The 288,358-nt window shown below is 35.9% G+C and overlaps 3 protein-coding genes across 4 annotated transcripts in view; 2 read left to right on the top strand and 1 right to left on the bottom strand.

Moving 5' to 3' along the window:
* LOC145664569 (uncharacterized) overlaps window positions 1–45,633 on the top strand; it is a 130,692-nt gene extending 85,059 nt beyond the window's left edge. Inside the window, exons 6-11 of the mRNA XM_081731389.1 lie at window positions 5,294–5,422; window positions 10,418–10,582; window positions 16,089–16,299; window positions 38,594–38,808; window positions 39,781–39,977; window positions 43,460–45,633. Of these exons, the coding sequence (XP_081587515.1) occupies window positions 5,294–5,422; window positions 10,418–10,582; window positions 16,089–16,299; window positions 38,594–38,808; window positions 39,781–39,977; window positions 43,460–43,630 (1,088 nt within the window). The 3' untranslated portion in view covers window positions 43,631–45,633. The remainder of the gene's footprint in view (window positions 1–5,293; window positions 5,423–10,417; window positions 10,583–16,088; window positions 16,300–38,593; window positions 38,809–39,780; window positions 39,978–43,459) is intronic.
* Window positions 45,634–47,666: 2,033 nt separating this feature from the next.
* Window positions 47,667–48,305, bottom strand: LOC145664509 (uncharacterized). Its single transcript, XM_081731269.1, has one exon. The coding sequence runs from the start codon at window positions 48,303–48,305 to the stop codon at window positions 47,667–47,669; it is 639 nt and encodes a 212-aa protein (XP_081587395.1).
* Window positions 48,306–120,485: 72,180 nt separating this feature from the next.
* Window positions 120,486–243,154, top strand: LOC145689355 (uncharacterized). 2 transcript variants are annotated; one of them, XM_081763508.1, is made up of 4 exons: window positions 120,486–120,744; window positions 120,837–120,868; window positions 120,979–121,075; window positions 238,851–243,154. In XM_081763508.1, exons 1-4 carry the CDS (start codon window positions 120,733–120,735, stop codon window positions 242,064–242,066), a joined length of 3,357 nt encoding a protein of 1,118 aa, XP_081619634.1. In that variant the 5' UTR covers window positions 120,486–120,732; the 3' UTR covers window positions 242,067–243,154. The 2 variants fall into 2 exon arrangements, with proteins under 2 accessions (XP_081619634.1, XP_081619635.1); XM_081763509.1 differs by lacking the exons at window positions 120,486–120,744; window positions 120,837–120,868; window positions 120,979–121,075 and adding an exon at window positions 228,000–228,658.
* The last annotated feature ends 45,204 nt before the right edge of the window (window positions 243,155–288,358 follow it).

Raw genomic sequence — 288,358 nt, 5'->3', positions numbered from 1 at the left:
ATTTAATTTACTATGAACGCTCTATATAGAGAGTGGAATAATAAACAGAAAGGATTTGACAATATTCAGTCATGTTCATCTGAGAGTAGAGAGGGAAAAGCTTGCTTTTTCGCGATAGAATTCTTTTTCATAAAAAGGCGGTTTTAGGGGAGTGGGTAGATCGGAAATTTTCACTTTATTAACTTTCTCTGAATTTCTTGTTTAAATTCCACTTTTGTTTCTCTGTACTGTAGTAAAAAATTAAGAATATTTATTTACAACATTCAGTCTACTTCTAAGCCCTATGTTCAGTCATGTTCTCAAACAGACATTACAGTTGAGGGAAACAGCCACGGGCGTCTCTGGCGGGGGTAGAGATGCGCACGAGACAATATCTGTGGCTGTCTCGTCTCGAAACTGTGCTGTAAAAGTGATGTCTCGACTCGAAAAATGTACATTTCTCTATTGGAAGAGCCGTGTCTCTACCCGAATTTTGTCAGGAAAATCCTGTCTCGACTCGTCTCGAGCGCATTCCTAGGCAGGGGGACAGGGGAATGCGTTCCCCTCAATATTTTGTGGAGAAGATGAAAAGAATCAATGCTGAAACACCTTGAAAGTATTTAGTTCTACAGGGTGTAACATAAATGCATGGCCAAAATTGACGAGGTGATTGCGGACATCCAAATAAGTAAAAATGTTCCTGTAAACATGGGTCCGATTCGTTCCCGAGATACAGGGTGTTCAAATGTCGAGTCCCTCCCATGGCTCACTATTGGAAAGTGAATGGAAATGTTCAATATTACAGGAATAATACAATCAAGTGGAATTATGCCTGTGCAAATACATTTACACTAACATAGAAAATGAAACTAATCAACATTTGAGGTTATTGGGTTGTCAGTGTTGCCAACCTGGTACATTTCTTGTTAATATATTTCGTCACTATCTTTAGAAGCACTGTCTTCCGAAGTTTATGTGTTGTATAAACGAACGCTGTGATCTTCATCAAATATCTTTCTCAATTACTTATCTTTGGAAACATGCAATAGTTATTATCTATGAACCATTGTTTACTATTGTGAGCCGTTAATTGACTTTACACTTGGATACCTTGTCTTTCGAAAACGAAGCGGAATCTGCCGGTTGTTTAGGAACGTTTTGATGTCAGCAATCATTTGCGAAGGTGTGGACATTTAGTGTTATTTGAAAACGTAACACTTTGTACCAGTTTGGCATCACTGACAACCCAGTAACTTCAAATGTTGATTAGTTCCATTCTCTATATTAGTGTAAATGTATTTGCACAGGCATAATTCCACTTGAATTGAACATTTCCATTCACTTTCCCATAGTGAGCCATGGGAGGGATTCGACATTTGAACACCCTGTATCTCGGAAACGAGTTGAGTTGATTTTGAGTTTAACGTCCCTTTTCAGCAGCGAGGCTATATGAGACGTGGACCTACTGATTAACGTGGAATCCGAACCACATGAGCTCCCGCCGGGAATCGAACCCGGGTCTCTCACGCCAAAGGCGCGTACGCTAACCGCTTAGCCACGGAGGAGCTCGATATCTCGGAAGCGAATCGGACCCATGTTTACAGGAACATTTTTACTTATTTGGATGTCCGCAATCACCTCGTCACTTTTGGCCATGCATTAATGTTACACCCTGTATATGGAAGAAGTAAGGACAGGCTGATCAAATGAAAGCTATATCTGTTATTAAGTATTAAGTTGATGAAATGTCCGATTTACGTGTGACACTTTCAAGCTTTTTTTTTTTTTTTTTGTTTATTTTGTTTTAAAGCTATAGTTCCTGGTTAATCAAAGTAGTCTCGGCTGCAACCGCACACTTTTCTTAATGCTTAACCAGCAACGATTGGAATCCATTACGAAGGAAAATTGGAGAAGGGAAAAAAATGTACAGAAAGTAGACCTGCGAATTAAGAAGGGAAATATATAATAGAAATAAAGATAACGACTGAAATTTAAAAGAATAAAGAAATTTGAATAATGTATATTAAGGTAAATTTCGTGGAAATAAAAGGGTAGCAAGGGAGAACTACTATGACAATATAGAAACTAAAGATGGAAATAATGTATTGATGAATCGGATGATAGCAAGAATAAACTGTATATTTTAAGTATTAAAACGGAAAACGAGGTAAGCGATGATGACAACAGAATTGGCATACTGAGGGATAAGAAAAGTCATATACCGAAACGAATAACGAAAACGTAGACAATATATCTTTTGAGTTATTACCTGCTAGACATTCTGAACAATTTATACACAGTTCAAAAGCGTGCAGCACTCAAAATTTTGGCATAAGTTTAGTTGGGGTCTACTAGCATTGTATGCAGTCCTCGTCCCCCTCCCCAATTTTAACATGCCAGAGAATCCTATGGCAACAACTGTACCTTATACAGCCACCATATTCCAAATGTTGTTTGGGTTGCTTAACCATTTGTGGGGTACCTAGAAGTTATATATCTTAATATAGAAATATACGTTTTGCTGGTTTCCTAAACTCAATTTGGCCGGTAAGAAAAGGTACCGGTATCACAAACCAAGAAACAGATACAAAATTCTAATACAGATATTGTTTAATTCGTTCTCTGTTCGGAAAACTTCAGCTTCAGACTTCAATTTACAAAATCAAAGCCTTAAACACCTATTTTGGATATGGTGTTACTTCGAAATCAGTATTCAGAGAATTTCTTCTTTTTTTTACAGTTGCAGGTGTACCATGACAAAAATTTTGAAATAAGAAACTTGTGTATAGCGTCCTAAAGTTCTCCCCCTCGAATTTTAGTGGCTCAATAAATGTTATAGGTCTATACAGTTATCATGAAATTCTAGTCCATTTGAAATTTATAAATTTTAAATGACAATTTTGTTCCACGAAATCTGCTACCTTTTCAGAGCAGTTATTGTTAATACTATTACACTTTTTATTGAAAAAAAATGTCGTTGGACGTTAATCTAAGAGCTCTATAAACAATTCACTGAATCTAGAAAACCCACTGCGTCCACTCATTTGTTTTCTCTCCTATCAAATGACAGTTTCCTTAATTCTTGACTGTTTTCAGGATTTACACTTCAAAATACAGTAATTAAATGTTTTAATTATAATGAAAAAAACAAGGTGGAATGTATTGTTTTCTCTTCACTAAACTGAAATATTTTAATGAACTCAAAATTTCCTAATAAAAAAAAGGCCACGAGAAGAGATTTCTTAAAAATAAATATTAAGCCCCTGCATTTCTACCTGAAAGTAAATTGAACTTTACTTTCTTGCTTGGTAACAATGAGCACAAAATCAACCTAAACATCACCATCACAATATAATAATAATTATAATATGGAATTTTTGTATAATATGAGCAAGTAGTGACTAGCTAGATGAAAAGTCCAACATTATTGCTATTGCTGTATAAATTTTACGTGTCTTCAACGTGGGAAAAGAAGGTCTCTTTCGACATTTTGGTGGGGAACTTATGTATCCTTAATTACGCTACTGACAATAACGTTTCTTTTGGAAGATGTTCGAGATAAAAGGTGGGTGTAGCATGTTTAGAGGGACACACTATAACTCAGTGGCAGAGCGCTTGCCTCTGGTACTTGGGGTTCCTGGTTCGATCGCCGATCAAGTAAGTTTGTGGTGGACAACATCGTGTCCGTGGGTTTTCTCGGAATACTCCCGTTTCTTCCCTTTTCATTCCACCATACCACTGCATTCCCTTGCCTTAATTACCGTCTCCCTTAGCCTAAAGAGCATAATCGTGGTACGTTAAACTGAAAGATTTCAGTTCATTTTTTACTGCATGTTCAATGGGATACATGGGGTCATGAAGAGTGTGAGAAAGAAGCTTATGTTTGCCAATTTTTATTAATAATTGAAACGAATTTGTAGTGTAAATTTAATTTCACCCACACTTATGTATCTCCCTTGATGTAATCTTCACACTCTACTATTCCATAATGCCACCCTTTAATCTCCCTCCATAGTTTAATAATTATTAATTTTAGCGAATTTGTAGAACTACAATCTACAATCCACAAGGTCCTGCTACAGTTGCAAGGACCCATAGCGCGTAAATGATATGAGATAGAGGCATGTGATTTTTTTGCAACATATTCTATATCTCTCAAAGCTTTTTGTATGTATTATGTTATTTGTTTGCAACGCGTCATTTGTAAACATGTTCGTGTTAGCCCAAACCTTAATGTTTTTGTGTGCTCTTATTCATGATAGAGTAATCAGTCCATTTTTCTTTGCTGAGAGCATAGTTACAGGGATGGCTTACTACGACATATTTTCATCTCCCTCAGTTGTTGGAACTGCAGCCAAACATAATCTTCCAACACGATGAAGCTCTTTCTCATTGGTCTCTAGGTATTAGGAACCTTTTAAAACCCAATTTTTTTTTTTTTTTTTTTTTTTTAGTTTTTGTGGCAGATGGATTGACCATGATGAACCAATCGCCTAGCCCCTGCGCTTCCCTGATACAATCCCCGTGGACTTTGGGGTTCGTCAAGGATCGTGTCTACGGAACTCCTGTTCCAGATCTTGCCGCACTTTGTACATGAATTGATGTGGCTCTCGAAAACGTTGATGCTAATATGCTCAGCATGTATGGATGAAGCTCGAATATCATCTCAACATCCTGAGGAAAACTAGAGGGGCACATGTAGAAGAGTTATAATCGACAATAAAACTTTGAGAGATGTAGAGCACGTTGCAAGAAACCACAAGTCTCTATCTCATATAGTTTACGAGTTATATTTCATTGTAATGGTAGAGTACTTTGTGGACACCCTGTATGTTAGAGGACAGTAAATTCCTATACAAAAGATATTTTTTCTCATGAAAAGTTATCAAGATGTTTATGAAATACAAAATTGTATTCGATAATTTGTCTTCGTTCTTCTACATGTATAGCCACGGGACGTTGAATTAAACATGTGATTTCATACAACTTAAGTTTTAACACTGCATTATTTGAAATGATTTTTTTTTTTTTTTTAAGAAAAAAAAATATTTTCTATATTTCCTTTACTGTCACTCGTGTATTCATAATAAGAATTGCATGTATGAAAATCTTAATCCGTACAGTTTAAACAATAGATGAAGAAAAAGAAACATGACAGGTGAGCAGGTACGAAATATATTTTCCATAGTATTCTGTATTTTAATTCCATGTGCGCTTTCTTTTTCGAACATGTACAGTAATTCTGTAAAGCAACTATTTTTGCAAGTATTATTTCAATTACTAATTGTTCTTATATAATGTTTTCTGTTTACAGCTATTGTAGCTGTAGAACCTGGCCAATCCAAACCCATAAAATTGGCTCTTCTTATTCAAAACGAAGGCTATTATATGTGGAACATCAAAATGGTACAGCTGCGATGTTCAGAGCTGCAAAATTTCAGAGGTATTTTAGATTTGCTATTGTTTTTAAACGTCATTGTGTTAGATTCATATCGGTGTCTTAAATATACCGTATAACGAAAAGTTTCTAAAGATCCTTCATTACACTATATGGAACTCAGTTTTATCATTCCAACTATTCCAAAGAATGGGTCTAGGAAAATTCGGTGTACAATAAACTCGGTGTGGGGAAAGTTAGGTGTAAGGTAGATTCGGTGTAATACATATTGATTACCACTTACGATAACTTACGACACTTTATATTGTGAAAACGAAAACCATATAATGTAACGAATAAAATGTTATTACCTATTTCAAGAAAAGCAAATTTATTTTTTTGCCTTGAGTCCAATACCTCTTGCATGTCTTTTGCGGGGTATTACTATAAATTACTTTTCATCACACAATGAATCTAACACTTTTTGTCAGAAATAAAACAATTGCAATTATAAGTTCAGAGTATACTTAGTTATAGAAACAACTAAAAACACCTTCCATATAGTACATCATAGAACATATATATACATAAGTCTTATGTAAAATGTAAAAATATATTGATCAAAAAAGTCTTAATGGAACGGGCAATATAAAGAAGGATGGTTTTATCAGATAATAGTTGTACAAGTTGACTTCTCTTCCAATCAGATACTTCGGGTTGCTTTAAGGTAAACAAGTACTGCAACCCTATTGGTTCCTTATTGACTTCTCCTCCAATCAGGCGTAGACTTTAGTTGAAGCATTTATTTTTACACCTTCGAATAACATATGATAAATAAACTATGTCGTTTTTGAAGAATTTAGATTTAAATATTTATTTCTAAAATAGAAATAAAATCGTTAGAACATTTTTTTTAATCTGCAATTTTCAACTTTACCTGTTCAGTAACCTACATTTATTTTTGGAAATAGAAAATTCTAGGAGACATCCTCTAAAACAGCATAAAAACTTAAGTTTTAAATTAAATGTCGATTGGTAGCGATGGTCGCTTCGCTAACTCACACGAACGGACATCGAAGAACAAAATTTCTTTCATGTAAGAGCCATGAAATATTAAAATCCGTTGAAATCTAAAATTCAAATTATTTCAGGAACACAATTTTTAAAATTCCTTATAGTAGACAGTAAAAGTACGTTCTACACAAAGTTTGAAATTAAAACTAATATGCTCCTTTAACTTCAAACTTAAGTTTCTAATGGATTCCGCTTCACACAACGGCAGAAGCTATGTTCGAAATTCTGAATTCCTTTATGGTGGAGAATCACATCGAATGATCATGTTGTGTTGATATTAGCACAGACGGTGCTCGAGCAATGACTGGCCAACATAAAGGACCGATAGTACACATTCAATCGGTTGCTCCGTTAGCGAAATGGGCCTACTGTAGTATTCACAGAGAAGCATTAGCTTCACGTGATATGTCAAACAAAATGAAAAGTGTTCTGGACGATGCAATGAAAATATGTGAACTATATCAAGTCTCGTCCTCTTAACTATCGATTATTCAATGTACTGGGCAATGAAATGGAGAGTGGCCAACAACACCTCTTGCTACATTCTGAAATTCGATGGTTATCTCGTGGAAGAGTCTTGACCGTCTTTTCGACCTCTGCAATGAAGTGAGGTTATTTCTTTTAAACACCAAATTTGAATTGAGTTGCCGTCTGAACGATTTCACTTGGCTCTCAATTTTAGCATACATTTAAGATATTTTTAGTTTTTTAAACTCCCTAAATACAAGCCGTCAAGGCAAAAGTATTACTATATTTATGGTTAAAGACAAGATTGAAGCAACAATCAAGAAACTAAAGGTTTGGTCCCTCCGCCTAGACAAAAAAGAATATGATTCTCTTCCCTTAGCAATTTCTTGTCAACAACTGAAGACCTTCCTTCTGATGTTGTTATGAACAGGAAACAATATTTGGAAAACATGGCCTTAAAATTCAGGGAATATTTCCCATTAAACAAAGAAAAATTGGAGTGAGTATAAAATCCTTTCCTAGAGACGGAAAATGAGTTGCCAAACAACGAAGATCAGTTGTAGGAACTTTTGTGTGACTCCGTTATGAAAATGAAGTATCCATCCTCCATACTGACTGATTTCTGCTTGCATGCGCGATAAGAGTAACCGAAATCTCGAAAAGGGCGCTACGATGCTTAATCCCGTTTGCCACGACACACTTTTGTGAATCAAAGTTCTCTGCTCTTTCTTATCTGAAGAATAAGTACAGGAATAGACTTGATGCTGAGGCGGATCTTTGCTTAAAAATGTCTTCGTTTGATCCTGGCATTTCTAAGTTAGTGGCCGAAAGATAACACCAACCATCACATTGATTGAAGTTGTGTACCTCGGTAAGTCATACACTTATTATAACGTTAACTTGTTGAAGTTAATACATTTTATTTTTTTCTACACCTGATAGGTAGGTTATTGTGGTTTAGTTTTGTTTACGTACTGGATTTATTTATATATTTGCAACATCTTAGTCAAGGTGTCCCGCCCCAGGTTTGAAACTCAGAACTACCCGATAACGGAGTAGGCATCATACTACTCGAACATGCAAAGAAAAAAACACTCTCTCTCTCTCTCTCTCTCTCTCTCTCTCTATATATATATATATATATATATATATATATATATATATATATATATATATACACAGGGGCGGATCCAAGGGGGGGCTATAGGGGCTATAGCCCCCCCCCTTGACGGTCAGATATACACTGGATAAAATGGGCTTCAATCCTGCTTTACACTGGATAAAATGGCAAAATATGGTTCAGCCCCTCCCTTGATCATATTCTGGATCCGCCCCTGTATATATATATATATATATATATATATATATATATATATACTTCATGTGGAAAAATATAAACACTAACCATATATATTGCAAGGGATTCTTCACTTGTATTGTAGACTCCAAAGGGGGACCGCAGTGTGGAAAAGGTTGAAAAAGGATGCACTATGGTCCAAATTTTGTTCACATTTCCCGTTGTCAAGAACGAACTCTGTACAAAGACTGGAAGAGAACTGAAGGAACAGCTGAATTTGAGTAGGAGAAAATTATGACTAAAACAGTGACCGAAGCATGATACTAAATTCTTAGTTTTTATTCTTAGATTGCTATATTATCAACTTTTCAAGTTATTTGAGTTTGGCAAACAAAAAAGTGCATCATTCAACTACTCAACTACCATCACTCCTGCACAGCAAATCTACCAACATGTATATCCAAGGAAAGAGAATTTGATTTCGTTATTAGTTTTTAGGAGCTAATTAGAGGTGATTATATCTTTACAAAAAGACTAAATACAATGGAATATTTAGAGTATTTGTAAACTGTTCTCGTAACAACTTTTGATACCGGTATCTTCAGTTCTTTAATAGACTGCAAAAATAGCGCAACGTTAAAATTTCAAAGTTATTGATTAACTAACTAACTAGCTCTATAGCTTATGGAATAACAGAAAATAAAGATATGTTGTGACTTAAGAATTCGTATTTTTGATAACTTTTATCCAGTTAACTACACTTCATATGGAAGAAGCAATGAAAGGGTTTCTAGAAAAGTCAAACGGAAAGTTTTCGACACAACAAGATTTCCGGATGGCCTTGGATTGATAACAAAACTTGCAAACAGGAACTAGCTAATTTACGTGAGAACCACAACCTTAAAAATGTATTTCTTAAAAACGAATTGTTATCTTACTCAAAATTTAACTATTTTTCTCTATATAAGAAAGATTTATTCATTACTGAACTTTTTCCTAAAGCACTAGAAGGTGCCTTAATATTTCTCAATGTTAAGAATATATATATATATATAAGATAATAAGATTATTCTCAAATGCACGTAGGAGCAACAAAAATATGTAAGAATTTTCGTTTGACGGAGACCAAATTAGCAAAGTGAATGCTTTAAATATTTGAATATCAAGATATTCTTCTATGAAAAAAGTTAAAACGACATTAAAATTAGAATACCAGGTGCAAAGCAAATATTCTATTAAAAGAAATGACTACGGGTGACGAAGAACATATCGAAGGAAAATATTTGTAATAGTGTAAAGAGCAGCTCTCCATAAATTTGTAACATGAACACTTTGACAATTAAAGAAGTTTACGAGTATACGAGACGTAATATTGGAAAAGAATTATCCGTGTATCATGGACAGAAACGAGAATAATACAGGAAGATTAAACGATGCAAGCGAAAGCAGATACATTTTGGGCAGAGTAGAGAAAAGGAGAAATACCAGCAGCGGTTTCTTACTTTGCTATTCAAAAATATATTATCATATCCTGATAGATGAACTCTTTAGTCTGTGTGTCACAGTGAATCTAATAATAAACGGTCACGCTAATAGATGTCGCTATCTATGCTATCGACTTTTAAACTGTGCATGAATTTACATATTTAAAACTAGTTTTTCTAGAAGGAAAGATAAAAGAGCCGAATTCGAAGACTATATGAGCGGAATATCGAAGAAAGAATAATCGTAAAGTCAAAAAAATGTACGAAAACAGAAAACAGAGAAAATCTAATCCTTTAGTGCCAGCTTTCAACTTTAAGTACAGGAAAGAAGAAGAAGAAGAAATTCATTATCATTCTACATTCCTCTTCAATCGAAAGTTCTGGGTAGGCTACTACCCTAAACTGAAAAATTACCCAAGGGTAGAAAACTGCACTAATTCTTATTAATGTGAAAGAATTAGTAATTTTAATTTCTACCTATGTTATTTTCCTCAAGAGTCGGCACTGGAATTGACAAACATGCTCCTTTGATTTAGATCATAAATATCTAACCGCGTCTGACATCTACTTCAAATTGATTTTACATATTATGTATCAAACGATTTTTTTTTTTTTTTTTAACCGTGCTGTTTCACAAGTATGAACGTAGAAACTCAAAATTGCATATCAGTTTCAAAAATATACTACAATACTTTTACTAATAAATTCAATGTATACAGTATACGCATTTATTTTTAGCACCTCCAACATGTGGCCGTAAAGAACCTGTTGCGGAGGGTTCTGAACAGTTTCCTAATATATTTTACTTCTGGGAGGATGTTCGGTGGCGACGCATTCAGCAGAGATACAGAAGTGTCTTTTGGTGGAGTTTTCCTGAACCTGTATTCAATACGTTCTACTACGGTAAGAAGTTTATTATTATTATTTTGTTTTTGCGTTTCGTTTTCTTGCTGGTAACTCAAGAAGTTAGAGTGTACAAATTTTGCGTAATGATAGGGGATACTAATAGCAAGGTTTAATAATCCCTAGAGCCCGATTTACGGTATGTTGTAAGAGAGTATATTTAGATATAGAAACAGTTTATTTTATATATAAATAATCTTTAATTATGCCTGTTATGTTTTATTTCTTTATCATGGTACTTCTATTCATACTAGGGATGGCCAGATCCGGATATTTTTGGATCCGGATATCCGGATCCACTTGGGTCCGGATATCCGGTATCCGGATATCCGGACACTGGATCCGGATCCGAGATTTCGGATCTTGGATCCGGATCCGAAAATCCGGATCTTGGATCCGGATCCGAAAAAACGGATCTTGGATCCGGATCCGAAAAACGGATCTTGGATCCGGATCCGAAATTTCGGATCTTAGATCCGGATCCGAAAAAACGGATCTTGGATCCGGATCCGAAATTTCGGATCTTAGATCCGGATCCGAAAAACCGGATCTTGGATCCGGATCCGAAAATCCGGATCTTGGATCCGGATCCGAAATTTCGGATCTTGGATCCGGATCCGAAAAACCGGATCTTGGATCCGGATTCGAAACTCCGTGTCAGGAAATTCGGGTGTTCCGAATCAGCAAAATTTTCGAAATTATTGACAAAGTGATTTTCATTCCTATGCTTAAAATAAGATTTTAAGACACTTTTGGTATCTGATCGTGTGACAGCCTTGCGTTCCCTTCATTCTGTTGATATTTGGTTTTCGTGCCTTAATATGTCACAATTACTCCAAATTTGATTGAGTAAAACTGTCGAGTTAGGTGAGAGCAATCTCATTGTCAGATTAGATTCTAGTAGAAATACTTGACCGAAAAGGTAGTTAATCTTTTTTAAAGCTGTCGTCCTGGTGGAAATTTGTCCTTTGTTTTCTGTAACACTAGTCAAATGCTGGGATGAAACCTTAGTCTCAAGCCCAAGCTTCTTCATTAGACTCTGGCTGCTTACTTTTCTAATTCTTTCTGAGTTATTGTGGTCACTGAATGAGGCCATTTCCTAGTCGTGATGGGCTAGGCCATTGCTAATAGAACAGCCCATAAAATATAGATCAAATCAAATTAAGGAGCAACTTCCTTTTCTTGCTCTTGATGAGCATTTTTTTCTTTCTTTAAAAATACGTTTCTCTGTGACCGTACCACTCCAGTTAGAATTAAGAATTGTAGTAGAGATGAAGTTCTAAATGGCAATTAATGTATCAAAATCAATGTACTGTATGTGTATACAAAATACCATATGGAGCCTCGAGCAGTAACACGTATCTTTGTAATTAGTAATCCACTACTATTAACTCTGCATAGGTTGTATAAGGAGCTATATCATTCATGTAAACACATAGGCGGATGCAGGGGGAGGGCGAAAAGTCGTTTGCCCCTACCCAGCGCCACCATTAACAGTGTACTTTAGTAGTAATTTGTGGCAATTTCAGATCATCTAAGTAATTTTTCACTGCTAGCATCCCCAACCGCCCCCTAAGAATCCATCCGCCCCCTCCAAGAGTCCGTTCTGGATTCGCCCCTGCGCAAACATAATTTTATACAACTCATTCAAGAGTACATTTTGGTAGCTTTTTAAAATTTTTATCTTAAAGGATTGTCATTTCTCGTGGTTACTTATGCAATTTTGTCCACAGGCATACATGCAATTTCCAGTCATTACGCAAATACATTTATATACTTAATAGACCTCGGCTAGTTGGGGGCTTCGCCACTAGACCCCCGTTACTAGGGCCTCGCACCACAAAAGCCTCTAATCATAATCAATTTAAAAAGAAATGTCTGGGGATTTGCCCTTAGACCCTCTGATATCTCATTTGATCGGCCTATGACCTCGTACCTCGTAAACCTACAACCATACCGAATCTCAGTTCAAATATCAAATTGTATGTAATAACATTCCGGTATCCCGAGACATACCGAATTTCAGTGCGAGTACATGGGGGCTTTCCCCCCCACACATTTGCTCGGTCTACGGCCTCGCACATCATACGCCTGCAAACATAACGAATTTTTAAGGGGCCGCGGTGGCTCAGTGGTAGAGCGTTCACCTCCGGTGCTTGGGGTCCCTGTTTCGATCCCAGCTTGCACCGTGTGGACTTTGTGGTGGACAAACACCGTGCTCGTGGGTTTTCTCGGGGTTTTCCCGTTTCCTCCTACTTTCTTCATTTCATTTATTTCTCATAATCACCGTCTCCTTTAACCTAACCGGCATAAACGTGGGATGTAAAACACAAGCATTTCATTTCACAAGATAACGAATTTTTGTTCAAATAACAAGTTTCATTTCTCTAACATTCCAGGATTCCGAGATATAAAAGTCTTTTCTCCCCGCCCCTTTACTTCCCCTCTAAGACATACATAAAAAAAACGCTTAAGTACATACCTAATTATTTCAAATGTAAAGTCCAAATACCAAATTCTATGCTCCTAACCTTCAGAGGTTCCCAGATATCGACATGTTATTATAATAATTACAATCCCCACCCTCTTTCCTTTCCATCTCTTTTCTTTTCCTTTTTGCTAAAACGTCAAAAAACACTGAAACACATGTCAAATTATTTTCAATGAGAAGTGCAAATACCAAATTTCAAGTCTCTAACCTTAAAGGATATAACATATTAATACAATAATTGTAATCCCCACTTAATTTTTTTCTCGCCCCTTTTCTTCCCTTCTGGGCCACACATAAAAAAAACGTTGAAATACGTATCTAATTATTTTAAGTGAGAAGTCCAAATACCAAATTCCATGTTTCTAACCCTTTAAGTTTCCGAGATATAGGCATATTATTATACTAATTGCAATAATTGCAATTACCACCCGTTCTTTTACTTTCTACATATTCCCTGCCCCTTCTAATTTAAATATCAAAAAGCACTTTAACAAGTATCAAATTATTTTCAATGAGAAACCCAAATACCAAATTTGAAGTATCTAACGTCAAGAATCATCAATATTTTCCACCCCATTTCCCCCCTTCCTCGTCGAATTTCCCAAAGTCCTTCCTTAGTGGTATCCTACGTCACAAAGCCTATAAACTGTCCAAATTTCACATTTGTAGCTTAAGCGATTTGGCCTGTACGGTGATCTGTCACTCACTCACTCAGGACTTTGCCCTTTTTATATAGAAAGATTTAAAATTTTATGGAAAAGCCATGGATTTTGTCCTAAAGCTGCCAGTGTCTTAGAAATGTAATAGCTTTGCTATAAACTTTAAGCAATCAACTGACTGAACTGCGTCTATATGTATTATGTAAAATGCCGCTTATAATATTTTGCTCGTAATAAAAAATAGAAATAATGACGAAAATTCAAAGACATCCATGATTTTAGCGTAATGCTGCAGGAGTTCAGATCATTGAATTAATCATAAGAGCCGATTGTATAAGATAGACTACATTAAATTCCAATGTGGCACAAAGAAAATATGCAGCATTACTATGCAGTTTTTCAACGTTATAACTCATTCTGAAAATATTATCATAGGTCTCACAAACAATCGAATTTTAATCCTAACTCGATTAATATATAACAAAAGGCAGATCTATACAACTACTGACTTCAGATGAAAGTGGCATACTTGTAGTACGTTTAAAGATATACTAAAGACTAAATGATGGGGTGTGCGGAACAATGGTCTAACCCGAAAAATGTGAAAATGAGATTTTGATGTAATCTTTTGTCATTTAAATTGAATTGTCTTCCCGCTGAGTTAGATAAAATTCACCTAGTCAATTTTATACATATGGATATTTTAGTTCTGGGTCTCAATCTAACGCCTAAAATATTCAAAACAGGAGTATGAATCTGAACTTCGAAATTTCGGGTGTGGATCCAGGAACCGGATATCCGGATCCGGATCCAATATTCAAAACTTCGGATCCAGATCCAAGATACAAAACTTCAGATCCGGATCCAAGATCCGAAATTCCGGATCCGGATCCAAGATCCGAAATTCCGGATCCGGATCCAAGATCCGAAACTTCGGATCCGGATCCAAGATCCGAAATTCCGGATCCGGATCCAAGATCCGAAACTTCGGATCCGGATCCAAGATCCGAAACTTCGGATCCGGATCCAAGATCCGAAATTTCGGATCCGTATCCAGGAACCGGATATCCGGATCCGGATCCAAGATCCGAAATTTCGGATCCGGATCCGAGATCCGGATCTTATAGGATCCGGATCCGGATCTTGTAGGATCCGGATATCCGAGATCCGGATCCGTCTGGCCATCCCTAATTCATACCCAGCATTCTGTAATGAGCAAAGGGGATGCGACGTCATTAAATGTCAAGTTTCAACGCTTCTATAAACTAAGTATTCTATTATAGTTAAGTATTCTATTGATATCATAATATGTGTGGTTCTCGCTTTTCAGAGCTATAGAGATCGACTAATAGTGTTTTATTTATTTAATTTATTTATTTATAGTTCAACCAAGACTACAAGGAGATCCCTTAGGATATACCTAGGTTCAATATACTAGCTGAACTCACCTTCCCAAACTGATCTCACTGACTCAATCCGGTTATTGACATAAATAAACGGTCTTGGGACTGAATGTACCGATCTTCTGATGGTGGAGTAATAGATTGAAATAAAGAAAGAACTGTATATAGGCAGTCAGGATCTAACATACAGATGGACGTATATAACATATACAGAGCCGAATTTAGGTTTAAAGAGGCCCTAAACTATTGATGGCAATCGGATCTTTCACAAGTCCAAGTGCCGTTTGTCAAGTGATATTTTAGGGAGCAGGTTAGCAGGATAGGCGTCATCATTTACATCATACTGTAGAAGCATACTGTTGCTATATGTAGGTATTACTTTTTTCTTATTTTTGGAAATGTACATCCAATTTTTTTGCCTTAAATTTTTTGGAGCCCCCAGGAGAGTGGGGCCCTAAGCTATAGCTTGTTTTGCTTATACGTAAATACGGTACTGAACATAAAGCTGATGTATGTAATATATGTCAGATATCCTGCAGCGTCATGATGTAACATCTAAGGGGGGGAAGGCAGTACGTATGTAGCATATGGATAGCATATGCTCCGTACATATTTCCGTAGTAAACTTATGGATTCCGTATATTTGTACAATATACCGCTGTCAGGACTACGGTTTTTCTCAGTGCAGGATAGGATAACTCAAAGCGTTACACTATTTGTTTTGAACATGTTCTTACTTCTATTTGGTAGTACAAGTGCTATGCAAAATTAGTCGTGAAGGCTGGCAAATTGTCTCTAATGGAAAATGTACTCAATATGAGGGCGTTTTGCCTGAGTACGAGTAAGCGATAACTGAGAATAATGACACTAAATTATGATTTAGTTCTAAAATTAAGGGTCTTATTGTAAGAGTCAAGTAGATTAATGTAAAAATTAACTTCTGTTTATTGAAGGTACTACCAAGAAACATCTTCAACAAATTTCAAGCCATATAATGGAGGCTCGTTGTGATTTGGAAGCGAATAGAAAAATAGTGGGAGGGAATGATGCGATTCCTCATGAGCTGCCATGGCAAATAGCAATTTTTATGGACGACTTATTCTTTTGTGGTGGAGCCCTCATCAATGATATGTTTATTCTTACTGCAGCACATTGCATTATGACGTAAGTAAAGATGAATTTGGTGGATTAAGTTAATTTCTTAAGGCTGTATAATACTAATAGTATATTAACAATAATGATAGTGTAAAGGATATGAATTATTTAAACACAGGCATAGTAGTTATAAATAAGAATGAAATTAGCAAGAAAGGAAAAAGTCCGTTAATGATGAGAAAGTTGCACTGTTACCCGATACAAAACCTTTTATCATCGCGACTGTCATCAAAGATATTAAAATGGAAAACCTGCAATAATAATAATAATAATAATAATAATAATAATAATAATAATAATAATAATAATAATAATAATAATAATAATAATAATAATAATAATAATAATAATAATAATAATAATAATAATAATAATAATAATAATTATTATTATTATTATTATTATTATTATTATTATTATTATTATTATTATTATTATTATTATTATTATTATTATTATTATTATTATTATTATTATTCCAGTTATATTGTATGATGTGAACGTTACTCGATAACTTGTAAAGAATATCAGAAGATGAGAGCATCCAAAGACAATAATTCGAAGGAAATATTCACTGAAAAAAAATAGTTTCACACAATGAAACTACGGTATTCCAATCTATGGAATTTGGTATTCAAACCAGAAGTAGTAGAATTATCATTCCTGGTTGCTATAGAGGAATAAGGTTGGATATGAATTCTATTCTTGCGGTACTAAATCTATGCCAAAAAGCCATTTCTTTTGCCGTTTTGGCTCTATGGAGATCAATACCGGAAACGAAAGTGCTAGTAGATTTCCATCACTTCAGGATTTCGTAGAGATATAAAAGTGGAAATGAAATTTATTCTGGAACGCTGAATCAATTTCTGCTATCTATTTCTTTTTGTTCTATGGCTAACAACGCTGAAACCGGAAATTGTTGGTGTCTACCACCAGGTTTGAACAGAAGGTTTAGCGGGGAGATGGGACCTCTTCTTGGAGTACGGAATCCATATCAAAATACCATTTCTAGCTGTCTCTTATCGCTTTTGCTCTGATATCTATCGACAGACGGACGGACAGCTTACGCATAGCATAGTTTGGAAGTCTAAAATGGACGACCGAACGAATAACGGGTAAATTTCAAAGGCTATTGTGAAACTTCGCAATGTGAACTCGTCACCAAATATCGTACGAATAATAAGATCAAAGCTTTTAAGATGGGCGTGGCACATCTTTTGCATGGGAAATATATGCCGAGTATATGAAATTATACGCAGAGAGCTTGTACGAAGAGGTCTTTGAGTACAGCAAGAAGAAAATCGCAGATTAGTATAAAGCAAGACTCATGGGAAGTGACAAACAACCACCTCGAATGGATGTGCTTGGTACAGGACAAAATCCAGTACCAGACTTTCTTTTTTTTTTTCGGGAGGGGGGATGAGTTTTGGATTTCTTAAATCATACTTGATACAGTCAGTGACAAAAGTTCTTTCCGTTTGGTAAAATTTATTTTGGGAATAGCGGTGATTTAGCTGGAAGGTACAAGAGGTATGACTGGAACGTACAAAAAATTACATTCTTTTTAATTTACTGAAAGCTGTACTCAAATTGTCCTTCCATTCTGAAGTTATTTATGAAACTAATTTCATCAAATAAACAAACAAAAAATACTTTTGTCAGTGACTGTACATCACATTGAATTGCTTGTATTATCTGTCAGGAAAGTAAATGTACACCTATTTTTCGAGTCTGGCATTCCTGCTCTCCATCCGTGGAGAGTATGAGAATTAAATCAATCAAGTGTTTACTGAGGGGCAAAAAGAAAAGTTTAATCTGAATAAAACATTGCAGAGGGGCACAAGCTGTGAATACGAATAGTGCATAGTGTAAATAAAGGACGACACCGAAAGAGAAAGCCAGAAACAGCTGTTAAACTTAGAAAAAAGAGTAAAAATTGTTGAAGTGGGAACATAAACCATAAATACAACAAATACGCCAACTAAATGTTCACCATGCGATGATCTTGGTGTAGTAGTTAAGGTGCTGGTTTATAAATGCAAAGGTCGCCGGTTCGAATCTTAAGCGAGGACATTTTTAAAATTTTTTGTTAATAATACATGCAGCTCATGAGAGATGGTAAAAGAGGTCGTATTTAGTTTTTCGTAGCAATTATTATTGGTAATGTTTAGTACTGATAATACTTTTTGTCTTTGCGTATTGCTTTTATTCTTTTCTTGATTTCCAAAGAGAAGAATATCCGAACAAATGCCACCAAAATTCCTCATATTTTGAATGTAAACGCCATTTGCAATTAGTGAAGAATAAAAATTGAACGTTCCGATGTAGCTGCAAAAAGTAAAAAGTAAAACATGGAAGTCGACCATACTCATGGTTATTAAAAATACAATTCCTACATGCCTTACACCTTCCGACCACGTTTCTACGTTAGCAAGTAAGAGGTTTGTGTTTAGGTTAGGCTTGTCAATACGTTTTGCAAAGGGGCCCGGTTTAGCTCTGACGCACCACAGGTGTGAGAAGGGAGAAAAACACTTTTTCTCTCTCCCTCTGTGTGTCTATTTATCTATCTATTTGTATATATATAACGCTATTTGTGAATGCCATAACCACCCTAATTTTCAGCGGATTGAGACGAAACTTGGCACAAACATTAATTGTTGAAATATCTTGATGAGTTCGTTAACCAGAATAATCAGATGAAAATGTTCAAAATGGCGGCCCTTCAAACTCTTAAAAAGTTCCACGGGAACCAAATTTCGCCCATAAATAGGTATTCAAAAAGTTTGAATAAATTTTCCTCTTTTACTGAAATATTTGTGTGCAGAAACTTATTGAAATATTGCACCCGATTAATCGCCTAAAGAAGGTTCACGCCCTTTCGCTACGATCAGTTTTTTTTTTTTTTTTTTTTTTGCAGGAGGGGTGTATTTTCCTATCGGAACAAGATGATTGTTAGTGATGATATGAAATTACACATTGAAAGTGAAATAACTTGTGAAACGTGTTATTTGAAAGAATAATATAATAAATGTGCATTCCTCTAACACAGAGAACTGTAAATAATGTATTTCGAGTTCGGGAGCCTGAATGGCGAGGAGTGTTATTTGATTTGCTTTTTAGTAACACATTGCATTGCAAATAAAGGTAGGCAACATTAGTGGTACGTAAAACAATAATAATAATAATAATAATAATAATAATAATAATAATAATAATAATAATAATAATAATAGGTGTTGTTTGTGGCAAGGTAATATCTTAATCAATTCTTCTTCAAACGTAATGATTGTAACGCCATATCTCCCTTACAAACAAAATATTAGCAATTTATATCGAGAGAACGGGAAACTGTAAAGCGATGGGAGCAACGTTGGACAGTATGCACTCAGAAAAGTAAGCGATTTCAATACAAAATGAACGAAGAGTCATTGTCATGGGTACTCATGGGGCCACGGCAGAGCCCTCTTTAGGAAAAGTGTCAATAACTTATATCGAGAGGTGATACTGGGATGGGACCAACTTTGGACACCGTGGACCCGTAAAGGGCATCGAAAAAAATAGGGGGGGGGCACCAGCCAGCCTTACTTATTTCCACATAATAATATAAAATTATATTGTCGAAATACACACACGAGTTAGCTAGTAATATTTCATATTATTATTATTATTATTATTATTATTATTATTATTATTATTATCGACAGCGTCTTTTTATTACGTGTGCGAGTTTGACATGAAGCCAAAGAGAAGATCCATCATTCGTAGAAAGAATAATAGTCAGTTACTTTAACTGTGAACGACAGCGAAAAATACGAAAAGAGTGGACTACCTGTAGCGTAAAAACAATATTTTCTCTCAAATGGATAAAAAATCAACCCGAGATTGATTCGAACTCGCATGGACGGCGCGAAAGGCCAGTGCTTTGTCCACTTTTTTTTTTTTTTAACTGACTCACCGAACGTGTTTCAGTAACTTACTTATTGCTAATTTTACTTGCTTCACTCGTTTACTTTGCTTTTTCTAATAACTTATAACGACAGGGACACGAACACAGAAACATCGAGAACAGTTAAAAATCATAGATTCTCTCCCGCCGGGAATCGAACCCGGGACTCCATACACCAAAGGCGCACGTGCTAGCAACTAGACCAGCGGGAAGGGCACCGTTCTCTCCCTGTGTCGTTGGGATTACGACCACTGTATTGCCAGCTATCACTTCTGTGGGTTGTATATTATGATCACATGCTTCTTCTTTGCTGGAAGAGTAAAACCTACATTATATGTAATACATGAGGTATTTAGACCTACATGCTCTTCATATAATGTAATAAAAGGGTCATGCTGGGAATAAGAAAAAGAACATTCCTTGGACAAAACGGAAACTATTGGCATCAGAAATATTTATCTACGAGGCATGCGCAGTAGTATATTTCAGAATAGTTACTGTTTTGTTCAGTAAACGAAGAAAGGGTTATAAAAAAGCAAATATGTCGCGTCAACGAGATCGACCAGATTTGACAGGGGCGGAAGCAGATGTATAGCAATACAACAACTTCGCTCAGTTGATACGAGCCGAGCCGATTGATATCACTACCCGAGTTGGTCTTCTGCTTGGGCTCAAGAATTCGAACGTGCAGGTCTCAGCCTTGATTTTAAGAACTACAGTATATAGTTATATTGGTGATTACGACATTTGAGGCTGTCTCGTAATAATAATAAAAAACTCTTGTCTTCTCGTTATTTAGACGAGACGAGACACACTAAAATTGCCCCACGAGATGCACCAAAATTACGAGAGAAGATGCACCCTTGTCGTGAGCAACACTAAAAGTATTCCACATTACTGCTTACATTTCTCATGGCTTTCGGTTTCCAGTCTAATCAGGCCATTATTTCAAAACGAGTTAAAACGAGCTGAACGAGCGAGAGAGCCATTATAAAACTCGACTCAACTCGAAACTCGACCTCGAAAACAGCGCCTTGGCTTGGAACTCAACTCAAGAAAAATACCTTTGACTCGACTCGGATTGAACTCGAGTCGAGTCGAATTTTGGCTCGACTCGTGCTCATCCCTATTCGTATTTGTATTTTGTTTCCACTTCAACAATTTCTACTCTTTTTTTCTTCGTTTACCTATTGTTTCTGGATTTCTCTGTTGGTGTCGTCCTTTATTAACACCATGCACTATTCTTATTCCCAGCTTGTGACCCGCTTCAATGTCTTATTCAGTTTAGGCTTTTCTCCTTACCTTGACTTCACATGTGATTGATTTAATTCTCACTTTCCGCGCACGACTGATGAAAATGTTTTATTATTATTATTATTATTATTATTATTATTATTATTATTATTATTATTATTATTATTATTATTATTATACTATTAAACTTGCACGGCGAAATTACTGTATAATACGATATCATTTCAGTAATTTTATTCCATTGTATGTTATTTAGTTTATTAATGGGCACTAAATTGTCTCCAGATCAACGAATAAATTAACTACGGCATGCACTTTGGTGGAAATATCATTACATGAACATGTTTGGAACGAACCAATAATCTTATTGTAATGATATTTCCACCAAAGTGCATGCCGTAGTTAATTTATTCGTTGATCTGGAGACAATTTAATGCCCATTAATAAACTAAATAACATACAATGGAGTAAAATTACAGAAATGATATTGTATTATACAGTAATTTCGCCGTGCAAGTTCAATAGTATAATAATAATAATAATAATAATAATAATAATAATAATAATAATAATAATAATAATAATAATAATTTTTCATCGGTCCTGCGCGGAAAGTGAGAATTAAATCAATCACATGTGTAGTCAAGGTAAGGAGAAAAGCCTAAACTGAATAAGACATTGAAGCGGGTCACAAGCTGGGAATAAGAATAGTGCACGGTGTAAATAAAGGACGACACCGAAAGAGAAATCCAGAAACAGCAGGTAAAAGGAGAAAAAAGAGTAGACATTGTTGAAGTGGAAACATAAAATACAAATACGAATAGGGATGAGCACGAGTCGAGCCAAAATTCAATTCGACTCGAGTACAATTTGAGTCGAGTCAAAGGTAATTTGCTTGAATTGAGTTCCGAGACAAGTCGCTGTTTTCGAGGTCGAGTTTCGAGTTGAGTTGAGTTTGATAATGGCTCTCTCGCTCGTTCAGCTCGTTTTAACTCGTTTTGAAATATTGGCCTGATTAGACTGGAAAGCAAAAGCCATGAGAAATGTAAGCAGTAATGTGGAATACTTTTAGTGTTGCTCACGACAGAGGAGCGTCTCATCTCGTAATTTTAGTGCATCTCGTGGGGCAATTTTAGTGTATCTCGTCTCATCTAGATAACGAGAAGACAAGAGTTTTTTATTATTATTATTATTACGAGACAACCTCAAATGTCGTAATCACCAATATAAGTATATACTATAGTTCTCAAAATCAAGGCTGAGATCTGCACGGTCGAATTCTTGAGCCCAAGCAGAAGACCAACTCGGGTAGTGATATCAACCGGCTCGGCTCGTATCAACTGAGCGAACAGCTCGAGTCGGCTCGGTTGGGATGAGCCGATGACCCGAGCCGGCTTAGTTGGAACAAGCCATCGACTCAGCTCAATTGAGCCGATGGCTCGAGCTTTCTCGGTTGGGATGGGTCACCTACTCGGCTCATGTGAACCGGTTCGAGCCAGCTAAGTTAAAACTAGTTCATCAGCACGTTTCGACTCAGCTCAACTAAGCCGATTGCTCAAATCGGCTCGGTTGGGTGAGCTGTTGGCTCGGCTCACTTCTCGATTCGGTTCGATATTGAATGAGCTGTAAGCCGAGCCGCTCGAGCCGTTGAGAAGCCCAAACCCGGTCCCAGCTGTTTTGAATATGTTTGGTTGAAGCCTATAACTTTTAACAATTTTTGGCTCGAGCCCGAATACTTGCCCCTTCGGAACTCAAACCCAGAACGTGACCGATGTCCTTGCCTCCTGAGGACTTCCAGACGACCGAGATCGACAGTCAATTAGCTTTTACTATTCAGATACAAACCGTATATCTTTTAAAGATTATACATGGTGTTGATATAATAATAGTAATAATAATAATAATAATAATAATAATAATAATAATAATAATAATAATAATAATAATAATAATAATAATAATAATAATAATAATAATAATAAAAGTTTTAAACTTGCCCTGACATTTGGCAAAACTTACTTAAAAGTAGAGATTTCGGGGAAAGGGTTCCGTACTTTCAAGACACACCTCTGCAACTACCAACATTTTAACCCACAAACGCTCCTTGTGCCACCAGTGACCCACTTTAATTTTCACTACGTTACATGGGCTATATCATTCATTTAGCCAAACCCCCGTTGTTCCACTTCAGGCACACTACCCGTTCTCTTGTTGTATGAATTTCGTTCAGTTTTCTTCTCAGGTTTTCGATGTAACACGGTATTGTTCAGGCAGTTGCTAACGAATAAAACTGGTCTTGGGCGTTTGTGGGTTAAACTAGAACGTTTCATTAAAGTTTCATGTAGAAAGTATTCTACTGTATGTTTTGAGGAAAATAACTGTAATAAATATAACTGAATATCACGCGACAGTAAGGCATATAATAAACTAATTTTTAGAATATGCAGAGGTAAATATAAAAGCTTTGCTACAAAAATACCTACACAGAGCATAATTCAATGAGCTCTGAAATACAATGTAACGAACGAAATAGCCTATGAGATTCAGTCTACAGAGCAATTGTTACTTAAAGAATGGACATACACTATTTCGAGAATCGAGACAAGACGGGAAATGTTTACGATACTTTTCGTTTCGTCTCGATTCTCATCTCCAAAGAGAGACGAAAAATTTGATTTAGCCCTGACCCGTCTCGAATGTAAAATGTTAATTCTCATGTTATTTTATTTGTTTTAGAAACGAGATGAGAAACTCCTCTTCTCGTGAGCAACATTAAACCAAACCGAAATATTCTTTCCAAATGTCACGTTTCTGCTTGTAATGGTATGATCTGAGCGATAATTTAGCTTCTAGCTTTTAATCTTCTACGAGATAATAATAATTATTATTATTCCTGAAGATTTGATAGTTCAAGTATTGAAACATCCGAGTATTCAAATATCTGAATATAATAAAACGTATGTTATCGCTGATCAATCGCCATCAAAAATCCTAAAGTAAAAAAAAAAAAAAGGAAAAAAAATTCCACGTGTATTCGCACAAGCACCTTAACCCACTGAACCGCGCTCGCTACGCAGTAAACGATTCGTCTTTAGTCTGGTTACGTTAGGTTTCTTTGTCTCCGCTTGCAAACTTGTATGTTATATTTTTCGATTCAAAATGTCTTTCGTATTTCTTTTATGAAGTCGGCAAAGTTTACATTAATAACTTGAGTTTTTCTTAAACCACTGGTTCACAAGTTCGTTTTTTCTCCACACGAAACTACAAATATGACAGATTGAATTCTCATACTCCCCATTTCTTTCAAAGCAGTCGCCATTACCTGGTCAAAGAATTATTTCCGCCACGATTCATATTAACCAAAATAAATTCATTTTTCGGAAGCGGAACTTTCACTTTCAGGATTTCGCAAAATTATGGAATTCAGTTAAACTCCGGAATTCAGAAGAATTTCGGAACTCGGAAAGAATCCGGGATTTAGAAAATTTCGGAATTGAGAAAAACTCAGAATTTCGAAAAAAATCCGGATTTTCCGAATTCCGGGATGTTAACGAAATCAGAAATTTCTAAATTCCGGATTTTTCCGAATTCCGAAATTATTACAAAATTGGAATTTTCCGAATTCCGGAATTTGTCCGGCTTTACTTTCGGGAGTCCGAAAACTAATAATTCCGGAACGGGCAATCCCTAGTTTATACACAACCTTTCAGAACACTAAGCTAGTAGCTGTCTACAAACAAACAAGTAATGCAAAGCATGTTGTATCCTGCAATACGTCATGTATTAAAATCCGACAGCAGTTTCCGTATTAAAATCCGACAGCATGACCCTTTTATTACATTATATGAAGAGCATGTAGGTCTAAATACCTCATGTATTACATATAATGTAGGTTTTACTCTTCCAGCAAAGAAGAAACATGTGATCATAGTATACAACCCAAAGAAGTGATAGCTGGCAATACAGTCGTCATAATCCCAAACGACACAGGGAGTAAGCGTTGCCATCCCCGCTGGTCTAGAGGCTAGCACGTGAGCCTTGGGTGTATGGAGTCCCGGGTTCGATTCTCGGCCGGAGAGCATGTATGATTTTTAACTGTTCTCGATGTTTCTGTGTTCGTGTCCTTGTCGTTATAAGTTATTAGAAAAAGCAAAGTAAACGAGTGAAGCAAGTAAAATTAACAATAAGTAAGTTACTGAAACGCGTTCGGTGAGTCGGTTAAAAAAATAGTGGGCAAAGCACTGGCTTCTCGAACCGTCCATGCGAGTTCGAATCAATCTCGGCTTGATTTTTTATCAATTTGAGAGAAAATATTGTTTCTTTTTGCTACAGGATGGATTTTCTCTTTGGTTTCATGTCAAACATGCTCACGTAATGAAAAGACGCTGTAGATAATAATAATAATAATAATAATAATAATAATAATAATAATAATAATAATAATAATAATAATAATAATAATAATATGAAATATTAGTAGCTAACTGGTGTGTATTTCGACAATATAATTTTATATTATTATGTGGAAATAAGTGAGGCTGGCTGGCGCCCGCCTCCCTAATTTTTTCGATGCGCCTTATAAGTTCACGGTGTCCAACGTTGGTCCCATCCCACTATCACCTCCTGTTTTCTCTATATAAGCTATCGACATTTTGCCTAAAGAGGGCTCTGCCGTGGCTCCATGACAACCCATGACAATGACTCTTCGTTTATTTTGCATTGAAATCGCTTACTTTTCTGAGTACTATGAGTGCATACTGTCCAACGTTGGTCCCATCGCTCTACAGTTTCCCGTTCTCTCGATATAAATTGCTAATATTTTGTTTGTAAGGGAGATATGGCGTTACAATCATTACGTTTGAAGAACTGAGGAAGATATTGCCTTGCCACAAACAACACCTATTATTATTATTATTATTATTATTATTATTATTATTATTATTATTATTATTATTATTATTATTATTATTATTATTATTATCATTATTGTTTTACTTACCACTAATGTTGCCTACCTTTATTTGCAATGCAATGTGTTACTAAAAAGCAAATCAAATAACACTCCTCGCCATTCAGGCTCCCGAACTCGAAATACATTATTTACAGTTCTCTGTGTTAGAGGAAAGCACATTTATTATATTATTCTTTCAAATAACACGTTACACAAGTTACTTCACTTTCAATGTGTAATTTCATATCATCACTAACAATCATCTTGTTCCGATAGGAAAATACACCCCTCCTGCAAAAAAAAAAAAAAAAAAACCTGATCGTAGCGAAAGGGCGTGAACCTTCTTTAGGCGATTAATCGGGTGCAATATTTCAATAAGTCCCTGCACACAAATATTTCAGTAAAAGAGGAAAATTTATTCAAACTTTTTGAATACTTATTTATGGGCGAAATTTGGTTCCCGTGGAACTTTTTAAGAGTTTGAAGGGCCGCCATTTTGAACATTTTCATCTGATTATTCTGGTTAACGAACTCATCAAGATATTTCAACAATTAATGTTTGTGCCAAGTTTCGTCTCAATCCGCTGAAAATTAGGGTGGTTATGGCATTCACAAATAGCGTTATATGTATATACAGATAGATAAATAGACACACAGAGGGAGAGAGAAAAAGTGTTTTTCTCCCTTCTCGCAGCTATGGTGCGTCCGAGCTAAACCGGGCCCCTTTGCAAAACGTATTGACGAGCCTAACCTAAACACAAGCCTCTTACTTGCTAACGTAGAAACGTGGTCGGGAGGTGTAAGGCATGTAGAAATTGTATTTTTAGTAACCATGAGTATGGTCGACTTCCATCTTTTTCTTTTTACTTTTTGCAGCTACATCGGAACGTTCAATTTTTATTCTTCACTAATTGCAAATGGCGTTTACATTCAAAATATGAGGAATTTTGGTGGCATTTGTTCGGATATTCTTCTCTTTCGAAATGAAGACAAGAACAAAACAATACGCAAAAACAAAAAGTATTATCAGTACTAAACATTACCAATAATAATTGCTACGAAAAACTAAATACGACCTCTTTTACCATCTCTCATGAGTTGTATGTATTATTAACAAAAATTTTTAAAAATGTCCTTGCCGAGGATCCGAACTTGCGTCCTTTGCATTTGTAAGCCAGCACCTTAACAACTGCACCAAGCTCATGGCATGGTGAACGTTTAGTTGTCGGCGTATTTTTGTCTTTGTGTTTTTTTGTTCCCACTTCGACAATTTTTACTCTTTTTTCTAAGTTTAACAGTTGTATCTGGCTTTCTCTTTCGGTGTCGTCCTTTATTTACACTTTGCACTATTCGTATTCACAGCTTGTGCTCCTCTGCAATGTCTTATTCAGATTAAACTTTTCTTTTTGCCCCTCAGTAAATATTTGATTGATTTAATTCTCATACTCTCCACGGATGGAGCGCAGGAATGCCAGACTCGAAAAATAGGTGTACATTTACTTTCCTGACAGATCATACTAGTAAAAGGACAATGTTAAATTAATAGCAATGCTAATCGTGAAACCGCAATTTGATGTTTAAGCAACCCAAGGTGGCCGCGTAGAAAAAGGGGAATGAAAGCTTAGGTCAACGCAATAAACTTTCCCACGCCTATTTTGTAAAATTAAGTTATATTTTGCTGTAGATGTTACTGAAAGTAGTAATGGGGCGACTTGGCCTCACTTTTTGGCCCCTGGGTCCCTGCCTCAGGACCCATGGTCCCTGGCCGGGGTCAATGACCTAGGGGTACCTAGGACCACCCCCTCTAAATTTTGGCAGGGGTACCTTGGCCCACCCACCCAAATTTTGGCAGGGGTACCTAGGACCACCCCCCTTAAATTTTGGAAATTGCCAAATCTAAAAATTTGGTGTGGTAGCCTAGGACCATAGTATGTACATCTATCAGTATTGGGTGTCTATGTCGTTCCCTTTTATGGGTAAAAAATTGCCAAAAATTTAAATTTCGGAGGTTTTTGACCTAATTTATCCCCTTTGATGAGGTGTTATTACCCTATATAGTTATATGGGCGTATACAGGGGTCCATTACCTTTCATAACATATGGGTATATTAATGCACCCCTTTAAATTTTTGGGAGGGGTACTTTGGCCCACCCCTTCAATTTTGGAAATTGCCCAATTTCAACATTGGGTATTATAGTATAGGACCCTAATATGTACTATGATAAATTTGGGTGGTCCACCTCATTCCCTTTTAGGGGTACATAGGACCACCCCCTTAAATTTTGGAAATTGCCAAATCTAAAAATTTGGTGTGGTAGCCTAGGACCATAGTATGTACCTCTATCAGTATTGGGTGTCTATGTTGTTCCCTTTCTTGGGTAAAAAATTGCCAAAAATTTAAATTTCGGGGTTTTTTGACCTAATTTATCCCCTTGGATGAGGTATTATTACCCTAAATAGTTATATGGGCGTATACAGGGGTCCATTACCTTTTATAACATATGGGTATATTAATGCACCCCTTGAAAAATTTGGGAGGGGTACCTTGGCCCACCCCTTAAGTTTTGGAAATTGACCAATTTAAACATTGGGTATTATAGTACAGGACCCTAATATGTATCATGATAAATTTGGGCGGTCCACCTCGTTTCCTTCCAGGGGTACAAAATTGCCAAAATATAAACGTAAGCAATACGTTATACCACGTGTTTGGTTTTTGGTCGATTTTATCCCCTTTGATGAGGTGTTATTATCCTATATAGTTATATGGTCATGTATAGGGGTTCATTACCTTTCATAAGATATCGGTATATTTGTACACTCCTTTAAAAATTTGGGAGGGGTACTTTGGCCCACCCCTTAAATTTTGGAAATTGGCCAATTTAAACATTTGGTATTATAGTACCGGATCCTAACATGTATTATGATAAATTTGGGTGGTCCACCTCGTTCCCTTCTAGGGGTACAAAATTGTCAAAATATAAACGTAAGCAATACGTTATACCACGTGTTTGGTTTTTGGTCGATTTTATCCCCTTTGATGAGGTGTTATTATCCTATATAGTTATATGGTCATATATAGGAGTCCATTACCTTTCATAAGATATGGGTATGTTTGTACACTCCTTTAAAAATTTGGGAGGGGTACTTTGGCCCACCCCTTAAATTTTGGAAATTGCCCAATTTAAACATTTGGTATTATAGTACAGGATCCTAACATGTATTATGATAAATTTGGGTGGTCCACCTCGTTCCCTTCTAGGGGTACAAAATTGTCAAAATATAAACGTAAGCATTACGTTGTACCACGTGTTTGGTCTTTTGGCCCAATTTATCCTCTTGGATGAGGGCCTATTACCTTATATGGTTATATGGTTATGTATAGGGGTCTATTCCCTATCATAAGACATAGGTACATTTGTGCACCGGGAGGGATACTTTGGCCCACCCCTTAAATTTTGGAAATTGCCCAATTTAAACATTTGGTATTATAGTACTGGACCCTAACATGTATTATGATAAATTTGGGTGGTCCCCTCGTTCCCTTCTAGGGGTACAAAATTGTCAAAATATAAACGTAAGCAATACGTAGTACCACGTGTTTGGTTTTTTTGTCGATTTTATTTCCTTTGATGAGGTGTTATTATCCTATATAGTTATATGGTCATATATAGGAGTCCATTACCTTTCATAAGATATGGGTATGTTTGTACACTCCTTTAAAAATTTGGGAGGGGTACTTTGGCCCACCCCTTAAATTTTGGAAATTGCCCAATTTAAACATTTGGTATTATAGTACTGGACCCTAACATGTATTATGATAAATTTGGGTGGTCCACCTCGTTCCCTTCTAGGGGTACAAAATTGCCAAAATATAAACGTAAGCATTACGTTGTACCACGTGTTTGGTTTTTGACCTAATTTATTTCTTTGGATGAGGTCCTATTACCTTATATAGTAATGTATAGGTGTTCATTCCCTATCATAAGACATAGGTACATTGATGCACCCCGGGAGGGGATTCGGTATCATAGTACATGACTCAACATGTATTATGATAAATTTGGGTGGTCCACATCGTTCTCTTTTAGGGGTACAAAATTGCTAAAATATAAACATAAGCAATATGTTGTACCATGTGTTTGGTTTTTGGCCCAATTTCTCCCCTTTGAGGAGATTCTATTACCTTATATGGTTATATGGTCATGTATATAGGTTCATTTCCTATCATAAGATATGGGTACATTGATGCATCCTTTAAAAATTTGGGAGGGGTATCTTGGCTCATCCACTCGGTTTTAGAAATTGTTTAATATAAGCATTTGGTATCATAGTACAGGTCTCCAATATGTACCACTATAAATTTGGATGGTCCACATCGTTCCCTTTTCATAGGTAAAGAACTACCAAAAATCAAATTTCGGAGGTTATTGACCTCTATTTAGCATGTTATATGGATATGTACAGAGGTTTATTACCTTTATATGTTTATGTTCCCTTTTAAATTTGGGAATTATCAAATAACAAAATTCGGTAAACGTTTTCTAAGCCCCATTGTAGATGTTGATGTTCCTCTTCTGGCCAAAGATTCAAAATTTAAATGTTATTGACCGGCTTTATTATTGAATAAGTACAGGATTTATTACTTTTTCATAAGACACAGGTGTATTTGTGTACCAATCTTAAATTTTGGAAAGGGTACATTTCTTATTGTCGTATCAATAATTGGTAATTGGATAGTATTTCATTCATTGGCTAAATCATTAGGATCACGTGATCGGTTATTGACCTATGATGGGATTAGGAGTCCAGGACATTGGTACATTGAAACTTTGTAGGATAATTTGATAATGCGTCATTGGTTTTGATTATTCCCGCCAAATATAAACGTATGCAAGACGTTGTACCACGTGATTGTGCTTGATGAGGTAGTGTACAGGGATTCATTTCCTTTGTTGTGGTACTTCTTAAGTTTGAGTACACACACACACTTCTAGAAAACAGTTGGTTCTACTCAGGTAAACAATTGACGGACATTATTGACCTTATTGAACATATAATGATATGATTAACTCTAAGACTTAGGTATATCAAGAGAAGTATTCTTTAAATTTGGGAATGGTGATAAACAGAATTTTAACATAAGGTGTGAAATTTGAAACAATACATTGAACTTTAGTCACAGCTCATAGTCTAAGATCATTGGTGGTGATTGATTTGAAATCTGATAGCTAACCTTATTGAATCTTATGACTCATAGACGAAAGGCAATACATGCTACAACAGTTTAAAATTTAATCATAAGGTGATGTAATCTGACACTAGCAAAGTTATTGTTAATGCAATTTGATTGGATGATCACTATCTTTCCTGCAATCTGATTGGTTGATCACTATCTTTCGTGCAATCTGATTGGTTGATGATTTTCAAATCTTTGCTGTATTCAGTTTTAAGTTTTGTTTAACATTTAAATATCTTGGTTTCGTTCAACATTTTGCACTCACTGATAAATATGATCAAAACCGTTTATTTGTTAATCGAATAGTTAAAAACCGGATAAAGTTTGACGGTTAACCGTGAAACGTAAAATTTTTTTAGTTTGAAATTTTTTTGCTTGAAATTTTTTGTTTGAAACTTTTCGTTTGAAATTTTTGTTTGAAAAAATTTTTGTTTGAAAATTTTGTTTGAAATTTTTTTGTTTGTAAATTTTTGTTTCAAATTTTTTTTGTTTAAAATTTTTTCGTTTGAAATTTTTCGTTTCCAAAATTTTTTTCTGTTTAAAAAATTTTTGTTTGAACAGTTTTGTTTGGAAAATTTTGTTTCAAATTTTTTTTGAAAATTTTTGTTTGAAATTTTTTTTTTGAAATTTTTGTTTGACATTTTAAAAGTTTGTGCACTCATTAGTAAAGAACTGGAACTGTTTAGAACTAAAACCTCTGGCAACATTGTGGTGCACGTCAGAACATGATAATGCAACGTCATCAGTTTTGCATCATATATAAGTATCGTTCGAGTTAGTATTCATGATAACGTCATCATGGCTACTTGTCTGCAGTTTCTAAACACGCGTGATGTGATGAAATCATTTACCAAAATTACTGATTTACAACAGAATGTACCTTATAGAATCTTAGCTAGCCAAATGATCCCTACAAAGTTTGGATTAAGAATCGTAGTGAAGCTTGAAAATGATAAGAATATAATTTTACCAGCAAGATATTTACCCATGGAAGCATCAAAACAAGAAGAACTGCTGCGTTTCTTAAATACTGGATCTGTATCTTTATGTTACAAAGGATTCTTGGGTCGAAGTCATCAACTTGAATTTAGTACACAGCCAGATTCGTCAGCCATTGTGATGAAATCATGAATCAGCACATTTCTTTCCAATGACGTCAGCCGTAGTTGTATGAATTTGGTTGGTCGGCATGACGTCAGCAACTGTGATGAAATCATGAATTCAAACGTCAGCACATTCCTTACCAATGACGTCAGCAATAACTATAAACCAGCAAATACAGTGTCATCCCACGAAATCATTTGAGCAAGTGCTTTTCAGGAGGAAAGATGTGTACTTCTAACGATAAAGAGTTCCTCTTCGCAAGCTATTATCCAATAAATATATTTCAAACAAAACATGTGATGATTGGTATCAGTGCTAAAACATTTGAACCTGTGATTCGATTGGGCAAAGCAGAACAATTTGGTGTACAACTGACCTGTGAAGAATGGCAAATATTATGTTCACGAATCGACCAAATGAACGATTATTTTCATGATGAGCTAAATGTGACCATAGTCAAATCATTAGGCTCAAATCATGAAGTGGTGCTGCGTACAGTCCTCGAAGAGAAGATGGTGCTGTTACGTAAAAAGAGTACATTTCATGTCCCTCGCAATAGGGTGTATCTAACACAAACGGAATGGAACAAATTCATCAGCGTATTTCAGTGTGTGAAACATGCAGTGGAAGTGTGCAACAAAACTAGTATATTCCTGAAAAAGTACTATTTTGAAAAATGTGTTATGCATATTGTACAACATGTATCTAGATATTGTGATGGTTGTCAACATCGTTCGTGGGTGCATACCTGTATTGATAAACAGTTTATTTGTGATCAAATGGACATTGAGTTTCCACCAATTGATATTGCATTAGACCTTAAAAGACTTCAACTGGAATTAAAATTATATGCTAAAGACAAACTAGTGCAAGAAGTTCAAAATACATTGTATCGACAATATCCAGAACCACTATCTGGTATGGATATATGTGGAGTGTAATAAAATGATCCATTTCAATGAATTGTGTTTTTTCATTTCAAGTACAACCCCAGGTTCTGACATGTACTATTGCACCACAATGTTGCCAGAGGTTTCTGTTCTAAACAGTTCCGGTTCTTTACTAATGAGTGCACAAACTTAAAAAATTTGGAAACGAAATTTTGAAACGAAAAAAATTTTCAAACAAAATGTTGAAAAAAAATTTTAAACAAAAAAAAATTTGGAAACGAAAAATTTCAAAACAAAAATTTCGAACAAAAAATTTTCAAACAAAATTTTGCAACAAAAAAAAATTTCAAACAAAAATATTTTCAAAAAATTTTGAAACAAATTTCAAACAAAATTCTGAAACAAAAAAAATTCAAACACAAATTTGAAACAAGAGTTTTCAAACAAAAACTTTCAAACAAAAAATTTTCAAACTAAAAAATTTTATGTTTCACGGTTAACCGCCAAACTTTATCCGGTTTTTAATTATTCGATTAACAAATAAAACGGTTTTGATCATATTTATCAGTGAGTGCAAAATGTTGAACGAAACCAAGATTTTTAAATGTTAAACAAAACTTAAAACTGAATGCAGCAAAGATTTGAAAATCAGCAACCAATCAGATTGCACGAAAGATAGTGATCAGCCAATCAGATTGCACGAAAGATAGTGATCAACCAATCAAATTGCATCAACAATAACTTTGCCAGTGTTGTAGCATATATTCCCTTAAGACTATGAGTCATAAGATTTAATAAGGTTAGCTATGTATCCCTGTACATTACCTCATCAAGGTCAATCACGTGGTACATCGTATTGCTTACGTTTATATTTGGCTGTAATAATCAATACCAATGACGCATTCTCAAATTATCCTACAAAGTTTAAATGTACCAATGTCCTGGACTCCTAATCCCATCATAGGTCAATAACTGATCACGTGATCATACTCATATTTCACAATGATTTACCCAAAGAACAATTACCAATTATTCGTATTGCTTACGTTTATATTTGGCTGTAATAATCAATACCAATGACGCATTCTCAAATTATCCTACAAAGTTTAAATGTACCAATATCCTGGATTCCTAATCCCATCATAGGTCAATAACTGATCACGTGATCATACTTATATTTCACAATGATTTACCCAAAGAACAATTACCAATTATTCGTATTGCTTACGTTTATATTTGGCTGTAATAATCAATACCAATGACGCATTCTCAAATTATCCTACAAAGTTTAAATGTACCAATATCCTGGACTCCTAATCCCATCATAGGTCAATAACTGATCACGTGATCACAAAGATTTACCCAAAGAACAATTACCAATTATTGATATGACAATAAGAAATGTACCCCTCCCAAAATTTAAAATTGGTACACAAATACACCTGTGTCTTATGAAAAAGTAATAAATCCTGTACTTATTCAATAATAAAGCCGGTTAATAACCTTTAAATTTTGAATATTTGGCCATAAGAGGAACACCAATGGGTCCTAGAAAACGTTTACCGAATTTTGTTATTTGATAATTCCCAAATTTAAAAGAGAACATAAACATATAGAGATAATAAACCATATAACGTATTACATAGGAGTCAATAACCTCCGAAATTTGATTTTTGGTAGTTCTTTACCCATGAAAGGGAACGATGTGGACCATCCAAATTTATAGTGGTACATATTGAAGACCTGTACGAAGATACCAAATGCTTATATTAAACAATTTCTAAAACTGAGTGGATGAGCCAAGATACCCCTCCCAAATTTTTAAAGGGTGCGTCAATATACCCATGTCTTATTATTGGGGATTGAACCAATATACATAACCATATAATCATATAAGGTAATAGGACCTCATCCAAGGGGATAAATTGAACCAAAATACCAAACACGTGGTTGTAGTAAAATTTGGCAATTCTTTTTACTCATGAAAGGGAACAAGGTGAACTACCCAAATTTATCATAATACATGTTAGGGTCCAGTACTATAATACCAAATATATAAAATGAGCAATTTCTAAAATTTAAGGGGTGGGCCAATGTACCCCTCACAAATTTTTAAAGGAGTGCACAAATGTACCTATGTCTTATGAAAGGTAATGGACCCCTATACATAACCATATAACCATATAAGGTAATAGGACCTCATCCAAGGGGATAACTTAGGTCAAAACCAAACACGTGGTTGTATTAAATTTGGCAATTTCGTACCCCTAAAAGGGAACGAGGTGGACCACCCAAATTTATCATAATACATGTTAGGGTCCAGTACTATAATACCAAATATATAAAATGAGCAATTTCTAAAATTTAAGGGGTGGGCCAAAGCACCCCTCCCAAATTTTTAAAGGAGTGCACAAATGTACCTATGTCTTATGATAGGGAATAGACCCCTATACATAACCATATAACCATATAAGGTAATAGAACCTCATCCAAGAGGATAAATTGGGCCAAAAGACCAAACACGTGGTACAACGTATTGCTTACGTTTATATTTTGACAATTTTGTATCCCTAAAAGGGAACGAGGTGGACCACCCAAATTTATCATAATACATGTTAGGGTCCGGTACTATAATACCAAATGTTTAAATTGGGCAATTTCCAAAATTTAAGGGGTGGGCCAAAGTACCCCTCCCAAATTTTTAAAGGAGTGTACAAATATACCGATATCTTATGAAAGGTAATGAACCCCTATACATGACCATATAACTATATAGGATAATAACACCTCATCAAAGGGGATAAAATCGACCAAAAACCAAACACGTGGTATAACGTATTGCTTACGTTTATATTTTGGCAATTTTGTACCCCTGGAAGGAAACGAGGTGGACCGCCCAAATTTATCATGATACATATTAGGGTCCTGTACTATAATACCCAATGTTTAAATTGGTCAATTTCCAAAACTTAAGGGGTGGGCCAAGGTACCCCTCCCAAATTTTTCAAGGGGTGCATTAATATACCCATATGTTATAAAAGGTAATGGACCCCTGTATACGCCCATATAACTATTTAGGGTAATAATACCTCATCCAAGGGGATAAATTAGGTCAAAAAACCCCGAAATTTAAATTTTTGGCAATTTTTTACCCAAGAAAGGGAACAACATAGACACCCAATACTGATAGAGGTACATACTATGGTCCTAGGCTACCACACCAAATTTTTAGATTTGGCAATTTCCAAAATTTAAGGGGGGTGGTCCTATGTACCCCTAAAAGGGAATGAGGTGGACCACCCAAATTTATCATAGTACATATTAGGGTCCTATACTATAATACCCAATGTTGAAATTGGGCAATTTCCAAAATTGAAGGGGTGGGCCAAGGTACCCCTCCCAAAAATTTAAAGGGGTGCATTAATATACCCATATGTTATGAAAGGTAATGGACCCCTGTATACGCCCATATAACTATATAGGGTAATAACACCTCATCAAAGGGGATAAATTAGGTCAAAAACCTCCGAAATTTAAATTTTTGGCAATTTTTTACCCATAAAAGGGAACGACATAGACACCCAATACTGATAGATGTACATACTATGGTCCTAGGCTACCACACCAAATTTTTAGATTTGGCAATTTCCAAAATTTAAGGGGGGTGGTCCTAGGTACCCCTGCCAAAATTTGGGTGGGTGGGCCAAGGTACCCCTGCCAAAATTTAGAGGGGGTGGTCCTAGGTACCCCTAGGTCATTGACCCCGGCCAGGGACCATGGGTCCTGAGGCAGGGACCCAGGGGCCAAAAAGTGAGGCCAAGTCGCCCCATTACTACTCTGAAGAATCTATTTTTGAAGAAAATCTTCGTTACTTTTCAAAAATGTCCGAAAAGAATTTACGGACATTCCGAGGAAGAAAATGTCCGAGAAAAGTAGGGCCTATAGTTAGGGATGGGCACGAGCGAGTTCGCCCGAGTTTTCTTTGAAACTCGACTCGGCTCGAAACAGACATCTTTTAGCTCGACTCCAGAACTCGGCTCGTAAAATTTCATCAAACTCGATTCGAAACTTGACTCGAATTCTGGTCGAGTCGAGCCAAAACGAGCTAAATCGAGCCAAATCCTGTGTGTAGTTTCAAGTACTCTCTTCAAGTATCCTATATAGAAAATATAATTATTATCAATGATACTACTACAACAACAAATATTATTATTATTATTATTATTATTATTATTATTATTATTATTATTATTATTATTATTATTATTATTATTATTATTATTATTATTACTATTATTATTATTATTAGTTAAAACGAGCTGAACGAGCGAGCCGTTTATCAAACTCGACTCGACTCGAAGCTCGACCTCAAAAACAGGTCGAGTCGAGTTTTAGCTTGACTCGTGCCCATCCCTACCTATAGTAGCCTATCTCTTCTGCATTTTTTCCAGAAAAATAGCTTGTAGCTTATCATATTATAGGGTTGTTAACGAAATATTGATTTATGAAATATAGCATAATGGCAAAATCCTTAAAGCCATGTCTGAAATTTGCAATTTTTGTATTTTTGCCCTGCAATAAACTACCCTCACTTTTGGAGGTAAGAATAAAATTCAAAATCTCTGCTGCAGAATCTTTTAAGTTTAAAATTTGAGCTGGGTAAGTTAAAACTAAATACTAATAACAGACTAGAGAAAATTAAAAAAAATACTACATGCAGATTTTTCTTTGTTAGGATGGTTGAGAATGTATGCTATGACTCTTCAAGTTTATTTCAAAAGAGTAATAGAGAGATTGAATACCTTCAAATATGAAAAGTTAATGTTAACGGCTATAATTTGCTACTATTTAATAAAACTTTTATACTGTAATTTGGATATACTTGTTATTTATATTTGCTTTGCTTATTTCTTCACAGACGTGACACTCCAATTCAAACACTTCGTGTTCATCTTGGAGATCACGATTTAACTTCAGACAATGAAACCATTCATTTAACACGTGGAGTTCAACAGATTTTCTTCCATTCGCATTTCCATCCATTTCTATTGGCCAATGACATCGCACTCTTGCGTTTGGATAAGCCAGTGCCCTTTTCGGACAGAATACGCCCAGTTTGTCTTCCGAATCCATGTAAGTATATCTGTAAAGGAAATGCAAGTATATATTTTATTAATTTTAACCAAATAATGATGAAAGATAGGTAAATAAATGAGCCTTTAATCGTAAGGAAAATAGTTTTCTTTTATCAATACCAATATGAAATTAAGAAAATTGTAATTACTATTTTTAAAATATAAGTAAACTGTTATTAACATTTGCTCAAAAAATTAAAATAAAAGGTTTGTCCGTAGAACATTCTGATTTCTGACTAATGAAGGTTGTTTTCTACTTTAAAAACAAAATGTTTTGAGGACAGATTTAAGAATTTTGAACGTATTAGTAACATTAGTCAAGTTAGGCTAATGAACGTAATTCCATGTTGAAAAAATATTGTAATCTCCATGATAATAAACTTTATAATTATAATTATATTATTATTATTATTATTATTATTATTATTACACACTAACGAGTATAATAAATTTACAACAAAGAATTACCTGCCAATCTTTGACATTATTGTTATATTTATCTTCACTTATATGTTAGCTCTCTCGTAACTATGTGGATAGCATACGCGTCTGTGTGTTCGATATCCGGCGGGAGCTCATGTGGTTCAGATCCCACGTCAAGCTGTAGGCCCATATCTCATTTACTCTCGCTGCTGAACGGAACACTAAACTCAAATCAAATCCAATATATGTTAACCAATATGAACAAAGTACATATCTAGCTTGATAGACATAAAATAAGTTCAACTGTGCTAACTTGCTCTGTTGATATATAATTTATTATTATTATTATTATTATTATTATTATTATTATTATTATTATTATTATTATTATTATTATTATTATTATTATTATTATTATTGAAGATAATAATAATAATAATTTGTAGCCTACTGTACTGTTATATATTAATATTTTAGAAGACCTGTATTTTTGTCTATGAGCTGTTCGTAGCACTCAAAATAAAACTTATTATTACTATTATTTCAGCTGAATCGTATACAGGTAGACAAGCTGTAGTAGCTGGCTGGGGCATAACCTCTTTTCCCATGGGAGAGCCGAGTCCTATTCTTCAGAAACTGGATGTCGTGACTCTTTCTAATTTCCAATGTTCTAGCATTATTGAAGAACCAGTGGGACTTGGAATGATATGCGCTGCACCGGAATCCTTACAAGGAACTTGCTTTGTAAGTTCTTTTTGTTTATTAGAAAAAAATCAAACTTTTTATTACTGTTTTTCTGTTTTGTTTGCAAGAAACTCATATAGTTTCTTTTCACGCGATGGTTTATTGTGTTCTTTTTTTTTAAAAAAAATCCAAAATTCGGTTCAAAAAGTTTTGTCCTTTTAAGTGTATAAAATAGAAAGTACATGATTTGCAAACTTTTTCTATTTTTCTTTCCTCTGACTATGCTCTCTATATTTTGAAATCTACAAGGACATTCGTAAATAACCAATAAATGGCATTATTATATTTTCGAGATCTGTATAGCTATTGTTATCCATTAACTAAAGAATTGTATAGATTCAAGTATTGTAACCCAAATATCTTCTACTAGTATCTTGTCAGGAAGAAGCAATTTATACCATCTTAATTTTGTATTCGTACGACACTTCGATGCTGTTTTCCTATAAATTAACTTTAGATCCTAGATAAATGTAGCTAAAGAGAATAGACAATATAGAATAGAATAGACAATATACTTATACTTGAGAATTTTCAGGGCATACAAAGGTACAATGTCAATCACGATCTCTGTTTTACTTGTAGATTTTGTAACAGAACGTAGGAACCTTCTTTGTCCTTTGCTGATCCCTCTTTTAAAATGAAGCGATAATCTTCGATTTCTCCGTTACAAAGTGAAATACGTAGCTCATTCGGAATTTCAGATCTTCGTATTATAGACATTTGAGGATCAAATTTTATATTTATTTTTGTATTTTACAATACATTACGTTACATAAAAGGGTATATATATACAGTAAGCCAAGAGTTTAAGCGCAAAACTATATATACAGCGAGAATCACAGAGCGATAAACTTGCTCATTCATGCTTCCAAAATCTTAGCAAAAAATCTATAGAAGATTGAAAGGCAAGGCTGAAAAAGTACTAGCAGAAGATCAGTTTGGTTTCAGGAAGAATGCTGGAACGAGGAATTTACAGAAGAAAGAATTCGAGTGGTAAAAACACTTCATGTAGCATTTGTAGACTTGAAAAAGCGTTTGATAATGTAGAATGGAATAAAATGTTCAAGATTCTGGAAGAATCGGGAATTAACTATAAGTAGTAAAGAATAATATATAACCTAATTATACAAAGATCGAAAGGCAACAATTGAGGTAGAAGGAGAAAGAGGGGAAGCAAGAATTCTGAATTAGGATCGGGAAAGATGCTCACTGTCATCAAGTTTTGTTTAATCTCTACATTAAAGAAGCAATAAAAGAAATCGAGAACATTCACAGCCCACCATAGACAGAAAATACAAAATCTTACTAGATTTCCACACGATATCGTGCTATTATAGAGGAGTCATCAGGAGATGGTCCCTGAAATTTCTTATAACATGAGGGGAAAAAATGCAGCCTCTATTTTTGTGTTAGTGGTACCAACCACAATCACTTTGATTACACCATTAAGAAAATTTGCCATTATAGGTGCACCGAAAAAGCCTTGACACTTGAGTAGTAGAAACGCTGCTAAGAGCTATCAGGGACCTTCTCTTGCTGGCCTCCCTATAGTTGAAAGTGAGAAAAAATTATAGGCAGATCTAAACGGAATGCAACAAGTGCTTAATGGCAAATCCAACATAATGATCATAATGAACAGCAAGAGTAACACAGTAGTTGAGATGCGTAAGGAAAGAAACAACAAGAAAAATGAAGATCAAATTAGGAGACCACTTGGTGGAAGAAAAGCAGGAATTTTCTACTTCGGCAGTAAAATAATCAACGATAATATTTAGAAACAAGATGTAAAATCAAGAATAACTCAAACGAAGAAGGCAGTCGAAGGAAAACAACAATATCTAACCAGAAATATCGAGATAAAACTCATGAAAAGGCTTGTGAAAGGACATGTATGGAGTGTGACATTGTATGGATGTGAGACATGGACTCTAGAAGAAGAGGAAAAGTAAAGAATGAAAGCCTTCGAAATATGGTGCTATAGAGGGATGTTGAAAAGTAGATTGCGGATAAGGTATCAAAAAGGAAAGAGTATTGGAAATGGTAGAGAAAAGAGGAGTATACGGAAGAATATTTCGCAAAAAAAGAAAAAAGAAAAAGAAAGAAAGAAAGAAAGAAAGAGGATGATTGAACACATTATGAGACATGGAAGAATCACGCTATTAGTTATGAAAGGAATGACATAAGGAAAATTACTTAGAGAAGGGCCGTGATTGAAAAATGTGAACCAAATAATACAAGGTGAAGGAAAAAAAATGTACACGGAAATTAAGTCTGGCTCAGAATATGAAAAGGTGGAAAGCAGCGACACATTAATCGAAAGATTGTTGATCTGAGAAGATGAAGTTATTCATTTAAAAACAATGTAATGTAATATTATAAGCCAGAAATAATGGCGAGGAATCCCATGTGCTGGCCACACATCGTCCAACGAAAAGTATATTTCCCGATCATAATCCTTCATACAATGTAAAGCAAGGAAGTGTTTGGTTTATATGATATGATATAAATGATGGTTTATATGATATAAATGATAGAAGAGCCATAGTGGCGCAAACGGTAAGGCGCCTATCTACTAACCGGATGGCCCAGTTACGATCCAGTAAGAGAGGGATTGTTTTCTCTCCTTCTATCATTGTTCAAATGACCCTTTGATGTTGAGCCAGTCTCTACTAAATGAGTATCTGGGGAAAACTGTGGGGAGGTAAAGATGGCCTGAGGTGACCATATTACCTTCTCTAATTAGTCATGAAAAATGTTACCTTCACACCGTCCATGGACAGCATTGTTGGTTCCGAATGGGAAATATACATTTACATTTACTTTTTTAAAAATTGCAAATGATAGGACTAAATTGTCATATCGTAATTCTTGTATTAATTTGCCACCTTCCTTTCGTAACTACAAAATAATAATGATGGTCATCATAACAGTTCTACAAATTCATCTGCAAAACAAGTACAAAATGTCACCTTGAAATGTCTGTAATATACGAAAAACCAAAGCCGGAATAAGCTATCTCTACTATAACGATCATTTGAAAAAAGAAGTTCGAAATTTTAATATTTTAATACATTTTCAGGAAATTTCCCAGGAGGATAATTATTACATATGATATATAGTGAAAACACGCTAGCGAGATAACAAATTTTGGGTTTTGGTAGAGCTGCAATTCTCTATTTCTGAACCCTTCATATCAAAAGTCAATATGTGTCTAAAACCTCGTCTTCCTTCCTAAAAACTTCTAGCTTCGTCTTCCTTCTTCTTCAGCAGACGTGATGGTTTAGTGCTACACAGCACTTCATCTATGATAAATTCATATAGTGCATAACATCCTATCGGTAGGTTTTCTCGGGCTATCCCATTTACTCACACTTTCTCATTCCATTAATTCTTCCATCATTCATAATATTAAATATCAGTTTGTTTTACCTTGCTGCCGCGAAACGTTAAAATCAAAATTTTCTTTATTATTATAATTACAGGGTGACAGCGGTGGTCCACTAATAGTAGAAGAGGATGATGGAAGCGAAGTTGTGATTGGATTGGTTAGTTTTGGAGTTACAGGATGTGCCGTTATACCAGCCTTTCCTGATGTTTACACGCGAGTCTCTGAATACCTCACATGGCTGGACGTGAATGCTATATCCCTTTGATGAAAAATAAATAAATAAAATTAAAACTAATGAAGTTTTACATACATTTTGTGTCATTCTATTGTTATTGTAAATAATAATTGTAATAATAATAATAATTCTGAATTTTAAGTTTCTCAGTACTATCGTTTCAAGTTAGGAATCTTGACTACCATGTTCTTGTTGTTATTAGGGCAACCAGAATTATGTTCTAGGATGGAACCAGTCGATACCATTATCTAATAGAAGGCATGTCAATAGATCAAAAGTTAAATAAGCCCAGTATAAATGGGAGAAAAACTTTTTATTAAAAATGAACTGTACACATAATACTATAATACTACCATCCAAAGGCAAAAGGACGTCTCTACAGATTTGACCGAAATTGGGTTAACATCAGGCAAATCATATGACTATGGAACATTAACTGACTAAAGCAGAAAACTATATTTATAATATTGATGACATTATTAGAGCCTTTTAGCTAAATGGAAAATTGTAATTTTCTCAAAACGGTTTTTCAGTAGATACGGGCTTTTGCCTTTGGACGGTAGAGTAATAGTAATTGCAACGAAAAAGAAATTAGGAAATACTAACGAAAATAAGATTGTTTCTTATGGTAAATTTAATTTTAGGGGACTGTTACCGTAGGTGTTACCTGCGCTGATTGTTATTATTTTTTTCTTATTACCACAATAATTTAATCAAAATGTGATACGATTATATCTCTTACTTAAGAAGTTTAACATAAGGAATTGTCAGAACCGATAAGTTACATATTCATAAATGTTAATTATTGTGATAACTAGGGCCCGGATTTTTATGTGCTAAAAAACTGTAAAATATTTATTTTTATGTGCTAAAAATAAAAAATCCTAAAAATTAGAAAAAATATATTTAACAAAAATAACAAGGAAAAGTATGGAAAAACGCCCAAGATAAGAAAAATAAATACTGGTTTTCACCAATAGCTCCTATTCATCAGATGTCAAAATTTCGTGGGCATTGCAGTAAATTCCTAACGTCTTTTGCAAATTGCCCATCGTAAAGCCATGCCTATTATCACGGAATAATGCCTTATATTGAAAAAAGGAGTGTTCAACAGCACACGATGTTAAGCTCGCGTATTTGAAAGTGGACATATCACGAATATTCAGATCATCAACTTCACTTGTGGTTTGGCCTTCCAATACTTCAGATATTTTATACAGGGTTTTGTAGCCAATGTGTTCCTCATACAAATCCTTATTTTTTTCTTACCACTTCAGCTTTCGAAGCAGAAAGAACATTTAGCTTTCTTTCAACGCTTTGTACTTCTTTAACCGAAGTACTCAATAAATCTCCCGTATTTCTAGTTTCTTTATAGAGTGAGTCAAGAAACCAAAATTAGCAAATATGAAAGCCAAGTCACATTTCAAGCCACTGTCACTTACTAAATTTTGAACAATTTCAATGGATGGTAAGTTTAGTTTAGTTACTATAGATACAAATGGTTCTAAATTCTCCGTATACTATAGTACTGTATTAAGCCAGGTACCCCACTGCGTGATTACGTGTGTTGCAGGAAGTGAAAGATCGGGATTTGTTTGAAAAGTTCAATTCTAGTTGCTGATATATATATATTTTTCATTTGATACTAGTCCACTTTAGGATAAAGGGCTCGGATTTATGACGACGCTGTTTCTGCAGGTGGGAAATTGCTTATAAATACGATGGACAGATTCATATAACATTCTTTTCCCGATATTAATTTCTTTCGAGAGAAAGGAAAAAATAATTCGTTGTGAAATTTAGATTAAAATCACGGAAAATTTATTCTAAATATTTATTTACATAACTTTTTTTCAGAAAATATGTATTTTTATGTGAAATAAAATTTGTAATTTAACTTGCAGACTCTTAATTGGGATAAAAACCTTTGTTTTGGGCTTGTACCCTATGTGTTTAGAAAAAAATATGTTTTTACATATAAATCCGGGCCTTAGTGATAACATTGAAGAAAGGTAAATCTCAGGATATAGCTAAAGTGTAGTATAAATGTTAAAAAAATATATAGATGTATCTTCAAAGAAAAATATAACTTATTTATATTTTATACATCAATAAATTATACATTTTAATATAATGTTACTCATTCTAGACCCACAACTTCTATATGAATAACATTACATAACTCGATTCCAATAGTACGAGGGAAATGCCGAAAGTTTTTAGATCCTCTCTGACAAATCAATTTATTTACGTAAAACCTTTTACAATTTCTCAAAATAGTAAATACGTTTTTGCATTCTTAGGCACCACGAGTCAAAGTATTTTTAGAAATTAGTTTTATTTTATGGAATATCAGAAATTTCATTATTATACGCTGTGATAGAGCCTTTCTATTAAATATGTGCCCTTGTTAGCGTTGCTTCATATCGATGTGTGTTTCCCTCCCTCACGCCAATGATGAGGGACAAGTTTCTGTGACCGAGCTGTTGTGGCCGACAGCGTTGCCACATTGAAACACCTTATGTCAAGTATTATTATTACATTTCTTTAAAAAAAAGTCTATAAATGAAAAGCAATACAAATCACCTCAGTTACTTAACCAAATTAGATATTATAGACAGATTAATCTAATATTTGCAAATGATATTTTCTAAGAACAAAGAAGTTAGTTATTTTGGGCCTTATGCAAAGTCCTTTTGACGCTTTTAGTGCCGTACTAAAAATTTCGACTAACATATGTTTCCTGCAGTAGTCAGACCTTTAGTATGACGCTAATCATACGTCAAAAAGATCCTGCATAAGGCGGTTTGAGATTAATTTTGTGCTATATAAGACGAAACCCTTTTTTTTTTTCTATTCTACAATTTAACGTAGGATTCAAACTGTATGTTTCTAACCGATAATCGGACCTGAGTTTTCTACATGGCATGCGAGAACACTAAGCACTTACGGAAAAAGGTGAGAAAGTTCAGAGAAAAGTAATATTTTGTTACATAAATTGGACACGTACGTAATTGTTTAATTATTCTGAATACTATACAATCTTAATTTTTTTAGTTTTACATATCATATATTTTTGGCATGGGGAGTAAAGGTTGTTACGTGATTGCTCGAAATGAATGACGATGCAATAATTAGTGAAATGAGAAACTGGAAGGGAGCAAGAGAACACCGAGAATGCCCACAAACACGATGTCACACCATCGGCGCAAATCTGTCTTCAACATTAGGGGCAACGGGTAAGACCATACCCATAATCTTTTTATTTTATTTTATTTTATTTTTTAAGCGATGTTAATTATGAAGTTGAAAAACAATGCTGTGGAGGATCAGAAGAGCAGAGTTGTCTTCAACATTGGAAGGCGCGCAGATTTGAGGCCTATTCTGGGGAAGGGGAGATATAAGACTCATATGGTACGTGAATCTGATTTCTGAGATGAACCTGTTGTATGTTATAGTCTACATACAGCAAGGGACATCAATTTCATCTCACTTTCCTTTGTGGCAGTCGGACACAATAATCACATTTCTTCCCAAAAAACACATTTCAAATCGGATTATTGGGAGGACAGTCCCCCCAGTTCTAAGATTGGGGGACATGTTCCCCTCATCCCCTCGGGATTTGTGCCAGTGTGTCACACTATACGAACTCTCATGGTATGGGATCGAACTTGTTTGGAGGTCTATGAATTTTTAATTTTTTTAAAAAAAAAAACGTAAACTAGGGGGGTATATATAACAGTATTCACGCACAGACATACACGAACACACACTTAACGTTGTAGAGACGAAAATTACCTACGTGTACTACTGGATCTTTTTTCCCACCCTCCTTTGGATTTTACAACAATTCCCAGAATAGCTTTTGAAAGAGACACTATACACCTTATTGGAAACTTAATTTTAATATTCTCAAAAAAATTCAACTTCGTACAGCGATCGACGAGTTTTCGTATAGCAAACAAATTCCAGAAGTATGCCCGTAAATATTTAAAAGGCAAACCATTGCAATTGTCAGCTTGGCTCTCAAAAGAGCCTATTAAAAAGTCCAGAGTGAAATTCTTCATCAATGGTTCCACACCTGATAAGCTATGTGTGTCGTCGTCACTGCTGGTCTCAATTTCGTAATCGTCATCGCTGGAAAGGCTTTCATCATCGTCGTCGCTGTCAACCCCATAAGTCTTTCGACTTCTTCATTTGATACTCCATCCTGCTGCCGATACATATTCTCTAAGCGTTCAACATGCTCAACACAACACCTCACTCTTTCCTCAACAGAAACTGAACGAAATGCTTCTTCTGTCAACTTCAATGTATCTTGCAGAGACAATTCAACATTTTGTGCCGCAACTCTCTGCTTCACAATTCCCCATATCTTTTCAATGGGTGAAAAATCACAATGATATGGCGGCAATTGTATGGCAATGTGGCCGTTTTCTTTTAAAATGAGATGGGAATAGTATGTTGGATTTGGTTTATTTTTCCTGATAACTTCAATGAGTTCTATTTTCGTCATATTCTCATCGAAGGGAATATTATTTAAACGAAGCCAATTTTGAATATCTAATTTCTTCGCGCTGGTCGATGGTGGTTTGTTTATCTGATGAACGTGATAAGATGCGTTGTCCATGACAATTACACTCTCATTCGGCAGCCCTGGTATTAACTTTTCATTCAACCACTTCTCAAAATTTTTAACATTCATATCATCATGGTAATCCCCTGTTTTACATTGTGGTTTGAATATAAGTAGCGCATTTTGAACAAATCATAATCTACCCCCAGCATGAACAATAATGAATCGTGGTCCAGAACTGCTATTTACAAGAACACCATCTTCGTCTACACTTTGCCAACATTTTTAAACTTTGCAACTAGGGTGAATATACGTTTTATCTACATACACAAATATTTTCCCCTTGTTCCCTGTGTTTTTTGATATTCCTGAGGAAACGTACTCGCCATGCTACAACATCAACCCTTTCCGTAAGTTTGTAACGCTTATCTTTACACCTCTTATATTTGAATCCCATTTCGAGAAGAATTTTTTTTTTTAACGTTTTAACACAACCCTTGAATCCTATTTCCTTTTTCGCACATACAAGTATTTTGTGTAGTGTATGAACTTCTTTGTTTACGTAAAATTTATAAACAATTCTATGAAGTGCTACATGAATTGAATGATGAATGCGAAGTGAATGCAATGCTACATTTATCCATATCATCAACTTCGATAAGTTTTCTTCCTTTTTTCTTACCTGGTGTTGATAATTTCTCCCCCTCTTTGAGTGTTCGTGCCTCTCTTTTTATCTTCTTACTAAATCGTTCAGATTTATTAAGCATTTCCGCTGCTCTTTTCGTAGCATTGTCCCGAGGTAGTATCCAGGAATTGGCTTCCTTTTCCCTGTCACAGAAATCGATGACATTCCGAATTATTTCACGGGCTTCACTATGCACTGTCTTGTTAGCCATTCTAAATAGTTTATGATCTTCACTCGCCAAGATCAAACGACTGAATGACAGGTTGGCAACTTAGCCGAGGTCATTTACTTCTTCCCCCAAAGCAAAGGGAAGATTTCCTCCGCAGGAAGGCGGCGGGGGTGGAGCCGAAATGTATTTCATATATTTTCCGAGGGCACATCTGAAATAGAGAGGCTCTAGCCTCTTCACTTGTTTAAAAGCGGCCTCCTTGAAGCTTTTTCTTGAATTTTGGGGAAAAAGGTAAAGTCACACGGAATTAAAAAGTCAGGTGCGGTAGAATACGGACTTCACCTAGCTCATTCTTTAGGCTCCTGTATAAACTCAATTTTTTTCGCTATTGTGAGTGGCCGTGTAGTGTAATGAAGAAGAAAGAGACACAATGAGACTTCGGTGGGCAGATCTCCAAGTTTCAAAGATACTCAGATGGCAATAATTAGCGTACCACTCTGCTGCCACTGTACGTCGTGCTACACTACTGTCCTTAGAGAAAAAAGATGCCACGATAACTTTATCCACCTTCCGTTCTCCTTTAACTTTCAAAGGTAGAGTTTCATTCTGAAGATATCATAGTGTCGACTCTTGTTTTGTTTCGGGGTCATAGTTGTAAATCCATGATTCATCACCCGTGACGATATTACAAACGTCTTTACTTTGCTCCTGCGAAAATCTTTTATTTATATAGCGATCACTCCATGCAGTCACCTTTTTGCTCAGGCGTAAACACATGTGAGACCTAGCAAGTGCAACGCTAGGAAAGACCGAGATAATCTTTTATTATGGACTGGGCTGCAGTTGAATCAATCTTCAAAGTTGACTGAATTTCCTCGTGGCATATGTGATATGGCGATACTCTTTCACAAGATTTTGCGACATTTTATCCGTAACTGCGGTGCTAGGGCACTCAGAGCGTTTAAGTTCAGGCTCCACGTTTAAATTCCGCAAACCGATTTAAAAAATTGCACGTGAAGGAACAAAGTCCCCGAAACAGTTTTTAAAACAATCATGGCACTGTTCTCGCGTTAAACCGTATTTAAAGCAGAAAACGATCATAGCACGAAAATCACATCGCTCGAGCTCCATTTTTGCCAACTGTACAGCTCAAACTAATACCGGTATACATTTCGAGCCCTCTAATTTTCAAACAACAAACCTGCAACCTTGACCACTAGAGAGCACTCTTTCATCACTACAGAGCATACGCTTTTCACTCTTTCGCTGCCATCCTGATTTCAGTATCCCAATCCAATGTGCCATCTACACTTTTGCAACATTTAAACTTTTGCAACAAACTTGCTACATCTAGGGAAAACAGAGCACTGACCAGGCCAACACTGTGTGCCAACAGAGTGTAAAAGCTCTATACCTGCTAGAGGTCTGCGCGGACCAGAATTTTTAGCCCGGCTCCGGCTCGGCCCGAGAATTTATAATGTGATGCCCGACCCGAGTCCGAAATATGTTTTAGCATTTAGACCCGAACCCGGCCAGAGCTCGTGTGATAATCAAATGACCCCGAAATAAGCCCGAATTACAGAAACGTAATCAATAACGTAAAATTGTATTTTTATTTATGAACATACAGCAATTACAAGTTTAATTTTACAGTTGTGCTTTAAAAGTTCTCCAGAAAGAACGGTCCAATAAATATCGTTGTACAGTACATTTACAAAGTTACGCCCGAGAAATATGGTTGTATATTTAATAATGTACTGCCCGAGCCTGGGCCGGGTCGGGCTTAGGCCCGAGGGCAAGGACCCAGTCCGTGCAGACCTCTAATACGTGCTTGCCATTTTACAGAGTATGTCTAAATGAGAACTACATCTTGACGCCAAATGGCGTCAATGCCAAACAGCAATAGGTATGAATGACGCCATATGACGTCAAGTGGCACACAGCAATATGTATGAATGACGCCATATGGCGTCAAGTTGCAGCGAACGAGTTAAACGTGATACGTTTCAGTATAGCAACGATATTGAATTTTAGTTTGTGAAACATTCGGCATGTCCCTCGTATCTTCTGAAGAAAGATAAGGTATTATCAAATGCCTATACGTATAGGTATTTTGCTGATAATTCTTCTTTGTTTATAACTTTTTTAGAATTTAGTTTTCTGTCATCCTCTAAGTGTCAAAATTCGACTTGTTCATTTCTTTAAACGCAATCGGGATAAGTTGTTCAGATTATTATTTTTTTAAAAGAAAAAGTAAAGACGCAAAGTTCATTCTATAATCTTAAAATCAATGAAAAATACTGCTTCGTACCTAGAACAAAACTCGTTTTGTCGAGTTCATATAGTGGGTTTTACACTTTCTGAAAATTAACAATAAGACCATAGCACGTTTTCCAAGTAGGTGTTATAAACGCAAGAGAATGGTGATAGAATTAGTGAAATGAAAAGTAGAAGAAAGAAGAGCACATAGAGATAACAAATGAAAATGGTGCTATCCTTCAAAAGCTCAAGTAACCTGAAATTGAACCAAGAGCCCTTAACATGAACATATGCTTCACTGTGCCACAAACATCTTAGTTTTGAACGGTTGAATTGAACGTTATCAAAGGAATAACGTAATGAAATGAGATTATATGTAAAACAGGGGTGTTATTTAGGGGACAAGGAGGGGCAATTACCCCCCTTGAGTTTGAGATGTATATAGATTTTATCAACAGAATAGTGGTAAATCAGTGAAAAACGCGAAATTTTACTGATATCAAGGGCTCTCCCCCCCCCCAAAGCAAAATCTGAAATGACGTTCCTGAAGTAAAGTACAAATATGCATTAAATTAGCTAAATTGACCACTTATAATGCATACAATATAGTACAAGTATGTTAAGAAGATTCAGTGAGGGCATCGTCTGACTCATTTACAATGATCGCAATCTCTTCTTTTTTAACTTCCCACGATTATGCACCGAGGCTAACGGAGATTGTGATGATAAAATTGATATTAATGATGGAATAAAAGTGGGGTGATACGAAAGAATCCCGAGAAAACCCACCCACACGGTGTTTGTCCATCACAAAGAGCACTTGGCAGTTACTGATCGAATCAGTGACCCCACGCGCCAGAGGTGAGCGCTCTACTACTGAGTCACCGTGGCTCCAAATGATCGCAAGTATTTTAATATGCTATCATATGTCTTATTAAATATTTGTAAATAATAACTTGCTTATTTTTAAGCAATAGACCAATACGTAACTATAATCAAGATATATTACAATTTAACATTCATGATATTATGTGAACGTCTGCATTACGAAATTTGCTTTACATTCATTCCTCCATTAGCGCGTGTGTCTTTGGTTGTTGGTTCACATGGTTCCGAGTTCGACTCCAGGTGTTAGAGCATGAAAAAAATTAAACACATTGCTGTGGTTCGGATTCCACCTTAAGCTTTAGGCAACTCAGTTCATAAGGGAGCAACACCAATAGATTTTGGGGAACCTGTAAAAGAAAGGTTCTATTCATTCAATTGAGATTTTTTTCAAGTTTGAAATTCCCACCGAATTTGTCTGGGGATCTCACTGTAAAAACTGTATAGTTGGAATAACCCAGAATTCTGGGTTGAAAAAGTGACAACCACGCCGTATTGTCTTAGAAATCAGAAAATATGGTTATAATAACAATACGAGAAGTCAAAACTAGTAAAAAATAAAAACCCCTGGCATGACCTGGATTCGAACTCACACCGCGCGGCTGTTAAGCGCGTGCGTTATCCACCAGACCAACCGGAATCTTAGTTTCGGCTGTGTGATAACAAGAATTACAGATTACTTTGGAAGCAATTGTTTAGTCACTTTGAATTTAAAACAAGTCAATTAAAAAAACTAAACCAAACCAAACATCACCCGGAATATTGAATCAATGCCATTAAATGCTAGTTTAGTACAGCAGCTATTTATCAATGTTAACGTATGTTTTGAGAGAAATTGTCTTCACTCTTGGCGAAGTGTACTGAGTGAACTGCAGTGCACTTCGCCAAGAGTGAAGACAATTTCTCTCAAAACATACGTTAACATTGATAAATAGCTGCTGTACTAAACTAGCATTTAATGGCATTGATTCAATATTCCGGGTGATGTTTGGTTTGGTTTAGTTTTTTTAATTGACTTGTTTTAAATTCAAAGTGACTAAACAATTGCTTCCAAAGTAATCTGTAATTCTTGTTATCACACAGCCGAAACTAAGATTCCGGTTGGTCTGGTGGATAACGCACGCGCTTAACAGCCGCGCGGTGTGAGTTCGAATCCAGGTCATGCCAGGGGTTTTTATTTTTTACTAGTTTTGACTTCTCGTATTGTTATTATAACCATATTTTCTGATTTCTAAGACAATACGGCGTGGTTGTCACTTTTTCAACCCAGAATTCTGGGTTATTCCAACTATACAGTTTTTACAGTGCTAGGAGCGCCAGAGGTGAGCGCTCTACTCTAGGAGCTGTTCTGACTGTAGGTCCACATCTGATATAGTCCAACTTCAACAAGCAAACAAATACAGGACTCAATTTATTTATCTTTATGTATCATTAACAACATAAATTTTGAGCTCACCAGCTTCGTCGTTGCTTATAACCACAGATTTGGTTCACATATAGGGTTGCTTAAAAAGTGATAGTCAGAAAATGAGTATAATGAATAGTATGTTCACACAAATAAATAAATATTATTATTTTTTTTAAAAAAAAATACGATAAATGAAAGGAACGTAAACTAAAGAAAAAAAGGTTTATTAGTATGCTCTTTCTGAGATGTAGAGATGAGAGAGAAATTTAAGTTGTGTGTTTACTATTTAACTACTATTTTTGAAAGGAATGACAATATTCAAAACCATATATTCTGTCTATCGAAAAATATAATGTCCAAACCCGTAATAAAAAAAAAAAAAAAGAGAGAGAGAGAGAGAGAGAAAGGATTCTTCAAGAAAAGTTTATTTATCGTAGCAACTCATCCATTTCCTTTCTAGATTCCTTGAATATTTTTCAATAGGATTCGCCTTTCTTTCTTTCTTTCTTTTTCTTTTTCTTTTTCTTTTTTTCTTTTTTTTTTAGCTTGATATGGTTTTGGATTATAATTTGTTAGAACACCTTGTATATTGTGGATACAGATACAAGGATCTAGCCAGGGGCCCAGAGGTGGATTTAGCCCGTGGCCGGAAAGGCCTAGGCCTCCCCCAGTTCGTTGTGTGACAAAAATAATTTAAGCTATTATTTATATATATTTGAAAGCGTATTAGAAACTCATGATATGTCTATTATAATCTGGGTTATGGCTGCTCCCCCAAGTTTTTACCTTCTAGATCCGCCCCTGGTATTGTTGTTAGATATGCGAAGATGTACCAAGATAATAAATAATCACGTCACTCGATGTTTCTATGCCCTGTTCATCAGAAACAAACCTTTCTAAGGCAAATTCTTATTAAACTTTGGTTCTTAATGTCCTAGCTGTTATTACTTTAAGAGTGTGGCATATCATTTAATTTATGATAATCACTTTCAGTGTACCCTGTATAGTAGAAATTCAGTAACCATAAAAGTTTCCTGAAAAGAGGTTAGAATTACTAATACAAATAATAGCTTCTTTCATTTTAAAATATGTTTCACTCCTAGTCGAGTATTTATAAGAAATTCAGTCTTTTTAATACATAAAAACAAATGACACTATAGCATTTGAGATAGGTGATCTTTTATGGCATATATCAACGATTAAACTCCACATAATGTACGCACATATAAGAGATCCAGGTATGCAAGAAAAAAGAATAAATGTGATGACAAGAAAAAGTTGTTTTCCATTATTACCAATAAAAAGCTATTTATTGCCTCATTTACAGTTAATAGCTTTGTTTCCTATACGTAGGAAATACATTTATTACTTCAAAAGGATTTACGCAAAAGCACACAAAAGCTTTGACGAAAGCTAGCAAAGACATAATTTTTGAACTAAAATTGCTCCATCCGTTCTAAGAGCTCTCGTAACAGCAAATGATTTTTTATTGTGCCACATTGAGCTTTTGTACACAACACGTAATGGTTCATGTTATATTGCCTTTCTTTCCATCCAATGTGATCTAAAGACAAATAGACCTGTTCCCTAGTCTTAAGAAACATCTGACATTTCTTATTAGTATCATACTTTCTTCGAGTTTTATGTACGGAAATTGTGTAGAAACAATCAATATTTTGAGAACCAAAATTAAATCTTAGTCCTTTAAAAAAAAATCTTTGAAATATTTCAGTTTAACAACCCACGAGTAACGGAGACGATGATTAAAGCAAGTGAATGATGATAGAAGAATTGGTGAAATGAAAATGTGGTAGAAAACGGGAGTACCACGACAAAACCCACGGACACGATGTTGTCCACCACAAACTTTCTTTGCCGAGAATCGAACCAGGGATCTCACGCACCAGAGGTAAGCGCTCTACTACTGAGCCACGGTGCCCCCTAGTCCTTTTCTAAATCCATATGAAGTACCTAGCTCACTCCACCTTTTTCCTTTCTTCGTAATGCATTCACGTAATTCCGCTTACCTAATGGTTAGCACGCGATTTCTCCATACCCGTGACCAGGCACGTACGCAGGAATTTATTTAGGGTGGGGAGCCAAATTCAATATGAAGGTAAATTATATTAAAATAATAGAAATCACCCCTAAAATTAGATTAAATTCACAGAGCAGTCGGGATTTCGGAAGAGGAGCAGATATCTGGAACCCCCAGGACCCACCTCCTGCCTATGTCTCTGCCCATGACACTGGTTCGATTCCCACTTGGATTTGGGAAAACTGAAATTTATGTTGTTGGTTTAGTATATTGAGGAAAGTTGGAAGTCAGAATTAAGAAATAGCAAGTTAACTGTATGACGAAGAAAGTAGGAATAATTATCTAATTGAGCATGTGTCATCTGCCAGTCCAAAGCTTTCCATGACTATGGAGGTACCACAGGGAACTCATAAACACCTCGAATTGCAAGCTCATTATTATTTTTTTTTCACAACTTCACGCCAAGAAATTCTACAATAGCTTTAGCATTTAACGAGAAAAAAATGTCCAAAGATCAGAGATATGCCTATTGATAGTTCTGATTGAGTAGAACAAAATGATATGCATCAGTGTAAAAGCTCGCGCGTAGTTTCGGAGAAAAACGAATTAGTTTATAAACCCAAAATTGATGCTCAACTAGAATCATACCACCAAGTAAACCCTCATGAAGCTTCTCATTATGACCTAGCATGACGACAGTGGGTAATTCCAATGACGACACTAGATGTCCTCCAATGGAATCGTTTATACCCTCCGAATACCCCTTAGACCAGGTCATGCTCAGGATTAATTCATTAGGAACACGGGTAAAAATGGATTTGAAAAGGTAGGGGGATGGATGACGTCACGCAGTCCCTTGTGCCTATCTTTGCCCATTGTAAATTTTTAGGAAGTGGAGGAACGCTATTTTTGAAGTGGGGGAACGCCTTCCTCGCGTGTTCTCCCTCATTTTTACGCCTGATTGGGAGCACACCTTCTTGTTGAAGGCCTTCTAAAAATTATTTTTATGACAAAAAAACATTTTCATGATGTAGTTCATTACAGAAGTGAGTGGGTTACTTTTATAACAAAAAAAAAAAAGTCTATATTTGTATATTTGTCTTCCCTTCATGACAGAAGGGTTTTCTTTCGATCTTACGTATAGTTAAAACTCAGAGATGATTCCCTTCGGAAACCCGACTTTCCTTTTACATGTTTGTTACATTTTCAAGAACATAATCAACCACGGACTACATGCCAAATTACAGGAAACCATGAAACTAATGATAGACACCATAACCGCTTTATTTCATCTGTAAAGAAAGCGGATATTCGGCATCTAAAAATAGATTATTAGCTATAAAACATGGGACACTCTTCGGTCCTCGTATCTTCTCTTAGTTATGTCATAACATTGGACCAGAAATATGTGATTGGATCAAAAGATTCAATATATTTCAATCAAAAATGTTCTTGTAGGCCTTATATCTGGAGAACTACATACAGTGTAGCCAAACTCAAACTATCACTTAACTAAGAAAAATGTGCTTATTCCATAGAAAATACGAAAACTCGATTTAGGGGCTATTCAAAAATTTTGTGGCTCCTGATACAAATGGATCAAAAGATCCAATATATTACAACAAAATTTTTCTTATAGGTCTTATATCTGGAGCACAATCTAGTGTAGCCAAACCCAAACTATCAGTTAACCCAGTATAATGTGCTTATTCCGTAAAAAAAAAAAAAAAAAAAAAAAAAAAAAAAAAAAAAAAAAAAGAGAGAGAGAGAGAGAGAGACGTTCAAAAATTTTGTGACTCCGGATCCAAAAACTAATTATTGGCTAAGATCGCAATCTTTTGATCCATTTTTAGTTTTCCTACAATTTTTATTTTCCTACATTCTTTTGTTATAGGTTAAAATGACGAAAGAAAATTAGTGTTTAGTTTAAAACGTTTAAATAATACTGTTAACAATGATAAGAACTAACTAGATCAGAATAGCAATTGGCTACTATATGAGTTAGGAAATGAATATTTGTTTGAAATTAAGATTTTTTTTGTCGTAAAAAGGAAGTTATATGTCGTGAAGTATAATTCCAATTCCCCGTTTATTTAAGTAATTACTTACGGATTCAAAACTTGATTATATATATATATATATATATATATATATATATATATATATATATATATATATATATATATATATATATATACAGTGGCGGATCCAGGATATGATCAAGGGAGGGGCTAAACCATAATTTGCCGTTTTATCCAGTGTAAAGCAGAATTGAAGCCCATTTTATCCAGTGTAAACCTGAGCGTCAAGGGGGGGGGGCTATAGCCCCGTAGCCCCCCCTTAGATCCGCCCTTGTATATATATATATATATATATATATATATATATATATATATATATATATATATATATATATATATATAAAGCTAACAAGCAGTACATTCAAAAATAAGTACCAGCTTAGACAAATTGTAGAATGTCAAAGTTACAGCATATTAAAAGTATAATTGTTATGATTTTCCCGTACTTTGCTTTTCAATATCATACTGGTTTGTGATACACAAATTGTTTTATTTCATGTCTACTTAAAATAATAAAGTTTTCTTGCGCTACCGAAAATGCGATACAAAACTTATAAATTGAGATGTATATCTAAATTTGTTTCACTTTTCAAAAGATTAAAAAAAAAAAAAAAGATACCGGTATTTATATGAAGCAAAACTATTAAATTACCTTATGTGTCATTGCGAAAATAGAAGTGAATGGCTAATATTTTTTGAACATGATTGTATCCAAACTATGCATACTAATTCGTGTTTATTGTATTTTTCATTGGTAAAAGCAAGTACACTCCCAAGATTTTCAAAGGGAAGGAGAGTAATTCCAAAGGGTATGCTGACACACAAGCACATTCCCGAACACATACACACACTATGATGCACGCGTGTATAATTCATCACATAAAACAATAATTATTCACTCATATCCTCATTAACTACAGCAAATAAAAACAATAGTATTATAGTATTTAATATACATATATTAAGTACTATTAATAGTGAGAGCAAAGTAGTAAATTTTGACCCAAAGGGCCAACTACCTCTCTTGGTTCCCCCTGTGGATAGTCATGGATAAAATTATTTCAATTTTACGTTTGGATAACAAGTGATAGATTAATATTTTGTACTAAACTTAGTTTATTAAAACGGATCCATGAAATATGAATAAACATATCTGAGTCCTGAGTTGAGTTTTTGATTCTTGCGTCCTTATGCAACTTCGAGGTTATGAAGGACGGGATCTACTATTGATGTGGGTTCCGTACAACGATCGGGACTAGAGTCCGGAGAAGACATTATCATGCAAGACTTCCTATCCAGTACAGGCCGTTCCTCACTGCATTATCTCACCTTCAAGAAAGTTGCAAAAAATGAAATGGAATCTTTCAGTTTAACGTCCCACGATTATGCCCTTTACACCAAGGGAGACGGATGATGGAAGAATCACTGGAATGAGAATGTGGAAGGAAATAGGAGTACCTCAAGTAAACCCATGGACACGATGTTGTCCACTACAAACTTACTTGTCTGGGCATCGAACAAGGTACCCCATGCACTAGAGGTAAGTGCTCTATCATTGAGTGACTGTGCCCTCCTCCAAGAGAATTGCATTACAGGATCACGCCACTACAAATTCCCGTGTAAAATACAAATATTCCATGGAAGCAAATTCGTTAGCTATTTTCCATTTTTTGTTGCTTCTTGCACTGTTATATCCGTAACTTGTATTTGTGGTTCTGTCACGATGCTCTTTCTACAGATACTATAGGGAAGAAAAATCGAATGTTGTGGTTTGTGGTTTTGATTGCAAATTACAAATACAGAAGTAGGCAAATGTTGAATATACTGTGGTCAATTAATGCATAATTCCGATACTTGTAATATATAAATATATTAATCATTCTTTTTATAAGTGTTTGAAACGAACTGAGTTTATTAATATACATTTTTATCTGCTTTAACTTGGTTCTTGGCTAGCTCACCATCCATTTGCTTGCCATACAATATTTTAACTCCATCTTCAACATCATAATGCCACAACGCCACTTTTTTTTTTTTAACCTTACTCAATTTTTTTTCTCCGTCGCTTTCCCCTCCACACTTCTGTCGGCTATATCAAGCTATAAATTTTGAGAAATTAACCTCCCTTCCTTCTGTACCAACTGTTCTGTTAGGGCTCCTCCTGATTCTTTCACTTGCATTCCGCACAGAGAATATTTCCAGCGCCTCTACCCCCTAGTATCCTCCCTAGTTTTGCTTTCTGGGCTATCTACATATATACAGAGAGAAAGAAAGAAAAAGAGAGAGAAAGAGAGAGAGACAAGAGAGACTTTTCTCTCCCTTCGCCGTAAAGCATTTCATAACTTGGCTAGATCGTTAACATCTGAGGACGGCAGTAAGCAGCGAATTTTATGAATATAATCCGAAGGAATTTTCTTGGCGCTAATACGGTCTAAGTTTCCAGCAAAGATTGTGTGGCGTACGTCTTAATTGGCACGTTACAGCTGGGACGACGGGAAGTTCTGGTAATGCATATGAATCGGTGCTACATGGAACCCATAATGCCGAGAAAGTAAAGGGGAACAGGAGGTAAAAGTGTAAGGAGTACCTTATGTATATGTAACTGTAGATGACTTTTTTAAAAAAGTAACAACCCTTCTTCAATGTTCCCTTATTAACCTTCATCCTTGTCCTTTTAACAAGGTTCTACGTTGAAGTCTGTGAATTGTGTATGACCATTAAGAAATGAAAAGAAGATACAGTATGTCTAGCGCATGTTGATCATGGATGGGTGAGATGTTCTCTAAAATTCTTCTAGTAAATCATAATAACAAATGAAAGAGCTGTTTCCTTTTATACATCTATCAGGTAACTTACATTCACGAAAATACTTAGGGCGATTTAGTATTTTACTTTATTTTCATACTTTCATGTATACAAGAATAAGGATATTAAGTAGTTTTCTTCCCTTAGTTTCAAGCGATAAAGGTTTACTTTTTAAGAATACTTTTTTTTTTTTTTTCGTAGAAGGTGCCACTGCTGGCTACATCACAATTAAAGCAGCAGTATTACAATTTCTTACGTTCAGTTACAAGAATATACTTTACCTTACCTTGCCCATTGATGCTACAGTCGTTGTAGGACTTTGATATCCTTCAGGATATATTTCAATTATTCTCTGTTCTTTGCTTTACTTCTCCACGCCGTTATTCCCATCTTTTTAGGTCATTCAGCACATCGTCCAACCATCTGAGTCTTTGTCTTCCGATACTACTCTTTCCTTCAAGAGTTTCTTTGTAGATTGGTTTCACTCCTCTATGGTCTTCCATGCATTCTAGATGTCTCAAGCACCTTAATCTAACTTTCTTTATATCCGTTACTATATCACTATTATTGTATAGTAGTTCTAACTCTACATTTGTTCTTATCCTCCATAACCCATTTTCGCATAGAGGCCTATATATATTTCTTAATATCTTTCATCCCCATCTTCTTAATTGTTCTTCTATCTTGGTTGTCAGTGTCCATGCTTCTGATCCATCCACTATGACTGGTCTAAAAGCTGTCTTGTGTATTTTTTATTTTGATATTTCTAGATAAACATTTTGACTTTAGTAGGTTTGTCAATGAGTAGTAGCACTTGTTTCCTATTGTTATTCTTGCTTTTATTTCTGGACTTCTTCGCGGTTAAGCGGTTAGCGTACGCACCTTTGGCGTGGGAGTTCCGGGTTCGATTCCCAGCGGGAGCTCATGTGTTTCGGATTCCACTTTAATCAGTATGTCCTGCCTCATATAGCTTCGCTACTGAAAAGAGTGTTAAACTCAAAATCAACTCTTTTTTTGTTTCTATTTCGTTATTGTCGTTGATTATTGTGCCTAGATATTTGAATTCCTGTACTCTTTCATATTTTTGTTCTCTTACTTCAAGTTCTGTTACATTTCTTAATCTTGTTTTATTTCTGGTATTTATCACATACTTGGTCTTACTTTGGTTTACTTTTAATCCTATCTTTCCAGCTTCCTCTCGCATCTGTTCCATGGCTGTTATCAGGTATCCGTTGCAAGAATACGGCTTTAAAGTACAGGTGGGTGGCTAGACTTGAATAAGACTATGCATTTGTTTTGCATAATGGACGCTTTTTTTTTTTTTTTTTCAAAGCTATGAAATGGACTACCTATAAATAGGAAGAAGAACGAAAAAACTAACTAAGTGCAACGAAAAGCTAAAGAACGATGCGTTGTTAAAAGTGGCGGGAAATTAACAATACTAAAAAGTGAGGTAGAAATTATTTGGAAAGAATTTGTACCAAGCTTTCATGATAAGATAAATCATTAAAAGTGGGAGGCAGAGACATAACCACTGTACTTTTCCAGATTTTTTTTTTTCAGAAGAATTAATAAAGGTACTTAGTTAGGGGTTAATGTTTATTGAATGAATGTGCAAGTTAAGTTCTCAGTTTCACTCAATCTAGCCTAACTTCATTCATCAATCCTAAACAGGCATTTTTGTTTCAATATTTGATTATAATAAAATATATGATGTATTATACTTGAATATGTAAAGTACAGCTAAGATTCACTTATTAGAAAAGTTTACAGAATATTTTCCCATATGCAAGAAGGGCCGTTAAAAGAAAAGAAAGAAAAAGAAAGAAAACAACAGAAACTAAGATTCTAAGTGTCAAACCTCTTATAAAGCAACAAGCAATTCTGTATTACGAGTAGCTGCGATTGTTCTGTCTGTGTGGAAGATCGCTCGCTCACCTTTTGATGTAAGAATACCACTCATTTTAGCTTTGGAACTTCTTGTTATACAATGAAAGACAAATTCTAACCAAAAAATATATATTATTTAATAAATAATAGCGTTACAGTTTCGGCAAAGTATCAGACACATTATGAAATACGATTTCCAAGACTACAGTTTATATACTTCTTAAAGTGAGAAGAGGTCACATCAAGGAACCAATTAGATTCGTCCTTTCATTTTTAAAAATTTTTAATTGATTACATATATGAAAGTTGCAAATATATAAAATGGAAAAACTGTTGAACTGTTTGAAATTAATTTCGGAGAGAGTAAACACTTGGCTGAGTCGGATTTTTTTAATCGTATTTTCATTAAAATGAGTATCCTAAGGGGAGAGAGGGAGTTAAACAAGCACGACAAAAATTCCGTACCTTACGAGCATTACATATTAAGGAGATGTAAATGGTCACTGAATGGTCACTGAATATAAATGGTCACTGGTCTCAAAGTTTTAAAAAGCTCCTTTTCTAAATAGGATTAGAGGTCAATTTCTAATGATAACTTTTGTTTCGTTGTTAGGTCTAAACCTCAAATCAGATACTTTTTACGATTTGGTATTTATTTTCTGTATAACTATACGCAAAATATGACAATAAAATATGGTCCATTAATGGAGGAACTACGGTATAGAAGTACCAGTTTTTCATTTCTCCTGTAAAATTAAAAAAGAATTACTTAAGTGGTGTTTGGAAACAAGTTTTTCATTTTGATTCAAATACATATTACAAAGGGGGAAAGTGGAAGAACGTGTTTAATTACACCTTTCAAATCTTTTCCGTAAACCCATTCTTCCTGTGCAAAGAACGAACATTTCAGCTAATTATAAATTAATAAACATGACTTTCAGTGTTTTCGAAATCTTCGCTGTTGAAGGGGGAAAGTGTCAGGGTCGGATTAAGGGAGGGGCTTACGGGGGCTATAGCCCCTGGCCTCTACTCTGATCAAAATCTCAACTGGCTATGTAAAAAGAATCATGAAGATACAAACATCATCATAAAATAAAATATGACCAAAAATATAACACATAATCCGTTAACTTTCCTACTGTAAGTTCACAGAAATGTATAGTTGAAGTCAGCAGGTACCACATATTTTTGCTAGCCCCGTGCCTCCAGATGGGTTAATCCAGCCCTGGGCAATTTCTATAATATTAAATTTACCATTTCTTTATTCACAAAAGCCCAAGCTAAATATTTGTCCAAGCAGGAGATGTAACATTCGATATTTAAACATTTCATTTAAAATGAGCGAACATGCTTTGCAGGTGCAACGTTTTGGAAATTACTATTTTAAAGGGAAAGGGTTTCGATTACTATAGTATCTAAATTTCCCATTTTGTATTAATTAAACCTTATTCTAACCGAGCGAAGGACACTTTCTCTAATATCTACATACAAGTAAATCAAATCGTTTCGTGTCAATATAGCTTTTTAAAGTTAAGCTTAAGAACCTGGTTCTTGTTTCTTCCAAATGGCCTTTTGTACTGTAGAGTAAAATATGCCTTCCAGAGCATATGAAAAGAAGTGAGTGAGTTCCATGAGCGATGATGTGGCGGCTTCGGCAGTAAAACTTCTCGCGCCATGAAACGGAAATGACTAAAACTTCAAATACAGGCGAGGAAGGGAAATTAAATTTACGAATGTTGTCGACTTCATACATTTTTTTTTAACTTTCAAATGCTGCTGCAGTAACGAGTTAATTTAGATATAGCCATTTTCTCCCTTTCTTCTTCTTTCTTCAAACCTTATTCGAAGAAACCAACGGTACGATCTTATAACAAGAGTCTGTGACTGGCCTGTACGTTACTTAGGTTCGAGAGTCTCAATTCTAAGAACTAAATGAGGTAATTGGTACAGTCTCCATTTTCTTCTTCATCAACATCCATCCTTTCCTTTTTCAAAACTTCAATTTTATGAGCATTTACAACCGTCCGTCAAGGATAAAAGAAAGAGAGAAAGATATTAAAAAGAAAGACGGTGTGCAGTCTAGTTCTTGAGACTGGCGCAGCGAGGCGCAATTGTCGTTTATTGTTACTTCTGTGTAACAAGGCACTGATGAATGTGGGGCTCGGTAATCGACTTAATTAAACGAATTAATCTTCTTTTCATCAGTAAGGCAACTTGTTTTCTGGAACAAGAAGCGAAATAATCAGGAACTTGTAACCCTTTTATTGGAACGTGTAGAACAGTAACGCAGTTTTACAATTAAAAAAAAAAAAAAAAAGTATTTTAAAAATACTACTCGTAATCTTATCCATATATTATCTTTGTTTTATTTTACATAAATATTTCAAACTTAATTTTAGTTACCAGCGCTTAAGAACTATTCACAGAAAAGTTAATGATTCACTTTCTTATATAATCTAATATTTGCGTATACTGTATTTGTATTTATAGTCTCCTTATTCATACTTGTTAGTACGTAACATTGTGTCTGCCATACTAAATAAAGTAGATCATACATTTAATATATATTAAACACATACCTTTCCCTATAATACCTTTGATTATTTTTAAATATAACACATGCATCAGAAGAAAAATGTCAACAATTTACATCCTCGAATTGTTTTAAACTAACACCAAAAATCGAAATTAGCGTATGCTAAGGTCAACGTGTGAATGAATGTGTAGATTTGAAAATGGCTTAAAAGGCTGTTATATCCATTACAAACTTGGAAAATTTTCGGTGCGGATCCAACCCCGTATCTCTTCCCTCGAAATAATTTTAGTTCATGGTGCTCCATTAATGTGCTATTGCCAATACATGAAAAACAAAGGACATGGTGGCTTAGTAGTAAATCTATCATCTCTGATGTGAAGGGTCCCAATTCGATATCCATCCGTGTGAGTTTGTGGTGGACAACAATTTGTACTTGAGTATCCAGTATCCTCTTAAATCCTTACTCTGCTAATTCTTAAATAACCTCTCACTTCCATTATTATCCATCACTTTAGGTATAAAAGACAAGCATGGGACGGAAAACAAGAAATTTCATTTCAATAATCAGAGAGTGTCAGAGGTGGATCTAGCCCGGGGCCGGGGGGGGGGGAATAGGCCCTCCATTTTTTTGAGTGACAAAAATAATTGAAGCTATTACTTATATATTTTTGAAAGGAAAATACATAAATTATGATTATACTATTGACGGTATAAATCTTTGTAGGCCGGAAACTGTTAAAAACCTTGGTGTTACCTTCGACCCAAAACTGACTTTCGCAAATCACATCGAAACTATTGCAAACAATGCTTATAAGAGTCTTGGGATTTGTTTGTCGTGTAAGTAGAGACTTCCGTAGCCACATGACAATTTTAAAACTATATTATTCGTATATCAGATCCCAACTGGAATATGCTTCTGTTATTTGGACTCCTCATAATGGAAAATATATCCAGATGATTGAAAGAGTGCAGTGTAAGTTTTTGAGATTACTAATGTATAAAAAAACTGGAATGTACCCAGCATACATATCATACCCGGAACTAACAAACAATTTCAATATACCGACATTAGAGCAACGTAGGTATGTTAATGATTTAGTTTTTCTACATAAAATAATAAATAATAAAATTGATTGCATAGAACTAAGTTCTAATATATTTCTGCATGTTCCGACGTCTAGAACGAGGTTAAGCAATAGTAGTACCATGTACTGTAAGAAAGCACGCACTGACATCCTGTATAAACCCCCTTTATGGAGAATGAGCTCTCACTACAATAATATTGAAGAAAAGTGTGAAATGATAGACATATTCAATATGTCTGAAAAAATGTTTAAGAACACAATTTGTTGTATGATGAGCTGAGTTAATTAATGAAACAATAAAAATTTCTGTATGTTTTTCTTCTGTAAAAATAATGATATTTTACCATATATGTAAACAAACACTGTAAATGGGCAGGACGCCTGTTGTGTTGTTGTTACAATAAATAAATAAATAAATAAAGTTTATAGTAAACTCATGATATACTGTACCTATCATAGTCTGGGTTCTGATTGCTCCCTACAGTTTTTATCTTCCAGGTCCGCCACTGGAGAGTGTTCAATTATAATTATAGCGATGATGATATGGCTAATGATATATCTTTAATATAATGGATATTGTGTAATTTAAAATGTTACATATGAATTTAGCTATTACTTTATCTCGATCTATTTTTCTTTTAGAATTTAAAGGCAGTGTTCTTGTCAAGTTATCCCTAACATAGGATTTATCCCTAACAATTTAAATATTTCTCATAGTTTTATGAGCAAACTTTCTTTACTCAGAGAACTGTTGTATCACAGCCAAGCGATTAGCACACGCGCCTTTCGCCTGGGAAACCCAGGTTTGATTCCCGGCGGGAGTTCATGTGGTTTGGAACCCAGGCCCAAATCTCATACAGCCTCGCTGCTGAAACGGACACTAAACTCGAAATCAAATCAATCCGGAATGCAATACATCATTTAGCACTCCAACCTATTCCTCACACTTACTATTATCCACCATTTTCTCTACAGTTTACAGTGTACCACACACGCTACAACCACCGGACTCGACTTTACAATTCATATCAAAATATGTCTTTCATATTCATCTTCCTCTCTTCCCCTCAAGTTTTCTCTGCACACTGATTTCCTTTCTTATTAATTTGGGCTCCCTACATTCTTATCAGTGCCTAGAGCAGCCCCTAGACTGAAGATGAACTCATATGTTTCATTACTCTCACCTTCTCACCTACCTGTTGTAGTTGTTTGAGTATCGCACCTAACCTTATCTTTCAAGCTCATTGAAATATTATTATTAATTTTACTGTTAGTTTTTCCCTTATGTTTCATGTACTTTTTTTTTTCAAATGCACGATTTTCACTCTTTATAACCCTAATGTAATTTTGTACATTCATCTTTTGTTTGTTCTTACTTCAATCAATATTAAGGATCGAATTTAATTCTCTTAAGGCTTGTTTTCGTTACAAAAAAAAAAAAAAAAAATCTATCATCCTTTTAGCTCTTGCTCAGTAGTAGTTCTTGAGGGAACCAACAAGAATTAGATCAGTAAATAAGATTTCTTCTCTTAGCTTGTGGTGATAAAATTGTGACTTCTCTCAAGAGCTGCCACTGGCTGTAGCTGAAATATGACGTTTCGTTGCATTTGTGTCTTTAATGTGGCTATTAGTCAAGAATCAATACGAAGGCTCACAATAATATTATATTATCTTAAAGAAAACTTGCTCCACATGTACCTTCTATGCTCAACAGAGTTCGAACTCTTCGACATGCAAGGATCCAGAGTAATGGCTTTGGTTGAGAGTGTGTGTGTGCTTTCAGAAATATACAGATTCCAGTTTTTCTCAAAACTCACCTCAAATTTGAAAATTTCCCATGTCAAAGCCCATGGAGCTAAGATAGGAAAACTGTGGGGTTTATTCCGTAGGAACAATTTCTGCAGTTTAATCAGTCTAGAAAACATAGCATTGGCTCACGAATTCTGCATAATGAATTAGCACCTTTGTCTCTACATACACTATAAACATTCTGTATATCTGACTTCAAGATATTAAACTAGAATTCTGTATTATCTAGGGTTGTAGTTGAAGGTATACGCCATACATTATCTGCTTAATATTAGTTATTAGTTTATATATTCTGCTTCAAGATAGAAATGCGCACGAGACAAGATTTGTGGCTGTCTCGTCTCGAAAATGTGCTATAAAAGTGATGCCTCGACTCGAAAAATGTATGTTTTTCTATTGGAAGAGCCGTGTCTCGACTCGTCTCGTGCGCATCCCTACTTCAAGACGTATAGGCCTACTACTTTGGTTTAGCTTATATTTATTTATTTACTTATTTATTTAATAGTCATGATTACAGTGATAAATTGACTACATCACTTCCTCTCCCATCGTATTTTTAGCTGCTGTCCTTGTACATCGATGATGCAGGAAGAAAATTTATTGTTTCTGACTGCTCTGCGACAATAAATGAGAACAGACAGAAACAAAGAAGAGACAAGGGTGGAAAGAAAGAAAATAAAAAGATTACGTCAGCTGTGTGTTTGTCCAAGTTCATGCTATTTTGAACAGTAAATAAGTATCTGTACGAAAACTTTAACTGATATTCATATTTCACTCTATTCCTCAATACAACTTTCTTAATTCCTTCTGGTAGATCGGAAGCGATTTTCTCTGTTCTACCAACACCCACTTACGTAAATTATTAATAGAGTTATTTAACTAACGTGCATCATCAAGAAAATAACATAAAATGCTTTTAGACTATAAAACAGTATCGCAACATTTATTTTTAAACGGAATTATTAGCATACGTATTTTACACTATTGCAGTAGAGTCTCTAAAACTTGGCACTCGGTTACACGGCAGTCCAAATAACTGGGCCACACTCTGGCAGGGCGGAAAATACACGTGCGCAGACCTGTTCAAACTAATTGCCGAGTATTTTTCTAAGATCTGTCTTATCACTAGACTTCGGATTTTTGCATATTTGCATGTTTTATTCCTGAGGTGATATTGATATGCTCTTTAAACAGAAATTCGTTTGAGCTGTTTTGGGGTAAAATAGCAGAGTTTTATAGTGCATAAATTTGCATATTTCGGAGGTTAGTGCATGTTTATATCGTTCCTGCATATAAATGCATATTTAAAGGAACGACCGAATTGATAATTTTTAACGACAAACGACTTTCCTCAAAAATGGAATTTCAAGTTTCTAATGTAAATAGACTCAAGTTCTTTAAGTGGTTCATTGTTGTCGGTTTAGAATATGTTCCAAAGTCCGTGAAAGAAAAATAAGAAAAGGGTGAGTGATTCATCCTCCACAGAATTTATTCTTGATGGTACAAAAATGTTCAAAAAATTCGACACAATTCTGAGCTAATTGAAATTCGAATTTGAAGATGTAGCCGTACAGATGATCGAAGTAGCCGAAATTTTGAAATGATCCTCCCTCGTTTATTTGAATGGTACTATTTTTTTTTGGATGGACCAAAATTGGACAAAATTCTGAACAAGTTAAAATTCGAATTTGAAGATGTCGCACTACAGGTGATCGAAGGGGCCAACATTTTGAAAAAGCCCTTCTTTGTTGATTTGAATGGCATAATTTCTTTTGATGGTATAAATTGTATGGAAATTAGACAAAATACCAATTCGAATCCAAAATTCTGAGCTAATTAAAATTTGAATTCGAAGATATCGCATTACAGGTAATCGAAGTGGCTAATTTTTTAAATGACCCTCCCTAATTTATTTTAATGGTACAAAATGTTGTGTTTCTAGTACTTTAATGCACAGAAATTGAACAAAATTGTAAACTTGTTAAAATTCGAATTTAGAGACGTCGCACTGCAAGTGATCGAAGTGGCCGAAATTTTGAAATGGCTCTCCCTCGTTTATTTGAATGGTACAAAATTTTTCTTGGGTAGACAAAAATGGACAAAATTGGTCAAAATGCTGAGCTAGTTAAAATTCGAATTTGAAGATGTCGCACTACAGGTGATCGAAGTGGCCAAATTTTGAAATGACCCCTCCCCAGTTTATTTCAATGGTTTTCTTGGGTGGACAAAAATGAATTAAAAATGGACAAAATACAAGTTTTTTTGGGGTGGACAAAAATTGGACAAAATTCTGACTTACTGTAGTTAAAATTCAAATTTGAAGATGTCGCACTACAGGTGATCGAAGTGACAAAGCTCACTTGGCGCGAGTTGGGATCGAACCAGAGACCCCATGCACCAGAGGGAATACTCTACCATTGTGCCACCGTGGCCCCTTTTGTTAAATTGAATGATAGATATTTTCTTCTTGGGTGGACAAAAATTGGACAAACATGTCACACTACAACTAAATGGGCCCGAAAAATCTTCTAGAAGTTATCTTCTAAAACAATGGATTGAAGTTGAGAGACATTAACAATTCAAAAAGAAAATATATTTTACAAAGTGTATGCTAAACAAGTAATATTTTCAAAGTAAGTAAGCTTGTTTAAAGAAAAGGACATTTCTATTTCTCACAACAGCAAAAGCTCAAATTTCAGAAGCGCTTGATTTTTTGGCCTTCTTATATTCTCATAGCAGTTTCAAGTCTGGTAAGGAGTTTATACAACTATGAAACAACCGAGAGTTGTTTTTTTTTTTTTTTTTTTTTTCATACTCGACAGAGTCCATTCCAAAGAAACCGTTCAAGAATGTATTTCGGGAAGAAATTAACAACCCTTTAGAAAATGAGCTCTACAATTAATTAAAATATTTGCTTTATAAAATCTAAACCTTGTTACGGTAGCTACTTTCTGAGATAAGTTCTCAAGTTTTCCTTTAAGGAGTTTGTGTTGCTTTGATACGCACCTCGGCCTCTCGAAACGTATCAATAACTTTAGCTTCTTCACAAATGCTCCATGCCTCGCTCAAATCACTTTATTCCATTTAAAGTATTAATATTATACATTGTAAATTATTACTGTTTGAAACGGACAATGTTACGCTAGAAGAAAATATTGGATGCAATATTGCTTTGATACGCACCTCGGCCTCTCGAAACGTATCAATAACTTTAGCTTCTTCACAAATGCTCCATGCCTCGCTCAAATCACTTTATTCCATTTAAAGTATTAATATTATACATTGTAAATTATTACTGTTTGAAACGGACAATGTTACGCTAGAAGAAAATATTGGATGCAATATTGGATTTACACATAATTGGCTACAAAAAGTAATTTCAAGTGATTTATTTTCTTTTAAACAATAACAAGGTTTTCGAATACAGGCTTTTAATGCAGTAAAAACAGGCCCCATTTTAAACGGAAATTTATCTTAAATGGAAATATTTCACGGCCCCATGAATTTAAAGGTAAAAAAAACAATGGTTATATTATCTTGATTAGACGGAACCTGTGTTGCGAACAACCGATGTTAATATATACATTTTAACGTAAATTTTCAAGTTCCATAATGCTGCGTTTAGAAAAGTTTTAGACATTTCTGTGAGAAGTTACATATATGAACTGCGTTGTCTATAAAGGTCTTCGTTTACTTGTTACCCTACACATTTAACCTTTAGTCCACCGCCATATAAGGCCCTAGATACCGTGCGAGTTTTTGAACGAAGTGCAATTTAAATAGTAAATTCCAAATACCAATAACTCGTTTTCTAGATGGTCTAGATACATGGAACAAGGAGCATAATATACACAATAGGTCAAAAGGGAGACTAAAGTAGAGGGAGGAGCGCTGAAAAGGGCATATCATCTACTTTTTGTCTTGACTTTTGAAGCCGTATGTAGTTTTTTTTTTTTTTTTTTTTTTGTTTTTTTTGTTCACTTTAAGTTTTATGTGTATTAATTCGTAGCATAATTAAATACTGTAATTGAATACGGTAGGCCTATGTACAGTACAAGATTTTATTTTATCTCACTACGTCCATTACATGTATGTACCTTATTTATTTTTCTCATAGTTCTATCTTCCTTAACTTTATAACCTTTAACGGGAATTTTTGCGAGTCCTATTCAATTTCGCTAGGCAGGTTTTATTATGTGCTTATACCAGAAATGTTTATTTGCTTCTCTGAGTATATTTATTCTTTACTCACAGATACTTGGCGTATTCTTTATAATTTGTAAATTTATATATATAAACTGGATGTATTATTTTCATTTTTCACATACTGACTGTGAGCTGTTTGAACTCAAAGAAACCAAATGTATTCAAGGAGCCTTGGACGCTTGCGGAGCTAAAAACATTAAAAGCGACCTTGCATTTATCAATTTCAGTTCAATTTCAAAGATCATAACGAGATTAGAAGAGAGATGATTAGTTTGTAGTGCATTTGAGCTGTTTGATTCAATAACGAAACAAACGCCACCAAGACCAATCGGACAAGCATTTCTTCGAAACGCACAGTGAATAGACGCGAAAAATCCTGGCATAAAATTTTTATTTAGTGTAAATAAAGTGTTCCTTGGAACAACGACCCACGAATTTCAGATTTATCAGCAAGTAACATTGCTTCTTTGAAATACCTTTGACACGGAAGGAATAATTTAGATGTACAGTAATGTTTTGATTGATAAATACAGGTTTTTGCCAGAAACAGCGAAAATTACACAGTTGTGTATTGTAGCATGTGTGCATCATAGTTATACACCAAATATATGTAGTTCAAGTAATACAACTTTTTTCTCTAAAGTAATAAACTTCCTGATTTAACTTTAGCTTCTGATTGGTGCATATTATAATTTTTATGCATATTTGCATATTTTCAGTGCATATTTTCGTGATTTTTAGCGCATATTTGCATGCATATTTTGCCGTTTTTTAGTGCATATCGATCCGAAGTCTACTTATCACGTAAGTTAATGTACGGTGTGTATTCATTAATTTTCATTTTCATATATAGTAAAGGCTCTATGCCTTCATAAAGGACGTAGTTTTCCTTTGTTTAAGAGTAATTGGGCAATTTATTCTCTGTTATATTCTCAACCAACAAATACATACAAGTACAGTACTGTATTTACTCGTACTTATTATTTTTTAATCCCAATCCTGATAACCCGGCATTTTCACAAAGTCGGCCACCCTTCGGTCCACATTAAGCTGAATTTTCGGGACTCTACTGTAATTTAGAAAGTCTCCTATATTGTGATATGTCTTATATGACAATCATACAAGTTCACAAACTTTGTGAAAATTTTAGAACTACAGTACTAATATTATCTATATTTACGTGTCTTATATAATACCCTATCTAAAACACACAGCACCCACATAAACAGCAATTAACGAGAGAGTAACAAAGTTAACTAATTTGATACACAGTTAGATCTTCACCAAATCTAATCGCGTAGGAAGCCGTTTGTTCGATTTTCAGCTTCGTAGAGAGATCAGAGGTGGGTTGAAATGCAAAATGAGATGATAAATACTCGGGAAGACGAATATTAAAGAATGGGGATGAAAGTTTAGCGTCTCTTTCAGCAGCATGGCTTTTTGAGATGTGCACGTACAGCGTAAGCGGGGATCGGAACCATATGAACCGAAATCGAGTCAGAAGTTGAACTTGGGTCTTCCAAACCAAAGGCCTGCACCCTAACTATACAGCCATGAAGGAGCTGTCTACAGACATTAGTGTCAAATCTATCATTTCCCCGTTCACTGATATTAATAGTGATATTCCTGACGCTGTTCCAGTCTAAGTTTAGCCCCGATGATCATGCAAAGAGGGATTGAAAAAAGATATGTCCGAAATAACAATATTAATGTGGAATCCTTACTTTTCGGCATCACTAAGCTGTTTGGTGATAGTCACGATGACATTTCCTCCCAATTGTAATCAATAAGTGACTTGGCAGTTGGCCCGGGAAGTAGCAAAGCAACGCCAAAGTCGTTACTCTTCGTTTTTTTTTTATTTATTTCACACATATTAACACGCATTGCTCTTTCTTATTACTTTGTTTCACTCGTTTTAACATATAATATTGGGGATTGTCAGGAGGTCAAAATATATGCATAAGAGGAGAGAATAAACGCCCGGAATGACGGATATTACTTTCAAATCCGTAGTTTTCGAGGTCGCTGAGATTAATAGTAACACACCCGGCGATGTTCAAGGTCAACTTTAGCCCCTGTCGTCATCACGGGGTGGGTGTGAAAATAATATGTTCAAAACGACCGATATTAGTGTCGAATTCATAGTTTTCGCAGTTGCTGAGATGAATAGTAATACTCTCAGTTTTGTTCAAGTCTAACGCTAGCCGTGGTGGCTCAGTGGTAGAGCGTTCACCTCTGGTGCATCGGTCCTTGGTTTGATCCCAGCTCCCACCAAGCGAGCTTTGTGGTGAACAAACCCATATGCGTGAGTTTTCTCGGGGTTCTCTCGTTTCCTCTCACTTTTTTCATTACACTATTTCATTCATTTCTCATCATCACCGTCTCCTTTAGCCGGCATAACCGAGGGATGTGGGATGTAAAACTTTCATTTTTTTTATTTCTAGCCGCCATCGTCATCTCGAAGAGGGGATAGCATATTCAATATGACCATTATTAGTGACGAATACATAATTTTTGTGGTCACCAAGCTGATTAGTGACAGTCTTGAACTCCTGATAACATAAGCGCAAGTTTCGGCAAAAAGGGACATCAACTGGCCCGAAAATCGACAGAATAACAATGAAGAGATACATAGCTCGTCGTTATTTAACTCATATTGACAGGGACAACACAGAAAGGGGCTACTCTTCCTTATTTTTCTGTTTCACTAATTTCTTTCCGCCTTATGCAGAGTCGTTTTGACGTATGATTAGCATCATACTAAAGGTCTGACTACTGCAGGAAACATGTTAGTAGAACTCTTTAGTATGGCGCTAATCACGCGTCAGAACGACTCTGCATAAGACCCTTTGTTTTTAAATATATATTGCATAAACCTTACCCTCTGCATACGAAGAACAGGTATTTCAGCTAGTAGAAAATAATCTATTTCCATATTTTGTGATATAGTCTGTCCGTTTTTTTTAAAATACAGTAATTAATCTCTAACAGGGAAGCCGATTGCAGTGCCGCTCTGGCGATAACACGAGTAGGTATCAAGCAAACAAATAAATGACTAGTTAAATTGCCTTCAATTGGGCGCTGGGGAGCAATGAGCCGAGATAATAAGATGATTGTGATTTTCATTACAATACAAAATAGTGGGTAATGATAAAAACGGGCAGACGCTACTTCACATACTAATATATACGAACCCATTTCACTTAAAGTAAAAAATCTCTAAGATCCTTAGATACAAATACTTCATGTTCTATCCTTCTGAAATTGAGTTTATATCAGGAAGTGCCTAACGCAGGGGTTTTCAAACTGTGCGGCACACCACCCTGGGGAGGAGCCGAAGGTTGTAAGGGGAGGCGCGAGGACTTTTAGAAAAAAGGATCCTACAAAGGAACATACTGCAACACGCATACTTAAGTCTGCACCCTTCTTCTTTAGTAATACATAGTAGACTAAGCCTTTGTATCACCTCTGTTCAACATACGATCAGGGATGACCCTTTCACCTTTGGCTTTAAACGTGTATGATGTTTGTTAGATGAGTACTAATCATCTTCTGCTTATCTCTGTAGAATAGTATGTCTTCTTAACACAACTTTAATGTCCAATTCTAGAAGTACTTTCCAGAGGACGCACAGCACAACTGAATCGTGAATCCACTCAACACAGAGAATCCACCCAATCAACACAGAGAAGAGGAACAGCTTACTGATCTCTCTTCAGACGCACATTAAAGACCAAGTTTCGCTCTGCATCGTTGGATGAATTTTGGAGCCAGTGAAGAATGAGTGTCTGGAATTAAGTAAGAAGGCCTTGCGAGTGCTCCTTCCTTTTGCAACTTTCTATTTCAGCGAAACTGGATTTTCAGTCATGTCGGTGATCAAATCCAAATATAGGTCAAAACTAATTCGCCAGAAAGAGATGTTTCTTGCCATTTCAAAATATATGCCGAGATTTAATAAATTGTGTGACTTAAAAGAAAATCATAAATCCCATGGACTTTGCTCATCATTTAAATGTATCGGGTTTTCTTATGTATGTAAATTCCCCCTCTGCTCTATTTTTTTCAATTTTAACATAAATATCTGACTTACCACAATTTATAATTATTAACATCAGCTAATAACATTAAAAGGTGTAGTTAGTCAGGTGTACAATGTAGATCACCTGTGTTAATGAATATTTCCATTAGTAATTTGATTAATAAATGAAACATAGTTTATCATAGGGGTTGTACAGTATTTATGTTGTTTGACACATTTCATTTTTGACAGGAGAGGCGTGTTCTGACTTTAGTGGTTGAGGGGAGCCTCAACTGCAGAAAGTTTGAAAACCCCTAGTCTAACGTAAAGGTCAAAGTAATCTGAATACTGCTTCATGATGGACGAAGGACAAAAAGAGGGGGGAAAGAGATAACGAAACAGATATTAGAAAACATAATTCTTACATCCACTTGAAATTTATCGTATCGTATATGATATCTAAATGGATACTTTTATTTTTTAATACAATTTATTTTTATCATCAGTGATCTGAACATCTGGTCTGTAAATTCTCTCTCTCTCTCTCTCTCTCTCTCTCTGTAATAAATAGAATGAAAGAATTCACAATATAGTTCTTTCATAATTACAAGATAACATTTTAACCTCTACAGTTTCATTACATATGTAGATAATTACGCAACATTATACAAATTATCTATTAGTTGCAAACGATGTAATAGTATATTATTTAAGAAATTTAGAAACAAAACCTACTAATGATGTAAGCAACTAGGAAATCATTCTTTTGACAATTTGCCGGAAATGAAACAAATGTTACGCTGTGATAACTTAATTCTGATAAAGCATGAACGACAACTATTTACGTTTAGATGTTGACTAATCACTTACAAATAGTTATAATAATAATGGAAGGATCTAATTGATACGTCGTTGGACGACTTTGAACCTGCGGTACCGCTTGTATTCGTCGTGGATAGGGTTGCTAGATCTTAGAATTTTCTGACACTCTTTACGTTATATTTCTACTTTCCCCGTAAAACGATTTCATCTGATTCGTAATAAATAAAGAAAATTATAGTCCTAGCCACCTTTGAAATACTGTATTTTTATAATACTTGAGTACTGTCAGTACAAACTAATAATAATAATACTTGAGTTCCGTTTCATAGTGTAAAACTACGGTAGGCTTCCAAAGTAAGCAAATTCAATGCTCAAACTTGAAGTAATACATCCATAACTACTGGTTGCAATAGAGTAGTAACTTCAAAGATAGAACTGCTCCTCGAATGCTGATTTCATATCAGAAAACCATTACTCGTTTTCTCTTACTATTTTTGCTCTATGGAGATTAATAATGAAAGTGAAGTAAATTACTGCTTAATGCCTATAGCACGGCCAACAAGAGATGGTCTCTGACGTTTCTTACCACATGCGGTGGAACATTGCAGCCCTACTTTGATACCAGTGTTACAAACCACAATCACTCTGTCTTATACCATTAATTAAATTGCCACTACAGTTGCACCTAAAGAAACCTTGACACGCGAGTAGTGACAATGTCACTGCGAGCTGCCCGAGACGTTCTCTTACTGAACGCACTATAGCACTTTTGGTTGTAACAAAAGATTAAAATAAAATGTGAAACGTATTCTTGTGTTACTAAATCCACACCAAAAAAGGCATGTTATTATTTATTTACATTTCATCCGTTATGTGATCATTATTATAACTGGAAATCGTATAATTAACACTTCTGACCAGAGTATATACACACCTATTTATTAAAACTAAAATACATGAAATATTGTATTTTAGTTTTAATAACTAAGTGTATATACTCTGGTCAGAAGTGTTAATTATTCCTTTAGTGAGTTCCAAAGTCGTGATGAATAGAGTTACATATGGAAATTGTAAATTTTTATAACTTTTGGTTTGAAACACATAGATAAAAGCTGAGACAAAACTCATGCGTGGGACACTGAATCTCTGTAAAAACCCGCTTTTCGACTTCTATTACCGCTTTTGCTCTATGAAAATAGGTTCTGAAACCGGAAGTATTAGTAAATTTTCAACCACTTCCGGTTTTTAAAATGTTGCGGGTGGTGATGGTGTGTTCTTTTGAGACGCTGAATCGATTGCAATAATAATAATAATAATAATAATAATAATAATAATAATAATAATAATAATAATAATAATAATAATAATAATAATAATAATAATAATAATAATAATAATAATAAAGCATCTCGTTATCGATTACAGTTTTTCTTATATGAAGATCAGCATTAAAAGTGGATACAGTTGATTTCTACCGCTTTCAGTTTGAATAGAAGGTTAATTGAGGAGGCGGAATCTGTACTTGAAACCGTGAATCGAGTTATAGAAAAAAAAAAAACACTTCTCGATTTCTTTATTCGTTTTTGTTCGATGGAAATCAGTATTGAAACCGGAAGTAGTAAATTTCAACCACGACTGGTTTTGATGGAGTATTACGGTCAGTATATACCAGTATTTTGCTGTCTTTTACTGTTTTTGATCTGATACTTGCGACAAAAGGATGTACGAATTATATAGCCGTTCCAGAAGATTTTCATGTTTATGCGTAGCATATTTTGGAAGTCTAAAAAGCATCTTATGGTCAGTGATTTCTCCCGTCTTTTGGGATATATTGTCTTTGGAAAGTAAACTTATCATATAACGAATATTGACATACAAACAAAAGAACTGATGTACTAATACTAGTATGTAGTCACATAAATACGAAAAAAAAAGAAAGAAAAAAGTTATTTTAAATGTATGATATCATCATTAGAAAACTTGAAAATTTTCAAATTATTATTTGTGAGATAGAAATCGTTGGTCTTCTGTTTCAAATTGGAAATAGGTTATTATATTCAACCCTCCTTTATGGTATGAGATTTTGGGACACCATTACTTAAATAGATTATATTTATGCAAAGAAAATCAATCTGAGATTGACAACCATTCATTCATATTTGACGTGCAAATAACTGAAGTAGCCACCTCTGATGCATAATTATTAGGACATACGTATTTTTCACAAATAGTGAGTCATATTACGTAACTTACAACCCCCCCAAAAAAAACGCCATCTTAACGAGCTGCTGTCCTACCAAAGAGATCAGAATAAAAATATGTACAAACTATTAAAAGTTGCAACAATTTTAACTTTACCTCTTGAATAATATTTGTGAAACAATGAAGATTTAAATATTATCATTACCTTGTGAATTTGCCACTTGAGTAAGGTAAACCACTAATGGAACCAAGAGCTTCCTCGTTGACAATATGGTTAGTGTACGCAGCTTTTTCCGTGCATGAAATCCATGTTTGTTTCCCGATAGGAGCTCACATGATTCGGTTGGTTAATTGTTAGCTTGGAGTTTAGAACCCCTCTCAGTACCAAGACTGTATGAGACGTTGACAGATAGCTAAACGTGGGATCCAGAATCGAACCCGGGTCCACATCGGAAATGAGGTTCTACCGGGAATCGAACTCGGGTCTCTTGCACCAGAGGCACGTATGACTTATGTCGTTCGGATCTCATGTTAAACTGTAGGTCTACAACTCACATCATTTCTATACTGAAAGAGACTCCAATTCAACATACCAATGCAACCATAGATAGCAGGATTATAGTTTTCACTGCATTTGTTAAACAGTGTTTCCTTTGTACTTTGCCAATGCGTCTGAAAGATTTTTGATGGTGATTGATTTTGAGTTTAACGTCCCATTCATCAGCGAGGCTATATGAGATGTGGACCTACTGATTAAAGTGGAATCCGAACCACATGAGCTTCCTTAAGGAATTGAACCCGGGTCTTCCACGCCTGAAAGATTTTTGAGGTTGATGAAATTATATTTTAGACGAACATTGATTAAAAATAGCTTATTATGAATTCTATTATGAGAAACATTAGTCATGATAAAGAGAGATGCTAAAGCTTAAAAAAATAAAAAAAGAGCAATGGCATTTTCAAAGCATGTGGTACATATTTCGTTCAATAGTTAAAATGAAAAAAAAAAAAAAAAATGTGCCATGCACGTGCTCAATCCGAGTCATTTCAAATAAAAGAATTTAAAATTTTCACAGTACAATAGAAACAACAAGGAAATTGTTGTTGCAGTTGTATTATTTCTGCTTGAACAAGTAACAAGTGGCGACATCTCTTGCAATGACAATGTCATTTACATTTTGTTTTCAGTTGGGCAAGTCTATATTCTTTTGTCTTCACAATATAAATGGAAAATGTTGATCAATACAGAAAGCACAATATTAGGTATGTCTCTTGTCTAACCGTCATTCTTTTCTTTTTCATACAGTACAATAAAACTGTGGAACAGAATATAATAAAACTAAACTGCGTGGTGTAATTTACGTCTCATGAATAACTGGCCAACCAGAAGGCTTTTAGTTTGGTGATGTCATCATCACGACTCCCTATCAGCGTTATTTCTGACTTTTTAGACTAAAGTTTTTTTTCTTTTTAATCTGTTAATTCAAATGTTATAGTTCTCTAATGGCCTCTCGACACGATGCTGTATCAATATAAATAATACAGTACCCAGTAAGGAACCGAACCTTAGAATTTGCCCATCAATGATATGTACAGTACGTGAGAATTGGGATAGTGTCAAGGTGACCAGAACTTTTACTTTCAAAAACGGGATCGACGACGGGCGGGGGGGGGGGGGTGACTTCCACATTGCATTTTGGGACTCAGCAGTGTTTTCAATTTACAAAATACACAAGTAAGAATGATAACACATTGTTTCTAACTTAAGTATTACTCATCAATACTTTTAACTACTTGAACACTCAGAATTACCACTCAATTCCCACTTGAACCACAGAACACTCTATTCTCATTTGAATATTCAGAAGTTCTAGGCACGGCTGAACCTTCCCAATGAGTGTTGGTACGGAAGAGTGTAGAATTTGCATTGATCATTTATATTTTGACTAATAATTACTGGACACCTGGGTCATTTTTGCTTAAAAACGGGACATTTAGGCGTCCCGTTTGAGAATCAGAAAAAAACGAGACAGCGGTTGAAAATAAGGGACTGTCCCGGCTAAAACGGGACGTCTGGTCACCTTGGATAGTGTTTACTAGAGTACTTAGGCAGTTAAACAAATTCATGCACATTCAAATTAAATACAATTTATCAGCGGCACCGATTTCCGTATAAATTTGTGGAGAGGGTGGAAGGGCGTTAAGAAAAATGTGTTTATTTGTCAGATATCGTCTGACAAAACATCAATGACGATTTTAATACAAATATAGGGGCTCAGGCCCTCCTGGACCTCAGGATCGGGGTTCGACTTTTTTTTAAGAATAGGATTTCTACATAGCATTTATTTATTTATTTATTTACCACGCTTCCAGATACAGTCTGCGATGCCAGTTCCACTGGAATCATTGAGAATGAACAAGAATAGGAAAAGAAGTGAAAGAAAGTTACCCTAGCCTGTATTTAAGAAAACTATCTCAGCCTCCGCCTGGTCGAACTAAGCAAGAGTAATGAAAAGCACTGTCAGTATGGCTAATCACCGATTCAAACCCGGGACATCCAAAATTCGAAACTAGAAAGTTAATAATTTAGTTTTCGCCCACCATATACAACTTTAACATTATACTGTATTACACAGGTAAAAGCGTGAGGGAAATATCGATGGCGTCAGCCCACTTACTAAAAAATTACAATGGACAGAGATAGGCAAGGGGGACGGTGTGACGTCATGCGTCCCCCTACCTTTTCAGATCCACTTTTACGCCCTTTTCAAGCATATAACAAGCACAAGAAAATAATCTGTCTTGTAATTCGTTGGAAACCATGTAACAACTCGGATGCTACGTCTAAAGTCTGCGTTGCCATTTTTACAAAGAACCAGTTTCCATCACTTGAACAGTAGTAATATTTTTCATTTCTTTTATTTTTAATTTATTTTTCTATTTCTCTGTTCTTTGAAGAGAATATGTAGCTGAAATAAATATTTTCACAAGGAAAAGGAAAGGTTCTAGCATTTGTAACTAAGATAATAATAAATTCTACTATTGTTACTGTATTGTTGATAAGTAACAACAGTTAAAATACAAGTAATTTTATTCTTAGAACTTCATAATAATTACAAGCACATATAACAAATCCACAAATTACTGCAAATTTTCAACAAAAATTCCATCTGATAGTTTCTTGATCCAGGTTGCTATTCAGGCACTGCCTCATGTCTAAATGCACTGGAAAACTGTGGCCACAGTACATTAATCTTAATCGCAGAATGAACAAATCGTCTTGGAAATTTTTCTTGACCTCACGATTACAAGTAACTAGTGTCCAGTAGATAGGAAGACCTTAGATCCAGCCAACCAGGTACAACCATCAACAAAAATCGGCCCATTCAGGTTAAGATTGAAATATACGCTCATTAAGTCACATCTATTTATGGTAATGTTCGAAACACGTTTGGTTCCAGATTTGCTCACACAGCACAATTTCAGGAAACTCTTGAGCATCTACAGTATAAGATCAGAGTACTAATTATGAGATGTACTTCCTGGTTCTTAGGATAACCATAGTGCATCCAGAGGCAGGGTCTATAGAAAATCGACATTTCAAGACTTGTAACCATGGATTCTGAAGGTCCGCAATAAATCCTTAGAAACCATAATTCACATCATCTGGCCATCTTGGCTAAGATCTGTTTACACAGCTCACAAGCAAGTGCCATTGATAAGCGAAAATTTCAAGATTTCCATCTCGTGGTTGAAATGCATTTTAGTCGAGTACCAATTCCAAATGGGACTTGAATTGTCCTTCATGGCGACACACATATCTTCGGCAGTCAAGGTTTGTCATAATCTGTGAAGTCATTTGTAAAATTGTCTCATCCAGGGTTGTCACACTGCAGATGATGTGTGCCGGCAGCCAGCTGATTACTCCCTAGTTCTTACTAAAATTTCAGCCCGAAGACTAGATGCCAAATTGGAATTCTGCATAGTTCTTCAGCCCAATCCGGGAAGAACGATATGCTACTTCAAAATATTGGAGTATCCGTAGTATGACTCCGCTCTGCGACGAAACACTAAGCGTACCACATTATTTTTTATATGGAACTACGGGACCGTTGGTCTGCTTTCGCCGGCATATAGCTAGCGAGTGATGTTTGTACGTAATGAAGCCTTTTATAGGTAACTAGCAGCGTTCACCCCGCTTCGCTGCGGTCACCCCGGAACGCTGCGGTCACCCCGGAACGCAATAAACGTTGTTACTTAGATAATTTTTACTTTTTCGCTTTCAAGTGAAATGATAAAAACCATAGAAGATTGCAGTAAATGTTAACATTATATCGCCTGTCATTTATGTTAACCCGCCCCGCTTCGCTGCGGTCACCCCGGAACGCAATAAACTTTGTTACTTAGATAATTTTTACTTTTTCGCTTTCAAGTGTTATGATAAAAACCATAGTAGATTGCAGTAAATGTTAACATTATATCGCCTGTCATTTATGTTAACCCGCCGAGTGACACGGTCATGCGGGTTGCATATAAATACGTTTATTTTTATACCTATGATGAACTAACAAAGGATTTGTACGTTATGGACACTTGAATGGTCAATTATCTCAAGACACTGGTAATTAAAAATTAAAGTGATATGTTAAAAACCATCTAGGGTCCAAATCCTAATAACCCCCCAAAAATGAAAGAAATTGGTTCAGCCGTATTAGCGTGATGAGCTAACAAAGGATTTGTGCGTTCTCTTTTATATAATAGATAAACACGTACCAAAATGAAAACACTTGTCTAACTGATTGTTTAATTTGTAACGATAGGAACAGCAACTACGAAAAAGATTGTTACGTAAAGGACAATACTACGTGCTTATTTGTTGTGAACTTGCCTTCCATTGTTTTTTGAACACTGTATTTAATACTTTAATTTACCTTACATGTTCAGATACGTTCGCTCCTCCCAATCTCCCCTTTTCTTCAATTCAGGCGGGAAATATAATCAACCGAAAGGAAACGGAAAAAAGGATAAAGTACAGTAATCTTGCGGAGAAATATCATTTTGTAACTATCGCTATTCAATCCAGTGGTGCATGGGGCAAAGAAGGTATTAACCCTAGGAACACCAAGGGGGGAAGGGGGGACTCGAAGACCCACAAATTATTTTTGTTACATTTTCTAACATTTCTAATTGCATAAAAAATCTGAAAAAAAAAATGATATTTTCAAGCTTGACCCCATTAATGAAAAAACGTACTTGCTTAGTTTTTAGTGTTTTGTTTTTTTCTATTTATAAATAAAGAAAGCGTTGTGGGCCTCAGAGCCCCCCTTCTTGGTAGTACTAAGGGGCTATTCACCACATACACTAACTGTTATATTCCAGTGTTTTGGCTACTTATTTTACTTTCCTTTGAAACAATTTTTGTATTACAACATTCAGGATCACTCTGAACTATTATTCTGGTGGAGTGTTGCCAACTGCACGTTATAAAAATTAGTAAATATATATTTTTTTCTGATTATTTTTTGGCACCTAAATATTTTATTTTCTATTAGCTTATTCCTTCAAACCTGCTACACACACACACACACACACACACACACACACACATATATATATATATATATATATATATATATATATATATATATATATATATATATATATATATATATATATATATATATATATATATATATATATATATATATAAGAATCAAGTTTCAATAGTTTCAATAGTGATGGAAAGGAACTATGAATTGCAGTGAATCCCTTGTAATATTCATGATGCTGTAGTGGTGTTAGTTTACAAAACTGACAGACAAGTCATAGCTTGTTTGCGTCTTACATGTTCATTCCATAGGTGCAAAAACCTGACGTTGTGCTACTAGAAAAATTGTAACTTTTGTTGGGTTGGCAACACTGCTTCTCTGCTGACATCCCTATAGTGTCTAATGAACTTCTCTCACACTGTCCATCTTTTCGTGGAAACAAAATTTGAAATAATTTCGCCATTTCAAGGATAACCGGGATGGCATTACACAAGATTAATTCTGAATTCATTGGAATACTGAAGTATACCACACTCGTCCCCCATTCTACCCCATTTCACTGTACCACACCAAAATGCTTTTAGAAGCCGCCTTTGTACACATACTACCCTGTACTAAGTTGCTATTGATCTGTTTGATAGTTTTTCTACACAAAAAATAAAATAAATAGGTCATAGTTACTGACATAAATAAAAAATGGTAACTTAAACAGTTACACACATATAGTTGGCAACACTGTACTTAGAAACCTAGTAGTAATAGAAAATAATAATATATGATCTCTTAGACACCAAAAGTTCATATCACACAAGATAGATTATTTTTCGTGAGAAATAATTACCTTTAAGCTGTAGGCCTCAGAGGCCCCCCCGTTGGTGTTCCATGTAACCCAAAAATACCTTGGTGTTCCTAGGGTTAAACTTTATAAAAGAAATAGGCAGGCGTATCACGCAGTTATCTGGCCATGACAGAGCAAGCACCTTCCTTATACAAAGAGTAAGTATGGCAGTTCTAAGAGGCAATGTCGCCTCAATACAGGGTACCATACCCAAAGGCAAAGAACTAGAAGAAGTATTCCTAATGTAAGAATATCTGTTATGTTTTTTTTTTTTTTTTTTTTTATCGTTATCATTCTATGTTCATTCAAATATTTTCCATTTGTTTATTTTTCATTTTGTTTTGCTGCTTTCATCAGTGTAAAAGTTTTAGGATTTTCTAAACATTTAATGTATTGGAGATTATTGACATTTACAGAAAATACGTATAGAGGTATGAGGAAAGAAACTAATGCATTGGCTTAAACTAATGTAAATTTCCTGGGTCAAGGATTATGTGAGTGCTAAAGTATTTACATCTTACAGCTTTAAGGAGAAATGGTTCATTAGTTTAAAATCAAACCAATTGACTCAAATCACCTGATACGTTAAAATTGAACAAACTTCTAACATTACAAGAAGATGCTTTAATAAATATGTCCTATCCGTATACTCTTTGATATTTCCGTTGCTAGAAACACGATATATTGCTCAATTTCTGCAAAATTTAAGAAACATGGAAAGTATTAGACACTTCACTTACTTCATTTAATCATTTTTTGGATTGGTGAGGGGAAGGGATGCATACCCAACAAATTTAGATTATTTCGTAGTATTTTTATCAGCTAATCATGAAATACGTTTCTATTTGATTCCTTTAATTGAAACACACAGGTGTAGATTTTAAAATATCTCAGGAGAATCATACACTGTATAGGCTATATGCCGGGCAAGGCAAACTAATGTTAATGATCCATTTTATTGAGATGTAAATAAACAAATATTACTCACATAGATTGAATATTGAAATATTTCTTTCTGATTATAAATGTTCAATGTGCAATCCACGTACTACGTGACAGATACCTAATCTATAAGAAAGTTCCTGCGAAACTGTACGGAGCAGGATGTCAAGATGATGAAACAGTTGCGTTATTTGGGGATTGCAGGGGCAATTACCTTCATGAGTTTAAGAAGCGCATGCTTTTAATAAACTGTATCCTAATAAAAAATCATGAAACTCTTATGTTGGTGGACAACCTTTCTCCCTCTCCCGACAAAATCTGAAACGTCGATACTGGTTTGAAAATTTGTCGAGAAAATCTAATCATCAAGAAATATTATGATTATTAATAACAATAATACGTAATAAAGGAACATAATAAAGCTGAAACACAGTAGTACAATGTTTTCAATATAGAGGATAAGTTTTACTTGTAATACATGGCTCAAGACTACTTAAGGTCTGGTACAAAGTATTCCTAGTTCAATTCTAGCTCATGTGAGTTTTCTTGGGCGATTTGTCGAACATCAGTAACATTGTGTATATGTATTTTCCTGGGGTTCTCTCTTTTCCTCCACCCCTTCAGAATTCACTTTCGTTTATTATCCGTCCTCTTATTCACGTATTACATAGCAGAAGGATGCTGAACTTAGTATTGTTTTCTATCGTTTTCATTTCCAAGTTGCTTTTTTAGGTTACTTCGTAAAGGAAGAACAAAATTAGAAAATATATCCTTTTTGTGAAGTTTTCCCATAGTTTCAGTGACGACAGGCATCAGCATTTCCAACTATAGAGAATCCCTAACAGTGCGAGAAGAGCCGTCCAGAGTAGGAGGATGCATATGGTCGTTGCTCTCCGAACAAGGATTACCGTTGAGTCAAGACATCGTAGTGGTACTAAGAAGAATTTATAGCAGTTTAGCTGCATAGTACAACAGAGAAACCTATGACAGGCACTATTGATTTTATATGGTAGGCCGTATTGTCTCAATCGAAGCTAGTCTTGTCATTTGAAAGAGTAACTCTTATGCATGAAAGATATGCAAAACTTATAGAACCAAACAAAATATTTGTATGTTATATAGCCGTGATCGAACAAGAGATCTCTCGCGCCGGAAGTGACCCTTTACCACAGAAAAATGAAATGAAATGAAATTTTAAGTTTTACGTCCCACGTATATGCCGGTTAGGCTAAAGGAGACGGTGATTATGAGAAATGAGTGAAATGGTGGAATGAAGAAAGTGGGAGGAAACGGGAGAACCCCGAGAAAACCCACGAGCACGGCCTTTTACCACAGAGTCACCGTGCTTTCTATACTAGAGGAAAAATAAAACAAATAAAGTAAGAAAGAAAAAGTTAGAATGCACCGAAGGGTAAGAAAAAGCTGAACGATAAGCAGCAAGCAAGCAGAATATACTATATATTGTGATTATTTGGAATGTTAGGTTGCCAAGGACAACTTTTATTTCAGACAAAGCTGGTATCATACTGTGAAAATCTAAAGAAACTTATTACTGTGTAAAAAGGTGAAATTACCAGATCCTATTCAGATAAAGTAAACAAGTTAACAAAACCTTCACTCTTCTAAACTGGGGCCTAGAAATTTTTTTAAAGAAGTGGGTGTTCGTAGTGTTCGAGGAACAGAATACGTATTTTTAGATACTTAACTAATAGGAATAATCTACCCTCTGTCCCTCACTTTTGGTGAGTTTTTGACTATTATTTAATTAATTGTGACGTTTCAACAAAAAGTAAGTATCTAACTATGAAGTGAAGTGAAGTGATTTTGAGCTTTTCGTCCATTTCAGCAGCGAGGCTATATGCAACGGGTATTCCTACTGATTAACGTGGAATCCGAACCACATGAGCACCCGCCGAACCCAGGTCTCCCACGCCAAAGGCGCGTACGCTAACCACTCAGCCACGAAGGAGCTCTAATCTAATTATGATTATACTATAGATTTTCATAGAGTGTCCAGTGGGAGCCTTAAGCATACGCCAAAGAAACAAAACTGAAATATGTATTAGGGATGCGCACGAGTCGAGACATATCTCGAATCTCGACCTTACTCGACTCGAATTCGAATCGAGACACACTTTGTAAAACTCGAGACGAGTCGAGACAAATGTATTTCTCGACTCGAATTTTCGAGTCGAGACAGCTCGTAAAAATCTCGACTCGACTCGAATGTCTCGAAAATCTCTCTATAATTTTTAATATTATTTTGGAGAAGATATTCACTCAGAAACAGCCTTGAAACCAATTCCAGCATTTATTACTTTAGAAAGGTACAGAAAGTATTAATATAAACGAATATAAACTTAATATTTACTCTTTCGAGATCAAGATTTAATTTTAAATTCAATTCAGTTAATTAAAACTAATATTGATGTCGTGATATTTGATTGTAGGCCTACTTGAAATATAATAATAATAATAAAAATTTGATTATCTAGTTTGTATAAAACTATTGCGATAAAGTGAACTTCATAAATTCTCTGAATGAGCAATTGGCAGTCTATAGTAATTTAGCATAGTTATAATTATTGTGTTTTCTTCCCATGAACGCAATAGGGCACATGTGGCCCTATTGTGTTCACATGTCTGCACATCTGGCCCTATTGTGGTGCCAACTCTCTCCAATGACCTGCCAAGGATCATTGCGTCCATGCCAAGACGCATCGCCGTTGTTGTTCGTGCCGAAGGTGAACATCCTGAAAACTAGATAGGAGTCGTGATGTTCTGACTGATGTGTGCGTATATGTTGTCTGACTCGAATTTTGAGACGTCTCGTCTCGAATTCGAGTCGAGTCGAGACAGAAACTGTCAAGTCGCGACACGAGTCGAGACAGAAATATATTTTCGAGTAGAGATATGAGTCGAGACAACATTTTTTCGAGATGAGTCGAGACATACTTAAATCTCGACTCGACTTGTGCGTATCCCTATGTATTAGGGTATCTTTCAGGGCAAATAATAGTTAAGGATATTTTTCAACTCGAAGGCATCTCGTAAAAGTGCATGTAGTCTTAATAGCACTGAAATCTGCTAGCAGCATGTTTGCAGCAACTTCAGTATTTACTAATCCAGTAGTGGTTGTCATGTGACAGACACGATCAGCGTTCACAACTCGCAATGAGCCATATTGTCAGGAGATCAAGACGACAGAATCTTCAGTATGCAATTTCACCATATTTTGCTTCACTTTCGAAATAGTATAGATAAATCACTCTCTACGCTGTTGGATCCACTGGGAAGGTGGAGATGACTTAAATTAGGATAGTACCAAATTTATTTACATTTATCAGTCCATTGTTGTCACAATTTTAAAGGAGATTGGTTTCCTAAATCTCTATTATAGCCTATGTGTTACGAATCTGTTCCGTTTCGTTACAGTGTATTTTATAAAAGTCGTGATTTCAATTCTTTATTTATTTTCTTCATTTCTGGAAGCTTATGTTCACTTAGTCATGTTAACTTATCACATTGCTCAATTAGTAATATCCATTTCAGTTTCTTGCAAATGTAGTCGACTGTCACATCTGAAAAGATGTAAATCACCCTTGACATTTTATGTACTTAATTGCATAATTCATTTATTTCTTTTCCTTGTTTTAATGAATACAACTGTTCAAAAGTCTTAAAAAAGTTAATACACAAAATTAAAAATAGCTGTTTGGTGTAGGGATAAAAGTGAGGGGGACGCAAGTGGATGTCGTTTCCCCACTTCCAAAAAGTATCTATAGCGTCCCCCCAATTCCTAAGAAATTACAATGGGCAAAGATAGGCACGGGAGACAGCTTGATATCAAGCGTTCCCCTACCTTTTCAGATCCAATTTCACCCCTGTTGTATTATAGATAGATGGAATTTGGGAACGGTAGTGAATATTTTGGTAGTGCCTTTGGTCTAAGTGATCACAATCTTGGAAATATTATTTATTGCTAAATAAATTGTCAAGTTGGTCAATCATGTTGTTCCCAATAAACAATATGTCCATTACACTATTTATTTTGATCCAGAGTATTTTGTAACTAACCGATCGTCATTTATAATACTGTAATATGTATCTTTTTTATTATTAGTTTCTTTTTCGTTACTTGTGGCTACGTTGTCCTTTTAAACGGGAACAATATTTTAAAGGAACAAGCTCAGTTTTAACTGTAATAATGGGCAAGAAGTGTTAAAATTCAACAGCTATGAGGACCCATACGGATGGGTGAACGTTAAAGTGCCGTAAGTCATATCTTCTTCTCTAACATGATTTTGCTGATTAAATAAATAGCCGTTTCCTTGAACACTAGAACTTTCAGTCATCTGTTAAAATCTATCGTCTTTCAGAATGAAGCTCTGACTCGCTTAACGGTTTTAATTAATAGATTGACTTACCTGGATCTAGTTTTTGGTCTGTCCTATGTGGGGGCAGGAGGACGAAGTGACTTACACCGCTTTAACTTTCATTCGAACAACGCTTTAAAGTTTATATGGCATCACTTGCTGTGGAATCTGAAAAGAAAATTCTAGACTGCGCAGAAGAAACAGTATAAGTCAGAAATTGTCCAAAATGAGATAAGTCAAAATTGGAGATCTATGTGTCATGTTTCACCTCCGGTTAACTTGGCATAAGTCAATTCTAAACTTGAGTTGAATAATCGCGTCTTGGTACTGTTGGTATAAGTGATTCATACTTATGCTTGGTAAAATTTTTAAAAAGTCGCTTCCTGAAAACCTGTGTTTTTTGACATACTTTTTCTCCCGCGCAGTCTAGAACTAATGTAAGTAGAAAATTTGCAGAGAGGCTAGAAAGAATATCAAATAAAAATAAACGGTAGGGGACACGATGGATCTGTAGTTGAGCGCTCGCATCTGGTGCGAGGGGTTCCTAACGTATACTTTGGTTTCCTCCAACATTGTCATTCCACCAATTAATTCATAATCATTCATTCACTTTTGTTAATTATCCGTCTTCTTTATCCCCAAAGAACATAAACGTGGGATATAAAACTAGAAATTTAATTTCATTTATGAGAGTCAAAACCAATAAAGATTGAATTGAAAATAACTATGTCAAAACTATAGATGTTCCTGAAGGGAGAACAGAAGAGAATACTGGCCTTTAGTACATACAAATGTAAGTGATGTATGATTAGCACATCGATTCTCGTCACCGTTTATTTTGGCTAGCCAGATCAGAGCTCGCTATTCCTTTCTTTTAGGTAACTTTCGATTCAACTATTCACGCTGCAATCTCAACAACATCTGGTGAGTACAAGCGGTGACCTATCCTTCTTCTGACCAGTTCCGCCCCTACTTAACTTTGCTGATCTTACAAGAAGTGGTATTCAGTACAACTACGTCTTTAAAAAAATAAAATAAAATATCAACCGATCATTCCTCAGATTCCTGAGCACTCGAATTTCCTCGTATACAATGTTTCTTTAATCCTTACTAAATACGACAGGAACACGAACACAGGACAGTTAATATTCCAAAGGTTCTCCCACCGGGAATCGAACTCGGGGCCCCGTACACCAAAAGCGGAAGTGCTAGCAACGATACCAGCGTAAAGGGCACGTCGTTGGCTCAGTATCAAGAATCACTGGCCATAAAATTCTTCTTAAAATTATGTACATAGTATTGAAATAAGGACCAATACCAATCATTGTTTGTTTAAATATCAACTCTAATCAGATACGCACCCAGAAAGTTTTGTTGGGAGGTGTCCAAGCTTTGGAGGGGGTCCAATACCACAAGCCAATACGTCTATAAAGTATTGAACGGATATTATTCTGCACCCGAAAAGACTACGAGTAATTGTAAAACTAGATTGTTTCAGAAAAAAAATGATAGAACTAGATTGTTTTCATAAGAGAAAGAGTACAGATGAAATGTAAAATCAAATATCCATGCTACATCAATCATTTCCTTGTTAAACAAGTATAGTTTCATTGAGAAAGTGCACACGTATACGTTGAGTAGGAAGCTTTTGGGAGTCCGAACACGGTGGACACCTTGTGGGTGCGCTCCTGACCCTATTTCTTGTGTTATGTTAGCATGTTATTTAAGTACAATGTCACGAGAGCATATTCGTTAGTTTTTGTTTGTAGTTATAGTGACAAGTTTTACAATGTAGGTAGTATTATTACTAAAGATATAGAATACACTCTCAAATGCTATCTGTTATACATTTTTTTAAAGGACAACTAACACATCAGGTTAGCTGACCGTGCGATTCGATCCCAGGGACTCACAAATTCCAAGCGAGAACAGTAACTTTGAAGCTTCGTACTCTCGTGTGACTCCATCCTCCATTATACCTATCACTCGGCTTGAAGGCCAACCACAGAATCTCAACATGTAGAAATGTACAATTGTATTTATACAATTGTAATAGTATCATTCTATACTAGGCAGAACCATGGGACATTAATTACCCTGAAGAACCTGCATCAAGATATTCACAGTACTGAACCCAAACAGACTTCTATACTGTAATAGTAATCATAACGATATTAAGATTACTTGTCTACATAATTGATTTGAACGTAAAATAACTCTTCAGAAACTACTTTTAGGTATTTAAATACATTCCATTCTATTTTTTTTTTTTTTTTACAGCAAGATCACAAAAAATAATTCCTTCAAAAGAGATATATGGAAGACTGCTCACATTCTCCTATTATTTAAGAATGCTCACATCTGTTGGTCTTGAATCTTTTGAACATCTTTGTTGATGTGGATTGATAGTCTCACATTCACCACACAAAGTGTACACTATAGAGGTACTGGAAAGAGCAACTTCTTCTTTTGTCACATCAAGGTAGGGGAACAATATTCACCTGCTTTGTTCAAAAAGATGTATAATGTCTATTCAAAATAACAGAAACCCTCTTAGGAGTGTAGTAAGTCTACTGTGAATAGCTTTTTTTTTTTTTTTTTTTTAATGGGAGTGACTTTTGAATAGATTCTTCGAATAAATTTGCTAAGTAGGTAAATTTAACTAACTAGTTAAGTTAAAATTGTATTTTGAAAAAGGTCGAATCGTAGATAAAACGAGTTATTTATTTTTGATAATATCAATATTTTATTAACAGGTAACCTAAGTACCAAAAGTAACGTATTCTTTTCCGTTCCTTTTTCTCTGACGATATAATCTATAGAAAAAAATAAACTTAAAAACTTTAAAACCCACTAAAAGAGAAAACAATGAAAGCGCTAAATAGCGGAAAATAATAATAGTGAAGTAGAAAACAATTTATTACTATTATTTATTAACAAAAATTGAAGTCATGTCAATGCCCTAAAATTAATGCCTAATATAAAACCATTTTGATGACAATTTTGTGATGCATTGACATGTTTGGCTTGGCATGACTTCAATATACTTTTTAATGCTTTAATATTTTTATTATTTTCTACCTTTATGTGTTTTTAGTCACTTATTATTCTTTCAAAAGTTTTTATTTTATGTTTTTAGTGAGTTTTTGAAGTCAGTTATTTTTCATTTAAGTTTTCTAATTTTCGAGGGCCATGGTGGCTCAGTGGTAGAGCGTTCACCTATGGTGCTTGGGGTCCCGGGTTCCGCCAAGTGAACTTTGTGGTGGACAAACACCGTGTGCATGGGTTGTCTCGGGGTTCTCCCGTTTCCTACCCTTTCTTCATTAAACCGTTTCATTCATTACTCATCATCACGGTTTCCTTTAGCCTCACCGGCATAATCATGGGAAGTAAAACTCAAAGATTTATTTTTTTCTAATTTTCCAACTTTTCCGTTACCCCAATCTTAAGTTAGATACCTAAATTAAAATTGCAGAAGACTAACTTCCTATAAAACAGGTCTCCCTATGAAACATACGTGAACAAATGCGTAATAATTAATTATATTTTTTTGTTATAGTGTTATGTTGCCTTATAGGAATAGCTAAGAACATTCATTGGGAATGGCTCATTACATTAGTGAAAACCGCATCAAAGTATCAGGTTGTATAATAAGTAATGAATCTTTTGCAAAATCGCAGAGTATATGAGTCGCAGCGGGCAGCTTAACGCAAAACTGGGCTGTATTTTACAATTTTATTTTGTTAAAGTCACAAATGCTGTTCATGCCCGTCAGGAAATTTGTGATGTTTATAAGCAAGATACATTATCAAAAGCAATGGCCAAAAGATGGCTCATTTGCTTTCGTTCTGGAAATTTCAATGTCCAATATACTCCTCGAACGGAGCGATCAATTACAGCAAAAGTGGATGATATTCTAGAAAAAGTCAAACAAGACCAACATGTAAACAGCCATGACAACACCAATGATCTAAAATATCAATAACCATACGGTGTTAAATCATTTGGAGAAAGCTAGCTACAAAAACGCTTCATAACTCCTGTGTTATATGCAACCCACTTTACTTAGTCAACGATTTGGTTGTCGCATATTGTAGGATAATATATTTAATGCAGGAATTACTTGATTTTTAAATGAACTAACTACTATTTTATCAAAAATATTATACGTATAAACCTTCCTTAGGAATAGCTTATTCGATTAGTGAAAACTGCATCGCAATATGACCAATGGTTCTCGGTATAATCGAGTAAACACCTACTTTCATACATGCATGCATATAGGAGAAATTGAGAACCTCCTTTTATTTGAAGTCGGTTAAAAATACACTTTACTTGGTAACAGAATTATGTCAAGTTTGTCCCTGCCTGAATACTGCTTAGTCTAGAGATTAAACTCTGGTACGTGGCTCCTAATGGAGGGTAATTAGGAAAGTGTTGGTCAGCACATTTCGTCATTGTTAAATTTTCATTGACCCTTCTCTTTATTACTTCTTAATTTTAATTAAGTTAGACCTGTCTGCGCGATGATCTGCTAACTCTATCTAGTTTTTCTCAACGGTCGAGCACGCGAACCGGTAGATAAGTCCTTATATCACTTCATGTGTTAAACTGTTAATTATAATCAGTGCCTTTTTATTGGAGGTACTCAATTGTACACATGCTTTTTTAAAATTAAAATGCGATTTCTCCGGCCATTTTTTTAAATAATATATGATTTTTTTTCGAGATCAATGGATGGAAGTATTTGTTAATTTTCTTCACTTGTTTAAATTTTAAAGCTTGCCCTTGGAGCTAATCGGAATGTGAGAAATAATTTGTATATTCATGATGGATACTGGCACTTTTTGCTCAGAAAAATGCACTTTTTATAATTATACATACATACTAACATTATAATAATTACTTATAAATTGGTCATAATGGCTTTGTAGAACTACAAAATGAACCAAAATTATAATTTAAAAGAAATGAAATATTTCAGTTTTAAGTTCCATGGTTATGCGGTTAGGCCAAATGAGACGGTTTTGATGAGAAATGAATACAATGGTGGAATCAATAAAGTGAGAGGAAACGGAGAACCCCAAGAAAACCCCGAACACGGTGTTTGTCCAACATAAAGCCCACTTGGCGCGAGCTGGGATCGAACCAGGGACCCCACGCACCAGAGGTGAGCGCTTTATAACTGAGCCACCGTGTCCCCTACTAAAATTATAAAATTTGGCAATATGGTGCTCTTAGTGATTATTGAGCGACCAAGCCTTGTACTGCAAAAGCACTTCAACGCATTCTTTTTATTTACTTTTCTTTTTTATATATATGGTTTTCTTCTCGTTGATTTGATTGAGGTTTAGCGTTCCTTTTCATGATCGGCACCTATAATTTTAAGATGGTTTTCGAATCGCTGTGATGCATTCAAATTTCAAGGTTTTTCCCACCAGAAATCGAGCCCGAGACCACCTACACTACAGGCATACATAATACAACTAGACCAAGGATGAGTGTTTTTTTTTTCTTCTCGTGAGGGAACATGGAGTATAGATTATCAGGAGGTTGTATTCATTAAATTGAAAGGGCAATACGCTCCCAATGTTCGAACTCAGCGAGATCACTTGTTATTCATGTTCCATTGAACCAATTGGGTGTATGTCAACGCTTTTGAATCATTCAACAGCAAGATTACATGCGATGTAGTCATATAGGTTATCTCAACGTGGAATTCGAAAGTCATGCATCTACTCTTATAGGAAATCAAATTCTAGTCTCTCGCATCAAGGACAAAAAACCCAATCATTTATCCAAGTGGAAACTCATTTCTAATTACATATACTCCAGAACAGAGCTTTTTCTTTGGTTAAAAGCAGGGGTAAAAGTGCGGGGGAACGCGGGTGGACGTCGTCCGAAAATATCTGTGGCGTCACCCCACTTACAATGGGGAAAGATAGGCATGGAGGACGGCGTGACGTCAAGCGTCCCCTTACCTTTTCAGATCCACTTTTACCCCTGGGTAGAAGAGAAGGAGAGAGAAAAGGTGTCGAAACTCATAACGAATATGTTAGTACAACAACTTCTACACTTTTAACATGTCTTCCGACATATTCCGTTTTTCTCTTGATCACTTTTTAAGGAGTCTGGTCTACCAACTAAAACTCTCTTGTGGTAAATTAACCTTGTCTGTTCTTGTGTGTCTGAATTATTTCGTCCGAGAGACAAGATCATAAGCGTTACTTGAGATTACCATCAATTTTTATTTGGCATGATTTAGGTGATCAAAAGTTAGAAATATACTTCATTGTCAGAAATGATCCACTCAGCGGAAGTGGTTGAAATAAACCATTTCCGGTTTTAATGTTGAGAACGAAAATAGCAGCAGATAGCGATAAATACTTCACATGATTATGTGTCTCATGAATACATTTTATCTCCATTCTTAACTCTACTAAAACCAGAGTTGATATTGAGTTTCAGTATTGATCTAAGCAGTGTAAAAAATGATAAGAGATGGAGAGAAGCTGTTTTTTAAAAGTCCACTTAGCGTTCTAAGAACAGGTATAATCTTCTCTCTTAACCTACTATTCAAATCCCTATTCCCCAATTCAAATCCTGGTATTCATCTACTTTCGGTTTTAGAGTTGATCACTATAGAGTAAAAACGGTAACAGATAGCGAGAAGCGGTTTTCTGCAACCAATTAACCCTACAGTGCATGATTTTTTTTATATTTAAGTGAAATAATATACAGGAATATGATAAGACGCTTCTAATTAATATCCTTGGGGGCGCGGTGGCTCAGTGGTAGAGTGTTCACCCCCGGTGCTTGGGGTCCCTGGTTCGATCCCAGCTCGCGCCGTGTGGACTTTGTGGTGAACAAAAACCGTGCTCGTGGGTTTTCTCGGGGTTCTCCCGTTTCCTCCCACTTTCTTCATTCCACCATTTCATTCATTTCTCATAATCACCGTCTCCTTTAGCCTAACCGGCATAACCGTGAGACGTAAAACTCAAAGATTTCATTTCATTTTCTAATTAATATGAGAATAGAAAAATGTCCTAAAGTAATTTTTCGTGCTAAAATATAAAAATACTTTGTATCACTTATTATACATTATGCATCAACATTTCATCTTCCTCTCTCGTACAAAATCAAATTATAGCATACGTAAAAACAATTAGGAAACTTACTTCATAAACTTGGAATTTTTGCAACTTCGAAACTATTCTTTGTTCTTCAGAGTAGACGACCCATAAACTCTTCTATTCTCACCTTCGCTAAGCACGTGCCCGACTTCTTTCTCTCTGTACTGAAGCAACATTTTCCTGACATCTACCGACCGGATATATGGTGAACTATGTGCTCAGGAGAAATATCAGATATGATACAATATCTATTTGTGATACAGCTTATTACCTGAACACTAATACTAGTCATAATTTATTTTGTATGAAATATGATACAATATGCATTATAGGGTTAAGCGTTCCATGAATGCATTCCATCTTCTTTCTAATCTCTACTAAAGCCAAAAGTGGTAGTAGGTTTGAACCACTAACTAACTAATTAATTCTATGGCCTATGGAACCCGAAGGTTCAAGGCCGCATTCACAAAAACTCTCCACTGACTTCTATCCTTAGCCAGGTTTGAACTATTTCTGGTTTCAATATTAATTGAGAAAATATCACGCCATACAAACAAAATTCCTTAATGTAATGTACATGTGACGCTGCTACCTCTTTGCTTTTGGCATCAACCATAGAATGATGACAACAATGCATTGCAATGAGTCCACGTATTTGCTTGGGTTGAATTGCATGAGAAGTTACTCCCGTACAAGCAGAGAGGACCAAGATAAAGTTATTATAAGATTGATTTGAGATATGCCCCCATTCTTTCACATTTGCTGGAAGACTTTGAAAATTGTGCTCAAAGTGTACTTTAAAAGAGCTAATATATCGGAACTTTATTTTCCTGAAGATATACTCAAGACGGTGATGTCATTCAGCCAGTTCACACCGTTTTTCTGGAACTGGTTGTTAAAATTCTATAGTCCCGGAACCGGTTTTCCACTTCCCCTCTAGATCCAGTACTTACTAAAAAGCTCTCAAGTACTACTTGAATATCATTATACGTACAAAGTGTAAAATGGACATGAAATTTGGAACATAGAAATCTTTATAGGGCAGATGCATAAAATCCACAACTAAGTTAGAGAAATGAAGTATGGACCTGTACTGGTAGGAGTTAAGAAAGATAAGAAGGGAAGAGAGTTGTGCAGATTGGAAATATTGCGTTATATATATATATATATATATATATGGAAAAAGAAATAAAAATCACCAACTAGGAACAGGGTTTTTTGATCACAAACTCACAGTATCAGCAATTAAACGTGTTGGATTCATTACTGATAGACTTTCTTTTATTACTTGTAAGGGTTGGTGGTGCAATGTTATTGTTCTAAATGTATATGTCCCAACAGAAGTTATAGTTAAGGATGGCGATATAAAGGACAGGTTTTACTAAGAAGTAGAACGTGAATTTAACCAAATCCCGGGATACAATATGAAAATTCTATTAGGAGATTTCAATGCGAAGGTAGGATGAGATGAATCTTCAAATCGACTTATAGGGAACGAAAGTCTGAATAGGGAAATTACAACGACGTTATACTCGTGAACTTCGTAACTTCTAAAAACCTCCTGGTAAAAAGTACAAAATTCTTACATTGCGACATTCATAAGTATACTTGAATCTCGCCAGATGGAAAAAACCACCATCAAATCGATCACGTTTTAGTACTTAGACAGCCTGGCATAATTGATGTTCGGTCGTTCAGATGATTGTGACCTAGTAACAGCGTTATAAAGCAAAGATTATTGTTGGAAATATGAAATATCCAACATCTGAAAACAGAGAAGTTTAACCCTTTCACAGAGGAAGTCGACTTTTGTCGACAGAACCAAATTTCCGTAACATGCGAATGTCGACTATAGTCGACGTGTTACAATTTGTTTGTCCGTATCTTGGCTTTGTCGAGAGTAGTCGCCAAAGTTGTACCGTTCATTTTTGTTTGTGTTCTATTGTTTTCGATAAACAATAGAAATCACACATAAAACCTTTGGCGACTACAATCGACAAACCCAAGGTACAGACAAATTTTAACACGTCGACTATAATCGACATTCGCAGGTTAGGGAAATTTTTTCCGTCGCCTTCCACAGTGAAAGGGTTAATTTAAAGAACTTAGAGGAGGGGCCAGGCGAGGGTGGAATACCAGATTGAAGCGTCGAATTGATCTTTGGTTTTAAAAGCCTCTGAAAGTACTAGTGTCGAGGATATTTGGCTTAACTATAAGAATGACATTAAAATTCTAGAAAAAATGGGGCACTCCGAAACTCAGCAACAAATCATGGTTCGTCCAGGAATGAACTAAACTAGCTGAGAAGAGAAAACAGGCAAAATTGCGTTGGCTACAAAATCCGAATGACAGAACAACACAAAATTTAATTAACAAAGAAAAGTGATTTTTTGGAAGCCAAAATTATTAAACTTGAAGATAATACTAATAACGAAAATATTCGGAACATGTATAAGGACATCAAGGAACTTAGGAAATGTTATAGGTATTAAAGAAAGTGGACAGAACAATCATAATATTGATTTAGACAGTATTTTGAATAGATGTAGAAATTTCTTCAACAATTTACTCAACATACAGTCGAAAAATAATGTTAATGAAAATAATGAAATTCATACAACATAGCAGTATATTCCAGAGTCTAACCGAACATAAATAGGAATTGCTTATGAAGAAATTAAAGAAATACGAATTTCCGGATGCAGACGAAATACCTTCTGAGTTAATTTTAGCTGAAGGGGCAAATTGTGGAACGATATACACAAACTCATTCTTCTTATCTGGAACAAAGAGAAATTACCACAACAATGGAAAGAATCAATCGTTCTTTCAATTCACCTGAAAGGAGACAAAACTGATAAAGAAACATCTTTTTTGGAGTCAAAATTCCATAAAATCCTCTCAAACATTCTGCTAGCAAAACTGATCCGGCACCCATATTAAATTATTGGAAATCATCAGTGCGAATTAGGCGAAATCAATTAGCTATCAACCAGATATTTATCATTCGTCAAATATTCGAAAAGAAATGGAAAGACAATAAAGCAGTATATCAATTAGAATATATTGATTTCAGAGAAGCCTACGATTCGGTTAGTGGAGAAACACTTACAATATCCTTTCCGAATTCAGTATATCGAAAAAGCTAGTTGGATTAATTAAGATATGTTTAAGTGAATCCCAAAGTAAATGCCGAAAATACGCGTTGAGAATGGTCTGAAACAAGGAGATGCATTATTATTCAGTTTTGTTCTGGAATACGTCATAACGAAAATCAAAGATAGTAACCAGGATTTAGAGCTGAATGGCTTATGCTGATTATGTAAATCTGATAGGGTATGATAGGAGATAATAGAAATAAATGCAGATGTTTTACTAAATGCCTGCAGGGACATAAGTTTAGAAGTAAATGCAGACTAGATCGTAATACTACAAATTATGGATATGTTAAAATATCAAATACTTAGATACTTTGACAAAGTAGTTACTTTCAAATATCTAGGATCAGTATTTATAGACCAAATCTACATCCGCGAAGAAATTAAATGTCAATTGAAAGCAGTAAATTCGTGTTATTATTCAGTCCAAAATCTTTTGTGTTTGCGAATTCTGTCGAATTTGAAATTTAAAATATGTAGAACGATTATGCCTATTGAACTGTATGGTTGCGAAATATAGTCATTTACTTTGAGGGACGAACAGACTAACCAGGGTTGATATCGAAACTGCACCTTGAATTGGAAGACATTCTATATATTTCCTGATAGGACATCTCAAGCAAGTTCCAAAACAGGTGTTAGTTTCTTGCCCGGAAGTGACCCCGCCTTTGCAGGGGCTAAAATATATAGAACATTTTGACCTATTTTCTATAGCAGGTGTACATAAAGTACGTTGCTACCCCTAAAAGTTGAAACCTATGCTAATACGCCAAAACACCTGTTTCATCATTGTAAAAGCATAATTTAACGAAGTGAAAATATTTGCCCCAGGGTCTCCGCAGGGTCCCAGGTGGGGTCCAACTCAAAATTTGCAATTGAAAAGAGGGTCAAGTAGCATATCGTTTGAAAGCTAGTGTTAAAAGAAAAACGATAACAGAAGTCTCACAGCTCTAATCAAACTCTGTGCGAAATGGCGGAAGATTCAAAATTTTAAAACAGTCAGCAGCTAACAGTGCATAGCCACCACTAGAATTCCAAAACTGTGATACAGCTGTCAAAATTCTAAAATACGTGTTTCATTATTTGAAAAATGCTATTTATCGAAATGATAATGTTTACCACAGGGTCCCCGCAGGTTCCCAGGTGGGGTCCAACTCAAAATTTGCAATTGAAAAGAGGGGCACATAGCATATCGTTTGAAAGCTATCCCGCTACAACTTACCGACAAATCGTCTGGTAGAAGCGATCTAGAAACCTCTAGACTACGTGGCTGTTTTGCATTTACAAGTGTCGTTTTGATGTGAAGAACCACATAGTTTGACATTTGTTTCAAAGCTTTAGGTGTAAGAGGTGGTCATGAACTTTAAGATTCAGCATATAGACGTAGTGTAAACACCCCACCATTTTGCATAGGATTGGCGTAGAGACGAAAGATTGGTTCCATACGCTGTTTGTTTTGAGAAACTTTGAAAGAAAATACTACTTAACCCATTTGAAAATGTGTAGTTTGACCGCTGCCCGCATATAGGGAATCCAGGACATACGTTTTCATTTCTATACATTGAACGTTTGCAATGACGAATTTAGAAAGCCAGCAACCCTGACTTATAGCCTGTGATTAGTTTGAATGAAAAGTTGTATTAGTCAATTTGCAATAACGTTGACTTACATCTAGAAAATTGATTCTCTAGACTGCAAAGAAGGTTCACAAGATGATCAAATTGATGCTGACAAACTCTGTTCTCCAGGACATTACAATGACCGTAGACGATTATGTTACGTTCGAAGATAATACTCAATTCCAGCCCTTGGACACGACATCAAGTCAACAAGGAACTGCTTCGGGTACCGAAGGCGATCCTGATTACGACTACCTGGACCCAAATCCTTTTCAGGAAACCGCATTTTGGAGATCATGGAGTGAAACGAAATCAAGGGATATTGTAGCAGCTTATAACAACGCATCCAGTGGTCGTAAACTCAAGGATGCGAAACGTGTAGCAAGAGTTGACATCTGTACAAGTGACATCATTCGGATGAAACTATTCCTGGACAAGGAATCCAAGCGGACCAAGCTAGCCGAACTCCGAGAATCTGTCAAAGCATGGTGCAAAAATCAAGGCGCTGCTCCGAATTTTTTCAGGATCACTGAAGAAGGCATTGCCATGGAAGCCTTGGAACAATCGCGGATGCTAGGGGTTACTGGTTTCAAGGCATCCCGATTCTGGATCCGCCGACTATTGAGAGAAATGAACTGGGGTTCCAGGAAAATCACAAAAGTCATGACAATGGCAGCCAGAACAAAAGCACTGGAACGTTCAAACGAATTCGACAGCTACATTCAAGAAATCAGGCGGGAGATTGAAGAGGGTAACTACAAACTTGATCAAATTGTGAATCTTGATCAAAGTGGATTCAATTATGAATTATTAACACCACGAACTCTAACTCAACGTAGAGTAAAAACTGTCGAAACTCAAGTAAGATGCGAATCAAAAGTGAACATTCTTACACAGTCCAGGAAGCGATTTCGGCATCAGAAAAGCTCGTGGTCCCGACTGTCATTGTTCTCCGCGAACCATCCGGGAAATTTGGATCAAGGGTCCAATGTAAAATCCTTCAGATCCCTGGAGTCATAATCAGAGCCAACAAGTCAGGAATGATGATAAAGGCAATATTCAAGGAATACCTGCCACATCTTGTTCGAGACGTTGGAACTCCGTGTCTTTTGTTGAAGGACGACGCAGCCATCATGAGAGATCCGGACTTGTATCAAGAGTGTCCTGACTTACATCCAGGAACAATCACTCCAGGCTGTACTTCCTTATGGACAGCCATTCGATGTGGGATATATTATTTACAGAAAAATGATGGTGAAGCGTGCCCACAAGCATGTTCGGAATGAAGGACTTGGAGACAAGCTAGATATGACAAATCAGTATTCCAGTGCTCACTTGATTGGGGTAACACGAAATCAGTTGGAATCACCCAGATTCCAAGATATGATCAAGTATGCTTTCGGCAAATGTGGATACATCGACCTTCCTGACGATTTTAGTACCAGTCAGTGAGAGACTTGTCTTTCAGTTTCCACAAAAAGGATCCAGCTTTCTCGACATGTTCGATTCTGGACGACGAACACTACATGAAGAAGAGTTTTATTCAGTGCAGTTGATGTCTCCAACCACTGTGCATTTATCACTTCTTCATGAACAATAGCATGGCCGCACCCCTCCACGAGACACTCAAGCCTCACTATCACGCCGTAGAGTGATCGTCATGCATATGGCCCTCATACCTCCATAACAAAGATACAGTTCTGGCAGCTACCACGTTGCTACGACCGTGACGTGTGGCTTACCTGGCTCTCACACATAGACCAGAACAAAAGCCAAGCTTCAGCAAACAACATTCGACGGAGCCGTGTCTTCTAGACTGCTTTTACCAGACGGGTGGTCACAAAGTTGAAGAACGATAGCTTATAACCGATATACTTTTTGAAGCCTTTCCAAATGAAAACATCGAGGTAGACTCCGCGTGGGACCCTACGAGGGCCCTGGGGCGAACATTTTCATTTAGATAAATGGCACATTTTAAATACTGTAACACATGTTTTAGAATTTTGACATCTGTATCACAGTTTTGGAATTCTAGTGGTGGCCATGCACTGTTAGCTGCAGACTGTTTTCAAATTTTGAATCTTCCGCCATTTCACACAGATTTTGATTAGAGGTGTGAAACTTCTGTTATCGTTTTTCTTTTAACACTAGCTTTCAAACGATATGCTACGTGTCCCTCTTTTCAATTGCAAATTTTGAGTTGGACCCCACCTGGAAACCTGCGGGGACCCTGGGGTAAACATTATCATTTCGATAAATAGCATTTTTCAAATAATGAAACACGTGTTTTAGAATTTTGACACCTGTATCACAGTTTTGGAATTCTAGTGGTGGCCATGCACTGTTAGCTGCTGACTGTTTTAAAATTTTGAATCTTCCGCCATTTCGCACAGAGTTTGATTAGAGCTGTGAGACTTCTGTTATCGTTTTTCTTTTAACACTAGCTTTCAAACGATATGCTACTTGCCCCTCTTTTCAACTGCAAATTTTGAGTTGGACCCCACCTGGAAACCTGCGGGGACCCTGGGGTAAACATTATCATTTCGATAAATAGCATTTTTCAAATAATGAAACACGTGTTTTAGAATTTTGACAGCTGTATCACAGTTTTGGAATTCTAGTGGTGGCCATGCACTGTTAGCTGCTGACTGTTTTAAAATTTTGAATCTTCCGCCATTTCGCACAGAGTTTGATTAGAGCTGTGAGACTTCTGTTATCGTTTTTCTTTTAACACTAGCTTTCAAACGATATGCTACTTGCCCCTCTTTTCAACTGCAAATTTTGAGTTGGACCCCACCTGGGACCCTGCGGAGACCCTGGGGCAAATATTTCCACTTCGTTAAGTTATGCTTTTACAATGATGAAACAGGTGTTTTGCCGTATTAGCATAGGTTTCATCTTTTAGGAGTAGCAACGTACTTTATGTACACCTGCTATAGAAAATAGGTCAAAATGTTCTATATATTTTAGCCCCTGCAAAGGCGGGGTCACTTCCGGGCACGAAACGAACACCTGTTTTGGAACTTGCTCCAGAAGTCCTATCAGGAAATAAATAGAATGTCTCCCAATTCGAGGTGCAGTTTCGATATCATCCCTGGTAAGAGTTATTTGATAATAAAAACGCAAGGCGAATATTTGAACGCAAGAGGGGACTGGAGTGGGGAACAGCGGAAACTTTATAACGAGGAACTGCATAATATATGCCGTTTACTCAAGTTTATCAGGGTCATTATGTCTAGAGGAGGCTCAGGTAGGCAGGTCATGTAGCTAGAGTGGAAGAAAGTAGGAAGATTTCAAAATTTTAACTAGAAACTGAAACGGAAGAAAAGATCATTAGGAAGATTTAGGCGCAGATGGAAGGACAATATTAAGGTGGATCTGCCAAAAATACGAATACAAAGTAGAAACGGGATCCAGTTAGCTAAGGATAGAAGTCAATGAATGTGGTGTTAAATCTTCGGGTTCCATAAGCCATAGTGTTAGTTAGTTAGTTAGTTATATAAAAACTGTATGGTTTAGTCCTAATCACTGTTACTAGTATTATTAGGATAAATAATAGTAATATCAAAATACATAATAATGTAACATAATAACATAAGCATATACAGTGAAACCTGTCTTCAGAGGAATCGAGCGGGACTCGCAAAAATTTCCGTTAAAGACAAGTTTCCGCTTAATGGAGATAGACCTTTCCGTTAAAAAAATATATATGCTTATAACGGACATAATGAGAAAATATATTGATGTACGCAACTTGTTCAATTACAGTACTTTTTCCTTCAATATGCTGTGCACACTTTCCTTTATTTTTCCCAATAGTCAAGCAGGATTTTTTGCATACATTGCTACTACTTGGCTGCGGTATACTTCAGGACACAGAAAAGCTTTCTCTGGAATTTTGAAAGTCATCTGAGCTCTTTCCTCCTTGTTTTCACGACACGTGATGGAGATATATAACTTCTGCTTTACCTCAATTCCTTTTTTCCAGAACTTTGTTTTCTCAGTTTTCTTCTCATTTTTGTTGGCTGTCGCTAGTTACTACACAAGTGGAACAGAAGTACGCTTACAAAGAAGACTGACAGCTGACATGCTACGTAGGACTAGCGAAAAATTGTGGGAGCTGAATATGAGTAGTGATTGACGAAGGTCAACACTGCCCATAAAGATTTAACAAAAGAACGAAGTATTTATCGCAGACAGTATATGTTTACCCTGTCACAGGATGTTTAAAAATTTTCTAAACGATGTAGTCTGAAACTCAGAATTTTCCGTTAAAGGTTTATTTTGCTTTCCGTTGTCCGCATAACACAGTTTCCGCTTAATGAAGGGACTTTTACATGTCTTTTACTCCAAAATCCATGGGACCATGAAATATTTCCCTTTAAGACAGTTTTCCGTTTAATAAAGGCTCCTTTGAAGGCAGCTTTTACTGTAGTAATAATATTTATACTAGGTCAACTCATTATACTAATCATAGAACCAGTTGTTAAATACTAATGATAGAGTCGGTTGTTAAATGATCTGAATGACATCATTGACTCACGAAAACCACTATCTACTTCTCTTTTATTTAAGCGGAAGTATAGAGGATGCAAAGGCAAGCGCCAAAGTAGTTGAAGGAATTGGCGGGTGCTGCAAGCTATTGATATCATTACCTTTTACAAATACCGTTACTCCGGTCTTCAAAATGATTTAAATTGAAAAATTCATTTCATAAATACCAAAAATTAAAAAAAAAATGTCTGGAGAAGTCACAATTTTTGTAAAATTTAGGAAAAGACACAGTACCAGTACAGCGTACCGTTACATACATACAAAAAAAAAAAAAAAAAAAAAAAAGAAAGAAAGAAAGAAAGAAAGAAAAACTGCTTTGGATTATTTCTGATTGAAAGTTTTCCATATTTTTAAGAGGAAGTTATAAGTTAAAGCGGAGTTTATGATATTATGTAACTTAAATATCAGGAAACTATTTTAAGCACCTTGGGGCAATGTGCTAGTAATCACATTTCTTCGTTTACTTACTTACAGAGATTAAAAAGTAATCCATTCAGGATTATTATCATCATTAAGATTCAGCAATAAATTATTGTGTTCATAAGGTTTGTCTGTATATAGCTCTTATTATCGCATAATAATTCATGTGTACTCTGCTCGAGAAGGGAATGAATAATAATCTTTATGCACGACGAGACTATCCATATATACACAATGTTTGCTTTTTTTGTGAAGGGGTTACTTTAGCCACTTCTTTTCCTTCTTGCTATCTGCATAACTCGTCAGTTCATCGTTTTACGTCACCCTCCTCCCTCTGAAACTCTCTCGTTCTATGAAAACCACATCTCCAGCTTATCTTGGAGAAAGAAGGGCCAAGATGAAACTGAAGGAAAGTGTGTGTATGTAAAAACACGAGACAAGAAAAGAGAAAGAGAGTAGAGAAAGCAAGAAGAACTTTAAGAAAAAAAAATCTTCCATGCTTCCCTAACACGTTCCAAGTCCTGGGATCCCTTCCTGAAGCATTCGAATACAAATGGCATTTAATGAGAGAACAGTAATAAACTCGACTTCCAGTAGCTTTTTCCTAAAGACATTGAAGCAAAGTGGTTTGAGATGCATGCTTTCAATAAAGTAACCCAAGTGCAGCAAAATTAGTTTTGTCTTTACTTCTGAAGAGGTAAACATGCTACAAGACGATATAGTATCTACGATCTAGTATACCTTATATCAGGGATGAGTCTCATTTTCAAAACTTCAACACTTGTTTTTTTTTTTCCTTTCTTTTTAAAACTTTGCAATCAAGACATTATATTACCCTTTATGAAATCTGAAATAATAATCAGAAAGTGGATTGAACTGGTAATTTGAAAAGATACCTCAAAGTACATGAAATAAAATTCATACAATAATATGCATAATAAGATAAATTATCTTAATAGTCATCTCTGGTGCGAGGAGTTCCTGGTTCAATTACAGACCATGCGAGTTTGTGGTGGACAGCATCGTGCCCATGGGTTTTCTCGAGATACTCCTTCTTCTCCCACATTCTCATTCCACCAACTATTTCAATCATTTACTTTTTTTTAATCATCCGTTTCCTTTATCGCAGCGTTTCCCAACCGGTGTGCCGTGAATGGACCGCTGGTGTGCCGTGTGGAAATCGAAACAAATTATTAATTATATAGCAATCAAATTGCAAGACATAGGAAAAATGTATATTTGTATTTCACATTACTAATAACCTCTACTATAAATCAACAATTTTGAGTTTCATACCGTGTTACTTTTCTGTACATTTGTAATGTTGAAAAAAGTATTTGTTATCATTGTTATGACTATTATTGCTTCTTTATTGTTGCAAACTATTTCGTAACTTGAAATTTTAAAATGTCATTCAATCCTTTCGACAAAGCAAACATGCATACAAATTACCTACATTTTTTTTTTTTTTTTTAAACAAAGAGATTTGTTTGTACGTTCATTATTTAGTGATCTTTCTTCTTAGTGAAAGGTTGGATACAGTTTTCGAAAAAGAAAGCTTAGCTTTAAAAACCTGAGTCCAATATTTCATTGCAATTGTTTTCTATTTTTAAATTAGAATGAAAAATAAGCATAACGATTTACCACGGGGAAAACCAGTGCTCGAGCTTTCTTCTCTGTGAGGAGCGCCCGTATCCAGAGGGGGTCTAGGGGGGCCTGCCCCCCCCCTAAATTTTTGGTGGCCCCCTCTAAAATTTTCACGGTAGGCCCCCCTAACTTCAGCCCCCCCAAACTTTTGGGCTGGCTACCGGCCTGGTGAGGAGATCAGTAATCACAGAAAAAATACCACGGTATTTTATATTTACAAATAATAATATCTATGAGTGTGCCGCTAGAATTCAAGTTACATCCATAGTGTGCCGCAAGTTGAAAAAGGTTGGGAAACGCTGCTTTATCGTATAGGTCATAATCATGTGACGGATCACCAGCAGCCCCGATTTCGGTGTATGTTTGGAGCATGGTGGAAAGACTACAAGGTGGTTGCATGCGCATGTCGCCTGGAGCACTGTCGTGGCTGTGACGTCATCTGGTTTGCAAGAGACAACGGGAAAAGGCGCGGCTTAAGTGAAAAGTGGAAATTCTTTGTTCTTTTAAATGATATCGAGAATGCCTAACTGTGCAGTGTACGGCTGTAGTAATTATTTCAGATAAACTAAGGGAACTAATACAAAATACTTTAGATTTCCTCAAAAAGAGGGGGAATGTCTCCAGAAATGGATTTTAGCTTGCAGGCGACAGGACAAAATAAACCTAAAATATGGTAAGTTTTACATAAAAGTATTAAATAAATGCAATGTTAAATGAAATTATAAAAATGCGATTTCATTATGTAGTTTCTTTTTAGTATTAATAGTATGTAATAATAGTATATAGGGCTACAGTAGCTTGTGTTGATTCTGCATACAAAAATCCAATAGTACGATTTAAAAAGACGAACTTTTAGGCAAGACCCGGATTCGAAATCACGAAATCATGAGGGAGGGGAACCGACAGAGGTTATCATTTCTATCATCATTTCCTTCTATATAAGATATCGAGACAAAATTTTCCCCATAGAGGCAGGCATGTAACTCGAGAAGGGAGACACGATGATCTAGGAGGCTTACCTCCTTCGAGTTACGCAAATGGAGAGCATTGAACGCGTTAAAGTAGTTCAGGTCCCATTTCATTCTGGAGGTCTGCATTCCCTGTAGTCTCGGTGCTAAAACGGGACGTTGCACTTCAAATTAACTAACGAATGGAAGGTTCGTAATAACGATTAACGGTTACAAAGATATATAACAATGTATTAGATCAAGAGAATAAAGTATCCACCTGCCATGTCAGGGCGACATTGTCGGGACATTTTTACACTCAGATTTTGAATTTTTTCTTCATTTTAATCATAACTTTGGATAATTACATATACATATTTAGCCCCCCCCCAGAATTAAAAAAAATAAGAATTACTGCAGTAAATTTAAAAATATGGTAGATTCTCAACCAATCAAGGAAGCACGGTGGCTCAGTGGCAGAAGGCTCATCTCTGGTGCAAGGAATACTGGTCCGCTTCTCGGTCAAGTGAGTTTGTGGTGGACAACATCGTGTCCGTGTGTTTCTCGGGGTACTCCCGCATTCTCATTCCACCAAATTCCACATAATCGTTCACTTGCATTTATCTTTTGTCTTCTTTAGTTCACGGGACAGAAAAGAGAAAACTTATCAAGAAAATTAAGAAAATTATGTAATTTTATGGTTTATATGTTTTATAGTCTAGCTGTAACACCCTACATCGTCTTCACCTACGCCTAGTACTTTGTTTATTGCTTGAAATAGTCAAGCTGCAATTTCTTTGTTTGAGGTGCTTTGTATATACATATTTATTTCTATATATTTTTAGAACACAATAGATGTAACGTTTTATTTCGTACAAATGTTTAATAATACAGTTTGTTATGGCGTAAATTTTGACACTAATATTTAGAGAACTGTCAGTTTCACCAAACCTTTTGTTTAAATACAAATTCTATAAATAAGAGATCAGCGAATTCAAGATAAGATGATTTTTTGTATAAATCAAAAATAAAAACGATGTTTAAAATATTAAATACGTGCGTCCCTGCTCAATAAAGTTTTTAACCTCCCCTGAGATTCTGACGAAACTTACGTGGGAGCAACCTCTTAAAAAAAACTGTCCAAGCATAACGAAAATATACGTACGTGCATTTCTGTTTACGAAAACCATGAATTCTTCCTTGATATATTCTCAAAATTTATATGGGGTCATTAGTAAAGATCCATCTCCCTTTCAAGCAAAATAATAATAATAGTAAATCGAAACCGATCAATGTGTTACAAAAATATACTTGTGCATACATAAATATATAATAATGAAATGCATTAACGACACACTGTGTTATAGATTGCATAACGACATAATGCATAACGAACAAGCCTATAAATACTCGAGTGTATTACTTCAGATGTTTAAAAAAGAAAAGAAAGAAAAGAAAGAAAAAGCAGAAAATGTAGTGAGTAATATTGGCTTGTTCAAGCTTCAAAGTTGTTTAATAAATTTATGAACTGATATTGCTATTCCTTTTGCTATTGTAAATATCTTCCTTTGAATTCACTTAGCTTAAGCATTGATTATTACGTTCATATAATTATTGTTTGTACTAAACTTTTTACTTCGTAGAAGATCACTATAAATAGAAGAGAAGTTTGCGTGTAAGATATCAGCGAACAAGCGCGTTAAAAGTTCATCTGACTCTCGCTGGCCACGTCTGCGACCAAAATGACGTCATGCGCCAGAGCGACAAGAATGTAGCATTGCATTGCATCCACCTTGTAGTCTTTCCACCATGGTTTGGAGGATAGGGGAAAGAAGGGATGTTCAAATATGTGCGTTTCCTCCACAGATATCCAATCAGAGATACCCAGATCATAGAGTGGGAGAATCAAACTTTGAGTGGCACGGGCTCCATCTCTTGAATCGGTATCCTCAGTAAAAGCGTCGTAGTCGTAGTAGTATTTCCTATTTTTTGTGCAATTTAGTCCCACTCGGATCTCATTGATTGAAGAACATCACATGTCCTGATCAGGTGGTATAACGTCATAGGGGTCCTCTTGATTTTCGCAGTAGCACATTTTCTCATCCCTAACTTTGAGAGGGGTGCATAGGACAACCTCCTTAAAATATGTAATTGCCAAATTTAAAAATTTGGTAAATGCGCTTGAGAAGTCGAATATATACTTCTAAAAATTTGGTTGGTCCTGCTTGTCTCCTCATACGAGCCAAAAATTGCCAGAAATATACGTAATTAACACGTACTTGCATGCGCTTTCCACATGATTGGTGTTTCTCTTAATGTATCTTCCTTCATAAAGCTTTATTGCATTATATGGCTTTATGCATGGATATATGTGATACTCTTTAATAGAACACAAGTACTTTGATGCATTCCTCCTACATTTGAGAGGATGTGTGCTGCCCAAACTTTAATTTGGAAATTATATAAAAGTAAAAACTGATAAATATTATCTAGGACGCAAATACTTACTTCTGTAAATTTGGTTGCTTCACCGTGTATCTATTTTTATTTTTTGATAATTTCGAAATTTAAGAGTGAGGTATTGTATTCCTGCCAGTGCACCAAGGGACCACTCTCTTGTAAAAGGTCCTGTATTCATACATATCATCGTATTATATAACAAACTCTTATCTTAGATGAGGTTAAAATCCCCAAATTTAAATTTTGGCAATTGTTTACACATGCAAGGGACCAACATCTCCATCCAAATTTGCCAAAATACCCAAGTTCTAGAAACCAATTACCAAATATATATATATTTTTTAGTTCCTAACTTTAAGGGTAGACCAAATGTAGTTCTACTAAAATTTAAGAAGAGTATCACAAGACACTCAGATCCAATGAAAAAAATAAGGCCTTGTATCCGTTGTAACATATGTTCATAACGTATCCGTTATCATATGATCATAACGTATGTATTGTAATATATGATCACATGTTACAATAAAATCATATCTTAGAGGATAAACTACGTCACGAACCTCCCATACTTATTTTTTTTTTTGGGCAATTTTTTAATCATAGAAGGAGATAACATGAACCATCCAAATTTACGGAAGTCCTAGTTGCCATTTACCTTAGTCCTATTACCATTTATACTAATTTTTAGTTTTGACAATTTAGAAAATTAAAAGGTGGGTCACTGTATATCTCCCAAACTTTCAAATTGGAGTATTATGGTACCCATGACCTACTAAAAAGAGAAAATCAAGATACTCATTCATATGATCATATGTTGCGATAAAGCCTCATCCTAGCGCACCTTGGGGTACTCCATTCAAAATCCTGCTTCATGATAATTCTAATTTCCCGTCAAAATATTAGAGTATTGTTAGCAATTTTTTAAAATCATAGACAGATGCAGGGTGAAGGGAAAAAAATTAAAGTGGTATGTAACATGTTATCTGTGAACTAGAGAACATTTACCAATTTTTACTTTTTGACAGTTCCCAAATTTAAGATTGAGCATTTCCCAAAATATAAGAGGAGTTTATTAAAGTAATTATTCTATTAAAGAAAATTGACCCATGTATCCATGTACGGTATATAACCACAAAATGCAATAAAATTTCATCTAAGAAGATAACTTAGAAGAAACACCCATCATAGGGAGAATACATGCAAATACGTGTTGATTACTTTATGTCTGGAAATTTTTGACATACAGAAGAGAAGCAGGACCAAATAAATTAACAGAAGCATATATTCAAGTACTAAAGAACATTTGTCATTTTTTTTTGACAATGACCAAATCTAATTGGTGGTCTAATGTAATACCCCTCTCAAAATTCAAGGGGGTGTATTAATGTTCTAATGTTTTATGAACGAGAATGTATCCTTATGCTCAATATATAATAATATAATGTGATAAATCCTCACCAAAGGAGATAAATTAGGACATAAACCTTCCAAGTTCCTAATTTTCATTTTTTTTAACCCATAAAAGGGAATGAGATGGACAAACCAAAGTTACAGAGCTACAGCTAAATACCTAGGTCCTATAGTACTGCTGGAAAATTTTAAATTTGGCAGTCTAAAACTTAAGGGATGTGATCCTACACCTCTCCCAAAATTTGGAAGTGGGCAAAAGTATCCTAAAATTAAGATGATATTGACACCTATGACATCATACCGCGTGATGTCCCTCAGCTAACAAGAACCGAGTTCGCAAAAGTTGCATAAAAAACAGGGAATACTGCTGCCTCAGAATGAAAAGCCATACTGTAGAAAATAATGCTATAATAATGAACTGCAATAAATGTTAGTAACTGTTGATGAGTACGTTTGGTTTCGGGTGCTGTACTCTTAAGAGCGAAGGAAGACCTATAGTATTATATTTGGCTGCATTTATGTTCTCATAATTATTACTTAAGTGGCTAGGAGAGAGGATAGTGATCGCTAAAGAAATATATACAATGTATTGTATGTGTGTATGTATGTATGTATAATTCGAGATTTTAACGGATTTACACGTTCTATGGCCTCTATTTACCTAAAATAAAGTTATTTTTGAACATCCAGCCGTCCGTTCGTTCATCGCAGTATAAAGATGTTCACTCACCCACGAGAGAAGATTTGGGCCGTCTCGTCCCGAAAAGAGAGCTCCTCGTGGCTAAGCAGTTAGTGTGCTCTCCTTTGGTCCCCGGCTTTTGAGAGCCCCGGGTTCGATTCCCGACAGGAGCTCATGTGGTTCGGATTCTACGTTAAGCTGAAGATTCACGTCTCATACAAACTAGCTGCTGAACGGGGCACAAAAACTAAAAATCAAATCTAATCACTCCGAAAGGTGCCATGAAATTGTAGTCTCGTCTCGCAAAATATATATATTTATAGTGGAAGAGCTAGTCTCATCTCCTATTTCTACACTTGTCTCGTCTCGTCTTCTATATCGATATAAAAGTTTTCTTTTGTTTTGTCTCGCGAGCAAGTTTTCACTCACCTAAAGGGTATACCATTCAACGTATCCACACCAAATTTTATATTTAAGTTTTAGGAGAAGGGGATTCCTACTAGTGCTGTCGAATTTTGGTGACATTTGCGGTTTTCGGGTTTTGAGAAAACCGGTTTTCTGAAAACCGAAAACCGCAAATGCGGTTTTCAAAACCGAAACCGCAAAAGCGGTTTTGAAAACCGAAATCGTAAAATCGGTTTACAAAACTGAAACCGCAAAAGCGGTTTTCAAAACCGAAACCACAAATGCGGTTTTCAAAACCGAAACCGCCAAAGCGGATTTCCAAACGGAAACCGCAAAAGCTCTTTTCGAAAGCGAAAGCCGCCCGAAACCGTGTTTGCGGTTTTATAAGCAAAACCATGTTTGTCCTTTTCAAAGCAGAAACAATGTTTGCTGTTTTTAATTACATTTTTTAACAATTGTGAAAGCATCTATCAATCGAGACAATCGTATTGATTTATATGTGTTTTTTAACTTTTTTTTATTTGCTTCAAGACTATTATGGTAGTATCTGCAGTACTGTGCGAAAGGGATAGTTCGATGGTTGTACAAGCCACAGCTAAATTAGGGTTGCCATATTTTAAAATCAGAAAAGAGGGGGGTTCTAAACCGTAAGTACTGATGTGAACTTGTGTGTTACAAATACTGACCTGGATCTTTGGCACTTTTTTTTCAAAGTTATTTCTTTGGTGACACTTCCAATGTATTTTTCGGCTGCAAGGAAGCAAACTGGACCCCACCTGATTTTCACACATTTTGTAAATTAGACCACGAAGAACACTAGGGATGCGCACGAGACAAGTCGAGACAGGATTTTCCTGAGAAAATTCGAGTCGAGACACGGCTCTTCCAATAGAGAAATATACATTTTTCGAGTCGAGACATATCTTTTACAGCACATTTTCGAGACGAGATAGCCACAAATCTTGTCTCGTGCGCATCCCTAAGGAACACGAATCTGAAGGGATTTTGACATTCCGAATTTCGGAACTCCAGATATTCGAACATAAAGTGACCACGGAAGCAAAAAGGACCCCATTTGATTTTTATATATTTTGTAAACTAGACCAAAATGAGCAATAATCTGAAGGGATTTTGACATTCCGACTTTCCGAACTCGAGATACTAAAACTTTATACAGTAGTTTTATATAGTATTATAAAAGTAACGAAGAAAGTTCTGTCGCTTTTTGACCTATCACCTTAAAGCATCGAAATGTCACCTAAGACGTACCTGAAAGATCAAAAATAGTACCCATCAGTATCAACGACCTTCTGCCAACGTTCGGAATGTTCATGGATTCCTTCGCGTTAGAACTTGGTTTGCCGTGAAGCGAAGAAGGTATCAAGTGCATTTTACACCTCTACTACGGAGTTGAACTGAAGTCCTCTAAGGTGAGTGTCCAAGGAATGGAACAGGTGATAATCGGAAGGTGCAATGTCCGGGGAGTATGGCAGATGCAATAGTGTTTCCCATCCAAGGCGTAGGGTGGTGTCCGCGTCATTCTAGCCATGTGGGGCTTAGCGTTGTCCCGTAACAGTTCAACCCCATAGCGATTGAGAAGTGCTGGCGCCAGGGTTTTGAATTTTTTTTTGAACACGGCTCAACTGCTGACAGTAGACAGTTGCATTGATGTTCTGCTCTGACTAGCCGGTAGCAGTTCCCGATGCACGATGTCGCGAGCAGTCCATCAAACACACAGGAGGACTTTCTGCTGGATTGCTGGTTTCAGCTGTATTGGAACCGGTTCATGGGATTTTAACCAATAATGACGACGCCGTGGAGCTTCGAACAGGACCCACTTCTCATAGGCGTGCACATGTGGGGGCAAGTGGGGGCGCTTGCCCCACCTAATGTTTTGACATTGCGTGTTTTTCGATTTTATATTTTTTTTTCAGTTAATACGGATTATATTTCATAAAAACGGACCCTGAAAGACGTCTGTAATCATCGCTATACAAAGTAACACTTTGAACTTTGCAATACTCGACCAAAATTTTCCGATTTAATTATATATTAGTCTTTCTTCCGTTTGTTTCCTCCCAGCAGTATATTAGCACACACAAACACAACTAAAAGTGTACTCAACAAGAATTTCCCTACACTTTAAGACATTAAAAAAAATACCTTCTTTCTCCTCTGCAAATTTTGAGCAGTTTTTCCTTACGCCGAGGGAAATTTCCCTCCATCTGGCAACTGTGAGCCGAAGTAAGGAAAGATTCTTTGCTGTTTTCTCGTCGTTACTTGATATTAGTGCTGTCGAATTTTTTGTGACATTTGCGGTTTTCGGTTTTTGAGGAAACAAAACCGAAAACTGCAAATGCGGTTTTCGAACCCGAAACTGTAATGTGGTTTTCAAAACCGAAACCGCAAATGTGGTTTTCAAAACCGACATTTAGGTTCTATGAAATTTCACTTTTTCAAAAACCGGTTTTCGTTTTTTTCAAAAACTGATTTCGACAGCACAAATTCCTTCCCGAAAATTTGCAGTTTACTGTAGAGAAAAAATAAAAGAACGTAATTTTCTCAAAAAACGGCTCCAACAATTTTGTTTATATCCCTATATGAACATTTCATTACATATCCTATGTTGTTCCCGGAAAATCTAAATCCCATTAAATATCCCGAAAAATCTAGGAGGGGTAGTTTACTCCAGGGGTGAGTTATTTTCGGATGATTTTCTGAAAAACGACTCAGGTGATTTTATTTATATTTGATAAATGAATATTTTGTTAGTAATCTGACAAAATGACACAATTCACTGTAGGAAGAATCTACAAAGAGTAGTTTATTCTTGGGGACGAGTTTTTTCCGAACATTTTCTCAAAAACGACTCAAGTGAGTTTATTTACTTATTTATCAACATGACACACAGGTGTCCAATTGGAGTGTTGAAACATTACAACACATTTTTACAACAGTTCTTAGTGCCTTACAAAACATTGTACATATATAAATATTATCATTGTTTTCAACATAATTTATTAGGATCTATAGATAGAACATATTCTCCAGATAATTGACTTTAGCAGTATGTTGGTCTTAGCTTTTTGCAATAGAAGATACCTGCATTATTAGTTTTAGTTCTAACCAGGGGCGGATCTAGGACTGACTTCTGGGAGGGGGCGGTGGATTGTCATACTGCTACTTAGAACTACTTTTAACAGTTTCAAACTCTGGCAAGGTTTTATTTATATATATAACATAAAAAAAGTTTCCTCTTCGGGGGGGGGGATCACCCCAATCGCCCCCAAGGATCCACCACTGGTTCTAACTGAAGGAAGATGGAAGTTTAATGCGTTATTACAAAGTTTGAGCAATCGAATTAATTTTGATTTTTTTTAAAGGAATACAGGTAGGGAATATCACATCTTTGTTTTAATGGGTAAATATTAAAATTGTCTACCAGTTTTCAAGTGAGGGATAAATTCCAATTACTTTGTATATCAAACACCTAAGAAACTTTGAACTTTTTCAATTTGTTGGCGATACATTTGTTGCGAGGGGTTCCAAATTACAAGATCATGTAGGAGTGTACATATGAGTAATACATTTTCAATTGTTGCAATATTCCTGAAGTTCTTATCATTTCTAATTATGAATCCTAATAATTCAAAAGCATCATGAGTAACATTTTCGATGTGACTGTTAAACTTTAATTAGCAACATGTCATCGGGTGTATTTGTACTGAAAAAAAAAAAAAATCATCAAGAAATAGTTATTCTGGAAAGTGATTTTTCCCCGGACGATTTTCTCAATAACGACCCGGGCAATCTTGGTCACGCTTCATAAATAAGTATTTAATTAATAACACTGCAATACAGGACGATTTTCTCAAAAAATGATTTTAGTAATTTACTCATATTTCGTAAATAAACCCTTCATACGTTGCGTAAATGACTTCTTACGTAAATATCCACAAGGATATGTAATTTTTAGGACAATTTTCTCAAATATGACTCATAAGATTTTTTGTTTGATTAAAAAATTAAGATATTTTATTAATAATCTTCGTATATGACATAAGTCATTTCTTATGAAGAAATCCACTAGGGGTAGTTTAGTTTAGGGAATGAGTTTCCTGCTGGCGAAGTTTTCCCAAAACGCCTTATTTTGTTCGTATTTAACAAGAAAATGTTTCATTAATATTTGCAGGATAACATGATTTAGTTTAAAGAACTGGATCGAGAAAGGTTAATACGATACCTTTAATTATTATTTTTGTTTTCATTACCCACGTGGTCCCAGCTTCGATTCCGGTTGAGAGCAGAAAAAATAATTTCATAATCATTCACTTTCATTAATCTTCCGTCTCCTTTAGCCCAATGGGCGTAGAACGTTAAACTAAAATTTCATTTCTTTTCATGAGCTCTCTCGTGGCTATATGGTTAGAGTAGGTGCGGTAGACCCGGGTTCGATTCCCAGCGGGAGTTCAAGTGGTTTAGATCCCACGTTAAGCTGTAGGTCCACATCCCATCTTGCATCGCCACTAAATTTCAAACCAAATAACTAATCTTTCATTTAATGTCTCTCCATTACCGAAAACCTTTATTAATTATTAAAACTAGATTCTAAAGGAAGATCATAAGATAAAAACAAAAACAAAGTAGGATGTTAGTGGTGGAGAACATGTCCTAATTTAATCAGCGGTTGTTGTAAAGTTTAATTTGTATTATTTGACGTGATAGGTCTACAACTGTAACAATGGACGGAGTTAGGAATTGTCTTCTGGGGAGGCAGACCTTTTGGTTGGTTTCGGACCTGTGGATTACTTCCTAGACAGTATTGTTAAATGGCCATGTTATAGGTGTCATTTTTATTTATTGTCATTTTTTTTTGGGGGGGGGGCAATGCCCCTATAGCTCCACCCATGGCTGTAACTTGTAACTCTGTCTCGCTGTGTTTATTTTAAACATTGTTGATGAAATCAGGTCGACTGTCAGTTGGGGGGCACGGTGCCTGAGCCATAGAGCGCTTACCTCTGGTGCATAGTGTGGGTTCGATCCCCGGCCAAGTAAGTTTGTGCTGCACAACATCGCGTCCGTGGGTTTTCTCGGGATACTTCCGTTTTCTCCCACTTTCTCATTCCACCAATTCTTCCATTATCATTCACTTGTCTTAATCATTTGTCTCCATTAGCTTTTCGACTGTCACTTATTTGTCCTGCAGTTTTTTTTTTTTATGCGATGTGTAATTACTTAACCATTCTATTATATTTGTTTTAATTTGGATTTCGTCAGTATGAAATATTAAGGCATCTATTTTCTTTTGTTTGTTTAAAAATTTTCGTGAGCAATCTCTTTATTGACTTGCACAGGAAGGTATGTTTGCAAAAATTAAACATGTTAGTATTTGTTGCCTGCAGAATGTTTTCTTCAAGTATCATATCGTGCGCAGAGACGTCGTCTGTTTTTACCATAATCCTTTGCGTTGCGCCTGAGTCGCCTCTGCAGCCATTGTGTCGAAGTAGAGGGGGAAGCCATAATGGCGAGACAGGTTGGTATTATTTTATGGGGATTCTTGTAGATTTATGTATGTTTATGTGAAACTTTTATTATTTTACTAATTACTTATTTTTTTCTTTTCAGATGTTCACCGAAGAAAGCCATCCTCGGACGCTGTAAGTACCAGTTCATCGTTACATAGTAGAGGTAGTATCATTTTTGTACACATGATGCATATCCCCGGCACAGTAAGTTTCAACGTGGCTACCTTGATTTTTTTCTTCAGGTATGTGGGAAACCTGGATGCTTCTGTATCAGAAGATCTCATTTGTGCCTTGTTCTCGCAGATAGGACCAGTGAAAGGATGTAAAATCATTCGTGAGGTAGGACTTTATTTTGCATAATTTTAAATTTCATATTGTTTATGTTTCACTTGGTTCCACGTCAATATCGAATTTGTCGCATAATTTTGTATACTGGCTTGTCTGTGTGATACATTTCCATTGATGTTATTAACAAGAGTTAAGAAAAGACGCGCACAATACGTTTTGAATGAAAATTAACATTTGCCAGTGAGTGAATGTCGCATTGGTGTGCAACTTGGCAATGGGACTAACTGCACCGTAGCCTACCAGCTGCGGTGCAGTATTGGCGCCATTGGTCGAGTTGCATAACCTTTTAAAAACATATGTAAAGAAATAGAATGACATGCTTTTATAGTGTTTGGTGGAAGATAAAGAAATGCTAGCATTGTTTGGATTTCCGAAATCCGTTCTCTTCCCCTATACTAAATTTCGTGTGTTATTTTGACTAAGTATTCCGATACATATGCTTCGAGGGTGTATATTTACATCTTGCCTCGAAATGTGTTGTTCGAAGTTCATGTATTTTAATTATGATACATTATGAACTTAGTACTGATTTCATATTGTGTGCGGTCAGATGAAACCTAAATCTTATATCCTATATAGCGCATTTACGTGTATCATTTTGAGTTCTGTAATATTAGGCTTCATATAATAATCCATAAAAGTTACTTTAGATTTGTAAGTTCGGAATATAAACCGCAGTACGTTGTTGAAATGTTTACGTATGAATCTATAAACACAGTTTTTATCAAATTGAAGGATTTTTAGGAATTTCAGGATGTCCGATGAAAAGGAAGTTATGATACTGATGATTATCAATCGAAATTTGAACGACGACCCTGAAAATTGGACTTAACTGTTTTATTTATTTTTCTTAGTGTTCTTTTTATGATGGCATTGGTGAAAATGACAGTGGTTTTGCGTGTAATTGTTACGAAAATCGCTGGAAGTATATATTTGCTTGTTCCCTCGCTGCGTATCGCTAGAATTCTTTCAGTACCTGAACAAGTTGGAAAGGGGGTATAGTTTATGTGCATATTTTCTTTTTTTCTTTTTCTTTTTTTTTTGAATATTCGTAATTCGTGTGACATAAAGGAAGGAATAAATAGATTAGCGAGAGTAGATAATCTACTGACTCTATTCTCTGTGTTAAAGAAGAGAAATAACATTGCATTCACATCTGAAATTGACCTAGGAACACTTTCACCAAAGGCATGCTATCAAAGAGTACAGAGGTGAGACTTCTTTTTCGTCATTTATTCCGTTAACCCCGAGTTGGTTTTCAGCATGACAAATTATGGCTATGGAAAAAAAAAAGTGCTAGGTTGAGACACACAAGCACAAATGCAACCAGTCCGGTGCAGTGGAGACCCGAATGGGTGATACGGTATTATACGATGTTTAGTTAATCACTTACTCCACAGATATTGGCAATTTCCTCAATATACTCCCTCCACAATGAATTAACCTTCTACCGGAACGTCCACCATGGGAAAATAGATCTGTGTTCACTATCACCAATATACTATATCTAACTAAACACTCATTTCTGTTATTTTCTTGTATAATACACTACAACAACCACATTCACCAATTCTCAATAACTTAAAAATTTTTAGTTATCGAGGTAGGGTTTATCGGAATTTAGCCCCCTTTTTCTTTAATTAGTAAATGTGTTACTACTTATGGTAATAGTATACATGAGAACCCCCTGATCTGCGTTTCTTCTGTGTTCTATTACCACTTCTACATGAAATACCATAAATTTTCTACGTAGTGCAATAGTAAGAAGTATCCATGTGCACAAGACATGCGATATGTGTTAAATTCCCCCCCTCCCCACACACACATAGTCATAGATAAAGTACAAGGGCACTACACATGCAGATATAAAATACAGGTACGTTCTTTTTTATTTTCGTATCAGTCGATAAGTTAATAAAAGTCGCTTTGTTACCCCCTTTGTAAGTTCGTACATACTCAATGAATAATCCCTAAAAGTATGAGCGTCCTGCTCCTTCGGGAACTGATGCAGCTTCATGTATACTATATCCCTCTTATATTCCACAGCATTGTCTCGTTAGTTACGCGCCCATTTCTTTAACTTGAAATTCCCAGGGTTAGGTTTGTTTAACGTGTAAACAGAACAAGTGGGCAGGGTGGAAATTGTCTGTTGTATGTTCTTAAAGAATTTGTTTTGAATTAACGTACATGTGATATTGAAGCATTATGGTTTCTTAAGTGCCGTAATATTAGTTTTCCTTGTTCTGAGTCTACTGTGTGTGTTATTGTTGAGTTGTCTGAATTTTTCCAGAGAACAACAGCACACATTATGGAACAATGTTCTTTCCATAATAGGATAGGAACCTTTTATTGCAGTGTCGTGTTAGATATTTTTAAGAGACGGAGATATTTATGTGCTCAATATAATGTCAGCCAAAAGTTTTCCACTCCATATAGATAATGTTAAGAGAAACAATGAGAAATATTTTAAAAATGTTGTTTTCACATTGGGCTTATTGAATTGTAAAATATAATACCTGGCGATTTTACACACACACGCATTTATTTTCCGTTATATATTGTACGGTTATGATCGTACTACTATTATTTTTGAAAAGCAGATAAATAAACAATTAGGTCATTGAACAGTAATCAGGAAAAATAGGTATATACATATTCATTTGTGTGTGTGTGTGTGTGTGTGTATTTTCAAACGAATTTATCAATTTTAATTGCTTTTTGTGGTGTATAGTGACAGTAATTTTATGCAGTACTGGAAAGTGTTCCAATTGGTACATTTTTGCAGCTGACGGTACTTAAGATTGACAATGTATCTATGTTGTAATAATTTGCTCCGTCTCTAGTCATTTGGTTTTGGGAGCAGCTCTTTTCTTTATTATTATTTCTACAAGTAAGCGCGAAGGCATGATTGCTTGTTTCCTTTTTTTTTAAACCTAAATAGATTCGTGAATGCTTAGGCTCCCTCACAGCCTTATGTCCAGCACAGTTACTTCCTGTGTTCGTGTTGTCGGTTCATGCCGTGCTGGTGCTGCTTTCGAAGTATAGAACAAGCTATCATAACGTACATCGTTGTGTACGTTCTCTTGACATTTTTCATTGTTGACGTCCTAAAGTATGAGTAAATAAGCCCATTTGGAACATAAGTTGGTCGAGTCAAAGATGTAACATATGCTTTAGCGATTCCATTCAAATAAATAAAAAAGTTATGTATAACTTGGAAGAAATCACTGTCAAGTTGTAGTAATACATTTTTAAAGCCATTTCAGTGCTATTTACAAAAATTATGTACAAGCATGTCATCTTAAGTTGCGTCTTTTTTATTATTATTATTATTATTATTATTATTATAAATATAAGTTGATTGATCAGTATTTACGTCCTTTGCCATCAGTGAGGCTATATAGAGCGAGACCTACACTTTAAAGTGGGAAAAAAAAAAAAAAAAACTTAAAAATATGGTTGTGTTTGTTCTTAGTTAATCCAAAATTCCTTTGGCATTCTATCCGAAATTTTAACATCCCTTATAACAATTTCGTAATTGTTTAGCAGGTTTGCCGGGGTGCTTCAGTGGTAGAGCGCTCATATCTGGTGCGTTTGATCCCAGCTCGCGCAAAGTGGCCGGTTTGGGGAAGGATACCATGTACGTGAATTTGCTTAGATTCTCCCGTTTATTTTACATTCTTCATTCCACCATTATCAGCGTCTCCGTAGCCTCAGTGGAACGTTAATGAAATAAGAAAGAAAAATGCAAGCTTAAAATTTTATCCAGAGGTTGCATGTATATTACTTCATAATGTGACTTTCTTAACTCACGAATATTAATTTAAATACAGAAATCGTATTTGCATATTGACGTTTTTCATGTTCATTCTGTGATCAATTTATAGCGTGTGTTACTGAAGGTGAGCTAGTGTAATAGTGAACTGTCGAAGCTGTGAAAATTGATCTTGGATGACCTCTGTGCACCAGCTTCTAGTCCGTGGTGATTGTTCGTAACCTACCGCAATAATAAGTCTCCTTCATAACCTCGGTGTTGCACAAAGGCGTTACGTTGCAACAAAAACTCGTAACTTGGTAGTTCTTAAAAGTCGCTACACTCCCCAACCAGCTAAAGAATGTTAAAAATTAGTAGCTAAACCTTAATATCTAGAAATGGCTATTAAGTGAACCCTTCCTTTAACCCTTAAGTACTCGCACGGGGTGTTTACAGACCCCCAAACAGTTAACTTTTGTGTTGCTAGCCAGAAGTCCTGATAAAAAAAATATAAAAATAATGTCTCAAAAATCTAATTGCAACGAATACTTTTAAAAACATGTCTAGAGTTACGCTGTATTGTCTTAATTATATATGCTATTGTTAAAAAGCAGGGTTGGCTGGTTTAAACCAGCTGGTTAAAAAAAAAAAAAAAAGTTCGTAAAAGTGTGTGTTCGTAAAATCTTGATGAACACACGTTAGTGGGTTATCACGTTTCACTCCCGTATATTATTCGTATTATATTTAGACCTAAATTCCCCGTTCAGTACTCAGAGATAATTCTACAAAAGCAACTTTTGTTCTTATTAGTTTATGAATGTTTCTTTTATTATTATTATTATTATAGTTCGTTATTATTGTTATGCAGTTGCAATCAAAGAAAAATTCTAAATATTGTTTCGTTTTAATAATGTTTACTGTTGATAAACTACATCGAAGCGCCGTTTTTTTTTTTTTTTTTTTTGTGGGGGAGGAGGGTCATACAAACCCAACGAGAGGCATTTATTGAAATCAGAAGTGCCTTTGGTATCTATTTATATATAAATGGGTCAGAACCAAAGTGGACTGAAATAATTCGTATCTTTATTCCCTTCTCTTACTGATATGCAAATTAAGTCGTCGTGTTTCTTTAACTTGGACTGTAAAAATCGTAGTGAACTAACTTGGACTAATTTAGTTCTTCTGTACTCTGCAGTATTTTGAAATTGTTCATATGTAATTCTGTATAATGGTTTCATTTGTGCAGCTGTTTATTTTTTTTTTTTTTTGTCCTTCTGAAATGACTCTTCACAATTATATTAACAAATATGTAAAGATCAGTACAACGTATATTCATCAGGAGTCTTCGTGAGTGAGTCGGCAGATGTATCGCATTTGTGGCCAATTAGTTCTGGTTTCGAGTTCAAATAGAGGACAATTTCTCTCGGGTGTAAGCCGAGAAGCGATTTGGATTCCGCTTTAAGCTTATGTGACCCCTTCCAGCACAACCCGATTGATGTATAATAACACCAAGGCGAAACAAACTTATTTCTTCCATATGTGATGTAAATACATCAAGCAAATTATTTAAACAAAAAAACTTTTTTTTTTTTTTTTCAATAACCATGGTTTTTGCCAACCCTGTTAAAAACTAATATCAATTTGTGGGTCTACTGGACCCCCGCGCGAGTACTGGCGTCACAGAAAAGGGCGCGAGTACGTACGGGTTAACGTTTTGTGGAGACTACACAGTTTATGACGTAATGATTGGCTTATAATTAAATAGTGCACTGCACTACATAGATATTTCAAAGATCGTTAGTTCTCTTAACAACATTTTGAAATGGAATCTCCAGAGTTTTTGTATTTGTTGCGATTGGATTGCAGACCTTAAACAACAATAGAGAAACCTTGATCTTGAATTAATATACTTTGACCAAGAGGTACTATTTTAATATTGATAGTAAAGTTTTCTCTTTAATATATTTATCGGTTTTATTGTATTTTCCGAGATTGAAAACGTACCATCGCATGGAATTCTTAACCAGCTTGTTTACGGTGAGGATCATCATTGCTCCATAGTTTGAGAGATACTGCGTGGATGACTCGGTTTTACGAATTTGATCTAGGGTAGTATGGAATTTTGTCACTCTCATTGAGTGCTAATTCTGTATGTCGTCGAGTTAATCTCATTTATAACTAAGAAGTGAGTTGTTATTGAAGTTGGTTCCAATGTTAATGCAATTAAACAGAATTCGCATTCCATGTCTTGACCTGTGAACTAATATTTCACTTACCCAAAATTCTAATTTTGATTCTACTACTCAGAATAAAGTGATAGGGCTACTGACAAACTAATAAAGTAATATTTTACTATCCTTACATTATACACGTGAGTAGTAGGATTGTTTATTAGTTGACCAGCTCTTTTTTATACCATAATATGTGTTTTTGTATGAAGTTAGTTACCGACCAGTAAGTATGTGAGTTCTGTTATTTTATTGTTTGTACATTCAGGAATCGAGCATGAGAGCAGCCCAGAAGCGGCTCTTGAAATCATTCCTCCGAGCTCACAGAACGCCATACGTATTCAGCATTCATTAAATGAACATTACAAGATAGATTTAGTACTTAATCCGAAGATTTGAACAGGACGTTATTTTTACCGATCTTCTTGGGGATATGAAATCAGTACCCACTTGAATGAATATTTAGCTATAATGTGGCCTTGGAATCCTAGTATAATATCGGCAAACAGTCCTGTTACTTTCGACGGCTAGTCAGCAATGAAGAGCTTTGGATTCACAAACTTCTTGTTTTTATTTATTTATTGAACTTTGTCCTTTTTCCACACAAAGCATACAGGTCAGTTATAAGTTATTAAAATTTTAGTGATCAGTACCTACATTAACTCACAACTAAGTGTACTGGTATAAACGCAATTTATAGTATACTCTTAATACGTATTTGTAGATTGCGTTTATGTTGGTGCTCTTGCTTGAGTTAATGTATGTGGTGATCAGTAAAATTTCAGTATCTTTTTGTTGACCATAGTGTTTTGTGTGTGGGGGGAAAAAAAGACAGTTGAATATTAATAGAAAAAGTTTGTGAAGCTGAAGCTCTTTACTATTGACTAGCCGTCGAAGCATCAGGATTGTTTGCCGAAATTATAACTAGGAGTATTAGAATCCTTCTAGGATACCAAGGCCACATTATAGGGGCCAATTAATCTTAACAATATGTGCCAGCAGGTTTCTGGTTGTTACACTACGCACTTTCTTTCAATTGCTACTCGTCATGCCATCCGAGAGCCAGTAACGTTCGATTTGTCCATTCGCTTACATATATGTGAAGTGAACTCTGTGTGATAACCCAGGAAGCTTGGAAAATAAATTGAGATCCTTTTTTCTGTTTGTTCTTGATACATAAGTAGAGCTTTAATGAGAAAGAAAAGGAGGGGACAACGTCACAAGTGTAGATTATACGGTATATCCTCAACTAAAGTCAAGCTGTAATGCGCTTTATTTGGAAACCAATATTCACAGAAGAACGAAAAATATCGAGAAAAATAAGGTGTGTAATGTGTGGCCCAAAAGTTAATATATTTGAAATTTTAAAAATCAGTGTTGAATATATGCTGATAGATACTATAGTTACATGATTCAAATAAGAACAGTGTTGCCTTATACCTTGATGTTTGTTATGTATTCATACGGAGAAAGTGTCAGAGCACCGAAACTGTATGAGTAAATAACGAAAATTCGAGGCAGAAGAAGAAACGTGTTAATATTGAATCCTATAGAGTTTTCTAGATTTTGAAAAGAGTATAAAATTTCCTATTTACTGATTAAACATATACAAGTTTATAATTCATTCGTAACATGTCGGTAAAAGTTGTGAATGAGACAGTACTCTTGCTATACTGCAAGACTATACGTTTATTTCAACATTAGAATTATCTAAAGGAAAATAGTTCTGAATCAGACTTTTGTTCAGTGTTAGTAATTAAAATGAGGTGGTGAGAATCCAATGTGTTGATTTTGTGATATCAATCTATGTCCATTTGCATTTATTGTATCGAAAACACGAAAATGTTTATCGGATTTTCTCAAAGTTTGGTGTTTTGATTTGCTGGACTTTTTTGGATGACTATAATGTACTTTTTCACATTTTGTAAGTTGGTAGTACAATGATTTACTTTATTAAATTTAGGTAAGATTTTGAGTTGTGCTAGCTTGGTAATATTAATATTCGAATTCATTTGTGTTTCATTGTATCGACACGGGGTATTAGTTGGATTACATTACTTATTTATTTTTATTTGCTACAAGTGTTTTCTACCGTATTTTATTAGATCATAATTGCACCTACGAAGTGCTCGAGTATTTACGGTCTTGGATACGTTCACCCCTTACTTTTCTGAATTTAAGAATAGTTTAGGCGATGAGGAGCACAAACAATCTAGAAATGAGCCAGTTGGTATCTGCAAAATTCTATTAAATGAAATAATAACTGTTCCTTTCTCTCGCGCGCGTAGCGGTTGCAGAAGTATGAGTGCGTGACTATTATGTCACAAATTCCACATGGCTTAGAAGAAAAGATCTAGAAACAATCATTACTATAATTGCATATACAATTCCTTTTAAAGTTCAAAAGGAGTGAGGAGCGCAGTGAAGATCATTTATGATTTGTGGCTTAGTCTGAGGCCTGCCAAAAGGCTATAGAAGCTTTTGAAATTAAGCAGTTCATTACTTTCCTTAACTAATTAGATCATATGATAGACTAGAAAAATCCACGACTGGACTGTGATTCCTGCCCGGATCTCCGACTTACCAATGATAGAATGTATAGATCCTCAGGGAGCAGACTGGCTAGCGTAGTGTTAACGCCTCGACGCGGTGAGCCGGAGATCCGAGTTTAAATAGCAGTGCAGTGTTTTGCATTTTTCATTTTCCGTGTTACTGGACTTGCAGGAGGAACTTGCGATAAAATCTTGTTATTTTTTCGATTTATCATATATAATAATCACAGTTGGCTTACATTTTAATCAAGCTTTTTTTAAGCTGGAGATTTTTTTTTTTTTTTTTTTTTGCTGAGGTATAAACATTTACAGTAGAGCGTCGATTATCCGAACGTCGGTCAACCGAACTGTGTACTCGCTCGCACCTGTTACTCTCCCACCCTACCATCCATCATCCCCCTCACTCCCAAACCAAGTTTCCCACAGTAGTCGCCGCACTGAGCCACCGCTGGCGGAACATTGCTTCTAATGGGGCCTTCATAAGGCGCTGCTGACCGGCCAAGCCGCCAGTCGCTGTGTTTCAACAATCAGCACACTTCTTTTTATGAATAAATTTACTGTAGAGTACTTCTTTTTGGCAAATAAACATGTACAGTTCGATTATCCGAACAAACCAGTTTTCCGAACACCCATGTCCCCCAATTACTTCGGATAATCGACGCTCTACTGTATTATGTGTTCACTTTTAGACTGGCGTATTGCGACGTATCAACTTAGTAGCTAATAGAGAGAACATTATATGGAATTAATTTTTTTTGTGTAACCAGACGTTGAGATTTTCAAATAATACTCTCAGCGAGCTAGTACTGTGATTGTTTGGCCTATCCTTTCTGTATAAGTTACTTTCAGTATTCATGAGAGCGTACATCAGTATTGTTTCTGTACTGCTTTTTCACTTGATTCTAAGAGAAAATTCGTTCCTTTTCGCATAAAGTTGAAGTAGAAAATGACATAAGAAAGTTCACACCCAGAAATACATTAGTTAAAGGTGCTTATCAGTCCTGTTAAAATTATAAATTCTTCGCTTAATTTTCTAGTAAACATAAAGTACTGCTTGGGAAGTGACATTTTTTTATGATGTTTCATTTTTCCCTTAGTGATTTACAGCGCTCATTTCTGGTGCTAGGGGTCCCTGATTCGATCCCAGATAATGTGAGTTTATTTTTGGACAGTGTCCTGTCTTTGATATTTTTCTGAGTTTTTCCGTTTTCTCTTGCATTCTCAATTCACTAATTATTTCATATATTCGTCTCCTTTATTCTAAAGGGAATACTTGTGGAACGTAAAATTAAATAATTTTAGAGATTCAGAAATCTCATATATCCGAGTATATTTTTGTTTTGTCGTGTCACGTTCTGTATTGTTTTCACAAACAATTATATGCTTGCATTCATTGATAATTACCTTGCACCTACGTTTTTTCAGTTTAATTAAATTTGTGATCGTTCTACAGTGCTTATGCATTGTCCTATTCACTAAAAAATGTCAGCAATTTCATCTGTAAGGCGCTCATGTTGGTTTGTAACCTCTAGATCGTTATACAGGGGAGATAGTGAATTGTTGATTCATTGTGGCTTAAAGAAAATCCACCATTGATGTTTATCCTCCTTATTGTATCTTCATCTCAGGGTTCGTACAAATCTGGAAATCATAAAAGACGAAATTATATTAAAAAAAAAAAAAAAAAAAGCTGCAAAATATCAGGAAATAGGGTACTTAACTGGAAATTAGGGATTTTGCTTAGGAAATGAAATTTTCTATTGTGTTTATTTGTTGAGATAAGTTGATAATTCAAACACGAGTGATCCCATGTAGCGTAATCGCTAACGCTCTCACCTTTGGTGCAAGCGGTCCAGGTTTCGATTCCCGGTATGGTCATTCAGTCGAAAAGGTGTAAAAGCTTTTTCAGGCCAGCCATTCTAAGTGATATTTTCGTCATTCACAAGGGAAATGCTGCGATGGTACCTCTCATAATGGCTTCAGGCCGCTTCCTTTCATTCCCATTCCTACTGTTCCTTCCAATTCCCCGGGCAGTGTAATCACCGAGGGACGTCGTCCTCCTAATGTTACATGATGAGCTAACATGGTCATAGATATCGAAAGCCCAGAAATGTAATTTCTAATCCTAATTCAAACATGGAAGTCCGAGAAGCAGATGAAACAAATCTGAAGCAGTCAATCGCAAGTAATTGTGCTACTTGGTAATATCATTGAACGTTTCTTTTACTTTTTAGTGTTTTGTATATATATATGTTTTACCTTTAACCGTTAAGTCACGAACATTTCGTTTTCAACTACGGATATTTCTTTTCGAAATACGACCACAATAATTTTTGTACCACGTTTAATCCTGTTTATTATCGCACGCAAATAGCTCGAATGGCTTCTGGTATCATCTTTGAAGAATGGAAAGAATAAAGAGGTCTAAATACTTGACTCCAGCTAAACCAAACATTAAAAGTTACGTTTTTTTTCTTCTTTTTTCAACCCTACGAAATCGGTTTAAATGGCTTCGTAGTTTACGAGATTACAGGGTTTTGAAGTGCACTCGATTTAAGGCTTAACAACTTGATAAGATATTATTGCAGTAAAAATTGAAAACAATAAGTAGATGAACATAAGAAAGTAGTGTTTTCATTTTGTGTATAATACTGTTACGTAAAATAATAGAGAGAAGACATGTACCTTAGCGTATTTAGTTTTATTTAAACTTCTATGATTTCAGTGTCTCATTGACATCTTTTTCGATATGAGTTAACCATAAATTATTTGTTGAGCTGCCGTTACTTTACATGTTCTCTTGTGATTTCTTCATCCACCTTGAAATAGTTCACTTCTGTAAACACTCCGTAGATGTCGACAAAGTATATTCCACAAGTGAGCGGTGATGGTCGACTACATCTACAAAGTGTTTAGAGAAGTGAAATATTTCCAGATGGATGAAAAAAAAAATCACAAAATCAATATGTAAATTAACGGCAGCTCAGCAAGTAATATAAGGTTTATTCGTCTCGAAAATGGTGTTAATGGGATATAGAAATTACAGATGCTTAAATAAAACAAGGTAGGTAAGGCACGTGAAGTAATTATTTATTTATTTTACATAAACATAGTTATTATTTCATGCAGTGTTACTTAAATAGATACTACCGATATCTGATATTTTTAACATTTTGTACAATATATTTTTTGTTCATTTAACGTAAATAATAATTTTAAAAAATAGAAAAAAAAGTTAGAAAATTAACGCGGCGGTTGTGATATCCTCTCCTTGAAATTTTTGTCATACCTTTAAATAAAAGATTTTGCAATATCCAGTTTTTATGGAATTTGGTGAAAAGATGATCTATTTCATTAATTTTTTTTTCTTTACTGCATTTTTTAGAAGTCTGTCCCATTTTGTTTGAAATTGACTGAAGCAGTACCTTGATTTTTTTTTTTTTTAATCCTAATGTTACTGCTACTCGTTGGGAAGAAAGGTGACCAGTTTCTGAAAAAAGTAATCCATTGATATATATTAAATCAAACGCATTATAAAACTTAGTAGCTCATATATCAATAGCAATTCGTAGCATTGTGTGTTTGCTTACCCAGTGTTAACAAAACCTCTTATAGACATTTCTTTATTATCGTATTAAATGCTACGGATCGGGAAAAATGATTGGTATAGCACCTGGAAATCAGGGAATGGATAAAAATAATTTTGTAAGAAGTCTGTCGTATGTACACACTACTTTCTAATAATCTCACTTTTAATTTGTGGTAGAAATTTTGTACTTCTTGCTTTGTTATCCACTGGAACCTTACACACAGTAAATTAAAAATAATAAAAGTATCAAGGAAACAAATGAGGAAGGACTCACCAGGGAACAGTGCCGTAACAACATTTTGTTCTGTGTACTTGTGAAGTTTCTCACGCGAAGTGGTGATTGAGTGGAACTTGAGCACAGATGTTACTGCCGTAACTTTACGCACTGAGTCTGATCTTTAATGCTTTTCTTCTTTCTTGAAGCCAGGTTTCGTGGAAAAAGCGCAAGCAGAAAAATATAAAAAGTACGAAAATTTAAAATTCCTGAACATATCTTTGTATCAATTGTATTTCTTGGTAGTTGTTTTTTGTATAAGCCACTGTAACAAATGATTTAATTGAAATAGTGCCATAGTGTAAAGGACTCGAAAAATTTTCTACTGACCCATGCACCATAATAGTAAAAATCCGATTTGATACATAGTCTTATTTGTTTTGGTCTTAAATTATAATTACTGGTCTAAAAAGTACAAGCTTACTTCAGTATTCAATCTATCCTTCAACACCAATTGAATGCAATACAAGTGAAGTTTTACAAATCAGCAGTATGTGTTTTGTGTCCATGTACGTGTCTTATAGTTTGAGCACTGAAATATCAATTTTCCACTTTTTTGTATTCACCAAAATCGTCTGATGGACCTTCCAATTGCCGTCTCTACCTGACGCCTTGGATTTTTGAAGTCCTGTATGTACAGATATGTTAAGGGCGAAATTGGAATATATGTATTCATAAAGTCTGATTAACAAATAACTTAAACATGACTAAATGATTTGGCCAAGGTCTGATGAACAAGTAGAATAAGGACAACTGGGAGAAGATCCAACCTGTACATATAACCAGTACTTGACCCTCTTGAAATTGCGGATTTAGAATTCAAACAGTTTTAAATTTACCAGAGCTAACAGTTAATTCATTCTGTCACTGTCTGGCATACAATAAAAAATTATCCAACATTGATTATTTCTGTTACTCTTTTTTTTTGAGTTACTGTTGGGATTGGTTTTACTTGAGTTTATTCTGAGAGAGAGAGAGAGAGAGAGAGAGATTTAGAGCAAAGTGTATTGTAGTTAATATTAATTTTTGAATTCCGTTCGAAATTTGATTGTAATTTAGCCAGTGAAATATTTCTTCATCGTTGCGGGCTCAGCTTCTGTTTTTCACTAAACTTGTTAATTTATTTATTTATTTATTTTTTTTTTTAATACTTTGCTTTACTTACGAATGAGTTAACTTTTGAACTATTGTGCTTTATATTTATTGCTTCAGTGTACTTGATCTATCCATTGACGCATAGTTCATACCAATTTTGAAGCTTTTAAAGTGGTTTGTTTTCCATTATCCTAGAAAGTGATGAATACGGTGTAAGTTATGATATATTCCTATGTTGTTTACCATTTTCATGTAGTTTTCTTTGAAGTTCTGCGTAATAATGCTCAAAACAAAACTGCTTCTAACAACTGAGCTGATTTTCTTAGAGAGAAAGGAAGATGGATCTTCAGATTGTGTATTGTAAGTAAATGAAATGTGGGATAATGTTATGTGCGCATACATTTTTGGCAAAAAACAGGGGCGGAAAAGTTTTTTTTCTTGAAATTTAGTATTGACTTCGTGTTACTGATTACTCTTGCATGTTTGTAGAAACCAATTAATTCTAAATATTTTTCTTTACTTTCTATGAGTTTAAAATCTTGCGTTTCGTACTTGCTTATACATTTTAAATTACCTTTCAGCGCAAGAGCTTTTCTTTACTTGCTCATTTCTTTTGTTACGCATACTTAGAGAAGAAAATATTTCTTTCGAAATTTGAGCTTCAAGCGCCATATACTGCTCTTTATATTTAATAATTTGCTTATTGTTTGTTTAAAAAAAAATGAATTTAGAAGGTATATATATATATATATATATATATATATATATATATATATATATATATATATATATATATATATATATATACACTTGAATATACTAAAATATTATTTGGGTGTGTAATGGAGGAATACTACGCTATACCCAAATGTGTGTTCGTGAGACGAAGTTTATATATATATAAGGATGTGTGTATTTCAATACCAGAATAATCTTATTCATGTTTGTACGAAACCATTGCTGAGAAATTTAAAAATATAGCAGCACTTCGTCTCCTCAAGTACATGAAAATGCTAAACGTTACGTGAAGTAACTGGTATGATTTAGTTCATGTGGCTCATAATTAATTTCGTGATAATATTCTTCACGTCACTAGTTACTACATAGGATTTACTTCGTGTGTTTTAACTAGTGACACTTTCAGTACTTATATGACACATTTATTCTTACTTTGAAAGTGTCAGTTTACTCGAAACTGAAGTAAAACCTTAATCAGTTTATTGCTAATAATACTAATAAAATAAAATAGCACTTATTACATTACTATGAGCCACAGTACTGTTGTTTATTCAGTTCCTAAGTCAAGAACATTAAGTCACAAAGATTTGTCTTTAATGTATTTCGCAATTTATTGATATCAAAAATATTTTCGGAAGATGAAGTGAAAAGCGACGCTTCGTTGGAATGAATCGATACGTAGTTAAGATGTGCAGGTTCCTTTGTTCAGAATATTTTACTTCCAGATTTTCACTACCACTATGACGTTATGAATTACAAATATGTTTCTGCCTTCTAAGGAGTTGACGAGAATTTCTACATGTATTGCATTTTGCAATTTGCATCTCTGGGAAATACACGAGCGAAAGCTTGTCACTTTAATAAGTCTTTCACTTAGTGCTTTCTTTAAAACACAAGTAACCTGTTTACTCTTAACTGTGTCGATCTTCAAGAGCTAGTCCTCGATTCTTTATAGACCTGAAATTCTAAGTGGGAGAGCTTCAGTTAAATGTTTTCTAAGACTTAAACATTTAGAAAATGCTTAGTGATGATTTGAGTAATAAAAAAATCTATATTTTGAATTTAAGAATTGTGGTTATTGTTGGGAAATTTTTATTGACAGGTTGAGATTATTTCTTTTGACTAAATGCCAATTTTTGTCCTGGTGATTTGATTTCATTTAATTGCTGAAGGTGTTTCGTGTACACCGCTAGATGTTAGCAATATAGAACGAGAATATTCGAAGAGTACTTGTATGATTGTCTTCGATTTACATTGCTTTCGATGTATAAAAATTACGCAAGTTATTATTAGTTGGGTTTATGTGTTAGGGTTATAGGTTTTGCTGTACATAGGTGTTGTCTTTTTAATAATATTTTTAGTGTGTGTGTTTTCTTCGATATATTTGATGGTTCCTTGTTGTGTCTTTCAGTTGTATAGAGACTTAACGATGTACTCTCTGTCCACAGCCTTTGGGAAGACTCTTCTTGTGGGATCCAACCCCTCTTAGTGCGAGGCACACATGATGAAGAGCCCAGGTGTGTACGCTCTTCTCCTTGCTCTATTTCTATGCATGTTGTTCTGAGTGCAGCCAACAATGTGAAATTCTCGCCTTGTGAGGAAAAATGTTAAAGAGAAAGGAAAGGTACATTTTTAATCTTTTTTGCGGTGTTTGTTGTCACTCTGTGATTAACTAGAGAGACCTTAATGTAAAGCCAAACTTAAAATCAGAAGACAAAGTAACGTATCTGCACTCCACGGTTGAGATACACTTACGTAGTGATGTCAAAAGTCTCAATTAGTTTTTCATTGGCTTTTTGTGGAGTGGCTTCAGAATTATTTCGTAGAGTACTTTGTTGAGAAATTGCGCTCAATTCTCAGTGTTACTTTTCCAACAGATACCAGTGGGAGAGCAACCTACTCAGGACATGGACTTGTTCGTTAATGAGAAAGGTATCACTTTTTTATTACTATTTTTCTGTATATGATTATGTAAAAAAATATCCGGTGTGAACCTGGAGAAAGAAATTTAAGAAAACAAATACGGTGGTATAACTTTTCTTTTTATTATTTCTTTTATTCTATTACTGGAAATTTGCGGATGAAGTCCCGAGGATTGGTAAGACTCTTCCTTTTTTTACTATTCTAAATCTATGTACAAAAAAAGTCTCGTGTTTTTTTTTTCTTTGACAAGTAGGAAACCGTAGTAGGGGAAATTCAGAAATTTATTTTTAGAGAAAAAGCTAGGTCGCAATAATTACGTACCGTTTGGCGAGAAAAAGATATTTAGAACAAGGAGAAAAGTGTACATAGCTGTGAGCTTATTTATGATTTAAGATCGATGAGAAGTTAGATATAAACATCTTATATATAGCGATCTTCAGATATTAATACAAATACTTTTTTTTAATCATTGAGGATATATTCTATTTTTTTTAAAAAAAAGAAAGAAAATATATTTTCCTTAAGTATTCTGCCTTCCCTTTGAGTAAAAGTTGGAGTGAGAGGGCATGTTTCTTTTAATTTAACTTCATTTTATTTGCTTTTTTGTAGACAACTAATTGCCATTGGTAATTTTAACAAAAAAAGTATATATCTAATTATGTTGTTATTGTGTGTTCTGGACATGCGAGGAGAGCCATTCCAGGACTGGTAAGGACAGGTGATTTTATTTTTTGTTTCTATTTTAATTTTTTTGTCAAGTAACGTTGGTGTGTGTGCAGTCTGTGAATTTTGATAGGTTCGGTTGGTTCATTTTCTGAATTGGTAGGTATTCCATTTCTTTCCCGTTTTGCTTTTAGTAGGAGTGAATGAGCGAGGGTTGAATGAGGTGCTAATGTGTAGGACCAACATTCTAACAATTAATGATACGAATTAAAAAATAATTTAAAATGGTGTAGTTGTAGTTCTGTAATAGGCAGTAAATTCAACTGCATGTCAATAATTTTTCATGAGAATTTGTTCGTAAATGTTTATTTTAAGAAAACTATTTATGAAAATTTCGTATCAGTTGTGGAAGTAGGCTCATAATGCTATCCAAGATCATGGACTAAGTTAGTTTCTGCGTTGTTACATCAAGTCTAGTGCAGTATTTAATGTATGAAAACTTAGATAATTGTAGATAAGTTAAGGAAGTAAATTTACCATAAATTGACACTATTTACGGTATACTCAATCATATTTGGGTTGTTTCGCTCCATTCCTTATTTTCGTTTAGTAGAAAGCACAAATAATTTGTGCGAGGAAACTCGGTCGGATCCTATATTAATCTCTAAATAATATATGATTACTGACCTCGAGGTGCCTATATTCTGAACACTTGATCTCAAATTAGTGCCATATAGCACTTAACTCTTATCCCATTCAATCTGATAGACAACCGAAAAAACTTAAATGCTTTCCTCCACTTTGCCATCGTCAGAGGGAAGTAAGTAATTAACTGTTAGTGAAATTTTTGATATTGTAAAATCTAAATTTTTCGAGTTATTTATTTATTTATTTATTATTTTTTTATATTATTCTCGCACTTCGTGCAATTAAAAGGATTTTGGAATATTTTTTGCTACCATCAATATCCACGACTGTATAACTATTACATCAAGAAAAAAAGTATGGAACAGTATTTATATGTATGAAAGATATTTGTTTGTTAAAATGAATTAGTGGAACAATTTGTTATCAAGCCAGGTGATGATTACATTTTTTATTCAAAATCGAGGTGTTGAGAAAACCTTAATCTGTCGAAGTTCTACGTTTGCTTGAAACTTCAGAGAAAGTTCTTACATATGGTAGAGTAGTCAGATATGTAGAGTATGATGTGTTCAAAAGTTCACGTGAATTTAGTGTATATGCATTATGTTTTCGTGTAGATTGGTGACCTATCATTTCATATATGTGTTTCCTTGCAGTACGTTAACTTTTGCTAGTAATAATAGAATGCCGTGCCAGCCAGTTTTATTTCGGCTTTGCAGAATGATTTCTCGTGTGTGATTGTTCTATGCTGTCTATAAGGAAATTGATACAGTTTCTAAGATAATTGAAGAGACATACACATCGTTAACACTATCGATATTATGTACAGTATATTAAAAAAAAAGAAAACTTCAATATAAGAACGTCTCTTCATTGAAAAACTACACGAGAGACGTGTTGCTTTCCCTAATCATTTAATATCCAGCCGTTAATCATGGTAGAACTCAAATATTATGTCAATATTACATATATATTTGCTTTATGATTAAGTTTAAAATGAAATTCTAGTATGAATACAGTTCTCAATCCTGTCTTCGCTAGGAGTTACTTATCGAACAGATAATGCTTTGCTGTTGTAACATTATCAACCTACAACTACCAAATGAACAAGCAATTCAGTTATAATACGGAGATGTTACTCACCTCGCAAATATAGTATTAGTCTTTAGAAACATAATGTTTTATGTAAACTTATACACGGGTAGTTGATGGAAATAAGAGGAGCAGCACTATTTGCGTTTCGCAGACCTCAGGCAAGAGCATAGTAAAAGAAAGTTGGTTTTAGCCCCCTGTTACGTTAGTTGGAATAGAGTAGCGGGACTATGGACCTCTGTTGATATTACGTATTAAATCATATTATCATCTCAATGATTTCAAGTTAGCTATGATTTGAGTAATTTCTAAAATAACTGTCGTGAGTAATGTTTTTAAATCATTACAAATTAAAACTTTAAGCAAGACTGCGTTACTGAATACATACTCCAAACTCGCTGTTAATTACAGTACTAAATCACTTTTCGATATCAAAGTACGATTCTTTACTATAAGCACAATAAGTATATAATAAACCTCGGAAATACTACTTTGTCATAATGTAACGGTACAAGAATAGATAGTATTCTTTTCATGTATTAACATGATCAAATTATGAGGTTTTGTTCGTCATGTCAAAGTTATGCATTAGTACTGTTGTCAAAGATGAATAATGTTTTAAATGTGTAGGGACACTAGTTGGTGGTTGTTACACTACGCACATCAGATGGTGTCATATTTGTTGTTAGAATTTTAGCTATAAAGTCTAGAACTAATAAAAGAACTGTTAACAACGCATTGCATTAAGCGTGAGCTAGTATGAGTTAAAGAGTTTCGACTTACGATGGTCCATAAACATTTTTCATTATATATCTCTCATGTCTGTGAAGTCTTAGGGAAAAGTGGCACATTCAATGTAAACTTCAGAAACGTTTATGCAGCTGTGAGGATGGAAGCTTCTAAGCATATTAAGGTTCTAACTTTTTATAATAATCAATTTCCGTATGGAATTTTCTATTATTAAAATCGGTATAATAAATTACAATCTTATGCCCATGGAGCTTCTATCGGTTCAGGTACATTAACATGTCTGTTGTATAGATTGAACTAATATGAAGGGTAAGGGGAAAAAAGAAGAAATGTCACAAAACTGCATTTTCGAGAAAATTGCGTTTTAATATTGCAAACCACGTAAAAAGAATAGGGTTAGTTAAATCTTTTGTCCCCTTTTACATGGACATTTCTACATCTACGCATGCATGGCATATACATTCAAATAGTACTAAGAGTCACCAACAAATAGGACAAAGCATCCGATAAAACACACAAATGGTCATTCCTTGTTTTTCCCCTTACCCTTCATATGTAATTTCTTCTTAACACAGGTGGGCCGCGGTGGCTCAGTGGTAGAGCGTTCACCTCTGGTGCTAGGGGTTCTGGGTTCGATCCCAGCCCCCGCCAAGTGACCTTTGTGGTGGACAAACACCGTGTGCGTGGGTTTTCTCGGGGTTCTCCCGTTTCCTCCCACTTTCTTCATTCCACCATTTCATTCATTACTCATCATCACCGTCTCCTTTAGCCTAACCGGCATAACCGTGGGACGTAAAACTCAAAAATTTCATTTTTTTTTTCTTCTTAACACATTGGCTGCCATGTGTATCAAATTGATACACATATTCCATACAGTGTGTATACCTGAAAAAGGCCTCTGCTTGATACATAATCTCGGGTGATTCATGTCCGATAGCCAATGTGTTAAGAACTTCATACACCAGAGATGTGTAATGAAAAAATATTTGTGGTCCATGTTATATCTAAGCTCTTAATCCTTATTAACTGCGACAACTCCTACTTCCTTTTAAACAAAACTTGCTTCACAGATTCACCATCATTTTCAACGCACTTCTTCAAACGTTCAGTATTTTACTGAATTCGAATTGTTTCATTTATTATAATTAAAATTACATAAAAATTAAGCCTGTTTTTTTAAAAAAAATCCTGGGAGAATCTAGATCAGCCGTCTCTGTAGCTGGCCTCCTCCGTAGATGATTCAGATCTCTGAATTTGACAGCATATTTGGAAGGTCTCCATAGTGATGTGCCCATTCCATTAGTTTTCTTCTCCGCGTCTAGTTAAAATTAAAATAAATAAATTAAATAATAAAAAAAAATCTGAATTTATATAAGTTCCATACCTGTTCTGTTTTAGGATTATTTGATACATTGAAAGTCATCGAAAAAGACCAGGCAGGAATCCTATGTGCAGTTTTGAAGTTTCTAAGCTTTTCATGGAAATAAAGTGTTATATGAGTTTTATGAGTATATGATTATGTAGTTTTCAAATTTTCACTGAGCCTATTTTCCACGTTCAACGCAAATTGATTTTACGAACAATATTCTCTGTTAGGTAGTAGTCTTAAAGTAGTTTTCAGTTTAGTACATTCTTTTAAAATAGTGTATTTTAGCTGGATTTTTCGAAATTGAGAGACAAGAATGTCAGCCATTAATTGTTAGTTTGTTGGTGATTAAACACAATAGCTAGTGGCTTGAAAGCTAATGGTAGTTTTTGCCATTTTAAAGACGTGATTCACAATTCGTAGTATACAAACCTAGTATTATTCTGCAGAACGCCAATTATATGAAGTCCCAACATGGCACTAATTGTAATATGGAAATAAATCCAATTGACGAAGATCGTTCTGCCACAATGATTAATAGTAATAATGGCCGTTGAATTCAGGATTCAGCAGGAAAATCAATATTTGGTTGAGTAGTTTCGTTTAATTTTTCAAACATTAAATTTTCAACTTCTAATTGTTAACAGCAGCGTTCATCCTTATTAGGCAAATAATTCAGACCGATTGTATTGATCAATTTTCAGAGCTATTTTTGCATTATTTTGAAACCTTTGTAAAAACAACACACAAGAAATTAGTTATTACCTACTTGGGATGGTGGATGCAGGGGTCAATGCCTATATATATATATATATATATATATATATATATATATATATATATATATATATATATATAATATACATACACACTCTGTAAAAGAACAGTTAAATATAATTTTCAGCATTACATTTATATTTTCTTTGGATAATATTGTGAAAGCAAATTTTTTTTTCTTTTTCCTTTTTGAGAAATACGTATGCTGGTCTCTGATATAATTTATAGGATTAAATTTCAGATATGAATATATGTGACTTCAAATCACAGGGATCCGATTTCGTTCCGGCCGAACTATCTAAAGGAGGAATAGGCACACAGACGAATCTACACAACATTGTTGAAAGAAGGAATTGAATACTGTATTTTAAGGAATGAATCGAAACTAATTGCTACCCATAACCTTAGCGAACAATAGCTCAACACTGGATCCGATATTGTATCAGACAAACATTAAAAGAATAAATGCAAATTAGGCAAAAACTATGCATAAATTCATAGTCTTCAGGAAAGCGTAGGATTTTGTTAAATGAGAAAAGAATTGTACCACCAAGTGCCTTGGAGGGATATGGAATTTTCAAGAGGATAAGATTAGTGAAGCGCTAGAGAAAAAAAAAAAAAAAAAAAAAAGTTTGGGACTCATATTAGCAAATAAGGGATACTTTATTACAATAGCAACTTATTTTGCTTTAGAATATGTGAGCAGGAAACTAAAAGATAACAACAGAGAACCAACGTTTTGAGTGGTCTTGACAAGTTGCTCATGTTTGCGATAATGTAAATGAATAAAAAAATAATCCAGTCAATTCAAGAAAGTACTAATGTGCTCCTAATATGCAAAGAAGTCGACTTTTGGTTAAACGTAAACAATTCTAACTATGGTAACAACTAGGAACAATGTTGAATACCTGCACCACCTTTTTTTTTTTTTTTTTTTCAGCACATTGATTTATATTGGGAATTAGTTTTCTGCTTTCTTTGAAATTAACTGGAATTTAGATGGTGTGATATTATTGATTTATTTAGATCTGTTTTAAGTGTCCCTTACTTCATGAAAATTATATTTTGTTTTAAAATATGAGTCTAATATTCGATAATGAAATTTAACCGAAGTAATACTACATTTATATGTAATGCAAATTCATTTTAAAAAACACAACACATAAACTAACTAGACTTCATAATTAGATTATTTCAAATAAAACAGAAATAATTTCCATAGAAATCAACGGGCTAAGAAACAAAGGTGAGATAGATGTTGAATGTTGGTAACCTAAGACTAGGATTTGTAATCGATGATAATAAGGCAGGAAGTAAGTAAATATTAGCACTGAGATGCAGTTACAAGAAATAAGAATGAAATTAGTTAAATCAGATATTTTACTACAACTCAGTATTAAAACCTGTATCGTCACAACTAGTATCAAGGAAATTCTATAAGAACATAGTTCCATGTTATTGCTGTTTTACTTAATGGATGCGAAAGTTGGCCATGAACATACATTGAAATTCAAGTTATTCGTAAACAATGACTTGAGATAAATTTTGAAGCCAAAAGAGAAGAATGAACGTATGAATAAACAAAATCACCTAACACAGAACTTTTTATGAGTCATAACCAGATTATTAGTTAACATCAATACATCATAAGATGGTTTGGACAAATTATTTATGTAGTTCTAGTTGGAAAACCTGTGATTAGAGACCTCTGAACATGGTTACAAAATGGGAAGGTACGAAGTGGTAGGGTGTATCATTCGTATTGGCACGGGATTGGAATCCAGTGGCGTTTTGTTTTTGCTGTAATAAATCTCCGCATTCTTCAAAGCAGAGTGAATTTTATGGAATTCTAGGAACATAACATTCGATTTAGTTATACTTCGTTGAAGCGTGAATTAGGTGGAAGTTATAGGAGGAATCAGAAACAAGTTGTGTGGAATTTGAGCAAGAGATGTTATTCATGTAGCAGATTGTTGCTTTCAGAGATGTTTTCGTTCCATCCCATCCAGTTGTAATACTGTACTTATAAAACATTGATGAAACCACACTGAAAACATGCAGTAAGATTTAAAATATGTTATTTTAACTTGTATCAACAGTTTTGTTTAGCGTAGATTTTTGTTAACTCAATCCTCAGCTCAACAGGCATGTCAAGTTAAATTACTACGAGTCTCCAGGGGAGCTAAGAAACAAATGGACGCAATTGAATTATAATCAATAACTTACCTTGTAAGCACTGATAATTTTTAAATAACCGTACTGCTTCAACGTAGACTTACATCTGTATCATTGGTGAGGATGAAACTCTGGTGTCCTCACAGTGTTAACTTACATTCCGAACGTTATATTCTTCATCTTCGAAAGTTTTATCATCAGTTGATAAAGATTGAAGTCATCCGTTGAAACAATCGATACTTACAGGATAAGTTTTTGATTATAATGGCATGATGAGACTTCATCTGCCTCATACACAAGTACTTACCCTCAATATTAAGAAACCTTTACTTTGATTTTGCACAGTATATTTTTGGAGGGTTTGCGTTTTTTAATTTTTTTAATGAGAATTTAGGAAATAAACTATGAATGGGAAGTGCAAAGTGCAAAATTAAAAAAAAATTCTTGGTACATGGGTAAACTCATGACCCGGTTAAAATTCATAAATATTTTTTGTCATAGTAAATAGTGCTAAAGTGTTCATGATTGAAAACTCTTTCCCATTTATAACAACATTATTGGCACAGTAGCTGAATCAGTTCATTTATTGACACATGAGGTTAATTTATGTAATCCAAAAGGTAACTTACCCTAAAGATAAATACTGTGCCTTCACCTATGGTACAGTTTGTTCAGAAATTTGGAATGAAGCCTTTATCAGTTAAAATTAAGTGTCAGTAATTATTCGTTAAGTGCGATAGTTTTAAGATTTTGCTTTCGTGTTAAATTGCAATATTACTTATTTTGGATCTTGTGTTGAAACAAGAATGTCATGATCGGTTGGAAGGGTTATGGCTCATCTCAGATATTTTTCCTTGAACTTTCAAGAAGCTAAGTAATATTTGAAAGGAGTTAAGCGCAATAGGAATGACATCTATTGTATCATACAATGTGCTGGTGGGTGTACTTTTGGAAATCACTATGTATAGTGCCAGATCGATCATATACATATAATTGACATCAAATAGTCGTAAATGTACTGATTTTTATGAAAATTTTCTTAACAAAATCAGATGCATTTGTCTCGTGCAAACTACACAAGAGTAACTATCAGATGCAGTGATTATTAAAGATGAGATGGATTATTTTCTTTGGGCTGATTGCTTCTTTGGTATAGATTTTTTTTTTTTTTTGTTTTTGTTTTGTTTGAAGTTTTGAAACACGGTAGAAACTATTAGAATTTTCTAGTATATGTATATTGTGAAAATAAAGATTTACTTAATGTCTGAGTTCTTATTGTAGAATGTAGAGAATATTTGTAACTTCTTGATAAGGATAAAGAATTTGTGTATTGATGTTGCTTGTTTCGTAATAGAAAATAATTACTTGCCACTGTTAATCAGTCATGCACGAAGGAATATAGGATTAATTGAAATTAATTTTCGAGTTTCATCTATGTTTTCTTTGTACGTACTTTCGAAAGGTCAGTAGAGGTAAAATCGAGTAAAATAGATGAAATCCCTATAAAAACATTTCAATTAACATTTATCTATCTACATGAAAACTTCATGAAGTATAAAAGGATGAGTATTTTGAACGATTAATGAATCAGTAGGACCCTGTGTTGCACCTGGAACATTCAGGTGTGTGTAATGCAGTTGAAATTTAGAAGTAGTAAGACCTTGTAGCAACTTTTTTTTTCTTCCCCTTCCTGGCTGTGTGATTGCTAAGTAGAAATTTCACCCACTAAATATTATGTTTCATTGTAAGATATAATCTGTTTCGGACATAAGAGTAGCATCAAAGATTTAAGATAATAATACAAACATTTTCTACAAACTTCATTTTAGCGTGATAATTAACTTATGCATATTGACAAAATTATTCTATCGAAACACAGTGTCCAATTTAGGATAGAAAGTAAAAAGAACTGAGTTCTGAAAGAAATTTAGTCTGATTTTGGTCACATTGTTTTACAAACAAAATATTCTCATGTTGAGAATCTTCATTTACTTCAGTTTTCCATTTTCAAAGTCAGTTTTATTTTTTCAAGCTTCTAGTACGTACAGGGTCTCCGTTTTAATTTTCACGAATAAAGTAATAAATGCAAGAATTCAGTATTCGGTATTCAGATGAGAACTTCACACTATGGAGATTGATTACAGATCACATTGTGTGAGCTTTGTAATTGGTAAAAGTTATTTTTCGATCATTGCATTATATATATTATTATTATTATTATTATTATTAATTATTATTATTATTAATTATTATTATTATTATTATTTGCCTAGAAGGCATTATTACAAACCAACTTCCATTTGACATAATTACCGAGCAATAACAGCAGACTGTTTTGATAGGCAGTAGTTGCGAAAATTAATACTGAAATGCTTGTGTTACTTAAATATTTTCAAATGGTGCAAATCATAGTTCTGTTTCTTGTACTAATATTAACCTATTAAATTAAAAAGTTTAGCATGACATCTGAGAATTTTATATACAAGATGTTTCAAATAAAACGTTCAGTGCTTACATAGCGGTTGGAGATACAAGGATGAAACAAAAAGTGAGATAGTATAACATCAGAAGGTGTATCGAATGGGGCACTCGACTTGTCACACAGGGTCCCAGGATTAACTCCAAAAAGATTAGATAGTAAGGTATGTGATATTTTACATAATTGAATAAATAAATCATAATTTTTTCTGTACATTGCCGTTTACTAAATGGCCTTTGAGTTGTGTTTTTGTGCAATTAGTTAAAGCTCAGTCAAATGGTAACAGTTTCGTAAACGATGCCCAACACACTAAACGTTTTTCTACAAAAGTTGATTTCCATTTCCTTTCAGTGATGACTCAAATTACATATCATTTAAAATGTTGGTTGCCCCTTCCCCCACAGGGTAAGCAGATCACTCTTTTTGATGCTGACGTTTTCATGTTTCACACTTTCTACTTTTTTTTCTTAAAAATAAATCTTCAGCCGGTATAAGCACTGGACATGTTATCTGAAACACTCATATATAATACGGGTGTATCAAAACTTCGGGGCCATAGGCCAACTCCAGTATGAGTAAACATACGAAATAGATATAGAGAGGGAAATTTAAATATATCGTTTTCAATCTAACGTGGTGGAACTTTTCCAATCGCACCATCCGTTTCGACTTTACATTAGTAATGCATACGATGTTAAATAAACCAACGTTGCCAGCTCAGCAAGCTATTGGAAGGCATGGAAAAGTGGCACGGGAAACATGCACATTGTTAAGTGAGGGAACGTAGAACACCTCCAGTCCGTTTCAAGCAATGCTGTCTTGTTGGTATGATGAGGACCCAAGGGAAAAGACTGCTGAATTGACTACCGTAAGTTTTCACTTAATATACGGCGCCTTACTAGTGTGGAGCCCGAATGGCGAGTGCGATTGGAAAAATTCCGCCCGTTAGATTGAAAACAACCTCTTTCTAACAGCTTTCCGTAATTTTTCCGTATCTTTACTCATAACGGAGTTGGCCTATGGCCCCGGACTTTGGATACATCCGTATATATGGTAATTGGCATTAAATATCGGATTTTCTAAAAACTGTCGAGCCTTCGGAGGTCGTGATTTGAAAATAACGTTATGAAACATATGAAACATGTGCACCATTTTGTTCGATGACTGCATTTTTTTCGGCAACATCATAACCCTGTTGCTATAGAACTTCTATGATTTTGGTCAAAACCTTTGTAACATGTGGTTTTCATATACCTCTTTTGAAACTAGCTTAACACCATTCAGAGAACAAACCAAACTATAGTGTAATTGTGCCAGGTCCAGACTACAATGGCTGCATTAAGAACTCCGTCAAATTCTCCCAGTTTCTGACGTGTCGTTAAATATGTGTGCAGTTGCGTTGTCAGCGTCATATAGACTCTTTCTGTTGATCAGTTCCGGCCGTTTCTTTTGACTTGCTAGGTGCATTCGCACTAATTGTAGACAGGGCTGGTCCGAGTCTTATCGTTCTGTCGGCAACAGCTCATGATGCATGAAGCCCTTTCAATCCTGTACAACGCATAACATAACCTTCCTGGTCGTTGGTGTGGGCTTTGCCTCAGGCTATGAAGATTCTCCTCGCTTCGAGCACGATATTTTTCTCACTTAAAAACTATCCACTTTTCATCACTCGTGATCAGCTGTTTCAGAAAAGGCTTGAGTTCGTTACGTTTCAGTAGGGATTCAGATAGAAATTCAATCGAGTAAATGTGGGTCAGATCATGTGGCACCCAAACGTTGGTCTTTTTGTCGAACGGCTTTCTGCAAATGGTTTAACATTGTTTAGTGATGGGTGTTTATGTCCTTGGCGTTGTCATGATTGCTTGTCGTATTACAACACAATTTTGGCTATTTACGTGATATGTATTATAGCGTACACTGGGTAGTGAAATTAGTCATTTTTCCTCATTACATATTAGGATTTGGTATCCAGATTTGTGGATCAAAAAGTAGAAATTTTTGGATTCCGGGATACTGGCATCTGAGTGTAACGAATGTGATAACGTATCTAATGTCTGCAAAGCAATGTGTATGGAACAGAGTGGTCTTTGCATCGATACCTGAAAAACGAAGTGGAATGGACCATAGTTTATATAAGACGTCCACCCAGTTCGTTGGACTTGTTCTGTAAAATAAACATCATTGCTCATATGAAGAAGTTGAAACTTATGATCCACTGAAACAAATTTATTGAGAATGTTTGTGCTCAGTGAAATGTAGACTCTTAGCCTTGATAGGAGCTATACAAATTCCAAGGGTTCGTTTCCCGTTTGGAGCTAATGTGGTTCGAATAGTGAGGTGTGTGTTAAGCTGTAGGTCCATGTCTCATATAGCCACATTGCTGAAAGGGATGCTAAGCTGGAACTGTTTGATTAATTTATCCAACTTTCGCGAAGCTATGCGACTCCATCAGCTCTGAAGAGTCTTCCAAAGAACTTGAGTATTCGTTGGTATCTATTTAGGAGCTATCTTGTCAAGTTCATCTTACAAGAGCTCGATGGGTAACAAATCCGGTGACTGGCAACTTATTCCATTTATTGTTGGTTTTGTGTGTTTGCATTGCAGATGATTGTTGCATAGCTTGGTTTGTTTGGAACGGTAATCCTGTCGTAGTACAAAATCCGCGTTCCAGATGGAATTCCATGACTCACTTAAACATTGTGAGACACTCTTGTCCATTATTCCATTAATTTCGAACTAAATTATCAACTTGATAGTCAGTTGTAAGCATCCCCAAACAGCGACATTACCTTGTACGTGCCTTGCTGTAGGTATTACACGGTCGGGATGAAAGCTTTCCGGACGACGACGCACAAATTTATACCATTGGGAGGCGAAAAGTTGGAATTTAGATTCTTCGGTCCAGAGTGCCCTATTACATCGTTCATCGTTCCAGTTATTTTATTTCATTGTTTTAGCCCAGTAGCATTTTTTTGTAATGTTTCCTGCTTGAAGAAATGGTTCCGGTACCGTAGTCCTACTCTAAAGATCATTTATTTGAAGGCGCTGGCCCACCGTCCTATTTGATACCGATTGGAAACAGCTTTTCTATAATTCTATTGGTTCTTCCGGAGCGGGTAGCTTCTATTCCGTTTGCTTGCTTTTCCAGTAAATTGTCCTTAAGTTGTTCTTTTTGGACAATCATTGCGTCACCTGTAAACCATTTTGTGACTTACTTTCAAGAGTCTGACGCATTGCTCTGCCCAATCCCTGAGCTCTCCTCTCTCAAAGTAACTTGAACACGTGCTTCGTTTTTGCCCAATTTATAACACGATTGAATATCGCCAACTGTTTGTTGAAGTAAACAGTCAACTACTGACAAGGTTCATACACACAATACTAAGTGTCATTGAAACGATGAATTCAAAGTTTGACGTTAGTTGTCTGTTTATTAGTAAGCAGTTTTCCTCAATAAATTTGGCTTGAGGTCAACAAAAACTTGAATTTATGAATTTTGGTATGTTGTGAGAACAACGTTTATTTTCAAAAACGAGTCCATGACAATGACTATATATATATATATATATATATATATATATATATATATATATATATATATATATATATATATATATAGGCATAACTCGGTTAACACCTATGTAACACAGGAACGGCTTAGCGTTTACACTTGGTGCTTGGTTCATGGTATGTGTTGTTCGGGTGGTAATGGACCATATTGCACGACATGGCTGCAATGGCGGCCATCTAGGATCCAACTTTGGATTTTTAAATGTGAAGGGGGCATGTGGGGTATCATTTGACACGAGCTCGATCTCAGAGAAACAGTGGTGCAGCTCATTTTCACCTACCGTTGTTGGTTATTGCGTCACAAAGGGTGGAAATTTGGCATTACAACTTGTGCTGTCTTTGAGCAAGACACACAGCAAGGACTGCCAATCTGCATGGATTCGTAACATCATGTTCGGTCCGACGGTTTCACAACCTTGCAGAATTCGCTTCATCAGATAGTGGATATCACGGATGGGTTCTTGATAAAACAGGTTCTTCAGATGGCCTGTCTGGAAGAAGTGTATTGACATAAGATCTGGGAATCGTGGTGACCACTCGATCCCCATCGCCCTATCCAATGTCCCGGAAATTGTCTATCGAGCCATAGACGTGAACATAACGTATAGTGAAGTGGAGCCCCTTCTTGCTGGAGAATGGATGAAAAATCATTGTCCTCATTCAAGAGAGTAGGGAATACATCATCTTCAAGCAGATCAAGATATTTCTTACCAGTCAGGGTGCCGTGGATTAAGTATGGCCCAATAATGCATGTCCCCAGATTCCACACCACCATTACCTTTTCCCCACCTACCTGTTTGCTGTGTGGCGCCAATCTAGGTTTGTGTCATTCCAGTATCTGTGATTCTGTTTATTGACCTCTCCGTGGACGAAAAATAATGCTTCATCACTGAAAAGAACACGCTGTGGGAACATAGGATCTTCCTTACCATTTCTGTGGTCCATTCAGCAAACTGTACTTGCCTGTCTGGACCATCTGTTAAAGTTGCACGTTTATGGTGCCACTTGTTCACGTGCACCACCCGTGACATTGATCGTTGACTAATTCCTGATATGGCGTTTTAGGCTTTCCACAACAGCAGCCAGCATTTCTGTCGCCTTATCGTCGGCAGTATCGGGCGTCCAGATCGATCCTCGTCATGCACTGAACCCGTCTCATGAAACTTCTTCAACAACTTGAACACCGCAATGTGATATGTTCTCACTTTCTAGATGAGATGCATTAAACTCAGCTGCAAACCCCCTGATAGATCGTCCACCACGATCTCGATTCGTTCTGGGATTGTTAGCGACATCTTACATCACCTGGAACAACAGAGAAAAACATATAATGCCATATTTTAACCTTTGTGACTCAATAACGGTAGTTGAAAATGGACTGCATCACTGTTCCCCTGAGATCAAGCTCGTGTCAAATGATACTCCACATGCTCCCCTTCCCATTATAAATCTAAAGTGGGATCCAAGATTGCGGCTTCCAAAATGGCCGCCATTGCAACTACGTCGTGCAGTATGGTCCATTACGTTAACCGACATATGCCTCAGCCTATATATTTAAAATTCAACGAATAAAAATCATACTCCTGGCAAATGCACAAGATTTTGGAGAGTATTCGGTTTCGATAGGACTGACAATTGCATCTAAATTTTCTGATTCCTCCCGTCCCCCGTTTTCTTATGGTTAGGATAGAAAAAAATCGGAGACAGAAATGAAGATCTTTCATGTTATTGCTGATTTTTCTCTCGCTTCTTTTATCTGTATTTTTTACTACATTATATGTGAGATCTCTTGGTGAGTCAAATTCTAACCAAGGATGACTATAAGTTTCCGTGTACCTGTATTTTAGTAGTTATCGTTTTCTCGTCTTCAGTGATGAGGACCTGGTTTGTTTCCCATTAGGCATATATGTGACTTGGAACTAACAATCAACTGTAGGTCCACTTTTTGTATACCCATTTTCTCCACTTTTCTTTGCTGGAAAGAAAGTTCAGTTTCAAATAAATTAATAAAAATTGAAATATGCTTGTCTACATAAATTAGACACTTTATTGTGGGCAAAGAATGTGTCGCAATTGGACATACATAGTCAGATCGTGGAAGTATATGGTGAAGAACCAGTGAGCAGACATGTGGTGAAATAGTGTGTTTTTCAAATGGACAGAGATGTGGAAATTCGCAATAATGCAGCGAGCGGACATTCCATGTTTTGCAGACACATCAACATGACACGTGTGGACAAAATGATTCAAAATGATCGAAAATCAACTATTTGTACAATTGCGTCATACTTGGATTGAGAACTGTAGGACCGGCAGCACACCGTATCTGATGTGTTGCGTTGCTCCACGTTCGCACCTACTTTGTTCCACAGGGAACAAACACACACGAGTGACATACAGTCTTACATTTCTGGAGCAGTACCACGTTGACGGCCAGAACTTCTTCGATCATATCGTTACAGGGGACGAAACTTGGTTTCATTATTTCATCCCAGGAAGCAAAAGGGCCAGTATGGAGTGGAAACATGCTGGATCACCAACGAGAAAGAAGTTTAAGGTTCGCCATCTGCTGGCAAAGTTATGGTAACCATATTCTAGGATTCATGCGGTGTGATCCTGATCGAGTATCTGGAGCGTGGCCATTCCGTAACTGCTGATCGTTATTGTGTAGCGTCGACCAAATTATGTGAAGCCATCCGACGAAAACACCCTGCCATGTTGAGTGAAGGTGTCATCCTCCTGCATGACAGTGCCAAGCCCCAGACTGCTCACCAAACTCAGGCATTCCTGCAACAGTTCAAGTCGGAAGTGTGGAGTCACCCCTATAGCCCAGATGTGGCTCCCAGTGACTATTTTCTTTTGCCGGCATTGAAGCAGCATGTCTTTGGAGCAATATTCGCTTCAAATTGTGATATGGAAATGGCTGCTGAGAACTGGCAGAATGGGCAAGCATGTTATTTCTTCCAAGCCGGGTTAGAAAGTTGTTTCCGTTTTTTTAGTGATCTTAGCAAAACCTAGTCTGTTGCTGTTACTTTTAATTTTGCATTTTTAAACTATTTTTCCCAGTTGTATCTATTTCGCTAAATTTCACTTTTAATTTAATTTTTCGGCTTAAGCGTAGCTTTTCGAGGTCTTCGTGATGTTTAGGTGTTGTTTATTTCACTTTGTTAGGTAGCTGCTGAATTTTGCCTCATTTCTGTTCAATATGCATTTTCCCGTCACAAGATATTCATTATTTATTATTCTTAAGTTGGGCACTTGTCTGTCTTGAAAGTTGATTGCATTCTGTTGCTAATGTTGTATTCACCACTGAATGTTGAACTCCTCATGCATGTTCATCTGTAATTTAATAGTATACGTCATTTTTCTTGTTTACGAAGATAAACCCAAGAAGTAAAGAAAAGAAGTGTTGCTCCAAAATATGAGATATGTTGGTATAGTGTATTGCTTTTTGTCTTAGGTCAGAGTTTACAAATGAATAGATCGGTTCATCCATATTCTAAAATTCCATGACATTTGATAACTCATTCGAGTTGTATTTGTGATTGTCCTGTGTTCGCTTCACGTTCGAATCTTATTTCTTCTGAGGCACTTGCGGATTCATGGAGAGGGTGGTGGGAGCAACCACCCTTCCCCAAGGCTACCGTTTTGTATAACGATATATTAAATTGCACTACTACTTTATTCAGATTTGATGTGAAACTCAATATATCAAGCGTACGTTATCTGTGCAAGAGGCGATACACCCCGTCTAGTCTATCCTTCTTGATCCGCGAGTATTCTAGGAACGATCTACAGGACGCTTACACTAACAGATGATCGGATTTATGTTGCAAGACTTACTTAAAATAAGAGAAAAATATAACTGATCAATTGTTTGTGTCATTTCCCTACTTGCTGGTAACTTCTATTCGCACGGGAATATAGAATGTTCGTTAATTCATAAGTATGGGTCGTACGTGATATTCGTTGCGTAGAGGGGATCGGACAGCATTGATGTTCTCTGTTTTCTAGAACCGAGAATCCTATCCGTATTCTACTGCCAAAGATGAAAGGGATCAAGGAACAAATAATTTACCGTTACGTTTTTTAGGTAATTAGGATATATAGTGTCAAACATTTAAATTACAACTTCGTGGTTGGCAAACTAAAATAGGTAGGCATTTCTATGTTGTAGGAAATTTTTTGACTATTGATACATAAATATAAAGCGGGTAGTCCTGAGTGATTGCGTAGCACCTAGGCCATACTACTTAAACTAGAAACTTGAAATTTGAACAGCACATAGGTGATATAATGTATTACGATGGAGTGAAATTTGAACAGCACATAGAATTTGTGATGTAATGTGTTGCGTTGGAGTGGTCTTTGAAAGTAAGTATAGAGTTGCAATTATTGTGTGTCCATATCTCGTAATTTCTTAAGATTAGAAGCATGCACTTTTGTATTTACACTTTTCACTTAAAAATAATTAAATACGTATGTAAAAATTTTTTAATGTTTGGCCTAGACTATCGTAAAAAATGGATTGGAGTGGTTCACAAAGATCCTCATACGAAAAGTTCAAATTTTGTGCGAGACTTCGAGATTAGACGAATTCTGTAGGAAAAATCTAGAAGGAAGAATGCAAAAGCATTGACCGCAGTAATACGTGGGGATATTTGCTAATATTGTGTACATAATAATTGCGACATTAGAAATATATTTGTAGTTCAAGTGAGTTTGTGCTGAACAACACAGTGTTCTTGAGTTTTCTCGTTCCGTATTACATTCTTAACTCCACCAATTATTTCGTAATCATTCGCTTTCATTAACCATTCAGGCCGCGGTGGCTCAGTGGTAGAGCGTTCACCTCTGGTGCTAGGGGTCCCGGGTTCGATCCCAGCCCCCGCCAAGTAAACTTTGTGGTGGACAAACACCGTGTGCGTGGGTTTTCTCGGGGTCCTCCCGTTTTCTCCCACTTCCTTAATTTCACCATTTTCATTCATTACTCATCACCACCGTCTCCTTTAGCCTAACCGGCATAAACGTGGGACGTAAAACTCAAAGATTTCATTTCATTTTTTTTAAACCATTCGTCTGCTTGAACCTAAAGGGCATGATCTTCGAACGTAAAACTAGAAATTTCATTTCACTTCATTGGAAATATGTATATTACATTCATAATGGCTTTTGCTTTAAAATATATTTTCTGCAGGTTGGCCATTTTCACTTGAATCTATAGTGACGAACATGGGCAGATTTCACTGTATCTTCTTTTTTAACTTTTGCATTTCATGACATCCTTGCGATTTTGTTCAAAGTTGAATCTTAAGAGGGAAGGTCGCGGGGTGTTACTCTGACTTCATGTCGGTACTATGCTCAGTCGACTTGTTTTTACATACAATTACGCAAACCGAAAAATCCTCCATCGTAAGCATATTTGAATTACGAGCGTTACAAATTCAAAATTGAACAAATATTTCAGAAAGTTTGAAGTAACCATTTCGTGAGATCGACTACATTTTTGATATTGGGTTATTTCCTTAGATGCCCAGCACAATGGTGAGGTCAAAACACAGTTTGCAAGGTAAGGGTACTTAGTGGGGAGAGGGTGAAGGGTAATGGCGTCTTACTGGGGAGAGGGTGAAGGGTAATGGCGTCTTACAACTTGCATATTGCCTCCTGTTTGGCACACCGGGTCGATAAACTAATAAAATGTATTTGCTACCCCTATTCGACTGTATTGTCATTCAAACATCACTTTCCTGTGTGGCCATCTTCAAATGAACAATGACGTTTGTCTCCGAAACGCTTGCCAGGCGTGCGAAATTCAGTGAAGAATGTCACACTGTGTGCGTGGGTTTTCTCGGGGTTCTCCCGTTTCCTCCCACTTTCTTCATTCCACCATTTCATTCATCTCTCTCATCATCACTTTATAGGGGAGAAAAGGTGTGCGGTATTCAGAAATTACATATAACGAACACATAGTTTCACATAGTAACGTAGAATAATTTGAATTGGAAATTGAGACAATTTCATTACAAATAATTGCCACACACATAATATTAAAATGTATATTACAATTGTGGGTAGAACCTTATATGGTTCGGATATCTCGTTAAGCTGTAGGTCCTTGACTCATATAACCTGGGTGCTGAAAGGGACGCTAAACTAAAATCAACCAATCAAGTAATGTATACTACACTAATGTGCTTTGTATTTGTACGAGGGTAACTCAAAAATAATTCCTCCAAGGTGATACCTTTATTTGTGTTTGGCAGATAACATCGATACAGATATTAGTGAAAAGCTTGCAATGTCAGCTACAAATGGTGGCATCATTTTTCAACATAGTCCCCATTACGGGCAACATATTTGCGCTAATGCGAAACAAGGTTTTTCGTGCTGTCGGCGAAGAATAGTGGCTGCTGGCGACACCGTTGTCGAACTGCTACTTCCTCATCTGCGTGACAACTGTAGCGTTTGCTCTGAAGGTGATCCTTCAAGTTTGGGGAAGAGCCAAAAGTCGCAAGATCCGGTTTGTAGGGAGGATGAGGCAGAATGTCAACAAACACATTGCCAGCAATGATTTTTTTTTTTTTTTTTAAGCGGAGGGAAGGACGTGTGGCGATACTCCATCGATTGACGTTTCGTTTCCGGGTCGAAATGGTGTATCCACGACTCGTCGCCGGCGATGAATATTCTGGGTGCACAACCTTCTGCAGTCAGAAATTCAGTGACAGTCTGCTGTTTCAGCCGGGCGTCATCACTTGATGCCATGGATTGCTCCATTCCTCTTGAAGAGAAGAGATAGGAAGGTGAAACAAGTGGCATCTTATAGCTTAAACATCAGTACATTAATGGTAAACAGCTCAGAATAGTTGCAGTACTATTGGCCAAGTAGTGGGCTTGGAGGCATTACTTTCTGAATCGCCTTTGTATATCAGTGAAGATTTTGCATTTCTTGACAGTCCCACATCCTATTTAATACGTTCAAAAAATCCTTGCAGGACATACCGAAATTCAGAACAACTAGTGATATTTTATTAGTTCACAGTAACTTCTTTTTCTGTATATTACTGTCGAACCAAATTGTGGTATGATATAGACTGTGTTGACGGATACTTAAGATACTAAAACACAAATTATTCTTAATGTTGGGGTGCCCGATAGACAGGATATAAAAACGCAGCTTTGAATTTTTTTTCTCTGAATACTAAGTTACGAGGTGGATCCAGAAAGTAAGTTTCCCACGCGTTCCATAGCTAGGAAACAGTATGTTGCGTGAAGCGACTGCGTGTACGTGAGAGAGTAAGGACCTAACATGGCGCATGCGCCAGCAGAACTTCCCTAATTCTCTCAGTAGCGTCGTGGCAGTGATTGAAAGTTGGCGTTTCTATTTCAGCTCCCGCCGCGTGTGAAGTGCGAGCAATGATAAAGGTTTTGAATGCACAGAGCATAACACCGATTGAAATCCATCGTCAGTTGTATCGTTGCAAAAATGTCAATGCTGACCCTGTACGCCTTGCTTTGTGCTCTGGGGTCAGTTGCTTCAATACATAACTTCTTGATCAACAGACACTCCGTGACGGTGGTGTGCAATAAGAAGCGGAAAATTGCAGAAACTGCTTGCTAATGCCGTTAGGCCCATGGACCTGGCACAGCTAACGATGGATTTCGATTGGTGCTATGCCCTGTGCATTCGAAAACTTTATCACTGGTCGCACTTCACACGCGGCGGGAGCTGGAATAGGAACGTCCATCTTCAACCATTGCCACGACGCTACTGAGAGCACTAGGAAAGTTCCGTTAGTGCATGTGCCATGCTAGGACCTTACTCTCTCAAGTACACGCAGTCGCTTCGCGCAACATACCGTTTCCTAGCTATGGGACGCGTGAGAAACTTACTTTCTGAATGCACCTCGTACGTTGTTGGGTTGCGTTGTTAACAGTGTGTGAAAAATCAATTCCTCTCGGTTTTTTTTTTAGTACACATTCATAAAACATTAAAATGATTGTGATTTTGTACTTGTTAAAAAGCAGAATAAATTATTTTTTGCAGAAAATTAAAACTTAACAGTGGGCCAGAGAAACGTAAGATCTGACAACCTTTTCTCCGCTAAAGATATTTTTTTCTTTCTTTCGCCACTTTATTATTATGAAATTCCTCTTCGAGTTTTTCCCACCGTTCAGGTAATTTCGGAATGAGTGACCTTCAGTTATTACCGAGTTGTAAACAAATATTTTACGTAACAAATAACTCAATATGGATTCCTGTTTGAAAGATACGTATTGTATGATGCAAAAACTGATTTTTTTTTTTTTATTTCTTACTACAGAGCGATCGAAAAATTGAACTTTTAAGAAATTCTATAAGTGAAAGTCTTATATACCGGTGTGCAGGTGGTATTGTCGCTCTCAGTAGACTTCTGGGTAGATGTTAACATATCACAACAGTTGCTAAAATTGCCTGCCTTGTGGGATGCACAGTTGGATAAGACAGCATGTGTTTCGTCCCACATGACACTGAATAGGCATACCAATTGCTTTTATGCACTTGGTAATGTCTTTCAGTATTTACAAATCTCTGGATTATTTTCCTAAACTTTTTCTTTTAAATAAGCCCACAAAAAGAAATCAGACGATCAAAAAATTCACGTAAAAATGTGTTTCATCTGATATTTGGCACTTCCTTTTGCAGCCATATATTTCGTTCACCAACTCCCAAAAGCACTACGAACTGCCGCAAAATGTCATGCTGCACAGTTGTGTTCACTTTGTTTTAGAAGGAAGGAAGGAAAAAAAAAAATGATCCAATGATTCGTGAACGGTGCACAGCACACCGGGGACCCTCGTGTAAGAGGTGTGGGTTTTTAGTCAAACTGTATCTAGTGTTCAGTAAATTAACATGACTATTCAAGTAGATCCAGCCCTCGTCCGTGAAGAATGTCTTTACCAAATACAGAAACATTGTTGCGTGTGAATTGTTGGAACCACCGATAGTACTTTATAAACATTCGCGAAAACAGTTGGCCTCCCACTCCCAGATTTAATCCCACACTGCTGAGTTCACGAAATTATTTCCATGAATAGTTGATGCACTCATTTCCTTACAGAAACGATTCTGAAATTGATAGTTGCTACACTGTACTATTTCGTTTCAAAATACGCTTCTAACAAAAACACTTTTGCAGTGACAGACTCATTCTTGCAACCTTGGGCGGCGATTAGGGTGGGGCAAAAGGGGGCAGTTGCCCCTCACTTTTTTGAAGTAGCCCATTAATGTAAATAGTTCCATATTTGGAAATGTAAAGTTTTTGTATGTTATTACTGGTTCATAGAAAAAAAAATGATGCCATGTAATATTTGCCATTGCATGAGTGTGTATTGGTTACCTTCCCGTGGAGTTAAGGAAGCTACAGGAATTGCGTTTTAATTGCCACGGAAAATAACTTGAAAATTAATCTATTGGAGCCAACAATTCCAGCATACTTTCAATTTAGGGGTATAAAAGCAAAAGCTGCTAAACCCATTTTTCAATTTTGTCTGAGAACGAAGAAAAAGTTACGCCCTTATATTTCAGGATTGTTGAACAATTGTTTTGTTTAGTGGTCACTTAATATAAATGAGTGAAATCAACCACTAAAAAAAAAACGTTGTTCAATAATTCTAAAACAAAAGGGAGTCACTTTCTTCGTTCCCAGACAAAATTGAAAAATGAATTTAGAAGCTTTTACTTCTATACCCCTGAAATATTCTTACATTTAATACAGTAATGACATACATTTAATAGCGTGTGTGGAATTAAAGATTTGGTTGTTCATTAATCTCCAGCAAAACAAGCCTCATTATTCACTGCAATGATTAATATTATCCTTTCTCTTTATTTGCTTTGTAAATTTGTTATTAAATAATCTGATCTCACGATTTTCCAGAAAGAATTTTAAGATGTTCATGATCAAAGAATCAAATCTCTTACACCTTCGTTGTTTAGGAGTACAAAGGACTAATACCCACTTCCGTTGCTCTTGTCAATTTACTTAATAAAATATGAAATACTATATACGGTATTTTAACCGAAAAAGATAGTATCCTATTAGTAATACAACCTTTCGTCAAACAAATGTTAGAAATAACCAGGGAAAGTAAGATTGATATACATTCAGATCATATCTTCCCCCCCCACACACACACTTCTAACGTCCACGCCGCCACTGCTTGCAACTAACGTAAATGAAATTGTCATCACGCCTATTCACTGTTACTTACTATTTACTGTTTAAAATATATATGTATTGATAATAATAAAGTGCAATAATTTAAGTAAATTGGGCCGCAATTTTAGAATATCCCTACAAATGGTAAAAACGAAATTTTAGTTAAAATAAGTATAATTTATTATTCTTTGGCAGCGGCAATCTGACGTCATAAACCAAACCTGTAAAATTATAATTCAGAAAATATATTCCACGTTCGTCTTTGAATGCTTAAGACTCTGTTGCTCTTGCCATGATTAAAATCTCATAATTGGAAGTGCATTGACGAATTCTTACTAAATAACTTTCAAAATACAAAGAAATTATCTAAATATTGAAATAAGATTGTGTATTGATTAGGTTAATCTTAATTCACATCAAATTGTATATAAATATTTTACAAAGAAAAAAATGTAATGAACTTCTCGTAACAGCTGATCTGAATCAGTTCACAGTTTTCTTAGTAGTCGGAGCTATAAATGGGGTTATTTGTGACAGTTCTGAGTTCGATGTTTAGTTGCTTATTCTTTAAGGTGTTCGGCTAGTCGATAACGGTTTATAATAATTTTATTTATCGTCTCTTAGTGTCCTTTGATAAGTACTTATGTTATATGCTTGTTTTGTTTGGCTTTATATATATATATTTGGTCTAGGAATTAATTCGTGCGGTTGGTACGCACACATTGAAGCTGTAGTACAAACACAAAATACATAAATACCTTAAGAAAAATATTGTCCATCGCTAGCCACCACTTTCGCCCATCTGTCAGGCAATGTACGGTTTCCGTGGCGAAAGAAGTCCTCATCCTTGGAAGCGATCCAGTCAGAGACCCATGTTTCGATATCTTCTGAAGAAGTAAACCGCTGTCCAATCAAATCGTTGTTCATGCAATCGAACAAGTAGTAGTCCGAAGGAGCAACGTCTGGTGAATGCGGCGGGTGGGGTAAAACTTCCCATCCGACATTTTCTAAATAGGTTTTGACCGGTTTTGCGACATGTGGGCGAGCGTTATCATGTTGAACAATAAGTTTATCATGTCTGTTCTCCCATTCTGGTCGTGTTCTGGCCAGAGCTTGCTTCAAACGCATTAATTGTCGTCGATAACGTTCTCCATTCATAGTTTCACCCGGTTGCAGCAGCTCATAGTACACCACACCTTTCATATCCCACCATATGCACAGCATAACCTTTGCACAGTGAATATCTCGTTTTGGTTGTGATGGACCTGGTTCACCTGGTTTCACCCAGGCCTTTTTTCGTTTAGGGTTCTCGTAATGGATCCACTTCTCATCACCCGTAATAATTCGATGCAGAAACCCCTTTCTGCTCTGTCGTTGAAGCAGCAATTCGCAAATGGTTTTTCGTCTTTCAACGTCTCTGTCTTTCAATTCATGTGGAACCCAATGTGACATCTTTTGAATCATTCCCATGGCTTTCAAGCGTTTGGAGACTGTTGTTTGATCAACGCCTAATGCTGCTGCAAGTTGTTCCTGCGTTTGACACGAATCCTGCTCGAGCAATGCTGTCAATTCTTCGTCTTGAAATTTTTTTGGCTGTCCAGCTCGCTCTTGGTCTGCCAAGCCGAAATCACCACTTCTAAACCGTGCAAACCACTTCTGACACGTTCGCTCAGCTAGAGCATGGTCACCATACACTTCCACCAAAATACGATGACTTTCAGTCGCACTTTTCTGCATGTTAAAGTAATGCAACAGGACACCCCGCAAAAACACTTTATCAGGCACAAATTGCGCCATGTTCACTTCACTACAAACTGGTGTTGTTGACGCTTTAATCCACTGCCCTATACTACGAACGATACGCGATGACAGGGGTTTGCAACACATGTGTGGATACACGGAACTGTGGGACGCTCCGTTCGTTGCGCCATCTCTTGTCCACCCGCACGAATTAATTCCTAGACCAAATATATATATATATATTGATCCACATTTTTTGTTGTGTACCTTTCACAGAGGCCAATTTATCAATATATCCTTGAATTTTAAATTGTTATTTGTTAGTGTAAAAAGAAAAGTTGATTAGAATATTAATAAAGAAAATTTCGTAATTTCAACCCTGAAATAGGCAATTCTGCACTTTTTTTTTTTAAAATATACAAATGGGATGCCGGTTAATAACTATGCACTTTATATTTTTGTGACTGAATCAATAAACATATAAATATTTATTTATTCTGAAACCGATTTTTGGCGGACTGAATTTCGACTTTATCTTCAATTTCAATTAAGTGTTCAGAAAACGTCAGTCACTTTCTTTACCAATAGTATATCGTACATCGTCTCCGAAATTAATATCAGTCGAGTCCAAGCGATCCATAGCGACTTATTAAAAAATAAATAGTTGTGACAGAACTTCAGATAATAATATACTACGTAATAATGAATGATAATAATATAAAAACAGCAATACACAGGTGGAGTACTAGGGAACTGCAAACTAAATATAGGCCATGAGAAATAACTACAAATCTAATTCAACAAAAACACGTCAGCACACTAATAGATAATGACTTCAACTAATGATAATGCAAGAACGTCCACTGCGATTTTGTAAGTAGACAAAGGAGTGGTGGGGTGCCGTAGCATCAATCTGTGTATTCCAGGGTTAATGCAGTTTTAAGCAGTCTGGTCATCAGGCTCTGTGATCAAGATTCCCAAGTGCGGGGGGCAGCAAGTAAGCGTGGTCTATATACTATTACAAAGACCCAGTTTTCTTTTCTCTGGGCGGGGGGGGGGTTAGAGTAAGCGATGCCTATCACTGCTAATATTGGAGTACCGCTTAGGAGTTAGGATAAGATTGATTGGCTCTCAAAAAATATGCAAAAAAAAAAAAACTAGAAATACCACTTACAAGACTTCAAATCAGTAGTTGTTTGACTGCGATGGCTGACGTGTACTACCTGCTGAATTTTTTGATTGTTTTTTTTTTGACCTCATATACGTAAGGCCCTTCCTATTTGTTTTACTGCTGACTGGTATTTTAAGGAATATAAGGCACTTTGTGAATGCTTGTATATTCTTTGTTTCGAGGAAATGAAAATTTAACAACGGATACACTTTAGGATGTTTACATTTTACATAAATCAGGCAGACAAGAGACAGAGGTGCAAATTGTTAGTGTGCGGCAAAATTCCAAGATACATAGGTTTTTCAACTTACTCATTCACAGTACTGTCTTACCGCAAATTGAAGTACCAACACTAAATGGCTAATACACTTTGAGTAAGTCAGGGGAAGAGGTTTCCATCGTCATCTCTTTATATTAGACTATATGTATTTATAAGATGAGATGTAATTTTTACTTTTCTTTGTGTTGTGTTTAGTTCTAGTACTTAAATATTGAGAACAGAAGAAAAAGTTTTTTAAAGCTGTACTATTAGAGTTACTGTTACCTAAGGTTAAGGTCTTTTTAATGTCTTCTGCACCTGCTTTTAGTAGATTAATATTTATTCATTGTGGTATGAAGGAAATAACAAATTTCTGTGCATCGTCGTCCGTAGTTTCGCTATAGGCAAGAGGGTGAAAGTTGTAATTAGTTTTTGTATACAAAGTCGTTAAAAAAAAAAAGTAACAACCGTGGTGACACCATTAGTTTGAATTCAGGAACTAACGAAGTGAGTTACTAACAGGAGCTGCGAGAATTGTGCCGACAGACACTACAGGAACTGTGGAACTCTTCAGACTGTAAACAAAATTATCTACTGTGAATATTATTGTTCCTGCATATTGTAGGCCATTCTATTTGAAGAATGATTTGTTTTTTCTACATTTGTTTTTACTTGCACTTTTGTTTGAATATTAACTCTAGTTTAACAAATACTCGAGACTTCATTTTTTTTTTTTTTTTTTTAAATAAGCGTTCCATAGATTTACATTCACAAAGTTGCTATTTTACATTCGCTTCTAAGGTAATTAGAATCAAATGGTATGCTTATGTTATATTACATTTAAAAAAAAATAGTATTTTCCCCGTAAAAATTTTGTACAAATTTCGTTGAGAATCAGTATGGTGTTGCTGAATTTTTAAAATGTCAGGAAAATCTTGGAAATATGTAGCTGTTGTTTGATGTTCGGGTATATCCAAGGACAACAACGAAAGTGTTACAATCTGGCGCATGTTATTTTGCTGTGTTTAAATATATGTTTCGTAATAACGTCTAATTTGCAGAAGAATTGATTTAAGGTGGCCATTAAAGGGTCTTTCCTAGTAAGATAGTGAAATCGGCCCTTGATCCAAATTAAGTCGCCCTTGACCTAAAACTACTCAAACAATTTTTTGATCCCCCACCCCTTCCCGTTGCCGAATTATCGTATCATACATGCTCAAAATTGAATATTTTTTAAGTTTAGTGGGGGTGATCGAAAAATTTTGAAAGTTTCACAGATTGTAGATACTATTTAGATATAAATGTGCAGTTTTTTTTTTCAAAATCATCGATACTTACTTCCTTTATTTTTTGCGTGTTGAAAATGCCAAAAAAAAATTGAAGAAAAAAATTTTTTTTGGGGGGAGGACATGTCGCTGATTTTTCGGTTAAAAATTTGTTATACCCTTAGGTACAACATATATTTTTATCGGGACCTGAAAGTGATGGCAACATTGTCAAAAATAAATAAAACTGAAAACAAACGTGTTTTTTTCGGGCTCAAAAAAACTGCGTTGGCTGAACGTATCTATCAGTGCTTGCTTAGTTGGCCGCACACTGGCGCTATCTACCGGTATCGCTCTACCGCGAGCTGAGTGTAACTTTGTTGTGCAAGAGTCGTTGAAGTGGAAGCACTGTTACGGAGATATATTTGGTGTTTCTCTTCCGAAATGTACGCAATCGAAGCAGCCGAAGAACAACAGAAGCGGAAGGGACGCAAAAGAAAGGAAAATTGTCAACTTTGACAAAGGATTGTTTGAAGGTGCCCTCACCTTCAGGTCAATAAAATGGTGGAAAAACTGTGCGAAAAACACGTTTGTTTTCAGTTTTATTTATTTCTGACAATGTTGCCATCACTTTCTGGCCCCGAAAAAATATATGTTGTACCTAAGGGTATAACAAATTTTTAACCAAAAAATCAGCGACGTGTTCCCCCCCCCCAATTTTTTTTTCCTACAGTTTTTGAAATTTTCAACACGCAAAAAATAAAGAAAATACGCATTGATGGTTTTGAAAAAAATACACATTTACATCTAAATAGTATCTACAATCTGTGAAACTTTCAAAATTTTTCGATCACCCCCACCAAAATTAAAAAATATTCAATTTTGAGCATTATGACACGATAATTCGGAAAGGGGAGGGGGTGGGGGTCAAAATTTTTTTGGAGGTATTTTTAGGTCAAGGGTAGCCTTTTGGGTCAATAGCGACCCAATTTGGATCAAGGGCCGATTTTACTATCTTATTAGGATAGACCCTTTTATGTAGTTTTTCCACAGGTAAATTGACTGCAGTGGAAAAATTTTTTGGCTATTTTTATTAAGTAGTAAGAAACGAAGGAATGTTAAGTACTGCTCAGATATTGTCAGTTAATCTTCATCGTTCATTATGAAGCTGGAGTATTTTTTTTTTTTTAAATCTAACATAAGATAAAGGAAAGTGCTTGAAACAGGTAACGCGTTGACATGGTAGAATTCTATATTCACAGAGCTCTTAATTCCCTTTCCAAATTTCCCTCTAAATGATGTAGTAAATTTGAGAGTCGAGACTAGGTATTCGGTTTCTCACAGCAAACCATCCCCAAAAAGAGTTCCTGAAAGTACCCCGGAATGACTTCCCGACTTCGAAACCTAGTGAACTACACAGGTTGTTCAGCCTACGTTTGGCCGATTTTATTCCTTGCCCCTCCCGGGCAGAATGGACTCACCCGACCTGGCTCGTGGCGTCCTGCAGTGTTGTGCAGTGGCTTCATGCTACTTCAGTCATTTCCCCGTTGAACAAGTATAATTTGACTGAGAAGGTGTACAAATGTGTTAGAAATTTTTGAAGGGGCCAGGACCCGGCGGATCCATCGTGGGTCCCTTCCTGAAATTGCAGTATGTAATTCGCACAATAGGATTACAATCGGAATCCGAGTTGATTATGAAATCGGATTCCGAATCATGCTTAACTAATTCTTACAACATTTTAATTATTGTTTCCGTGAATATTAGATCATGTGTTGCAAATTCGATCACAAGCCGTAATTTTATTAAAAACGGCCATGTGCACAAAGTTCAAATGAACGTTCATGAAAACGAGTTCTAAATTGAGCTTGCTAATTGCAATGTAGTTTAAGGAATTCCGTTGCACCATTGAAAATCTAGTTCATTACTGGAGACTAATCAAGATCAAAGAAAATAAACGCTGAAAATCGACCGTTCAACGTTAAATTTAGTTCATCGATCACTTGATCGAAACTTAGGTTAGGTTAGGAACCCTAGCTTAACAGTTGAATTTCGTTGTTGCACACAGCCGCGTTTGAAAATACAGTACTTACACCCTGTTCTTTCCATTTATTTCCTTCCAGATCAAATTTCCAAATTTTAGCAATATTAAAAGTCATCTCAACTTACACATTTCTATTGAACAATAAACCATAGAACAAATAATAATCAATCATGATGTCAATCACGTGGTACACTACCCTGAAGTTTCTAACAGCATCCCTGTTGCACGTATCTCGTATATCAAAGTAAAGCTGAAATAGGTTGATAGTACGGAGTATGTTACAACAGATACACAGAAGGTTTTTAGTGGTTTCAAAAGACAGCAGATTTTCTATTAAGAAAAATTGAGAAAGTACTAATATATACGTTTTTCGGATCACCGCATAAAATATCTTTATTTTGTTATTGGATAATTGCGCTAGAATTGTTCAAAAAATCATATAGAAGTGGGCATCAATAATAATGTATGCATGCTAGTTCCGATATATGTGTGTGCAGGATGTGAAAATGGGTACATTTAAATAGAAATCTGTTTAAATATACGACAAGGATGATTTCAATCTCTTCAGTATTTCAAGATCTTGATGAGTAAAAAATAAGCGATGTGCACGTAATTTTTAAACAGTAGGAGTAGGTAAAAGGGTCGGTTTCTTAGAGCGATGACCCCAATTTTCCCATTCCAGTCAGCCAGTAGATGCCTTTAACATTTTGTGGCTGTACTGAGGAGATGCCGAAGATTTTACTCTCAGTCATGTTGGTAAGAGGAATTTGCCTTTGAGGGGAGAAGAATACCACAGCCTAAAAGGAAAGGAAAGGAAGGGAAGTTGTTTGAATATTGGGCTTGACAATTCCTTTGTGAGAAACGCAATACCACTTCGTGGAATTCCTTTGTTTTTCTATGTTTCTTCATCTCGCAATCCTTATTCATGTTGTTATAGTGAATTACTAGAAATCAAAATGATTTTGTAAGATCCATTGAATGTATCGAATACTCTTATGGGTAATCACCAAGATTAAATTAAAATAATAATAAAACATGCCCTATGTGAGTTTCTCATTCTCCAAAATGAACACTATAGACATAAACTTATAACATTTTGAGTTTATTTATTTATTTATTTATTTTCTTTAAACAAGTGCAGGATATGCATTTTATGGCTATGTAACTTGAATATTTGTGCTAGTAGTGCAAGTTAATTGCTTCTCATAAAGTTCATCTCCGTGGAAATAATTTTCGAGAAAGTAAATACAGCAAATAAATTGGAAGGATTTACCGCAAACTATGTTGACCAATGTTGATTTACATCGATATGTTCGTTTTGTTTTCAAAGGACTATTTTAATGTGAGTATATTAAAACATAAAAGGGGAGCTATTTAAAAGAGATAAAAAAAATAGGTGTAGCAACGTTGCACTCAATACGGGAAATTTTTCACGTGTTTGGAATGACAGCAACTTTTAAAGTTAAACTTCTCTGTAGATGAAAGCCTATTGGGTGTAAGTAACTTAGGATTTCGATAAATGGATGGAAGTCTAAAAAAAACACCACCTAAAATATGCAGAAACTCAGAAAATACCTAATTTTATAAGCATAGAAAGTAAAGTTGCACCATAAACACAAATATTCTAGTTATATAATCATATAGTACGTATCTTGTTCTTATTAGAAGGGCATCAAAAGTATTACAAAATTACATATAAAATGCACTTTATCGTAGACCAAAAGTCATAATTGGTGTTTATTCAAAACTTTGAGTATATTTTCTAAACCGGGTCACTACATAGTGGCAGAGCTAGATATTTTCCCGCCCTACCGTACCATCCTACACCTTTACCTTTATCATACAATTTCATAACGAAGTTTCGTACTGTTGTTATTCTTCATTGCGTGTTTTAAAGCGTGAAATATGAGGCAACAATGTTATTGAAATATAAACTATAGTTTGCTTATAAGAATATTTTCTTTTCATTTCTTCTAACTTCATCGTAGCATAAAAGGCAAGTTACAACTTCCGGTGAGAGGTAACTAATGAATTATGGGAGTTGTGCCGACATTCTTTAAATTTCATACATTATAATTCGTATTCCACGACTTACTGGTATGATAAAGGAAGCTGTGTGATTGCCGCCACTTGACTTGCTATAAATACACAAATAGACCTAGAGCTCCTTCATGGCTAAGCGGTTAGCGTACATGCCTTTGACGTGGGAGATCCTGGTTCGATTCCCGGCGGGAGCTTATGTGGTTCGGATTCCACGTCTCAGATAGCCTCGATGGTGAACGGGACGTTAAACTCAAAATCTCAACAAATAGAGCTACATACTGCTACTACTGAATTGTTAAGATACAGAAGGTTGGTCCACATTTATGAAAACGATTTTGTGTTCCCCTACGCTAGGGCGTAAAGCCGTATTGCCAGCGGTTGTGTTCGATATGACGACCCTGACTATCAACTATAGCTCGACCCCGAAGTTTCCATTGGAGTAGGCTTTTGTTCATAGAAATCTGATCAAGTTTGGACCACTCCTTGCAAACTTTCCACAAGCCAGTCAATGTGCGTGGGCGACGTAAGGAAATCGCTCGCTTCAAACACCCGAAAGCACAGAAGTCCATTGGTGCATCGTCGGGAGACTTGACGGGGATATCTGAATATGGGATAGAATGGATTCCAGTTTTACGCGATTTGCGGGCCATGTATGCCACAGTTCGAGCTGTGTGGCTGGCTGCTTTCTCTTGATGAATGAAGACTTTCGACACCGCAGCACCATACAATGACGGAATATGCAGCCGGTATAATGACTCCTAAACGTGTTGATAGTACGCTGCGTTAATTTTCACATTTCGTGCAGCTCTGTATAAGGGAAGTTTCCCTTATGGGGAAAACTTTCGCGGCACGTGCGGACCCAATTGGCATGGTCCTTGGCATCCTTGGGATGATAGTAAATGGCTCGAACCCGCTTGGAGTTTGACAAATAGATCCAGGCCTCGTCTAACGTGACCACATATTTCCATTTGTCACCCGCTAAATACCATTCTTAGAGCCGTTTGCACTGGACCCTGCGTTCCCGTTTGTGTTTGGTTGTGAGTGTGTGAACACGTGGCTTATGCTTCACTTGCAGGTATAAATCCTAGCTGATTTATCCTCTGCACGGTTGATTTGGATCTTCTAACACTCCTGGCAATGCCTCTTTGTGGCGGCGGATTCTCCTGGGTCACCAGGTTCTGCACTTGTCGAATCACACCCATTGTACGTTTGGGACGGGGGTGTTGTTTTCATGCCACTGTGCGCATACCTGCTTCTTCTGGCTGTGCATTTTTGTTGCATTTGAATACATTGACAATACCCTTCTTGGAAATGGTGAAACCCTTGAACGAACACTGTTTCATAATTGCACTATAGCTGTATCCGATGTCGGAAAGAGCGGTTATGTATCCCTCTCAGAATGGGGTCAGTTTTGGAGGCATTTTACACTCGGAGCACTTCACTTCCTGCTACTGAATTCTCCACACAACTGGTTTCTGATTGTTCTGTTGTGCTTACTGTCTGCGATTCTAGCGCCCCTGGCGGACGTTCCATTTCGTTTCCATAAATATGGACCGACCTGTATATTACCTATAATATGGCAGACAAAAATTAGAAAATGATGATCGTGTTCTGTACAGATATATATATATATATATATATATATATATATATATATATATATATATATATATATATATATATATATATATATATATATATATATATAAGAGCCTGACTTTCAATTATTTTAATTGTAACACATTTTGCATTGAAAGTATCCTTATCAATGATCCCATTTATCTTAGTATCCTGGGGAACTGTGCGAAGAGTGGACTAAGAAATCAAAAATAATGAGAATACAATATGATATTCATGCAGTGTGTGACACACCGCTGTCGTTTATTGGAAAGTGTGCTGCTCTGTCATTAGGGCACCATACGTAAAACTAGCTGATACCGAATTTGAATTTATGTATTGAATATGGTGGTGTACAGTTATTTTTCTATGATCATTTCGTGCAATGCAATAAGTAGAAGGAGAAAGGTGAGTAGTGGATATAAGCTCTGTGAGAAAGAATTTTATATGCAGGTTTGTCATTATTTAGTACAACGAAATGTTAAAAGATCTTATTGTAGAAGAGTTTGAAGTAGAAAGCGTTTGTACCTTCGAACCCCCACGTATAGATTCAATTTTTTTGAAGTCACCAACACACTATGAATTGATTGTTAAAACGTTCTCTTGAGGATTGGTTCCAATTAATAACTGCCTCTGGGAATTTATCAATTCCTCTCTCCTCCATGAATAGAACACAGTTCATCTCTGTGAACATATAATTTGTAAATCATTGGCAACAAAAGATGGAAGACTAAACACAGAAAGCCTGTTAACAAAATGTCACGTTTGAAAACTATGTGAAAAGTAGGTTTTGGAAAGCATACGAATAGCAACAGTCTGAATAATTGAAAATTCATAACACTATGTGACAGCCATTTTGTAACTGCGGTGCCAATGCGTTCTTTACTAATTCCGATGCGCTGAATCCAAATTCGTTACGCAAAATTTTCCAGCACGTACCATTTTCGAGTTACGCGTGACGTCACTTCCGGTGCTACGTTGCGGCCGAAAAAAACATTTTATTTATATTGCTGGCAACACTGCTGAATTAAAAAAAAAGAAAAACGTGGCGTATATCAGTCGGCTAGATCTTTACCCGTGATAAATAAACCGGTGGGAGTTTCTCGTGATTGTTGTGTTATTTGTCTTTTATCGTGGTGGAAGTATAGTTGCTGCAGTTCATCCGCTTTACGTAGTTTTATTGGACAGCGTGTTGTGAATAGAATATTTAATGAGTAAATTTGTAAAGGCTCTGGACAAGGAGAGCTTAACTTTCAAGTACTTAAGGGAAAAATTTCCCAACTTAAGTGAAGGAAAGGTTGCAGCAGGGATTTTTACCGGACCTCAGATAAGGAAATTACTTCATGACCCAGGTTTTGAAAATAAATTGAACTATTTTGAAGTTCACTGCATGGAATGCATTTGCTGCGTTATGTGACGGTTTCCTAGGGAAGTACAGGAGTCCTCACTATGTAGAGTTGATCGATGATTTGATAGCAACCTATCAAGTTCTAGGCTGTCGCATGTCATTGAAGCTACATTTCCTTGATTCTCCTTGGACTTTTTCCCTCCAAACTTGTGTGACATGAGTGATGAACACAGAGAGCAATTCCACCAAGAAATTTCCCAAATGGAACGCCGGTACCAAGGCAGATGGGATGCTTCAATGATGGGCGACTACTGTTGGTTTTTGTGCAGGGAGTCCGACACTAAATCACACAAAAGATGATGATCAGGAGTTTATTTCCAGCAGTAACAAGTAAGTACCTCGTAAAACTAATTTCTCTAGTCTGTCTTCGCAGTTTCGGTGCAGAAAAGAATGATTTACTACTTTATTATCCCAATACATGATGCGCTGTATATAGTGAGCCCATATGGGATATGAAAACTGGCCATATTCTGTAACTCAGAAATGTGACGTGATAGAATATTTCTAAATACACCATTGAATTCAGCGACTCCAAATTAGTAAAGAACAGATACTTTCATTCCAGTTACAAAAAAAAAAAAAAAAAAAGTTTCAATTTATTGCCTAGTGTAATTTAATAAAATGTTCGAAACTGTTTAAGAAATGTGTCAATTTTAGCTGTGATGAAGTCTCGTATTTCATGGAACACGATGAAATAAGAGGACACATTATTGACGTACGTGTCAAAATAATCATAGAATTTTTAATATTACATTTTCTTTTCTTTTAGTTTAGTTTTTTTTTGTTTTTTTATGGCATGGTTTTCAATTTTTCAATTAAATTCAGAATAGTAGAAGTGAGGGAATTATGTTCCTGAGTTTAAAAATAAATAAATAAAAAAAATGTGTATTTCTGATAATAAATTTACATGCAATGAAATTTTATAAGACATATTCTATCGATCGTTTGAATAGCAATTGGTTTATTAGTACCGGTACCAGCTGGCCGAATTTTCCAAAATAGCTTTTTATAGGATCGTGTAAAGGAAGTGGGTGTGAAGGTTCTGAATGGCATGTCGTTCTTATTAGATTCAGAATACATTAATGACTGCTTTATCTTGTTAAATGTTGCAGGTATTGTAGATATGAGAATAAAAGATAACAACGAGCCCGTTCACATCACTTCTTGTTAAAGGAATGCTGGTTTAAAATTACGAGCTTCCTATTGTAAAACATGAGCTAACTACGTGTTATAAAACGAGTGCTTGTTAAGAAGTGCTGTAAATGAAGCTGCTGCTTAATGAAGCTCCAAACTGGGTGTAGTTCAGAAAATATAAGCATTTTATGTTTCCTGAGATCGGTTTTTTGTGTACTTACCTTTAAGAGGAAGAAGTATAATTTACGTGTCTGTACATTTAGTGATGGAAGAACACGAAGGGAAAAGACGAAATTCTAGAAGAAATGGCTGATCACTTTGAAGTACTAATTTTCAGACACTGCAACTGAGTATTAACATTACATGACAAATTTGTGCAAAAAATGCCACTGTTTGTTTATGTATACATTTTATATAAGTTTATATTAATTTTATTATCGTGAACTGTCAAACAATGCTTATCCCCAGTTGAAGCATGTATTTACATTACAAATGTATGACCGAATACTTTAAGCTTAGGTCTTTTAGAAGAGTAGTCTCCGTTAACAAGCAATATCTAATAATTGCTATAGATCAATGGGAACAATGAAGTACTTAGTTGGATCATAACATTTACGCAAAGTTCGAACTTAAATGCGTATATTGATCCACCACAAAATTCTAGTGTGCAACCAGGATCGAACTAGTTACCCTCCGCTGAACTTCATCGTGGCTATATGATTAGCAAACGGTCCTTTGGCGCAGGAGACGCAGGGCCGATTTCGTGAAGCTCATGTGGTTCGGATCCCATGTTAAGCTGTCTCATATAGTCTTGGTGCCGAAGTGGGCATTAAACTTTAATCCATCCTACCAACTATAACCCTCTACTAGACATACGAGCACTGCACAATAACAATCACAGTGAAAGTTTAAATAATATGAAAGATACGTTAAAATCTTCGTTTTATTTTTATCTGATTGATAGTTGCACTTTAGCTGTACAGAACTTCTGTGTTAGAAATTAGTCGTAGTCTACTATATAATTGACTAAGCAGAGACACTATCGTCGCGGGTTCTGACGGAAACCCGTGAAATCAGATACTTCTTACTTTAGCCGCGACAGCGCCACAGTTGGTGGCATTTCCATCTACCCTACTGTATGGTAACTACCTTCATAATAGTAATGTCAAAGTCATTCAGAGTGCTCAACTCTTGCAATGTAGCATTATTATGAAACTTTGAATGTTTTACTTCATCCTTGGATTTATTCGTCTGAAATTTAAAATTTCTAATTATAGTTATTTCTTCCGTAATTCTTTTCATGAAGACTGTTTTGGTTCAAGTTGGAATTGAGTCATTTGTACCGTCGCTTTGTAGCTTCGAGTTCATTGAAATGTGTAAAATAATATTGTATGTGTACTAATGCTAGTGACAGAAGGCAGTAGTAACTTTGGGATACGGTCCCGTGATATGACATGGGGCTTGCCCATAATTAGTGATGCAAATCACCAAAATCTACAATAATTTAAGGGGGGCGCCAGACTTCGTGAACTTGCCCCTAATGTATACGCATATACAAAAGCTAAGAATAATGTGGTTTGCGGGGTGAATCACCAAGAGAAATCGGAGGACCAGTCACGTATTGATGGGAGGTATATTTTCTGATTATAACCGACCAAAAACAATGTGAGAAAAGAAACAGGAACGAAAATGTACAGGGGCGTGAAAATTAGGAAATGTATTCATGTTCTTTTCCACGAAAAAAAAAAAGTTACAGACAGGAACATCAGTAGCTGTTTGATCTCGCACTGCAAGGCATGAAGTAGAATGCGATTACATGCATGCTCAGGACGAAACTATCAATAAGTGACTGGGGCATACTTTCCATTTTTGGGTCAGTGCCTTGCTAGCTCGGGAATGGATCGTGGAGCCATGTAATGGCGTGTAATTCGTCTACTTAGTATATCTCACGAATGTTTTAATAGGTTTAAGTCTAATAATCAAATGGCCAATCGAATCGTCCAGTGTACTGAGTAAAGTTATTCGTCCACTACGCTAGCTCTATGAGGACGTGCATTATCATCCATTACAATAAAATCCGGGCCCACTGCAACCTGAAACATACATACTGGTCCAGGATGTCAACCTGATATCATATATCTGTGATAGTACCCCGTGAGAAGACATGCAGGGGTGGCGTGTAATACTTCAAATGATGTTCCATCACACCGTGATTTCTTTACTCTGTAATGGTCCAGTTCAATAATGTTAGCCGGAAGGAACCGTGCTCAGGCTCTCTCCAGAATAATGCATCTCGATACTCACTGGTGAGACAACCAGAATTGATCAATAAGACATGGCTGCATGCTCCTGCATCCATTCTTGATGTTCTCTGCACGAGTTCAAACGGGCTCTTCTTTGCAATAGTCTCAACGGAAACAGACATTGCTAGTCATCTGACACAAAGATGTCTCTCAGCTAACCTTCTGTACATTGTAAATCTTGTAAGGTCATCTCTGTAGCAGCTGTAAAATTCCCATCAAGATCTGGGACGGCTCTATTTCGCCTTGCTGTTAGGCGTAATAAACGATCCTGGTGGGCAGTGGTACTACTTAGATAACCTTCACCAAACTGCAAGTGATGTTTCACCCAGTTGGAATCGTACTCAGATCCTTGTGATATTACACTGTGGAACACTTGAATTCATGCTACATTTTCAGTTGGGTCTGACACTTCTCCAGTTGTTCAATGACCCTTTCAAGAAGAACATTATTAATATGGTTTTACTGTGCTAATCTTTTACAGTTGCAGTGGCAGCAAGGTGAACAATACGGTTGTGTATATGCTTTATGTGACTTCTCGAGTAAAACTGCTGGCATGTTGAAACAGCACTTGTTACATACCGGGCGTCAATGGATGTACATAGCATCGTCAAACACTAAAATCGGGAATCATGTATGACAAACAACCAAGTACTCGTTCTGGGATAAACTCAATGTATTTACAGTTATCTCTAACAATATATATATTTAAATGAAATTCCGGATCATTAAGTTTTGCATATGAATGTGTAATCATATTCCTTTTTAATACTGCTAGAGCATCTGAAATACATCATTTGGTAGTAACTTTAACTATCCCTAGATTAGTTTTGAGTTTTATTTATTTTTAAGATGGAAAGCTAGTTGTTAATATTGTCCTATGGTAGTAGGGCTGTAACTTGTGGAGGAAGGGCAAAAAAGCAACTTTCCCCTATTTAAGCCCCTCGCCGTTCGAGGGGTTCCCACTTCAAGATACTTTCTGATTCCATATTGTATAATACAATACGAATATGAATGTATAAATGGAGCGGGAAATAAGTTCTCCACACACGAAAAACAAAACAAAAACATTCTCTCTCTCTCTCTCTCTCTCTCTCTCTCACACACACACACACACACACACACACACACACACAAACAAACGCACACTCACTGCCTGATATTGGCTTGTAAACAACACGGCCAATCATCAATGGCAGCACGCACCACATTCATGTCCGTGTCAGCCACTGCTTTCAGTGTAACACCTCAAGTGGTCCACGCTCATGTGAAGTTGAGCAAATAAAACCAATCTTGTGATCAAGAGGATTTAAGTCTGGACTAGACAAGGGCCATCCTTCAGTAATGAACGCAGTTTTGTTGCGACACCCAAGACTTACTTTTGAACGTAGTGGTGCCAAAGGATGTCATAACTTTGTCGAGAATGTCATTCTGGTACACTTCGACACCCTGTTCTCATACCTTGGAGGGGGGGCTAAAATGGACGTCAGTGGGACCCGGTCAAATCGTCATTGATGCAGGGTGATGGCTTCGCTGGAATCGGAGAACTAGTTCACATGCTGCAACACTAGCTGTAGCATGCGCCCTATCATTCTGTCTGTTGAGATGTTCAGCTGTGAAAATGTTCTCATCTGTGAACAAAATTTGTGTACTGCTGCAAGAGCAACTTTGATCTGTCACGTCGTATTCTCATCAAGCGCTGATTTAACCTTTGGCCTGTCCTGCGATAGGCATGCAGTTCTAAAACTTCACTGATCACCCTTTTCATTGGTGATCGCGATTTGTTCATTTGCTGGGTCATAAGTTTCTGCTTACGGACCGGAATTCAAACTATTCGTGCCTTCAGTCTTAATGACACCTGGTGTCCTAACGGATGGAGGTCTACCAGTGCGAGGCTTATCCTCGACATACAATGTTCCATTATATCGTTGTATGGTGCGATAAACGAATTTCTGTGTAATGTTTAGTTTCGGCAGTAAGTCGGAGGTCTGCACGTATGTAGGGACAAAACAGCAACACAATCTTTCTTTCCCCACCCCGTACTCACTCTGAAGAAACAAAGGATAATAGTAGTGTTGTAAATTCAACCAACATTACGACAATGCTAGATTATTTTAATACCTTATTTGTAACTCCTGGCATTTTTAGTTCATACTTGGGACAAACGTCACCTCCTTTCAGAGTTATGAACCACCGAAAATTCGAAAAATCACGTTTCAAAGCGCTCTGACTTAGAAACTATATGCCTATTCAAAGCAGTTTAAGGAATTACTCAGGAACTAATAGATCTAAATATCCATGTTTTACCATCCTCCGTTATCGGCGAAACGAACTGTAAAAAGGAAGTTAAGGGTTAGGGGTACTCTCTTAAGTACTACTGGTGCGTTCGTTTCGCTGGTACCGGTAAATTCTGAAACATGGATATTTAGACAGAAGGCATACTAGTTCCTGTGTAATTCCTTAAACCGCTTGGGATAGGCCTATAGTTTCTAAGCCTATAGGGCGTTTTGAAGTGTGATTTTTTGAATATTCAGCTGTCCATAACTCTGAAATCACCTTTGAAAGTTTTTCGGTGTAGTTACCTTCCATATATATATATATATATATATATATATATATATATATATATATATATATATATATATATATATATATACAAAATTGGATGAACCGAAAGCTGTAAATTCAAGAACTAGTTTGGGAAGATTCGTGAGTAAGGTTTCAAATACAGTATAAGTACCAAGTACAGTAACAGCATTGCGAAACGAAAAAACTTTCTCCTCTTTGAGCTGAAGAAAAATAGGGAAATAAAAAGAATTGTGAAGAATGAAATATTTAATATAAAGCCGTAGGTGTGGAAGCAATATTTCATCTTCCTATAAGGTTATTAATGAAACATGTTTTTCTTAAGGGAGTAGTGTAAACGTGAACTGAAACAGAAAATAAGAGTATCTTATTGTCTGGTTTGTTATTAGTTTTTGCATATACAAAAGGAAGTTAATAAATATTTTAAAAATAGTTAATAGTACGTAAAGAAGAAAACTTATTAACGATAAAATTTCTCCTGGAGTACAGCATGGTTTTGCAGTTGTAACAATATTAGGAAATAAGAAGAAAACAAACAAACAAGCAACAACAACAACAAAAACTCTAGGGAAAGTTTCTTTTCTGTAATATTTCACTGCTTGCTGTGATTGTGTCCATCTTATTATCGTAAGAAATGTTTGAATTTTGTTAAGGTTACGCTATTTGTGTTCACTGGTGTGTGATGAGTTCTTGTTGGAAAGGTAAAGGTTGATTTTTTGGACCACGAGCGTTGAAATAAAAAGCAAATAGAAGAGAATAATAATAAGTGAACATTGGAAGAGACATAGAAAATTGTTAGACAATTTGAAGAGAAATTTTGCCTGGATATATGTATATAATATAAATTAATTTTGTTGAGCCTATGTTGAAATGGCAGGCTGACATTTTTCTGCTTTTTGTCAGTCAGGTGGTATTGTAGAAATTGAAAAAAAAAAGTGTATCTGTTATTATTTTCGGCCACTCCCGAAGGAATGAATGGTCAGCAACATAAGGTCACCGTAAGGACAGTGCGCAGTATAAAGATTAAACGCGTGGAAACTAAATCAAATTGCAATCTAGTACTTCATTTCAGAGTAATATAGGGTTATAGAATCCATATGTTTCATCTTAAGATAACATAAACTCACACCTAATTTCAAGTGATACATGTTAATGAATGAATTCGTATAAATTCCGTTACTTAACGTTCTGCACATACAAAAACTGCTGAACTTTTGTCGAGGATTCGGCTTCTTGACAGAAGTTAGAATGCCTTTCGGAAGGATACTACTAATGGTATACGCAAGCGTATACAAATCCTGTGAAACTACATTTATTTAGTTGTTGTATACGTAACATCGTTAATTCTGTCTCAATCTACCCCGTGATATTAGCTCTTAATTTGTAATTTTCCATGTATTTGTTAGAACAGGGTAAAATAACTGATTATCCTACCCTTGCTGTACCGGTTTAGTTTCTTGACATAGTTACTGTACCTGAATAGACTAGAACCTGTTTAGGGCACAGCACTCAAGACAAGAGATACATTTGTCAGGCGCACGGAAACAAATGGACTATATAGTGTTGATTTCGGGGTGTGACGTTATTTTTGCAGTACTACTTTTCACCCCCCGTGTATTGAAAATCCCTCCCGGGGAAAATTTCTTCTGTCACCACTGATGAATTGGATTAATAATAATTAATGAGTTTCGTTAACGATATGAAACTACTATTGACTTCCAAACAATGCGAATTCAGTAGTAAAGTAGTACATTTATAAATACTTCAATCAAAGAACGGTCAAAGAAGAACCTGTGAGGACGCTGAATTCATTTCAAAAAGCCATTACTCGCTATCTTTTACGAAACTTGCTCTATTTAACATTAATATTGAAAGCAAAAGTGCTAATGAATGCCTGTCACTTCCAATTGAAATAGAGGAGTAAAATCAGAGGTGCAACATTTCTACAGTACTGAATCCATATATATAAACAGCGTATTGATATTTGTTTCCGTTTTATCCATTGTCCTAACAGTGTTGTAACCGGAAATCGTAAATTTTCACCACTTTCGGTTTGAACAGATATATAAAGTAGACATAAAACGCATTTCTGGGACGATAAATCTGTGTCAGATGCATCTTACGATGTTTGCTCTATGAGAATAAGTATTGCAGCCGAAAGTACTAGTGAATTCCAACGACTTTTGGGTTTGATAGACTGTAGCGTATGGTGGTAGTATGTTCTCTCGAAATGTCGAATTGATGGCAAGAAACAACTTTTTATCCGTTACTGTTTTATTTTTTCTTCTTTCTTGTGGAGACCAAGTTGAAACCGGAAACACTTTTAATTTCTGCCACTTTTGCTTTGGATAGTGGGTTAACTGAGAAGATTGAATCTATTTTTGAGTTCTGGAATCGATTACAAGGTGATGCAGTTCTCAATATTTCTTACCGTTTTTGCTATGATACCTGTCGACGGAATAACGGATATAGCCGTCCTATAAGATTTAAGCATAACATAGGGGGCCTTATGCAGAGTAGTTTTGACGTATGATTAATGTCATACTAAAGGCCTAACTACTGCAGGAAACATTCGATCCCCGGCGGGAGCTCATGTGATTCGGAGTCCACGTTAAGCAGTAGGTCTCGTCTCATAGCCTCGCTGCTGAAAGGGACGTTAAACTGGAAACCAACTCAACTCAAACTCTTTAGTATGGCACTAATCATGCGTCAGAACTACTCTGTATAAGGCAAAGGAAGTCTAAAATAAAAGCATGAAAAATGAACATGTTAAGCTGTTCTTGACGTATTCTCTCTATAGCAAAAGATAAAAAGACCAGTTAAAAGCTAGTTTTATTACTAGATCATGTACCAGGTATTTAGTTATCATGTTACATTTGTATAAATATAAGAACTAACATCTCTAGCTAAAATACTATCTTCATAATCAACATTGATTATAAAAAGTGTGCTTACTGGAAACCTTTATGTTTACTAGAAATATGTCTCTTTATCCTTTATGACGACCATTTGATCAAGTAATTAATAATAATAATAACAATAATAACCTGTCGAGACAGCAGTTTACTAAACAACATAGACTACGAGGGCGGGGTGAACAGTTCCCGGCCTGACAATGAAAGACTGCGAATTTAAGTTCAAAAATGATTTTATTTTTCGACATAATTTCCCCTAACTTCAATACACTTGGTCCAGCGTTTCTCCAACATCAGTATCCCTTCCCGGAAGTAAGAGTCTGGAAAGTTGTGAAAGTAGTCATCCACGACCCTCTCAACTTCTTCATTCGATGTGAAGCGCTTCCCAGAAATAAATTTCTTTTAAGTTTGGGAACAGATAGAAGTCCGATGGTGCCAAATCAGGAGACTATGGAGAATGGCCGAGCAAATCGTACACCAAATCCTGCAGTTTTCCCATCGCCAACGCACCCTTGTGCACAGGTGCGTTGTCCTGGTGAAAGATTATTTTCTTCTCCTTCAAGCCAGGCCTCTTCTCGCGAATTTCGGCATCCAGCTGGACAAGAAGGTTGGAGCAGTATTCGTCTGTAATTGTTCTTCCTTTTGCAAGGTAATCAACTAACAGGATCCCTTTCGCATCCCAAAACAAACTGGCCATAACCTTTCCGGCCGATACGATCGTCTTCGCTTTCTTCGGCGCTGCACCACCGGATTCCACCCACTGTTTGGACTGCTGTCTCATTTCTGGTGTGTAGTGGTGAACTCATGTCTCATTCATTGTCACAAATCGCCGCACAGAATCGGTCCAAAGATTGCTGTGAAATTCGTTTTCGCATTTGCTTTTGGTCGGCATTCAGCAAATGCGGCATCCATCTTGCGCAGAGCTTTCGCATCCCTAGTTCTTTGTGTAAGATGTTTCGCACCCGTTCCTCTGATATCCCCACACTCTCAACTGTCTCACTCACCTTCACTCGCCTGTCGTCCAACACGATATCATGCACTTTTTCGATTGTTTCCGGTATGGTTGCGGTTTTCGGCCTTCCTTCACGTGAGCCATCTTCGAGGGATGTGGGACCACGTTTAAATTCAGCTGCCCACTTTTTAACAGTCAACATGGAAGTAGCAGAGTCCCCGTAAGTATTTGTCAACTTCGGATGAATTTCTGTAGGGGTTAATCCATCCAAAAGGAAAAACTTGATTACCGCACGATATGCAAGTTTGTCCATTTTCACAACTAGCACGCAAGACGTCTAACTGCAACAATGCCTGCACGCAAACTACTTGAGAGAAGAAGTTGACCCTTGTTATCAAGGATGTTATAAAATAGAGGATCTGCCCATACAACAAAATCGTGAAGCCATACGTCACAGCTTCGCTACACCTACTCTGCCCACTCCTCGTCACTAAGATCGCAATGTTTCGAGCCAGCAATCATGGCGGAATACGAGAGTAGCCAATCAGACGTACCGGCTCAGACGATGCTCGGTTGTTTTTTGGCTTCATTGAGTTCATATGATGGAGATACGTATGGGCAGATCCTCTATTTTATAACATCCTTGCTTGTTATACGAACAACTGAAAATCGCCCCTAGACAAGAACAATAAAATTTTGCTGATTGGAGTTCTATTTCTGGGTCAGGCCGAGAAGTTTTCACCCCGCCCTCGTAGCTTTCTATTATTGACAGATACATTGGAAAATGGAATAACTATACTTAATCGTCCCTCTCGAGACAAAAGGGCGTATTTCATTTTCTTCTCTTTTCCAGGAGACAAGTTTAAACCTTTTCTCATTATTTACTCTATCGTCTTTTAAAATTGTTTGATTTCCTTCGTTTCAGGTGTATAACTTAGGAGATCAAATTAAATTTTGACCTCCTAATTTATTAGAATATGTCTATTAGAATAAATTTGTAATATCTTTAAACTTGTCTCCTGAAAAAGTTAAAAAAAATGAGATACGCCCCTTTGTCTCGAGAGAAACGTTATGTTCTGCGGCGACAGTATTGTGAGAGGTAACGAGTGCTAGAAGTAAATTTGGTTGTAACATGAACATCGTACAAGTGGTTTTTAAATAAAAATGTCAGTAAAATTGAAAGTTGCACGTATTTCTTCGTTTTCTTGATTGACGAAGTTGCTATTTTCTGCTACTGCTTTGCTCCATGTCAAATTTTGAAACAGTTCGCTTTTTATGCGGTGTGACTGTCAGATAATATGCTTATTAGCGATACTCTTACCCCTACATTACATTTTGATTTAAACTGCCGCATATCTTGAAAAACTTCTGTTCAAATCTACTTCTGATGTGTCGATATAAGAGATAATGTCCACTACAAGCAGTTCTTGAATGTTCTCATCCGATCCTGTGATAGTAAGTGAAAAAGTTCGTGTAAAGATCTAAAATCGCTGTTTCCTACGACTAAGAGTGGTACCCAAAAAGAAAGCCATTGCGCGACTTAAGTAGAAGAACCACAGAGCTATATTCCTCTTCATAAAGGTATTTCTCCTTGTCTTAAGTAAATAAATCAACGTCGTGTCTTAATTAGAACGCGATAAAATTAATGGATTAAAACACGGATACATACACCAACGTCCTCATATTCAACTTATACTGGAGACTCCCTGGTTGGTATATAGTTAGCGGACGCGTGTACGGCGCGGGAGACACGAATTCGATTCCCAGCGGGAGTTCATGTGGTCGGATCCCACATTGAGCTGTAGGTATCTCATAGAACCTCGCTGCTGTAAGGGACGCTAAATTCAAGGGCATTCAATTAAGCCTTCAGCGAACTGCCCATTGATAAAATCCCTACAATTTATGGGAGAATTTCAAGAGAAAGAAAAACGAAACAGTACCGGTAATGATTTATATCTGGGTCCTATTGGAAATTGCATTGACTCATTCGCACTTTTATAATTGAGAAACTTTCTTGTTGAGTGTTTCTTTGAATATTTACAGTAAAATAATAATGATTTTGGTTTTTCTTACGTCTGGTTGTGCTTTCTAGGACTATGTCTGAATTGCGATTTTTGTTCCTAATTAAGTGACTGATAATATTATCACAATATTATCACAGTTTTGTGTACTGTAAGGGACCCTGTCAGTTACTTTGTATCCAATGTTTGTCCTTTTAAACGAAATTCTATTACATATTTCCTTAATTGACCAGATTATCTGAATAATCTGGACAGAAATATAGTCAAAATTACGCTGCAACTAACTGCCATAGTTCTATTTCTGTTTCATTATTATCCGTCTGGTCCTATTAAGCGAAATACACTGCAGCTGGCAAAATAACGTTAAATTTGATTTGCACATAATTCGTGTTAGGATTACTACAGTTAACTTGAGTGGCATGGTGCCAACTTTAATAATAACGTAACACTTAAGTGAAAGTAACATAGGAGAAACAGAAGTATTACTAAAGGCAGGAAAGATTGTGAGATGATTGTTGTGGAGTATGTGAAGATGTGCGAATAAGGTTGTAAATATACCTTTCACTCAGTGTTTTAAAAACAAAGTAGAAACCATGCGTGAAGGAATGAAGCTTGGAGATTTTTTGATTTTTTTTCCCTCACGTATAAAGTGAAGGAAGAGATTATGAATAAATAACTGAACAAAGCATATGTCGTAATATTACGCGGTGTGTGTGATTGTCCATTAGTATTCATACAATTGATTCTTCGTGAATCATAGTATGTAAACGAATGAACTGGAAGGTGGTTTAGTCTTTTGAAACAGAGCTATTTTTCATAACTACAGAAGTAAATATTCTTGTCATTTAACGATACTTAATGTGACTGTAGGGAGCAATATTAAAGTTTTTACCGGTAGTAATTACTTTTAGTAGAAATACATGTGCTCTTTCATTTAGATAATTCTGTAATGTAACTGATGCCTGGATTTCGGATGGAAAAACTAAATTTTAAGTTCGAAATGTCATCGATAATTTTCATGTTTTCATGAGCGTAATACAATTAAAATGAAAATACACAAGAGTTGCGGCATATTTCAACAACATTCATTAAATACTTTTAAAGATCTTTTATTAAATGTTGAAGGACTTAAAAACTAAAAACGTGATTTCATTGAGACCAGTATTAACACACTGAAGCGGTACATTCTCTTTTTACAAGAAATGACTAGTAATATTTTTACAAGTATTTGGATCAATAATGTAAACTAATTTTTAAAGAGATTTACAGTTGGTTGGTTTTGGATTTAACGTTCCTTTCTGCACCGAAACTGTATGGAATGTGGTCAGCTTAAGGTGTTATCCAAACCGCATGAGCTATAACTGGGAATCGAATCCAGCTCAGGATTCCTTATGCCGAGGTGCGTTATGCTAACCATGTAGCTACGGAGGAATTCAAAATATTTACATCGTTCGACATTGGTTTTAAATAAATTATGACAGTAGAAATGTAAGTTACGACAATTCTAATTTGAACTTATCTTTAGAAACAGTACACTGGCTATACAAGATGATTCGAAGATCAGTCACAAGCTTTCACAATTAAATTCTAGCAATGTTAAGTTTCTTTTGCCATTTCATTTTCTTTCTTTCTTTCTTTTTTCTTTTTTTTTATATATATATATTTAATATTATGGATCATCTACTGCTGTTGGAAACGTCCCTGAAGAAACTTCTGAAGTCTAGCAAGAAAGCAATGATTGTGCAGAATCCACATGCGATTAAATAACTTGGACATAATCATAATCTGTTTATGATGCATTGCACTTCTGTTGAGAGAGAATCTGTCTGAATATAATATATAATATTTTTTTCTCCTTTAGTTACGGAAAATAAGCACGTGTGACTATTTTCGAATGAAATTCAGAACTTCAGCGAATCTAAAGTATTAGGTTGTGTCGTAATGGTCATTAGCTTATTATTATTTTGTCTGCTTCCGGACACTTTTTTCTACTTTGTTAACATACATTACATGACCATGCTAAATTATGGTAATTCAGTTAGCGATTTTTTTTCTTTTTTTGTTCAAAGAGAAATTTGGTCTGGACTTTCTCTGTTTTGGTGTAAGGTCATACAGTTCTTAAAACGAAAAAGATAGCGAAACTAGGAAGAACGGAAGTAAAGAATCATCATCAACATGAGAAGTTGAGAACAGACGTTATGTAATACGACTCGATGGCTGTTTTGTTCTATCGCATGTGATTCTTAGTGTCCTCTTTTTGAAATGGAAATAACATGTTTGTACCAGAGAACACCCCTAATTAAGTTATGCTGCAAGTCAACTGACAAAGGAAAAGTTGAGAGTGTACACTTTCCTCTTCAAAGGTGACAACAATTAGGTACATTAAACTTACAATATATACTCAGAATATACAGGGTGATTTTTTAAAAACACGGATTTCATTTGGGTCTAGAATTTTTAACTGAAGTCCGATTTTTATGCGGTTTGTGGAAAATGATCAAAGAAGGATGGGAGATTTATGGAACTATGTTAACTGGGTAACTGGGTTAAATTCGTCCGGGGTAATATTGCCCACACCTCAAGAAAAACAGCAAATATTCGCCAGTGTACCTTATAATATTGGAATGAGATGCGGTGCGGTGTGGAGATTTGAGTTTTCTCTGTTAGATAGCAACCTCGACAAGGTCAGTAAGAAACAGGAAACTAAGCCGTTGTATTGGGAATTGTGCTGTACAATTCAGTGCTACTGTGTGAGTATGATCAGGACGCAGTGAGAATAGTGCACTCTTTGGAGCGTTTAAAGTTTTTGAGAACGAAATTGGTTGTTGCTATGCAAAGGACATTTAGAAACAAATTTGCCTCACGTTCTGCCCCAGACAGGATCAAAATATGATCACTAGTGAATAAATTGGGAGAAATAGGATCGCTTCTGAGTGAGATAGGGAAGCATCCAACCCCCGCAGGCGGGTGTTCTCGAAGATGTAAGTTATCGACTCCTTAAGTCGCCCAAGAAAATGAAATGAAATGAAATCTTTAAGTTTTACGTCTCACGCTTATGCCGGTTAGGCTAAAGGAAGCGGTGGTGATTGAGAGATGAGTAAAATGGTGGAATGGAGAAAGCGGGAGGAAACAGGAGAACCCCGGGAAAACCCATGTGCACGGTGTTTGTCCACCACAAAGTTCACACGGCGCGAGCTGGGATCGAATCAGAAGCCTCAAGCACCGGAGGTGAACGCTCTACCACTGAGCCACCGCTCCCAGGTCGCCCAAGAAATTTCTCCGTCGTTTGTCCCAAGAAACCGGCTATAGCTATTCAACATGTGATTTATGGATTTTACCACTAACACTTAACTTGTATTCTCACTAATACTTAATTTGTATTCTGCAATTTCGCTTCAAAAATCCAAAACATTCCAGTTGTAAGGTACACTGGCGAAAATTTGCTGTTTTTCTTGAGGCATAGCCGATATTACTCCGGATAAATATAAACCAATAAAAATCTCAAATCTCCCATCCTTTCTTGATCATTTGCCACAAATCGCATGAAAATCGGACTTCAGTTAGAAATTCTAGACCAAAATGATATCCATGAGTTAAAAAAATCACCCTGTATAAAAATTGCGTTCTTTTAAGGATATGGCACTTTTATAAAGTGTAGAACATCTGTATCTTTAAAATGTTTTAGGTATTTGAAAGAATTCAACACTTCATCTTCACTTTTGTTTTTATATTTCGATAAGGCAATGTGTGTGTGTGTGTTCCAGTGCCTAAGAATGCAGCTTCGAAACTTGGAACGTTTTAGGCCCCATAGAATTTAAATCGTAATAAACATTTTTATTACTTCTAGGGGTCCGAGTGTTATTTTACTGAAATATTGCCCAGATAACATTTATGTGTCAATTCTGGGGGCCTAATAAAAGATATTTTGCATTTCATTTGAGATTTACTTATTTATTTATTGAGGATATGGTGAACCTATTCCATGTTCATATCGAATCATATGTACTAAGAAGTTTTATCTTGAAGTGGACCCCCGTCGAACAACAGGGAGCTTAAATGGGGGACAGTTGCTCCCCTACCGCAAAATTAGTGCAATATATGAATGCCTTGTTAGTGGCGATTCTATAAATGTTAAATATTCTCTGTTTATCCAAAATATTTTTCACGGCATTGAGGCTTATCAACGTTTTTAAAGAGTTTGGTTAACCATGTCCGTCCGGGAGACTAAAAATCTTTAGAATTTCTTGATCAATCCTTACCAGATTCGATCAGAATGTAGAGGATCAAAAGTTTGGAATCGAGTTCGTTTTTGGGTTCGATACTGAGATCGGAAGTGGTACAAATTAACCATTTCCAGTTTTAACATTAATCGTTGTAGAGCAAAAACGGTAAGAATGGATCCGATTTGCTGCAATCCATTATCCGTCCCCAAAGTACATTACGTCTGCATCCTTAACTCTGTACTAAACCCGGAAGTGATTGAAGTTACTACAACTTCCGATTTCAATATTGATCTCTATAGAAAGTAAACGTTAACAGATTGGGAGAAGGGGTTTTTCGGAATCGATTTAGCGTTCTAATGATAGGTACATCATCTTCTTACACTCTGTTCAAACCAGAAGTGGCACAATTCAGCCACTTTTGGTTTTAACATTGATCGCTATAAAACAAAACCTGTAATAGATAGCAAGAAGAGGTTGATTGGAATCATTTAAGCTTCTCAAAAATATATCCCACCTCCACACTGATCTGTCTGGTAAGTGGCAGAAATCCGCAACTTCCTGTTTTAACGTTGATTATTCTAGTTTTTCAATGTTGATCGTTATAGAATGAAAGCGGTAACAGATAACGAGAAGCTGTTTTCCGTAATCAGTTAAGACTCCTAAGAGTATATTTCATTTCCACTCTAATCTCTCTACTAACACCATAAGTGGTATAAATATACTCCATTCCCGCTTCCAAAGATTGAAAAATACCATGTGGTGTACACGCGATACTGCTATTTGTTTATCTAGGGAAAAAATAAAAAGCAGCTAAAGTCAGCGTGGATTGTAGTGGCAAATGGATGTGTGAATGAAACTCCAAGCGACATGTAAGAGGCGTTTAAGGTTAAGTATTGATACTAAGGTCTTTAGAGATGGATAGAGTCCGATTCCCGTTCTCGTAAGTTGTAAAATGTAATTCTGCAGGCATATAAGACGATGTGTAAATCTAACCTTGTGAATTCTACGTAAAAGTACAATTGATACGATAGTTTCCATTGGCACATGCTAAGAATCGATACCGAGAAGCATGAAAATAATACATAACCTCTGACCATTATAGTTAACTGGGAGAATTTCAGATATTTTTCAATTGATGTTGGATAAAGGACTCCGCACCTACTATTAGTGCGCGCGCACAATATTAATTCTGTAAAATGTAAATAGGTTTTAATTTTTTCTAAGAACTGGAAAGTTAGTGATAAAATTATATGAAGAGTATTACATAAGTTATCAGTAAGTGAATGATGCGCCTCACTCAATAAAACATACACATGTAATTCACATATCGTTGCTTGGATGTGCAAGAAGGATAAAAGAGAATTTGTTCATAGATGTTAAATGATTGATTTACTTGTGCTGAATATTCAAACTCGTTAACCAGTAGTACTATTTCTGTTGAATATGGTCCAACCACCATCGGCTTAAATGTATATCACAGTTTTTATGGAAAGTGGGAACAAGTTTGAAACCTTTCTCTCGTCAGAAAAAGTAACTCTTACATCTTTTATTGTATGAAATCCGGAAAAACCTCTTTGATAGTCTCAAAAGTACTTGTGTAAATTTTCGTGATGAGTTCTGAATTGTCTATGTATGAACTGAAAGTTGTTTAATCAATGACCCACCTTTAACATGTTGCGTGTCATTACTTGTACTGTATTGCTTTTCCACATTTTCTCCTTGCTTCTTGCAGCATTCCTGGTTTTCTTTCTTAAAACGAACTGCTTGAATTAGTAACAACTGCAGGCGTCGGAAATGTTAGTATCGTGTGCCCCACCTTCTCGTCTTATATGTAGTTTCTACACTGGAGGATGTGTTATACCGGAACAATTGTGTATCTTTGTTTTCCTTGTTGATCGTTAAGATAATAGAATATCACGGAATATATTAGAAGATAAACTAATATATCATCAACAGTTTTTTTCTAAAAGCATGAAAAAAATACGTGAAATACATTTTATGTTAAATTAATGATATTAGGTTATTGACGGATAAATAAGTTAAATTTATTGAAGTTAGCTTTCGCAAGGCTGCGGGGAATCAAACTTGACACCACCCTTCGTGCGAAGCATTCTTGACATCAAACAAAATTTAGTGACTTTGTCAGCTGCCTTTAAAGTCAGCACATTGATATACTCATAGTAATATCCATAGTAATATAAGTTGTTTCATATTCTCTGTTTTTCGCGTCAGGTGCAGAGGTTGCCATTTTGCAGTCGGGGCTCACTCGGGCACAGGATCATTATCCGCAAAGGTGTGATATCGCGCTTGCTAAGGTCTCGGGCCGCTATCTTCATTGAGGCTCTGGCTTGCATCCTTTTCAGCGCTCGTTCTGACAGATGCTCGCGTTCAATCATTGAGTGAGAGCCGAGTTCAGGAGTTTGGACATCATCATAACCTAAATGACAGTCTTTTCGTTATAATAGGCACCTACCCAAAAATGTATTTATTTGCAATGTACATTTATGTTTTGATTAAGTTTTATGTGTAGTTTGTATATTTTTAAATTCAACAGTGGAACATGAAAACATATTTTAATTTCAAAATAAGCATAAATTTAAGAATTTTCAAGATTGATTTAAACACCAGCTCCTAGTAACATTTTACTTGTCAGTCTTTAGTGCGGCCATCTGAGAGTTAAGTGATATAAAAAGTAAATTTATAAAATATTTATGTAAATCAATATTATAGAAGTAAAAAATATTATATGCGCATGTGTTGCTTTTAGAAGAAACGTACGGAAAGAAATTGGTAACGTCATATAGCTAAAATTGTTCTTCTTCACTGGTGAGTAGCACTAATTACCGGAATAGATTATCACACGAGACGAATATCTGCAGCACTTACATTATACATCCACAATTATTGGTCTTTTCACTATTATATTGTAGACATAAATGCAACTTAGAAGAACTGTGTAGTCGGCGAGGTGTCTATAATACAATCTAATCAGACCTCCTGGGTTCAATCTCCGGTGTTGCGGGGTGTATTTCCCGTTTATTTTCGTTCTAAGTTTGGTCAGAGATCACCCAGTGTATGTAAAACAGGTACCAGGGTTGGGAGGAGTAGAAACTGCTCCAGATCATCTGCACGTGTTCTGAACGGGGCCCCCCGTTACTTACTTGAAGACAGTTTATTTGATCATATCTGGAAGCAGATTGACTCTTTCTGTAGGGTGACAGTCCATAGTCTCCCAAACTTGAAAACTTTTCATGGCACATTTGAATTGTGCATTGCATTTGATTGTCGCATATAAAGAATTGCCACACAAAGAAAGGACTGGACATATCTACGTGTATTTCAGATGATTACATTCCTTTTTGATGAAGATATTGGATCACAATACGATATCCTATTTTGAACATCGGACTTCCAAGGATTTTGCAAAATAGCATGGAAAGACCTAGAAACATGGTAATTACGATAAAGAAAGATGGTTCATATCTTTTCGATCGTGCGTATTTATGATCATGTTTATCCAGTTTGGAGGAAGTTACGTTGTGTACCTGTATTATTTCAAATTGATAAGAGTGTACAATTGCACGTGTATATTCCTGATCTACGTAATTCGCTCCCACATTCGGTGGGTACTATCGAAGTTCAGCCTCAAATGGGGGTAAAACCCGCCTAGCACACCCAAGGTGAGAGGAGGGGTGACATATAAAATGATGAAAATTGCCGATATTAGTGTCAAATCCGTAATGTTTGGGGTGTCTGAAATGAATAGTGACACTTCCCATATCGTTTAAATCCATATTCATTCCCATTAGGACTCCTGAGTGTGTGTGTCTGTGGGGGGGGGGGGATATTGTGACACGTAAAAATGATTGACGATGACCAATATTAGTGTCAAATCTATAGTTTTCGGACTCTCTGAGTTGATTGGTGACAATTACGATACCATTTAAGCTCAAGTTGAGCACTAAGTGTGAGTAAGAGCCTCTAGCACATCTAGGGGGAGTAAGAAGGGTGATTTGTAAATGATCGTAAACGGCGGATACTAGTGTCGAATTCGTGCTTGTTGGTGCTGCCGAGACATAGTAACATTTCCAATGCCGTTTAAGTCCACGTTTATGCCCATTAGCACATGTAGGAATGTAAAGGGGTGAAATGTAAAAAAAACAATAGAAAACCCATGGTGTCGGTGTCGCTAAGCTGTTAGGTGACACTGTCGATTACATTTAAGCCCAACTTGAGCAAGAACGGGCATTAGCTGGATTGAAATGTATGAATGTATATTCTAGCGTAACGCTGGAACGTCTGGAGGAATTTCAACCAATCTTGGTAGACATATGACTTAGTCTGGAAAAAATACATTGGGTGTAAGACACCCCAATGGGTGGGAGTTGGAAGAAGTGACGTAAAAATAATCCAAAACAACTTATATTAGTGAGTAGTGTGCAATACATAGTTTTCGAAGTCGCTAAAATGAGTAGTGACGTCCCCAATGCTGTATAAGTCCAATCCTATAATCAGAGAGGTGGGAGAAAAGATGACAAATGACAAAAATGACAATGTAGTGTATCTTCTGCATTGTTATCATTGCACTTTCATTGAAATGCGTATCCTAAGAGAAAAAGGGATTCAAATATTTTCCATTGACTTATTCTTCCCGTGCGAAGAAGGGACATTTCAGCTTAAATATTTTCTACGCTCCAGTCGTAGCGATGAAATTATATATATATATATATATATATATATATATATATATATATATATATATATATATATATATATATATATATATAATATAAACTTAAAAATAGCGATAACACTGCCAAAGTATATATAATAATTTTAACTTCATTATGATACTTAGTACGTGTACATCTTAGCATACATGTGCAAAATATCTTAATAACTTAGTTTGAAACAATTTGATGCAAATTTCAGTTACGGGCTTTGCTGACCGCAAAATGGTCAAGTTAAATTTGCGTAAGAATTGAATCCAGTTAATGCATTCCCATACTATCAGTAAGTGAAGTTGAGAATGAAGATTTTTTTTCCATCGTTTGACGTGGACTTCTTCCGGATACATTAGCAATCTTTAAGGATGTTTGTTGTAATTGAATCTATAGAAAGCAGGAGGAAAGCAGTACACCTAATCAAGATGTGTGTAGCCTAGAGAGGTGTGTGTTTACTAGAAAGTTAAAATGTGCAAATGAGGTTCTTGACTTGATCTTGCGTCTTAAAATGAGAAGAGGCCACAGTGGTCGGCTGTATGTGTGTCGTTTTGGTAAAGCACATGGAGATCCGAAACAAAGTTTCACATAAGATTCCCTGTGGGATATGTTTATTGAGCAGTTGACGTCTTATGTTTTTTGACCTCAATTTTGCGTTTCTTTTGAAACGAAGTAGGAAATTCTTTATCAAGTTGCTGAATGTTGTACGTATTGTGAAAGGTGGGTTAATTGATCGTACTTGCTTTTGTCCTTGACATTGATTAATATTTGGTGTCCTCTAACATCTTGTCAGAGGAGAGGAAAACAGGAATGTTGGCGGGTTAAAGGAATACCTGCTAAATATATTATTTTCTTTATCTTCCAATGCAAATCAAGCTAAAGTATACATGTCTTTTCATACTTTTATTTTCGTTAAGAATTCGCATAGTAGGATAAATATTTTCTGTCCGCGTTGGTTCTTTGCTCTCTAAAGATAAACAAGTAGCGTTAATTCGGTTCTTCATGAAGTTAGGGTTGTCCAAGATTATATATTAAATTTGAACTGGTGTATCTGTCCACATAAGGTTCGGGACTAGAGGGTATGTATCACCAAATACGTTGTGGAGATCAAGCATTAGATCAAGGCTAATACTGCGTACAGAATAAGAAAAATGGATGGGAACGAAAGAGTGAGTGGTATATCTGTTGTTGAGTAATCGCGTAAGTTGGATTGTTTAGCTACATGAAAGTTAATATATTTTAAGAATAGTTAGGATAAAAGAGTCATGTCCGTTCCTAATCTCACAACTACGTATATTCCATTTCCTTTCTTTGTTTAAAGAAATGATACAATTCTTAATATCTTTAAACCTTGTCAACTTTCATGTAGTTTACAACTTCGATATTGCTAACAGTGCAATATGTACTATTACTTAACAGATAAAACAGTATTTCTTGCTTTGTATTTATTTATTCTATATTAACACTTTCGATCTTGTTTCATTTGCTACAACTTGTAAGTAATTATTTAATAGTAGTGGATGAAAATTAATAGAACGTAACAGAAATGATAGCAAAAGGGCGCGTACGTAACTTTAATGGGATATATATATTTTTTAATAAGAAAAGGACAAGAAGGTACAGAAGGTAAACAAGTTTTAGGTGGAGATAAATGAGAGAGGACTTGGTTGGTAACAGGAAATTCGTGTCCGTCAACACGAGAAAAGGCTTCATTTAGTGAACAGACATAACAAATTATATAGTGATATTTAATGAAGAGTTTAATACTCAGTTTTCACTTGAATCAGAAGTTTATCACATCTCAAAATTGTGCTCGCTAAAGGAAAACTGTACTGAAAAATATAGTTATAATACGAATAATATAAATATATTGAGAAGTTTGAAGGTTGAGAAATGACAGTAAGTTCGTTCTGAACTTCGTAGAAAAATTATTTAAAATGAAAATTGAAACGGTATTTAGTTGGTTGAAGCATTTTGAAGAAGCGTTAGAAAAAAAAATGAAATGAGTTTTACGTTCCTTGGTTATGCCGATTAGGCTAAAGGAGACTGTGATTATGAGAAATGAATTAAATGATGGAATGAAGAAAGTGGGAGGAAACGGGAGAACCCCGAGAAGACTCATGCACACGGTGTTTGTCCACCACAAAGTTTACTTGACGGGAGCAGGGTTTGAACCCAGGACCCCATGCACCAGAGCTGAACGCTCTACCACTGAGTCACCGCGGCCCCCCCAAACGAGCTTTTACGATCGTATCTTCTAATATAAATAAAATAGTTTGTTTGCCTGTGTGCAACCTGGGGACCAGACAATTGTACCGAGAGTTACCAAAATTAGGTTACGGGTACCTTTGTCCAGGCCCCAGATCAAGACAAAGTGTTTTTTTTTTTTTTTTTTTTTTTTTTTTTTTTTTTACAAATTTCGAACCAGGGGTGTTTACCGGAACCGGCCTGGGGACCAGACAGGTTGACCGAGAGTTACCAAATCTTGGTCACGGATACTTTGGTCCAGGCCCCAGACAAAGGCGAAGCGTTTTTGTGAAAATTCGAACCAGGGGAGTGTCGGGGGGACGTTTACCGGGACATGTAAAAGTAGTAGAAAATGACCGATATTAGTGTTGAATTCATAGTTTTCGCGGTCGCTGAGACAAGTGGTGAAACTCCGATCGCATTCAATTCCAAATTCAAACTAACTTCCAAATTCACCCTATTCGACTGCGGGCTGGGGGTCACCGGGGGGGGGGGGGGATACCGAGACGTAAAAGTAATCCAAATAACCAACATTAGTGTCAAATCCATAGTTTTCGCGGTCACTGGAATCAATGGTGACACTTCCATTAGCGATTACTTTCAAATTCAGCTACCATTGCATGCGGGTCGGGGCAGCGGGGGGGAAGGATACTGAGACGTAAAAATAGCCCAAAATGACCGATATTAGTGTCAAATCCATAGTTTTCGCGGTCACTGAAATGAATGGTTATACTCCGACAGGCGTTGACTTCCAAATACAGCCTCCATGCGAACAATGGCTATATTCAGCTAGTAATGGAATAAAATAAGGATTGGCAATGCGGTTAGCTTTGAATTGACGAGTAGTGTATCTGCAAAATCATCAAGTTCTAGTTTTCCTGTCAAACTTTCGTGAAAAAGGGGAACGGCATTTGTGATTTTGCGTAATTTTGATGAAGGTATTAAAGAAACGTGGGACGATAATTGTTGAAAACAAAAGAGACTTAGATATGAATCAACCGATATAGAGTTGTAATAGAAACTGAAGTAAAGTATAAGAGCGAAATTGAAAAGGGCGTTGGACAGAGATGTAGCGCCTTTACGATATTGTTCAGGTCAGTGCAGAAATGTTTGAGTAAGGAAATGTTTTTCCGATTGTTGGTAGAAGGGTTAGTTTATTTCCTTTGGAAATGGTGCTACTGAATAAGAATCAGAATTCAACACAAGAATAAAGTAGGGAAAGAATGAGACGAAAATAAAATGGAAGTGACGATAGCAGTAATGACTAGATAGTATGTATGGAAAGTAAGGATGAAAATGTTGAGGAGAATAAAACTGTAGTTGAATATCCAAAAGGAGAGTGAAATAAGAATCTTGAGGTGTTAATATTATACCTTGCAGGGTAAAAACGTGGACATTACGAAAAAGTTTCGAAAAAAAGTTTTTTTGAAGTGTGTGTATGGAGAAGTATGAATAAGCTAAGTTAAACAAAAAAAGAAGAAAAGCAATATGGGACACTTGAAAAATAGGAAAGAAAAGAACGTAATTGGAGATGATTAAAAGGAGTTTTAGGACATTGAACGGACGTCGTAGAAACGTTGTAAAAGGAAGAAAAGAGGTTAATTACACGAAGCGGGATTTACTGTTTCAAAGTAGAATCTAAACCAGTACTTCGGTTTGGATCCGAGGTAATACACCTACCAGGTATCGAATGTATGAACTTACTATTTAGCAATGATTCAGGGACAAAAACATTTTAAAAAATGATTGTGAAAGGTCTGGCTAGCAAGTTAGTTACGAGAATTTCACAACAAAATAGTGTGTGTCACAATTTATGAGAGTACCTGCTGTATTTCACAGTCACACGTTCATTTGGTAGTTAATTTAAAATAGTTTGTTGCTTAGTTGTGCAGAAACGAAAGGAAGAATTCTTTGGCCCAAGTCAGACGAGAGATGGTTAAATGGATTCTCTTTACGTAATTGAACTCCATCGAAATATCTGCAGCATATACGTATTGTTTACAGGCAGACGACTGTTCCAAGCAACTCACTGCTTTCTGAAAAAAATTTAGTTTTTGAGAGTAAGCTTAATGCTTTCAGATGGAGACGAAACCAATCATTGAATTACTTTTTGAGGTAGACAGGCAAAAGAGTTCATATATATTAGTTTACCTGTTCGTTAGTACTTTTTACAGTATGTTTATATATGAAAATATTTGTCCCACTCACAGGTATGTTCTATCAATGCCAAAGGTGAGACCGGTGAAAAGTGAGCTTGGAAATACGACATAATACATTGTTGGTTTATTGCATTGAAATGGAGTCTTTAGTCTGACATTCCACAAGTGTGCTATAAGGGCTAAATAAGTCAGATGATGAGTGAAAATTTAATAGGATTAAAGAAACTCTGGAATGAGAAGGTGGAAAGAAAAGGAAGAACTCTTGAACTCACAATACAATGCTTTCCACCTCAAATTTCCATGGTATGCCGAGAATCTAATAAATGATCCTTGGACCCTAATTATGGTGGTTAGGACACAAACTTCGTTATTTTCTTTATGTTCTGTTCGTATTGGACATGTTCTGTATTGTCTTGTTTCATCAGCAACACTTAATTTTTGCACACAATAACATAACACTTCGCAAGACATTAGCAATCGGTAATCATGGTATGTAGACATACGATTAGATTTATATAAAGGAATGTGTGATAAATATTTTATTTTGTTCTCTTCGTAAAATTAGTGTGATGTACAGTTTCTTCTTCTATGGCGGAGGGTAAGCAAAAACCTCGAGACGATCGACTAGGTTTGTAGTTCATCTGAAGGTGAAACATCACACAGCAAACTCACGCTCCGACACATGCCTAGAAAACATTCTTAACATGGTTAGTTTTTTTTCTTTTGCATATTACTTCGTTAAAAGAATTCTTTCTTTTTTTTCTGTATCTTCCACTCAACTAAGGATGGTTGTTAGTTCCAAAGATCATACCAGCCCTTCTACATGTTAGTCCTCATATCAATCTTTCGTATGGCCGTTGGAAGTGTAATACCACAGAAAATACTGCATTACCCAAGTAAAGATCCAAATAAGTTACTGGCGTGTAGTGTTAAAGCGAACAACTGCTATAACCAGCGTTATTATGCTCTCTCCTTTGACTAGCGAGTGTGCCTTTGCACGTGGTCCCAGGTTCGATTTCCACTGAGAGAGCATTGCGCTTCAAACGGTGGTTCAGATTTCACCAACACTGTTGGCTGTATTAAATTCGAGTATCCATTCATACAAAATATATATATATATATATATATATATATATATATATATATATATCATTTACTGTAGTAACTGCAAGTCTTGAATTTTTCAGTGACGCATTATTAATACTGAGAAACAGATTGGAATACGTAGTGTCAGATCGTGAGATGCTTATGTAATATATAATCATTGGTCTGTGAGTTTACATTGTGACATTTAGGAAGAATGCGGTATTCGTGACCAATTCGTTCAGGATTTAAAACTGTTCAGTTGCATTTTAAATGCTGCTGGGAAGTAGATAGTTTGTGTGTGAGAATTTTAAACATTTGAATAAACCTTTCAAAATATTTCAATTCCTTCGAAAGCGTAAGCATATACGTATCTTCTTTTCCTTTATTGTCGACACTTGGTTTTTTTACAAGATATTTTCGTGTGCTACACAGAGAAAGCGTGTGCATTTCCGGTATGCAGCATCACTACAATGTAGAGAAAGACATGCAATAATATTGTATATACATAAATTCACTGTGATTTGATTACAGAAACGTGACCGGTTGCCAATTGCATGTCAACGTAACATCCAGCCTTTTCGTATTTCTTGGATCACGTTTTGATGCTCGTTTATTGATCATGCGAGGTACTAAACCAGATCGGTATTCTTTTAATGTATAAAAATATAAGATTACTCGGACACAATATTTCACTAAATTAACATTTGAGTAAATAATTAAAATATATTTTATAAAATTTAGTAAAGGTGGCAATCTCGAAAGTCCGATATAATAGCCTTGTGTAATTACAACATGCAGAACATGTTGGAATCACATCTTCAGAAAGCATTATCTTATTTGTGTCCATTGTCGACATTTGTCGACAACCTCTGTCGTCGATATTTGTGACGTTTCTGAACGTCGGGCTGAAATAAAATCCAGATAAACGGTACAACGTTATTCTAGTCTCGGTTGGTATCACTGCCTACGATAAGGTCAGAGACATCCCGCTCCGTGTCACGTGGTGTGCATTTGTAAGAGATATCAAAAATAGAAATAAATATTTCGAAAAAATAATTCAGACAGAAATGGGTTAAAATAGCATATGTACGCAATGACATCATTTAATCTCGAAGGAGAGAAAATCACATCTAAGGGTTCGTTCATGTTAAATTTCTTGTGAACATTTTTGGTTCTAAAAATATACTGGAGGAACCGTCAATTTTGTACGTATAAGAGTGAGTCATAAATCTTTGCAATATTGTGGTGCACAACACTTATACAGGGTGTCTACTGGTCATGAAAGTCATGAAAAAGTCATATATTTTGCTTAGTGGTCATGAAAGTCATGAAAAAGTCCTTTATTTACCCAACTGGTCATGAAAATCTGAAATCTCAGAGTATATTTTTATACTTCATACTTTTATACCTCATACTGCATGTACTGAAACAGTTGTGTCAGGTCAGTAATTGTGAGAATTTCCCCCACCAGTTAGTGCTGGCTAACTGGTACTTTACTGTCTTCCTAGCTGCTCCCCATTTCATCTTCTAGTCTCTGTAATATAGTAACAACTTTTTACTGTCCAACTTTGTGATCTGCTATTTCTTTACTTCTAAAAAATGTAAATTGTGAATTTTTGGGCCTTTAGACTTATGCAAATAATATTATTCGTTTGAGTTTGCAGATTTTAAATTTGATAATCTATTTTTTTTTTTTAAGACGAATTTCTTTTATAATTTGTTTTGTCTTTGGGCAGTTCTCTGAGTGCTTAATTTTAGACAAATTTCTGCTAGATGGATAATTATACTCAGAATTAAAACTTCAAATACAGTATAGAGTGATTAACTGGTAAGAGCAGGCCCGTATTTAGGTAAGTGCTATTCTTTGCTCGAGCACAAGGCGGCAGAATTTTAGATTCTTTCTTTAAGATTCACAATAAGTGATATTTAAGACTAGCAACCCGCATAGTTCCGATGCACGACTGATGATAGGGGTTTATTATTACTAATGGTAAATTTTTATCGCCATGGTCATGAAAATTTGAACAAAAAGGTCATGAAAAGTCATGAAAAAGTCATGAATTTACTTTCTGGTATTCCAGTAGACACCCTGTTATACTTATTACAGTACAGTGAAAGTAGATTGATGTTCAACTATATCTCCTCGTGTTGGACTATCTGCAGCCACCTTGCCAGTTCTTCGATACCACGTCTTGTTCATGGATCGGAATAGATAGTAATCCAAAGGGGCAAGTCAGGGTTATATGCTGAGCGTAGAATCAATTCGATGCCTTCTACTAGTTCGTGAATTTTTGTTGCGTTTTTTTTTTAAAGCCAGTATGGTTTTGTGTTATACTGTTGCAGCAGAGTACGCTTTCGGTTTATCAATGCAGGATGTTTTTGGCGTAGTGCAGCACACATCCGCTCAAACTGTTCGGATAAAGGTCGGAATTGATGGTATGACTGTTAGGAACATGACTTTATGTTCGAAACAGTCTTGTTTGACGACCGATTCTGGAAGTTGGCTCTTGCTCGACCACGGGTTTTGCACATTGATATTTCGGCAAAAACACGTACTTTTCGTCGTATGTGACGATCCGTTTCAGGAAACGCACATCACACGGTTTTTGCAGCAGTCGTCAGCACACACACGCAGTCCTCTGGACCTAAGCTAGGGTCAACTCGTGTGGCACAATGCGCAAATTCTGATGATTTTCCCGAGTTTGTGAAGGTGACGCAGCACAGTGCATAACGACGTCGAGTTGATTTGACAATGGTCATGTGTTGGTGGATGCATTTTCCTCAATACCGTGTCGTAAGAATCAGAATCTGCTACACTGGGGCTGACGAACCTTGACTGATCGACATTTTCACAACCTGTACGAAATTTCGGGAACCAACGAATTACTATGCTGTGGTTTACTGGAGCTTCCCCGTTTGCATGACAGATTTGTTGGGTTGCTGCCGCAGCATTATGCCCGAGTTCGAATTTACACTGTAAGAGTTCACATGTCAGACGTCGTTGAGCACTCATCGTCGCTGCTTAAAAAAAAAAAAAAAAAAAAAAAAAAGACTGAAGATACTGACGAAGTGGCGGTCTCCATGTTACATAGCCCACTTGTCACACTGCCTCTTGAGCCAGTTTGACCTAGTACTCACAGTCGCATATACATGCCTGCTTTGGGTTCTGGAAATATTGCAAGACACAACGAAATCTTGTAAAATCTGCGAATAGCTTGTAAAGCACATATTCCCATCGCAGTTAAATCTCGTATGTATTATTTGTTTAGTTTTGCTTGGTAACTATAGTTCCAGGTTCATCTTTGAAGTCGTTTTACACGGAAAACAACACTGGCAGTTACTTTTACTGGAAGTCGGCCCAGTTGGGGTACCAGGATTTTCAAATCGTAGTTCCATGTTTTGTATAGTGCTTCTACGAGGGTTGATTAGCGAAGACTGAGACTGCTTATTGTACCGCAGTTCCCGTTGTTGCGAATGCCGGCACGTTTGATAGTTGAAAGAGTTGTGTTTCATGTATACTTTCATTAGGTTGCAGCATTTTCGTATCAGTAGGTTGCAAGTAATCCACTGTGTTTTAGATAATGCTTCCCTTTCGCCTCACAACGTGTTGTGTATATGCATACAGTGGAGGTTACACAAGAAGAACAGTATGGAGCAATAAAGTTTTGTTTTCGCTTGAACCATACAGCTTCTGAAACACGAAAAGCTCAAGCAAGCTTAACGTGAAAGTGCATTACCTCGAGCAACGGTCTCTCGGTGATTCAAAGAAGGACGAGTTTCATGCGTTAAGCAAGGTGGACCTGGTGTTTCGGCCTCTGCTGTGACAGAAAGAAACGTCAATACTGCTGCTGTGATTGTCCGTGAGGATCAAAGGAAAACATTACGTAAACCTTTTAATGACATACATGTAAGTTTTCGAAAACTGTGGTTATGTGGGGAAAATTGTGCTTCATGTGATGTTTACAATCATTAATGAATACCAAATATCAAATAAAAACCACGTAGTGTCATTTGGAAACAAATAAAAGTTCTACAAAATTGGCAACACTGCCAACCGAATTGCAACGTACGTAAAAATTATCATACTGGTACAAATCAACTTTCTAAACTTCATCATAACTTTAACACACAGTTTCTAATTTAACGCAAAATTTATATTTTATTTTCCATTGTCGCGAGACGATTTTGGGACCCGAGTTGGAAACCCTGTTACTCGAAAACGAAGCGGAATTCGACTCATGTTTATAGAAACTTTTCTACTGGATTTGATGTCAGGATTCATCTCTCAAAAATTTCATACTCCCTTTCAATTCGCCTTGTGTATAGGCCCATAGGAAATATTTACATTTCAAGAACAAAAGTCGAAATTTCGATAATTCATTGCGAATGTTAGGGGCTGCAGCCGCATGAACGGTTAACTGATATTAAATAGTAAGTTACTTCTCCAATACATGTAGAAAATTCAGATTTTTAAAAGGTGGGGTTTTTGAGAAAATGGCGTCCAAACATTGCGTCTTAATGAAATTTTCATCTTTTCATGATGCTATAACGTGGGATGTAATAATCAGAAACGTAAGTCCTTTACATTTTTAAGAGACCTTATGGAGTAGATTTCGATGCTAGAAACAGATGGTTGATATTGCTCGTGAGGACAGAAAAAAAAAAATGTTTGTGGAGTTAGCAAAAATTTTACCAAAGTTGGCAACATTGTGAGTGAATTGCGCGATTCCTATTGGACCAATAAACGAATTTTGGCCCTCCACCGAAACATACAACTTTATACTCTTCCTGCTGTTGCGATTATGTTACTAACTACACTCGTTTCACTACAACAAAACTTTAAATTTGACATGTTTTTCAGCTTTTCGAGCAATCCGAGAGGAGGGCAGCCATTTTGGAAGGCTGTATATCAAAGGACAATTTTTTTTTCAGCAAAAAGTAAAAATATGGGTCTAATAATATTGCATGTAGATCCCATATAAAATAAATAAATGAAATCTGAGACTATGATGGGGACCAATTGTGGTTTGCCTGGACGATTTGAAATGGAATCGGTCTTGTATAAATGAACGTTTAAATAATGCTGAGGCTTAAGAGCAAAATGCTGTGGCATATCGTAGTATTTTGGTGCTTACAATAGCACGCTTCTTAACTTAAATATCTTGGGTTCGATTTACGAGTGGATCACAATAGATCCTTCATTTATTACCACTTAATTTGACCGCCCATTTTAAGATGCAATAATTGCCAAGCAATCATATTGTGCAGCAATTGACTACATTTTCCAGCTACCAATTTTCGACTACCTGATCTTCGAAGGAGCAAATCACAGTACTCTCCAAATCAAGCGACAGGCCCTTAGGATATAAATGATATAAACATATATTTAATTTTGTGCTAGGAGTTCCGTCGTGGCTAAGCTGTTAGAATACGCTCCTTTGGATTGGGGAGACGCGGGTTCGATTTCCGGCGGGAGCTCATGTGGTTCGGATCCGACGTTAAGCTGTAGGTCTACGTTTCATATAGCCTCGCTGCTCAATGGGACGCTAAACTCAAAAATCAGATCAAATCAGATTTTGCGTTAGTTAGTTGTCCCTTAAAGAACGGAGAAAACAAATGCGTCGATCCATAGGGAGTCTAAAAATGCAAGTACACAACTTTTAAATGTATACTTATTATCTAAAATAGCAGATGTGACTTCCTCATAATTGCTCAGACCATACTACGTAGAAACCTGAAATTTGAACAGAATACTCTTCTTACCACGGAAGCAAGATATGAGAAAGTATTTTTTGAAATACGTATCGAAGAGGAGGTTAAAGGGGAGCTTAAATTTTCTGCCAGGAATTCAGTATGGCACGAATCCTTGAAGTTAGAAAGATGAAATTCGCCACACTCTCTTCATTGAAAATAAAGGAAAAGGTCTTTCAATGTTTCCCAAAATTCCAATCTTATGTACCGGTTTTATTTTTAGTACATCTTATGTTTCTCGTGTGAAGATGAGTGCTTCGGCTAGTACTGTAATAAAATAAAAAAAAAAAAAAAAGTCTTCCATTAATTCTGTACTTCAGCAGTTGATGTAGTCGCAGTTACTATATTGTCCTTGAATCACAGAAATGAATCTACGGGCACCGTTAAGATTTGCTGCATGTTCATTATTTACCAGTTACAGAAAGTAAGAGTTAACGTTCGGAAATTGGGTCGTTGGTGTAGAAGACTCGTAAATTTTATTAGCATTTTTGCGTTGTCATCTTCGGTTTCCTTGACATTGTGCTTTAGCCATTTCACGATTGCGTGCTTTAATGACGCTGCTAATGTTGAGGGTGTGAAAGTATTTTTGTTTATTTCTATTGTCATTTCGAGTGATTCGTGACCACTGTATTTACTTTCTTCGGTGGCATGGGAAGAAAAAGCTTTTTTGTGTACTGTTAAACTTGCCTGATAACATTGCTAAGCATAGTATACCGGATACTAAAAGAATTGTTTGGTACCAGCTGTAAGATCTGTGAAATATTTACGTATTATCGCTGTTGAAGAGAGGTCAGAATATAGAATAGTTCGATGATCGTACTCAAGGGAAAGTTATTTTGTATGCCATGTCTCTATATTCAGGATCTCAAGTGGTCTGAGAGTTCAGATTTTCCTTACTAAACAGCTAACTCTTAGAAGAAAGTAAAGAAGAATGCTCTCGTTGTGTGTAAACTTTTTAAACTGTTCAATGCCCTGCTAAGTGTTTATGCATGATAGCCTCATACAGTACACCTCTGTCAGAACGCTGCATACTACACGTGCACTATTCATCAAATTCGTAATCGTAATAATATAAAACAAGTCAATTTTGATTGATTGATTGGATTTGAAAATTGTGTTTAACACTGAGGCTATATTGTACGGTATATTTCGTACATATACACAGTCATTTGTTCCCCTTCGCAACAGAACTGAGACTCACCTGTCTGCAGTCATTGAAATTTGGGAATTATGAAGCCGATCGTCTTGAAACTTAGAAGATATATTAGACACGCAACAATGTATTCCAGTTTAGAAAATATGATAGGCTTGCAACAATGTGTCCTAGTGAACATTTCCTTTTGATTGCATGAGTGTTGCCAAGTAATTGCCATAAATTTGGTTAGGAAAATTTTGTGACATTTTCCCCTTAGTTACTTCCCTCTAGTACGTAGTGCCGAATCGTTGCTGGTACCGTTCGAAAACTCGATTCATTTCATTTTAGACAAGATATAACTCGTGTAAATACTCTGCACACTATTTTTGAGCTTTAGGTAATATCAAAGAAAAATCAAACAACGGAAAATTAATCATGTATACAGGTATGTTATGGCCAATATATAAGTAGCTATTAAACAGATACTAGCAAAGCTAAAATTGAAAAGTTATCGTTATGAAACTGTAGACGAGATCCAACATGAATCGCAGTTTGTGCTTAATACACTTCGATTTATTATAGGGTTCTTCCTACTAGTCAGGGAAATCAGGGAAGTCAGGGAAAACTCGGGGAAGATGGTGCAGGTCAGGGAACTCAGGGAAAAAGACTGGAAATCAGAGAAAGTCAGGGAAATTTTATAAAATATATTTTTTTCTAACATTAATTGTACACAAATTTCAGCTTAGCCAGCCATATTAATGATCACAGTATGGGACATTGCTCACATTTTAATGGGAGGTAAGTGGAATGTACGTATAAGCAATTGATTACTATTTATCTATGTAGAATAAATGTTCTTATATATAAACATTCACCGTTATTTATTCCTTATTTATATGCCAACGTCATCTGACACCGGTCATGAAAATCGGAATTTCCTGCCAAATGTCAGAGGAAGTCAGGGAAAGAGATTTCTCCAGATCAGTAGGAACTCTGTATTAATTGTAGTTTAACACCGTTTGAGCATCGAGGGTGTATGAGACAGAAAGTTCTGGTTAAAGTGAGATCCATACTTTTGTTCGGGATTGCTTCTGCTGCAAATGCCCTCCTCCAGGAATCGAATCCGGAACCATACACACTAGGGTCGATCGAAAAAAAAAACTTTTTTTCGAAATCGATAACGGATCACACGAGAAAAATTGCTCACCCATAACACTAGTTCACTGAATTCTTTTCACATTTTTCGGACAATGTCTTGCGGTCCCGCAACCGGCCTAAAACTTTGGAAAAGTCAACGTAGGGAACACGCATTACACAGTATGTAGACAGTATGTTTAATCTTCCAATACGGTTCGGAAGTAGCGTATTTCTCTATGTAATCGTTTTTCAACTTTATGTGCTGTAGTGACATCACTAGTATGTGCAGTTTTTTGGTTATTTTAACCATAAAATGGCTTAAAATAACCCAGAGCTCAAACGAGGAGGTGACTGCACGTCGTGCTCCGCCCACCCAGAACGAGGTGCTAACGATAAGGCATAAAAAGAAAATTACTGCCATTATCAGAAGGCCAAATATATGTGAAAATCTAATATGGCGGCATCATCAAAGAAAACAATCGAGGTGCTAACGATAAGGCATATATAATTTAATATGGCCATTATCAGAAGGAAAATTTTAGTCGAAATCTAATATGCCAGTATCATCAAAGAAAACAATCGAGGTGCTAACGATAACACACAAAACAATATATTCGAGGTACTAACAATAACGCAAGAAAAGGAAATTAGTGCCATTATCAGAAAGACAAATATATTCGAAAATCTAATATGCCGAAAATGAGGATCGATTGTTGTTTTCTTTAATGATGCCGCCATTAAATATTTTCGAATATATTTGGCCTTCTGATAATGGCACTAATTTTCTTTTTGTGCGGTATTATCGGCACTAATTTAACACTAACTCTGTATACAGGTTTCATCTCAATCGGTTGAGTGGGTGGGGGTAGGTTCACGCTAGCCACACCCAGATCTTTTTTTATTTTAACAGCACTAATTTTGTAAACTATGCCAAAAATTAGTGCTAAATTAGTGCTGACGATACCGCATAGAAAGAAAATTACTGCTATGTTCAGTATCATAAAAATGAGGATCGATTGTTTTCTATGATGATGCCGGCCTATTAGATTTTCGCATATGTTTGGCCTTCGTATATATATCTGGCGTGAATCATTCCCGTTAGCTGACGACGACATGCAGCATCCTGTGCTTTTACATAAGCGTAGAGTCGTCTAGTCCTTCTTTAGTTTGGCTTGTCAAATTCATTGTGAAGGTCTACACAACGATGTGGTTCGCGATTCGACTGCATCCTTCTTGCAGTGACGGGGCGCGACACGTGTGGAAGATCGGCCAGCTTTCGTCAGCAATTTTACTGGATAATCTGAATAAAATAGTCTTTTCGACGCTCCAAGCAAATGGCTTTTTCGCACACCCTGAAAATATGTTGCTGGCAATGATCACCGACTCTTTTCAAGTTATTCGCACTTCTGGATGGAGTCGAGTAGAAAGGGCCTGCGCCATGGCACCCAAGAAATCCATTTGAGAGTTTGTCGTGCCTGATATTAACTTCGAAACTGATTATAATATGATAAGCTAGTCCTCCGTGAAGGTCACCTAAAGCACTTACATCATAAGAAGTAGAAGAAAACATCAAAAGTGCAGTAGCCGCAGCTACATCGATAACGGAATTTCCATGTTATACCCAGGTAGTGGAAAGGATAGTACAAGGAGTTACTGTAGCGCCCGTGAAGAAATATGGATTTTAAGAAAGAGGCGGCTTCATTCGAGCAAGACTGCTGTACAGGAAAAATATTCCCACTTTTGAGTCGAAACAATACTTCCTAATCTAAACTTTAGACCTTAACAATGTGTTTGTCTACTGGGTGAGTGAAGTAGGATGCGCAGTCACCTCCACGTTTGAGCACTGGGTTATTTTAAGCCATTTTATGGTTAAAATAAGCAAAGAACTGCACATATTGGTGATGTCGGTATAGCACATAAAGTTGAAGATCGATTACGTAGAGAAATATGCTATTTCTGAACCGCATTGGAAGATAAAACAGACTGTCTACATATTGTGTAATGCGTGTTGTCTATGTTGACTTTTCCAAAACTTTAGGCCGATTGCGGCACTGGAAGACATTGTCCGAAAAATGTGAAACAAATTAAGTGAACTACTGTTATAGGTGAGCAACTTTTCCCGTGTGAGCCGGTATCGATTTCGAAAAATAATTATTTTTCGATCCACCCTAATATACACACAAAGGGCATGTGCAGTGGCCACGAAGCCTGCACACTTTCATACACATATTTATATACACTTTCAGTTAGGTTTTCAACAACTTCTCGCATCGTAGCTTACGTGTTCGAGAGGTCAACGAATAGTACAAGATATAAATTATTATTACTGAGTACCTGCTTTACTAATGCCAAGCAGGCATGTCATCCGCAGGCATACACATTGTTCCGGAATTCAGTTGTCACTGATGGATCTATTTTATTTTATTTATTTTTGGTTTGACGGGATAAGTGGAGAGCTACTTGAAGCAAGTAGTCGAAGTAACACTGCAATTACAAGACACCTTCAACTGTGATTTTAATAGACACTGTGATTATATTCCATGTTCCAGTTAAAAGTTTGTCTTCAGCCGATAGGATCTCCATGAATTGTATTATCGAAGTTCATTATTATTATTATTATTATTATTATTATTATTATTTCTTATCGTGCAGTGATTCTGAGTGCAACAATGTTACATAATGTCTTAACATGAGCACAATGTAAATCGACATGTGAGCAACTAACACATTTAATGGTCAAATTGTACTTCATATTACGAAATACCTTATTTTCCTGGTTGAAAGGTTTGACCGTATTAGGCAAAATTGCTTTGTAATTGCAACGAAATGTCATTTCAAGAAAGTTTCGAATAGTGATAGCTTGTAATGATTGCTTTCCCTGTTCTATATTGTGTCAGTTGCTGAACTGACATAATTAAGGAACAAAGAAGGTTAGTGATTTTCGAGATCACGGAAAGATTATATCACTCACCCTAAGTTCTTAAGCGATACAGAATTTATATTATTGGTAATATAATACGAGTGTTTACATCAAAACGACATACAACATGACGCGTAATTATTAATAAATTACTCTTTGATTTATATTTTGTTATTCTCTTTTCTTCAGTTTACGTGAAGTAATGTAAGATAGAAACGAAAAATTTGAGTGCTATATTGCGGAAGAAGTTTTTCCAATAGTGAAAGTTACAATGAGAGTTTGGTGGAATTGATGGACAAGTCGTGGCTGTTTCTAATTGCATGGAGGAAGAGTAGTGATAGGGTTAGGTCATTGATGTATTGTTTTTCCAAACATCTTGCTACATCTCGTTTTGTAGCATTTCTTATTCTTAAGAGAAAAAAAGGAGTAGGAGATATATATCCTGTTGTTCGTAATAGTAATACAATGAAAGGGACAATTTCAGCTCGATTCCTTTCAGACAGATATTTTCAGCAAACTACGAATGTGTTGTAGTTCATAGTTCCGCTCTTCCCTTCCCAAAATTATGATTAAACTATTTAGCAGATAAATTTAAGTTTTTTAAAAGTTAATTTTGTTCCTTTCGGTTTTTGCGTTTATTTAAATGATTAGAAAAGCCACAGTGTAGTCGGTGAGGTCGCTACCTACCAACACGACGATCTGGAGTTGAAGCGGGAATTTTTTGTCATTCTAACTTCATACCAATACGCCCAGAGGTTCACCCAACCTCTTAAGTGGGTACCTGAGGAACTTGTGGAGAAAAGAGGCAGGGGCCTGGTGGTGACTACATCTTCAGTAAGTGTCGATGTTCAGAAAGTGAGGAGCCGTATTTTAACACAACCTGTGGATCCAGTGGCTTGTCTCGAATGGGGACGCCCTTTACTTTTAAATGTTTAGATTAAAAGAAAAAAAATAGTATCGACACAATTTTGCTTCTTATTCTGAGTTACGTGTATACAGGTAGTGGGTTGTCCCCAGTGGCGTAGCACACTTTTGCGCCCCCCCCCCCCCGCAAAGTATAGAGAAGGGGCCCTAGTTGTAAAGCCGATAGAACTAAGGTTGAAGTTCTACTTCTTTAAATCTTTATTCATCACAAGATTTCGGGGCCCTCTATACTTCGCCCCCCCCCCGCACTGCGGGGGTTGCGGGGGCAGCTGCTACGCCACTGGTTGTCCCTGTCATTAGACCTTATATTCTTTTCAGTATACTGATTTCTGTTCCGTGTGCGTACGCGAAAGAGTTGTATTAGAATCAGTTTTCAGAATGTACCTGGTTAAAATTAAGAGATGGAAAGCAATAGTGTTCCTGAATATCATTTGCTCAGTATAGATTGGTTAATTGATTGCTTGATTAAAGTTTAATGGAGATATCAGCAGCTGTCGAATCCATATTTTTCGGAGTATCTGAAATGAATAGCGACACTCCGGATCCATCTTCCGTCGGAGGTAAGAAAAATGAAAACACATCCTAAGGGCGAAAAGGAGGTTCAAATATACTTTCAAATATTTCGCATAAACATATTCTTCCCTACGAAGACTAGTAATTTGGACAATTGACGATGGACAATTTGTAATAGAATTTTGACAGCTACTTAGATACATTTGATATGCGTGAATGTGTTTCACCAAACCACTGAGAGAAACATTATGAAAATCAGGATATTGTCAGAGGGGAAAAATGAATTTTTATGTATGATGGAATTATGTATTGGAAGTGCAATTTTTCTACAAGCAAGCATATTGGCCGCAAAATTATTCACTGTTGCACGAAAGCCGACTCACATTTACGTACCTTTTTTTCTTTGTAATACGGGAGTAGCTATGGGAACGAAAATCAATTAGAAAAGTGATTATCATATTCCAGTGGTGTCAGTTGTACAAATATTGTAGGCATGCATCAATATTTTAGGGTAAAATTGCTAGAAACGAATGTCAAAGTTAGATTTGAATGTCCCTTGTAGAAATAGTACGGTAGAAGTTTGTCAGTTACCTAATCTTCTGAAGATCACCAGTTCCAATTGATTTCCTGCATCAAATACGAATATTTTCTGGATCTTAATTGTATTAAGTATACAGTCTTGAAATTCATTTATTATGTTTGTAGTTGTAATTTTATTGATTATGCAGTACATATTAAGAAATATTTTACTTCTGATGTAATTAGTTCGTAATTATATCGAACAATTTAAAGGAAAGTGAGGAGCCTAGGATTTATGTCCATTTTGCGGAAAACATTTTGCTTAAAGCCAGTATTTTGTTTCGATGTGTATTATATATGATTCAGGATGTAGCCTCCTTAATGTTTGCAGTGAAATGTATGCAGGGGTACTCACTGTGATCGTATATACATTTGGTACAGTGTACACGAGTCCTTTTGCTTCCTTTTCCCTCCCTTTAGATATGCATGTATGTATGTCAAAACCATCGGCGTATATTACTCCGTGTTGGAAGGCTAATAGAAAGTATTTATCAAGGCACTGCTTAGAGTCAGGTGTTACAACAGATGCATACCTTAATATAGAAGAGACGATAAAAAAAAAAACTCCTTTTTTTTTCAATCCAAGAAGAATAGTGACAGACAAAGGAAACGAGGACGCATTTCAGACGAATGGCAGGTGGTATGGTCAATAGAGATGTTCAAATAGTGTGAATAGATGGAGTAAACACCGTAATTTAATGAAGAGAAAGTAAGGCCCTTTTTAGACGTTATGATAAATCATCAAGGGTGGAGATTTTTTTATCATATGCAAGAGAGATATTTTCTATTCACACACGGTGATATCGCTCGGAGATATTCCTCACAGAGGTCAATAGAGTCTGACATCTTTCGGAGGTTATGTGAACTATTTCAGAAAAATACAGGGCCACGATGTTTGCTTGTGGTGTGTGTGTGTGCGTTTCTACCTGCCACTTGTGAAAGGACAATTCCTGTTTCTTGGTGTGTTCCCGCCGTAGTAAAATAAAGAGCTTGAAATGGAAAAGAACTATTATGCGGCTTTTGCAATTATCATGTCCGTAGCAATGATATAATTGTGTTTATGTTTAAAAAAGAAAAGAAATATAGAACGGTGTTGCCTATTTAGACACTTAAGAATCGTTAATAGTAAGCTGAAAGACGAGTGTCATTTTATTGCTGGGGTTTTTAATTCATTTTTTGTATTTGTGTCCACAGAATATATCTAAATTAAAAGATAAAATATACATTCTTGTCCCAAGTATTTAAACATACAACCCCCCCCCCCCACATATATATATATATATATATATATATATATATATACCTTGTATACTAATCCGTAACTACGCAACTTCTCGTTAAATCTTTTAGGATTCATGGTATCTTTAGATACCATGGGGTAAGTGTTGTCTTTGACCGCTTATTTAGGTTCTATAACAGATATTTAGGCCGGCTTTTTTTATTGGTCAAAAAAAGGATGCATTTTGGAATCAGATGGTCATCTTGGTGGCGCCAAGTGGGGACAGAGGGAAGTGACTTATCCTTGAGGAAATTTCAAAACTTTTTCAAGCCTTTAGTTTCTAACATACCAGATTGAAACTTTGCACACGGATTGTGTGCACCTTTGAGTAGGCCTATTTCTCAATTCTTTAGATCCATTTGTACTCGGGCCCGAGGCTGAGGGTCGCAACTATTCCGAGGGGCGATTTTTTCAGAAAAAATTCTGATTTTTACCAATTTTTCCGCTTTAGGTGTACGATACGCACATGTGAGTCATACCGTTGGAAAGGGCTTGTTATATTGAAGAAAATAGTGTTTGAACCATGACTCTAGGCCAAATAGTAACGACGCAGTAAATTTTTATAATATGATTGAGTTGATTTTGAGTTTAATGTCCTGTTCAGCAGTGATGCTATGTGAGACGTGGACCTACTGATTAACGTGGAATCCAAACCACATGAGCTCCCACTGGAAATCGAACCCGGGTCTCCCACGCCAAAGGCGCGTACGCTAACCGGTTAGTTATACGTGCGTGTGTGGCCTAAATTCAGACTTTCAAAAAAATTTTCATCCCTTTGTTTTCAAGATACAAGATTGAAATTTAGCACACGCATTGTGTACGTAATACGTATTTTCAAGAAATTTTCAGATCCCTACGTGAACCCAGGGCCGGGCCAGAGTCAGTGTCGGATGTAGAAGGTAAAAAATCGGGGAGCCAGCCAGACCCCAGACTATGATAGGTATATCATGACTTTACTATAAACTTTCAAAAATATATAAATAATAAATTATTTTTTGACTCAAAAAACTGGGGTCCTAGGCAGGGCATGATTTAGGGAGGTGCAAAAGTGCACGTGCACCCCCGCGTTGTTGTAAATATATCGGCCACGGTGGCTCAGTGGTAGAGCGTTCACCTCTGGTGCATGGGTTCCTGGTTCAAACCCTGCTCCCGCCAAGTGAACTTTGTGGTGGACAAACACCGTGTACGTGGGTTTCCTTCCACTTTCTTCATTCCACCATTTCATTCATTTCTCATTCTCACCGTCTCCTTTAGCCTAACCGTTATAACCGTGGGGCTGAAAACTAAAAAAATTCATTTCATTTCGTTGTAAATGTACACTACCTAAAGTAAGAAGCTAGCAGAGAGCTTTGCAAAATAAATAGTTTAAGTCAATTTTCTGAAGGTTGAAGGAAAAGAATTCATCGAAATCAGACACTTAGCATTTCCAAAGGAATTTCTCATTCACATCACAGATAAAGCATTTAAAAAAACTCAAATTTAATTCAAATGTACTGGTAGTTATTGGTGCACCCCCTCAGAGAATCCTAGATCTAGGTCCCCCGGGCTAGAGCCGCCACTGGCCAAAGTGGTGAAGTGTTTCGGGGGGATCCTTTTAAAAAACCGGGTTTTCCCGAATTTTCCGGCCCAGGTGTATGATACGGACATGTGAGTGGTATCGTTGGAAAGGGTTTGTTATACTGAAGAAAATGGCGTTTGAACCATGACTCTAGGCCAAATAGTAACGATGCAGTAAATTATATATATAATGTAAATTTTGCAGGATTTAAATTTAGCACACGTATTGTGTACATAACTACGTATTTTCATAAAAAATTCATATCCCTACGTGAACCCAGGATCGAACTAGAGGGGTGCAAAAATTTCGAAAAATCGAAAAATCTCCCAGTTTTCCTCGATTTTCCAGTTTCTGGTGTATAATACGGACAAAGGAGTAGTACAGTTGGAAAGGATGTTCTATTCTGAACAAAATGAGATATAAAACATGATCCTATGATAAATGATCCCATGATCTTAACATATTTCAAATTCTATCGAATATCAAATTCATGGTGTATATTTCAAGGTGAAGTTTCCCCATCTATTCAATAAACTTGTATTTCAGCTCATAGAGGCAAATATTTTTGCTAACTTCATATACCCTGCATTTCATTGCAGTTTATTTTATTATAAACCATTACTTAATTCTACATATTATAGAATTGTTCATAATATTTGTCAAATTACCTCCGACATTTTCAACTATAAAATTTTTTTTTTTTTTCATTTCTTTATATAACGAAATGTAATACCATAGTGACATTTTGCACTATGCTCTCTCTTTCGTTACGAGCTAAAGGTGACTATTTTATTTCTAAACGAAAAATAAAATTAGTTATATTTAGTTCCAGAATTAAAGATGATGGAAACCAATGAGCTGACCACACACAAAACAACTTAAATCCATCTTCTTGACCATAGCTAATTAAGGACTACAATTGAATAGCATTCAATTTATTTTTGAGCTGTAAACATATTCGTAGTTTTTATTAATACTAAAATCTAGAACAGTTTTACGCTTGTAAAATTCTACTTCATTTTGTTCGCTTGACAATAAATATATAAATACTTGCAGAATATCGAATCACATCTTAAACTGTAACTATATTTTCCTGTTTACTGGAGTCCTGTCTGATCAATGAAAAAATAAAAAAAAAAAAAAAAAAAGTGGGACCCAATGAGCTACGGAATAAGATACACAAGTCACCTACTATATACAGTATATATACAGGGCCGGATTTAGGGGGTGCAAGGGTAAACGTGCACCCCCTTCCGTTGTAAATATACACTACCTAAAGTGAGAAGCTAGCAGAGAGTTTTGCAAAATCAATAGTTTGTCAATTTTCTGAAGGTTGAAGGAAAAGAATTCGAGACCAGACACTTAGCATTTCCAAAGGAATTCCTCATTCACATCACAGATGCCTAAAGGCATTTGAAAAACTCAAATTTAATTCAAATGTACTGGTAGTTATTAGTGTACCCCCCTCAGAGATTCCTGGATCGGGCCCTATATATATCCGGGCCAGAGATGGACAAAAAATCTAAAAACACTTCATACAGGACACGTAAGTTTGGCCCTCCACTGTACAACACGTGTTCCGGTTGCCGATCGTTCTTTTGTTTTCAATGTGTCATGTGGACCTTCCTTTTCCGTTAGCAGTAACAAGTTCACATGTGAGTGTCGTGGTGTGAAAGTGGTGCGGTAAAATGGGCGACCTGACAGACTTCCAAAGAGGCATGATTGTTGGTGCCCGTCTGGTTGGAGCTACTGTCAGATAGGGACCGGAGAGCATTAAAAAGGATTGTAGCAGCTAAAAAAGAATACCACTGCAATGAAAATTACGTCTGAACTCAATTCCGGCCTATAGAACCTGGTTTCATCGAAAACAGAGCCCGACGGGACCTTCATAAAATGAAAATTCATGGCAGGGCCGCTATCGCCAATCCCCTAGTCACAGCAGTAAATGCGAAGAGGCGTATCCAGTGGTGCAAGGACCACAAGGCGTGGACTTATGACCAGTGGAAACACGTAATGTGGTCCGATGAATCGACCTTCACCTTGTTTCCAACAACCAGTCGTGTTTACGTATGGAGAACACCGTCGCAGGCCTAGGATACAGACTGTCTGCTCCCAACTGTAAAGCATGGGGGTGATTCTGTTACAGTATGGACAGTGATATCGTGGTTTTCTGCAGGTCCCATCATAGCCCTGCATGGAATGATGAATACTAAGGAGTATGAGGCCATTTTGGGGGACCAGGTTCTACCCATTGCCCAAATATTGTTCCCTGGTGGTACAAAATTCCACACACCACGATTCAGGAGCTCTATACGTCCATTCCACGTCGGATCCAATCTGTTTTGGACGGAAAAAGAGGCCGCACACCATACTAGGTATGATTTTTACAAAATTTTTTTAAACGTTTTAGATTTTTGTCCAATCCTCCCTATATATATATATATATATATATATATATATATATATATATATATATATATATATATATATATATATATATCGGGTGAAGCATTTAAAATTGTTTTTGGGAATATCTTGAAAACTGCAAATCGGATTTTAAAAAAGTTGCAACAAAAGTTGTTCGCCTCGAAGGGGAACATCCAAAGATACCACACGCGACCCCCTGCCCCCACCACCTGGGGGAGGGAGGGGCAACTTTGAAATCTTAAATAGGAACCCCCATTTTTATCGCATAGTCTGATTCTCCGTGAAAAAATACGTAACTTCTGTATTAAACATTTTTTTCGGTACGTGATAGATGGCGCTGTAATCGACAAAAACAAACATAGTACAAACGAATGACCTAGTTATTGTTTCAATTTTCTAAAGTCGGGGCTATCTTGCCAGATTATTAATATTCAAAGTCTAGTTTGGATTTTAGTCATATTTTCCGTTTACCATTTTTCCATTGCTTACTTGTATTTATTTTATTCATGTTTATTTTCCTTTGCTATTAGTATAAATTAGTTAACGTATAAGTGTAATTAGTTATCATTATTGTATTTTTTCCTTTCATTAATTATTTCATAATACAATTATATTATTACTGGTGAGCTTATGTCCGCGACCCATACCTTATATATATATATATATATACAGGCGCGGATCCAAGGAGGGGGCTATAGGGGCTATAGCCCCCCCTTCTTGACGCTCAGGTATACACTGGATAAAAGGGCTTCAATCCTGCTTTACACAGGATAAAGCGGCAAACTATGGTTTAACCCCTCCCTTGATCATATCCTGGATCCGCCAGTATATATATATATATATATATATATATATATATATATATATATATGTATTTGTATACCTTTCGAGTCGTCGTCTGGAGACATAAATTGCACTATGTAGCAACGTCGCAAATAAAGAACCATAGATTTAGATGTATCAATCTATCAAATAGTTATATCGATTCTTTTCCAGATGACAACTAAAGTCGATATTGATTGATACTGGCATCTCTTATTAGTGAAGCAATCGATTTAACGCTTTGTTGTATTCGTAGAGTAATGCTAATGGCTTCAAGTTACTCTGCGACGTTGCCACATAGTAAAATTTTGATTCCCCATAGAGCCTGAAGGAGGCCCCGGTGGGCATTTCATCATACAAAATTTCTCGTTATTGTGACCTGCAGAAGAGTGCTCTGTGGTCCGTAGGCACCATTTTTAGAACACCCATAGTTTATATTATAATAATCTTAAGTGTTCTTGGAAGAAGATAAACCTTTCTAGCCTAATGGTTACTATTGGTTAAAGAGCTCGCCTTTGGTTAAAATATTTAATCTGACATTGTAAATTAAAATACAATTTATATAGAAGTGAAATAAGTATGAAGCATATATATGAAAATTCGAAATTCTAGTTATGAAGTATCTATATACGATTTCTGAATTCGGAATTGAGTTGAGTTGAGTTGATTTTGGGTTTTACGTCCCGTTCAGCAATAACAGGAGGTAAGCACTAAAACGCTTGATTGACAAACCAGAGTAAGAACTGAAAAATAAAACAATATTGAATAGCTTTACAACAAGGGTGGCTAACCTTTCTTAAGTTTGAGCGCTACTTTTCATTTCTGAAATCACTAGCGATCTACTGATTAAAATATAGACTAATAATGAGGACGTAATGGACAGTAAAAAAAAAAAAAAAGAAAAAAAGAAAATACGATTCATAAAATTAAGATTATTTAAATATTTAAAAAAATAATTAATTCATTTTGATTTTCTCAGAAACGTTCATTTGTTATCAGAAACTAGCAATCAGTCCATCGAGATTGGTATGCTTGATTGATACAAACAGTAAGACAGACCAACGTGGGCTACCTCTCACAATTACTTGTAGACTAGTAGACCATGGTTGATGTGTCCATCTCTGGTCCCCAATAAATTTATGTGGAAGAATTATTGCAAATACTGTATTTAATTTTAGGTTTATAATGACTTGTTTCGAAGATATGGACAAAGGTTTCAATCAAGGACGTGCCGCTTCTGATGTATGCGGTCTAGGTTTCAATTCTCGGTGCTAGTCGGTTTTATCTCATTTTAAACTATGGATCTACCTTTGCTTTAGCCGAGGTTAAATTTCATAAATCAAAGCAAACCAAATCGAACGGCTAATTTGTTGTAGTTTTCGTAGTTTGGAAAACTATTCGCATTTCATGAACAGAAAATGGGGAAAAGATGTTTCTTTCCTTTTTGTCAACAGAACAGATCACAGGACGACAGGTATAAACAAATTATTAGCAAAAGCTGTTTTTTCCGCTTTCCTTCCAAGAAGCTGGCAGCGAAGAAGGGTTGGAAGCGGTGACCTATTCATTCCTTTGTTTCTCTACGGGGGGCTATACCTGGCTTGCATGCGATAAGTTGAACATGTCGAACTTATCGCATCGTATCATATGCAGGAGAGATATCATGAGATAAACTAATTTAGATGTGATGATTTCTGAAATTTATCTCTACCCTTGATGATTTATCATAACGTCTAAACGGCCTCTAAACAACGAAAGTGTGTGCACATTTGATCGGTATGCTATGTAGTTTCGTATGAAAAAATATTTGGATTTTAAATCGTAGGAGACAAAGTTGTATTAATATGTACATTGACAGAGTTTTTTTTATTTGTTTCGCGCATATTTTATACATTTCGAGATGAGCTCCTCCGTGGCTAAGTGGTTAGAGTACGCGCCTTTGGCGTGGGAGACCCGGGTTCGATTTCCGGCGGGAGCTCATGTGTTTCGGATTCCACGTTAATCAGTAGGTCCACGTCTACGTCTAGTTGCTCTTGTAAAAGCAAGTGATTTCTTCTACTATTCTCAGAATATACCTTATAAGTATAGAATGTATATAATAAGTTAAAATTTTGCTATGATACCAATGAATGTTTTAAAGTATGTATCTACCTTTTGAAAATTTTAGTGGTGAGATACATTTCAGGCTCGCTTGTGCTGTTACCTAATATGTAATAATCTTGGCTCTTTTAATTGTGGAGAATATAGAGATGCTTCGGTGAAATTGTTTTCAGGTAATGTCATATAAACATGTAGCAGGCATGCCCGTCGCACATCAACAATAATTAAAATTATTTAACAGCTGGTAAGAGAGCAGTTTTCCGAATACATATAAAATTCACGTTTCCAGCCATGAATTTCCAGTTTTGCAGTTAATTCTTGAGTGAGACTTAATTACCCTAAACAAGTATTCTTCAAGCTGCATCATTTATGAAAATGTGAAGCATATACTTGAGACTAGTAGAAGCTAGAAATGGTGAGCAAATGTCACAATTTTTACCTTGGCTTGAAGACATGATAGTTTTCCAACCCACTATTTGATCAGCGTTAACCATGAACTAGTTGATATCATTAAGATTCAATGGGTTTGTATCAACCACATCTTTGGAACACGAATGACAAATGAATATTCTATTTGTAAAATATTTTAATGTCAAAAGATTTATTATTATTAAATGGTGAATACATATTACATACACGACAGTTGTTAATTAGATAAGTCTCGAAGAAATTGAATTTAACGATAATTGAATAAGCGTATTACTTGAAAAGGACTTAGTGGGGGTGAAGAATTAAAAAGTATATCTAAAATTAAGTACTTCAAACAGAAAAGGCTGCTTGAGTGAGGAGGCAATTTGAAATGAGGATCCAGTCATAAAGAGCAAAGTATCGAAGAAATTAAAGTACAAATAGCTCTTCTGTATACCTTTTGTCATTTCTCTTTTGACTGCTTTCAATGTAGGAAGGGGAGCTGAAAGTTATTAACTTGTTTTAGGAAGAGCACTAATGAAAGACTTTTTAAGTAAATTCAATATGTTCAGCAATTTCATTGTTTAAGAAAGCAGACGAATCGTATGGTTTTCTGCTCTTCGTTTTCGTCTTCATATTGTTTCGCGAGTCATTTTATTTCTAGCGTATAGATCACAGTTGTGTTTTATGAGAAAATGAGCTCGGCTTTGAGAGAGAGGTATCTAGTTGTTTTGAGGGTTATAATTAATATGGTACCCTGTCGATTTAAATGGATTGTTAATTGTCGAGAACAACTGATCCCTCTCTTGATCCTATGATCAAAAGGAAAAACTGTCATTTTTGTGTACACTCACCATGTAAATAGCATATTATTCGCATTTGCTAGACAAGCACAATTACAATGTGTTTGTGAAGATTCATGATTTTGGTAATGAAAAAAAAAAAAAAAAAAAGTAGACAATTATTCTCACAACCGTACATAGGACAGTTGATTTTGGGTTGCTAAGGATTTTGAACGGTCAAAAGGAAATTCACATTTGGTTTGTATATGTACTTTCGCCTCTAGGTTGGATGGATTAGGAATTAGATTTCTGTGCTTTTGGTGTGTTAGCCCATCGTTATATGAGGAATGACATCCCTCAGCGATCGCACTACCCGGGCAATTGGGAAGGAAGTAAGCGGCCTGGAACTGTTTGTTAGTTATTATCCCGGCATTTGCCTGGTGAGAATGAGGAGAACCTCATTTAGGATAGTGACCTCCAGAAGCTTTTACACTTTTTTGACAGTGGGAATCGAATCCGGGACCGCTCGCATCATAAACGAGAGCATTAGCTATTACGCTACTCGGGGACACTCTTCTAGGTTTGAGTAAAGTTTTTTTTAAAGTAAGATTGTTTGCCAGTAGAAATGAAAATGAAATCTGTTGAGTTTTACGTTCCAGGCTTGTGGTGTGTAGACGAAAGGAGGTGGATGATTAATGAAAGTGATCCATTATGAAAGAAATTAATGGAATGAAAATGAGGAAGGAGATGGGAGAGCGCCGAGTAAACCAACGGAGCCGTTGGGCATCACAAACTCAAATGGCCTGGAATCGAACCAGGGGCCCAGAGATGAGCACTCTACCACTGAGCCATCGTACCCCCATAGTTCAGTTCTCATACTAACTCCTCGTTTACAGAGAGTGGCAGACCTAGGTAATTTCAAAATCATCCGTGAATTAAAAATAGGATGTTCGTGTAGAATTAAATGGGGATTAGTTAGTGTTGATATGGGCATTATTCTTCACACATCTCCATCGCAAAAAGACGCACGGATCTCCACCAAAGTAAATCTGTTGATTGGAATAACCACGGCTTTAGAGACTTCAGATTTGCTCTCGCGGCTTCAAGAACATGTTACAGTTGTAGCTACACTGAGGAAACTCCGTTATCCGTATACCAGTATATTGTACATATGTACAGATTCCTTATATTTACTACGGAAATCAGTACGAAGCATAAGTTATCCATATGCTATATATTTTTCACGCTTAAATGTTACATCATGCTGTTGCAGGATGTCTAACATCTAACAGTCTTCCGTATATTACATATGTATACTTATGTTAGCTATGCGTTATATACGTCTATCTGTATATGGGATTCTGACCGCCTATAAAAGGGTGACCCAAAAGTAGATATACACCCCTGCATTGATCAAGTATAACATTCTAGCTTATAGGCTTATTTGCTTCGGCTGTTCCGAGCTTAAGATATAAGTAAAAAGACATTAAGAACAAATGATAAAGAAACTAAGTATACCTGATGGATAACAATAAGAAATGATATAAAAAGCAATGAGTTGATCCGTACGGGACTGTATGCCTACTTTTGAGCCACCCTATATACTGTCCTTTTGCACGGAAAGTACGTTTATTCGGAACACTTATAGAGAAAGTAGGTATAAAATAAACTTTTCCAGTTACACGTTGCTGTACATTAAGTCCAAAAGCTTACAGGATTTACACATGTAACCTACGTTTGTACGTACGCTACATACGTTTTTTTCTCAGTGTAGTGATGGGAGGTGGAACGTTTTCTATTTCGAAAGAAATTCCACTATATTTTTCCAGAAAATGTTCCATTCTAAACAATTATCCACGACTAAGTATTAATTCCAAATAAAACTATAAAATAGGTGTAGGAATATTAAATAAGAGCAAATTATATTTTTTAAATAACCTTTCGTTACTGGAAAATTTTCAAATATTATTCACTTGGTATGGAAAAATGTATATGGTGTACATATATGTAGAGTATAAGGAAAATTAATATAGAAATTAAAGTTTTTTTTTATTGGATGAAAAATACTACATAAAAGTTCGTTATAAATATTATTTTATCTATAGATCTATTTTTCTGTGATTATGCAAACAGTGATGTGCCGAGGAGATTCGCCCTCCAGAGCTTCTAACTTTGGAACAAAGTGTTTTTTCTCTCTCTCTCTCTCTCTCCCTCTCTCCACTTACTGCTTAGTCTAGAAAACAATACTGTTGGTGTAATACCCCCTGGCATATGTAGAGGAGGAGAAAGGGTAGGGTTGACAAAAGTGATGGACCAGAACACGACTCGAACCCTGTCAGACTTAATACTTTTTATCAAGCTGAACATATCTACTGTTTTGCCGGTTGCAGAGAAGTTGATTGTAAACTAATAGACTCACAAGTTAGTATTCTGTATAAAGCTAAAGTAATATCGTGAACAATTAAAAAGTGTGAAACATGGGATTATGCCATTGCTTTTTATGTCGGTAGGTTATAATTATGTTGGTTTTTTTTTTTTTTTTTATATATAGCAGAACCCAGTAAACTATCAGTATTAGAACATTAGTGTATCTCGTAAGTTATTACAATAACTCAAGTTGTGGAACATTTATCATAATTATGAGTGTTTAGAGAAACACTGTCACAAAACTTGAAATCAACAATTTTTTTCTTTAACGTGAAGAAAAAAGAAACAATATCTGAACATTTACAAGATAAATGGGTACAGCTAAGCAACTCATCCATCACATTTCAAACCACGAACGAAGTTAATGTATAAGAGAAGCAGGGAAATGCTTCACTCGTAGGTCGTCGATTTAAGCCCACCACACACCCAGATTAACTCCGGAAAATATAAGATAATTACTAGTTTTAGAGCTGAAAATACGATGTCAGGTACTGAATGAAGAACTGAATCTTCCTTCCCCACACAGTCTCTGCAACGCATCTTCAACTGTCTTTATCTTCGGCTTTTTCACCGACGAGGAGTCGGCATTTGCGTAACCTCTTTTAACGTATAGTTCTTTGCTTGGAAGGAAGTTGAAGGGAAGAAAAGGGAAGTAAGGTATAGGAATGAGAACGTGGCTTAGTAATTGGGACCCCTCAGAGCTTAGGTTTCCAAGCACTAAATTTCTCGTGAATTTATACGACACTTAGTGAGAGGTAATCCCTCGCGGAAATCACCTCTTAAACGTTCGTCCCCAGCGTAAGGACTGTAGAAGCAGCACGGTTTCCTCTTAAGATGTTGGCTGTGCAAGAGAAATGGGTACAGACTCAAATTCAGCAACCAAAAGCAAAAATTAAGATACATCGCAGAGTAGGTTAAAAGCGAAATTAATTTTTCTGAATTGTCATGACTGGATATATATATATATATATATATATATATATATATATATATATATATATATATATATATATATATATATATATATATATATATATATATATAATATAAAATAAAATAAAATTATGGGCTTACAGAAAATGCTTACAACAATAAATTATCACATGCTTCTGCATTGTTTTGTTTATTTGTATTACTTCGGTAAACTAAATTGATTTCGACAAATGGCCGTGTTCAACGTTGTCTCGGTCAAATGGTGGATCAGGGGCGGATTCAGGACGGACTCCTGGGGGGGGGCGGAGGATCTAGTTTAGATTCCTGGAGGGAGAGATGGAGAGGCGTTGAAGGATCTTCAGATTTTTCTCTCATCGGGCTTCTGCAGTACTGGTTGCTGTGCCGCTGGGGGATGATCCTTCGCCCTCGTGGATCCGCCTATGATTAAGTTTAACTTTGAACGGCGGGTTTATAGGGTTTGACTTCGTTGATCGTGGTTAGTCTACAGTGCTGAATCAAATGTATTGAATTGTGTAACAAAATTCAATGACCTACAATGAAGTAAGAAAATACTAATTGAGTACTGAACGCTCATTTAAACTTGGTGTATATGGCTGTAAATGGTGTACTTCAGTCATACGAACTCAGATTATGTGTTCGGAAAATTTTGTAAGATAATGAAGCGTTGCACTTCTTACTTTGTAAGCTATTTATAACCATTAATAATATAATAATAATAATAATAATAATAATAATAATAATAATAATAATAATAATAAAACTTGGAGAGCAATCTCGTAGAAATATGCTCTTATTCATAGGTAAGAACCCAGCAATATCAGCGTATATATTGTAGAGCAAAGAGTGTTTGCTTGTCCCCCTGGTTATGTGATTGAGTAGACGTGTATCATGGATTTTGTCGGGATTTTCTAGTTTCTTCCTTACGTTCAGCCTATTCAGTGTTTAAACATCGTTCTTTTTTCTCATATGTACCGTATTATCTAGCTTCTTTAGGCTTGGTATAACTAAATACGTTTACATGTGCACGCAATGGTAAATTTCAGTACATCGTACTTTTAATCTAACTTGATTATTTATTTATTTGTACAATTGTTCAGGTTAAGCAGCGTGGAAGAGGCAAAATTTTCGAGTCACAATGTAACTTGATATAATTGTGAGATTTGCTGATTTAGAGTTCTGGAATATGAGTGAGCTATGTTGCGATGTAAGTCTTACCTACCCTTATTGATAACAAAATAGTAAGACTAATAGTCCTCTTTTTACCCTACATACTACTGACAGTTGTTGCCAGTCCCTCTTTATCATGTCATTAAAAACGTACCGCCTTATGCAGAGTAGTTTTGACGTATGATTAGCATCATACTAAAGGTCTGACTACTACAGGAAATATGTTATTCGAACTCTTTAGTATGACACTAATCACGCATCAGAACAACTCTGCATAAGGCCCGTAATGTTTACTTATTAGTGCTAGTGAAGGGAAACAAACTTACTCTTCGACTCGCAGCCTCCATAAGGTGTGATGTGATTCTTGTAGATCATGAGAAGTATTTGACAATGTCGACGAATCTTTAATACCAAATTCTTTCATTTCTGCGTGTTTTATTTTGATACAGATTTATCCGCAATACTATAGTGGAGCCAGCAAGAGAAGGTCTCTGACAGCTTATAATGACGTTGCCACTACTCGCGTGTCAAGGCTTTTTTCGGTGTATCTATAATAGCAGTTTAATTAATTGTGTAAGACAGAGTGACCATGGTTGGTGACACTACTACCAAAGAAAGGGCTGCATTGTCCCAACGCATGCAGTAAGAAACGTCAGAGACCATCTCTTGTTTGCTCTGCTATAGTAAAAATGAAATGAAGTCTTTTAGTTTAACGTCCCAAGATTATGCCTGTTTGGTTAAGGGAGGCGGATGGTTAAGGCAAGTGAGTGGTGGAATGAGAATTAGGAGGAAACGGTAGTATCTCGAGAAAACCCACGGACACGATGTTGTCCACCACAAACTAACTGGGCCGGGAATAGAATCAGGAACCCCATGCACAAGAGAAGCGCTCTACCTCAATAATAGTAATAAATTGGTCTTAACTCTCTCCTTCCCTCTGTTTTTTTTTGTTTGTTTAATTATGTCTTCATTATTTTCCACGTTCATAATTCATTATCATTTGTTTTTCTTCCCTTTGAATTAATTCCACACCAAGGTCTAGCTTAACGTTGAGACCCAAACTACATGTCCCTCAGAAGTCGAACTAAATTCTTACTCGCACAGAAAAAGAGAGCGGTAACCAGTTAGCTGCTATGGATCTCTGGTACATAATTTTATTCTTGAGAGTCGGTTAATTAAGCAATGTCTTGTTTAACTGGTTAAGCAATGTTGTAAACTTCTTAATTTTGGAAGTATCTTAGAAATGATGTGTGTAATTTTGCGATTTCCTTTGTTGAAATTAAGTGCCCCTTTTCAGTACGTGAGACTTACGAAACGTGAACTTACGATTCAAGGTAGAATCCGAAACCACTATATGTTCAGTGCTTTCCCACCGAGAATGGAACCCGGAATTACTTGCACTAAAGGCGCGCGCGGTAGCCACAAGACTAGCGGAGAGGAACTTTCTGATTTCGTGTCATCATTTTTTTTTTTTTTCGAGTTATAAAAATGGATCTAACAGCGTTCAAATAGGGAGTTTATTTTCTGTATTCTAGAATTTTAGATTTCTGGGCTTTCAGCATCTGTGGCCATTTAGTCCGTCACGTATGAGGAATGACGTCCCTCGGCGAACACACTGTCCGGGGAAAAGGAAGGAAGGAAGCGGCCTGGGACCTATAAGTTAGGCACTACCCCGGCATTTGCTTGGTGTGAATGAGGAAAACCTCATTCAGGATGGCTGGCTTGGAAAAGCTTTTTACACTCTTTCGACGAGTGCCCCCCACCGGGAATCGAACCCGGGACCGCTCGCACCGAATTAGAATACGTTTCTGTGTTCTAATTGGAGGGCGAGGAGAAAAGGTGTTTAGTATGATACGTATTCATAGACCTCAGATATTGCATGTCTGTCCTTACGCTAACATTCTATACGAGCACATCTTGTCAATGATGAGATTTTGTAATACTTTAATTTTTATTATTATTATTATTCTTTTCTTAAAAAAATATATCTGGATTAATAAGCCTGTTCAGGTAATTCTTTTATGATCGTATTGGATCCCGGAAGATTATTTGAACACTCCTTTATTGAAACAAAGCGGCATGGAAAGTTTTTTTCTAGGACGGTACCTCTGTTGAGGGCTCATTCAGAATGTATGAATTGTGTATCTACTAGTACTACCTGTTTACATCCCGAGGACTCCTTTCCCGTTGCTGACGTGACCTTAATATTACTAGAACGAGGGAGTATAAAGAAAAGAAAAAAAGAATGGGCAAGTGAAAGAAAGATTCATTGCTGTAAGGCATGCGTGCCATTGAGAGTCAGCAGGCAAGTAATGTCTGTCTGCATCTTAAAGGCAGGTTGAAATACCAGTTTTTCGTATTTCGTTGCATGCTGGTGAGGTATCCGTTGAGAGCTTATGGGACGATGTGGTAAAGTAAATAACCGCATCCACTTTCTTTGATCCACTTTCCCCGCTGAAGATGACTCTGAATCTTGAGGTGGGTACGACTATACGTCTGTGTTTCCGATTGGACGGGCTTTAGTCAAGACACTCCTCTTTTCTCTCTTCCCACCATACTTTTACAAGATGTTCAGAAAATTACTATATAACAACAGTTCAATGTGTGGTCGACTGTTTTTTAATACCATAACGAACTCATGTGCGTGAGACCGGCCAAACCACGGTGACTAGACTTCATTGCTCGTGTGTTGGTGGGGGTTGGATTTTTGTCGGTGTATCAATAGTTTAGTGATGATGTGATATTTTTTTTTGGTGATTAAACCATTGAAGCACAAAAGTGACATGTGACGATACTACTTACGTTATTGTGTTGTGTGTCCATGTGTTAATATGTAGAAGTTGGGAAGTAAAGAAGATCTTCAGTGATTTAAGAAGATACTTTATTTAGAAAAGAAGAAAAGATTAAAAGGTTGACCTGGCAACTATGAAGCATTGGGTAAGTAGTTCTTTCAAACATTAATCTCTTCAAATTAATTGATATAATATTTACAGAGACAAGTAAACTAAAAACTAGCATTTTCTAGTCTTCAAGTAGCTAGTCTCGACTGACAAACAAGCCTTTTCCTCCCTCCCTGATTGTTACCTCATTAATTTGCTCGAAAATTGAAGTATTAGAACAGCAGAACTTTCCTGTTTATGTATTCAACAAAAGTTTACACATACCTAATTTTTAAATCCACCAAACTCGAAAATAGACTCTTTTCTTCGGTTTAAAAATAAAATTTACGGTTGACTAAAAATGTATGCTTAAGTTTTTGCTAGAGTGACAGGACGAAGTAATTAGAAAAGATGTGTTTGAGCAACTTGCTGTAATTTTGATTATTCAAGAATGATAATTTTCATAATTAAATTTCTTCGATTCAGTGCTAGAAGTTCTACATAAGTAGTTGTTTTTTCGGTACAATCGTGCTCGAGAATTTGCTCTTACGTCTAGGATGAAATTTTTCTTGACATGATTCCATTTCTGAAGGGTCAGGTAGAAAATACAAGAGTGAAATGCCATTCAATAATTGCAATCTTCCGAGAAACAAAATAATTTGATACTGGACTCGCGTTTAATTTGAAATTGCTTGACTGTCTGGAAACGAAATCCCGAGGAATAATTTGATAAAGAAGAAAAAAAAGTCTCACGTCTTATGTTGAATATTTGAAGTTAAAGAAAACAGGCTTACTTAATTTCTCTCATATACACCTTTTTAGGCAGCGTTTAGAACGATTTATTATTTTGCTTTACGTTGTTATGCAACACCGATATAAAAAAATGGAACCAAAACTGGATCAAGTGGGCTTTATATTCGAGATATTCTACTTCCAGTAGGGTTTGAATGTGCGCCCAGGTCTATCAAAAACCAAACGCTCTAGCTACGAAACTAGAAGACAGGCTACTACATATATTAGCTTATGCAGGTATTCATCTTTGCTTTTGAAATGAAATTCATTTTTTTTCTTTTAGTTTAACCCTACAAACACACTTTTTAAATACACAAAATACATACTGAGGTCCGACAGACCTCTGAGTATTTGATCGATTTTACATTAGATTTTAAAACTAATTAGGAAGTAATTAACTGTGTAACTGGAGTATGTCGTAATATAGAAAGATAATAGGTAGACAGTTTTACTAGTACAGCCATATAAATTTATAGGCTAGAGGATCACAAAATAGGCATAACATTGCTGATTCCAAATAAATCTAACTGTACATCAGAATTTATATATATATATCAGATAATATATCAGATACATCGCTCGCAACCTTATAGCATACATTTGAAAAGATTTAGTATATACAGAAATTACAAGTATTAATGTTCTCGAAAGCTGAGGTTGGGAACTAAATTTACATTGTTAAGTTTCGTCCATCAGCCTGGTAAAATTATTTAGAATGTGATTATGGTCCTACAAACCCCACTATGTACTTGCTGGGTTAATATCTCGATTATGCACCGCAAGCTAAAGAATATGGATGATAAATGTAAGTGAATGCTTATGAAAGGACAGGTAAAATTAATTGTGTAGGAGAAAAAGGCAAACATCCTCTCCCTCCTATAAATAAATAAATAAAAATATTTTTTAAAAAAAATCCACGCACTTGATGTCCGCCACAACCTAACTTGGCCTATAGTCAAGTCAAGGATACCTCACATCAGACGTGAGACCCGATTACCAAGCTACCGTGTCTTTCTCCATCATTTTTTCCTCTGATCAATTCCATTTTCACTTCGACTAACCTAGCTAGAATTTGAGTATGCCACTACAAACTGCATTTTTAAAAGTAGGAACTGTTGTTTTTATTCCTTTTTAAATATTATTATTTTAATTAGTAGCTTGCAATAGTTTTGTATTTACTTCTACTTCCTCTTCCTACAGTCTTTGTAGTGTAGTATGTTTACCACAAAATGAAGTAACGAGTTTGCATTTAAGTTATGTTGTCCAATTCAACAAGGTTGTGTGTTGAATTTTAATACAAATTCGTATTATTAACAAGATTGAATAGTCTTGTTCAAAAGCTTTGCCACTCATCTCTCTCTCTCAAGTACCAGTACTCTCAACCGTACGTAGGTCAATTTAATAAATGCTTGGGTTTCAAATATTAAAGGTGCTACACAACCCATTAAGATAAATACATGTTTTATTTTGTGATTGTGAATAAAAGCCCAGGGCTTTTCAGTAGCCTAGTTATTCCTCGACATGTTAACTTGATCCGATCGAAGGACCAGTGGACTACAATAAAAATATTTGTTAGTGTTCACTGCCTATATTTTGATAGATGATAGTAATTCATTATAATTATAATAGTGCCAAAGCAACAGTCTAAGATGATTTCATTTCAGTGCTAATTACGAAGCATCTTTTGAAATTGAAATATTACTTGACTTAGATTGGCTGGTTGGTTGAAATTTTACGTCCCGTTTAATCATCGATACTATATGAGACAGCTTAAGGTGGGATCCGATCTGTGTAAGCTCTTGCCGGGAATCGAACCCGAATCTTTAGCGCCAAATATGTGTACGGTAACTATATAGCAAGGAGGAGGAGACTCGATTAACTTGGGTGGAGGCCGCGGTAGCTCAGTAGTAGAGCGTTTACCTCTGGTGCATGAGGTCCTGGTTCGATCCCAGCTCGCACCAAGTGAACTTCATGGTGGACAATTACCGTATGCGTGGGTGTCCTCGGGATTCTTCTGTTTCCTCCCACTTCCTTCATTCCACCATTTCTTTCATTTTTTAGTATCACAGTTTCCTTTAGCCTAACCGGTATAATCGTGGGACGTAAAACTCAAAGATTTCATTTTTTCTATTACTTGGATTAAGAGACAAAAGAACTAAGCTTATAAATACGCTTAATAAAATTAGAGAAGGTACAGTATTTAATATACTTCAATTTCCATGCCCAAATGCTTTTTAATAACTATGGTTTTTGTCTATTTTCCTCCTGCAAGAAATAAGCGTGATACTTCTGGCCCTAATCCATACTAGAATAGTTTCTGTGCCCTCTTATGTTGATACAATTCAAGAAAACATCTTAATATTTACCTTTTATGCAGTATACTGAAAATCTCCCAAAAAAAAGTTTGAGGTAAATACTGAATTACTGTATTACTCCAATTTACTTGTTATTTTGGATTTTATGAAATATTTTTATTGGCCTAGAACTCAGCTATGCAACACGTTCTGATAATCACCAAATAATAAAAGTACATACAAGTTGTATTTTTCTTGAACGCTGCTATTTTCATTCTTGATCCATTTGTTCTTACCTCTTTTCTAGTCCTCTCTCACCATATATTAGTACATAGTTATTTTTTAAAAAATAATTATTCAGATTATTTTATCATTTTTCTTAGATTGATTTGCATGTATGCATTGATTGCGTCGTGAATCTAGTTGATGCCACTGCTGCCGTAAAATAATAGAATTAACTCAATTTTAGATGAACTCAATTTTGAAGAGTGAGCTGTCCTTGTGTTTCCTTTATAGTGTAAAACGAGTCATTTAGTATCGCAGAGTTCAAGCATCCATTAGATAAGATTAGGTAAAATTAAGTTTCTAGCTTTATGACCCACGAAACACAATTTAAGCTGAAAAGGATAGATTGATTAATGGATTGAATTATTATAAAATAATTGGTAGAATAAAAATGTGGGAGAAGGCGCAAGACGCTCACGGACGTGATTATGTTCATCGCAAACTCTCGTAGCTTGGGGTGAAACCAGAGATCTTTGCACCAGAAGGAAGTGCTTTGAGCCATCGTGCCCCCTAGATCAGTTTAAAGGAATTAAAAATGTAATGAGTGGGTATTGTAACTTTTCATGTATTGGTGTAGGTATATTCCCTGGGTTTTTCTTACAATAGTTAGCGCCGCTTCGCGGTCGGAAAGTTTCGGGTTTGATTTCAGCGATCAACCAGCTTTACGTTTCTTACAGGATCCGTCATACTGTAACGATATTCCGAACCTCCGTGAAATACCTTATAATTGTACCTGAAACTTCAATTTTTCGTGGAAGCACAGTCACTCATTGTTAGGGTTCTTGCCTCTGGTGTGGGGAGTCCGTGGGTCGATACTCATCCCCGGTCACGCGAGTTTATGTTGGATAGCGTCATGTTCGTAGGGTTTGTTTTATTCTATATATAAAATCAATTTTTCTTCCACCATAATATGAAAACATCAACCATTGAGCTATGAGGTAGTTCTTGTTTGCTGTCAATAGGTTTGGATTGTGAAATAATATTAAAATCTGGTAAATATTAAGAGGCAAATTAATACAATGTTCAGCGTCCTATTTTAACCTTATACAACATAAAATTAGCAAGCCACAGACAGTTGAATGACTGCTCTTAAAACATTACGCATCGTCGGTGTAGTTGAAAGATATTTGTATATCTTTATGCTTTTTACCTGGCATGTCAGACTCAGTACCTGAAGTGGGCCTAATAGCCTTTAGTATAAAATAGTTCGGGCTTCAACAAGGAAATGAAGAAAAAGTCATTTTCATATTCAGTGATGCATTTCTATTAAAAAAAAAAAAAAAAACAAACACGAAATCACCTAATACCAGAGTTCTTTAAAAACTTAAAAAAAAAAAAAAAAAAAAAAACGAAATTCAGGTAGTAGATGAATAACTATTATTTATTTCCCGACATTTGGGGCCTCATTCCGTATCACTTTGCGTCACACACCTTTTGCGTTTCAATTTGCGATAATCATCGTAGTGGCTGTAATTGTTTCTTTCATTTTTCGCTGGTTACGATCTGCAAATTTTGCGAAGACAGATATACAATAAGACTAGGGCTCTTCCTGCGACCAGCTCCAGTGCCCCCCGGAAACTTTCAGTTGTTTGTTGGTATCTGTATGTATGAATGCAAGGTGACATCAAGTTATTCCTCTAATAATTGCCAGCGTATCTTACAAGAAGGCAGACTTTGGTAAATGAACTTCGGGGTCATTTTTTGCGAGGTGGTAGTGCACATATAAAGAGTTAATTTTACAAACTGGGAGAGCGCAATGGCTAAAAATAACCGAGAAAACCCGTCTTAAAGTTTTCTACTTGCCGCATATATCGTAAGACGCGCAAACTTATCAAGTGATGGCTTGGCAGAGTGAGAAGAACCTGAGACTCAAGTGCAAAGGGTTCCGGGTTCGATTCCTATTCGAGTAACTTTTTTTTTATTATTTTTTTTTTGCTTCAACCAATAAAGTAGCCATTTGCAATTATATGTAAAATAGTAATTCACCATATGTTTATAATGTAATTCAACAATAGAAATTTTCAATATTCCATGTTAACTAGGAACAAAATTTAATCTTTTCCGTAAATATTATTGTTACCGCAGTTGTTGTGTAAAAATGTTCTTGAAGCTTCGTGTCTACATCTGTTAACAGTGTGCGAATTAGAAGGGGAATGAGGGGGAAATCTTCGGTTATAGCAAGATCCAGTATTAGCAAAAGGGATTTCCCCCTCGACTTCTTTGCAATTCGCACAGTCAACAGATGTAGACATGAAACGTCAAGAACATTTATTACACAATGATTGTCGTAACCATAATATAACTCGTGATATCAGTATGTTTACGGAATAATTTTTCTTGCTAGTTAACATGGAACATTGAAAGATTCCATGTTAACTAGTGATTGAAAATTTTTATTGTTTTAATACATTATAAACATATGGTGAATTAATATTTTACTTATAGTTACAAATGACTACCTTATTGCTTGAAGCAAAACACGAAAATAAAAGTTTGACTTGAATGGGAATCGAACCCGGAACCCATTGCATTGGAGTCTCAAGTTCTTCTAACTCTGCCACGCCGCCGCTTGATAAGTTTGCGCGTCTTACGATATATGTGGCGAGTAGAAAACTTTAAGACGGGTTTTCTCGGTTATTTTTGGCCATTGCGCTCTCCCAGTTTGTAATATTGACTCTTTAAATGTGCACTACCACCTGGCAAAAAAATGGCCCAGAATTTCACTTACCAAAGTCTGCCTTCTCCTTGTTAGTGTTCTGGCTACGGGTCTGAATGGGTCCGCTGAATCTTCTTTGTGCAACCAGTTTTCGAATGTCGGAAGACACGCTGCTCGAATGGCAATTTTCAGTATAAAAGTCAATGAATGTCTATTCGCTGGGAATTCATTCCTTTTGATAAGTTAGAAGAGTTGTTCTTACTAATACTACGGAACGTGGAAATCGTGTACGATGAAAATTTGCGGACTTTTGGGAACTGCGGTGGCAAATATTTGTAAATTTCGCATCAACTTCATTAAATTTTGCTTGCGAGTTGAGTCGCACTGAATTTGTATTAATCTTATCTGTAAATGGAGTGGCACTTACTCAACATAGGTTTAAAAAGGGAATCAGGTATCTCGGATTTTTTTCCTTCAGATTACAGCCTTTAAACACTGAAGCTTGCCGGCACACGTTTTATACTAAACGTGGTCTCTTAAACTTGGGAAGTATCAAGTTTTCGTATTTTAAATACTATCTTCCAGAGCAGAATCTTGCATTCGAATGTTTTACCTGATCATTCGTGTTCGTAATTATATCTTTTCCTTATAGTTCCAAATTCAAATCTGACATTTGTAACATCAGCCATAAAAGAACTATAACCACAAAGTAGTTAGTGTTTTCTCTTTGATTTCTAAAAAGTGACGAACTTAATCTCTCAGGTTCCAGAATCTTTCGTAAACCGTGAAACAGAAAGCTAGCATACTTCTGTGCAGTAAGGAAGCTCTGAATACATGCTTCCTAAGTATTCCAAGAAAGCAGAAAATTGTTGCTGGTTTAAGCTATGAGATCCTATAAATTAAATTATATTTTAAGAAAAACACATTTTCTGAGTGAACTGAGGACCGCAGAAAAATTAGTCAAAGGCTGCATGCGGCGCGCGTGCCGTGCGTTTGACTTGCCTTATTTTTACAGTGGTTTATGAAATTCATGGTAATTGTTCCTGTTGTATAAGAAATAGCATCCTTTTTTATATACAGAACTTGTGTGAGAGGCTTTCAGTTTTACATATGTTACACGGCTGGAGTTAGTAGTTATTCAGGAAAACCACAGAAAATAACCTTATTTGTCATGTTTTTCAATAAATCTGAAATTCAGGCGTATTTTGCCTTCTCGGATGCTTGGCGTTAACACATTTGATTCCGCTCATGTGCTAACTGCGGACCCCCGGAAGTTTCTTGGGGCCTCATATTTGTATTAGAATTCTCATTGATATCTTGTAGATTTCTGACAGTGAAGCAATACATACCTTAATCCCTCCTTACAAAGTTATACAACAATCTGTATCACTAGTTGACTAATTGATAAAGTATTATTTCAATTAAAAACAAACTGTGTCCAAATACGAAGTTGTAGATAAGGGAATAGCGATTGTGTGGGACCAATCAGTTCACTTTGCAGCGAAATTATTGTACATTGATTGTCCCGTATTGTTAACCTTTAACCTTCCGTTAAGAGTAAAATCTCAAACAAAATAAATTTAAAAGAGCTATGCACAGTTCTGGAAAAAGTATTGTGTATTTATGATAGAATTTCCTCCTCTATAAGATAGGTTAAAACTATTAAAAAAGCCTAGTAAGCTAGGTTAAAACTATTTAAAAAGCCTAGTAAACTCACGTCTTTTGCGGAGTTTGAACTCGATCCTTTGTGTGGTGAGATTGTGATTATTAAGGTATTCCTATCTTCTCCACTCATAATTCAATGCTCATATTCTAGTAGCCTAGGTTCACGTGAGACTGAACTTGTATTTTACTTCCTTGAAAGTTATTTTAACGATGTATGTACACGCTCCGTAGACTATGCAGACGAATGATAAATGTTAGTGTCTGCTGATTATAACAATTAGTAAAGGTGGAAGGAAAGTGGAGATTACGAGGAAATCAGGGATATATCGTTGTTCATTGGATCACGTGCCATGAATCGAACCCTTAGGTGAGTGCTCTACCACAGAGCCATCGTGTTTTCATTCTGTACATCATTTAATTTTAATTGGAAAATAGTTAGTATTCCTAAGTATTGATAGCTATATAACAGTTTAAACAGTTAAATTGCAATGTTAGCTACTTCAGAATTAATTATATTTTTAGGGTGTGATTGGTTAAAAATCACATACGCGTAGTGATATTGTTCAAACACAATTCTCAGCATACACTACTAGTTAATTCAGTAATCATAGCGTTTAAATTATAAAAAATCGTTTTTAGTTAATGCTTAGAAGAATAAAAACACTGCTGAACAAGACAGCACTTATTTAATAAAAACACATTTAGGCCTACACGTGATGACGTTTCGATCTTCTAGCCAAGATCCTGATCAGACGTACACTCATCAGACTGACGAGGTGAGTACGTCTGATGAGGCTCCTGGCTAGAAAATCAAAACGTCACGTGTAAATGTGTTTCTAGTAAATAAGTGCAGTCTTGTTCAGCAGTGTTTTCATTTTTTTATTTTATTTGTAAGACGTATGACTATGATTGTGTGTTAGTTGATGCTTATTATTTAATTAACATGTTGGAATTTTTAGAATTAACTTGAAAATTGTTCGAAATACGTTATGAGTTTCTAAAATGTTTTAATCCTGTTCATAACGGAACTACGACTAGCTCGATTGTGATAGTTCAACATTCATGAGAAGCTTGTTAGTGAACTTGAGAGCATGAAACCTAAAGGAGTATTTGCGCACTTCGTTTCTTGCAGAATTATTACGATTTTTTTTTTTTAAATGAATATACTCTTATTTCACATACCTTTCATTTCTTCGTTTTGTTCATGCAAATTTTAAAGTTATTTTGTACTTTTTAATCAGACAGTATAGTAAGTTCTATTGTCTTTTCGTTGTGTACTTATGTCATTACGTTTGAAATGCAGCTCCTCTTTGCAAAAAGACTGCCGTTGATTTTTGTAAATTGTACTTTAATAATTCATGTTTCCACCTCCTTCTATTAAGTATACACGTCTGATGTTACTTCATGTGTAATGGATCCTGTGTCAAAGTAGGTCAAAGGAATTTAGTATTTTTTAAAAGTCGAATTGGAAGTAGATCAGTTAATTTAAGCGTCTGATTAGGAAGAGGAGAAGGGAAGTGACCCAAATAACATTAATTTCTTTTCGAAGGACTAGCTGTAGATGGTAGCTCAGAAATGTTGGATTTGTGAACTAAATAAACATTAATTCAATTGACTTTATTATTATTATTATTATTATTATTGTAGAACATAGAGTGGATGTTGTTCTTAGAATGCTTCAGGTACTTTCCATTTAATTCTGTTGCTGACATTAACAGTTGATAAAAGTCTCCTTAATTAGTTTGCGTTGATAAAAAGCAAATGAAAGGTAACAATGGAAGCGTACATGGCAGTTGTAGCACATCTATCCATTTAACGAGATTTTTTGTGTGTGTTATGATTGACACTTTTTACTTAATTAGCAATTGGACTGTACATGTCGATCAGTTATATATATTTAGGTGATGCTTGAGTGTGCTTTCCATTATGATATTAGGATTTCTTGAAAGTTCTTTCTGTGGAGGCATGATAAAAGGCCTCCATTTGCCCCTCTGATGTATATTCTGAATTCTTTTGGTTAGAAAGTATCGAAAAAAACAAAATATGGGTGCCCTTGGTTGTATTTCAGTATTTTCTGTACACTAAACATATACGGTTAATAAAATTAGGAGCTTTTTCTTTTATTACCTGGGTGAAACCAGTACTTCAGTTACACTTGCTGAGGATCTGACCTAAATGTGCTTCAATATTTATGTAAATTTGTGGATTTGTTTCTAGTAGTGCACTATTTAAAGTGTGGCTCACAAAGCTCTCTAAATTGAACTTCGTACAAATAAAAAAATATCACTTTCTAAAAACTAAGTTCCAGAAGCAGAGTTGATAAGAAGTTTATATATAAATATTTAAGCACATTTAAGTTTTAGTTTGTCGATGTACCTGAAATACTAGTTTTGTAAAATTGTTTATTTAGATTCGTAATACTTAAATCAAGTAACAAGAAGTATAATAATGTTCCTAATATTAACCTTATATTCCTTTGTATATCTAATAATATATTTCTTTCGTATAATAGTTTTGCAGTTTTTACTTGCTTTTACATGCTTTTTTGTTATTTTCAGGTTGCCTTCGGTTTTCTGTGTGCATTCCTTACACAGCAAGGTATTGCTGTAATTTTTCAAGGGAATGCTGGAACAACGGGGAACAAAGAAATTACTCGAAGGGAATCTTCAGTGGATGTCTCTTCTGAAGACAAAATTGAAGAGAATCTTCAGAATTTGAATCCACCTCCACCTCCAAGCAACAATGCACCAGCGGACTCAAGTGGATCAGCCACGTCTCATCTGAGTCCTCCTCCATTGATAGATACATATGGTGCTCCTCCAGTATCAAATGCATTTAATGGCTTTACATCTGACTCATATGGTGCACTACCACCACCATCCAACTCCTATGGGGCTCCTCCATCGGATTCTTACAGATCCCCACCTTCAGACTCATATAACCCTCCGCCAGGTAGTGCATATGGCGCTCCAACCTCAAATGGCCCATCTGGGTCTTACACACCTCCATTATCATCTACAAATTACGGCCCTCCACCTCCTAATTCTTATGGCCCTCCGCCACCACCCTCTAGTTTATATGGCTCTCCTGAAGGTTTATCTGCGCCTCCTCCACCTTCTCATGGGCCTGCTCCAACATCCTTGTATGGACCTCCAAAACCTATTTACGGTCCTCCGCAAAAGTTTTCTCGAAGGCCGAAACCATCGTATGGCCCACCAAAATTTTCTAAGCCTATTTACGGACCTCCAAAACCTCCAAAGCCAATATATGGTCCACCTCCATCTGGATCTTTTGGGCTTAAGCCTCCTAGGCCTTCATATGGACCTCCAAAACCCGTATACGGTCCACCTTCCTTCAAACCCCCTCCCCTACCAAAACCTGTATATGGACCACCGAAACCTGTATATGGACCACCGAAATCGCACAAAAATCCTTTGCAGCTACCTGTTTCATATGGGCCACCAACACCTCCCAAACCTGTATATGGGCCGCCACCAACAGGTTCTTTCGGAGCTCAAACTAAATTACCTATTTCGTATGGCCCTCCACCAGAAAATAGTTATGGACCTCCACCTAGTACTTCCTACGGACCTCCAAAAGGTGGCAGTGGAGGATACGGAGATCCTCCATCTCCCCCTGTTATATCCTACGGGGGCTGGAGACCAATCCCAGGTTTAAGTTCTAATTCCCAAGGTGGTTCGTACGGAGTTCCTTCACCAGCTGATTCATACAATCTTCCGCCAACTAATTCATATGGCCCGCCAGCAGTTCCAAGTAACTCGTATGGAGTACCAGGCGATTTGCAAGTCCCTCCTTCGAATAATCACGGATCATCATTTGTAAGTTTTGGCAATACTGGAATATCGGATTCATACGGAGTTCCGCCAGGTCCAACTTCACAGTTAGGTGATTCATATGGAGTACCACCACCCAGTTCATCATATGGCGTTCCAAGTAATTCATATGGCCCTCCTCAAGTAACTCAAGTAACAGTTGTAAAAGGGTTAAGTTTTGAAGTGCCACCTGATTCTGTTCATACACCTGCATCTCCTTCTCATTTGCCTCCTACAGTTCCAGTGAAGTTCCATCCTCCTCTCCCACCCGGTTTAATAACGTCAATTGGTCAAGCTGTTATTAACAAGAATAATTTGCAGGAAACTTCATTCACTAAGGCGAAAAACATAAAAGGTTTCCAACAATTCAATTATGGAAACCAAAACCAGTTTATTGGACAAGGAGGCTCGTTCAATTCCTTGTCGAACTCGTATGGACCTCCACAAAGTATAAGTGATTCTTATGGTGCACCTTTGAGTCAGACGACTTCTCTTTCGGGAGGATTCAGTGGGTCTCCAAATAACAATTATGGATCTTCATTAGACACTTATCGACCACCTGCTCCAAGCAGTAATTACGGAGCTCCACCTGCTCCAAGCAGTAATTACGGAGCTCCACCTGCTCCGAGTAGTAACTACGGAGCACCACTTGCTCCAAGTAGTAACTACGGAGCTCCACCTGCTCCAAGTAGTAACTACGGAGCTCCACCTGCTCCAAGTAATGACTACGGAGCTCCGCCACCAGTTCCAAGTAGTTACGGAGCTCCATCAATTCCAGACAGTAATTATGGAGCTCCACCATCATTTTCAGATAATACGTATGGAGTTCCACAAACTTCCAATGTAAACTTTGATGTATCGTCAGTAAGTTATAGTCCTGGAATCAGCTTAGATAGTTACGGAACTGGTAGTGTGCCAACAGATAATTACGCAGCTCCTCTTACTAATACGCAGATGGCGGCAGCAAATACGCAAATAGCAGCAGCAACGTCTCAGGATCCTATAGATAACAATTTCCACGATGAAGATGACGACCAAGCTGAAGAGAGCTCCCCGACACATGCTTTATATATTCAGACATCTCCAGTTGAACAAACCGATGTTTTAGAAAGTAATCATACAGTAGAAATTACTAATGGTACTGTGAAGAATGAGACATTACAAGAGGAGGAACGAGTAACTTCTGTAAATACACAACAAAGTAATTCCTTTACCATACAGATACAAGCTGCAGATGGTTCAACAAATGAAGATATACCTCACGAATCTGTACTTTCGAAAGACATCTTATACAATATACTCTCAGCACTTGATAAACCTAGAGAATCACAGTCATTTCCTGTAACACAGAAGGATGAAGATGGAAATGTATATACCATTTTGCATCAGACTTTTGCAGCTGACCAGGACGATTTACCTGAACATCTTAAAAGTTTGGGCTCTAGCACACAACAAATATTTATTGAATCAAATGAACGAAACAATGAAATAAAACCAGCAACACCAACGCAAGTAACGGAATCTGAAGAGAGCAGTTCCATACTAGGTGGAACGAACTCAGACGAAATTCGTTTATTTTTCAACGTTCGCGATAGTAAATATAATGCTAATCAAACAGAATATTTGACCCTATTTACAGATAACCAAGTAAGTAGTGTAACCAATCAGTCATCACAGCTGGCTAGTCCTGAACTTTATGCAAGTGATTTGTCGAATTCTACTGATAGTAACTCAGAAAGCCATGAGAGTTTCGTTGCTTTCAACGCGCCGTATGTTCGGTACATATACGGAGAATCTGGCGATAAACATGTGCAGTATGTTGAACATATAAATGGAACAGATTCTGCAGAAATAAACCTTTCTACGGTTGGACAGTACCCGGTAGCAACTACAGGTGTACCTTTGCTCAATATTACCAGCACTGAAAATTCATTTGTCTGAACATCATATGTTTTCTAGTGAAAGCTTTATTAATTAAGTAAATAAATGAAGTGGAATGCTTTGGCACCTTAATTGGTGTAACTGCACTGCATTATGTGCTTATGTTCACGGTCCTTGTGAAGAAGTGTAAGATATTTCTACGATTCATAACAAGAGATGAGAATGTAAGAAAATATTGTCCAAATAGTCAAGTGAGCCTTAGCGCGTCATGAATGAAATGCTGTATTGTCCGTACGTTGAGTTTGTGGGCGCGGGAAATAAGTCAGGTGTTAACTTTCGACAATGTGGTGCTTAGGGCGAGGGAAATTGGTAAAAGTGCTGAAGAAGCAGTAGTGGCAAATATCTTACGGGAGAGTAGGGGAAAGGTGAAAACGAGGACGCGGGATGGAGAAGGTGAATTCAGAGCCGTGACCTAGAGAAGACAACAGAAGGCCAAGGATCAACGGCAACAAGCATGGCCTCATCCTTACCTATAGCCAGAGGGTATTTTTCTTTTTGCTTCGTGTGTTCAGTTTTTGACTTATCATGACATGAAGAGAGAACTTTTCCCCCTCGTGTTGTATAATGGAAAAAGAATGTATTCCCATGGTGCCTGCAAGTGAACTTCGAAAATTATTGGAGCAATTTCAGTTTGCCTTTTTTCTACCTCGTTAATTCATTTCTTTTTGTGGAAGATAAAGAGAGTAAAACGAAAGTACAAGAATTCGTGTGATTAGTTGAAGTGATCTTCTGCTGGGTCATTGGTACACAAGGATTTCCTCATGCTTAGTATTACAATGTGTGTACTGTTATAGCACTTTTATTTTTTTTAAAAAAAAATCAGATTGTTTTAAAAAAAATCTTACCTAAATTTTTAAAGGTGTTATGTTGATTATGGTTCCTGTAAAGGTTCTTATTTATAACATTTCTTTCTTTCGGGTGGAGAACCTGCTTATGGCCATATAACTTTTCTTGTTTTTAGAATTTGTATAGGGCTGTGTGTAATCTCAGTAGCTTGAACTTAAGGGTATAAAAAAACATTTTAGGGAGATCACACTAATTTGTTTTCTTCAACTGAAACAAGTTAATTTGCTTTTCTAAAAATATAAGTAGAATCGAGAAGTTTTAAAATGTATGTGGAACTTTTTGTGTAACTGAAAGATACCTTTTAAAAAAGCGGTATTTCATATTCACTGTGTGTTCTGTAATTTGAAGTTATTGCAAATTTTAGCCATTTGCATAATTACGGCTTATATCATTTGAACATGTAACCAAAATAAAGGACAATTTTGTGAAGAATAAGAAGAAAAATAGTAAATTTCATATTTGAAACTTCATGCTAAGGAGAGTGAATAAAGTATCACAATTTAATAATTCGCAACTCAACTTCACTTTATAATTCTTGTATTGGAGATTTTGTAGGTTTAAGCTCCTCTCCCTCCCATTTAATGATAGAAATTAACTCAAAATTCATGTATTTTCTATCATTCACTAGGAGACTATGTAGAAAAAGGATGTAAGTAACAGTAGTTACTTCCATGTATTATTGCATTTGCTTTGTTTCGTGTAATTGCTCCCATGATTAGTTGTTCATTGTGTGACCTGGAATTTTAATACAAGTCAGTATAGGTCGTGTAACTAATTCCGCCAACAGAGGTTGCATGAGTTACATACTAACATTTTTAACAGTAAATTTTTTAATGTGTGCATTTTTGGTTATTCTGTTCCAATATGCCATTTTATTGAAAAGTATTAATAAATAAATTATATAATTTCAGTACTCTAGATGAGGACAGTCTATTCTGAATTGCCTAAGTTATTTATATATTAGCAAATAAAATACAATTTTATACCATGAAGTTGTGCCAATTGATTTGTATTTAGTATATTTTGTATAATATATTTGTAAATAAATAAGGGATTTGCATTTTTATTATGCTGTTTCATGTCAAGCCATGTTTAATCCTAACTATACCTTACATAAGTATGTTTGATCTTTTTAATTGAAAGGAAGTTATTAGCTGGGATAAAAGTTCAGACACGTTAGTGATACTTTTTAATATACGTATGTATATAAAAATTCTCTCTCTCTCTCTCTCTCTCTCTCTCTATATATATATATATATATATATATATATATATATATATATATATATATATAAAAGGGGTTATAGGGGCTTTAGCCCCCCTTGACGTTCAAGTATACACTGGATAAAACGGCAAAATATGGTTAGTCCCTCCCTTGATCATGTCCTAGATCCGACACTATATATATACAAGGGCGGGTCCAAGGGGCTGTAGCCCCCCCTTGACGCTCAGGTTTACACTGGATAAAATGGGCTTCAAATCTGCTTTACACTGGATAAAACGGCAAATTATGGTTTAGCCCCTCCCTTGATCGAATCCTGGATCCGCCACTATATATATAAAATCGGAGTTCAAGGTAGAGAAACGATTTGTAATCTCTTTCTTTATGAGCTTGTGAAATTTTATTACAAACTTTTCTAAGGGTGTAGTTAGAGGTGTAGAAGAAAACCGTAAATTATATACACACATGTGCGTGTGTACTTGTTCAGAATAATAGGTTTACAATTGTTGAAAGGAACAGATATGCTACCCATAATAACTATCGTATGTATTTTGTAAATGTTCTGGGGCAATGAGAGATTGTAAGTGGAAAATAGAAATAGTTGGAAAATCGTTGTGAGAAATTGGTTATTATGCTGCCTTTGCAATTGCATGAAGTAATTGTAGTCATTCTTGGGTTGATGGCTTTCTGTACATCAAAAGCCTTTCGAACAATGATGATGGTAAGAAAATAATGCATTGAGAAAAGTCCTCTCGAATTTCCATACTCGTAATTACATGCCTAGTAATAATGAATATCTGTTGTGCCACGTACTCATTATTCAGAGTAAGCAGAGAAAAAAGCTATAAATTCTTTTGAACTAGAGTGAGTTTGAAATGAGAGCAGGACAAACTAATAAATATTATTTGATGCTTGGTTGGAGTTTAGAGTCTCTTTTAACACCGAAGGTATACGAGACATGAACCTACCTGCAGCTTAACATGAGAATCAAACCACAAGAGCTCATAGCGGGAACCGAACCGGGGTTTCCGCGCAGAAGGCGCGTATGCTAACCAAATAACCACGAGGTAATTCAATAAATTCTTATTCATGCTCTTAATTTAGGCATTGACTTTAGTGTCAACTCTTTCAAATTCCTTGGAAAGTACTACGAAGTAGAGACCATAGTTCAAATTCGAATCAATTGTTTTTAATTCGAAGCAAAAATTTAATTTTCTGTGATATCTGAAGTTGATATTTGGAGATTATTAATGTTAGTCGGTGGTTTCATTGAAAAGTCTTACTCAGAACAGTCACGAGCAGTCATTCCCATGCAGATTTAATTCATTGAACAGTCATTTTAATTTTGGGTTAATGTTGCGAAATGTTTGAATACCTATTTTAGCGTGTAAATGTCAAACTAAAATGTTTGTGGTACATGTCAGGTGAACGTGTAATTAATTACGAAAAAGCATGTCCGTGTTTAAAGACGTAGGTATTTTTCCTTCAACAAATATAACCTTCTCTTAGTGTTCAGTTAGTGTGTAAGTAAGACTTATGCTTATTACAGGTAAGTTGTAACACAAAGCATATAAAATACCTTCTTAATTTCTTTTCCGACGAGATATTTGAGAAGTGCTTCTCACAGTCTTGTCAGGTGCATGTTATTTATGTTAACTAGCGTATTTAAAAGTGGCGTTTTCAGAAATTAACAATAGTGTACGGTAATATTCTTTTTCTTGTGAATGTGTATAATGTCTGCTTTCCAAGCGTATCCAATATTAGGAAAGTAGGTTTACTTGCTTGTGTTAATTGGGATGTCAATATGTGCCTTGAATATAGTATACTGATATACAGCCGTTTTTTTTTTTTCTTACTTTCTTCTGTATTACTGTGTAATCGGATAAATTAAAGGTACGACATGAAAGAGGTTAGTTTTCTCTTTCCAGTTGTAATATAAGAGTTAGCTTCGAGAAACTTAGTCTTGTCTATTTTTGATACGCAATCACTCTTTTGCTTAGCAAAATTGCCTCTATAGCGAGATTTGATCTTTATTATTATTATTATTATTATTATTATTATTATTATTATTATTATTATTATTATTTTAAACTGAGAAATGAAACTTATAGTGTAATTTCCAGGTATTATGCCCTGTACGAGATGGAATTGAGTAAGAATGAAAGAATTTGCGAGTTGAAGAGAATCTAATGAAACAGAACACAAGAAAATTCATGAGTTATTCACTACAAGCCCACATAGTCTGGGTTCAAACCACAGACCCCTCGCAAAAGTGACCGCGCTCTAACATTGAGGTTCCTGCTACCTGAGGCAGAGGAGGGAGAAGTAGGGACAATTGCACTTAAGAACACATTAATGTAACTAACCTCTATCTGGACAATTATGATTAAAACCCTAAGAAAATTTCATGTTCATATTTTTGCAGTTTATGTTTACCTACTTTTTTAAACATCCCTTGGAGATGTATTTAGTGAGAAAATTATTTGAAATTAATTTGGTACCAACATTCTATAACATAATATTAATTATATTGACTCGCTTATCAAATAAGAATTTACGTCAACTTTCTGTATTTTATTTTATTACGACAGTGAAGAGAAATGTTTGTCTTAAAATAAAAAATTCTGAATTAGTATTTCATGGTGGTTGTAATGAGGAAATTTTAAATATGGGGTCTAGGTCAAACATCTAAAAGGGCTGAAACATATGTTTAATTATTTTAGATTAAAGATCCAAAACACTAGATTTATGTCTCTAACATTAAGGGGTTCCGAGATGGGTATCTTATCATTGCAACCTCCACCTCTTTTCTTCTCTTCTAGTACACACACTCATATATATATATATATATATATATATATATATATATATATATATAAACTATGAAATACCTATTTATTTTAAATGAAGGAACCAAACGCAAAATTTTGTGTGCTTAACCTTAAGGAATACCGAGAAATAAACATCTTATTATAATAATTGCAACCCTAATCTCTTTTTTCCCCCTTCTAGGTCAAATATTTAAAAGTCGCGGAAAATATGTATTATTTTAAATAAAAAAAATCAAATACCAAATTTCATTCCTAAGGTTAAGGAGTTCTATTATATATTAAAATATGCGTATCTTGCAATAGGTCGTGTCGGATACATACGATACTTTGTCAGGTGATGAAACAAGTGACCCCAGATCCAATACTGGTGACTATATGCATCATATTGTAATCTCACCACTTTTTCATCTCTTCTAAGTAATAAAATGCTGAAACACGTGCCTTATTATTTTAAGTGAGAAGTCCGTGTTCCAAATTTAATGTATTTAGATATTTAGAGATTGAATCTTTTAATGTAATAATTGCCATACCTGTTCCCCCCTGTCAAATTTACAAAAATCCTTCCTTAATGGTACTTTGCGTCACATTCAGTACTGCGGACAGACTTAATGGAAATATTCAATGGCTCAAAGGTAAAGCAAGGCAGTGGAAAAATAGTTTTAAGTAATTGTTTTATTTTTTGCTCGCGATTTCCATAATAGAAATGTGACTGTTTCTGGTTAAGTAGCACGCAGTTTCTTTCTTCATAGTTCCGGATTTGATTGCTGATGGGGGCTGCTTGCTTCGAATATAAATCAATTGGATTAAGAAGTACTTTGTCTCATAGGACTGGGTGTTGAAAAGACACGTTAAATTCCATTCAATCAGTCAATCATGAAGTGGAATGAACTTTCTGTTTTCGAGTACAATAGAGCAGTTTAACTCATCTCAACTTTCGGAAGACTAATTTTTGGGCGATTTCGCGATGGAGAAGAGATAATGGAACTCCAATGAATAGCAAGCCATCCCAACGCAATTCTCAAGCTAGAAGATAAAAGATTGTTGTGTATTTCAAACAGTTTTTCCTTAGTCATCTCTCACACTAAAACAAAAAACGGATACTTCATCCCTTTTATTTATAACATTACGGTGTGAACCGAGGGGACATGGGCTAACAGCATTTTCACTCCGAAATTGGGAGATTTCAGAGCTCAAATCAGCCAACTACTTTTGGCATATTTTTTGAAAAGGTTGTCTCCGTCTCATCAGGCGAATGCTGCAATGGTACGTTTAATAATTGTCGTTAACGGTCTTCCAGAATTCCATCTCGTTTCGTCTTTAATTGTGCTCGATATAGCTCAGAATTAATTTTGTACAGTGAATATTGGGATATTACTAATAAACAGATTATTTAGTAAATCTGTGTTTGCATAGAGTTGAAGAAAAGTTGTACATTTCGTGTTCGAGGAAATAGACATTTCGTGTTGAGAATAGTTGCGTCTGTTATCACAATATTTATGGGTGAAACAAATTTGTATTTGTTGCAGCAGATGTCAGAGAAAGAAATACGAACGGAATCGTGTTTTACTTGACGAATGTGTTTGTTACTAGCTTGTGTTGTAAAGACAGTGAAAGCTTCCGTTAAAAAAACAATGGGGTACTAATATAACAAAAGCAGCAGTGACTCGACGTTTTTGTCTTCCCATCGCTGTTTCTGAGAGAAAAAAAATACACTTTCTCCCAATTCTTCCTCTGTGTCTCTGTCTGTGTATTTGAGGAGGAGAATTCGAAGCAGATGCTTTAATCACTTGAGGGAGGGAGGGGTTTAAAATTTAAATACTTTTCTTATTGTTTAAATAGAAAGAATATGTCGTAGTAATTATATTGTGGAAGAAAAACAAGCACGTGTGAATACTTATGGTGAGTTCAAGTGGAGAAAGGAACTTGTTTTCAAGTGCCTGAAAGAAATGAATATTTAAAAAGCTTTTCTGAAATAGCGGTACATTTTTAAATATCACAATTATCTGTTGAAAAAAATATCATTAAGTTTTACTTATTTATCATATTTATTTGCTCCGTGTCCTTTGTTTAAATCGGTTATGTAGTATCCGATTGGTTTTCAGTTCTGTAACATGATTTCTATTGTGTTTATTGATGGGTAAACTGAGATTAGAATTGAAAACTTTTATCAGCCTTAAGTTAAAACCAGAATGTAGTTTTGTCTGTTTTTTTATTCATAGAACTCATTCATTGATTCACTATAATAATAATAATAATAATAATAATAATAATAATAATAATAATAATAATAATAATAATAATAATAATAATAATAATAATAATAATAATAATAATAATAATAATAATAATAATAATAATAATAATAATTATTATTATTATTATTATTATTATTATTATTATTATTATTATTATTATTATTATTATTATTATTATTATTATTATTATTATTATTATTATTATTATTATTATTATTATTATATTATATTATTATATTATATTATTATTATTATTAATAGTAGTAGTAGTTTATTCAGTCCCGCGTTAAACTAGGTCCACGTCTCAGTCTGTGACAGAGATGTACTGGGCTGCCGGGTAGATGCCCAGTACGCCATCCCCATTATGTTCTCTCAGAGATATATTTAATAACGAAAATAAAATGAATAAATAACCTGAAATATTTAATTATTTTCCTTGGATAATACACAATTCATGTGTGTAAGGTTGACTGATGTGAAATTTCAACTATATAGCCAGGACACCGCGGCTGTCTTCTGAAATCGAACATCAAACCAAAACGGTAAATTTGTTCGAAGTAGTTCTGTTTCAAAATGTAAGTCTTATAGTTAAAATGACGTAGATATAAAATGGAAATGTTTTTAGCATCGTGCATCAATGAATGGCTTATCACACTCTGTGACCAGTTGGTATGGTGACTCTAGTTTATGTATACCACTTCACGTTAATTGCGCCCTCCCAATATCTACCACAGTTTTTTTTTTATTTTTTTATGACGCCCTTCCGATATCTGTACCAGCACCCTTTTCATGGAGCCAGTCAGTCCACCCTTGTACAGTGTTGCAAGATGGAGATTGAATCCAGAACGTTTGATGAACAGTTTACTTCGATGCCATTCAGTATAAGGATTTGTTAATAAAATTCAGAAATAAATAGGAGGTGATTAGATTATAATCAGTATGTGTACCTCGTAATGAATACATATTTATAATACGTATGTCTAATATGAGATCGCAATTCTTACCACGATCATCCTATAGTCTACCCCGGACTTGGGGCCGCGGTGGCTCAGTGGTAGAGCGTTCACCTCTGGTGCTAGGGGTCTCGGGTTCAAACCCTGCTCCCGCCAAGTGAACTTTGTGGTGGACAAACACCGTGTGCGTGGGTTTTCTCGGGGTTCTCCCGTTTCCTCCCACTTTCTTCATTCCACCATTTCATTCATTACTCATTATCACCGTCTCCTTTAGCCTAACCGGCATAACCGCGGGACGTAAAACTCAAAATTTCATTTCATTTTTCTACCCCGGACTATTATTTTAAAAAAAAATATTTTTCATAGTTATTTTGATTGTAAAGATTGTGTTTCATGGAGAACTCTGCGAATTTGTAAGTGGTGTTATCTCCCGATTACTCCGAATTGTATTCACTCCCGCAAGAGACAAATAGCAACTGATTCAAACAGTTTCAATTTTCAGTTTTTTTTTTTTTTTTTTTTTGAAACTGAATTTTGCAAGGGAAAGCATATAGATGAAATTTAATATTACAACCCAAATTTTCGTTCTTGAAAAGTGAAACAATACAAGAAGATGGATGAATCCAAGATGAGTACTTTCAATATTAGAAAGTTCAAATCAGGTATATCGTTACTACCACTCGATTGAATGCCATTCGTAACACTCCATTAACATAGAATGAAAGAATTCCAACTTTCGAATCAACATGTAAATTAAACTGACACACAATCATAGTCAAAGTCTTGCGAATAAAATCAGGAAAATAAACACACTGCTGAACAAGACTGCACTTATTTAATATAAAAACACATTTACACGTGACGTTTCGATCTTCTAGCCAAGATCCTCATCAGACGTACACGTCACGTGTAAATGTGTTTTTATATTAAATAAGTGCAGTCTTGTTCAGCAGTGTGTTTATTTTCCTGATGTAAATTAAATGTAGTGTTACTGAGTGTGTAGTGTAGGGGTATATATATATATATTCCCCTTCAAACTGTTCAAGCCGCTAACTCGCGTGCTTTCAGTGCCCGTGGTCTCCAGTCGGAGTAGAAAACGTCTGAAGATAAACTATTTTGTAGTTTGAATCTCTATATAATATTCCAACTTCAATGAATCAGAACATATATATTTTAAAATAACATATGTACATCATTATTCTCACTCTTCTCGGAGAAGCAACGCCAGGGTTTTTGACCAGGGGAGACATCCGGTCACGAAAAAAAAAATGACTTTTGCCACTTGGTATTATTAATATAATTTTCTGTATAATAGGAATTTTCTTAAAGTGGAACTTCCTTCCACGAGACCATATATTGAAATATTGCATCTCCTTGTAGTAAAAGCAATGCTTTATTCATTTAACAAAATTGAAAGCTATTTACAACAAAGCTAGAGTTCACTTAAAAGATAGATCACGGATTTTCTGCGAGTCTTTCGTAGCTAACTTATACTAATCGTTTTACATCTGAATAGATAAACGAATACTTAAAATTGTGTATTTGTATAATACATTAGGTGTTTAGAATAGAACGTCTAAGGCTTTTTAAATTTGAAACCTTTGCATGTAGGAGGATGAAATAAAGAGTAAGACATAAAAAATGTTAGAGCGCATCGAATGAAGTGCTATGCTTTGCCAACAGGGCCTCCTATTATGGAGCTACGGGTAGGTCACCCGAAAATTCTAAATAGCAAGATATGTACATTTTTTTTAACATTATTAAAAAGATCGTAGAAAACAAACAACTTGATATTTTTTTTTCCGTATGAGGCATCATTTATAAAATAACCACCACTTAGTCGAGAGTTCTTGGACAACCAGATAAAACATCCAGTGCTTTTAAATCAGAGACGGTTGCAGATGAGAGAGTAAAGAAAGAAGCGAAATAGGAAAATGTCATAGGACATCGAATGGAATGTTTTTCTTGACCCACAGGGCTCCCCTATCATGGGGGTCTTAGGGGGTCACGCGAAAAGTTTAAATGGTAAGATACGCAATTTGATAAATCATTGAAAGGACCATGGAAAAAAAATTGTATAGTTTTTTTTTTTGTGTGTGTGTGTATGTGTGTGTGATTAAAACATCTGTACCTTTTGTGGATAAAAGAAAGGTGGATGTTGCTTTTTCTTTTCTTTTCTTTCTAATAACATTGCTTTATAGTACACAATTCGAAGACTTAATATTTACCGAAAGCGAAGTCTGGAACGAAATACAGCTTATTTAAAGTTACCCTGCTCATACCTGTAGCCAGCTCGTGGTTTTAAAGTAGCCGGATCCAGACACTAACCATTAACCTTTGGCTATTATGGTGATGAACTAGCCGAGGTTGCCAGGAGTGACGTGGAGAAATTACGCGGCACTTGTTACCCGGCGTTCAACTAAATGTAGCTTCCCTCCACTTCCTTCCACGGGATTCATGGAGACATACGACCTGAAGGTCTTGCTCCCCAGATTGAAGCATCAAACACGGCATAGTCCTCCGAGAATTGTTGGTTTAGTGTGAAATTGATGATGCTTCCATTCTGACAGCCATCCTCCGACTGCATTGTTTGGAAAAGCTGCCAGTATGTTTGTTTTGTGTACCCATGTATGAAATTCTGGATTTATGTTATACTCCTTGGGTTAACTGTTTTTATTTCTTTACATGCAGATGTATTTGTCGAGGATCTTTTGCTGCTGGAATAAACGAGCAAGTAATATTTGAAACAGCTTACTTGCGTACCTGCAAGCTGTTTCAGTCTTTATGCTTATTTCTCCACTTTGCTGGTCACTTAGTTTTTAATAATTATCATGATCCAACAATATATGGTGCAGTAATTGTACATGACAATTGTCTAAAGATTATTGACTCGATACTCCCGCACACAGTTATTCTCTAAATTTATGTAGGGTACTTTGTAATAGGCTAAGAAGGTCCTAATTCTATTCTTAATTATGATCAAAAAGATCAGTGTTGTTCAACCTAGGGTACGCGATGACTTCTTGGGGGTAGGGCAGATTCAGCAATGAATCCAATTGCTGGTGTGCAGAAGATAAGCTTAGCCGTCTCATTAATAGGTCAAAAACTTTCGAAATTAAAGAAATCTTCCACTTTTACGTCCCACGGTTATGCCGTGGAAGCTAAAGGAGATGGTGATGATGAGAATAAAAGAAATAGGGGAATGAAGAAAGTGGGAGGAAATAGGAGAACTCGAGAAAATCTACGCATGCAGTGTTTATCCACCACAAATTTCACTTGGGGTACGAGAGAAACCTTTGAGTTCATTATATGCATTCATAATGTTTATTCCATGCTAACTGTAACATAGTTCTATTAATTTTATAACTTGATTCTTCTGTTTAATGTACTACACTTAATTAATAGGTAACAAATTCTATATTTTATTTTTGGTAGAGTTTCTACAATGTGAATTAAGGAATAGCATAAATGTAGTGGACATGCCTGATTGGAAAAGTATCGTTAGGGTCGAAAGTTGAAAAAAAAAAAAAAAAAAAGGTTAAATACCATTGATACAGATAGTAGTGTTGCCAAATTAAATCCATTATTTTTTAAAATAATATAAATATATGATCTTAAAACCTCTAAATTCCTATAAATACAGGGTGAATCCAAAATCCTTGGACACCTGCATAAGTTTGAAAATCGACGGGAAAAGTAAAAAGTAGTGATGGGAACAGAAGTTCCGAAAGTAGTGAGGGGCCGCAACTTTTGGAGTGTATGTCATTCATGGCCGCCATCTTGATATCCGCAATTTTGGATTCAAGTCATTTTTTTTAAAAAAAATGGGAAGGGGATGTATGACACATCAAATAACACTAGCTTGAGCTCAGAAATTTAGTGGTGTAATTTGTTTTTTTTTTTTCTATCTTGTACAGAATTTTGAAGTTATTAATGTTCAAAGGTGGGAAACTACCTTGATACTGAATGCTATAACACATATTCTACGTGTTGTCCATCCCGAGCAATGCACAACTGTAGTCTCCGCAACCACTCTGACTGAGAATGTCTCCTGAAGCTTCGTCACAGGCTTGTTGGATACATTCATCTAGGTGTCTCATATCACGGATTGTCTCAGCATACACTATCTGCTTAAGATGTCCCCATAGATAAAAATCAAGGGGCGTTAAGTCAGGGGATCTGGGTGGCAACTCAACGGGACCACGGCGACCAATCCACTTCCCTGGCAGTTGTTCATCCAACCATTGACGGACACAAAGTCCATAGTGTGGAGGGGCTCCATCGTGCTGAAAATAAGATGAGAAAATGCCGTCAGCGTTCAGTGTGGCAGGGAACACAAGGTCCTGCAGCAGCATCAGATACTATGGTGCAGTTATGGTGTTGTAAATGCAAAATGACCCAATGATGCGGGTGTCCCATATGCCACACCACACCATCACCTTCGCTGGACGATGTTCTCGACTCGGGTCAACCCAGTTCGGATTTGCGTCACACCAGTATCGACAATTATGTCGATTAACCTCCCCGTTCAAAGTGAAATACACCTCGTCGCTGAACAGTATGCCCTTGGCAAACGCAGGATCCAGTTCGTGTTGTTCAGTAACCCACATGCAGAACTCCAACCGGCGATCAGGGTCATCCTCGTTCAGTTTATGTTGCATGTGCAGCTTGTAAGGATGCCACTGATTGGCATGCAATATCCGGACAACGGAGGATTGGCTTATTCCACATGCTAGGGACACATGACGGGTACTTCGTTTAGGACTTTTCACAAACGACCCAACAACCGCCGTTGCAGTTTCCTCATTGGTGGCAGTCTTTGGTCGCCCACTACGTGCCTATCTTGAACAGAGCCCGTCTCCCGAAATTTGGTGATCACGTGAGCCACCGTGCTGTGCGATACCTGTTCTCTGTCTGGGTGCCGTCTGTTGTAGTCAGCTCCTATTGTTCGGTAGCTGCGTTTCCCTGATATAAGGATGATTTCGATCTTCTGTTCGTGTCAAAGCCATTTTAGATCACCTGGAACTGGGTCAGTATCAAGGTAATTTCCCACCTTAGAACATGAATAACTTCTAAACTATACAAGATAGAAAAAAAAATACACCACTAAATTTCTGAGCTCAAGCTAGTGTTATTCCCCCCTTCCCATTAAAAAAAAATAGACTTGAATTCAAAGTGGATTTCAAGATGGCGGACATGAATGACACATTCTAAAAGTTGCGGCCTTTCATCAAACCTCTGTTCCCATCATCACTTTTTACTTTTCCCGTCGATTTTCAAACTTATGCAGGTGTCCAAGGACTTTTGACTCACCCTGTGTATCAGGGTGTCTATCGGTCACAAGTCACGAAAAAGTCACAAAATCAGAAATTGTTCATGAAAGTCAAGAAAAACTCACTAAATTTAGCTTTTAGGTCACGAAATTTTTATTTGTACAAATATAAGTCGGGACTGGAAAATTTTGTTCTATGTAAAATGTCAAAATTCATCACCAAAATTGTGTATGGTCGACTTTAGACGCTAGCAAATCGCAAGCAAAGCACACATTTATCACATACATGAAAATTTCAGTGTATATTTTTTTGTAATATAATATATTACAGTGTTCGAAGTGGAAATAAAGCAGAGGTTGTATGTTTTATTACTATTTTAACTCGACATACCGTCTATCTAAATGTTGAAATACAATGAGGGTATGTTGCCTAAAAGCTTGCATTTCTATTTACATAATGACTCAAAACCATGGAAGAGTTTCTCCGTAGTTACGAGGGGGGGAGCATGGAGAGACTTTGCCCCGCCCCCAACTTTCTGAGAAGAATAAAAAATATCCCCTTATGTTGTGTTATAAAGAATTATATATGCAAGGATTGAAAGCAGAGCCATTTTTTAATTAACAATTTTAAACAATTTCACGCCCCCCCCACTCGATTGAGAATTATTCCAGACCTCCGGAAGGTCCCGCCCTCACAGCAGATAAACCCTAAATCCACCTATGCTCAAAACACGGCAATTATATGTATTAAAGCAAGACATATATATATATATATATATATATATATTTATATTTATTTGGTCTAGGAATTAATTTGTGCGGGTGGACAAGAGATGGCGCAACGAACGGAGCGTCCCACAGTTCCGTGTATCCACACATGTGTTGCAAACCCCTGTCATCGCATATCGTTCGTAGTATAGGGCAGTGGATTAAAGCGTCAACAACACCAGTTTGTAGCTAAGTGAACATGGCGCAATTTGTGCCTGATAAAGTGTTTTTGCGGGGTGTCCTGCTGCATTACTTTAACATGCAGAAAAGTGCGACTGAAAGTCATCGTATTTTGGTGGAAGTGTATGGTGACCATGCTCTAGCTGAGCGAACGTGTCAGAAGTGGTTTGCACGGTTTAGAAGTGGTGATTTCGGCTTGGCAGACCAAGAGCGAGCTGGACAGCCCAAAAAATTTCAAGACGAAGAATTGACAGCATTGCTCGAGCAGGATTCGTGTCAAACGCAGGAACAACTTGCAGCAGCATTAGGCGTTGATCAAACAACAGTCTCCAAACGCTTGAAAGCCATGGGAATGATTCAAAAGATGTCACATTTGGTTCCACATGAATTGAAAGACAGAGACGTTGAAAGACGAAAAACCATTTGCGAATTGCTGCTTCAACGACAGAGCAGAAAGGGGTTTCTGCATCGAATTATTACGGGTGATGAGAAGTGGATCCATTACGAGAACGCTAAACGAAAAAAGGCCTGGGTGAAACCAGGTGAACCAGGTCCATCACAACCAAAACGAGATATTCACTGTGCAAAGGTTATGCTGTGCATATGGTGGGATATGAAAGGTGTGGTGTACTGTGAGCTGCTGCAACCGGGTGAAACTATGAATGGAGAACGTTATCGACGACAATTAATGCGTTTGAAGCAAGCTCTGGCCAGAACACGACCAGAATGGGAGAACAGACATGATAAACTTATTGTTCAACATGATAACGCTCGCCCACATGTCGCAAAACCGGTCAAAACCTATTTAGAAAATGTCGGATGGGAAGTTTTACCCCACCCGCCGTATTCACCAGACGTTGCTCCTTCGGACTACTACTTGTTCGATTGCATGAACAACGATTTGATTGGACAGCGGTTTACTTCAGAAGATATCGAAACATGGGTCTCTGACTGGATCGCTTCCAAGGATGACTTCTTTCGCCACGGAATCCGCACATTGCCTGACAGATGGGCGAAAGTGGTGGCTAGCGATGGACAATATTTTTCTTAAGGTATTTATGTATTTTGTGCTTGTACTACAGCTTCAATGTGTGCGTACCAACCGCACGAATTAATTCCTAGACCAAATATATATATATATATAAGAAACAAACAATTGAATATGGCACAATAAAATATAAAATGCTTAATATAAAACAATATGCAATAGAACAGATTTAACAATAAAGCACTTAAGCAAAACAACAGATTTTTTTCCCATAGCTTACACTATATTTTTCTCGTAAATACCGGACTCAGTTATGTATTTCTTATAATTGCAGACACAAAAGAAGTTCCCGTGAACTCATAACAATACTTTTCGATCTCAGTTTAAACGAGTCACATTTTCAATACACTGCCTTTTGTTTGGATTGGGCCCGTGGCCCACGACACAGATTACATAGCCTAACGGACCCAGTGGCGTAGCACACTTTTGCGGCCCCCCGCAAAGTGTAGAGAAAGGGCCCTAGTTGTAAAGCCGATAGAAGAAAGATTGAAGTTCTACTTCTTTAAATCTTTATTCATAGCAAGGCTTCCGGGCCCCCTATACCTTGGGGCCCCCCGCACTGCGGGGGTGCGGGGGTAGCTGCTACGCCACTGAACGGACCCATCCCTTTCTGTTATATGAACCCGATGTGGAACCAACACAACTAGGGTTGCTAACTTTTAAAAATGGAAATACCGGACACCCTCGAGGAGTGCTATACTCTTAAGATTGTGACATTGTTCGTCAAAAATGTGAACATGGAAGAGGTTACTTCACATAAAATTGGGTGATTCGGAGTTCGAATTTAATAACTTTAGTTACTTTTGAAGCATTTATTAAATTTTCTTAATCCAGTTTTGGTTGAGTCGGCACATGCAATTTTTGAAGTCTGCCATCAATAATACACTGTATTTAAAACAAAAAGGAAAATAAAATTAGTAATATAATTATTGCATGCACAAGATGAAGCAGTGCTAGCTGCGCCCTTGAAAATGTACTTTTTTGTTTACCTTCAGCAGTTTTGATGTTCAGTAAATTTTCCTACCTTCAACTCTTCAGCAAATTCCGCGCAAAATCGATATCAAAGCGAATTACAAGCTCTGCTTTAACCATATTCATCGACAAACGATTCCTTTCGTCACTCCAAAATAATCTAAATAGAACAGAGAATAGGACTAGTAAGAGGAAAAATTACCGGACATTTAACATCATGTTTTGAGCTCGTACCGGACACCGGAGAAGGAAGTTAAAAACCGAACTGTCCGGTAAAATACTGGACGGTTGGCTACACAAGCAACACGAGTACTTGCGTAGGAGCAAAGGGTGAACTTCTTCGTATATACCTCATTTTAAAAACAAAATAGAAGTACTAGGAAAAAGAAAATAAAAATGTTGGTGTTGCCAACTTAAAATCTTTGACGTACAAAACTATTAGTCAATTACTGTGTATAAAAATTAATGTATTAAAGACGTATATTAGCATTCACTTTCCAATGACGGTATATCTTAATCACCGAAAAACCAGAGGCGGTATGGCATACCACCGCATGCCGTCTCACTTCGATCACTGATTTATATGCTAATAAAGAGGAAGAATTTCTGAAATTGGGTGAAACCCATGGGTTACTGAATCAAACAACACGATGAGGGAACATATTTGTCTATAGAGAAGATATTGTATATTGCAGTAATGCGGTGCCTTCTGAAACGCTACAAATTAAGCCTCGTGTAGATTGGTTACAGGGTGCATAATAATTGTGCTACCTTAGTAGGATAGTACGTACGAAATCTCGTTTTTTCTCACTAGTACTAACCACTAGTACTGCTGGCATGTTCTTTGAGATGAAATTATGTAAAGAAGGTGGTGGTTCTAAACGAAAAAAAAAAAAAAAATGCCTATTTTAATTTTTGTGGAGAAGTCCTCAAACGAGTAGTATGATGTACTGTAAACTGGGGTTACTTGGTAAGTTTTTTTCTTTTTCATACTACCTCTTGTTATTTATTACAATTAATTTTTCTTGTGATGTTTCTAGAGCTTACGAGGGATGAAAGGGAGATCATATATATCGAAATGAAAGAAGGTTTATACACCAATCGAAGGCACTAATGACGCCTATTACAAAACTGTAATAAAAAATTTTCCGAATGTGTATACTCTGCGAGTTATATGGATATACAGGGTGTGCAAAAAGTCCGGTGCCAACCTTAGAAGTCGCAAACGGAGAGACAGACAGATGCCAAAACAGGAAAACATGTGTTTGATCATTTTAAAAGTACAACGTATCAAAGCTAAAAGTGTTGTCCCAGGCCCACCCGCAGGGTCCCAGACGGGGTCCAACTCAAAGTTTTCAAATAGCAGGAAGGATAAAGTTGCATATAATTGGAAAGCTGTTGGGAAATGAAAGAAGACGGAACAAGTCTTGACTCTCTAAAATTACGCTGGGCAACATGACGGCCGGTCAAAATGTCAGTACGAACCTCATTGTAAAGTCTATGGTCATCCCAAAGAACCTGAAACGGTGAGACAAATGTCAAAACAGGAAAAAAGGTGTGTCATCATACCAAAAGTCCAATGATTGAAAATAAAAGTATTTGTCCCAGGATCCTCCGCATTGCCCCAGATGGGGTCCTACTCAAAATTTTCACATCAAGGGAGGTCAAGTAGCATATTGTTTGAAAGCTGCTGTTAAATGAAAACAGATGGAACAAGTTTGAACGCTTTAAGATAACACTGCAAACATCTTGTAGTTTAGTTCTTCTTTCTGTAGCTGGGTTTCAGTTTGTTTTAATTATTGAACTCAACGGAAAGAAAGGAAATTTCCTACTGTGAGATTCTGCTCTTAGGGTCTAGTAATGTCTAAATAAATAAAGAAATATAATAAACTGAAATTAAGAAATAAAGAAAAGAAAAAATAACATTTGACATTTTTAGTATATCTAGGTAGAACTGGCAAGTTAACATATAATGTATAATAATGGTACTTATGCTCGTTGCCTGGATTATCAAGTATAAAATGATTCAAACAAAAAATTTTCCTGCACCAGGAACAGGAACAGCGAATACTTGCAAGTTTCTCATAATGACAATAAGTGCAGATAGGAAAATGGAAAGCTAATGCGCTTGTCGAAATGAGGATGTACATTTTGACTGGCCGCCATTTTGCACAGGGTAATTTCAGAGACACACACACATGGTACCTCTTCCGTCTTCTTTCATTTCCTAACAACTTTCCAACGATATGCAACTTGACCCCCTTTGCTATTTGAAAATTTTGAGTAGGACCCCTGCGGAGAACCCTGGGACAAATATTTTTACTTTCATTGTACTTTTGAAATGATGACACACGTAGTTTCCTGTTTTAACACGTGTCTCACCGTTTCAGATTTTTTGGGGTGGCCATAGGCTTTACAATGACGTTTTTGCTGACATTTTGAACGGTCGCCATGTTCCACAGGGTAATTTTAGAGAGTCGAGACTTGTTCCGTCTTCTTTCATTTTTTAACAACTTTCCAACGATATGCTGCTCATCCCTCTTGCTATTAGAAAATTTTTAGTTGGACCCCGCTTGGGACCATGCGGGTGGCCTAAGTTGGATTTTTAAAATGATCAAATACATATTTTCCTGTTTTGGCATCTGGCTTACCGTTTGTGATTTCTAGAGGTGGCAACGGACTTTTTGGACACCCTATATATTCATATAACTCGCAGAGTATATGCATTCGGAATTTTTTTTATTACAGGTTCGTAATAGGCTTCACTATTGCTTTCGACTGGTGTATAAACCATCTTCCATTTCTATATATAATCTCCCTCTCTTCCCTTGTTAGTCCATGTAAAGTTTTCCTGTAGTCATAACAAAATTTTACTGAGATTGAAGTTTCCCAACAGCCAGAATGTGCTGTTTCCAAATAGCCCCGCTTTTGAGACTACTTGGAAAATATGTCTTTTCATAGTAGTACAGTAAGAGCTGTGTGGAAAATGCAGCTATTTGAAAAGAACCACTTACAAGATCACACTTTCCTGAGAAGGTTGATATGTAACATGCCTATATTTCTTTCATAGTAATGTGTTCCTAGGCTGACTTTTTTTTTTTTTTTTTTTTGCACAACTTTTAGTTAAACATAATAAATTGTTGAACTAATCTAAACTAACTACAGTGGTAAGCTTGTCTTTCTGAAGGCATACAGAACCAGTAAAAAATTGTTTTTACAATATGCTTTTAGAAACGTGGTAGTTTTTTACTTCTTTAAGACACTACAGCATATCCTACATAATTCTGTGAACTTTATGTATATATTAGATCCCAAAAGTAATGATGAAAAATGAAAACACAGATTCCTGGCAACAAAACAAGAAAAAAATGTTTATATGGCATACAGTTCAGAAATGGACAGGGGCGAAGTTAGATAGCTTTGAATGTGTTGTGAAAGGAACTTCACCTCCTGCCAGCGGGATAATGATAGGAGCTAGGAATGGGGTTCAGAAAGGCATAAAAATCATATCGGCTTGAAATGTTACATGTATGTCACATAACGGCGCCAGAGATTCTCCATATGTCATTTAGGGATTCGCTGAATGTCTATATGATAGGGGGTTAATGAAACGGTGCAGTAAAGATGGAAACCATACTGAAAAAAGTTGTTATCCATGGCACGATTGCACGCACATGTACAATGGGGGTCAAAGCAAAGATCATTTAGGATGGCTGCATAATCTTAGTGGGTATACCAGATAGAAACTTGCAGAGAGAGGGTAGAAATAAGAATAAGTATAACTAGTCATGTCCTGTAATGAAATAACAGGCAGAATCTACAACGATGTGCTGTTTTTGTAACGTACAATCTTACACAGAGTAGCACTACAAACTACTAGGTCATACGTGCTAACAATAAACGTACTTACAGAAGATGTTCAAAATGCTGTCCTCCCACATCTATTTAACGTGCTAATCGTGAGTTTCGAATGCATTCCATCACTCCCGGTGTGTTGCGTAACTGTTCACACGCATCTTCAATGCGATTTTGCAAATCGGCAAGTTCCTTTCCCTAGGCGTGAAGTTCCTTTCTCCCCACATTCGAAGCTGGCTAGCTCCGCCCTTGTCTATTTCCGGACTGTATGTAATATAAACATTTGTTCTCGTTTTGGTGCCAGGAATCTGTTTTTTCATTTTTCACCATTACTTTTGGGACACCCTGTATACAGTGGATGTAGTGAAAGCGATGTGAGAAGACACCAAATTTTTGTCGTTCCAGGGAATAGCCTTTGAAAGTAGAGATAAGGTAAAGTGCTAAAGAATATAAGTACTGTTATTAAATGTTACGAAATTTTATGGTTTGGTGAAGAAAAGGTCACGAAAAAGTCACGAAATTTCATGTTGGAATTTTAGTAGACACCCTGTATATGATCTTGAAACCTCTAAATTCCTAGTTCATTAATGAATACAAATAAAATTTATCAACTTTCTGTTTGCTGAAATGGTCTATAAATTTTCATTGTTCGACTTGTAGTTCCAACTTTATTTTTAAGCATCGACACTATATCAGGCATAATATAATGTTTAAAATGGAATCTGAGTCACGACTCGAATTTTTATTCGAAGCAAGTACCCATACTGGAGATCGGACCTAGGTTCACATACACAAAGCATACTTGTTGATAATATTACAGTGAAGCAACAAATTTCGGTGAAGTACTTTTTTTTTTTTTTCATCTATTGATATAATATAACTTTTCTATATAGCGTTTGCTAGAGGATAATGAAATTTGTACTAAATCTGTAATTAAACAATATAATAATCATCAAAAAAAAAAAAAAAAAAATGGAGGTTTGTTTCGTGATAATTTGTTTCTTCGTTAATTTATTTAATCTCCCAACACAACTGAAGTTGACATTTTTGCTAGGATTATGTAAGGAATAAAATGTCTGTTTAACATATCGAAATGAAAACAGGACATAATTTGCAGATTATGTCATCGTTGACATAGAATCAGTAATCTTGTAAAGAGAGCTTATATTTGTCCTCTTATGTTCAATAATAGTTATGAAATGTTAGAGAGTTTACTTCGAACATCGTTGACTGTGCAATATATGTACGTTGATTTTTTTTTTTCTCCTTAAGTCATGTTCTGTGTTTTCTACACATTTGCATCTATACATACTTTAGAGTCCAGTGCAGTATGCAAAACCTGAAGAGGAGAGAGAACATTCAGGTTACCGGGTAATTCTAGCATTATCGTTTACGGCATACAAGTTCCGCATGGATGAGTTCGCACCGCTGTCCCAGCTTCCCACACAGTAACGTTTCATACTGTTTCGTTCACTTGCTGGTGGGTGATTCTTTCTAACACCGCTGATGCGTGCTTTTGTCAGTGGATCAATGTGCCCCAAGCTGTGAGAGTGAAGTACGTGTGTGTGTGTGTGTGTGTGTGTGTGTGTGTGTGTAAAAATGGGACAATGTCATCAGACATCGCGCCACAAGCGTTTCTAGTCTGCATTATGTATATTTTCATCGTGTCCTCAGTTCATCTTGATTAATTTTCTTGCGAGCATAGGAACATCTTTTAAATGAACCAGACTAATGTTGTTCATTTCAGGAGAATTTGATAGTCTATTCTCCCTTTTCAATTAATTACGAAAGTTATTGAGAGTTCAGTTCAAAAAGAATAAATTGTCATACTAATATCCTGAATGTTGGATCTCATCATGCTCGTGGAATTTCTCGAGGTTCTCTCGTTCCCTTCCACATTTTCATTCTACCAATTCTTTAAATCTTCAGTTTCATTACTCGCCCGTCTCCTTTTGCCTACTTGGCATAATTGTGGAACGCAAAACTAAATGCTTTCATTTTATTTTTACTAATATTCTGTAGTCTTGTAAATATTCTAATCTCTTTGGAATTCTTCAATTGTATGCGAGTGTCCTAATGATCATGTATACAGGGCTTCTTTTTTTATGTGTATAAGTATGTGCATAAAAAATGCAGTAATATTTGTATTAAATATAGGCTATATTTAGAAATGTTCCGTATATAAAGGGTGTTTCCCCCGAAGAAGAAAACCCGAAGAATTTAACATGCTTAATAGAAAATTTGGAAGAGGAATGACATTTTTTTTTTTTTTTTTTTTAACATTATCACAACGTGTAAATGTTCCTATTTAAGAATGCCTATTTTGTTTTACGAAACATTTCTTGTGATTGGATTGGTAACACTGTTCTTGTAAGTAATTGTGTGATGTGGATTTTAAGCTGATGGATGATAGAATCGTACTTCTTTTCAAGACGAGAATAGGAACTACGACATTAATTTCTAACGATACCAAAATATGGTTACTAGTTTTTTTTCTTTCTTTTCTGTGGCTTCATTTGAACGAAGTTAATATGGAACGCAAATGGTTTGAGCAGGCTGATGCTACCTCCCACGATACGATTGTCTTAGTGTGTGAGAAATTTTCAGACCAAGTCCTCTTTTGAAGTGATGATCAGACAGGGCCAGTTAGGTCATGTGACCTTACTCCTTGCTACTACTTCTGTTGAGGCTTCTGAAATTGAGTAAACCAATCCCGAGCATTGCGAGAACTCCAAAGAGGAAATCAGTAAACAAGTACATCAGCTACATCAATGAGCAAATATGTGGAAAAGTATACTTAGGTACATTTAACAGAGAGAGAGAAAAGTCCTGCAGAGTAAGTTGTGGAGACCATATGTCATCTCTCTCATTCTTAAATCGTAATATTTATCAGTTAGTTGTAATGTAAAAAATATGTAGAACATTACAACTTACATCTTGTAAATATACAGCATACGAAAAGCGTCGTTTTTAATGGAACACCCTTTGTAATGTTCTGTAATGAATCAGGTAAGTTCTCGACAACGTGTTTAGTCTCTTATTCAAAAAATAAAAAGAAGTGAAATTAAATCTTGGAGTTTTACGTCTCACGATTATGCTGGTTAGGGTAAAGGATACGGTAATGATGAGAAATGAATGAAATGATGGAATGAAGAAAATGGAATGAAACGGGAGAATCCCGAGGTAGAGACCTGCACGGGCCGAATTTTTCGGCCCGAGCCCAATCCAGCCCGAACGTCCGAAAAGTTTTGGAGATGTTCGGCCCGAGCCCGGCCTGGCCCGATAAGTTTTTTAAAATTCTTGGCCCAAGCCCGGCCCGGGCCCGATAAATTTTAGAAGTTTTTGGCCCGACCCCGGCCCAATAATTTTTTTAAAAAATTAGCTCAGCCCCAATCTTTCTCAAAATTTAGTACTAAATTTGACCTAACCCTCAGAAACATTTTCTAAACTCTGGTTCACAACCTGACGCTTGCCTCCCGAATGGTACCATTGCCTCCTAGAACTTTGCCTGTCATCTAGAGAACAAAAACTTCATTCCCTGTAACAAAAATCTAACTTAATTGATTTTTAGCATAAAGTGAAGATGGCAATATTGTTTAGCGACAGGCAAAACATTCCCACCCCTTCTTTTATATTTTGAGTTCAGTGAAGGTCAAGGGCAGAGCTCAATTTACCGCATAATGCCTGCAATCCTCTATAGCAGCGTTTCCCAACCGGTGTGCCGCGGCACACTAGTGTGCCGTGAATGGGCCGCTGGTGTGCCGCGAGGAATCGAAACAAAATCGTTAATTTTATAGCAATCAAATTACAAAACCTAGGGAAAAATGTATATTTGTATTTCACATTACCATGAACCTCTACTGTGAAACTACAATTTTAAGTTTCATACGGGTTACTGTTCTGAACATTTCTAATGTTGAAAAAAATGGTTATCATTGTTATGACCATTATTGCTTCTTTATTATTGCTGACTATTTCGTAACTTAAAAATTTAAAATATCATTCAATCCTTTCGACAAATTACCTACATTTGTGTTTTAAGTGTAAAGGAGATTTGTTTGTTCGTTCATTATTTAGTGATCTTCCTTCTTAGTAAAAGGTTGGATACAGTTTTTAAAAAAGAAAGCGTAATTTTGAAAAACCTGAATCCAATATTTCATTGCAACTGTTTTCTATTTTAAAATTAGAATGAAAAATAAGCATAATGATTTACCACGGGGAAAAACCACTGATAGAACTTTCTTCTCTTAAGAAGGAGATCAATAATCACAGAAAAATGCCACTGTGTTTTATATTTACAAATAATAATATATATATGTGTGCCGCGAGAATCCAAGTAACACCCGTAGTGTGCCGCAAGTTGAAAAAGGTTGGGAAACGCTGCTCTATAGTGAAAGTGGAGCCGCTAAGCAACACAAACTGTAAATAGCTAGTGCATTCTTTGTAACATTTTTCACGGACACACTTCTTCAACGTTTGGCTTTATTCCAATTATCGTTTAACGAAAGTCAATAACGATTAAAGAATTGCGATTGATCGGCCCAGCCCGGCCCGACCTGAAGAGAAATCAGTGTCGGCCAGCCCAAGCCCGGCCCGGCCCAAAGAAATAACAGTGTCGGCGCGCCCAAGCCCGGCCCGGCCCAAAGAAATAGCAGAGTCGGCCCGGCCCGTGCAGGTCTCTACCCCGAGGAAACCCACGCACACGGTGTTTGTCCACTACAAAGTTCACTTGGCGCAAGCTGGGATCGAACCAGGGATCCCATGCACCTGAGGTGAACACTCTACCACTGAGCCACCGCCGCCTCCCTATTCGAAAAATGAACCACAGAGTTTAGACAAATTCTCACTTTAATAGTATTTCATGTAAGCATGAGAATAAGTTTAGAGGCAATACATGAAAAGCTCTTAAGTTTATACGAATCGAAGCTGTAAAAGTAGCAGCTTGCCTCGTAACTGGAGGTCGCATCTGAGTGAATGTCGAGATTTCATTGGAAATAATTGTCATTGTTTATCTTTTCCTAGAATATAGTTTTAAAAGTACCACGAGAAGAAGAATATTTAAAGCAAACAATATAAGTAACGGTAACACAAAATTTAATATACGAGTACTTGTGTTTTTAGCTAAATGGAAGCTGAGTATAATAAATTAATTTCAGCATCTTGTTCAAGTCTATCTTGAAATAAGTGTGAGAAATGCATAGAGAAGTTACAAATCTTTTATTTTTCTTCCGAATTACGTAAGTACGTTCTGCTGACTAACATTGAACAGGTTTAAAACAAAAGAAAAAAAGAAATGTTGGATTAGCGGAAATCTTATTTTCCATGTATGTCGAGACGAATTATAAGAGTATTGTAAATCACAGTTCCTTATAGGAAGTAGTACACAGCAAAATGAAAAGCGGATTGTGAAAATGATACATATGACGGACGGCTTAAGAACATTTCCCTGTAGTGTCTTTTATGTAGTTCCCGTAGGATATTTAGTTGACATTGATGTATGTTGTAAAGTTAAAGAAATAATAGGGTCTATCTGTAACAAATAACCTATTGTGGTTACTATCTCAGATAAATAGAAATACTGCTTTTTTTTTTTTTTTTTTTTACTTGAATTTATGGTAAAAATATAAACATGAACTTTTTTTTTGTTTTTTTTTTTTTTGTTTCTTGTCACTGTCAAATGAATTAAATTCAGATACATGACACTGAAGTAATTGGGGTGTTTATGCATTGCTGCAGAACTGAAGTATTTCGAGAAGCTCTTTACCATATACGCTATACATTCATCCCCAACTACAACAGAAACTTCAAACAGAAGTTATAATTGACAGGGTTATTCTTACAAAATCCAAAATTCCGTTTACTTGATACACTTCTAAGACTTCATACCTATAATTCTAATGCATTGTGTCAAATAAGTATTCATACACCCATAGTTTTTGACTTAGATGTATAATAGAAAGGACAAATAATAAAAATGTTACATTCATGTGAAAATAAGCACATCTTAGTATGTTTCCCCGTAAAACGTTTTCACAGTAACTAAAGTATTTTACAAACTTAAATAAGGAGCTCAAGTCAATAAACTATTCCTACAGAAATAAGAACAAACTGTTTTACAGTGAAGTAACAAAATCAATGATACCCTGTTTTAATATTTCGTGTAAAGACCTTTAGCCCAAATTATTGCCTCAAGACGACTGGGCATAGACTGAAGTAACAATTTGATCGTTTCTTTGGAAATTTTGGACCACTCTTCCAAAAGTAGTTTTTGCAGAGCTTTTTCTTTGCCCAGATAGTCCCGCAAATGTTCTATTGTATGCTTCACATCTAACAGCTAAAAGCATTGTGGAGCATAATAAGTACTCCCTAGTTTGTATGGCAGTGTGCTTGGAGTAATTCTCTTGTTGGAAATAAAAGACCCCTTCTAGTCCCAACTTTTGCAATAAGTTTCTTAATAAGTTATAGCGCACACTAATATAATAATTCATAATACCTTCAGGTAAAGCTAAGTTCCCATGATACCATGCGCGTCCAAACAATCCCAGATTTCCCTTCACGTTTTTGTGTAGGGAAGATGTTTTGGGGTGCAATTTAGCGTTGAGCTTTCGCCACACCCATCTTTCGCCGTCTGATGATGAAACTTCAACTCATCTGAAAATTAACAGTATCCGAATATTCGTTATGCCTCGCATGGTTACTCTAGTTAGCAAACCGTAGGCGCTTTTATCGATTTACTTTTGAAATGTATGTTTTTTTAAACCTGGCTGTCTTAACAGGGAACTTGGCACTATGTAGAACATTTCGTACCGTTTGCGCATTCGCAGCGTGTGTGCGTGGAGATGTTTTCAATTAGTATAACAGTTAATGTTATTCTGCGTCTCTTTCCTCGTGACACTGTCGGCTTGACGGACTCATATAAAACTATCAATGTATAAATACTTTTGGAATAGTGCACTTGTTGAATGCAGTGGTTTTTGGCCTTTTTAAAAATCTGTACCTTTTTCACATTGTACCCCATATTTCTATAGTTTTATGTTAAAAAAAAAAAAGTACCATTCCATGTAATACTCTTTCAGAAAAAGGCGTTTAAATGGTAGTTTATTAAAAATGTTTGGCATATGAGATCACTAGTTTCATTAGTGATTTTATCATCATTAGTTCGTATTCTTTACATCGTAAGAAAAAGTTAGTGTATTTTCTATCGTTTTACCAATAACACGTACGAACTCTAAACGTTTCTCTAAAAGTTTCAGATTCACACACTTAAAAGAGTAGAAGTTGGTACACATTTTGACGTTTATAAATGCAATTCAAAATTACATTTTATCAAACAATGAAACTGAAAATTTAGAATTTTCGCACCACAAATAATACTTGTGGTGGAATGAAACTTAAAATTCAAAGACAACTGAATTTTACAGAAGAAGAAGACAGCTGGAAAGGATGTAAGGTTCTGTTTTTAAAAATTCTAGTGTGAACACCAGTATCTTTGACTAGGGAAAATGGTTCTTCGCAAAAACATTAAGAAATAACTCAATATTTGGAAACCGAATGTTTTTGTTTAGTGTCAAAAGAAGTATTTTGCTGGATTATCATTGAAGTCGTAGTCAAACATGGATGCTGTGGAGCGCATGCTTGCGTGGAGACCGGTAAATCACACCCTACTAACATTCTTGCCACCCGTAGGGAGGATATTAAAATCTCGTGCCGAGTCGATGCTGAATCTTGTGTTTAATTTGATTTAAGGGCTCCCGTAAGATGTAAAGGCTCGGCCCTCGAGAGAACTAATTCCTTCGCGGATCACTGTTCTCCCGTCTCCTTCCCCTTTTGAGTTAAAGTAATCAAGATCAGATTCAGAAACAACAGTAGTAGGATAATAATGGAAGAAATGGAAATAATAGAAAGTTCTCGAATGCAATATAAACCCTCGTGTTTTTTATTTTTTTATTTCGAGGTTCTTTACGATCGGTTTGTTTTATTTTCTGCCCTACTCTCCTCCTGCTTGTTGAAGCAAAGACGAAGATGCTGATCTTGAAACACGAGATGTTGATCTTGTAATTGACGCCTTACAAAGAACCAAGAGCAGAACTTAAAAGCCTGGAAAAAGAAAATTACAAACTGGAACTGAGCAGGTTTCAGGATACAAAGAAGTTTGTGGGATTTAGTAAATATATTTTGAGATATTAAAAGTCATATTGGAGTACAACATTAAACATTGAGATATGTAAAAGTAACGTACAGATTGATGATTTAAAGAAAATCATAACATTGTTACAAAGCCTTATTTAACTCGTAATCTTCTTATCAGGGACTCTCGAAGACACCATTTCGCGATTTGTCTCACCTTTGTGCAGTGACATGATCTACTAAAAAATAATAAAAGCTACGGAATGGAATTGGAACTCTGTTAAATAAATCGTATGCTTACACGTTTTCTTTTAGCCTATCTCAACTTCAGCTCACTGTTCTTTACTTAATTCGAACTTACCAAATAAATTACTTGCCTCTGGTACGAAAGGTTTTTATTGGGATCCTAGGACATGTTATTTTTGGGATAAAGAAAGCTTGGTCTGACAATTGGACAGAAGAAAGATGCCTGTTGCAAAAGCTGCATCAATAGTGTCAGCAACGTTGGCGACAAGTTTAGAAGTTTAAAATGTCGTAATTGTATATGACTGGTTGATGTAACATATGATTTCCAAATAAAAATAATGCAACTTGTAATATTTCATGTACTAGCAACAGCGCGGCCAGTGACCTCGGTAGAAAAAAAAAACTTCAAGATCCTTTATATAAAAAGCTATGCTTATATATACATTTTTTCTATACATAATTAACTACCCTATTATAGATATTACCCTCGAATACGTCAGCAAAGGAAGAAAGTGTATAGTATATCTATAATTTTGTAAGTCATTTTGGGATAAATAATCGTACATTTTCAATAATTTGAAAATAGTAGTAACATTGAAAGTAATAAGTAATGATAATAATAATAAAAAAAAAGCTTGAAAGAATACTGCAGTCATTGGCGAACAACTCTTATTTATTTATTAATCGCTAGACATCAGCTTTCCATGCCCACACAATAATTTGTGGTGAATAGTACCGCACATTCCGAATTTTTGTTGCTTCCTTCCTCCATTCTGCCAATTCTTTCCTTATTATGTTCATTTATTTGTATTAACTTTTTTAGCCTATAGGAGATCTTGAGCATAACTGAATATTGCATTATTGTGGCAGTCAAGGAAGACGTCATTTTTAACACGTGGGCGTTACTAACGTTTTACTGAAACTGGAATTGAGTGTGTGGAATCGTGTAGTGTTGAAAATTTTACTATGGCCACAAGTGTCGCCAGAGAAAATGTACTACAACATTAGCAACAATAATTTATCAGATTAATATGAACATTAATTAATTAGAACTGGACATTGATTTTTATCGAGGTTAATTCCTGTATTGTCGCGTGTTTTACAAGTATTAAAGAACATATTCAGTTTCAAGGTCAATTTCTCTTTCAGATTGAAACAAAGAAAGCGTTAGGACAACAACAAATCTTTTGGTGATTCGTACACAAAGTTATTCACGTTGCCTTTGCGTAATGTTCTCATATCTCACACATACATACAGTAGTCGAAGTGAGACGGTATGCGGTGGTATGCCATACCGCCTCTGGTTTTAGTAATGAGGACATACCGTCTCTGTTTTTTCAGTGATCAAGACAATATTTAAATAGCCAGTATGTTGAGTCAAAATAATAGTAAAACATATCGCCTCTGCTTTTCCCCCACTTCGAACACTGCATATATATGAAAGGAAGTCTCCTAAGTATGTATGCAACTGCAGTCTGAGTTGCAGAACTGTCAAAAAATGAAAATAGAAAAATTATTATTTTTCATTGTGTCCATTTCAACAACACTACTAAATCTCGAAGCGAAATTTTGCAGAAAAATGTCTGGAAATTCATTTACGGCATCCAAACTCAGACCCAGTAGAACCAAGTTCAAAACCGTTCGCACTACAACTCTATATTGCCGACGATATATATTTACACCATCCACACTAGTTGAAGAAAATGAGTTCTTTTTATTTTCAATTTCTTGTGTAAAAGGATCTACTTCCTTAAATATAAAGTGTCCTTAGGTATTTGCTATACTCAGCAGCTTTTTTTTTTTTTTTAATGCATGTTTGAGTAAATCAAACTGTGTAAGAACAAAATTTTTGTTGCTTTTCTTATTTTTTCACTTTCTGTGAATTTTGTTCGGATGTGAAAGAATGCTTTTCTGTAATAAATTTGTCTAGCATTTACGTTTTTTTCTTTTATTTTAATTTTTTCCTATTTGTTTAGTTTCTCTGCAACCAAACAATACTATCCTTAACTTGAAACCATTCGAAGACCTGATGCACCTCAGTCACATAACGGTCTACCAACCACATTCAAGTTCTAAATAGTTCTAAAATACGGGAAGTTCTGCGTATAGAAAATGAAAATAAAATACCATATCGTCGTTTAAGATATGAAACCTCGTATGTCCAATTTATTAATTTTTCAGGAGACGAAAAAAAAATTACTATATCTATTAACAGTATTAATGTTTCAGATCTTCTAAAAAAGTGCGTTATCCTTACAAAAACGCTGACACATCTGCTCTCATCGCAACACAAATGGCTGTAATACATTGAAATCTCTGCCATACGAGGTATCACCTGAAGTTTCCAACAATCAGCATACAAGCAAATATTATAATCGATTTTTTCTCAGTAACCGATTTCTTGTGACGTACAAGAGTTTGCTACAACGTCGGTTATTTTCCCATCAGGTTTATGCCTAAAACTCAAAATCGCAAAAATTGGACAATATGGAAAAGCTTCAAAACCAGTGTGTTAATGTAAATATTAGAAACGCATTAAAAATAGTAAATATATTTATCAGTTGCTTGTTTGAGTTTTGTAGTACTGTGTGTGTGTGTATCAAAAGAGATGCTTTTGGTAAAACATTTAGAATATTGGAGCCCATCCCAGTCGCACCAGTTACTGGCTGTACTCTGCAAATTAAAACCAGAGGTGAGTGGGATGTGCAGCGTATTTCCCAACCCCATGCGGCCACTCTCAAAGTCATTTATTTGCACAATAGAGGCTAGCTGACTCCGTCTTGGTCACAGCAGACACAGTCGGTGATCCAAACAGTGAATTCGTACACACGCTCGTCATATACCTTCTACAGACACTACAGTCATCGTGCCCTCCTCACACACTAATGGGACTAGATATATATGTAGAGTTTTAAAACGTGATTTCAGCTATGTGTTGTAGCGTTGGAGTTACGCACGAGTACTAGGTATACTTGAAACTCGAAGATCTACGTACTTTAAATCCTTAAATGTCATTAGTGATATGCACTAAACTAACTTGCTTTATGCGTAAATAGACGTAAAATTTGAACATTGTTTACGCACTCAACATTACTCTGTTTTCGTGTGAATTATGTTCATTCAAACTTACTAGCAAGACGTTCCACTCATAGAAGAAATAAAGTATTAAGCAATTGGTGAATTGAATTTTTAAAATAAATACTATCACTTTCGAGACAATTTTGGTGTGTACCCGAAGTAAAAATAGCATTTCGTCGACAAGAGAAAGAAAGGTGTGTTTTTATTCATGCGTAGCGGTGTCTTCTCTTCCCTAAACGTTCTCGTTATCAATCTGTTCCAAGGTCTAAAGCACTTCCAATAGAAGGTAACGCCGTTTGATCTTCTGAAGGTTTAAGGTTACAAGAGACGGTAAAAAAGACATGGAGGGGGAGAATGCGATTTCTGTGCTAAGCAGGTGGTCTCCGTTATACAAGTCCGCTTCATCATCTCAAATATCTCGTTAAAACTTCTGAAGGAAATCCGGACTTGGTGCGGAAGAAAAAGGAGAAAATAAAAGTAGAGACTGGAAGGGGGAAAATTGGAAATGAACTGAAAATACATCGTAGGAAGAACTGGCAAAATATGTATATATTTCGGAAAACATTGCTTTTTTTCTCTCGTACCAACACTTGGATAATTATACGCGCTAGAATTTTTGTGCACAGCCAGTCTTACCCTAAGCTACCGTATAGTGCGTTTACTCAACAGTAGTGTAGTTTTACAATTTTCTTTCAAGTTCCCATGTTGAATTTTGCAACAGCATTCCATCCTCCCTCCATTTCTCTTTTGATTATATTTGCGGGGTTGCAACGTCTTAACACACACTGTGTCTGTAGTACTTTCATCCCAATAGTATAACTAATATGAAACAAATGTCATGCAATGTAAGATTAAGGAATTGGTCTTGGGAACAGGGAATCGAGCACTAACTTAAAGGACAGCATTTGAAACTGTGGCAACTAAGACTCCACGTGGAGTTGAAAGCGACTGTCAATTGTTTGAAGTGAGGGTTCTGGTTGGTCATTTAGTTATCGGGGATGTTTTCCGCAAGATTCGTCGGCCCGTGACATATTTATGGCAAGAGCCATCACACGTAGAAGGCGGCATTCTTTATATACAAATTGCACTTCGGTTGAAAAAACGAACTTTACATAACCAACTATTGTATTAGGTATGTTTTCATTGAAGTAGAAAAAGCTCAAATGATTCAAACATGTGCAAAATAATTATTAAAGAGTAACAAGCAGAATACAAAATGAACCTAGAATTGGTAATAATAATAAAACAGAACCTCTCTACTAAGTTCAGTTATTTTCGTGCTTATGAGATCTTTTTGTTTTCTCGTTTTGTGGTTTTCAGTAAGTTGAAAGCGGACACTTTAATTTTTCAGGCAGGAATAATTCTTAATACACATTTTTAGAACTCTAAACATCGAGCCAAGTAACACTATTAGAAGAAAAACCATATACTTTTTTTTTATTTATTTAACTTGTAACTTGATAATGCATTATTCAACGATTAACTTCTGAATTCGAATCTGATAGAAATACAAACAATTTGTTAATTTGTAATATACAAATACTAGCATACCAATATTTGATAGAATCGGCTTGGGCATTGATTCAGTGATATACGTGAAAGGTTCTATACCAGAATATATGAACTTGTGATGCGTAGCTATATATATATATATATATATATATATATTTTTTTAGTTCTACAAATTATTTTGCTAATATTGTATTTATCATACGGCTCATTGTAGGTACGTACACTTCATCCTTTATCTGCAAGCCCTTAATTGATTCTAGCATATACTTTGGAAGATATATATTGGTAAATATTTTACTTCTTTTTAGAATTTCATTCTTTATGAAGAATGTACATGGTTTCGTTTTTCTCCAATGACGAAAGCAATATCCATAGAAGACTGTGAGTTAGTGTTTGGCAAGTGGTTTTCATTCAGGGATATCATCCTGGGTATTTCAAGAGGGTCAAGTAATCATCAGTGTAATCATCTTGGAAAAAAAATGTTTCATTAATATCCTTCTTATTGTCCTCCAAAAGATTTGCACTGGCCAACATGACAATATCCCACTTAGCATAGATAAAGTTTAATGCGTCCACGAAAAATCATTGAAAAACCACAATCTCACGATTTGCGTATAAATACAGCGTATGGATATATACCTTAAAAACTAAAGTGCAAAAACACAAACCACCTGTGCTAGGCGCCACTAAAAAGTACGAATGCTGTTGAACCGAGTCATGGTAGGGCGAAGTTGATGGATCCGTGCGATAGCACGGAGGTGCGTCTAAAATGCGCTTAAACGAGGGTAATGGAAACACACAGTATTTCCTAGGGTAGTGATACGAATTCTTACAGCACCCATAATGGTTTCACACAAGTTACGGTATACTTATAAACATAAAATATAGTTTGTGTAGTCTGTGCAGAAGTACTCCAGAGAATAATGTCTTATATAGTCATCTTTCATATTCACTCACATATATTAACCATCGTATAGCAGCTGTGATGATTTTACACCTGTAATGTGTGGGCCGTGGTGGCTCAGTGGTAGAGCGTTCACCTGCGGTGCTTGGGGTCCCTGGTTCGATCCCAGCTCGCGCCGTTTGGACTTTGTGGTGGACAAACACCGTGCTCATGGGTTCTCCCGTTTCCTCCCACTTTCTTCATTCCACCATTTCATTCATTTCTCATAATCACCGTCTCATTTAGCCTAACGCATAACCGTGGGACGTAAAACTCAAAGATTTCATTTCATTTTTCGATCCCAGCTCGCGCCAAGTGATCTTTGTGGTGGACAAATACCGTGTGCGTGGGTTTTCTCGGTTCTCCCGTTTCCTCCTAACTTCTTCATTCCCCTCATTTCCCATCATTCCGTTCTTCATTCTCTCGCATAGCCGACATAACCGTTGGACGTAAAACTTCAAGATTTCATTTTTCTACACTTGTAATAATAATATATAAGTGTATTACTATTTAATTCTTCCGTCTACAGAAATTTGTTTCTTATAAACGTGTCTTTCCATGCAGAGTATTGAATTTTATGTGTAAATTTTGCAAAATTTGGTATGCCTAAACGAAACCTGCACTCTACGCAACATGGAAATCACGTACTATGCAAATTAGAGGGTTTTAGGTACCGTACAGGCAAGTATCGTATTTGTAAACTTTTTGTAGAGATACTCACTTCATTGAACTTTAAAGCTGAGTCGTAGTGAGTTTTTAATAATTCCATTTGTACATGGGCTGACGCGTTCTCAACGTAGGTTGACTCTTTCGGTAGATTTGACATCGCGAAACCGATCTTCGAATTTAGTCTTCAGACGCTTTTCGCAGATGTTTTGTATAAACAGGCTCCCTTGAACATGGTTTGTACTTAGCACAAGCTGTGAAGTGTATCGAGACTTCAAATGATTTTACGCGATCTTATTTTAGGTAATATATATATTCGTTGAACCGGGAACCACAGAGAAATAAGAGCAGCATGCGGGCCGCGAGTTTAACATGCCTGGTAAACTTCCAAGCTTCTGTTAGTCTAGCTTCTTCGCAAAGTAGCCGTATACACAGATCTAACGGCGTACAAAATAAAGGACCGGTTGTTAAGGCGACATATTTTTTTCTTGGTTTGTTTTGAAAGTGTACCGGATTTGGATTTGTTTTAATTAAAAAAATAAAACTTTTATGGTTTGTGACAATAAATTCGAATGTTTGTTTGGTATTTCATACATATTAAATGAAAAAAAAAAAAAAAAAAGAGTTCAGTAGCTGATGTGAGTAACTGTGTTGATGTAATTCACGTGGCACGCAGTGTGTTAAATCTATCGTCTCCGTACTGAACTTTTAAGGGTGAATTGAACATCCTTTCTCATAAATTTTGTGGTGGACAAACACCGTGTGCGTGGGTTTTCTCCGGGGTTTCCCGTTTCTTTCTACTTTCTTCATTCCACCATTTCATTCATTTCTCATCATCACCGTCTCCTTTAGCCTAGCCGGCATAACCGTGAAACGTAAAGCTTAAAGATTTCCTTTCATTTCTTCCTTTGTCTTAAATGACGACTGACTAGGGCCATCAGAAGGTTGCGATTTATGCTTTCATTTGATTGTTACTTTTGATGGGCAAACTTCTACAAAAATCTCCGTTAGTTTACAGAACACACACGAGAATCTTGTACTATGGTAGTTCTGGGATGTATAAACAATACAACAGTGTAGTGGCGCTGTAGAGATGAATATTTTTAAATTACCGTTATCTTACATTTTTTTTTTTTTTAATTGTAAGTGGAAAAGTTGGGATTCTTACATTTCAATAAATAAATCGAACAAGTTTCGGTGTAATAGAAACAAGTGTTTCATTTTTATTGCTCTTTGAACATTCAAGGAATTTTGGAAACTCATATCCCGCTGTGTTCAGGTCTTTTAGCCTAATTTTGGTCCAAACATCAATATAAACATCATCCTCTTTATTTATTTGAGACCTAATGTTTTATGTCTTTATTTGAACAAAAACTATGATAAAGAAGATAGATTCATATGCTAACAAGAAATAAAGCAGCTAACTTGGGAAAATCTTTTTAGTGTGGCTATTGAATAATTCATACAATTGTCACTGAACTCTGAGAAAGCCATAAATACCGCGTTTGTTAACCACAAGTCATAAATGCTATTAATTATAGGTCCTTATTGACTTGACCGCAAATTGTACGTTTCCATAAGTCTTATTATTTTATAGAACGAACATATGATTATGTATGTTGTGGTTCTTCCAGTATGTTTGTAGTAAATTGCTTAATGAATTATGATTCTAGTTAAACATGATAATCTATTAAGTAAGATTTCCTTTTTAAAAAAAATGTTGAAAAAGTAGAGATTGAAAGCTTTTGTGATATATGTTGATTACTACATATATTATTGGAAGAACCATATTGCATTGTTTTCCTTCCATTAGATTGACGTGTTGCGGTGTAATCAGAACAGTAATATTGTTCTGTTAAAATGGTATCCATTTCCTCTGCTTTACTTATTACCCTAGGGGCTGAAAAGAATAGAAGAGACGCTCTTCACTTCCATTGCAGAGTGGCTCCTCAGACTGTCAAAAGACAAATGGCTCTTCGTGTCCAGAAAATGAAGGATGGAACCTGCCTGAAGACAATTTGTTCCGCTGTCAGGCCCCCCTATTCTCCAGGGGTCTCTTTTACGTGATAGGGATGTTGGCGTTTGCTTGAAGGTGCCTCGGGTTGACTAACGTTACTGTAGCACAGTGTGTTTCATAGACACACATGCACATACACAATTTCTTTCTCTCAGTTTCATACTCTGTCTCATCCAGCGATATTTCCTATATTTGGTTGACTTTATTTTGGTGTTGCATCTTTATTTTATTTTTTTAAGTATTGAATCGACTTCAGTGATTAAGATTATGTAGTTTAAGTCTCTTTTTGGTATGAATGTTATTATTTGTTAATCAACCTCGAAAATTGCGGATCAGTCTTATTTGGAAGGCGAGTCAAATATCTGATTTGATGTATTCTCAGATTACATAATAAAATTCAAACCACAGCAGCAAGAAACTTGAATTGCTATGGAAACAATAAGGGCGTGCGTCGTGCATAATAGAAATAAAATTGAATGTAAATTTGAAAGTAATTATTCTATTTTCGATATGAAAGGTGGATCTGGGTTGGAAGCTAAGAAGTAAATGGAGAAATTCTATATTATTATTATTATTATTATTATTATTAATTGAAGTATAATTTCTCTCTTGAATTTGGCACTAGTATCTGTGGTTGTGTGAAACAGAACCGACTCTTGAATGGAACATGTATTTTTTTTTTTTTTTTTTTTTTGAGTCAGAACCCCGAATGGAATCAAACCGGGATCGCTCGCACAGAATGGATGCGCATTATCCACTTAGAAATTAAGTGCTTTTCTCTGTTTTCCATGCAGTAGGCTATATCAATTTGATTAGAACAAGAAAAGGAAATATCTCTAGAAATTAACTAACGGCTAGTAGTATAAGTAAAAATAGAAAAGACACTATTATATGTGTTTCTAAGGGGATGAAGAAAGTACCATTATTTATATTTCATACATGACAGGATATTAGATTTTTAGTTAAAAAACTATCCATTCTTAGAGATAGTTACAGCAATTACGGTACTGTTGTTTTTGTAGAACGAAATTGCGTATGTTCAGAACTTGAAGAATATGTCATGTATCTTCCATAATTTGAAAATTAAATGTTAAGTTTTATATTATTGCTTTCTTCACGCTCTAAACATTCAAGACTTGTGGGTGAATGTTTCGGCTCGCATTAATACACTTTTAAAGAGATAGAGAGAGAGAGAAAACGTGTTGTTTGCGCGATTTGAAGTAAAGATACTTTTGTTTGTTCGTTATGCACAACTGGTATAAAATGATAACAGTTTTAAAAGAAAAGAAAATTGTCAGAATTTGTCCCCAATTTCCATTTAAGAAATATAAATTCAACGAAGAATCTCTTTCACGGCCGTTTATAATCGTTAACATTAATGATAATGGTTGGTTTCTCGTCGCACCAGATATAACAATACCATTTAATATCCGTGGAGTGTTTCGTCCTGAATATATTCTCAGCCTCCCTCTCATCTTGCGCATATCTGCTTCTCATTTTCTTTCTCTTTTTGTTTTTACATGAGATATCTCAAGGACCCACTGTTCTTTTGCCCGCTAAATTGCAAGAAGGTTTTTGGGCATCGGTGATTACCGTTAAATTAAATGAAACAGAATGTTTCGCCTCAGTGGGCAAAGTTACCGAAACTTTGCAGAACACTTTGCTATTGCTTGTACTCACTCTCTCTTTCTCCTAACGTTAAGTTTTTGACGAACCTCGCTTGAAGTGCCTTCGTACTTTGCAAATACTCAAAGCATTGAAATGAGACTAATTTGCATGTACTAATGAGGCGGAGATATTTTGTTTTCTTTTATCAGACCTTTTCCACAACTTTCTCGTCAGTCTCCCTTCCGAAACTTTGTGTACCTTGCCTCAAACAACAAAGTACTTCTTTTGAATTTATTATTATTATTTTTTACCCATTTTATTTTCTATCAAGTTTTGCCGTTGATGGTGGGTGTGGTTCATATATATTGTTCAATAACTCATCTTAATAATAATAATAATAATAAAATATGTGTGTGTGTCTGTCATCAGTCTTTCGCATAGGAAGAAGTGACCTGGAGCCATCACATTTTGCACACAGACAGAACTTCACCGGATCTAATCGCCTATAAAACTCCTTTCTTTCCAATTTTGACAGAAATTACGGGGGTTAAAATGTATGCATTAAAGGGGATATAAATGCCAGGGACGCCGGATATTAGTCATATTCATAGTTTTCGGGATCGCTAACACTGCCGACGCCGTTCAAGTGCAACTTTTACCCTCATCGTCATGGAGTGTTGTTGGAGATGAGCGTGAAAAATTACATCCTAAATGACCGATATTAGTGTCGAATCCATAGTTTTCGGGACCACCAAGCTGATGGGTGAAAGTGTATGTGACATTTGAGCCCAAATGTAGGCAAGAAGAAATATGACAGTTGATTCGGGAACTGACACGAGTATAGCCAAAGGCATTGTTCCTCGGTATTTATTTATTTCATTCATATTGAGATGGCCAGCCCTCAAACACGTTGATATTCGTTATATATTCACTCATTTCTTTATCTTCAAATATGACCTGTTGCATAAACCTTATTTTCTCTGTGCGAAGGACGGGTATTCAGTTAGTTGTAAAATAAATGCATTCCTGTTGATGATTCGTATTTTTTTAGCAATAACTCAAAGCGAAATGATCCGTTCTGACACATTACTTAATTTCAGTTTCAGATTACTTCCTTGTTTGCAGATAAACAATATGCGTAATACAAGTATGAAATTATCATAAACAACAATAGCCTAATGCTAATATGTATTGTAATAGTCAGTGACTTAAAGCAAGATGTTCATACTGCACAAGACTCTATTGGTGTACGTAGTTCTTTACAGGAGAAAGAGAGAGAGAGAGAGAGAGAGATGTAACTTTTGTCAGAGTAAATCAAATATAGATGTGAGTTACTGAGAATTCATATCCCATATAATATTGATAATAAAGACTGTATTCAGACAAAATTATGAAGAATATTGCTTGATTGTCGTTGAATCACTAGCAATTACAGCGCTACATACATCAAATCAGTGATGTAGGACTGTGGTAAATAAGAATTGCAAGACCTCTATAATGTTGTGATCACTGGATCTCCTATAAAGAGATGGCCGCTTTGCAATCCAGGCTCACTGAGATTCAGGCTCGCTGTCATTGACCTCAGTGGTTCCCACGCTATCTGGCTCGCTCTCTCTCAATCTCGTGCAAAATAAATGCATTCCTGATGATCATCCATATTTTCGTCAGCAACATTTTCCCAAAAATTTGCATTATTAAATCTCTACTCGGAGCTGTCTTCAATTGGATTCGCACTCGGTCTCTGGCTTACTATTCATTTAATAAGGCTCATGCTTACATGTCCAAGCTCAGTTAATGAGCCGGTTTCCAATTGAGCCCGGGAGTAGTGCTGACGAATTTGGACAAATCTGTTTCCTTACTTTTTGATTTTGCATAGACACACACATACAAAACAATGCTTTTTAGACTTCCAAACTATGCTGTGCATAAATACCGGAAATCTTACAAAATGGCTATGTCCGTCTATCTCTCTTTGTGTCTGCAGGTATCACGGCAAAAAGCGATAAGAAATATCGAGAAACTGTTTTCTGAATCGATTCAGCATCCCAAGACTAGGACCTGTTTCCTCCGCTACCCTTTATTCAAACTTGAAATGGAAGAAATCAAGCATTTCCTATTAGAACATTGATCGTTGTAGATCATAAACGGTAATAGATAACGACAGGTTGTTCCTTTAAATCGATTCAGCATCTCAGGATAAGATACCTTCACATGCATCACTACCAAAACTGGAATTTTACTAGTAATTCCGGTGTCAACATTAATCTCCATAAAACCAAAACGGTAAGAGATACCGAGAAGCGCTGCACTAGAAATAAACCATCTCCAGTTTCAACGGTGATTGCCATAGAACAAAAATGATGATAAACAGCGGCAAACGGCTTCTTTGAATCGATTCAACGTCTCAAGAAACTAACGTCTCCTGTACCTTTCTACTAAAACCGGAAGTGAAAGAAATTTACTACTACTTCCGAAAACAGTAAGCAAAACGGAAAAGTGATCTTTCAGTTACCTGAGCATCTCAAGAAACTCAAGTCTTGTATGCCAACCGAAAAGGAGGAATTGCGCGATTTCTGGTTTCAAGAATGATTATCAAATAGTGCAAAGCGGTAAGAAATCAGACCAGTTTTCTAATATGGACTTAATACCGTAAGAATAGGTTCTCCTCAATTGCAAACGGAAATGTACTATTACTTCCGATTTCAGCATTGATCTTCATAAAGTATAAACTGTAAAATGTATAGAGTAATAGCTTTCAGATATGGACTAAACGCCCAAAGAATAAGTTTTGTGTTTACCTTTATTTCCCTGTTTCAGCAGAAGTAGTGGAAATCAGCGATTTCCGGTTTCAATCCGATCACCGTAGTGAGGTTTCTGATACGAATTCAGACCGCAAGAGTATGTTCCGTCTCTAGCTTTACTCCTATTGTAACCAGAAATTATAAAAATCTACGATTACTTCCGGTTCCAATATTGATTCCCGTAGAACAGAAACGGTTATAGAGACATAGAACTTCTTCTTCTTTTTTTTTTTTTTTTTAAATATGAATTCAGTATCGAAAGGAATAAGTTCATCTCGGCTTTACTCCTCTACTGAAACCAGAAGTAGTAAGAAATGATTTTTTCGGGTTTCAATATTTGGGGGTGGTCGGTGGTTTATTGGTGGAGCGTTATTGGTGGTGCGTGGGGTTCCCTGGTTAGATACCCGGTCAAGTTTGTAGTTGACAAAATCGTGTCCGTGGGTTTTCTCGGGGTACTCCTGTTTCCTCCCACTTTCTTATTCCACCAATTCTTCCATCATTACTCACTTGATTTAATCATCGTCACCCTCAGCCTAAAGGGCATAATCGTGGATCGTTAGACTGAAAGATTTCATTTCATTTTAAGATTTTTTCAATATTTGCTCCTATATAATAATAATTGTAAGAGATTGCAAGAGACTGTTTTTGATATGGATTCAGTGTTAGATGAAGAGGTTCCATCTGTCACATTATATGATATCCGGATGTTATAGATGTACTGTTTCCGGTTTCAATATTGAATTCACGTAGTTTGGAAGTGCTTCATAGTTTTACAAATATGAAATGAAACTCATTTGTTCAGTAAAACGTGATCTCGCTTTCGATTTTTAAAATAAGTATTCAACACTGTAATACATTTCATTAACTTTTTGTTTTAATGAAAGGTTAATAGTTAACGGAACGAAATCATAAATCTCTTAAATGACCATATGGCGAATATGTGTACCTGCTGAACTAGTAGTGACTATGCCAATCTCTACATTATTTGCCCTTTTGTGCCGGCAGTTTTTCAAGAAAATTGGAACGCAATTGGAAATCGTTTGAGAGGTAAATGGATTAACGAGAATAGTTGGAGATTTTTCTTCTTTCGTAGTATATGTATGTAACGCGTGTGTGTGTATGTGTGGTCCTGAAAGGAAGCTACCGCATTGCAGTAGTAGGTTTCCAATTTGTTTGACTTTCATCGTTTCTAAAATTGGGAGTTATTGCCACCGTCGAAGTTGTTTCGTTTTAGAGAATAGACCTACTGGATCTGTTCTTCGTATATAGTAAACTAGAGGCATTGCAGTGAAGGTTTTTCGGACCGTAAAATGGCTACGATTGAAAACGAAATCGTATCCGGACACCTCTGTCCAATTGGATGACCAGAAGAAAGTCAGAATGAAAGAAAAGAGGAAAATTGTGTGTCTGGGTTGGGGTGAAACAGAGAGGAAACGAGAGAGAGAGAGAGAGAGATTAACTCTAGTAAAACGTAAATTCCTCTATCTTCCGCCTTAGATCTTAGTTGTATTACACGACTTTATTTGCTTCAGTCTTCCGATTTGCTAGTTGACCGATTGTAAATTTACGTTCGTAGTGTAGACGTGAGCCGTGAACTTTATTGAATCCAATGGTATTGTCATTTTGGAAGGCGTCACCGATGGTTAATGTACTATCTAGATACGATTGGCAAAGTTTATATTGCAATTGTTTTGTTCTTACTCTGAAAGGTCTCTGCCAGAGAGGTAGTTTTTTTTAAACATCATTTTGCTTGTTTTTAGTTTTGTTTGTTTCATTGGCATATTATTTGTGCAAGATGTGTAAGAATTTTGTAGCTGTCAAGTAACTTATTTGCTGTATGCTGTGATATTCAGAAACACAACTTAAAACACATGCGATTATTCATCCAAAATTTTGCACTTATTAATTTACTTCTGTAATAATCGATTCGAAGAACATGTTTTTAAGATCATCGTTGCAATATTTCTTCGTACAAATTTGTTTTAGTTTATCAAAACGTGACTTATATCGAAATTGATAGTATATTTACTTTTGGTCATCGCGTATGTGTGCGTTTTAAGATATTTAATTGAGACTTGAAGAAAATGTAAAGATATTTTATTCGTTCTTTCGTTATATTCTAAGGTATTTCGTATAATAATCACTGTTATCACTGTACTCCATTTTCTCATTTAGTGATGGTGTTGCGACGCCTTGAAATTTGGAGCATGCTTCTCTAATCTTCAGCTGTGCCTGTGGTCTTTCTCATCTCGTTTTCTGATTTCTTTTTATCTTTTTGCATTTTCCCTCGTTCTCGCTTTTGGCTATAGTTTACCTGTTCTTGTGCTTTTTTTGTCTTGCTATGAAGATGGAAGAAGAAGCCGTAATGCCTTCACGGCGTCGTGAACGTTGAAATTAACGCACAATAACGTGATAAAAGGTGAAGACGGAAGGAAGGAAGGAAGACGAGACGAGGAATAGAGGCAATAAATGGATCTTGGTTATGAAGATGAGGTGGAAAAGGCGGTGGTGGGTTATTTCATCTTGTGCTTTTCCCTACGGGGAAAACGAGGTGTTGCTTTGGGCTTTTAGTCGATTGTAAGAAGACTTCCCCTAGCTCATGGTAGTGATGGCAAGAGTTGGAAGTCAGCTGTTCCAAAGGAACATTGCAATGCGAGCGGTAAAGAGTAAAGAGGGAAGATAACATTTTCTGTACCTTCTCTTGTATCTGGAGACTGTTTGGTAACAGTGAATAACGGACAACGGTGTGTCTCGAGGCATGGATTAATAGTTCCGCTCGTGAGTAGTTTGCGTGGGAGTTTTCGAGAGAAGAGACCGAGTGAGTTAGCAGTAAGCCGAGCTTGGAGAATTAAAGAGGTTCAACAAACTTCGAGTGCTATCAATTTAGCCTTCACGCTACACTGAACCACGCTTTAATGAACCAATGGGAAAATTCTTACTGGCGCTTGCTAAGTTTCGGAAGTTCAATGTCACGAGAAACTTTAGGCAGGAATGTATTTCAATTTTTACGCATATCTGTAGTATTATGTTCCTTGATATATCCACATAAAGTATGTATACAGGCAGCGTAAAAGTCTGGATTAACGAATTCTTGAACAAAACAAACAATTGACTTCGAAATACGTTAGGTACTGACAATTAAGGATTGTATATAAATAAAAAAAAAAAAAAATCATTGCTCATAATTGATACAGTATCACAAGCGAAATGATTAAAATCATACATCTTTAACATTTCATTCACCACTTTGTAGTCGTAATAATTCTAAAATAGCAATCTTTAAAGGAGGATACTTAACTTTAAAGATATTTTAAGTACGATATTTCTTCAATATTTGTATAGGTAGCTTTGAAGGTATAGACACTTTAAATATGGGAAATGCCATTCATCATATGATAAGATCAATGGATTTCTTCGTAATTTTGATTTCAGTTCCATGTACTGAATGCAGTACTGAACATTCCATTCATGAGAAAGTTTTGTAGCCCCTTTCGTGTGATTGCAGTTGTTATATTATGCAGTTAAAACATTGTGTTTGGGTTACTTCAGCATTTCACTTTAAAATATACGCATTGTTTAAACCAAAGTATGCTATGCGTAAGAGTCGGCTATCTTATAGAACGGCTATGTCCGTCTGTCTGTCTGTGGACAGGTATCAGAGCTAACACGGATAGAAATATCGACAAGCGCAGCGTCCCAAGAATAGGCTCCGTCTCTTTCGTTAACGTGTTGTTCAAATCGGAAGTGGTTGAAATGAGCCATTTCTGATTCCAACGTTTTTCGCCGTAGAACAGAAACGATAATAGATAGCGACAAGCTGTATTTTGCAGTCGATTCAGCTTGTCAAGAAAACATTTCGTAACCATGCGCAATAGTATTTCAAAACATATCGTCGCAATTAGCAACACCCTACCAAAGCCGAAAGTGATTGTTAGTTTACTACTTCCGGTTTCAAGAGAAGGTAAAATATATCGAGAAGCGGTTTTTGCAATCGATTCAAGATCCCAAGAATAGATCTCATATCCTAGGCCAATCCTCTATTGAAACCATTGAAGCCAAAAATGGTTGACTTGTACAGGGTGGCCCAAAAGTAGGTATACACCCCTGTATTGATCAAGTATAAAGTTCTAGTTTATGGGTTTATTTGCTTCGGCTCTTCCGAGCTTAAGATGTAAGCGATAACACACTAAGAACAAATAATAAAGAAACTAAGTCTGCCTGATGGACAACAATAAGAAATGATATAAAATGAACGGTACTGTATACCTTCTTTTGGGCCACCCTGTACAAGTCAACCACTTTTGGTTTCAACGTTTATCGCCATAGAACAAAATCGGTAGTAGATATTGCAACTGGGTTTTTGCAATAGGTTCAGCGTCTCAGAGAAAATGTGACCATCTGTAACACTACTGAAGTCGGAAGTAGTTGAAATTTACTAGTACTCTTGGCTTCGATACTGATTTTTGTAGAGCAAAAACTTTAAAATATAACGAGAAGCGGATTCTTGTAATCGATTCAATGTCCCAAGAGTAAGTGTAGTCTCCTCTATTGACTCTCTGTTTAAACCGGAAGTGGTAGAATTAAACAAATTCCAGTTTGTATGTTCACCGCTATAGATCAGAAATGGTAATAGGCAGCGACGATGATTTTTTCCCTATCGTTCAGCGTGTCAAGAGAACATACCATCACCATCTGCAGTACTCTACCGATACCAGGAGGGACTTAAATTTGCTAGAACTTCTGATTCCAATATTGATTTCCATAGAACAAAAGCGGTAAGATATATCGAGAAGCCGTTTTTTGCAATCGAATCAGCGTCCCACGAATAGATTCTACATCTTCTGTTAACCTTGTATCCAAATTAAAAGTGGTAGAAATCAACCGTTTTAACGTTGATCCCTATAGAACTAAAACGGCAATAGATAGCGAAAAGCGAATTTCGAAGTGAATTTCAGCAATCAATTAAGCGTCTCAAGAGAATCCACAACACTTGATCAGAACCAGAAGTGGTTGGAATTTAGTAGTACTTCCGGTTTCAGTACTTATTTTCATAGAGCAGAAACGGTAAAGAATGTAAGAAAACGTTTTTGAC

Source organism: Thermobia domestica, chromosome 1 (genome assembly GCF_964235325.1).
Source record: "Thermobia domestica chromosome 1, izTheDome1.hap1.1, whole genome shotgun sequence".
Lineage (NCBI taxonomy): Eukaryota > Metazoa > Arthropoda > Insecta > Zygentoma > Lepismatidae > Thermobia > Thermobia domestica.
The sequence above is the reverse complement of the archived record's forward strand: the minus strand, read 5'-3'. Positions and strand labels throughout refer to the sequence as shown.

What these genes read in the sequence shown, in the direction of transcription:
- LOC145664509 (XM_081731269.1), bottom strand. Translation starts at nt 48,305, where the DNA reads ATGAATGTTAAAAATTTTGAGAAGTGGTTGAATGAAAAGTTAATACCA.
- LOC145689355 (XM_081763508.1), top strand. An exon ending in GAAAGCCATCCTCGGACGCT is followed by an intron (nt 120,869 to 120,978) that starts GTAAGTACCAGT and finishes TTTTTTCTTCAG; the next exon opens with GTATGTGGGAAACCTGGATG. An exon ending in GATGTAAAATCATTCGTGAG is followed by an intron (nt 121,076 to 238,850) that starts GTAGGACTTTAT and finishes TGTTATTTTCAG; the next exon opens with GTTGCCTTCGGTTTTCTGTG.